This window comes from Panthera onca, chromosome C1 (assembly GCF_046562875.1).
Source record: "Panthera onca isolate mPanOnc1 chromosome C1, mPanOnc1 haplotype 2, whole genome shotgun sequence".
Lineage (NCBI taxonomy): Eukaryota > Metazoa > Chordata > Mammalia > Carnivora > Felidae > Panthera > Panthera onca.
The window spans coordinates 187,706,542-187,993,110 of NC_138346.1; the positions used below are offsets into that span (position 1 = coordinate 187,706,542).

The following is a 286,569-nucleotide window of genomic DNA, read 5'->3' on the forward strand; positions in this document are numbered from 1 at the left end:
GATAGCTCTTGTATACACAGGAGTGAAGGGGTTCAGAACAAGTCTTCCTGCAATATGCCTCCTTGGCATGAAGAATATTTTGAGCTAAAAATATTTAAGACCCAGCAGATTCGGACAGCTCCCTTTCAACTGCCTGAATTTATATTGGAAAGGGTGCCTGTACCAGGAAGAAAGCTGCTAGCAGAGATTCATTTTTTCTTTATTTTTAATGTTTATTTTTGAGAGAGAGAGAGAGAGAGAGAGAGAGAAGGTGAGCAGGGAGAGAGAGAGAGGAGACACAGAATCCGAAGCAGGCCCCAGGCTCCGAGCTGTCAGCACAGGGCCTGACACGGGGCTCGAACTCACAGACCGCGAGATCATGACCTGGGCTGCAGCCAAACGCTTAACCGACTGAGCCACCCAGGCGCCCCGGCAGAGATTCCTTTTTGCCTAAGAAACTTAACTGCGTAACAGGCCACCCTTGTTTTAAAATTTGAGTTATAATTAATGTACAGTGTTATGTTGGTTTCAGATGTACAACAGAATGATTCCACAATTTTATACATTATTCAGTGCTCCTCACGATCTGTGTAGATTGTCACCAGACAACATTATTATAATATTGTTGACTATATTTCCCATGCTGTACTTTTACTCCCTGTGACTTTTTGTTTATAACTGGACGTTTGTACCTCTTAATCCCCTTTGTCTATTTTATCCATCCCCTCTGGCAACAGCTACTTTGTTCTATGCATTTGAGTCTGTTTCTTGTTTGTTTGTTTTGTTTTTTAGACTCCACATATAAGTGAAATCTTATGGTGTTTGTTTTTGTGTGACTTAATTCACTTAGCATAATACCCTCTGGGTCCATTCATGTTGTTGCAAATGGCGAGATCTTTTTTTTTTTTTTTTTTTTAAGTTTATTTATTTTGAGAGAAAAGGAGGGAGAGAGAGATTGGGAGAGAGTGCACGAGGAGGAGGGGGAGAGAGAATCCCAAACAGGCTCCACACTGTCAGCGTAGAGCCTGACATCGGGCTGGATCCCATGAAACATTGATCATGACCTAAAGATCTCATTTTTTTTTTTATGGCTGGGTGACATACCATTGTATAGTTACACCACATCCTCCTTATCCATTCATCTGTTGATGGACACTTAGGTTGCTTCCATATCTTGGCTGTTGTAAACAATGCTGCAGAAAAAAATAGGGGTGTATATATTTTTTCAAATTAGCGTTTTCACTTTTTGGGGGGGTGGGGTAAATACCCAGTAGGACAAATACTGGATCGTATGGTAGTATGGAGGAAGCTCCATGCTATTTTCTACAATGGCCGCACCAATTTACATTCCTACCAACTATGTTCCAAGGGTTCCTTTTTCTCCACATGCTCACCAATGCTCGTTCTTTCTTGTCTTTTTGATTTTAGCCTTTCTGACACAATGATATCTCATTGTGGTTTTGATTTGCATTTCCCTAATGACTTGTGATATTGAACATCTTTTCATATGTCTGTTGGCCATCTGTGTATCTTCTTTGGAAGAATATCTATTCAGGTGTTCTCATTTTTTAAATAAGATTCTTTGTGAGGTGTTTTTGGTGCTGTAGAATTTCTTTTTATATTTTAGGTATCAACCACTTATTGGGTCCATTATTTGCAAATCTCCTCCTATTCAGTAGGTTGCCTTTTCATTTTGTCGATGGTTTCCTTCACTGTGCACATAATGGGGAAATCTTTGTTTTTCATTCATCTCTTCTGCCTTCCTGCAAATGCCCACCTCCTCTTTGTATCTCAACCTTGCCTTAGCTCAGGATGTTATATAAACTTCAGCTACCTGGCTGTTCTTTGGGTCTCATATTTTACAGGGCCCCCATACATATGTAAGTAAATTTGTTTTTCTCCTATTAATCTGGTTTATGTCAATTTAATTATTCGACGAGCTAAAGAACCTAAAAGGGAAAAAAATTTTCCACCTCCGCAGGAGAGACCCAGGAAAAATGAGTAACTCCTAGAAATGGCCAAAGCCAAATACCATCTTCAGGGTCGCCTGGGTGGCTCAGTCGGGTTAAGCGTCCGACTTCGGCTCAGGTCATGATCGCGCGGTCCGTGAGTTCGAGCCCCGCATCAGGCTCTGTGCTGACAGCTCCCCCGCTCATGCTGTGTCTCTCTCTGTCTCTCAAAAATGAATGAACGTTTAGAAAATAAAAACCCTTCAGCTAAAGACAGAAGAGGATGCTGGGGGTGGCAAGTCAGTTATGGGAGACTACGAGAAAAGCACCGTAAACATGGGTAAGGTGGTTGTACAGATGTAAGTTTTTGCCCTCTGTTGATAAGAGATTCTAGAGATTGAGTCATTCCCTTATTCCTGGTACAATAAGAGGGAGACACTCTTATAAGTGGAGATTTTCCTTATCAATGTTAATCTCCTACTAAAAGGAACTTTTACTTAGTTTTTAGAACTTCACCTGTGTCTTCTGTTTCTTAAAAACGACCAGCTTTGGGGTGCCTGGGTGGCTCAGTTGGTTAAGCGTCCGACTTCGACTCAGGTCACAACCTCGCGGTCCGTGAGTTCGAGCCCCACGTCGGGCTCTGGGCTGATGGCTTGGAGCCTGGAGCCTGCTTCCGATTCTGTGTCTCCCTCTCTCTCTGCTCCTCTCCCGTTCATGCTCTGTCTCTCTCTGTCTCAAAAATAAATAAACGTTAAAAAAAAAAAAAACCAAAAAAAAAAAAAAAAAACCGACCAGCTTCAATAATCAATATGCCAACGAGATAGATTTCAGGGTGGTATATTTTGCTTCCCTTCATATAGTTTTCTCATTTTACAGATGGGAAAAGTGAGGCCCGCATGGTTTGAGGGCACTCTGAGGTTGTGGCAAGGCTGGGACTTGAACTTCTGAGAGAGAACTTCAGGACAGACTTTGCTGCTGTAGCATGAAAGGATCAGGGAAGATCCCCCTACCTCATAGGCCTGTAGACCCCGCTTTCCTAGGTGCGAGGCTGGGAAGGAGGAACTTTCTCTGGATGAGTCTCAGGGCGGGAGTGAGGTGGTTGATGCCTCTGACGAGTCTTCAATTCATCTTGGTGCCAAGGTCTTTGAATCTGGCATGAGAAAGTTGCCAGGGAATGCCGGAGGAGCACTTTGGCAGGTTGTAGGCACGGTTCACTTCCGTGGAACATCTCCCTCGGTTCTGGGAAAACCTGGTGGGCCTGATAGCATGTTGCAAATGTGTGGAGAATGTTCTGGCAGCGTCTGTTCTTCTGGAAAGTGACACAGATACTAGCACAAGTGTCTGCTCCGAATGGAGAAGTTTGAGCCTGTGACATGTGTCAAGGCTCCCGGCCCATCTGCCCCCCCCCCCCCCCCACCGTGGGCTTTTCAGCTGGGAAACACACTCAGCAGTAAAGATCTGTAGATTAATGCAGCACAAGTGGTGTGGACTTCATTTACAAAGACTTGTGTTATACAACAATGTCCTGGAAGTGGAAAAGCGTATTTTTACATGTCTTGAAATCACGTTGTGGAGAATTTAGTGCACGTGTTGCCCCAGGGAGCATTGCTGCAAGTAATTTAAACAGCACCGATTTATAGACAGCGGGTCACACATGAAATATCCCTGCACAGACACGTTTTGAGCGCGTTGTTGTACGTGGACCTGCTGTTGCAATAGGCATACTTAAAACCATAATGCAGATCTTCAAGCCTCAGCTGCTGGGAAGTCCTAGACTAGAAACAATGTTAACGCACATATGCAGCTCTACACATTGAAAGGTCGAGCCTTGAACCCAAACAAACTAAACTGATAATGAGAGAGCTAAACTAAAGATAATTTTTTTTTAAAGCACAGGAATAGCAGCATGACCAGCCCCACACAAGGCTGATAATTCACTGTTGACAAAGCTGCCTGCCTTCGAAAGGTGGGGATTCCAGCGTTGGCACGGGGGCACATCCAGGAGTGTTGTCATGTTGCCAGGGGGTTCAGGGCAGCCGGGCTTCCTAGTGGAAAGCTGAAGTGGAGATTTTAGTGCCGTTTACATTGAGACTTTTAAACTCTATGTGCCAATTTTAGTTTCCAGACGCCAAGTGTTGGGGCCCTACAATTGCAGCGTTACTGGTAAGAGACCATAGTTGGGCCAGAAAGGAAAGGGAAATGAAATGAACTATCATTTGCCCCTAACAACTGAAAAATGGACTTGTGTTTTCGGAGCTCTCAAGACCCAGTGGGGCAGCCTCATGATCCACGGTAGGCTGTGGAGCTAAATAGGTCTGCAAGTGGGGCACCTGGGTGGCTCAGTCGGTTGAGCGTCTGGCCTCAGCTCAGGTCATGATCTCGCGGTTCGTGGGTTCAAGCCCCTCATCGGGCTCTGTGCTGACAGCTCAGAGCCTGGAGCCTACTTCGGATTCTGTGTCTCCCTCTCACTCTGTCCCTCTCCCACTTGTGCTCTGTCTTTCTCTGCCTCTCAAAAATAAAGAAATGTGATAAAAAAATTAAAAAAAATAGGTCTGCATGTGCTCAGTAGGGTCAGTTATTTCCAGCGATTGTGAAAATCACTGTGTATTTTTCATAGCGGATCTAGATTTGGGGCTCCCTTGGTCCTTTTCGGCTGCCATAACAAAATACCTCAGATTGGGTGACTTATAAACAACATTTCTTACTGTTTGGGAGCCTAGAAGTTGGAGATCAGGTGCCAGCACTATCAAGGTGAGGGCTGTCTTCCAGGTCACAGTCCCTCACAGGGCAGGAGGGGACAGGGAGGTCTTGCAGAACTTTTTTTTTTTTAACATTTAGAGAGAGAGACAGAGACAGTGTGAGCGGGAGTAGGGGCAGAGAGAGAAGGAGACACAGAATCCGAAGCAGGTTCCAAGCTCTGAGCTGTCAGCACAGAGCCTGATGTGGGGCTCGAACTCACGAACCGAGAGATCATGACCTGAACTGACGGGATGCTTAACCGACTGAGCCGCCCAGGCGTCCCTCCCAGACCTTTTTAATAAAGGTATTAATCCCATTCATGAGGGCTCTGCCACCATGGCCCAATCACCTCCAAAGCCCCACCTCCTAACACCCATTGGGCATGAGGATTTCAACATGAATTTTTTTGGGGGGTGGGGGGAGGGAACGCAAACATTCAGACCATAGACAGCACAGTCCTTCTCCAGGAGCAGGTTAATGAAACCAAGATGGGGACAGGGCAACAGCTTCACAGGAACCCATGCCTGCATCCACTTGCCTTCCAAGCCCCCTCCCGTGTGCCAGACCCTGTGCCACATGCTGAGGAGGCAGCCAACCACAAGGACAAACCTCATGCTTTGAAATGTGTAGCCTCAAAGGCAGCAGAGATCCTTTCATGGCAGAAACCCGAAGACTTGAAGCATCGGGCCGTTTGTCTGAAGAACGGGAACCAACCCACTCTTTGGGGCAAGGCCCATGCTGTACTGGGGTTCCTATTAGAGGCTCAGTGTTTGATTCAGGGACACATGTAGTGATGTCTGATCCATAGTGAGGTTCCTTTGGAATGATGTTTCTTTTGTGGGGAGGCTAGGTGCCAGAGTAACCGCTGCAGAACCGCAGGATCCGATTTGGCCCTGAGAATGCCCACCCCTGATTGTGCTACAGGCGCCAATAATTGCTCAGTCTGAGAAAAACGATAAGAGAAGCTGTCTTTTCCATTTTGACCAGAGGGACATAATTAACCTCCCCCTCCCCCCACCGACCACCTCTCTCCACACACACACACACACACACACACACACACACGATGCCCAGCTACCGCCTGGCTACAGCATGTGTGTACTTCTTCAGTGACAGCTATACTCTTTCATGGCCTCCTGCACCTCTGATACACGAGCTTCAACTTCCTTGTAATAAATAAATGTGTGTTTGTCATGTTGTATTATAACAGGGAAAGGCGTGGGGAGGGGCTGGGTCTTCCTTGGAGGGAATTTCCAGTTTCCATCACCCCACAAAGGGTGGTCCTCTCACAGGAACCCGGCACCAAATCAGCAGCCTGAATCGGAAATGGATTCACCCCTGGTGGAGACCGGGGGACGCACTGAATGGTGTGAATGTTCATGGAGGTTCTCTCTGGGATCCACGTGGGGTTGAGAAAGAAGTGAAACCAGAAGGGAAGAGGTGAATGCCTGGACTCTGAGGTGTTTCTCTCAGAGAAGAATTTGTTCTCCACGAGTGAGTTACAGGAGCAGCAAGAAATACCTGCTTCAAGGTTGAAGATAGGCGAGGTGGAGGAGTAGACTATGCAGCTTTTCAAATCACGGGACCAATGTGTCGTCCTACTGCGCATGCCTGATAGGCAGCCCGCGCTGCTTGCCGTGTGGATTCTTTAACACCCGATGTGGTCTCCCCGTGCCCACAGGTAGAGCGCTCTGATGTCTCGCAGCAACATCAGATTGATAGAGATATTCCCGAATGCTTACTCTTGCTTTCTACCCTTGTCTCTTGTGACACACTAGTCTAGTGGGGGTAACAGACGAAGAGGGTTAGGGGGATAGGTGGCTGGGGTCAGAGCCGAGGTCTGAATTTGTTTTGATTATAGCATTTCTGGGGTATGACAGAGTCTATAGTGTGACTGTGTGAGTGGCAAGGAAGTGAGGGCCACAAGATAGAAGGAAGTCCAACAGGGGTATGGAAGGGTCACCTGTAAAGATATGCTCCTTTTTTTCCCTCACTGTTCGGAACATACTGTATCTTTACATAAAACAGACATATAAAGACTCTGCACTGGGCGTTTCCAACACAGGCCTTCCTGATTTGTGTACCACCTCTGTCTTGACTGTAAGACATCAAGAGTCTTAAACTATTTCAAGATGGAATTCTGTCCTTCCTACACAGCGGTTCAAAGTTCTCTTGGGGTGTGATGGGAAGGACAGACCTCCTCCAAAATGATGGGGGTTGAGTTGGCCATGTTGGTCTCCTTGGCCAAGTATGACCAATGAGCGTCCTACTTGACCCCATGGTGCTCAGAGGACTCCAGACCATGGGAGACCTGCTGTATTTGCTTATTTGGGGCTGGGGACTGCTCTTCTCCAAGTTGGTCCATCTCCCGTCTTCCATTCTCTTCTGTGAATGGAGGTTGGGGAGGCGGGGCAGGGAAGGGGAGGAAGTGGGGAAAAATCGGGAGCAGTAGACCACGTTGGGTAGTGGGCAGGAGGCTGGGTGGGAGCTTAGTCTTAGGGACGAGGGCTGGCTGGCTGGTCAAGGCCCCACTTAGATTGTACTTCAGATGGTGGTGGTCTTGGGGAAAATATCCTTTTCCCTCATCTTAGGTTTAAATCAAGAGACTACCTGACCCTTCACCTTGACCCTGTGAAGAAGTCGGGGATGGGGCTGGTGGCACCTGGCTGGGCTTCCTCAGCCTCAGAACCATGGGAAATGCTGGCACTGCCTACCACCGCGGCCCAAAGGCTCTCATGACTCTTGTTCTCCTGAGCTGGAGGAGGCAGTGCTTTGTTTGTTTGAATAAATTGTACTTCTTAAAACCATGTTCGATTTACAGAAAAATGGAGAGGATAATACAGAGTTCCCATGTATGCCACACTTAGTTTCTCCCCTACCATTAACATCTTACATTAGTATGATATTTTTACCGTAAGTAATGAGCCAATATCAATACATTGTTATTAATTGAAGTCCATAGTTTATTTAGATTTAGTTTAGGCCTTTTTTTCTGTTCCAGCATTCCATCCACGATACCACATTACACTTAGTTACCCTGCCTCCTTAGGCTCTTCTTGGTGTGACTGTTTTTCTGGCTTCCTGTTTTTGATGACCTTGATAATTTTGATCAGTACTGGTCAAGCATTTTGCAGGATGTCCCTCCATGGGAATCTGTCTGATGTTTTTCTCCCAAGTTGGCTGGGGTTACAGATTTATCACTGTTGATATTGACTCCGAGCACCTAGCTGAGGTGCTATTTGTCAGGTGGTCCCATTGAATCGTCACTTCTTTTCCCGCCTTTCTGCACTGTCCTCTCCGAAGTCACTATATACGGCCCACACTTAAGGAGGGGGGACTTCTGCTCCTTCTTCTTGAGACTTTACATAAAGTATTCAGAATTCTTCTGAAAGGGAGATATGTCTCTCTTCCCCTCCACTTCTTTGTCTAGGCAATTATTTATTTATTTATTTATTTATTTAATAGTCTGTCCTTTATTTCCCCCAAGTTGTTCCATGACTCACTGAAAAAGCAACGGACATTCTGCTCAGAATCCTTTCCTGAGCTATCCACCCATTCCTCCCCCCACCAAAAACGCTGTCCTGGCCATCTCTACCACTGTCCCAGTGTGGTCTCAGCCCCTCCACTTGACGGGATCTCCCGCACGCTTCATACGCCATCAGATGGACAATACTCCCTTTCCTGTGACCGGAGTTTCTCTCCATTTGTCTGTTTCTTCTGAATGAAGAAAAGCAATAAAGGTGGTTTGATGTCTGATCTTATTTATTTGTTCCTCTTACAACGATCTCATTTTTGACTGGACTCAGACTTTGAGGTAGAAGCTGTCAGAGAAGTCAGCCTCCGTCTCTTGGCAATCTGTCCCTGGCGCTTTTCTTTGGCCTCCTTCATTCTGGCCCAAAGCTTAGCATCTTCTGAGCCTCTTCCTTGTTTTTCTTCGTGCGCTGCTTCTTCAAAGCAATGCGCCAACAAAGTTTGTGTTGGAGGACATGTGGCGTAACAAGACGCTGAATCTTGGGTGCTTTGGTTCGAGGTTTCTTACCTTCTTTGTTTAGGGGCTTTCTCACAACATACTGGCGGACATCATCTTCCTTCGAGAGATTGAAAAGCTTGCGGATTCTGCTAGCTCTCTTGGGCCCCAGGCGATGAGGCACGGTGGTATCAGTGAGTCCAGGAATATCCTTCTCCCCTTTTTTCACGAAGACCAAGTTGAGAACACTGAGATTGGCATCCACGATGCAACCCCGAGCAGATTTGCGCTTTCTTTCTCCAGTCCTCCGTGGTCGGTAGCAGGAATGCCCCTTACTCAGCAATAGGCGGACACGGCCATGGGTCAAGACACCCTGCTTCATGGGGAAGCCTTGTTTGTCATTGCCACCACTGATTCGGACCACGTAACCCTTCCATTCTTCCCCTACAGCATCAGCAGCAACTTCTATAGCCATTCGTACCACCAAAGTTACGAAGTTTGCGTTCGTGGTCCACTTCAATGAGTTTCTGGCAGCCAGTGGCTGGGAAAGAGATGTTCAGCTTCATTGTGGTCTATGTTTATTTATGTTTGAGAGAGAGCGAGCACAAGCAGGGGAGGGGCAGAGAGAGAGGGAGACAGAAAATCCGAAGCAGTCTCCAGGCTCTGAGCTGTCAGCACAGAGCCCGACGTGGGGCTCGAACTCACAAAACCTGAGATCATGATCTGAGCCCGAGTCAGACGCTTAACCGACTGAGCCACCCGGGTGCCCCTCGTATCAGCCATTTCTGAGGAGCTGTGCTTTCTTTTACTTGAGAATGACTTTAGAAACCAAAAGCTGGGCACCAGGCATGCTCATTGCTCCTGGGATATTGCTGCTAGACCCTCTCAGCCAACAGAGCAAGGAAATCTGTGTGTTTATACCAACTTGTGCATATACACATATCTATAAGTATTTCTATATTTAACGATTTGTATTTATATTAAGCTAAACGTGAGTTCATAGGATGTCTCCAACTCGAATCCATTACTACATGGGTCGGGGCAGTGCTTTTTGTCTCAGAACCACCCTCTCCCCTGCCAAACCCAACATTCATCCCTATTGCTTGATTTGTTAAAAGCATATTTTTCAGAAACGAATCACATCTGATAGTGAGAGATTGTCCATAACGAGAACCAAATGCACTTTATGAGAAAGATAAAAGGTTAACCCATGATTATCGGTGAATTCACCTCAAGTGTCAGATTTGTAAAAAGCTTACTTGAAAGACTTCTCCCGGTAAGAACAGTCAGGAAAACTCTGAAACAGAAGACCAATGAAGGGTGTTCCAGCCCAATCAGAACATGTGGCAGGTTGTATTTTCCCACACTGGCAGCGGTATCTCCTACCCTACGTGTTTTTCTTACAATGTGACCTTGACATTTGCCCTCCTGGGAGGTGGGGTCATGTTTCCTCTTCTTGGCTTTGGAAGGGATGGAGTCATTGGCAGTAAGACAAACGCAGAGGATGGGATGCTGCCTGGGTCAGAAAGACTAGACAGCTTCTAGTTCCTGGGAGCACTTGCGCTGTCACTCTGAGCTGCCATGTAAACCTTCCTGCTTCTCTGAAGCCACCATGCTGTGAGGAAGCCCAAACCAGCTCCTGTAGAGGGTCCGCGTACAGAAACCTTGAAGTCACCTGATGAGAAAGAGATGGCTGGCCAGCCCCTAGCTGCTCCAGCTCCTCTCCTCCAACACTTTCCTACTTGCAGTTACTGTCTGGTAACCTAACTGTCTGATAAACCATCCAGCTGTGACTTTCCTCAATTCCTGACTTACAGAGACTGGGAGATATAATACAACAATTTTATTTGGAATGACCAAGTTTTGGGGTGGTTTACTTCACAGCAATATTTGCCGGGATGGAAAACATATTACATACAAAAGTAAATTAAAATTAGTAATTAAAATAACGTGGAACTGGGACACAAACAGACCAATGGAAGAGAAAATCCAGAAATCGACCCAAATACATACAGGAACTTAGCATAGATTAAAAAGTGGTATTTCAAATCACTGGGAAAAGTTGGCCTTTCTAATAATGGGTGTTGCAACAAATGGTAGCTGTATGTAAAAAAATGAAGTTGGATCTATACATCATATATCAAGACAAACTCCAAATAGTCTAAGATTTAAATGTTAAAAATCAAGCCCACAAAAGAATTAGAAGAAAATGTGGGTGGATTCCCTTCTGACTTTGGATTGGGCAACCTTTCTAACTAAGCCTCAAAATCCACAGACCTTAAAAGAAAAGATTAATCAAATTTACTGTGTATAAGAAAAACCTGAAAGGCAAAATAAAAAAAAAGGGGGATAAATGTCAAAAATATTTGTAATTCACATTGCACATTAGAAATCAAAAACACATAAAATCCAATAGCTAAATGGGCAAGGACTATAAAAAAAGATAATATGTTAACTCACAATTTCATGATTATGAAAAGTTTATAGAAAATTAAATACAAATGGCCCTTTAAAATATAAAAATGTGCTCAGCCTTACTTGTAAAAAGAATAATTCAAAGTAAAACTCTTCTAAGTACCGTTTTCATCCATCAGTTTGGCAAAAACAGTCTTGACAAGGCTGTGGGGAAGTAGGTATGCTCACATACAATACATGTTGGAATAGCTCCCACGGAGGGCAATTTGGAAATATCTGTCAAAATCCCAAACACGTTGACTCTCCGACTCCCATTCTTGGGATCTAATCCTTTACAGCGCTATATGTAATGGCAGAAGATCGGCAAACACCCAAGTGTCAGTCAGCATGGGACTGGGCCGATAGATTTTGAGGAAGCCATATGATGGAATATTCTGTGGCTATAAAAATGGTTGAAGAAACTTTAAGTCTATATGAGGCTCTCCACGACACACTAGTGAAAAAAATAAGACGCTGAACAGTGTGTGCAATATGTTGGCTTTCGCGTACGGGAGGAGAAAATAAGTGTGCATATTCATAGTGCTTGTATTTGCATAAAGAAACTGGAAGGACATCCCAGAAATTCATAAAAGTAAGTACTCGGGGTGAGCAGAATGAGGTAGTTGGGAGCAGGGGGCTGGGAGCAAGCATCATCACCGTCCACCTTTTCCATTTTTCTGATCTCCGACCCACATTGCCTATTTGAGAACAAAGTAAAATTCACGTGACGTAAAGGAATCCAGCTCTTCATATTTATTTCCTCAATTTGAAAAAAAGGCGAAAAGCATTCTACTATACATGAGACAACTCAGGAGCATGAATGTCTGGTTGTGGTATTAAGTACCACATTAGAGGGAGTGCTCAGCTGTAAACCAACCAAAGCATTCTTTTCTTGACTTTTATTTTAGGAAAGTTAAGGGCCCATTTCCTGCAGTCATCCCAAGGAGTTGGGCCCACCATTGTCCAAGTGACCCTCATGTTCAAGAGGGACAGAAAAGCCCAACTCTCCAAGGTCCACCACCTCCCTTAACAGGTCATTCAGACAACACACTGATTTATGCCCCTTCCATGGTCTTCCATGGTGTTCCACGTGGCTTCTTAACCTGCACTAAGGGTTTTAGATTGCATGTGAGTATTCGCAGAAACATCTGACAGGCTCCTTTGAAAACGCCCATGAATTCGACTTCATTTTCTATGTAGACATGTTCCACAGTCTTCTTGCAGAAAAGGTGGTGGGATGGAGACCCATCTGGGTGAGATTGTTATGCAAATTACACACAAAACACTATTCGTGAAATTTAGGGCTGGGTGGGTCGACAGAGGGTAAAGAAGACGAATCCTTCCAAGTTGCCCCTCAAAACTGACATCAAGGCCACTGGAGTAAGTGTCCGATCGGCCTTCTCGTAAGTCACAGAGACTCCTCCCAAGGAAATCTGCCAGACAAGGGTACATCACCTGGTGTCCATGCAATTACTTCTGAAAATACACAGCGTGAGGGTTCCATCTTTGCTTCTTGGATGTAAGTCAGGCTGTTATCTACAAACTGTGTGAAGTCAGTATGTGAAGTTGAATGCCGCTTTGTTTTCTGCACTGATGTTAAAGGAAATGGGTAGTTTCCACCCTGCCCTCCCCTTCGCATTCCTACGTTCTCCTGAAGCATGCCCTTGTGTATTGGCTCCTAGAATATTTTGAAAAGTATTTAAGATATTTCTTTGTTATGTGCTACCCCAAATGCTGCTGTTTTTATATATTCCATAAGTGCTTTATCTCTCTCTCCTCTTTGTCACAATTGCTTTTTGAAGAACCAAGTAAAATGTTGCCTAAGCAACTTACGAAGTTTTCTTTTGGTTGAAAGAAGCAACATGTTCACCCAATTCCTAAGTCCGTCTTTGCCTGAAATCGACTTAACCAATAAATCAGTCTCCATGTTGATAAGCAAAAATAAAAAAAAGTAATTCTTTTCAGATTTTTTTTTTTAGGTCATTCGGTGGAAACAATAGTAAATTCACTTAACTTCAGCAGCAACTGAAGCAGTGTTGTCAATTCAAAAACAGGTTTTGCTGTTCTTCCAGGAAATAACTGTATTTGGGAGGAAGTTTGTCAGCAAATGCTTCTGGAATGTCAGGCTGAGGCTGTGTTCCTGGAGTTAGCGAGTGTGTGTGTGTTTTCACTCTGGGCTGAAAAGATGTGCCAGGTGTTTGTGACAAGCTGTGATGAGGACTGTCCATTGTATTCTTTCTCCTTGTTGGAGAAAGAAAGCTTCTGAGAACAAGCCCTTATTTAAAGGAAGCCCCAGTTAATCCAACAAGGCTTTGAATGAAGTCCCTTTCATGCAAACTGCTTCACGAAGGCCATTGGCCCCCACCCCTACCCCGAGAAACCCTATGAGGCCAGAAGCCGGAATCAACACCCCACAGAGGGTTCAGACAGTTCAAAGCTCAGGACTTACTTAAAATGTAACAGACGTTCACTGACCTTGGTCAGAATGAAAACGGCCCAGTAACACAAGCAGCAGCCTTCTGTGGAACACCGACAGACCTCCATCACCATGACTAACAGTTATTAAACATTTACAGGTGCTGGTGAAGGTGCTGACGCCTTCTCAGGGGCTCTCTGCCTTTGCGGTAGGTTTCCTGATTGTTATCCCCATTTTTCCCGCGAGGAAATGGATGCTCCTTCACATTAGCCAGAGAGCTTAACTCTGTACCAGGCCTGCTGGACTGTCCTACTAGAGAGCAGGCAGGTTGAAGTCCCCAGCAGCATTCGCCGGGGGGCTGCTCCCGAGGGCCCGTGTCGCCCCCAAACTCCTAAAAACTATGTAAGAAAAGCCAACCCTTGTGTACCCTGAAAGGATTCGGGGTTTTACTCTGGAAAAATGAATTCAGGGCTGTGCTGGGTTATGATCAAGAGGGGGCCTCCTCGCCCTGAAACCCTAGCACCAAGAGCACACAACACAAAAGACTGTTGTCCTTCTGCCTCAAACAATAGCACGCCTCCTTAGATTACAAAGCACGTTTTATGAGAGAAAGCTGCCACCAGGGGCCACAGCCACGCATCCCACAGAATCCACAGCCTGGGCGAGTGATGGGGCTGCTTCCCGCTTGTTCGATCTCATTTCGAATATTGTTTGAGGATAAGAGGTAATGACGGCACAAGGCCATTAGCTCGCATGATTCATTGGTGGTGACACAGGGGTGTCAAGGAAACTTCTGAAGGCAGGGCCCCGACTCCCACCCTTTTCTTGACACACTTTCCCCCTGAAGGCCCGTCGGTGCTTTGCCAGCTCCATCCTGAGGAAGGGACGCTGGTACAGCAACATGGGGCAACATGGGGCGACACGCCTCCTTTCAGCCTTAAGTGGCACCTGCCACCAGAGGATTTCCACACGGGACTGCCCCAATACTCCGGGGTGTCTCAGGAGGGCTCCAGCTTTCCTCCCTCCCCCTTTCTTACCAGAGCCCCATGAGAAAGCGGGACTGTGGGAGAGATGATTGCTCCCCCCTACTGCCTGGGGAGGCGGGGCTGGGAGGGGACAGCAAGATGGGGCCACTCTGTACAGCTGGTCTGCCACCTCTCGTCACATGTCATCCCTGGCGGGGGTGTCCCCTGCTGAGTTCTGTCCTCCTGGACCCGGTTATTCCAGGGATAACAGATCACGGGGGGTGGGGGTGGGGGCTGCAGACTGCTACCTCCTTACACTGGGCACGTATGATCTCTAATTATATATCAAATGAGGCAAGATGGGGCTGGCGACTTGGGAAGAAGAAGATGTTGGATTGATGTGGCAACCATCCGAGGTAATTATACTGGAGTTCCAGGGTGGTGTGGTTGGGGCTATAAGAAGCTTGGTAAAGCTCTCCCTCAGGGTTTCGTGGAATACCGTGGCCCTGGACAGGCTTGTCCGCCTTGAGGAAGTGAGGCAACTTTGGAAGGTCCCATCCACCTCCAGTGTTTCCCTGGTCTCAGCTCTGGATCTGGAAAGTTCTGCTGGGATATAGCCTTTGAGCTTACTTGAGTGAAGTGTGACTTCTTGATGATGGCCAGGTCAGAGGATTTGTTCCACCGAGCTTTGCTTTAAGCCCATTCCCCACTTGAGACTTGGGACGACTTCAGGGATGCTCTGAATGCTGGGCCATGTCCAGGAGGTCAGCCTCAGGAAAGGTGGAGGTTGAATGGAGGGTGGCCCTAAGGAGGTGCTGACTCCACCTCCAGGGGCTTGCAAGAAGAAGGGGTCCTCGGCCTATTTAAAGGGGCCATCTGTTCACAATAGAACAGGTTCCTGCATACAGAGGGCGAAGGGTTAACACCAATTCTTAACCTGGAAAGGCCCGGTGAGCCCCCCAGGAATTCCAACTATTCATCCATCTGACAAGTTTTTGTTTTCTTTTCTTTTTTTAAGTCGGCTTCTCAAGGCTGGGCTCAAACCCTGAGATCCAGACGTGAGCTGAGATCAAGAGTCAGACGCTTAGCAGACGGAGCCATCCAGGTGCCCTCTGCCAAGCTTTTATGGAACACCTACTACATGCAGACCTGTAAGCACATTTGTGACTGCGAGCACTTTCCTGCTCTCATCAGCTTCTTGAAGAGGGACCGCAACTACCCCAAGGCGAAGACCCCTGGGTCTGCCCCAGGGAGGGGCTCGGTCAGATGGACAAGGGAGTGGGTTCAGGTGGGGAGCAGGACACCTTATTCTTTGCTTGCTCAGCATCTGTTCCCTGTTCTATCAGCAGCACCCTCAGTTTCCTTTGGGAGAGACAATCACATCTTTGAAATGATGGTTGTCTGTCACTACAAATGACCCCTTGATGGTAAGTTGTACTCACAGGAACAGAGGGATCTAGTTGGGGTATAACTGGAAAGGTGCTGGACTTGGAGCCCGAAGACCTGGGTTCGAATCCTGTCTCTTCCATTTACTAATAGAGCTATTAGCATGTTATTATAGACCTCTGCCTAGCAGGTTTAGTTAACATGCTTCAGGGAACAGTGAAACCACCAGTGGTCTGTGTCCGCCCCCCCCCCCGCCCCCCCCGCCGAGGATCACTCCACGTTTCACGTCCTAGGGTGTATCTGTATTAAGACCGGCATCCGCTGGGCAGCCCTCACTCCATGTGCCACATGCTGGCCGCATCCTATTTTTTCAACCCACTCTCTCTGGCACAGCAGCGATTGCTCCTAAAATCCATCTGTCCTCCCACTTTTCCAGGGCTCCTCACACCTCCCGTGCCTGGTCCTCGCTTCCCTCTTTACCCTGCCCGGAGTGCACGGGCCATCATGGCAACCACTCCCTTGCCTATGGCTCGGCTCCCTTGCCCCTCTCTGACTTTATCAGTTTTGCCAGGCAAATCCCCAATCCTGGCCAGACCAATTCTCTGTCCTGAGCCCCAGGATGACGAAATAACACCTTCTCAAACCCCAGAACCAGCACCGCCACCCGCGCTCTTCACTCTGAGCTGATGACATTGCTTCCTGTTTCTCTGGAAAAACAGAAGCCATCAGAAGGAAACTCCCTAAGGCTCCCATCATTTCACCAGTACACTTCACTTCGTCACAGAGACTCTCCCTGCTCCTGTCCAACCCCAACCCTCCACCTGTACACTTGACCCCACACCCTTTGATGCCTTAAGGACTCTCACTCCCATTGTCCCTTCTCTCTGTGTCATCAATTTCCTCTCTCTCCTGGATTATTCCTATCAGCATACACATATGGTCTAAAAGCCCCTAGCCTTAAAAAAAAAAGTCCTCCCTGGATCCCACACCTTTCTCCAGAATCTGCCCCACTTCTCTGCTCCTTTCATAGCAAGATTCCTTGAAGGAGTTGTCTTGTCTTCGTCTGCTCCCACACTCATGCATCGCTCATACATCACACATCATGCCCAGCTGGGCATTTGTCCCCACCATGCTGTGAAATTGCTCTTGTCAAGGTGGCCAGTGACTGCCACATGACCAATTTCAAAGTCAGTTCTCAATCCATAGATTAACTGGCCTATCATCAGCATCTGCCGTAGCCAACCAAGCTCCTGCCCTTGAAATGCTTTCTTCTCCCGTTTCCCAGGACCCCCCCCCCCAACCCCCCATGTCTGCCTCCTACCATGCTGGCCACTCCTATCCTCCTTCCTTGCTTCTGCTCCCCTCTTTGACCTCTGTTCCCTGCATGCTCCAAGGCTCAGCCCTTGGCCCTCTTCTCTTTCCACACTTCCCTTTGGGGATCTCATCTGGACGACTGACTTTAAAAATCATCCACATTTTGCTGGTTCTGAAATATGTATGTCCAGACCTTACCTTCCTGCTGAGTTCAGGCTAGTTTGTGGTACCACCCACCTAGGACACGACCTGGATGTGTCATGGGCGTCTCACAACAAACACGTCCACCACTGAGGTCCTGACCGCCCTCCCAAACCTGCTCCTTCCAGAGTCTCCTCATTTCAGTCGATGACAACTCCATCCTCCTACTATTTGCTCAGGTCAAAACTTTGGAGTGATTCCTCATTCCTTTTTTTTTCCCCCTCAAACCTCACATCCAGTCAGAAAAATCATGTCAACTTCAGAATATGTCTAGAGTCTGAGCATTTCTCATTTCTCATTTCTTTTATTTAAAAAATTATTTTAATGTTTGTGTGTGCGTGTGTGTGTGTGTGTGTGTGTGTGAGAGAGAGAGAGAGAGAGAGAGAGAGAGAGAGAGAGAGAATGAATGGGGGAGAGGCAGAGAGAGAAGAGGGAGACACAGAACCCAAAGCAGGCTCCAGGCTCTGAGCTGTCAATACAGAGCAGGAGGTGGGGCTCAAACCTATGAACCTTGAGACCATCACCTGAGCTGAAGTCAGATGCTTAACCAACTGAGCCACCCAGGAGACCCTCCCCGTTTCTACCCGACTACTCTGATGCCACATTGCCTCTCTCCTGGATGATAGAAATAACCTCCCAGCTGGTCTCCCTGCTGCTACCCTGCCCTCCTCTAGTCCCTCCTTCACATAGAGTGAAAGAAGTCAGCCCCTCTCACCCAGGGAGGGAAGGATGGGGCCCCACGTGAGCTGGCCCCACACACCCTTCATGCAACTCCTTCTGTCCCTCCCCACTGACTGCACTCCCTCCAGCTGGCCTCTGTTCTGTTGCTTGAATAAGCCAGCCAGGCTCCCACCTCTTGGGCTTTGTTCTGGCTCTTCCCTCTTTCTGGAACGCTCTTCCCCCAGATATTGGCATGATTGCCATCTCACTCTTAGATCTCAGCTCGAACATTCCCTCTTCAGTGAGTCTCCTCTTTTCCTGACTGTCTACTGTGCAGTAGCAGTCACCTCTACAGCTCCCTATCACATGAAGCTATTTGACTTTTTTTGTTTTAATGTTTATTTATTTTTGAGACAGAGAGACAGAGTGCAAGCAGGGGAGGGGCCGAGAGAGAGGGAGACACAGAATCTGAAACAGGCTCCAGGCTCTGAGCTGTCGGCACAGAGCCTGACACCGGGCTTGAACCCACGAACTGTGAGATCGTGACCTGAGCCGAAGTCGGACGCTTAACTGACTGAGCCACTCAGGTGCCCCTAAGCTATTTTACTTTTCATAGCACTCACCACTATCTGAATTAATTTATTTCTTTACGTGGGCATTGTCTGTCTTCCCAACCAGAATGAAAGCTGAATGGTGGTGGGAACTTCGTCCTCTGTGCTAGCACTGAGCCTACCACATGGTTGCCAGGGATGCCATGGAAGGTTGTAAAGGTTGTTCACTGCATCAGAGCTCCTGGCTGGGGAGCGGGTGCTGAGATCTGGCCTGTTCTCTGCTCTCCATGCACTGGGGGCATCCAGCAAGTTGCCTTCTGCTATTTTGCAATGTGTGCTGTATGGGCTGGTTGTGGCTCTGTGATGGGTGTTCAATAAATATTCATTGAATACATGACTGATGGATGTGCAGACGCTGTCTCCTTCTGTAGGGCTTCACGCAAATTACCTTCTCAGAGCCTTGTTTTCATCATCTGTTAAAGGGATAATTAACATCTATCTCATAGTACAGCTATGAGGTTTAAATGAAATAGTTTATTAAAAATCTGGCACAAATGGGATTTGTGGGAATACCCAGAACAGGCAAATCCACAGAGACAGAAAACAGATTAGTGGTTGCTGCAGGCTGGTGGGATGGGAAAATGAGAAGTGACTACTTAATGGGGTGCCGTTCTGGTGTGATGAGAGTGTTTTACAACTAGATAGCTGTGCTTCCGCAACATTCTGAATGTACTAAATGCCACTGAAGTGTGCCCTGAAAATGACTAAAATGGTGAATGCTTTTCGTGGGAATTGGGTTATGTTACACGAATACCTCAATTTAAAAAAGAACCAAGGGCGGGGCGCCTGGGTGGCTCAGTCAGTCGAGTGACCGACTTCGGCTCAGGCCCTGATCTCACAGTTTGTGAGTTTGAGGCCCGAGTTGGGACTCTATGCTGACAGCTCAGAGCCTGGAGCCTGTTTCAGATTCTGTGTCTCCCTCTCTCTCTGCTCCTCCCCTGCTAGTGCTCTGTCGATCTCTCTCTCAAAAATAAACATTAAAAAAATTTTAAATAAATAAATAAATTAAAAAGAACCAGCACTGGGACTGGTCGGTCCCAGGTGGGGACTGGTAGGTGTTCAATTGATTATCTTTTGGATCCTAGGATTTCCTGGATTCAAAATCGAAGCAAGAGCCCAAACCTTCCTTGGCCCCTCACTGCCCCATCCGGGGTAATAATCACTTTCCTCTCATTCATTCATTTGAGAAGCATTTATTACTGCCCTTTTAGACATTGGGGATGTGGAGAGGAACAGGACGGACACAGACTGACCCCTTGTTTACTGGTTCCTAGGGAGGTTGGGGGCACGGTGGGTCCTAGGAATAGAGAACAGTTCGGACTGGAGCTGGGTACGGAACAGACAAGGCGGGAGAGTTTGGAAGGGGCCAAAGGGCAGTAGGACTTCAACTCCGTGCTAAGATATTCAAGGTCCTGCATGAACTGACCTTCACCTTCCAGGCTCCGTTCTACCATGCTGCACTTGCAAACCCCTGACTGTAGCCCTTGCTCTGGCTGTGCCCTGTGGGTCCCTGTGAATTCTTGTGCCTGCATGGTTTAACTCGTCCTCGTAACAGTTTCTCCTTTAAATATTTACTGAGAACTGCCCTGTGCCAGGTGCAGGGAACCCAGAGATGTCAAAACCTGGCTCCACTTTCACTCCACCAAAAGAAGAGGCAGCACAGGGGGTGCTCAGGACAAGAAGGTGGGGCTTGCAGGGGGGAGGCGGTGCTAGTCTGGGAGGACTGGGAGCTCACGGAAGGTGACTCTTGAGCTGGGTTTATTTATTTATTTATTTTTATTTTTAATTTTTATAAGTGTTTATTTTTGAGAGAGAGAGAGACAGAACACGAGCTGGGGAGGGGCAGAGAGAGAAGGAGGCACAGAATCTGAAGCAGGCTCCCAGCTGTCAGCGCAGAGCCCCGGCGTGGGGCGGGGGCGCTCGAACCCACAGAACAATGAGATCATGACCTGAGCTGAAGTCCAACACTTAACCGACTGAGCCACCCAGGCGCCCCATTGAGCTCGGTCTTAAATGACAAGGAGGCACTGGGCCTGGGGAGGAGGAGTAAAAAGGGAGAGGTTCAGAGAGCCTCTCTGAAGAGCCTCTAAAGAGAGGCTCTCTGAACTCCCAGTATCCTCTGATCCAGATGAAGGCTGGACGGCTCCATCCCGGTAAACACTCTCGCACACAATAACTCCCCAAGGGCACAGATACACTCCCCATTTACCTCCACACCCCTCTATCCGCCCCCCTCTCTCCATCCTCCCCTCAACTCCTGCACAGGCTCACACACATTTTTGCAGGCAACTTTGAGCGTCCTTGGTCCTCGCGGCTTTGCCAGGGAAGAATTCCCACCTCCTCCCCTCCACTTCCGGCCCACAGCCTTCCCAGGCCTGCAAATCTTCCTCTTCCAACTCTGGACTTTGTACCCGTCACGGGAAATTCACTAGCTTATCAGGGCCGTCAGCCCGGGCAGTTGCCTGCTGAGGTGTCTGCCCGCCCATTCTAGGACCCGCAGGACCCCTCTCTGGATCCCAGCTGCACCAACACCCCTCCCCTCCCCCCACTTTCTGCACCCGGCGCTGGGGGTGCGGGTGGGGCGTGCGCCAGAAGGTTCACTGCAAAAGCTTGGGGTGAAGTGTAATTAGTCGTCCTGATTGGAGGCGTTGCCTGCAGCCCAGCCCTCCGCCCTCCCTGCGGATTCAGCCCCGCCTGCCGGCTGCGTCCCCAGGTGAGTCAGGTGGTGGTGGCTTTGGCCCACCCACCTGTTCTGGTTCTGCCCGCCCCAGCCGGAAGCTTCATCCAAGGACTGTGCACAGTTCCTACAGGTGGGGAGCAGAAGGGGAAGACCTTGGGGGGCCTGGGAGGGGGATCCCACAGATTCCTGAGGGCTCCTGGGAGCAGAAAAGGAACCACAAAATCAGAGTGGGGTGTGTGTATCTGTGAGATCAGAGGGTGTGTGTTTGTCGGTGGAAGAGACGTGGGGGTAGGGTGACAGCCCGTGTCCTTGGGAAGAATTCACAGGGACAGAGCAGGCAGGAGAAGGATTAGGGTTAAACCTTACAGACCTCGAAGTGAATACAATTCACTTCCAGTTAACAAAATCTTATTTTGGGGGGATCCAGTGCCTAGCGTGGGGCCCAGAGTAGGCATCCAATGAGTGAACGAGTGCTTTAGCTCTCCTTTCTTTACAAAAAAACCCAAAAAGTTTATTTATTTATTTTGAGGGTGGGGGAGGAGGAGAGAGAGGGGGGAGAGAGAGGGAGAAAGAGAATCCCAAGCAGCCTCTGCACTGTCAACGCGGAGCTTGTTGAGAGATTATGACCTGAACTGAAATCAAGAGTTGGATGTTTAGCCGACGGAGTTACCCAGGCGGCCTTAGCTCTCCTAATACCCGCTTCACTCTCCAGCTAGCCCATACTCACCTCTCACCCAGACTGAGCTGCTGAGCACCAAGCTGTCTGCCAGAGCCCGGGCACATTTTAATTGACTCCGTCCTTGCCCCCAGACAGCTGCCCATCCAGTAACCAGCCAATCCTGATGGGTGGTTGACTGGGTAGGCCAGTGAAGGGGTCATCTGAGGGGTCAAGGGACAATCTCATAGGCAGGCATGGTTTGATTTGGCCTTGGGGGATGGGGAACTCAAAATACCGAGAAGGGGTGTCTGGGAAACAAGAGAGTGGGTGAGGTGGGAGGTGTGTGTGGGTGGAGCATGGTGGGGGGGGTGGGGACTGTGAGGAAGACAAGATCGGCTGCAGGGCCGTGTGCTAGATTGTGGAGCCTTGAAGAACATGCCGAAGAATCTGCGTATAGCCCCGAGGGCCTGGGGAGCTCTGGAAGGATTTTTAAGCGGGAGACTGATGGGATCAGATTTGGGCTTTAGGTCCACCACTCTGGGGAGTGGACTAGAGGTGGGGAAAGACAGGATGGGGGGGGGCATTGTAAGAGTGAAGGTACAAGATGAAGGTGGCTTGGACTGGGGCAGTGGCTGGGTGCAGAGGAGGGACAGAGTCATTCCGGAGATACTTAGTTCCAGGAAGAACGGATGGGGCTTGGTGACAGGTTGGAGGTGAGGAGGGAGGGTATCATTAAGATATCAGCATTAAAGAATATATGGCAGGTACTCCCCTAAACCAAATGCTTCTCTCCTAGGTGCTTTCCTAGCCTGGATCCTCCTCCCCAGGTACTCCTCTGATTGAGGTGGTCCACCTGCAATAATCTCCGGTCCTAGCTGTTCCTCTGACAGGTACTTCCCCAAGTACTCCTCAGATTCGGGTGTTGCTCCTCCAGACATTCCTCTGACTCAGCTGCTCCTCCTACAGGTATTCCCATGCCTAGATGGTCTTCTTCCAGATACTCCCTTAATTCAGGTTCTCCTCCCTAGCCCTAGTGGTTCTTACCTAGGTAATTTCCTGATCCAGATGATCTGCATTTGGCTACTCGCTGAAACTGCTTCCCTCTGGGCAGAGGTGGATGGACAAGGGATGTGTCTGAAGAGCTGAGGGTCAAGGTGGGGTGGCAGGGGCTCCTGCCTGAGGAGGAGAGGGGCCCCCTGCCTGGGTAGGGACAGGCACCGTCCTCCACATGTGGTCTCCACTTTTGTTCATTAGTTCTCAGCCGTTGCTGTTGTCTGACCCCTGGGAGCCAGAACTGCCTCTGTCCCATCTTCCCAACCTCAGCCTATCAGGCAGTGTAGCAGATTGGGCTCTGGGCCCCGGTGTCAGAGACCTGTGTTCAAGTCCCGGGACTTTTGTCCGAGTTGGTTCACCCCTCTGGGCCTCCGAGTCCTCATCTACAGAGAGAGGATAATGTTTATACTCACCTTACAGTGTTCTGTGAGGACATCCCGCCCGGTGCCTGAATCATACGTAGTGCTTAGCAAGTTCCAGCATTGATTTATTTGTTTCAGCTGCTTTCTGAGCTGGACCCTACAGTCTTCCCTTACAAATAACCAATTTCCAGGTACTCAGCTTCTCTTTCGTGCACAATCGGTTATGGTTAATGGTCCAGTGCCCAGAGTTGGTGCAGCACCTTAACATGGCTGTGAGTCTGCCCTGGAATGTGTACCTGTGGCCTCCCACGACACCCGCACGTGGTGTATATGTTCTAGGACTCTGTGCTCCAGGGCTGCCTGGCATCTGGGGGGTCTCCTTGGAGCTACGGCTCTTCTGGCAGAAGCTGAGGCTCACCGGTGTCTCCAGGCCCCTTCATGAGTGAGGCAAACCAAAGTGAGTGAATGGGAAGGGGGCTGGGGAGGGGGTTGGGAGAAGGACCCTGTCCCCACACCTTTCGGTCTCCCCAGGGAACCCATCTGGGGCCCCATGCATAATGCTGTCCCTTTCTCTGCAGCCACTGTGGGGCCCTCAGAGCTCTCCACAGCATCAGCCATCTCCCCTGGGCTGGGCACTGGGGTCCGGGCATGGCCTGTGCTGGTGGGCGTCGTGCTGGGGGCTGTGGTCCTCTCTCTCCTCATCGCGCTTGCTGCCAAGTGCCACCTCTGCCGCAAATACCGTGCCAGCTACCAGCACCGCCCGCTGCCCGGGACCAGGAAGGGTGTCTGTCCGGAGGTGGGTGAAGAAGATGACGATGGCTTCATCGAGGACAATTACATTCAGCCTGGGGCCGGCGGGCTGGGGACAGAGGGCAGCAGGGACCACTTTTCCTTCTGAGCCCCCATCTTTGGTCACCCCCCACCCATACCTGACAGCTGAAGGACAGTGGATACCACAAGGGGACCGTGAGCCTCAGGGACGGAGGTGTCTAGGGCGTAAGGGCTCACCAGGGGTAGAGCAGTCCTCCCTTCCCTGACACTGCTGCTGCTCGGGTGACAAACTTTCTCTTGCTCAATCACCCTCGATGACTCCCTGCTGTACTCAGGACAGCTACCAAGGGCCGGGCTAGGGAAATAAGGCCTCTGTCAGCCTCTTGGTTCCCTTTCTTGCCTTTCCCGACACCACTCCCTACTAAACGAATTATTTGTTTTTCCTTCTCTCCTACATGGTGTTTCACCATGCACTTTTTGGTCACACTCTCTCCCCGGCCTATACTGCCCTTCTGTTCTTGCCAATCCTCCATGACTGTGATGAAAGTCCCTGGTCCATCGACTCCCTGTAGCCCGTCTACCTGCTAGCATTTCAAATGAGCCCGATGAGAACATTTTAGCAGGTGCCAAGCAGTGTGCCAACTTTCTTGTTGAAAATTTTCCCTATCAATAAAGTGAGTCATCTAAACGGTTACAGTATATTACACTTTCCACGGGTATTAATAAATCTATTTTCATTTTAAACAAAAGTAAAAAGGAGTCCCTGCTTCTCAGTTTTCCTGAGTTGGAACCTGTGCATAAAAGCATTCCTTCTCATAGCTGGATAGAACTGCTCGGATGTCCCCTCCTCCGGGGGACGCCTTTTGTGAGCCCCTCCGTCTCATAACACCCTGTGAGTTTCTCTACTATTCTCTTGTCATGGTTTATTTTATTTTATTATTTTATTTTATTTTTTTTTATCCTTTTTATTTATTATTCTTTTTGCCACGGTTTATTTTAATCTGTATTGCAATTTGCACCTACCCCTTACCGTGCCTGTCCCCACAAACAGTGAACTCTCTGAAGACACAGGCTGTGCCTCATTCTGTGTTCTCATTCTTGCGCATGGCAAGAATGCTAAGTAAGTTTTGGTCAAGTTTGTTTAATTACTGCAGGCTGAGGAATGAGTAGATGAAAGGTGAGGGAGTGAGGCGACCGTGGAAGACTTTGTCAAGAATTGATGAAGAGGAGGAGGGCCGGGTCATCCTTGCTGTTGGGGAGATTGGGACAAGGGAGGCAGCTTTGTGTTTTTTTGTTTTCTTTGTGTGTGATTCAACAGTTCCATACATTAGTCAGTGCTCACGTACTGATACTTGTATCCTAATCCCCGTCCCCTCTTTCACACACTCCCCACCCACCTCCCCTCTGGCAACCATCTGTTTGTTCTCCGTAGTTAAAAGTCTGTTTCTGGGTTTCCTTTTTTGCCCCTTTGTTCATTTTTCTCTTAAATTCCACATATGAGTGAAAGCACATGCTATCTGTCTTTCTGTGACTGACGTATGTCACTTGGCATTATACTCTCTACCTCCATCCATGTCATTGCAGATGGCAATATTTCATTCTTTTTGACGGCTGAGTAATATTCCCTTGTGTGTATATATACCATCTTCTTATCCATTCATCTATTGATGGACACTTGGGCTGCTTCCATAATTTGGCTACTGTACATAATGCTGCAATAAACATAGCGATGCACACCTTCTTTCAGATTCTTTGGGTAAATAGTCAGGAGTGGAATTACTGGACCATAGGGTAATTCTATTTTTAACTTTTTGAGGAATCTCCATAGTGGCTGCACCATATCACGTTCCTGCCAACAGTGCACAAGGGTTCCTTTTTCTCCATATCCTTGCCAACACTTGCTTCTTGCGTTTTTTATTTTGTTATTTTATTTTATATTTTTTAATGTTTATTCCTTCTTTGAGAGAGAGAGTGAGAGAGAGCACGAGTGGGGGAGAGGCAGAGAGAGAGGGAGACACAGAATCTGAAGCAGGCTCCAGGGTCTGAGCTGTCAGCACAGAGCCCCACACGGGGCTCGAACTCACGGACCACGAGATCACGACCTGAGCCAAAGTCAGACACTTAACTGATTGAGTCACCCAGGGGCCCTGATTTTATTTTTTAATTTTTAAAATTTATTTTGAGAGAGAGAGAGGCAGAGGATCTGAAGCAGGCTCTGCGCTGACAACAGCGAGCCCAATGTGGGGCTCAAACTCACGAACTGTGAGATCATGAGCTGAAGTCGGACACTTAACCAACTGAGCCATCCAGATGTCCCTGTGTTTTTTATTTTAGCCATTCTGACAGGTGTGAGGTGGCATCTCATTGTGGTTTTGATTTGCATTTCCCTGATGATGAGTGGTGTTGAGCATCTTTTCATGTGTCTATTGGCCCTCTGTCGGTCTTCTACGGATGAATGTCTGTTCGTGTCTTGTGCAAAACTAAAAGACACCTGAGTGGGAGGAGAGATTTGCAAATGACATATCTGATACAGGGTTGGCATCCAAAATATATAAAGAACTACAACTCAACACCAAAAAACCAAATAACCCAAGCAAGGGAGGCAGTTTTAAGAAGGGACAAAGTCAAGCTTCTTTCCAGTTGCAAGCAATGGGAGGAGAATTGAAGGGACAGCTGACTCAGGAGGGCAGGAAACAGGTGGCTCTAGCAGCCTGAGGACAGGAATGGTACCTTTTGTGCTCTGTCACTTGTGGGCGTTAATGACGCTCCATGCTTGGGACTCCTGAGTTCTCGATGGCAAGTTTCAAATACTCCGGTGACAGAGTCTCATCGGCCCAGTTTGGGTCAAATATCCACCACTGGTCCAACCCACTGTGACCAGCAGCAGGCTTCTATAGTGCAAATGTGATTTGGGGAGGCTGCCTGTTGGTTTCAGGTCATTCCCAGACAAGGGGAAGTCATCAGGAACCAGGCGGCTACCCCACACATTCTCACTGAATGCAATGTTAGCCTCTGAGGAAAGAGCCAGCAGAGGAGGAGGGTGAGGGCAGGACTGATACAGGGAGGAGCTTGAGAAAAAGGCAGGAGGTCAAGGGGGGCTGCCGTGGAGGGTCAAGGGATGCCCTCGGCAGTGGTGAAGTTGAAGGGTGGACCAGATCAGCTAGGGCCATCATGCCAAGATAGCTTGCACTTCAACATGAGAGCATCTGAGGCTCATCTGTGGATGTTTTTGGCCAGGGAGTGAGGTAATCATGATAGAAAAGTCATTCTGGATGCTGTGCCAATGGGTTGGAGGGGAGACACCCAGAGAGAGGCGATAAGACCTGCCTAAGCTGAGGCAGGGAACAGAGAGATTCCAGAGACACGAGGGAGGCAGGGTTGGTGGGCTTGCTGGCTGCTGGCCATGGGAAGTAGAAAGGAGGTAACGAGGTTGTCCTGGTTTCTGCGTGGGGGGCTGGGCACCCTGAGGAGGGGCAGGCTTTGCGGGAACAAGGATTCAATGCCTGACGTGCAATTTCCAGGGGGAGAGGTCTGGGGACAGCTGGGTGCACCCGGGAGGACTCTGGTCTGCGGTGTGTGTTTGGGACTAGTTGGCAGTGGGGTCACCAAGAGCCGGGAGTGAAGAAGATCAGGAGCCTTGGTGGAGTTGAGGAGGTTCTGAGGACTAAACAGGGAAACACTGACATCTAAGGGCTTGTCAGCAGCGGAGGACGTGGCAGAGCCTAGAGCCCATGTTCCCAACCCCAGCAGTTGTTCCTGAGTCCAGAGACAGTCTGACTCTTGCAGGTCTGGCAAGTTCCTGTGTCTGGGACAGCAGCATAGGCTGCCCCAGCCCAAGACCTTGAGGAGGACGTTGAGGAGCAGAACTAAGGGGTGGAGGGCGTGTGTTGAACAAGGGAGGAGCTGCTGGAAAGTCAGCTGGGCCTGTTCCCTGCCTTTACACTCCCTCAGTGCCGACCTGGGTGGCACTGGGCGGGGTGCAGGGGGACACTGTCCTGCCTGCAGTTCTGGGCCTGGAAGCAGCTCAGCTGTCCCCGTTGTCATGTATTCTTTGGGACCCGAGTCAGAGCCTCTGAGGGATCCAGACAAGGGAAGGGCTTGCTTTCCCTGAGCCCAGCACCCAGCCAGGGTCAGCAGGGAGGGCTTCTTCTAGGAACCCGCTGTGGGCATCATGCCTGGCTGAGCAGGCCCCTGAGCAGGACCCTGGACCCTGTCCTAAGAGGCCTTCCTAGATTCCTCTGAGGAGTGATTTCCACTGCGCTCTGAGTGCTTGAGCCTAAGCACAAAGAGGGAGCATGATTTGGGCCCACAGGGTCAAAGCTGAGGGATCCTAGACTTTGTGGGATACCTGGGACTCAGCCAGACCTCTCTCTGGTCCTCCCTCCTCTGGCTTCAGGCCCTGGCCCCAGCCTGCCTCTGTTCCTAGCCCTGTACCCTGTCCTGCACCCTCAGCAGCTGCCAGCACCTTCTCTGTCCTGAGAGCCTGACCCAGACAGACCTGACTGTGGAGGACAATTCAGCTTCCCAGCTGTCTTGTCCCACTGCCCCCAAAGCAAGGCCACATCCCTCTTCCTTGTATGGAGGCCAACGATGGGTTCACACAAGCCACAGGCATGAAGTTTAAGAAGCTCAGCAGAGCAGCAAAGTGAGCTGAGAGCAGACTACTTCGATTCAAGTCCCAGCTCTCAGTAACTTGCTGTGTGACCTTGGGCAAATTGCTTACTGTCTCAGGGCTCCAATTTCTTCTCAGTAAAATGGGGATGATAATAGGGCTTATATCATATGGTTGCTATAAGGATTAAATGTTAGTATGTAAAGTAGAACACAGCTATAAACCTATGGGTACCCTCAGGGCTAGCTCCCTACAGCAGGGGGCAGTCTTAATCCTGAAGGAGGAGCTTGCCAAGCCTCCTCCCTCCTCATTCACTCTGGGCTGGGATTTGAATGTGTCTGTTTCCCAGGACTCAGGTCAGAAGATCTGGTGGGGGCAGCAAAGGCCTTGAATTAGAATCTTGGCTACTGTAGAATATAGTCACAGCACGAACAAAATCAGCCATAATAGCACCGATGCTCTAGCCCTTCCTTACACGGCTCTGCTGGGCAGGCACCCCCATTTTATAGACAGAGAAGTTGAAGCTCAAACAAGTTAACTGCAACTTGGCTGCTTCACTTCACAACAACGCCGTGATCTCACCCCAAAGTAACGATGAAACAGACCCAGAGAGGGGACCTTTGGTGGTTGGAATTGCTTCCACCCTGCCTGGGCCGACACCCTCTCCCCTGAGTGAATGGGAGCTGAGAATTTTTAGGGCACAAGCTCCCGGTTTGGGAGGGCAGGCCGTGGGGGTGGAAGTGGTATGTTCCATCCTTGGCTGGGCTGTCCTGGTCTCTGGGGCTGACTTCCATGGCCATGTCCAGGGAGCCTCTCAGGTCCCGAGGAACAGTGAAGAAGGCAGCCCCTGTCAGCATGCAGAAAACTGAGTATGAGGGGGCATGTGTTGGTCCCCTGAGGCCCAGAGGAAGCTCCTCCAGAAACCTGAGTGTCCCCAGAAGGCCTGAGGTCTCATGGGAGATGTGACTGGATATGATGTAAAGACCACCCAGATTGGAACAGATCAGAAGTTTCTGGAACATGTTCTCCAATATCCAGGGGTCCAGGTGACACAGCTGAGAATCTGGAATGTGTTGAGCCCAGGAGGAACATGTGGCAAATGCCTCTCTCTACCTCCCCTGCTGCCCAGTGCGGACCTCTGTCTAGGCCCGGATCACTCCACTTCCTCTCTCATTCTCCATAGCAGCTCTTTAAAATGGCCTCTGCATCACAGAGAAAATAGCTGTTGGTCAGGGCCTCCCTCAGCTTCCTGCTACAGACCCCACAAACTTACCTGTGTCCACGTTCTTCCTTCTCTCCTGTCAAAGTGGCACCGTAAGCCCAACGCCACCATCTTGTGCCCTGGAGGCACCCTCCCTGCCTCTCTGTTCAGGGACTTTAAGAACAGCCTCTTCTCTGCCTTGTGTCTTAAACCTGTCTTTCTATCAACATTCTGTCAACCCTTCACACCTCTCCCATCTTAAAAAGCTCCTGAGTCACGAAGACATGTTGGTCCCACCCTCTGAACGTCCATCGAATCTGTTGTGTTTCACTCTGTCCCAACAGCCATCCCTTTGGTCCCCGTCATTGTGCATCTGCCGATGGCATTCGTCAACCAACTGATTCCCCTGCCTCTGTTTTTACCTCTTCCAGTTAATTCTCTGTGCTGCAGGGGGGAATGACTGTCCTAAAACCCAATTTGACCTCTGCTTCAAATCCTTCCCTGGCTTCCTCTTGACCTTAAATGGTGCCACCTGTACAGAGCCTCTGAAAGAGTGGTCCAGGGCTCCTCCCTGGCTGCCCCTCCTGCCTCCTGCCAGTGAATGTTCCAGTTCTAGCCACACAAACCCTTTGTGTTTCCTTGCAGGAGCCAAGTTCTCTCCTCTCTGGACCCTTCTTCTGCTTTTTCTTCTTTCTGGCACTCTTTCTTCTCAACCTCTCTAGCTTGGCCAGCTGCTTCTCATCCCTCAGGAGCCAGCAGCAATGGCACTTCTGGGCCTGATTGGACATTGCTTCTGATTCTTTTTCTCCTAAGGCCCGTTCCTGGCTCTACGCTGCAGCCAGCTGGCCCCAAATCCTGTTCTGGCCAAAGTACTTTCCCTAATTAAAAGCTTTCCATGTTTCTCATTGTCCTGAGGACAAAGTCCAAATTCCTCAGCTGGGCTGACGAGGCCATTCCACAGATAGGAGTGAAGGAGGAGCGATTTGGGGGGAGCAAGGTGAAGGCCTCCCACCACATGACCCTCGTTTTCTCCTGACAGGGGAGGTCACACCATCTGCAGGGGGTGATGCTGAGGTGTGAGGGGCGTGGAGAGAACTTGGGGGGCCCCGCTGTGAAAGCAGGAGCTGACCAGGGAAATGCAGCATAACTGATGAGCAGAATCGCAGACCAGTCGAGATGAGTGATGAGGAATTCGTGGTGACACCAGGCGGCCTGGCCTAATACCTGGTCACTGGGAGGCAGTAGGTGTGGCAAAAGCAGCTGGGTGAACTTCAAAGGAGCGGGGCGCTAAGGGGTTGGGGACTCTGTGAAGGAGTGGGTGAAATGTTGGGCGATGGGATTTTAACCAGAAGGGAGATGAAGACAGGAGGGGACAGCTTTAGAGAGAGAGAGAGAGCAGAGGGGCCAGTAGTTGGCTAGTTGCAATGTAGACCAAGAGAGGATTCAGTGAGATGCTTTGAGCAAACAAGCTTGAGGTTGGCGGTTGTGGGAAGTCTGCTTTAGAGATCCCGGAAGTAGTAGCATTTCTGCCCTGCCTGTGCCTGGACCTCGCTCTCACCCAGACCCATGTTATAGCTGGGTGTGTGGGTGCTGACTTCCACTGCCCTTTGGAACAGCCCTCTGGGGCCACGGGCCATATTCTTCATCTGGCATCTTTCCCAGGAAAGCTCAACAAAGGCCCTGCCTGCAGTAGCTGCTGATCTAGACATTTGTGTGATGTAACCCGTCCCTTCCCCCTTCTCTAGGCGTCTGTGTTTCTGTTTTCCTTTAGGTGTTTTGTTTTTTGTTCTTTAAGGTTTTTTTTAAAGCGCTCTATTTATTTTATTTATTTTATTTTATTTTTATTTTATTTTAATTTTATTTTTTTTAAGTAATCTCTATGCCCAGCATGGGGCTCAAACTCACAACCCCGAGATCAAGAGTTGCATGCTCCACCAACTGAGCCAGCCAGGTGCTCCTTCCTTTAGTTTTCTAAAGCAAATATGTTGAAAGAGTAACCCTGTCTTAGCTGAAAAGAAATCGCATTTCACCCCATATTATAGGATGGAGAGGCAGTGTGGGGTTCTCTGGTGGCCCTGTAGCTGGTGATAAAGATAGATTTCTCTTGAGAATTTGTGGGGAGGCAGAAAGATTCAGGGCCAACAGTGGGGACAGTGGCCTAAGTTTCCTACCCATTCCTATTCTAGGTGGGTCTTTCCCTGATCCTTGCATACACATTGCCTTCCAACCAAGCTGAGTCCTTCATCCATGCAGCAAAGCACTTGCTATGTGTCAGGCGCACCTTGGGAACAAGGGGTGTGCAGATGGGCAAGACCCAAATCCCCCCAGGAGGAGCCAACCACCTGATTAAGGAGACAGGCACACAGAGAAAGAATTGCAGACTGGTGTCTACAATTACAAGGACAGGCACAGAAAACAGACAACTCATCAGTTTAGGAGGAGAGGGTCGGGAAGAGGCCTGGAGAACCGGGTCTTGAAGGGTATGGAGGAAAGGAGAAGAGAGCACACAAAGGCCGGGAGAAGTGAGAATATGCGGAGGTCACAACAGTTCCGTGAGGCTGGCTCATGGGGTGCTTGGAGGTGTGAGGGAGGCCGAATCATGTCGGGGATCCTGCACAGTAGCCTGCGTGTGGTGGGGGCACAGGGAAGGACTTTGTTTTAGGACAGTGCTGGGTTGCAACTTGGAGCTTCCCGGGTGTGACCTGAAGCTGGCCCCGGTGCATGGAGGTCAGGCAGAGGCCGAAGACAGAGACAGGCCACTCCAGAGTGGTGACTGGCAGGTGTAACAGGCAAGGAAACTCCCTTAGAGGCTTGTCTTGAGTGGCCACAAGTCGAGTAGACCGCTGCACCTGCCTCTCATATCTTAAAAGTTTACATAGAGGCCTTAACTGGGTTCCATCTCATGTACAGTCCAGATAGTCTCAATGCTGTATCATTGTCTCAAGGCTCTATCCTTGGGGCAGCTTCTCGGAGCCAGAAAGGCAAGTGGGACAGACATTCCAAGGACAGGGGAAGGGGTAAGGAGCCTCCCATCACCTGGGTCCGGCTCATGGGTGAACAGGTGGTCATGTCCTTCCACCCCACCCCTCTGCCCGCCAATACCTCCCTAACAGTCACTGTGGCTCAGGTGTATGTGTTGGGCTTGGGAGAGAGGTGAACTGAAGAAGAAAAGAGGGGCGCCTGGGTGGCTCAGTCAGTTAAACGTCTGACTTCAGCTCAGGTCATGATCTCATGGTTTGTGAGTTCAAGCCCTGCATCAGGCTCTCTGCTGGCAGCACAGATCTTTGGATCCTCTTGTCTCCCTCTCTCTCTGCTCACACTCTCTCTCAAGAATAAACCAACATTAAAAAAAAAAAAAAAAAAAAGCAAAAGTAGGGACCCCAGGCGGGAGGCTGCACAAATGAGGCAGAGATGGAGAGGGCGCTGGGGGGTGAGTGTGGAGGGTTGAGCACCGCACACACATCTGTGGGGAAGTCCGCAGGTGATGTTCACTGGACACAGGATAAGGAGGGAGGCAGGGTGCCGTCTGGGACCACAACCGAGCTTTCTAACCCAGGTGCTGGGTGAAGGGTGCTCCCCCCCCCGCCCCCTCTGGGTGGGACAAGAGCTGGTTCAGGATGAGGAGGGGGATCCGATGTTGAATACGTGGGGTCTGAGATGCCACGGGTCCTGGGGAGAGGTTCCACTGTCCTCCTGGACGTGCCCTCTTCTTCTCACTCACCTTGCTCCCTCCTTGGCTGGCAACACCCTTCCTTCACCCATCTGCTCCGCGTTTTCTCCAGGAGGCCCCCTAGGTCTTGACTCCTGAAAGCAATTTCCTCCTGTTGGAGAACATGTATCTCCACACTTGGGGCCCCCTGGAGGCCTGTCTGGTTTCCCAGCCCATCTTGGTGCCCTGGCGGGGCTGCATGGCATCTGACCTCGAGAAGCAGGGAGTGATGAAACTAACCGTAGCTCCTGTCCTGGTGGAAGGTGCTGGGTGCCACATAGGCCGTTCTGCACCGTAGATGGGAGATCCTGGGGCTGACCCCAAGCTGGCAGTGACTCTTACCGCCCAGGGGGGGTTTCAAACAACCCTCCCATACCCGGGGTGGGGGCGGGAGGGCCCGGAGGAAGGCCAGCAGGTGCAGCTACTACATAGGCCAGGACGATCCGATTCCAGAGGTGGGGTAGGGAGTGGCAACCTCCAGAGAAACTAGCTGATAAAACCCCGGCACTTAAGACTTCATCTTGAACCAGCACAGGAGCAAATGTGAAGGACTCAGGCCACGCTCCTCCCCACCCCCCTTCCCTCACCCCCTCTCCCCTCCAGCTTCCTCATACCTGTGAGGAGAAATCACAGGCCTGATAGGGGACACGTCAGGGTACCTTTTGTCAGCTTGAGGTAGGCAGTGTGCACCGTAGAAGCGGTGGTTGTCGGGGAGGGGAAAGCCGAGGGGGAGGGGAGGGTTTCTAGGTGAGATGGTGAGGTACCGACAGCGACAGTGACAACGGCCACCAGTTTTATTGCACACCTGCCACGTGCCCAGTCCTTCCTCACAATCGATTACCACGACCACGACCGTGACTCTCTGGAAACTGAGGCTCAGAGAGGTTAAGTCACTTGCCCAAGGCCCCCCAGCAGGTGGGGGATTCCAATCCAGTCCCGTCACATTGTGGAGCCCGCGTTCTTTGCACTTTGTCACCGGGTACTCTCCTCAGTGAAGTCGCCGGTATGGTCTCTGGGGTAGGACAGTCGCTCCCGGAAATCTCCGATAGGTGTTCCAAGGCAGGGTTGGATTTGAGGGGGGCTGGGAACAGGGGCCAAGAATCTTCAGGGGCCCCAGGTCGAGACGGGTAGACTCTGACAGTTCCACGGCCACAAGCCCCCAGTTCCACCTTCCTGTGGCATGGATGTGTGCGTACACGCGTCACGCAATCCCACGGAGGGCCGGACGGTCCTGGGGACACCTACGCACTCACGTGCACATGCAAGCACACACTCACACCCACTCCCACCCTGGCACGGCGCCGTGGACGCTGAGGCAGGTCGCGGGCAGGGGAACTCGGGCTCGGTCAGATGAGGCTGGCGATGCTGGACGTGGTCTCATGACGCCGCCCGGCAGAAAACCGTCCGGAGATGCTGAAGATGCTGCCGTCGCCACCGTGGTGGGCGTGGGTGGAGGGGGCGGCCGCACGGAGAGGCGGACAGTGTCCACTGACGCCCACCTGATAGAGCAGCAAGCCCAGCAGCAAGAGCGCACCCGAGGCGGCCAGGCCGATGCCCACAGATAGCATGGCGGCCAGGGGCCGGGCCGGGGCCGGGGCGGCGGCCAGCCCGGCCAGAGTCAGGCCGGTGACCAGCACCACCAGGCCGCTGAGCAGCACGACCAGGGCGTCCACCCCGCCGCCGCTCCGCAGCAGGGCCACGTGGTGGGGCTGGCGGAGGCAGTTCATGTCCTGCACGGCGGAGCTCATCAGCTGCTTGACCAGGACCAGCAGGGCCAGCAGGCACAGCACGGTGCCCGTCGCCAGCCGCCACTCGCCCGAGCGGCTGCTGGTGGAGGACAGCAGCGCCACGCCACCCGCCCCGCAGCCCGCCACGAGCGCCACGGCCACGGCGAAGCAGAGCGCCGAGCGCCGGGGCTGCTGGGACCACCACAGCTCTACCTGCTCCGCCAGAGCGTCCGGGGGCGGCCCCCCGCCCGGCGGGGCTTGAGCCTCTCCTTCCGGCATAGAGGGGGTGGGGCAGAGGACAGAGGTCAGTATCAGGGGTCAGAGGGTGCGGGTCATGGCCTAGAGCCCCCCCCCACCAGCTCGGCAGCTAGAGGCCCAGAGTCCTGTTCCTCTCCCAGTCCAGGGTATGGCCACCATCACCTGCGGGGGGGGGAGGAGGGGGGGAATCGCACTTGTCACCTCCCCAGCCCGCTCGGCCTTTATGGTCTCTCCTGGGAGCCTTGGGGATGATCCCAGGGAATCCACCCCAGTGTCCCCCGACGGCCTCCCCCCGCCGCCTCCCCTCGCCCCCCCCACTGCCACTTGGGAATGCTTCTCCAATGACCCCGGGTACTTCCCCCACGTAGCACACCTCCCACCCTTCCAGGGAAGCCCCTGGCCCGGCCCCTGACCTCTCCGGGCTCTCTCAGTTGCCTGTCCCATCCCGGCTGGCGAAGGAGCTGGTGCCACAGTGGATGATGGGACCAAGAGCAGAGATAAAGCCTCATTCAGGATCCGACTCACATGGCCTCAGCTGTCACCACTGGCTCCTGGGGGGAGGGCTGTGGGGAGGGAGGGGGCTAATGACTTAACTCTTCTGGAACCAGCAGCCTGACCCTGAATCTTCTCTCTCTCGGGGCTGAGGCTACTTCTCTTGTGGGTCAGGATCTAACCCCTAGATCTCTCCTTCCCCAACATCTCATCTGATTTCCATCCACAGCCGCTGGTGCCCTAATCACTTTCTCCCTCAAACCTGGATCTCCTTCCTGAGCTCCAGACCCCGAAGCCAATTGTCACCTGGATGTTCCACAGTCACCTCTGATGCAACGGGTCGCATCCCAGGCTCTTAGCCCAGACCTCCTCCCCCTCTCATGTTCCTTACTTCCTTGTGGAGTGTAATCCCAGGGAGGCCACCTGCAAACCTCTCTCCATCCAGTCCCTGTTTCCATCACCATGGCTCCTGCCTCATCACCCTCTTCCACACCCGTCTTCCTGCCTCCCACTCTTCTCCGTTCTCCCCATCACCAATCCCCCATGACATCCTCCTCCACGATTTCTCTAAAGTGGCGCAAAGGGAGAAGGAGGGCTCTGTGCTGGAACCCCAGCCGCTGTTCTTACCACCCATGGGACTTGGGCAAGGGACCTGACGGTGGTCACTCTTTTAACATGTCCTCTAGAGACCAGTCAGCATGGGGCGCCTGGGTGGCGCAGTCGGTTAAGCGTCCGACTTCAGCCAGGTCACGATCTCACGGTCCGTGAGTTCGAGCCCCGCGTCAGGCTCTGGGCTGATGGCTCAGAGCCTGGAGCCTGTTTCCGATTCTGTGTCTCCCTCTCTCTCTGTCCCTCCCCCGTTCATGCTCTGTCTCTCTCTGTCCCAAAAATAAATAAACGTTGAGACCAGTCAGCATGACTCAAACTGGGTGAAATAAAGCAGCTGTGGTCTCTGCCCTCAAGGAGGCCGAGTTTACAGCAGGTGTGTGTATGTGATAAATGCTGGATGTGGGTTAGTCAGAAGAGGGGCTCAGGGGAAGGTCAGAGAAGCCCTGGGTGACTTCACCTCTTAGAGCCTCAGTCTCCTTATCTGAGAAGTGAGGACAGTAACATTTTCTTGAAGGATGGGGGCGAGTCAGTTGACACGGCCATTTCAAATCTCCAGTGGGAATTCTTGGGCCCGCACAGATGCCCAAAGCGTGCTTTTTGAATAAGAGAACACAATGTTCTCCTCTTTAATTTAGGAGAGGACTCCTGCTTCATATAGGATGCAGGTCCTGGATCGGTCCCGGAATATGATTAATGTGGCTGTGCATGGGTTACACCTCTGATGAGGTTACTGGTCCTTCGCAGCCCCACTCCAGGGGCTGCCTAGCACTTGAGGTGGGAGGAGCAGGTGCAGATGCCCCCAAGGGAGGTGGGGGAGGGGCCGTGGGAGGGGACCTGGAGTCAGTCCCGGCATTCCTCAGGGCTGTGACTTCACGGGGTCGGAAAGTGCTGGCACAGGTGTGCTGGGACAGTGGGGCCAGGCCGGGGGTGGGGTGGAGGTTGTCAGGAAGCGCCAGTGGGAGAGAGTGGGGGCGGTGGGGGTCAGGGGACCATGGGGCACTCACAAGAAACCTGGAAGTGCTGGATCCGACCAGAGCAGGCTGGGCCAGGCAGGTGGGGCGCTCCAGCTTCGTTTCCGGGGAGGCGCTTCACCTGCCTAACCTGCGTCCAGGTGAGCCTCTCGGGTGTGTGTGTGTGGGGGGAGGGGGATCAACAGGTGTTTCCAAGGCAGGGCTTGAGCCGATTGGCTGACGTGGCAAAGCTCCTTCGGCTGGGCTGAGGCATTCCTGGGAAGGGAGGGGCTTCTGTCAACTGCTGTTAGGGCTCGAACACAATTCCCAGATCTGGGTAGCTGGAGAAATGTTGTCTATCTGCCCCAGAGCCTGGACCCTGACCCATCCCCTGGCTCCAAGCCCAACTTAACTTTCATTCCAGCCTAAACCTAACCCCGACCCCAGCTGCAGTTTCAAACCCTAACTAGAATTCCTAGCTCCGGCTGCAACCCCTACCCCACATCTCAGCCCCAACCCCCAGCCCCATTTCCAAATCCAATTCCCGTCCCAACTCCAGATCCCGACCCCAAATCTGGCTTGAAACCTCGTTCCAGTTCCTCACCCCAACCCCAGCTCCAAATTCTGGAATTAGGTCCTAGACCACAACCTTGACTCTTGTCCCTCAATTCAGCCCCCAAGTCCCAGCCCCTAACTAAAATCCTGCCTCGCCCCCAAATTCCAACACCAGCTGGTCCCCAAACCCAGTCCCAGTACACTCATCCCTGGATTGGAGTCCCTACAAGCCCCTTGCTCAGTCTCCTTAAAGCCCCAAGTGTGTGACTGCAGTAGGCTTGCCTCCTGGATGTGGTTCCTGCTGGAGGAGGTGGGATGGGAGCCCCCCCTGAGGAGGAGGAGGGAGAGGAAGAAGAGGGGAGGAGGAGGAAGAGAAGGAGGAAGGGAGGAGAAGGAGGAGGGGGAGGAGGAGGAGGAGGGGTAAAGGCTTTTCAGGAGTACACCAGAGCTCCCCTGCTTAAAACTCTTGCAGAATCAACACTTCAGGATATATGCCACACTCCTTTGCAGGGCTCACACAGCCCCTGCCATCTACAACCAGACCAGTCATTTGCCACTGGCCCCCTGCCATCCAGCCAGATTGCATGTCACGTCATTCAGTTCTGCATGCTCTGTCCACTGTTTTGCCCTTCTGGTTGGGTTTTGAACTCAGAGTTCCCCTGCATGGGGTACGTCCTGCCACCCAGGCTCCGTGTGGCCAACTCGAATTCTTTAACTGTGATGTCACCTCCTCCAGGAAGCCCTCTCGGACTTTGAGGCCGGTTTAGGTTTCTCTGGTGCACCCATGACCCCTGTGCTTCCCCCACAGCTGCTCTTGGTGCATGTGCTGTAATTGCCCCTATTTACTTACTGGTCACCCCCCCACATCCCCCCACACACGGTGGCCTTAGTGTCCGTTTTGCTAACCATCATGACCTTAGAAGCCAGCATTTTGCCTGGCATGTGGGAGGTAACCAATAAATATTTGCTGGAGAAATGAATGTGTGAGGTGATAGATGCAGGGAGCGTGTAAGACAATGCTGGAAGGGCAAGTTTGGCGGGTTGCACAGGGACGTAGACGCCATGGCAAGGCTCTGGACTCACTTGCGGTGCCCCTGGAGGATTCCGAAATATACCAGAGACGTGGCCAGGGCTCTGCTTCTAATAGGGAATCCAGCACCACCCACCACACATGCTTTGGGTGGGGAAAGGGTGCCTGCTCGGAGGTGGTTGTAGACTGTCCCCTGTCTCCTGGGTGGAGCCCCTTGTAACACCCCTTATTCTCTCTCCTTCTGATATGGATGGAATAGACAAGAAAAACAAAATCAAAGTCTCCTTCCCATTCTTTGCTCGCAAAATAATTCTTAAAAAAATTTTTTTTTAATGTTTACTTGTTTTGAGAGAGAGAGAGAGAGACAGATTGTAAGTAGGGGAGGGACAGAGAGAGAGGGAGACACAGAATCCGAAGCAGGCTCCAGGCTCTGAGCTGTCAGCACCGAGCCTGACGTGGGGCTCAAACTCATGAACTGAGAGATCATAATCTGAGCTGAAGTCGGATGCTTAACCGGCTGAGCCACCCAAGTGCCCCAACAAAATAATTATTCTTGACCCGTCTTAGCTTCGTTCTGTGGAGATGATGGGGGAGCCAGTCACAACCTTAGAGCAGCACTGTCGAATAGAAATAGAACATGAGCTACATGTGTAATTTAAAATCTAGTAGCCACTTTAAAAAGGTAGGGGAAAAAAGGTGAAAATATCTTACAATTTTTGTTCAACCCCCAAATATTTGCATTTTAATATACAAATGATTAAGGAGCTATTTCAGTCCGTTATTTTGTGCATCTCAGTTCAGACTAGCTACGCTGCAAATGTTCAATCACCACATGTGGCTCGCAGCTCCCTTCCTGGACAGTGCAGATCTAGATGGTTCTTCCCCTCAAGGAAAAGTTGGGGCAGGCTGGATCTCAGGGACAACCATGTGACTGTGTCACTCTGTGAAGCATTGTAAAGGTGTCCTTTGCCCTGGGAGGAGCTGGGAAGTGGGGTGGGGGGAGGGGGGCCGGGTAGGGTTCACCTCTGTGTACTCCTCTTGCTCATGTCTAGCAATTATTTATCCTTCTGGTCCCAAGGAGGGGTTAGCCCAGCCAGCCAGCCATGGTCTAGCTGTCCTGGATGGAGCTGGGGCAGGGGAACTCATGAAATTTTCCCTCCCTTTCCCCTGGGAAGTTTGAAAAAAACTTGTTGGGTAGGGGTAACAAAGCCTAAAACTTCCTCAGTTTAAACATGGATTGTGTGTCTTTGTTTTCATTCTGGGTCTTATCAAGTAACTTGGAGTTCAAGCGGACAGGCAGGCTCCTTGCAGGGCTTTTGAACCGTGTCCCCAAAGCAGAGGCTGTGGGGGCAGCTCAGATGGGCAACAGTGAAAGCCAAGAGTAGGAGGTGGCCATGGGCACAGAGTGCAAAATGTGGGTTCTAGCTGGTTCATTAGATGGTGGGAGTTCTGAGAGGCCTGCCTCTCAAAAGAGAGGCCCTGTGGCCCAGTCTCCCTGCCTCTGCCACATTCCTACCGAAGGCTACTGCCAACCTGGTCGCTGGAGTGACCCTCTCCTAAGGCAGAGCAGGTAATGTCATTACTGTGCTTGCACGCCTCCAGTGGTCCTCTTCTGCAGAGAAACAGTCCTCCCCCATCCTAAGGCCCTCTCTGAGTTCCCTCCCTGGCTTGCTCATGCTAAGAGACTTTGCACAGGCTATTCCCTCTGCCTGGAATGCTTTTTCTCCCCAAGACTCCTTCCTGCACCTTCCTTCAGGAATGTGCTCGAACAGCACCTTCTCAGGGAGAAGGTCTTCCTGGCAACTCTGTCTAAAATCACAGCCTTCCCCATACTTCCTATCTCTTTCCCTTATTTTATTTCCTTTGTTCTCTTATGTTTCTCTGTAGCACTTCTCATTGCCCCGTATGCTATATATTTTTCTTACCTGTCTGGAATGTTGGCTCTCTACTCCCCGAAAATGTAAGCTTCATGAGGGAAGGGATTTGAGTCTGACTCATGGTATCTTCCCTGCTCCTAGAATGGGCTTGGCATATAACAGGTGCTCAGGGAATGCATGTTGAATGAATGTTGGAACAGAACATTGGTTTTGGAGCTAGATTGACCTTGAAGTGTCAAGCCCCAGCTCCAGTTCTGTAACCTTAGAAAAATTCATTCTCTTCGGTTGTAAAACGGGGACAATAGTACTTAGTTGTGTGTGTGATTAAATAATATAATCAATTCTTCTTTTTTAATGTTTATTTATTTTTGAGAGAGAGAGTGCTAGCAGGGGAGGGGCAGAGAGAGGGAGACACAGAATCCAAAGCAGGCTCCAGGCTCTGAGCTGTCAGCACAGAGTCCGACGCAGGGCTCAAACCCATGAACTGTTGAGATCATGACCCGAGCCGAAGTCGGATGGTAACCGACTGAGCCACCCAGGCTCTCCCCCTGCTTTTGGCATTTAAAAAAAAATTTTTTTTTAACGTTTATTTATTTTTTTGAGACAGAGAGAGAGCATGAACGGGGGAGGTCAGAGAGTGAGGGATTCACAGAATCCGAAACAGGCTCCAGGCTCTGAGCTGTTGGCACAGAGCCCGATGCGGGGCTCGAACTCACAGACTGTGAGATCATGACCTGAGCTGGAGTCGGAGGTCAACCGACCGAGCCACCCAGGCGCCCCTGCTTTTGGCATTTTAAAATCAGACTAGAGATTCCATTTCAGCTTTGGGGCATGTACTAATGAGATGCTGAAGTACCTAGCCCCAGCTGAACTGGGGATGGAAAGTGGTCTGCAGAGAAGGGGGAAGGACAAGAGAAGGAGGGGTGGTCCAGCCAGGCCCTGGTGCAAGTTTCTTTTGAGGCCTGATTGTATCTCTGTCTTGAGATTCCCTAAGACCGCCCCCCCTTCTCGCCCCCAGCCCAGTGATTTCCCTTGTGGTTTAAACTGGCTGGAGTTGGGTTTTGCTACTTGTAGCTAAAGAAGGGCATCCATAGTTCTTCTGTTCAGAACTGGACTCTCCCAGTCCCACTTTTAATACATTTATTACATCAGTACACACAGTAGGGGCTAGGTTAAGTCCTAGTGGACACCCAGCACCCCTGCCAAATCCCACATGAACAACAGGTACACATTCCTGTATCTGACTGGTCATCGTGGGGGATCGGGAATGTTAGTTCTTCCTGCTGCCTGGCACACAGCAGGGTCACCTCCACATCGGCTCCCATTCCAGTTCAGCTCAGGGGAGTCGGTATCTTAGGTGTGCTCAAAGCATAAGTGGATCTTGAACCTCCAATGGTCTAGAGGAGCTCGCCCCCACACAGCTCCGGGGGAAGGAACCCCACCCCTGGTCCGGACATCCTTCTCTCTGATCTTTCCAAATCCAGAGCAGTGATGGCAAGGGAGTCCTACCTGGACACACACATATGCCCAGGCCCACCGGGGCTCCTCAGGCACCTCCTGGGAGCAGCTGTCGGGTAAGGACTGGTCATGCCTTGTGTAAAAAGCAGTGGGGAAAGGTAGATGCTGATGCTAGGACCTCCTGTGAGGCAGGGTCCTCAGTGCCAGGAGAACAGGATGGTGAGGGGAGGCTTGCTTGGGAGCTCACCCTGTCTGGCCACAGCCGATGCATATGGTCTAGAAGAAGGACAGGGGAGCCAATGGGTGTCTGGGGCTCAGAAAGAGGATAGTCATCCAAAAGCACCAGCTGTCCCACCATAAATGAATGACTCCCTAGGTTAACAATGGACCACAAGCAGAAGAACAAGAGTGGAGTTCGTATGCCGATGCCTAGCCACCTGGGTGACAGTAGAGTCCTGTAGGAGGAGGTGACTGCCAGGCCCACTCTGTCAATGAGGGGGTCAACTGGCTCTAGGGACCCTGTGAAGGGGGAGGTTCACCAGTGGGGTGAGAACCTCCCCTAGAGTCAGGATAGGCAAAGTGAAGGGAGGTCTCAGTGCAGCGGCCACCCCCGTCAGGGCCACCCAACAGCTTGAGGTGGGAACGCACAGGATAGACTATGGGAGGCAAACTGGTGTAGCTAAACCCTGACAGTGACTTTTCTCTTTGTAACAAGAGAGCCTGACTTCTCCTTTGATCTCCGAGGCATCCACTTCACAGAGGACTGTCTCAAAAAAACACATTGGCAGCCACTGAGGTTTCTTTGTCTCTGAGATCTTGGTTGATTTTAATAACTGACCCTTTGAGCCACTTTCCCCGCCCCCCTCCCTACCCTTCAAATTCCCACTCTTATGTTTTAAATAGTGAGCCCACAAAACCCTAGGCCTTACACTTGACCCCAATAAAGCAGAATCCCAGGCCTGTGAGATGGCTTTCTCTCTCTCCCTCCCTCCTCTCTCTCCTTCCCTCCCTCCCCACGACTTTGCTGTGTGGCCCCAGGTGAGATGTATCATTTCCAGGCCCTGTAAGTAATAAAGCTTTATTTTTTTCAAAGTTTCCTGATGGTGGTTGCTGAAGGGTGTCTTGGGATCATAGTAAGAACCACAAGGGTGAGTCTAGCCACAACGTTGGTTATTGATAGGCTGAGACCAGCATAAAACAGCAAGATTGTACCTCTGGCTGCAAATTTGCCAACAAGAGGCCATCTGCCTGCCCCCTGGGCAAGTGAGGAAACACCCTGTTGACCTGCTGGCCCAAGTGCCAGGCTTTGCTGGGATGGGGCTCTCCGTTTCCTTCTGCCTTCACCTCCTTCTTGGCCACTGGACTCAGGGGAGCCTAGTTTGGGAGGCATCAGCTCCCTCTACTTCTGGGTTAGACTTGTGGAGCGTCACACTCCTATGACCTCCACACCTGGTCCAGGTTCTGTCTGGTGCTTCTCCAGAGCAGGCTTAATGTGGTTGGGATGTGGAGGCCATGGACAGCCTGGGCTGCGAGTCCGGCCCTGCTGGGATGACGCTGTACCAACTATTTCACTCTTCCTGGCTTTGATTTCCTCATCTGTAACCTAACACATCTTTTTTTTTTTTTTTAATGTTTATTTATTTTTGAGAGAGACAGAGACAGAGACAGAGAGAGAGCGCGCGCAAGTAGGGGCAGGGCAGAGAGAGAGGGAGACACAGAATCAAAAGTAGGCTCCAGGCTCTGAGCTGTCAGCACAGAGCCTGACACAGGGCTGAAACTCACAAACTGCGAGATCGTGACCTGAGCCAAAGTCGGAGGCTTAACTGACTGAGCCACCCAGGCGCCTCCCCTAAGGCCCATCTTGTAGGTGAAATGTGATGACTTGATTCTAAGGCATTTTTAGGTTGAAAACTCTGTCATTTGAATGTTGCTGCATCCAGCCACAGTGAATTTCCTTCTGGCTGAAGAGCAACCAGTTTTCTCCGCAGGTGCCTTCTTCCTGAGTCTTCCTCCCTCTCCCTGTGCTGGGTGAACTCCCTCAGTCCTGAAGTCAGAAGAATTCATTTCTCAAGGGCACCTGGGTGGCTCAGTCAATCGAGTATCCGAATTTGGTTCAGGTCATGATCTCATGGTTTGTGAGTTCGAGCCCCGCGTCGGGCTCTCTGCTTTCAGCACAGAGCCCTCTTCAGATCCTGTCTCCCTCTCTCTCTGCCGCTCCCTGACTAGCTCTCTCTCTCTCAAAATAAATAAACTTAAAAAAAAAAAAAAAAAGAAAAATTCACATCTCTGCATCTCTGCTGCCACCATCTGGGTCCCAGAAGCTGTCCTCTTACTTGTAGTTAGCCATGGTGTCTTCCCGACAGCCCCCTGCCTCCACTGTCAGGTCCCTTCATCAATACTCCACCCAAACACCCAAGACAGCTTTAAACACAGACACAGCCATGGAACCAAGAGCCTAGGAAGAGAGGCAGCATCACACCATCAAATGGGTATGTTAGAGTGAAGGTTCTGAAGGTAAACAATACGGTGCGTGTAATCTACATGGGGAAGGAGGGATCAGGGACTACCTTTGTGAGCAAGTGACATTTCAGCTACCATCTGAAGGATGAAGTTCACTGAGTGAGGTGTGGGTACAAGAACATTTCAGGCAGAGAAAACAGTATGTGGAATGACCCAGAGGCAAGGAAGAACTTGAACTTTTATAAGAATTGGAAGGAGGCCAGTGTGGCAAGAGCCTGGAAGTGGAGGGCAGTGGCTCTCGGTGGCTTTGTGCTGGCCTCTGGACAGAGTCATATCTGTAATGCACCTTTAAACCCTGCAGCACCTAGCCCCGCTGACCTCCCTGATCTCATTTCAAGTCAGTTTCTTCTGCAAAGGTAAAGCCAATATGCTAGTTCGGAATGAAATCTGTGTCCCAGAGGAGCCCACCTGCCTGGCATGATAATGTAATGGGCTGTCGTCTCTGTGGTTGAATCAATTAGAGGGTGCCTGAATCTTTCCCTACTCTCTGAGCCTGGTCTCCTAGAGCAGAGGACATGCTGGGTACACAGTGGTCTGGAGGGGAGGAGCTGGCCACTGTGACAGGGTGTGGGCTAGGGGTGGCGGTCAGGGAGTTGCTAAGGAGCGAGTCCCACGTCGACTGCTTGGTAGCCTCTGCTGTGAGCCTTCCTTCTGATCTCCCCAGGCTTCAGGAGAGCTTTGCCAGGCGTGACAGCTACGTCTCAGCTCTCGCTGTGAAAACTAACCCAAGAGCAGTGCCCAGAGCTGGGGTAAAGCAGATTGGGGAAGATGGGGAAATGTCTTGGAGATGCCAGGTGTAAGACAGCCAGCAGGGACCAGCAGAGACCAGGGGCTTAAATATTTGCTATTTGGATATTAGAAGGGTGTCTGGCCTCTGAAGGTGGGAGAAGACAAGGACATCTGGGTTATGTTCCTTTGCTCGAGTGCATAAAATGTCACTTTTCCTGGTATGTGTGACTGGGGCACCCAGTATGGTGGCTTAGGGGAAGAGGTACCCTCCCCCCACCTCCATTCAAATGGAGGAGCAGGGCAGGGCCCTGCAGAACAAGAATGACCAGTGTAGAGTGCACAGAGTGCATGGGTGTAAGAGAACCCTCTGTAAATAGAGCTCTGCTTACAGTCCTCACCACAGGGTCAGCAGGGGATGGAAGGCCTGGGGGAACTCTAGTCACTTTGCCATGTTTATTACTTTACTGTCATCTTTGCACAGATGTACAAATCCTCAGAAAATCTCACTATGCTTCATAAAGGAGAAGAAAACGTCGGTGGCTTTGTCTGGTCCTGACTGGGCTGGCAGGGGAGGAAGCCAGCTCAGAAGCGGCAGGCAGTGATACTTAGGGTAGGAGCAGGCAGCCCCATCCCGGGGGCCCAGAGAGGACAGAGGGGCGGCAGGAGGCCGGGCCCAAGTCCAGTGTGATCTCCGCAGTGACAGGCAGCCCTGTGCCTGGACCGGGACAAGCAGCGATGGCTTGGGATAAGTTGAGCCCCCCGCCCCCTCACTTCCTCAGGGTCCTCTCTCTCTCTACTCCTCCTTGGCTCCCTAAGCAGAGAGTTGGACCTGGCTGTGGGCAAACATCTTTATTCTGACCACGTCCCAAGTTCCCCAGGGCAGGAGAAAGAGGCTGGTGTGGTCAGTGCTGCAGGGACTGCAGGGCCAGCCCAGAGCCGGCCGGGGGACAGAGGCACAGGGCTTCCTCTGATGCAACTGCAGATGGCTTACCAGAGGGGGTCACTTGGTCTGCACCTCAAAGTCCACTTCTGACTCAAGGAGGGAAGGAAGCCGGATGACAGAGAGCGGGTGGAAGCCTGGGACCTGCTCTTGCTCTTGGATCTGCTCTCGGAGGCGCTGGATTTCTAGGCGTTGCATTTCGATGATTCTCCCAGTTTCTTGTTGCTCATTCAGTCTCATGGTGGGAGCGATGCTGGGCATGGCCTCGCTGGGCACTGGAAGGGATAGAGCAGGACTAATGTGGGCCTGGGCTGCCACAAAGCTCTTTTGAAACCAGCGTATCCCTCTTTCTTCTCCTGTCTCCTCAAATAGTTATGAGCACTTAAGGGACAGACACTCAGTCCCAGATGCCAGGGGTAGAGATGGGCCATTTCACCGTGTAGCAGACCCGGAGGAGTGAAGAGACACATTTCAGAGTGAGACACAAATGCTGGGCAACACCTCAGCCCAGTCTGGCTCCTGAGCCCCTCCAGTGGCCCCCGCTCATTCCCCTGTTCCCCACTCCCCAAGCAGGGTGGTGCTGTCTTGCTGACCTAGGTTGGCTTCCAAGCCCCCAGCCCTCCTCCTCACATAAAACTCCTGTGCCAGGAGCCAGACTCTTGGCACCTCTTGGGCTGGCCACTCACTCCTGCTCCTTGAGGACTCCCCACCCCCATCCTCCTGTCTCAGGTGCTGCCATCATCTTATGTGATGCTGACGTCCACAAGGGTCCGTGGCTCGTCCCGTTCCCTGGCCCCCACAGGCTGAATCTCAGCATTTGTGTCCTCCGGCCTCCACGCCACGTCAACACCCATTCTGTGCTTCCCCTCCCTCATCACGCCCAGGACCCCGCACTTTGACGTCTCTACTCTAGTAGCCCATCAACGATTACCACCCCTCTGACAGCCTTCTCCTTAAGATACCTGTTCTCTGACTGAATGTAGATGTCTTCTTCCTGGACCGCTCCATTTTTGACCTACCAAATGGGTTCCTTTTAGATCCACTCCCTTTTCTATCCAGTTAGACCCACTGTGAGTTTCTTCTGCCATTTTCTTGACAGCAGCCTCGATATTCGAGATGCCTTGTCCTTCTGCCCCATACGCCCTGCACAGCCCAAACCCAAGATTGCCCAACCATCCGCTGTCTCCATTAACACCTGGCCTGTTGCGTGCTACTGAAAAAAGTAACATATGAGATTCAAATTCTCGGTTTCCAACCCCAGATGAACTTCCTGTCCACAGTCAGCAAACTCTCAGTGACCCCTCCCTCCCACCGCCCCAACCCACCTGCCACCCTGGGCTTTTGAACTTTGGTCTCTAATTCCTTGTCCTCACTCTTTAAAGAAAATTATGGTCAAATGTAACTTAAAATTTATCATCTTACCATTCTAATTAATTAATTAATTAATTAAAATTTTAGTTAACATACAGTGCGATGCTAGTTTCAGGAGAATTCAGTGATTCATCGCTTACATATGACATGCAGTGCTCATCACAAGTGCCCTTTTCAATACCCAACAGCCACCTAGCCCCTCCCCCATCCGCCTCCCTCCATCAACGCTCACTTAGTTCTCTATCGTTAAGAGTACCATCTTACCATTCTCAAGTATAGAGTTTAGCAGTGTTAAGTACAATTTACATTGTTGTGCAATCAATCTGCAGAACTCTTGCAAGAACACTTATGCCAGCATTCTGCTTTCCGTCTCTAAGACTTCGAATGCCCTGGGAACCTCAGATAAGCAGAATCACACGGTATTTGTCTTTTTTGGGTCTGGCTTATTTCACTTAGCACGATGTCCTCCAGGTCCATCTACGTTGCAGCAGGTGTCCGATCCTTCCACTTTAAGGCTGAGTAATATTTGTTTGCATGTATACCTCACATTTTGTTTATCCATTCATCCGGTGATGGGTGTTGGGTTGCTCCCGCCTTTTGGCCACTGTGAATAATGTTGCTATGGACATGGGTGTACAAATATCTCTTTGAGACCCTACCCTCAGTTATTTTGGGTACGTACTCAGAAGTGGAATTTCTGGATCCTATGGTATTCTACTTTCAATTTCTTGAGGAAGTGCCATACAGTGTGGCTGCACCATTTTATGTCCCCACCAACAGTGCACTACGGTTCCAGTTTCTCCAGATGCTTGCCGACACTTTTCTCTTTGTTTTGAGAGCAGTCATCCTAACGTTGTGAGGTGGTATCTCATTGTGGTTTTGATCTCATTTCTCTGACGATGAGCGAGGTTGAGCATCTTTTCATGTGCTTATCGACCGTTTGTGTATCTTCTTTGGAGAAATGTCTATTCAAGTCTTTTGCCCAGTTTTTAATCTGGTTGTTTTAATCTGGTTGTTTTGACTGTTGAGTTGTGGGAAGTTGTTACAAATTCTGGTCATTAACTCCTTATCACATATATGGTTTGCAAATATTTTCTCCCATCCTACAGTTTGATGCATGTGAGTTTTCAATTTTTATGTAGTCTATTTTTGTCTTTTGTTGTCTGTGCATTGGTGTCACATCCCAGAAATTATTGCCAAATCCATCCTCTCCTCCACTTTTTTTTTGAGTTTATTTATTTTGAGAGAGACAGAGCATGAGTGGAGAGGAGGAGGAGGAGGAGGAGGAGGAGGAGAGAGAGAGAGAGAGAGAGAGAGAGAGGAGAATCCCAAGCAGGTTCCGTGTTGTTGGCACAGAGCCTGACGTGTGGTTTGAATTCATGAAACTGTGAGATCGTGACCTGAGCTGAAACTGAGAGTTGGACGCTTAACCAACTGAGCCACCCCGTCCTCTCCACTCTTAACAGATGGCCCCTGTCCTCTCCACTCTTAACAGATGACATTGCCACCGACTTCACTGACGGTCTGTGTCTCCAAGTCCCTGACCGCCATCAAGCTTCTCTCAGCAGAAGAGGGGTCTCTTTCCTATCCACTGCCAACCTCTTCCCTGCACACCAGAAGTTAACACTAGAAAAGGACACCTGTTGGGAGCCAAGGAAGAGGGCATTTCAAGAAGAAAGCTGTCAGCAATGGCCAGTGGCCAGCCTCGCCTTACTTCTATGTGGTCTGATGATGGGGCCGGCATTCAGAGTGCTCCACGCATCCCACTCTTCCTAAGAGAAGTCTAGGCCTTTCTCTTTTTGCCTTTGCTCCTCGACTCTTCTTCTTTTGGCAATTCCCAGGCTCTTGATCTTTTACCATTTCTTCTTTTTCTAGCTCTTGACCTTCATCCTCTTGTTGCTACTGGTTGACCCTGATCACCATCCTGTCAGTCAAGCTGTGGACTAGCCCTGAGAGAGTAGCACCCCTGGGAAGGTATAGCACACCCAGGCCTTCAAGCCCCTCTGTCTGTGTCACTTGCCTCTGCCTAGTTTCTGTTTGCCTCTCCATGTGCTCCCTCTAACCTGGTTACCAGCATAGTCTTTGGACTAAGCTCTATGCCCTTCCCATTGGCCTTTAGACTCAGCTACTTACTCAGTTACCATCTTATTGCCCAGGGAGACCTGTGTTCATGAGGCCACGGTTCTGGAGACACATACCAGACAGAGCCCAGAAACATGCCAGCACTTTGCATTTTCCTTACTCTGCCCTGCCACTCGCCACACCATCCTCTCTTTGCCCCAGTGCTTCTCCAGGTGTTCTAAGGATCTTGATGCAGATGGCAGCTTTGAGGTCCTCTAGGCTGGGCAATCACTGGGTGAGGTCAATGGACCTCAGAGGTTGGACACTGGGATGTACTGCACATGTACAGGACAGCTCGGGGTTGACATAGCTGCTGGCTGGTGGCTGGCTGCCAGATGCAGTTGTCTCCAGAAACATGCCCGATCTGGGTGACACTGTCCCATGAATGTTCCCAGGGGTGCAGCTCTGCCTCTTGAGACCAGTTCACATGGAAAATGGTTCAGTGGGCTCAATGTGGGGCTTTGGCCCTTGTTTCTTCCCCTGTCTCCTTCCTTGGTCTGTGAGCATCTTGAGGGCATGGGCTGGGCTTTTCCTGTCTCTTCTCTTCACTGCCCCAATTCTCTCCCATCCTTTTGATAATGACCTGCCTGCTCATCAGATTTGGTTCAGTCTTACAGGGTCCTCCTTGGATGGTCCTTCCACGTGCTGTGGTGTGTAAACCCTCCTGTCCTCCTCCATGGCTGTGCCTCGTTAGTTCTCTCCTCATGGCCCCCGCCCCCACCTCGCTCCTCATATCCCCCCAAATCCCCTTGGTCTGTGCTCTGCTCTGACCCTGCCATCTACCAGAGCTGGACAGTTTCCTCTCTGCATCCTGCCCACAAGCTTCCTTTGGGAGATCAAGTTCTGATTTTAAATGATGGAAAAATAAGAACGTGATTACTAATACATTTGCATTCATTTGTACTCATTTCTATGCATTTTATGTTTGTGTCACTTTTTCCTTTCCTTTTTTGTCTTTTCAAAATTTAGTTCCACTCCCCCCCCCCCACCCCTTTACTGGTTTGGAAGATATACACACTCTCTCTTTCTTTTTCAATAGTTATCCTAAAAAGTTTAACAAGCACATTCAACTTCAAAGGGTCCAAAGTGACTCAGTATCTTTACCTTCTTGCAAAACGATGCAAGACTCAGAATGCTTTAGCTCCGGGCCCCCTTGTTAAATGCTCAGTATTTTAGTTCTATATTGTATCATTGCTCATATTGTTTTATACAGTTGTTTAGATTGTACATATTTACCTTTTTTCACCCATCGTTTCTTCTTGCATTCAGACTTCCCTCTGGAGTAATTTTTTTCCTGATATACATTCTTTAAAAGTTCCTTTAATGAGGTTTCGTTGGTGACAAATTCTCTCAGTTTTTGTTTGTTGGAAAATTTTTTTTCCTTCTGTTTCACTGGTTATATAACTCTAGGGGGCAGTTATTACCTATTAGCACTTTGAAGACACTATTTCACAACGTCTACACGGTTTACATTGCTGCTGCTGGGAAGTCAGGCATCAGTTGAATTGTTAGTCCTTTATATGCAATCTGTCTGTTCTCTCACTGCTTTTAATATCTCTGTCTTTGGTTTTCTATAGTTCAGATACAGATTTCTTTTTATTTATAGCGCTTCAGCTCCATTGGGCTTCCTGGACCTGATGATTGGCATCTCTCATCAATTCTGAAAAGCCTCCAGCTTTTATCATGTTGTTGCCTTTCCCCATTCTCTCTTTCTCACACTTCAGTTAGACGTTGAGTTGGGTTATCCCATCCCAACTATACCTTTTGTCCCTCTGGGCTGCAATGTGGGTCATTTTTTCATTCCTTTAGTTCACAAAGTCTCCTTTCAGATATATCTAACCTATTGTTCAGTCTGAACACGGACTCTAATTACAACCTGCAGTTTTTATTTCTAGGAGTATTTTTGGTTCTTTTTTCAAATCTACCTAGCCAATTTTGGGAGACTCTTTGTCTTATTTTCAAATTTCTTTTATTTCTTTAAACATGTTAAATATCCTTAAATATCTTTGTTGATTTTATTCTGTTTGATACTTTTTCACTCATGGTGATTTATTTCTTCATGTATTTAGTGATTTTTGATTGTGAGTTCATGTTCCTTAGAATGTTATCTATGGGAATTCTTTGGCAACTAGGTTTAAAATGTATTCTTGCATAGAAAATTTGCATTTGCTTCTGCTTGGGGCCTGGGGACACTACCAGTTAAACTAAACTTTCAGCCAAGGTTGCTTGGAGCAACCTTGTAAATTATGTGTAAATTCTGGACTTAAACCTGCCTGAGTTTGGGCTTTTGTTTAGGAGTTCTCAGGGTGAGATCTTTTCTCTTGTTTTTCCTTTCCTTCATCTAGAGATAAGACTGAGAGATACTAATCTCATATATCTCCCTCTGTGCGGTAGGTTTCCCCCTCTAGTTAGCCTATAGTTTCCCAATTCATTCTATATTGATTTGAATCCATTTCTTCCTTTTTCCCTCCCTCCCTTCCTTCCTTTCCCTCTCAACATCCTCACCAACACTTGCAGTTTTATGCTGTTGTTGTTTGATAGTAAGCATCATAATGGACCTGAAGTAGCATCTCATTGTGGTTTCAATTTGCATATTTCTAATGATTTGTAATGTTGAGCATTGTTTCATATGCTTATTAGACATTTATGTATTTTCTTTGGATAAATATCTATTCAAGTCTTTTGCTCATTAAAAAAAGTTTTTTGTGGTTATTATTCAGTTGTAGGAGTTCTTTATTTATTCTAGGTATCAGTCCTTTATCAGATATATGACTTGCAAGTATTTTTCTCCCATTGTGTGGACTGCTTTTTCACTCTTGCTGATAGTGTTCTTTGATGCATGAAAGTTTTAAATTTTGATGTAGTCCAATGTATTTAGTTTTCCTTTTGTTGCCTGTGCTTCTGATGTCATATTTAAGAAGTCATTGCCAGATCCAATGTCATAAAGATTTTCTCCTACATTTCTTCTATGAATTTTATAGTTTTAGCTCTTACATTTAGGTCTTTGGTCCACTTTGAGTTAATTTTTGTATGTGATATAAAGTAAGGGTCCAACTTCCTTTTTTTTTTTTTTTTTTTTTTTTTTTTTTGCATGTGGGTATCCTGTTTTCCCAGCACCATTTGCTGAAAAAATTGTCCTTTCCCCATTGAGTGGTCTTGGCACGCCTGATGAAAATAATTTGACCATATATGTGAGGGTTTATTTCTGGGCTCTCTACTCTATTCCATTGGTCTGTAAGTCTGTCTTTATGCCAGTACCACACTGTTTTGACTACTATAGTTTGCAGTAAGTTTTGAAATCAGGAGGTGTGAGACCTCCAATTTTGTTCTTCTTTTCCAAAATGGTTTTGGCTGTTTGGGATACCTTGAGATTCTGTATGAATTTTAGAATGGATTTTCTATTTCTGCAAAGAAATATCATTGAGACAGCAATTGTACTATCAGTAGATTGCTTTGGGTAGTATTGACAGCTTAGCAATACTGAATCTTCCAAACAGGAGGTGTTTTTCCATTTACTGGTGACTTAATTTTTTCAGCAATGTTTTGCAGTTTTCAGTGAACAGATCTTTTGCCTGCTTGGTTAAGTTTATTCCTGAGTATTTTATGCTTTTTGATGTTAATATAAATGCAACTGTTTTCTTAATTTCCTTCTTGGATTGCTCATTGTTAGTGTATAAAAACGCAACAGATTTTTGTGTACTGATTTTGTATCCTGCAACTGGCATTTTTTATCCTTTGCACAAAACCTCCCTCTATCCTCTTTAGACGTTTGAAGGATTTTTTCTTCTGTTCTTTGGTCTTTAAGAACTTAATGATGATGGACCTGATCCATTTATTTTTTAGCCATTGTATTGGATACCAGGTAGATCTAACAGCTTCTTAAAGACTCCCTTCTTTTCAGTCATACCTTTACCCCCATTTCCTGAGATATCTGCTTCTGCTAATTCCTGAGCCTTCGTGGGGTTCTGTGATGTACATTACGTTTCTTTTAGGTCCCCATTTCTGGCTTAGGAGTCTATGAAGTCAGTTACCACTCATCTATCTGTTTTCCAGCTTTCAAAATTTTGTATCTCTTTCCTTTTGTGTTTTCTTTGATCTTATGGGTTACTTATGCCATGTTAGTAGGTTTCTAATGAGCCATCTTTATTTAGAAGTTCTAATTATGTGGTTTTAGTAATTGAAAAACATGCAGGTTTGTCTATTAGACCTGCTAGTTCGTTGTTATGTGAATGAAAACTTAATATAAATGCTGCTAAAGCTAAAAAAGTGATTTGGGGATGGCAATGTGTCCTGTTCACATAAAGAGTTCTTAAAAACTAACTGAATTGGTCAGTCTTAAACAACTTGAGCATGCATATCTTGAGCTGACTTGTCTTGGAGGCCCATGTTCAAAACTAGAAGTCAGACAGGTTCTTCATGATCAAAGCAGACAGTTGGTAACACTTGTCTTCAACTGTTACAAATGAAATCTTCCTTGAGTAAAACTGTATCACACAGATGATATGATGTTGGGTTTGTTTCAGAATAATCCAAGGTGATGTGAGAGGAAGTAGCAGTAACTGGGAACTATGGATCCCGATGAAGCCAGAGTGGCAGGAGCTGATACTTGTTGAAGTCAGGGAATGGATTCATGGGAATTCATTAGGCTTGTCTCTCATTTTTTTTGCATATGTCTGAAAATTTCCACAATAGTAATAAGACTTGGCTATATCAGACAGTATCCTGAGGAGGTCCCAGTTGATTGTTTGCTAGGATGCTTGGGCATATTTGAAATATTTTTTAAAGAGAAGCTTCACAGGGGCGCCTGGTGGCTCAGTCAGTTGAGCGTCTGACTTCTGCTCAGGTCATGACCTCACGGTTCACGGGTTCAAGCCCCATGTCGGGCTCTGTGCTGACAGCTCGGAGCCTGGAGCCTGCTTTGCATTCCGTGTCTCCCTCTCTCTCTGCCCCTCCTCTGCTCACGCTCTGTCTCTGTCTCTCTCTCAAAAATAGATGAACATGAAAAAACATTTTTTTAATTAAAAAAAGAGAAGCTTTGCAGTTGTTCACAGGCACATTTATGCTTCACCTTTGACGGAAGATGGTTTCATCTCTAAGAAGTATCTTAGACTTTGTAACACACACTGTGCTGTCATGTCAGTTTTTTAGACCTGATATTGCCACTTCAGGTACTACTCAGAGAGTTTACTCTTGTCTCAACTATCTCCTTGGCTCTAACAAAAAGGGCAGATGAGACAACACAATTATATGTATAATTTTGTGATAGTTTAAGACTGCCAAGAAATTACAAAAATGGTACAGAGGGTTCTTGTGTGTCCTTTAGTCACCTTCTCCCAACGATAACCTCTTAGATGGCCACAGTACACGAGGTGACTGACATTGGAGAGACTCAGTCCACAGCCATGGGAGGTGTCCATCCCCTGAGCTTAGGTTTCTAAGCTCTATTCCTGAGTGTAAGCCACCAGAAAACAATATACTTGAACTGCATTGACTTAATTTTCCATAGAAATGCCTTATACTCTTAGTTTTTATCAACTGTCCAGATAAGAAACGCATACCTGAAGAATGATTTAAAAAAATTTTTTGTTTGTTATTTTTGAGAGAGAGAGAGAGAGAGAGAGAGAGAGAGAGAGACAGAGCATGAGTGGGGGAGGGTCAGAGAGAGAGGGAGACACAGAATCCGAAGCAGGCTCCAGGCTCTGAGCTGTCAGCACAGAATCTGATGCGGGCCTTGAACTCGTGAACTGGGAGATCGTGACCTGAGCTAACATCAGATGTCCCACTGACTGAGCCACCCAGGCGCCCTGTGAAGAATGATTTTTTTATTGTCTGAAGACCTACAGTTAAAGGCTATCCATTGTGTTATTCAACATCCGTTTAATAAGGATCCATGTGATAAGTTTCTTACAAAATGTAAGGTTTGTCTTCCCTAGGAAAAAAGCCAAAAACCTTCTTTTGCCATAAATGAGGACTATGTAAACTCTCATATTTCTTTGTTTCTCTTTTTGCCTCAGCTGTCAGAAATTCAGAGGAACTTTAGGATATGATTGCAGTAATTAACTCATTTAACATTTCTAATGTCATTCTTTCCTCTTTCCATTTAAGTAGTTTCTAATATTTCTTCTTGTCTTTATTTTAACTGTACAGGTCCACAATCCCTTATCTGCAATTCTCAAGTGCCAAAAGCTCTAAAAATGTAGAACATTTTAAAATTTATGAAGTTCAGTGTGAATATTCATGTTTCACTACAGAAATACGAATGTGTTTGATTTCAGGGACCTGCCTCAGACTCCTCTAGGGATGTTATATAATATGCAGTAGATAGTAAGCTCTTTCTAAAATTGGAAAGATTCTGAATTCTAAAACCAGAACTAACCCCAAGGATTTTGGTTGTGCACATGTTTGAATGTGGCAAGGGCCTCAAAGATCTTTTGGACAGCAGGTGTGCGGCATAGAGAGGTTCCCAGTAGGCCATGGGGTAGATGTGACCTGATACAGGAGGACACTGGGGACAGGCAGCTGTGGAAGCCAAACGGAGATCTGCTTGTGGCTGCCATTGGTCCCTTGACCCCCAAGTTCATCTCCCTTGGCCACTGGTGACGTTACCTGTCTCTGGAACATCTTGTGGTCGGATTTTCTTGGTCAGTTTCAGAGCTGCTTCAAGGTCATAGACTTGGGAGCGGGTGAACTTCAGCTCCCTACGGAGCTCATTGATCTCCTTGATCAGGGAGACATTTTCCTGTAGAAAAGAAAGAAGAGAGAGTGAGTATGGATGGATGAGTGATGAATGGGCCCAGGGCCTGCATCTAGACCCTTTCCAGCATCAACTATGTTTTTCTAAGCACTTCATATGAATTTAAATGCATTGAAGTATCATAATAACCCTATGAAGAGATTCTATTATAATCACAATTTTATAGAAGAGGAAACTGAGGCATAGAGAGGTTATGTAATGTGCCCAAATTACATAGAGAGCAGGTGGCAGAGCCAGGATTCTGACTCGGACAGTCTGGCTCCAGAACTCTGAGCTCTTAAAATACTGTGCTATCCTTTATTCATCTTTCCCCACTCATTTGTTGAATCTACGTTTTTTTTTTGTTTTTGTTTTTTTTTTTGTGTTTTTTTTTTTGAGAGAGAGAGACACACACACAGTGTGAGTGAGGGAGGGGCAGAGAGAGGGAGACAGAGAATCCCAACAGGCTCTGCAGTGTCCGTGCGGAGCCTGATGCGGGGCTCGAACCCACGAAACTGTGAGATCATGACCTGAGCCAAAACCAAGAGCCAGCCGCTTAACTGACTGAGCCACCCAGGCACCCCTGTTGAACCTAAATTTATATGGTATTTGCTATGGCCCTGGGATGAACATAGAAATAAGAAATGGTTTTTGCCTTCAGCAGCATACTGTTTACTGAGGAGCACAGAAAAGCAAATGAATAATTAACATTTGCTATATCCATTGATAGTTCACTTCTCTTGTGTTTGACAAATATCCATCCATCCATCCATCCATCCATCGATCCATCCATCCATCCAATATTTACTGAGTACTTACTGTGCTGCACTGTGCTGATCTGAGGTATACAGAAAGTTAAGACCTGGCCTCTGCTCTTGAGGAGCTTAGGGCTTAGCGGGGGATCTAGGCGTAATTGAGCGTGGCAGCCACCTTGATGCAATGGAGGGGTGGGGCACAGAGCTCTGCCCGAATGACCAGGGAAGAGTCCTAGGAATTGACCCCTGGGCTGAGGCTTGAAGGAGCTACCAAGGAGAGGGTAGAGGGGGTCGCACACAACTAGAGCAGCAAGAGAAAGGCACAGAAGTAGGACATGGCTGGTGTGGGGGGACCTGCGGTAGTTCCGTATCCCGGACACAAAGCGAGAGGCAGGTGCAGAGGAGTGAGGATGTGGAACCTGCTGGGGGCCTGGGGTGAGGGCTCTGCACCTGGGACCAAGCAGTCTCTTCTCTCTTCCCTCCTCACACCTCAAATCTGCCTTCCTTTTCACACTCAGCCTGCGGGCATCGAGGGCGGCTCCATGGAGATGTCCTTGTCATCATGGGCCCAGAGAGGGACTGGCTACTTTGCTTTTAGAGTACTCTTTGCTCGGCTTGTCTTCAGCAGTGCCTCTCACGTGACAGTGCAAACGAATCACTTAAGGATCCTGTTAAATGTGGCTTCTGACTCGGTAGGCTTGGGGCTGATCCTGAGATTCTAAGTTTTGAGCCAGCTCCTAAGAGAGGCTGCGGCTGGCCTGAGGGCCAGGCAATCCATGGGTAGCAAGGCCACTGAGGGTTGGAATGCCAAAAAAGGCCAATGCAGGCCACATAAAACGGACCTGTGCCAGGAACAACCACCACTTCGGACACTGTCTCCATAGCGGGAAGCATGGAGTCAGCCCAGAAAACAGGGTGACCCCAAGCACTGTTGTCTGTGAGCCATGACAACCACTTTTCTGTTACGGGGATATGCCTGTGGAGCCCAAGTGGGAGCAGGGCCTGAACTGGGGAGACCCTAACATATTCTTTCCCTCCAGAGCCCCTTTATCTGAGCATGTCAGATATACCTTCAGATTTTCAGTATATCACTTAATTTCAGTATTCCTCATTAAAAAAAAAAATTCTCTCCCTCTTGGATGAGATGCCCAATTATTGCTGATCCCTCGTTTTCAGGCTGGGCTTTGTGCCTTTTTTTCTATAAAGTCAGCAGATTTCTCCATCTGATCTTTTACTATTTTAACCAACCCAGGCTTTAGTGATGAATCTCCCACACTTCCTTTCCAGATGCTCTCCAGCAAAACTCTCTGCCAGTTTCCTCCCCTGAAACCTCTCTGCGCTGACTTTCTGTCATGACGTGATCGATTAAATATGTATGTATTTGGTTCCAAGACCTTGGACCCTACCTTGCATGTAAGAGGCGCTCAATAAATATTTGTGGAACGGATAGCAAATGAATAACTAATGCAGCAATATCAAGCTGAATAAGATGAGATTCTTACTAACAAGGAAATTACAAACCAGGGGGTAAAGGTTGCGTAGGGGAGAAGAGACAGACGGGAGACACAGGAGGGCCCGCGGGGAACTCAGGCAAACTTGCTCTGGCTCGGGGGTCTGTCCACTCCCCTACTTCATGGGCATCACTTAGCTTTCCCTTCTCTTGCCTCATTCGGTAAAGTAACAGTAATCAGATTGAAGATTAGAGACTGAAGGTACCATTTGTCCAGTCCTCTGCGGCCAGGTCTTGAGGTACTTCTGCATCATATTCATCCATTTTATCACTAAGTCCTGTCGATTCTGTGTCTGAACTGGATCTCATGTTCACCTTTCTTGCTGTCCATTTGTAACCCAGCTCTCAGCATCTCTCCCCTCTATTACCATAAACGGCCCCAAGTGGAGACCTTGCCCTAGTGTCTCCCCACCCCTCCATCCTTGACAGTCCTGCTTGGGACTTGGCTCCCAGTACTTTTTGGTGTGAATGCCTGTTTCTAGCCCACTGCCTCCGTGATGCCTGCCACCCTAATGGGCCTTTAGGATAAGACCCAGTTCCCACTAGAGTGTGATCGAGACCCATGAGTTAATGCAGCCCGGTTCCCCATTCTGTTCACTCATTTTTTTCACTCGTTCATTCATTCACTGACTCTGAAAGCCTACTATGCACTGGTCACCGTGCCGGGCAAAGAAGGCCCAGCTTGGATGCAATGCTTAGAGAGGCCATGAGAGTCTGAAGAGGGGCGCACACCCAGTGGGAGAAGGACTTCCTGGGGAGGTGGGGGAGAGAGAGAAGACTGTTTCAGGCCTGGAACCAAGAGGGAGCAAGCAGGATTTGAAGCAGTAAATGCTGGATGCTGCTGCTGCTGCTGGTAACAAGAGTAATCATAACTTCAAGAGGTGACCGGATCCCTGCACCACGGCAAACATTTTGCATGCAATAACTCATCTAATCCCCGGGACAACCTTATGAAGAAGGTGTTATTAGATTCATTTCCCTATGAGGAAACTGAGGCCAAGGCAGTGCTTCAGTGGTAGTAGAAGTGGGATTTGAATCCGGTCATGTCTGCCTCCGAGTGCTTGCTCCTCTACAACTGTTGTCTCCCGGCCTCTCCTTTCCACCTGTGACGGACGTCACCCCATTCCAACACCTCACGTCAGATGACGACCATGGGAGCCCCCGAAAAGTACAAGCTGGGCTCCCTAAAGTGGTTTCTGGGGTGGTCTGTGTTCTGGAGAATCCAGAGGTCACACTGAGGTCCACTGTATATGCCTTGGGTAGCTGTGTGAATTTAAAATGTGGACGCAACAGGTTTGCTGAGTCTTCTGTTCCTGATCCCTCCTTGGTCAGGACCACCTACAAAAGCCCCTCCAACCCTCCAGCCCCCCACCCAGCTCCTCTGCTGCGGGAAAAATGTGACCTGGGGTCCATCACATGCCAGGTCTTGGGGTCTGTAAGAGTGACTGGCTAGGGAATGCTAAGTCCATTTCTATAGACAACCTTCTAAACAAAGGAGCTACACAGAGAGCCCTGGCAGGAACGGACCCTGACGGAGCCTTCGGCCCAGAAAGGAGAAGGAAGGGAATACCAATAGCACCCCCTACTGGCCTTACCTATGTTGGCAGGGCCTGGCTGTGTGGAAGAAGCAGGCAACAGATGTGCTCCGTGGCCTTGGAAGCCCTGCGTCAGTGGTGTCCTTCCGGAACCCACAGTTGGTGGGACGGACATCTGCCTAACCGCCCAGATGAGGCATCTCTCTGCTCCTCTTTCAGTCTTCCTCTCACATCCCACTTCTACTCTGAGTTGTTTTTTGATATCACAACTTACCCCTTCTGAGGTCTTCTCATTTCCGCTGAACGGACAGTCATCTCCAAATGGGGTGCCCTGCCTCCTGCCTTGCGCCAGCAGCCTGTCCACCCTGCCTACCCTGCTACCTGCTTCAACCTTGGGTGGCAACTGCTTCTAAGATAAACTTGCTGCTTCTTGGTGTGGCAAGGAAAGCCCTCTCCGGGGACCCTAAGCTACTCACTCTCCAGTGGGCTTTTTCTTCTTGCCCCGGTGCTCTGCAATAAAGGAGGGTCTGGACGCCCGGGTCCCCAGACACCCCACAGGCCTCACTCTTCCCTGTCTGTTCTCAGGTGTTCTCTCTGCCTGGAAGCCTCTTCCCCCCACTTGCTCCCTGCTGCTTCTACTTCCTGTTCAAGGCACAGCTCAAATGCCTCTTCCCCTAATTGAAGCCTGCCTCTATGAGGGGCACACGGCACTGGATATACCATACTAGCAGTGCTTATCTGTATCTGGTTTCAGTTTCCTACCACGAACTGTTGAGGGCAGGCGTACTACCCCATTCATCTTGGAATCTTCCATGGCTGCCACAGAGTGTGGCACGTAAGAAGCCCTCAATATTGTGTCCTGAATGAATGTGTGTCCTAGTTGTTTGTATTCAAAGCAACTCTTATTTTCTTATCGGCAAGCATGCTGGAGAACGAGTGGAGAGGCCCTGCACTCCTGTATGAACATATAAATGAGACAGTGACCTCATTTTCTGTGTTTTCTAATGAGTATCTGCCTTGGCCTTCCTTGACCTCTTTGGACTGAAGCCCCAGGGCCTTGGTACCTGTGGATACAGGTCCTTACCAACACAGAGCAAGGCATCAGGTCCCCAGGCCACCTGCCTGGTCCAAGCTGTGATGGCCTTCCAGGCTCTCCCACTGATTTCTGCCTTGGTTCTTCAGTAGGTCTTTAGGTTGGAGGACAGGAAGGGAGATAGCATTTTGGAGCACCTATTCCATACCAGGCCAGTGCCTAATGCTTTACATTAGCTTTCTCATTCAATCCTTGCAGTAACTCACTGAGGCTGGCACTTTCTTCCCCAGTTTATAGACAGGAAAGGAGGTTCCTGGAGAAGTTAAGGAATTCCCCCAAAGTCTCCCAGTAAGAGTGGTTGAGGCAGGATGAACCGGGTTTAGACAGTGTCCATTCTTGTTTCTCTTGCCCTGACACCTTGCCTGGTCCTGGCCTGGACCCTCTCCTTCAACTTAAGATCAAAGAAGGAAACAATTTTTGTAAGTAAAAAGAGTAGCTTTGAAAGTCTGTCTCCCTCCCTTTCCTTCCTTCCTTCCTTCCTTCCTTCCTTCCTTCCTTCCTTCTTCTCCTTCTCCCTCTTTTCTCCTCTCCTTTGCTTTCTTTTCTTTCCACCCTCCTTCCCTTCCTTTCTTCCAAACAAACTCTGACCCAGAGCCCACTATGATAAGCAAGGAGTCTCCTTGGTTAAGGGGTGGGGACCCAGAACCCTGCCTGCTGATCCTGTCTTGCTCCATGCAGTTATCCGGGGTATGTTTATGGATCCACAGGGCTCCACAGCACATGAGTTTACAATGCTGCTCCAGAAAACGCTCTTCTGGGGATTCCCCTGGCTGTTGGCTCCCTCCACCAGCCCTCAGGGAGCAGTAGGGCTGGGCAGGGGCCCTGCTGTGTCTCCTTGCCCCTTCTACCATCTCACCCTGCTTCACAGGAGCGGGCACGTGGCCTCTGGGGTACCTGGGAGCCAAAGACCTATGCCTGACCTGAGTGGCCTCGTGCCAGTGCTTGCACCCTCTGCCTGGCTGGCCTGTGGTCTTCACTTTCCTTTTCCTTTTCCAGGGACTGGCATTTGCTTTACCCAAATCCGCTTGGCGTGGAGAGAGGGACCCCACCCCTGGAGAACCCTTCAGGCCTGTGCTCTGCTGGCAGGGCGCAGATGAAGGCACAGCGACGCCACCGGCTGTCACCTGCTCCTGTAGTCGCCCTGGTCCCACTGCCCAGCATGCTGCACTCCGGGGCTCCAGTGGGCTCTCCATGCCTGGGGGGCCTTGACACCACCAGCCAGGGCTCAGTGCATCAGCTGCTGGTGCCAAAAGGGTGCCACCAAATGGATGCGCTCCTCTCTCTGGGCTTCTGACCGCTCTTGCGGCCAGGAGCAGGGCAGTGGTCTGATGGTGTCGGGGGCTGGTTGTGGGATGGACGGCACAGACCCACCACGCCTGGGTCCCACCGGCCTGAATCACAGTGCACCTATGTGGGGACTGGCTGAGCTGGGAACTGGTTTGTTTCAATCTGCGGCCCATCCCCATCCCGGTATTTTAATTATGGCATTAAAGCAATATAAACATAAAAAGGTACGTGCCTTATAAATGTGATTCTGATGTTCTCTTTTGATATTAAATCGCATTAATTGCCTCAGACGATACTGATACTCAAACAGAAATCTGGCAGAAGAATCCTGATCGGCAGTGCTGATCAGTGGAGGCGGCAGTAATGGGGTCAGGCTCTCCGGAGAGCCTGACGAAGGATCCCCGGGGAGGTGGGTGTAGACACAGTGAGGCCAACACGAGGGGTGGGTGTGGTTGGCTTCGGACCCAAGAGATAAGGGAAGGGACCTGAGGCCCAGAAAAGGTAGAAGAGGTGTGGAGATGGGTGTGTCTCGAAATACAAGCAGCAGAATAAAAAGCAACAAAGGAAAATCAGGTGAAATAAGAGTTGGAAACTACAGAAAAGAGGAGAGAGTGACTCTGGAGAGCTGGATGGAGGGCCGGAGCGGGGCAAGGGGGGGGTGCAGGACACAAGAACACTTTGGGTAAAGAGGGGCAGAAAAAAGGAACGGGTGCCTGGTGAAGTGGTCGGGGGGAAGGGTGATAGGAATGAACGGGTATTGGCGGGGCAGGGGTGGGCATGGAAACACCTAGAAAAAACAGGGAGAGGCTCTTGGCCATGGTCACAGCCAGGTCAGGCTCCGGGAGGTCAGAGGAGAGGGCTCAAAGAGAAAGGTGTAGAGAAAGCTACATCTGGGGGATGCGCATGTACCTGCATGATGCGGACATAATCGGTGCGGCGCAGCTCGCTCTCCTTGACCACCTTTTTCCTGAGAGTGGCCAGGTTTCTCTCCAGGTGCTCCCGCTGACGGGCGTACTCCTGCTGCAGGTCCGTGTTCAGCCCTGCGATCTCCACCTGAGGGGCCAGCCGGGCTTCTTAAGGAGGGAGCGGGGACCCGGGAGAGAAGGGGAGTTGGGGAAAGGGAGGCAGAGCTCACCATGTCTGCCCGCTGCACGTACTTCTCAAAGACAGCTCGGACCTTCTCCTTCAGGAGCCGGGGTTCCTGGATGTACGCTACGCAGTTGTGAAGGTCTGTCTTAAACCGTCTGACCAGCGCCTCCAGGTCCCGCTCCTGCAATCAGAAGGACTTAGTCTGGCACCACAGGGGCTCTGCAGGGAGCGGGCAAGGGCGCAGGCAGAGGCACATGGCAGCAGGAAGACAAAGGACACCTCATCTGGGACTCAACAGTTGACCGCCAGGGCCCGCAGTGGACACAGACACCTAGGGGGGTGTGTAGCCGAGAGGCAGACGTACTAAAACTCGGGGGCAGCTGCCTGGACAGCCTCATGTTTAAAAGGCCGCACGGCAACTCCTGGATTGCCTCTGGGTCCCTTTCAGGACCACACCTTAAAAGATGAAAGGCAGCGTGAGTGGTCACCCTATTCCTTCCTGAGCCAAGACGGATCGTATTGCTTCTCTCTAGTGGTCCTTAGGCCAGAGCTCCCATGTCCCCCTTCTTAGCTCACCCAGGGTTTATTCTTCCAGACAGTCAGGAGGGCTGCTGTGAGCGAGTAGTGGAAACATGACCAGATTGGGCAGATCGGTCCAGCTGCAAACTTGGGCCAGAGGCTCGTTCTCCCACCCTCCTCTCGCTGATACCCATCCTCCTCTACCCCTGACCTGGAGGGTCTCTCCTCCCTCTTCGCTCCCACGGCCCTTTGTTCAGCTATCATAACCCTTCATCTTGCATTACAATTAATATGCACACACCGCAGATCCCCTAGCAACCTGTTCGGGTTGTAAAGGGCAGGACCTATGTCACATTGGTTGCTCTGTGGCTTCTACTGTTACCTAGCCCAGAGTCGGTGCTTCATGTGGGGAACGGAGAAAAATCCATCTGATTCCACAAACACGATGGGGTGCCCTGTGCTAGGGAGTGGCGGCGCAGCCACGTCCCAGCCCGGGACCAGAAGACCTAGTTCCTTCCCAGGGCTGACTCTCAGTATACCACTTAGCTATGGGCACCGGGTGACTTTTCTTAACCTCCTCATCTCTCTGGCCTTATCTACCTTATTTATTACCTAAAGAGACTGGACTAGACAATTTCCGACGCCCTCCTTGCCTCAGCGTGTTTTTTGTTTGTTTCTTTCTTTCTTTTGGTAGTCAAAACCTTTTGCCACTGACTACAATGACCTCTCTGAGCATATTCCTTCCCCGGGCCAAACAAGCCAATGCTGCAAGCGTCCTTATGAAACCGGCCCCGCTCCCTTTGAGCACTTCACCCAAAGTCATCTTAGTCTCAGTCATGTAGATTTGCATGGGCCTGAAACCAGGCAGGGCTGTGAGCAAGTGAGGGGAGAGTTAAAATGGGAACGTATCTTAGCAATGGGCTGGCGCCGTCTCTCAGAAGCCAGCTGCCCCTTGCAGACAGGTGCCAGATCCTAAATCCAAGATCCGCCAAACTCTGAAAATCCTCACACCTTCTGTCTCTCTCTGTGCATCTCCTGATCAGTGGCTCTTAGTTTCTGCCACAGTTCCATGATGTTCAGCTCCAGCTGCGTGTTCTGCTTATGGAAACGCTCCAATTCTGCTTCCATCTATGGAGAACAAGGGGATAAAGTCAAGAATAAGAAAGTAAGGGAATACAAACAATATTTGGGAACTGAAGCCTATCGGTGGGAATGTGTCCCCAGCTACCAGGACATTTCTAGCTCCCACCTATGTCGTCTGGAATGAAACCATCTTCCCAACTCCTGGCCACCCCGGTAGGCCCCCATCCCTTGGTGGGTGTATTAACCCAGATCATGTGTTTCTATAGCCAGCCTCAGAACTGCCCCCTCCGAGTTTCCGTTCCTTCGGCCACGCTGATGACCTTCTTTTCTTGACTCTCATGTACTGGGACCTGGAAACTGAGGCAGGGTCCTGCACAAAAGCACCTTCCTTGCCTACTTTATGAAACTGTGTGAGTGAATCTCAACGCTTTGGGGCCGCAAGCCATCAGAGTCGATCCCAAAGCACAACGTTTTAAGGGACCAGCAGGTAGGCGTCCCCAGCCTAAGGAACCTCCGTCTCATCACTCTGTTGAAAAGGTTGTAAAAGTACAGCTGAGGAGACTATCTCATCTTCAAAAGAGAAGGAAGAAGCCACCAATGAGCTTCTGAAAGATTTTTATTCGTTGTTGCATTTGTATTAACCAAAGACGCATGAATGACAACTGGAGCTTCTGATTAGGACGAGAGCAGGTGGAGGTGAATTCTCAGTTGATCCGATTTCTGCCAAAAGCCAAGGGGGTGAGGTTTGCTTGACATACCGTATCTGGTGGACACTAGTATTCCTGTTAATAGAGAGGGGCGCTATTTGGGGGGGATGGGACAGGTCACTGGGTTCTTTAGTGGCTGGATGGAGTAGCTCCTCTAACCTATCCCAGGCCCTTCGGTCAGATTTCAAGGTTCCTGACCATCTTTGGGGGTATCGGAAAGCCCCGATGCACCACATTCACGTTCTGGACACGAAGGCGCAGCTTGCAGGAGAATGTTATCAAACTTATTGGAAGAATCTGGATAGACAGAATAGCCCTTTGGCTCAGCGCCTGGCATGAAGTCAGCACTCAGTATTCATCTGAACGAGTGAATGCGCGGCCAGTGTAGAAAGCGAAGGGGAGCCACGGTGAGGGAGGAGAGGGGTGCTTGAAATAGCCTGCCTTCTGGAAGAGGAATGAAAAGGTAAACGTGCCACGCTGGTGCTACATCAAACCACCTTGTGCAGGACACAGGGAGTGTGGGGACGTGCGTGGCTAAAGAATGAACGTGTCCACTGGAGAGGGCTGGCGGCCACTACTGGCACGGGGATACAGAACTGATGAAGACAGAGCGTCCGTCTGCAAGAAGCCGTGAGGTCTAGAGGAATAAGAGGGAATATCCAGGTAGAAAGTACCCTCTGTGTGCAGAGGACGCGGGGAGGCAGTGCCCGGAAAAGGGATGTTCAGTCAAGTTCCACAAGACAAATCGGTACTAGAGGACAAAGTGGAGAAGGGGAGTTCCAGGCGGAGAGAGCAGGCCACGCACAGAGAGGCCCAGGGCCATGGGCAGCCAGATGCCTCTCTGCCGGCTACAGGTGGTCCAGGGGGCTGCATGTGAGGGAGGGAGAGAGGGGCTGGAGAGGTCGGCTGAGCTGGATCATGCAGGACCCAGGGGCAGAGGCTCACGTGGGGAGAAGTTGTGCCTTCATGCCGCCCAGAAGTTTGGCCATTATTCTGAAATCTCAGAGCCCTGGCAGGTTTTACCCAAGGGGTGGCATGGTTTGCGCCTTAGAAGGCCTGATGCGGAGGTCCTACTGGAGACAGCACGACTGGAGCCGGGCACACCAGTCAGGGGTGAGATGGGGCCCAGACCAAGGGAATGGTGGCAGAAAGAGAGCAAGGCGCTTCTCCGAGGTCATGTCTGAGTGCCTACAGCTGGCTGTGCCTCTTTTTCCATGGTCTCGAAGCCAGCAATGACAGATTAGGTTAGAAAGGAAGTAATACGGGCAAAGCCTCAAAAGCCACTGAGAACAAAAATAACGTATTTCACAGAAAAATTGTGAAATACGCTGAGTTTGAATAGCTGGCGGGGCAGCTAGGAAACTAGCCAGTATGTGGGAACAAGTATCCTTTTCCTGGTGGAAAAGCCCCATCTACTTTTCCATGTGTTCTCCTCACACTCAGTGACTCTCGGTGGGGGTGGGGGCAGGAAACAGGTATTTTACCCCCAGAGGATATTTGGCAACATCTGGAGACATTTCTGGTTGTTACAACTGGGGGGAGGGGAGGGTTGCTACAGGCATCTAGTGGGCAGAGACCAGGGATGTTGCTAAATATCTTCTAGTGCAGGGACTCCCTGTGACAAAGAACTATCCGCCCCAAGATGTTCAAATGAGAAAACCTCGCACTGAATGAAAAAACAAGGGGGTGAAGTAAAACGATAAGGTTCTGAACACTCCCTAGGAAGCAGATAGTCCCATCGTACTGAAGAGAAGCTGGAAAAGTATATGTGCAGGGAGGTACTGAATCAAGGAAGTATTAGATTTTCATCCACGGAGGAGGGTTTACAGCTTCCTTCTTGGAGGAAAAAGAACTTCACACGAGATCCACAGCGGGTGGGCCAAATGGGCCTCTGACCTCCTGAAGGTCCAAGGTCAGAGGCCTCCAGGGGAGGAATCAGGTCCGGACTTCAGCCCTGGTGGTAACTGGCGTGGTGTAGGAGGGGCCCTGTTTGAATCACTCTCAAGGTGCAGGCGTATTCCCTGCTGAGGGTCAATGCCGTGGTCGGCCCAGTTACTGACGGGAAAGTGAATAATCCTTCAGGTGTGTTGGGGTGGATAGTAACTGACCCAACTGTAAATCCACTTGACAAATGAGGAGGGGGCCCATGGGATGGTGATTTCCAGGGGCTGGCAGGACACTGACTTTCCAGGCAAGTGGGGCCTCTGCTCTTTTCTGGGCTGCCATTTTTGGGCCCTGAGGTCACTCAAGAATGGCAGGAGGCCCAGATGAGGCAGCTCTGTGGTTGGCTGGGAACATCCTGCTTTTCTCCAGAGGCCAGGAGAAAGTCACTGGCACAATGACAAACCATCTCTGGACACTCTAGCCCTGGACTGATCCTACCACCTGGCTTCTTTCCTGGGCCTCCTAGAGAAAAGGCTTTGCTTTTCTACACCAGAGCTCCTGGGTATCCAATTCTACTCGGGCCATCGATGCTCTCTGACACACTTTACTTGTATCCTTGCTCAGCACAATGGGCGAACGTGGATGGGGAGTGGGAGGCCATTTTGGATAGGGTAGCCTGGGAAGGCTTCCCTGAAGAGGTGACAAAGGAGCCTCCACATGGAAGATATGGAGAAGCCGCCAGTCATAATCTGAGCACTTCTGGGCAGAGGGAGCAGCACTGTAAAGGTCCAAGATGGGAAAAGCTTGGCGTAGCCTCAGAACTGTCAGAAAGCCTTTGGGCTGGCGCTGGGGGAGGGAGCCTGGAGACAAGATTGGAGAGGGGTAGCGGCTGAATCATGCAGGGCCCTGGTAGGGGGTGTGGATTTTATTCTAGGTGAGATGGGACACCACTAGGGGTTCGCTGTGGCCTCTGTGTGGAGAGATCAGACCGGAGGCTAGACTCAAGTCCAGATGAGGGATGACAGAGGCTTGCACCCAGGTGAGGCAGCAGAGAGGAAAGAGGGCTAGATTTGGGAGGTCTCTGGGAAGACCATCAGGTAGGCACTGGCGATCATTGGATACAGCCATTGTGGGGGGGGGGGCGCGGGAAGAATCAAGAAGACTACACTTGTACCTTAAGCACGTGGGTGGATTGTGGTAACTTACTGGGAAACAGGGAACAGAAGGGAGGGGAAGGCAGGAATTTGGTTTTTAATCAACCATGGACCTCACAGCTGCAATCGGCTTAAGGAGATGCACTGTGAATGGGGTGGAGGGACCAACGGGGGCCACTTGTACCTCGATGGAATCTCAGGAGTCCTTGTCCTGTTGATCTGGCTTTTAATCTCTCCTCTCTACCTTCCTCCTGTCTGCTTCCCAGAACACATACTTAAGGCTGCCACTCTCCTGCTCAAGAGACTTTGCATGACTTCCTATTCCTCCTCAGATGGAGTCCAAACACTGCAGCTTTGCATACGCCCCCACCAACATTTCCAGACTGAGAAAAAAAGGTTCATTTGGAGGAGGGTGCTTTCAGATGCGACGGGCTGGTGGCTGAGTACACACCGCCCCCTGGTGGCTGAAGGCCCAAGAGCCGCGGTTTCCCTCGGAGGGCCCGAGCACAACCTAAGGTCCGGCCGCATGCCAAATCTTAAAGCATTCACTCCTGCACAACTGAGTCCCCGCTGGGCCTCTCCTGTGACATCCTCTACAGAGTGGAGGCCCGCATACCCTGGGACAGGCAGGGATTGGGAGGAGGGGTTTTTCTTATCGCCCCCACCCCACCCCCTTGCTACCCCAGCCAGGAACCGTTGGGGAGGCGACACTAGTCCAGGAGGCCAGAGTGGTTCAGATGGTTCTCACCTCCTGAATCTGTTCCTTCATCACCTTGATCTCATCCTCTCGTGGTTCTATTTGCTTCTTTAGCTCCTTTATTTTGTAGTCGAGTACAAACTTGAATTTCTCCAGTTCTTGGTTTTTCTTTTTCAGATCATAGATGCGCTTCTCCTGTGGGCGAGATGAGAGAGAAGTAAGAGATGGCAGGAGGCTCCGGTATATGGAAACCCTTTAGGGAAAGGACATAAATCCTGTGACCTGACCGAGGAGGCCACAGGCTGCTCTCCCTGCTGGGGGCACAGAGGCTGGCTCCCCCACTAGGGCCGTAGCACTGACTCCTTGGCTTCTGTGCCGGGACTCAGCATTCATTCACTCAAATATAGCTTGTAGGCGACTGCATTTTCTAAAGCTGGCCTCAGCAGCATCTCCCATCCCACAGGCTCTCTGCAACGTGACCATATGCTTCTCCATCAGGAGGGAAGATCTAATTCCTTTCTCTTGCATCTGGCTGGACTTACGGTTTGCTTGTAACCCAAAGAATGCTGCTCAAGTGATGCTGTGTGGCTTCCGGTCTAGCTGAGAAAAGGCTAAGCAGCTTCTACCTGGTTTTCTTAGAACTTGTGCTGTGAGGGAGGCCATCTGCTATGGAGAAAGTTCCCCTACACTGAGAATCCCTGGCTGAGGAGCACAATGGCACTCTGGTTGACAGTACCCGTGGAGCCCAGCCTCCCAGCCACCCTGGGAAGTATGAATGAAGAAGCCATCTTGGATGATGATCTTCTACGCCCAGCTATTTGTGTCATCCCTGACTGAAGCCCAGCAAGGCCCCTGCCATCAGGGACAAAGATAGGCCATCTTGTTGTAGGCTGTCCAAATGCCAGGCCCACAGAACCCGAGAGAATAAAACAGTTGTTACTGTTTTTTTGTTTTTCCTAAGTAGGCTCCACATCCAGCACGGAGCCTGACGTGGGGCTCGAACTCGCAACCCTGAGATCAAGACCTAAGCTGAAATCAAGAGCAGATGCTTAACCGACTGAGCCACCCAGGCACCCCAAAGTTGTTGTTTTGTACCACTAAGTGGCCAGGGTCTTGTCTGTTGGCTTAAAGGGGATTCAGAATGTATCCAGGAGCCTAGAGTTGGCAAGCTATGTATGGCCTTTGGATCAAATTTGACCTGTTTTCATAAACTCATTCATGCATTGTGTATGGCTGATTTTACAACACAGTGGTAGAGCTGAGTAGTGCGACAGAAGCCATGCTGTGTGCAAAGACGAAATATTTACTACCTTTGCCTTTATGGAAAAAACTTTGCTGTCCCTGCCACAGGCAATGGGGAGCTATGGCAGAGTTCTAAGGGGAAGAGTGACACAATTACAGGGTATGGTGGCAGGGAGCGGGGGTAGGAAGTGGGAAGGAAGTCCGTTAGACTGGTTAGGAGACTGTTGCAATTTTAGGTCAGGAGGCCTTAACCTCCTTATCAACACCCCCCTTTGAGAATCTGAAGAGAGCTTTGGACCCTCTCTACACAAACACCCAGGTACATACACAAACACTCAACATGCAGAAATTTCATGCGTTTCCCCTTATCAGATCCCAAGGGGGCCCACGTCACAGGTGAGAAAACAAGGCTTAGAGAAATTGCCCAAGATCCTGTGGCAGATAAATGGCAAAGCCTGTGCTAGAACCCAATTAGCCAGGGCTAAAGCCCACCGTCTCAACCACTGGAGAATTCTGCCTACCTGAGGCAGGAATGGCAAGGAGAGAGGCAGGAGGGCACACATCCTGGATTTGCTTAGCAGGGGGCTACGAAATTTGGGTAAGCCTCACAAAATGTGATGTGTCTGTCTTCTAAGTGTTTTGTGAGAAAGGCATTCTGAAAAGTGATCCCAGCTTTCTGGGGAGCCTGGCAGTTGTAGGTCAACCGCAGGGAGTGTGCAACGTCTGTGGGGATGGTCACCCGAGGACACCTGGTGCCGTGGCGAGCAGGGGCCCTGCAGTCAGCCGACTTAGATTCTTATCCCAAGTCTGTCGCCTATCGACTGGATTACCTTGGGCAAGATACCAAACCACCTGGAGCTCAGTTTCCTGAGCTCTACAGGGGGTCCCTCATGGCCCCTGGGGTGGCCGGGAGAACTGAGTGTGGTGTGTTTACAGCAATCGGCCCAGCACCCAGCACCCAGTAGGCCCTTCACAGACCACTCATCCCCATCAGGTTAAATGAATGTGTTTCAAGCAATCAGGGACCCCCCTCTCTCCGGAGCTTGGTTCTCCTCCCCTGGGTCCATCCATCCGGGTGGTGGTTGAAGGAGGGCAGAGGTGAGCCTTCACCTTATCTTGAATCGTCTCATCTCTTTCCTGGATTTCCCGCTTGAGGCCCAGGATGTCCTTCTCCAGGGACTTAATGACCCCTTGCAGCTTCACCTGCTCCCTCTTCAGGCTCTCAATGTCATTGGTTCGCTCTTCAACCTCCTTCTGCAGGCTGCTGAACTGCAGACACAAATGGCAGCAACAGAGACCACCGAAGTCTTTGTGCTTCCCTCCTTGCCTCCCAAATGCCGGTGAACTTAGAGGTCCCCAACACATCACCGACCTGTGACCTGAAAACATGTCTAGTACCCAACACTTCTGGGATTTTAGGAGTGAAGTTTTGGAGATTTGGGACAGTTTGGGGATTTCCCTGGCAGCACGAGTGATGTAGCATTCTGTCTGATGAGATCCAGTCCCATCCCCTTCCGTGAGGATGGGCTGTCGGGGTTCCTGAGCGGACCCAGAGTTTTCCAGGACCTTGCCAACCTTGAAAGGTTGGGATCCATGCCCCATTAAGGTCACAGATACTGTAACTGATGAGCCACCTTGGCCATGTCTAAGAAGGGAAGAAGACATTGTCCCTGGTTCCCTGGATTAAGTAGGGTGATTTCTAATAGGAAGGAATGTGAGTTTGCTTTGAACTTGGCTTCTCTAAGGCTGAACATTTTGGGGAAACTGTGGCAATTCCACAAGGATCTGTGAATTGAATCCCACTTCACCCCAACCACCAGTGACAATAAACATGTGTCTTGCCTTATAAACCAAGCATCCCACACCCCAGTCCTTCTCCTGCCCACAGCTCCCTGCACTGAGACCCTGATGACACCTCCGGCAGGGACTTGACCTTCATCTCTGTTTCTACCCGAGGTTTAACTCTGAAAACTGACTAAATCCTACTAGCCCATAAATGAAAGTCTGGGGTGTCCATCCAGTGTTGGGGCAAATGTCACTATTCCGGTGAAAAGGACAGAGAAGGGACAGTGCCACGGAGAAATGTTAAGGGTGCATCTGCCTGGCGGTGCAGAGAGATTGGTGATACAGCCCTCGCCTGCGCCCAGGCCTGTCGGGGAACCACATGTGCGATACCTTCTTCCTCATGATGCCGGTTTCTCCTTTGAGTCGCAGGTTTGATTCCTTTTCATCCCGAAGCTTTTTCTCGTACTTGGTTTTGATATCTTGGATTTCTCGGTCTTCATCTTCTTCGATCTGTTTCTTGGTCTCTTCGAACTCCCGCAGCTGCTGCCTGACATCTTCCTGTGCCTAGTTCAGGGAAGGGGGAGAAAAGGCACTTGACCCTTTTGTGCTGAGAGGGAGCGGGGTGAGATGAGCATGTGGGGCCTATCATGGGGAGTGGGAGACAGAGTGCTATAACAGAAATGGGAACCAAGGCCCTGGGTCCCCTGACCTTCCACTCTCCTGTCTGTCCTCTGCCTTCCCTTCTCTTCCTACCAGATGTGGCTGCAGGCTCCCCTTCAGTGACCGCCCTCCCAACACCCCCAGACCTGTTCCATCTCTGGTCTTCTTTACAATGACACCCACGCTTCCTCTATCTTTCCTCCACTGAACCTGTGACAGTTGTAATTTTATATTTCGGAAGTACTTGATTGCTTTTTCCATTAGATGTAAATTCCTCGAGGGGCGCCTGGGTGGCTAGGTCGGTTAAGCATCCGACTTCGGCTCAGGTCATGATCTCACGGTCCGTGAGTTCGAGCCCCACGTCGGGCTCTGTGCTGACCGCTCAGAGCCTGGAGCCTATTTCAGACTCTGTGTCTCCCTCTCTCTCTGCCCCTCCCCTGTTCATGCTCTGTCTCTCTCTGTCTCAAAAATAAATAAACGTTAAAAAAAAATTAAAAAGAAAAAAAAAGACGTAAATTCCTCGAGGAAAGAAACCTGGTCTATCGTGCCCACCACTGAGTTCCCAGAGTACAACCGGCACGGGTACACAGTTGGTACTCAATACCTGAATAAAAGAGTGAAGCCTTAAAAAAATCTTTTTGAGAGAGAAAAAGCACGAGTGGGGGAGGAGGGAAGAGCAAGAGAGAGGGAGAAGGAGAATCTCAAGCAGGCTCCATGCTCAGCACAGAGCCTGACGTGGGGCTCGATCCCATGACCCTGGGATCATGACCTGAGCCAAAATCAAGAGTTGGTCGCTCAACTGACTGAGCCACCCAGGCGCCCCAAAAGAGTGAACCTTTAACTCTGCCCTCCTGCTCCTTAATCCAATCACCTGCACGTCTCCCATCACGTTGTGTTATATTGCAATTGCCTGTTGGACAGGCTCCTGGAAGCTCCTTGATGGCAGGGCCACATCTCTCTGCTCACCACCGGGAACACCCTGCACAGCAGCTGGCATGTCACTGGCGATGAATGAATGCAAGCCTGGAGCCCGGATGCTGGAAGAACCACCTCTGCCTGGTGGAGTCTGAGAAGTGACTCGGGTGTGACTCCTCTTTGCTTACTGCCCCCAAGTGGTGCAAGTTACAGATCCTTTTTCTCTCACACTGACCCTGGCATTCTCCCAAACTGCATGTACCATCCCTGGAGTGAGTGTTTCAGGGGTGAAGAGAGACAAGATGGTTTTCAAACTGGGTCCCCAAGAAAGGCTTCTCTCTTTCCCCACCACATGTCATCAGGCCCTTGCTGGACGGAAGCCTGGCAAGGTGTGCTCTGTGTCCCAGAGTCGCCCGGCAGCCACTGCTCTTGCTCTGGTAGATGTCGCTAAAAAGGAGAGTAGGCCAGCCAGGTTGGCGAGAAGGCATGCCAGGTGGAAGCTCCCTAGGGAAGCTCTGAGTTGAAATCTTTGACTCAGAAGAAGAAATGGTTGTGATCACAGTGTGGGTCCTGGGAGGAAGGCCAGTCTCTCTCCCCTCAGGGCAGATTCATTCCCTCTACCTCGGCCCCCAAGGCCAAGCTCAGATCAGTTTCCTGGAGGTCAACAAACATTTCTGGAGCATCTAGGATGTGCCAGGGGGGCCCTGGTTTGAAAATCAGTGATGGGTGAGCCATAGTCCTTGCCCTTGAGAAGTTCCCCTGGAGAAAGAGATATTAACACAGGACGCTACCATGTAGGCCGTAAGAGAAAGGGGTCTGAGGGCCCTGAGCACACAGAGGAAGGCTTGCTCAGGCCTGTGGGAGGGGACAGGGGTTAGCGAAGAACTCCTCCAGGAGTTGGCTCCTGTCCTGAGTCTCTGTAAGGGTGGGGACGAGCTGCCAGGTGAAGAGACATCCAGAGCAGAGGCTCAGAGGTTGTGTGGGAAACGTGGCCATCCCACGTCGTTGGGTGGGAAGAAGCCGGACGGGGCAGCAGGACACGGGGCTGGGGAGGTGGGCAGGGCCAAGGCGGGGGTGGCTGTGCCAGGAAACATCCCCACTGGCTGTTGGAGCTCAGCCTGCTCTGTCTGAGGCCCGTGCTGTCAGGAGACCTCCGCCCTCCACCTCTCACCTTGCTTATCCCCCACTGCCTGCTCACTTCCCAGCTCACTGTGGACTTCTGGGTGCCACCTCAGTCCTCCTTGCCGTAACTGGGGGTGGTTACAGAGGGTCCTATAATGTCCAGGGTGCTTTGACCTTTACCTCGCCTCTACCTGAGCTACCCACTCTCAGGTCCATCCCCAGAATGGTGCCACCTCGGAAGCCTGAAAATCCAGGCCCTGCTCTCAGCACAGGTGACTTCTCTGTTGGCCCCCCCAGGTATGCAGGCCCAGCTCTCAGGCTCACCACGTCCCCTGGCCCTGTCTTGATTCCTCCACTATCTTCCAGGCTCTCAGTTCTTTACCCCTCTCTGGCCTGGACCGGATGGCTGTTCAGCAGACCACTTGTATTTCTCGGCGGCACAACTCGGTCACACCCCAGCTGTGAATCAGGGCTGCTCTGCGTCCCCCTCGCTCACACACCTGCTTGCCGAGCCCTGCTGGGGAAAAGCGCACGGCCTGGTGGATTAATGCTGCTGGGACTCACGTTTACAACCTCAGCTGGGCTCTCAGCTGCATACCTGCCAGACGTCTTCTCGGTCATTCCCTTCCAAACTCATTCCACACCTTCAGGACTCTCCCGCCCCCTCACCTACAGTATGCCATCTGCTGCAATTTCATGCAGAAAAGGCGGCCATCTGGCTCTTCTCGGTTTTCTCTTCATCTTGGGAAACTAGCTATTTTGGCAACCCAAACTGCTTGAACATTCCATGACTTTGCCTGCCTGCCCTTCCCTCCTGCATTTCCCCATCTCCTGTTAATTCTAACTCTTATTCTTCCTGGGTCTCATTAGCTCCGGCAAGCCTTCTCTGGCCTCTCAGGGAGGTCTGCATCCCCCAGCTATCCTGTGCAGCCCTCTCTTGAGTATCTGTGTGGCCGCCTCTCTCACATGACTGAAAACCAGGCCCCGGTTTTTCTCTTGGTCACCCAGCACTCAAGCTGAGTTCTAAACCAAGAAGAGACCATCTGTGTTTGTCAAATCAGTGAAGGAGGGATTTCATCTTGTAAGGCATAAGAAGTTGCTAAAGGGTTTCAGGCAACCACCTTCCCCATTGTTTAGGGCCCTCGTTCCTCTCCAGGTCCTACAGGCTTCTAAAAAGGTCTCTCTAGGGGCGCCTGGGTGGCACAGGCAGTTGGGCGTCTGACTTCGGCTCAGGTCATGATCTCATGGGTCTGTGAGGTCGAGCCCCGCATCAGGCTCTGTGCTGACAGCTCAGAGCATGGAGCCTGCTTTGGATTCTGTGTCTCCCTCTCTTTCTGCCCGCCCGCCCCCCACCCCCTCATGCTCAGTCTGTCTCTCTCTCCCTCTCAAAGTAAATAAATATTGAAAAATGAAAATAAAAAGGTCTCTCCAGTCCTTAAGGCTTGAAGGTACAGTTAGGCTAGGACAACAGATACGAACTTAGAATTTCAGTCCCTAACACGGAGCACCTCCCAGCTCACTGGGCCCGCTGGTCTAGGGGAAACAAACGGTGAAGGGCCTAACACAAGGCTGGATGCTAAAAGCAGGGAGTGGGAGGGAAAGGAGTTGAAGTGAGCTTTCCTATAGCTCTTTGGGCTGTTCACAGGCCAGGCCTGCAGGATGCACAGCAAAAGGGAGGTACAGCTCAGCTTCCAGTGAGTACCTCTTCCAGAAGGGTAGTTTTTTCCTGAAGTTTGGCCTCATAAAACTCCGTCAGCTCCTCCAGGGCCTGGCTCTTGGTCTCATCATTATCCCGAAGCTGTTTCTCATACTCCTCCTGCATCCTCTGGGATTTGAGCTGCAATTCCTGGTACTTCTCATATTCTAGAAGCAACTTTTGGTTGTTGCAACACTCTGGAGAGAAGCAAGGAAGGTTATTTCACATTGTACAGGAGCACCCACCTCAGGGCCACCCAGGAGCCTTTGGTGCCCTCCCACCCACCTACCAGCACCAGCTGAGCCTCAAATACCTGCCCAGCTCTTTCTCACCTGCCCTCACCCCATTAGCTGGTCAGGCAGCCAAACTCCCTCCCCTTGTTGGCTAGGCAGAAGGTTTCCAGGAAAGGGCTGAGGGGTGTTTTAGGGAACCAGGGCCAAGAAGAATGTCCTGAATATGCAAAACAGTTATCAGCACCTCTTCTTACAGAAGACGAGTGAAAACTGAGGCTAGGTGAGGTTTGGTGACTCCTTAGAATACCCAGAAAGTATGTGGTGAGTCTGGGACTCAAGGCAGTCTATCAGGCTCCAGACCTGCACTTTTCTGTAACTCCTACTGGCATGCAGTAATACATGTGTAATGAACAAGGAAATGCACAGGAGTAAAATCCACACTGAGGTCCAGGGGATAAATGCAGCCTGTTTACAGACAAAGCCAGATTACCTGGGACTTCTGTTCGGTCCCAACGGTGGTGGGGGAGGGGGGACACTCTCAGACTTTTGTCCCCACGCTACCACGTGGCCTCTACCTCAGGACTCACCCAGGTCCTGCAGTTCCTGGCTCTGTTTGTCTAGGAGGTCGTCAATGCGTTCGCGATGGAACACATCCTGCTTTTCTTTTTCTGTTTTTAAAACCTAAAACACAGAGTCAGCTGTTCTCATTTCCACGCATCTGCTGAAATCACCCCAGGGCAACAATACATTTTATAAGTGACATCCTCCTTCACTTACAAACGTTTCTCAAGCCTGTCATTTTGCACCAGGCACTGTTCTGTGAGCCACAAGCAAGCTATCGCTTTTTATTTACATTATATTCTGCTCTGTAAGTTCTAGGCTTTATTTATATCCTTTCTACTAAATGGGTCTTGTCAATGATGAGTTCAGTCTTGGACATGTAGCAGATGGATTTTGAGGTGGAAAAAGTAAGGATTCATTTGAATTCTCTGTTGTCTGAACAGTGCTGTCAACTAAATCCTCGGATGTGTTAATGTGTCAGCTTCTAAGAAGTGTTTTCTTTAATCGAGCAGGAAAGCTCCTTGCAGGCAGAGGGGCGCTCCCAGGAATAACTTCGAGTTGAGCTTGTGGAGGGCACCACCGTCAGTATTTGTTGACAAAGGAATAAAATAATAAAACTAACAGCCAGGGGCTTTTTTTTTCCTTTTAGCTAAACTCTCTGACCCATGGCGATAACATAAAAGAACAAATACCCTCTAAGCCAGGGGTTTTAGATGAAGGGCAAGACAGATTTGTGAACAAAGGGGGTTATTCTGGGAAGTCCTGTAGATCAAATCTGACTACAGGAGGGACCATTTAGACTAATTTTATTTAAACTACTGACAATCCAGAAATCAATATTCTGGTAGCTCTTCTTTTTCTACACTTTGCTTTTCTTGTTACCTTTTTCATTTTGTTTTTAAGTAAGTTTCTCTTGATCACAGAGATAATATATTCTCATTGTAGGTGATTTGCAAAACACAGAAAAGTAGAAAGAACAAAATTTAAATTACCCAGAATCTCAACTTCCTGAAGTAATCACATTGCGGGCTATTTTCTTATGAACTGTTCTATGTGTATTTATTTTACTTAATTAATACCATTCGCTATGGTTTTGTATTCTTCTTTGTTCCACTTCGCACTTTGCTGTAAGCATTTCTGATGTTAGCAACTATGCTTAAAAACCACACGGTATCATATAGTTCATTGTTTGGGCTTGGCTTGGGTAAGGGAGGGCAGTTCCATCTGGAGTAAATTGGCAATGTCTCATTATTTGTGGCTGTTGGCTCAGTCTCTCAGACAGACCTGGTTTTTCGTTTTCAAGGACTCCATTTCCTGCAGGAACTTATCTGTTAGCTCCTTAATCTTCTCAGAATAGTTCATATCCTTCAGTCGCAGCTGATACTCATTCTCCATTTTTAACTCTTCCACACGAGTCTTCAGCTCCAGCATGATCTGAGCCTTTGGGAGAAGGACATCAGAGTCAAGAACATTCATGGTGGGGGTGAAGGGGAATATTTAACCCGGGGCCTTGAGCTCTCTGAGATCTGCGGTTCTGCTCAGCCTCAGACTCATGTGTCTCAACTAGAACCTGTCATCTTTTCCCCACAAGACCCACGGGCTAAAAACGAGGAAACATATAACATATGGGCTTCCTCCTCTGCCCTCACAACATCCATTCAGTGAGCCCTACTGGGTGATAGGCATGCCGCTAATAATTCTCTCATCTTCCAATACGTGTTAATGTCACCTGTTAAATGAGGTCTACTTGGGCCACACTAGTTAATCCTGCGACCCTTCCCTTCCTGTTCCCGGCACTCACGACCCTGCTCACTCTGCTCATTTTTTATTATTTTCTTAGATCTAGGCACTTTCTAATATAATTGACTTATGAATTTATTGTCCTTTGTCTTCTTCCTCATTAGAATTTAAGCTCCAAGGGGCTCCTGGGTGGCTCAGTTGGTTAAGCATCCAACTTCAGCTCAGGTCCTGATCTCACGGTTCGTGGATTCGAGCCCCACGTTGGGCTCTGTGTTGACAGTTCAGAGCCTGGAGCCAGTTCAGATTCTCTGCCTCCCTCTCTCTCTGCCCCTCTCCCCACTCCACTTGCTCTCTCCCCCTCTCCAAAAATAAATAAACATTTAAAAAAAGAATTTAAGCTCCGGGAAGGCTGAAATCTTTGTTGGCTTTGTATACTGATACATGCCTAGTACCCAGAAGAGTGCCTAACACATAGTAGGTACTTGAGAAACAGTGTTAACTGTGATTCCTGCCCCCATCGACTCTATCGTCTACCGAGGAAGCCAAATAAACACATCATTACAAATTGTGATGAGCGCCCAGAGCCAGGCAGCTTCCCAGGACTGTCAATCTGTCCCTCTCAATGTCTGTTATGCCTCTTCTGGCCTCACTAACATTAATTTAGGTCCTAACTCGTCCTGTCTTGCTTGTTCCTACATCTAGTGATTTCTTTCAATCTGTTGCATTCGCTGATGTCAAAGTTTTCTAAAAATACTGTGATGTACACACCCTTCATTTCCTGAAAAAGTTAATGTTAATGACAGAGATGGTGAGCACACAGGTGTTTTCCTCTCACTCATCCATGATCACCCTCCCCCCCCCCCCCCCATGCATCCCTGTCTCATCTTTTCTGGTCTATATCCCCCATAGCCATGGACAATTAGAGAATAATGAATGTGTGATGCTCATTTCTGCATTCCTGCCCAGAGGACAAGTGTGGCCCTGGCACATAGGAAGTACTGAGATGAGGGATGAACACAGGTTGCATGTGCAAAGTCAGGGATAAGAGTGAGGACGCCTGGTCAAAGCGCTGTGTGCGATGCGGTGCAGGTGGGAGGCAGAGGGAGAGGAGGCCGAGATGGGGTCAGACCATCAAGGTCGTTGCCGGCCATGATAAGAAATTAGGATTTTCTCCTAGCGGTCCTCTAAAGGCCCTTGTCCAACCTGATTGAGCTCACTCTGGTCTCAGAAAGACCTCTCTGATGGCAGTGTGTAGCCCAGGCTAGATTCAAGCACTAAGACAGAGGGATTGGTGGGGAGGGGGTACCGCATAGTACAGGCAGGGGATGGGCAGGATGGTGGAATGGAGAGATTCAAGAGACAGATTTGAGGGAACACGGTGCCTGGCGGGGTGTGGGGTGAAGGGGACACGGCCACGGATGAAGATGGTCTCCTTGGTAGGATGCTCCCTACGAGTGGCACTTGGCCTCTCCTGATTCACTGCCTTCTCCTGGGTGCCTAGCACAGGGCCAGCAACATAGCATTGAGTGAATGTTTATCAGATGAGTGGGTCACCCCGGGGTCTGCCTCGGACTATGGAATACATTTAGTGATGGCGACGCTGGTTTCTGACACGTTGTGTCTGGGCCACATGCTCATCATCCTTCCTCAATCCGTGCGCCTGGCCACAGACGAGGCTCTCCTGAGCTTATTCCCTAACTTACATCTATCAGTGGGTCCTTAGGAACAATTTCCAAGGTCTGAAACACTTTGGAAACACTTTGGGTGTAAAAAGACCCTCCAGCTCCGCACACCCTCTCATCTCTGGCCCCACCTAGCATCTTCCCCGGAGCACCTGTCTCATCCTTCTGCACACTCACCCCTTGGTGTGGAAGAACCTTTCCCATCTGTTCAGGAAGGCTCCGTCAAGGCTCACTTACTTCCTCTGGTACCACCTGGCTTGGGTCAGGGTCCCTTCCCCTGTGACCCCAGAGCATCGTTCCTTCATAACACCTGTAACACACTTAGTTTCCCTTTTTAATTTTACCTATACCTCCTTCCAGGCTATGAGCTCAAGGCCCCCACATGTCTTTCATTTCTGTCACCCTAGACCTTAGTATGGTGCCTGGCACATAACAGGGCACCTCTGTAAGTAGTGGTTGAATGAATGAATGAGTAGGTAAATCATGTTGTGAGAGATAGTAACATAGAATATCATAGAGTCTCAAGAAGAAAAAGAGAGCTGGGAATTCTGAGAAATGTGACTTTTAGAGGACAGGTGGAGAGAGAGCAAGGAGGGGGGAGCTGGGAAGGACAGGGAGGTTTACAGGGAGTAGGACTGCGGTCTCTCACATGCAGAGATAGAAGGGGCTCCAGGAGGTGAGCAGAACAAGGCCAAGCTGGGGGCTGGGTCAGGAGTCAGCCCAGACACCTCAGGCCTTTGGCACAGCCTGGTGTCTCCTAGTTGTTCTTTTCCCCTACCCTTGGGGAAGAATGGGGGAGAAAACAGAGAGGAGGAGGAACAGAAGACGTGCTTGCCTTCCTGCAGGAGGTCAGATCCTGACTCTCATAGGCTCTCCCTTATCCTTTCCTCCCACTTTTCCTTTCCTGCAGAAAGTTCCAGGGAGCTCTAGTAGGGATCTCTGGGAATACCTGGGTCTCATCATCCTGCTTTGGGGCCATTTTGCCTTGCTGCTCTGATGGTTTACTCGTCTCTACTTGACTGTGTTTCCTGATCACAGGGCCCATGCCTGTCTTTTTATACATGCATCCGCAGTACCTAGCAAACAGTAGGTAGTCAATAAATGCACTCTAGATCCTGGATGAACAGCAATGAATGCATAGCTCTGCCATTCCCTGTAAGCCTCGTGACTTTCCCATCCCTTTGGCGTCTCCCTTAGGGAGCGTGGCACAGAACTCTCAAAACACGTCTTCCTAGAGTGTTTAATGCATTTACAGCAGGGAGGGCCCTTTGGGGTAGTGATGAAGAGAGTGGGCTCTAGATTAAATCTCGGTCAGAACTCTGGTCCTACTACACTTCACTTCACTCCTCCAGAGTCACTTCTTAAAACATGGGGAGAGTAACAGTATCTTCCTCACAGAGATGATATAAGATTTAAATAAGAAAATACTTATAGAGTAATTAGGGCAGTGCCTGGTTTGTAGAAAACCTAAAAAAAAATATGCTGGTTATTATTACCTTTACTGTTTTATTATGAAGAGAACTGGTTTTCAGGGACGTTTTCTAAATAACTTCTTTTTATATAAAGAAGGCTCTACTAGCAATTATTAAGTTTCCCAGATACAACGGGTATAGTCAGCTTGTCAGTTCAACTCTGTAAATACTGATCGACTGTCTTCACGTGTCTAGCATGGGCTAGAAACTGCTGGTCACCCAAGGGAACTGCATGTCATGGCTCCTGTCCTCATAGAGTAGGAAGATGAAAGGTAGTTTCACAGGCTACAAGTGGAGCAGAGTGTAAGTCAAGATGACCACGTGGCAGGATGATGGGCAGGGTGGGGTGGGAAGAGATGTAGCCGCAGTGAGGAGGGCAGCATGATGGTGGGGGCAGGGAATGTGCAAGAAGCTGGGGGGGTGGGTGGGATCTGTGCTGGGCAGTGGGGGGTAGCCAGGCTACACAGGCCCTCGAATGCCAGTCCCATGAGTTTGGACACAGTCTGGTAAGGAATTTCCACGTCTCTCTTCGTTAGACCCAATTCTTACCTTCTCTTCCATGTCTGTTTTAGTAATGAGCACCTCTTCGGCAAAGCCCACCTCCCTCTCTCGCTTGATTCCTCGACCATCCTTATCAAAGACCTTCCAGGTAAACAGGCAGCCATCTTCAGCAACAGTCAGCAGGAATTGGTCATCAAAGGTGAGCAACATCTGAGGAGAGAAAGAGCATGGAGAGGAAGCTTTCAGAGGTCGTGGGTGACCAGAACTGAGCTGGCTATGTGCAGGGCCTCCATTCAGGCAACCCTGGGCACATCCTCATGGGAAGGAAGACAGGATCCTGGGTAAGAATGAGATACATCTCACAAGCTTCTGTTCATAAATAAAAGAAGACTGGGTCATGTCCTCTGTGGATTTGGAATCTGAAGAGTTAATTATTATCTAGATTATAAAAAGAACTCTCAACCCTCGGCAGTAAAAAACCCAAACCAACTAGAGGGTGGGCAAGAAATATGGAGACGTTTCACCAAAGAGGTATCCAGATGGCAAAGAGGCACACAAGAAGATGTTCACCACTATTAGCCATTAGGGAAATGCATATTAAAACTACGGGGAGATATTACTACACACGTGTTAGAACAGCTAAAATGAGAAATAGTGACAATACCAAATGCTGGCAACGATGTGGAGAAACTGGATCTTGCACGCATTGCTGGTGGGAATGGAAAATAGCTTGGCAGTTTCTTAAAAAAAACTAAACATAAATGTATCACATGATCCAGCAATCATTCCCCCGGGCATTTATCCCAGAGAAAGGAAGGTCCACACAGAAGCCTGTACGTGATTGGTCATAGCAGCTTTATTTGTAATAGCCCCAAACTGGGAAAACAGTAAACTATCTTGCAATAGGCAGATGGCTAAACAGATTATGGTGCATTCCTGCCATGGAAGAAATGAAGTATTGATACATGAGAAAACTTAGATGGAGCTCGAGGGTATGCACTGGGCGAGAAAAGCCACTGTCAAAAGGTCACATACTGTACCATTCTATTTATATAAAATTCTTAGGGCGTGCTGGAAAAATAAATAAAATTCTTTTTTGTTAAAGGTGTATTTATTTATTTTGAGAGAGAGAGTGTGTGTGTGTGTACAAGTGAGGGAGGGGCAGAGAGAGAGAGAGAGAGAGAGAGAGAGAGAGAGAGAATCCCAAGCAGGCTCTGTGCTGTCAGTGCGGAGCCTGATGCAGGGCTCGTGAACCATGAGATCACGACCTGAGCCCAGATCAAGAGTTGGACGCTTAGCTGACTGAGCCATCTAGGTGCCCCTACATAAAATTCTTTTTTTTTTTTTTTTTTTTTTAATTTTTTTTTTTTTCAACGTTTTTTATTTATTTTTGGGACAGAGAGACAGAGCATGAACGGGGGAGGGGCAGAGAGAGAGAGGGAGACACAGAATCGGAAACAGGCTCCAGGCTCCGAGCCATCAGCCCAGAGCCTGACGCGGGGCTCGAACTCACAGACCGCGAGATCGTGACCTGGCTGAGGTCGGACGCTCAACCGACTGCGCCACCCAGGCGCCCCTACATAAAATTCTTAAAATGACAAATTATGGAGGATGCATGGCATGTTCTCTCTCTGAATAAATAAACAAATAAATAAAATGACAAATTATGGAACTGGAGAACCAACAAGTGTTTGCATAGGACTAGGGAGGGAGGCGGGTGAGGGGTGGGTGGGTGTCACTATCAAAGGTAGCCCGAGGGGGCTCTTTGTGGCCAGGAAGCAGTTCTGTGCCCTGATTGCAGTGCTGGTTACAGGAATCTATACACGTGATAGAACGGCAGCGAAACACACACACATATTGTACCAATGTCAATTTTCTGGGGTGATACCATACTATAGTTACAGTAGATACAATTATTGGGGGAAACTGGGAGAAGGGTACACTGGACCTATGCCATCTTTACATTCCTATGAATTTATAATCGTCTCAAAATAAAAAGTGAAAGCAAAAGAATCAACTATGAAGATGCCTTCTCACCATCAGGAATGTGCCTCAAAACCTTACAAATGGGGGCGCCCGGGTGGCTCAGTCGGTTGAGTGTCCGACTTCGGCTTGGGTCATGTTCTCACGGTTTGTGAGTTCGAGCCCCGCATCAGGCTCTGTGCTCTCAGTTCAGAGCCTGGAGCCTGCTTCGGATTCTGTGTCTCCCTCTGTCTCTGCTCCTCTCCCACTCATGCTCTGTCTCTCTCTGCCTCTCAAAAAATGAATAAACGTTAAAAAAATTAAAAAAAAAAAACCTTACAAATGGCAATGTTCTTTCACTTGGGGCTTTTACCCCTGTCTAGCAATTTAGCCTTTAAAATAATCAGAGATGCCCACAGAAATCTGTAGAGCAGAATATTAGAGTTCATAAGGTCATTTAAATGCCCAGTTTTAGGGGCGTTTGGGTGGCTCAGTAGGTTCAACATCCAACTCTTGATTTTGGCTCAGGTCATGATCTCACAGTTGTGGGACTGAGCCCCGTGTCGACCTTATACTGGGCACGGAGCCTGCTTGAAATTCTCTCTCTCTTTCCCTCTGCCCCTCCCCTGCTCATGTTTTTTCTCTCTCTCTCTTTAAAATAAAAAAAATAAAAATAAATGCCGGGGTACCTGAGTGGCTCAGTCAGTTAAGCATCTGACTCTTGATTTCAGGTCAGGTCATGATCTCATGGTTTGTGAGACTGAGCTCTAAGTTGGGCTCTGCAATAACACCACAGAGCCTGCTTAAGATTCTCTCTCTCTGCCCCACTCCTGCTTGCACTCGCACACGTGCACGCTCTCAGAATAAATTTAAAAAACTTAAAAAAAAAAAAACTCTCAGGGCACCTGGGTGGCTCAGTCAATTAAACATCTAACTTTTGATCAGCTCAGGTTGTGATCTCACAGTTGTGGGATCAAGCCCTGCCTTGGGCTCTGTGCTGAGTGTGGAGTCTACTTGGGATTCTCTCTCTCTCTCTCTCTCTCTCTCTCTCTCTCTCTCTTTTTCTCTCTCAAAATAAATAAACAGTAAAAAAGCCTCTCATTAAAAAAATAAAAATAAATGTCTAGTTGTAGGGGAGCCTCGGTGGCTCAGTCGGTTAAGCATCCAACTTCGGCTCAGGTCATGATCTCACGGCGCATGTTTTCAAGCCCCACATCAGTCTCTCTGTTGTCAGCATAGAGCCTGCTTCAGATCCTCTGTCCCCTTCTCTCTCTGCTCCTCCCCAGCTCATTCTCTCTCTTTCAAAATAAATAAATAAACTAAAAAAATAAAAAAATAAAAATAAAAATAAATAAAATAAATAAAATTTAAAAAAAAAGCCTAGTTGTAAGAGAAGAATTAAGTTATGGTCCATCATTTACTGGGATATTTGTGCAGTTACTAAAATCATGTTTTTGAGGAACACCTAATTATATGAAAAAAATGCTTATAATAGCATTAAAAAAAAGGCAGCCTACAAGAGTACATACAGTATAATCTCTATTTATTTAAAATGCACACAAAAGTACACAGAAGAGTATGAGAAAAGGCATCAAAACATTAATGAGGATACTATAGGGATTTTTATTTATAAAGTGAATACGTGTTGCTTTCATTATCGGAAAAATAAATACCTTATCCACAAAACTTCACGGCTATGAAGAGAAGAGGGGGAGTTTTCAGTTTAGAGTGCAAGACCCAGGCTCAATACCGGAATGTTCCAGCTGGTAATGAAAAATCCTTTCTTCATAAGGATACTGTCTGCGGGTAAGGCAGTGTAGAGTTTGGGACATAGTTCAAAGCCTTGGGTGTTGGTGTTGTTGGAGGGACAATTTACAAATGTGCGTTCATGTTTTGTGTCTTCAGGGGGACGGAGGGGTTCATCTCCTGGGCTTTGACTCTTTTTGGTCCAGGGCACTTCTGTGGGGGAGGAGAGCTGGATGCGGCAGCCAGCACTCAGCAGATGGGAGATCTGGGTGGATGGCATACAGCGTCTCTCAAATGGCCCATTATTATGCATGGTATTATGGTGAACAACCTTGTGCATGAATCTTTAGGTGTACCTCTGATGATCTCCCCTAAGATATATTCGTGGGAGTAGTTTAAACAAAGAGTATTAGTAGCCAATAAGGGCTCATTGAATGGGTGGTTGGATGAATAAAGAGGGAGAGAGGAATAAGGGGAGAGGAGACACAGAGAGGGGTTGCAAGGATGAAGCAGGGGTGTGGAGGGCAGGATCAGATGGATCCATGGAGAGCTAGTTCTGGGAATGGGCCCCTAAAGAGAGGGTCCCTTCTCACCTTGGTGATAGGACCCGCATGGGCCTGGTACTCATTGAATTCTTTCTGCAGAGGCAGCGGGTACTTCATCGCACGGATGGTTCCCACCGAGGTGCCCACAAACATCATGCGCCCAGAATGCGAGATGACGATGGCTGTGTAGACAACATCAAAGGCTGATATCTCTCGAAGGATCTGGAACACAGACGGGTGTTCAGGGTGAGGGGCTCAGCTGTGGCCCCATGTCATTCCCTCCTCTCCTGTAACAGCAACACTTGGGCAAGTTCTGTACTAAAAAATGTTTCTCTATTCCTTACAGCACCTGGCATGGTGCCTACGCATAAAAGGCACTGATTTCAGCATATCCTGGCTGCCTGACTGGTGAACAAGTATTCTGGGAGTTAGGATTAACGTCAATAAAAGGAAGCCAAGGGGCGCCTGGGTGGCTCAGTCGGTTAAGCATTCGACTTCGGCTCAAGTCAGGATCTCACGGTTCGTGGGTTCGAGCCCCGTGTCAGGCTCTGTGCTGACAGCTCAGAGCCTGGAGTCTGCTTTGGATTCTGTGTCTCCCTCTCTCTCTGTCTCTCCCCCACTCATGCTCTGTCTCTGTCTCTCTCAAAACTAAATAAACATTAAAAAAATTTTTTTTACAAGGAAGCCAAGCCCCATTTTATGGCTTTTGCATGTTGTAACTCATTTGATCCTCACAAAAACCCTTTGGGAGCAGTTACCGTTACCCCTATTTTAAGATGACAAAACAGAGCCACAGAGACAGCACCCACCTAGGAAGTGGCAGTCAGGCCCGAGTGTCTCTGCTCGTGACTGCTAGGCTACCTCACATCTCACACTCAGAATGTGATACGGATCATACAGTCATTCAGCAAACAGTTATTAATGCCCGTTACACAAACAAAACTATACTATCAGGAAACTCATTTTGTTTTTCGTGAATTCACTCACCGTGCCTTCCCTCCATCCAATCACCCACCCACCCTCCCACCAAACATTTAGGGAATGTTTGCGTGGGTCATGCAGTGTGTGCCAGCTAGTAGGGACAGCAAGAGGCGTGAATTGCGGGCCTGGCCTGAAGGGGCTTGTTCCGGTTCAGCACTGTAAAAGCCACCACAGAATTAGGACTAAGCTACTTGGGGGCACAGTGGAGAGACCCCCTCTTCTCAGCTGGGCTCCAATCATGGCAAAACCCGTCTCGGGTCAGTCTGCTGCCGTGGTGTCTGTGTGCTTTCCGGCTCCAGTGCCAGGAGGGTGACGAGCACCAAAGAAGATCGGCTGTCGCTGGCGCCTGGAGAAGGATCCAGCCACGTTTGTGTGAAGTGTCTTTGCTGAACTCTTCTCTCCTCCCTCAGCTATTTGGAGCCAAATGTGGTAATTCCTAAATTTCAGAGTTTGGAGGTCTCGAACAAATGTGGTGGCCGAGCCGAGGCGACAGCGGTAACTATACTTCCGTCTCTACCCCAGGGTAAGCATGCAGTTTGGAGATGTTGCTGACCTGTGGGCCTGGAGGGTGGAAGAGACCTGTAGCCAGCCAGCAAAACAGAAGGAGAAAGGGGCCCCACGGTTTAACCAGTCAGGTAGGGCACCGGGCAGGAAATCCCAGAAGTATCAATAACGGAATGACCCAGAGGGTCGTCCCATGAAGAAGGGACCCTGTTCTGACGAGCCCTCTTCCCGTCACACTTCCTGCCGCGCCCGTGGAGGCCGTCTTCTGCAGACCAGCGGGCAGCCCGGAGGTGGGGCCGGGGCAGACTCACCGAAGAGTCTGCAATCTCCTTGAGGGTCTGGTCTGATCCAACTGCAAAGATAATTTTGGCATCGGGGGAGACAGTAACACAGTTGTAACTGCAGGACTTGAGAACGCATTCTGTCTCTCTCTTTCCTGAGGACAGATTCCATTCATAGACAGCACCGTCTGTGCCGCAAGAGATCAGTTTGCTGTCATCCGCGTTCCACACAACCGAGCGAACCTACAGGGGATGAAGGCGTACCCAGTTAAAAGCGTGCATATGTCCCTGTGCACACACGTGCACACACACACACGCGCGCACACACACACAGACGCCTCATTAGGGAAAGGAGAATGAACTCCTCACGTGTTCCACTAGACTGAGGCAGAATGTCCTTTCCTGGTGCGTGCCCTTCAGCAAAACCAAAACTGGCTTTATTTGGAACAGAGCATGAACAAGTCTACCCTCTGTGCATTGTCTAAAATGATGGAGATATTGGTGTAGTTCCACAATAGGAGCAAATAGCAGAGCATGAGAATTTTAATAGAACGAGGGAAAGATACGGTCAAGGAGAGACCTGCAATCATAGACAACTCCGGGGGTCGGGAAGGCTGTGCGCATGTGCTAAGCCGCCCCACTCAAGAGCAATCGGAGCAGTATATGGGGAAAATTCGAAAGCGTCTTCTGAGCTGCACAGGGACCCATCAACACAGGGCAGAAACCTCACTAGCACAAGGGGTTTAAACATAACATCTGACCAAACCCTAACTGAATAATAATCTCCTCTGGTCCATGGGCATCTCCCAGGAAGCCAGGCTTAGCAATAAAATCACACTTATCCCTGGCAGCCTGGAAGACTGTGTGCATGGCTAGGGCTGCACTCTCTCAGGTACAGAGAGAGAACCTCCAAACTACTAGAACCTGGCTGAACAAGGAGCAAAAAAACGTGAACTCTGTGAACTGTGACAGCCGTCTCCCAGCCACACAGACCCAATGGTAAAGGGTGAAAGTGTAACTGGCTAAGGGGGCTAAGCCCAATCTGTGACTAATGAGTGGCTCAGGTCAACGCAGGGGCAACCAGAGAAAAGATAAAAAAAAGAACAAAAATTTGAGCAGGGACATCAAGGCTGCACACTGCAGGGGCAAGAAAGACTTGTCAGGATTCGTTCAGCCAGGTCACTAAACAAAGAAACAAACAACAACAACAACTTTCTAGATCTTCCCCTTGTCATATTTATAACTCCCTTCTCCAATAGTGAGAGTCCTGGCTCCCGTTATCTTCAATATATTTGCTTATTTTCTCATAAGGAACCAACCTTCTGACCCACTGGCCACCTCTTTTGCTATTTCCAAGACTGCGACCCTGTGGGGCACGTCCTTAACCACCTCCTCAGCTCCACTTCCACCTCTTAAATTGGATTCTCTGTTTGTTACTATTATGTACAAATACCCTTGAAAAAATATAGTGACGCTATTTCCAACACTATTCCTAGATTCACTAATTTTAATAGTTTCTCTGAAAACCCTTTGAATTTCCTACATACTCAGTCATGTTGTCTGTGAGGATCTATTTATTCCTTTCCAATTCTACGCTTTTTATTTTGCTTTGGTCTGAATGTTTGTGTCTCTTACTCTGCCCTGCAACCCCCAGTTCGTATGTTGAAATCCTTACCCAAGAAGATGATGGTATAGGGAGGTGGGGCCCTTTGACAGGTGATTAGGTCATGAGGGTAGAGCCCTCATGAATGGGATTAGTAAGTGTCCTTATGAAAGACGCCCCAGAGAGCTAGCTCACCCCTTCTACCATGTGAGGATATGAGAAATCTGCAGCCAGGAAGAGGGCCCTCACCTACCCATGCTGGCACCTGAGTCTTGGACTTCTTGCCCTCCAAACTGTGAGGAAACTTTTCTGTTCTTTATGAGCTACCCAGTCTGTGCTGTTTTGTTATGGCAGACTCATGGACTAAGACATATTTCCTTTTCTTGTCTTATTGCACTGGTTAGGATTCAGTACCAGGCTAACAGAAGGCATCGTCTTTTGTTCTCTATCTCAGAAGGAATGCTTTCATAATTTTGGGATCAAGTATGCTGTTTGTTGTAGGTTTTCTTAAATATCTTGCATAAGATTTTTATAATAGAAGTTACATTATTTTTTAGTTTGTTGTTTTTTATTTTTTTATTATTTAAAATTTTAAAAATGTTTATTTACTTTTGAAGGAGAGACAGAGCGTGAGCAGGGTAGGGGCAGAGAGAGAGGGAGACACAGAATCCGAAATGGGCTCCAGGCTCTGAGTTGTCAGCACAGAGCCCGACGTGGGGCTCGAACTCACAAACCACAAGATCATGACCTGAGCTGAAGTTGGATGCCTAACCGACTGAGCCACCCAGGTGCCCCAAATGTTGTTTTTTAAAATCGTGAATGGATATTAAATGCTATCAATTTTATTATATCTGCATTTATGGAGATAAACATATGATTTTTTCATCCTTATTATGCTAATGTGGTGTACCACATTAATTGATTTCAAATTGGAAAACAATCTTGTGTTCCTGGAATAAATCCAACTTGGTCATGTTGTGTTCTCCTTTTTATATATTGATGGATTGGCTTGATAATATTTTATTTCTATGGTCACAAAAAAGACCAGCTTAGCATTTCTTCCTTGTGATGTCTTTGACAGGTTTTGGTATCATGATTACGCTGGCCTCACAGAACAATATTGGGAAGTATTTGCTCTTTTCTCTATACTTTGCAAGAGTTTCTTCAATATTATTAGTGTCATTTTTTTTTTTTTTTCCTTACAAGTTGATATAATTCTCCAGTGATATGCTCTGGGCCTAGAGTTTTCTTTATAGGAAGGTTTTTAAATGATAGACTCAATTTTTCTAGGAATTTGTTTCATCTATATTATTCAAATTTATTTTCATAAAGTTGTTCATAATATCCCCTCATGATCTTTTTTTATTATATAGGATCTGTACTGATATCCCCTTTTCATTCCTCATACTGGTTATTTACCTTTCCTCCTTTTTTTCTCCTTTCGTAATCAGTCATATTAAAGGCTTGTCCATTTTGCATTTTCAAAATGCTAAGTTTTGGGGACACCTGGCTGGCTCAGTTGGTAGAGCATTCAACTCTGGATCTCAAGGTTCTGAGTTTGAGCCCCACATTGGGAGTAGAGATTACTTAAAAAAATCTGGGGTGCCTGGGTGGCTCAATTGGTTAAATGTCCAACTCTTGATTTTGGCTCAGGTCATGATCTCATGGTTCATGAGAGCCTCGTATTGGGTTCTGTGCTGATGGTGCGGAGACTGCTTAGATTATCTCTCTCCCCTCCCCCCGTCTCTCAAAACAAACATACATTAAAAAAAAAAAAAAAACCCAAAACCCAAAAACCATGTTTTGGCTTTGATGATCTTCTATTGTGTTTGTTTTCTATTTCATTAACTTCTGCTCTTATCCTTACTATTTCCTTCCTTTTATCTTCTTTGAATTTAATTTGCTGTTCCTTTTCTAACTTCTTTAGATGCTTATATCACTGATTTTTATCTTTTTATATTCCTAATATATGTATTTAAGGTTATAAGTTTCCACGTGCATGGCTTTATTGTATCCTCCATCTGTATATGTATATTTTTAATACTGCAGATGTAAGTCTAACATACAACCCTGGTTAGAAACCAGTGTTATAAATACTTGCAAAGGGATGCAACAAAGGGCTGCTTTCCTGGACTGGTCAGGGAGGGCCTCCCAAGGAGATGCACATGGTTCTAGAAAGAGCATCAGAATCACCTGGCATGCTTGCATCTGCACCTCCACAGTCACTTGAAGACCAATCGCATTGTTGAAACCGGGAAAGCTCAGTGTTTTCACAGTTCCTGCACTTATGCATCTGTTATTTGCCACACTCAATGGTTAGTTTTTAGTCTTTACAGGACCTCTCTCTGACCTTTACTTATTTTTGGAAATGTTGATTTATTTTTGAGAGACAGAGAGCGACAGAGAGAGAGAGAGCGAGCAGGGGAGGGGCAGAGAGAGAATCCCAGGCAGGCTCCATGCTGTCAGCCCAATGCAGGGCTCCATCCCATATACCATACCATGAGATCATGACCTGAGCTGAAATCAAGATTTGGACATTCAACCAACTGAGCCACCCAGGCGCCCCTCTCTCTGACCTTTAATACCACCAACTACTTTATCTTGGAAGAGTTCCTTCGCTTCTCTGATACAATTCCTTGATCCAAGTTCTCCTGTGCCTTTATTTGCAGTCCTTCTCTTCTTTAACCAGTCCCTGAAATGTTGGTCACCTGTCTCTGCCCAAGATTCTTCTCAAATTCCAGGCCCTTGGTGATGTAATCTATGCCTCTGACTTCCACTACCACCTAATCCCCTGAATCTTCATTTTCAGCCTTGACTTCTTTCCTGACCCTCGTGCCTGAGTACCATAGTTCTTGGACACATGGCACATAACATATACAAAATGGAACTTAATGTCGTGCTTCTCTCTGTTTCTACTACCAAAGCCATGGTTTATTTTCCGACTCATCTTTCACCCTCACTTCTTAGCTGGTCTCCATCCCTCCAAGTTCCCTCTCCTCTAATCCATCCTCAATACTGTTTGGAGAAGTACCTTTCTAACCCCATTACTTCCTTTCCTGAATCCTTTCAATTGCCTCTCATCACCTACAGAGTAAAGTCCAATTCCTTGGCATGGTGCACACACTGGGATGTAGCCAACCTCTCTGGCTCCTTCCACCACTGCTGGAATGTGCCCAACGTTCCAGCCATGTGTACCTCAAACCACCACCCTATTTTACACTCCAGTTCCATCATCTCTAATAGGTCCCCTGCCTAGCATGCCTTTCAAGTGCTTTTTCTGTCCAAATTCTTTCACCGACTTCTTAAGTCTTTCCACCTTTGGCCCCTCCCTTGTCTTCATGCCCCATCTCCACTCTGTCTGAAAACTACTGGTTTTGCTTGCTAAGTATCTTTTGAATCCACCTCCTTCTCCCTACCTGTACCATCTCCTTTATGGTCCAAAATGGTGTAGACATCCACAATAGTCTCCTTACCATTTCCACCCTTTCAATACATTCTTCTTTCTGCGGCCAAAGTAGTCTAAAATGCGAATCTGGTCATATCATTCCCTCCTCTGAAAATCTTCAGTGATTTCAAGGCACAAGGAGGATATCTTTTTTATAGTTTTTTTATACTTAGGAGGCCTGCAAGGTTCCATGCACTTGGGCCTTTGCTAATCTCACCAATCTCAGCTGGGTCCCGTTTTGTCCTGACACCTATGGTTCCAGCCCCACAGACTTTTCAGCTCCTCTGAAGCTCTATCTGGTTAATTCCTTCCTACTCCTTTAGGACCCAGCCTTTATGAACACCCCACTCTAAATTATGCCAACTCTTTCATTATTTACTCTCATAACACCCCATGTTTTTCTTTCATTGCATTTATTGCAATTAGTAATTACCCTGTGCTTTTGTGTCATCGTCTCTTTCCCCAAGTAGACCGTGAACTCCAAGAGGAAACACATTGCTTCTCTTTTGTTCACTCGGCAAGCATAATGCTTGGCTCTGTGCCTCCCGTGTCCTTGGACACTGCTCACTCACTGACCTTCCCGGTGTGTCCTTTCAGGTTCGAGATGTTCTCCAGGCTCGTAGTGGCAAAAATGTGAATCACATTTCCACTGACTGCAGCAAACAGGTGACCTCCATTGCTAAAGGAACACTACAAAGAAACAAAGCAAGAGAGCAAGAATGAGAGAAATGAGCCTTCTGGACGTTACAGTCAAGAGCTCTTTTTCCTAAAGAGTTCAGGCTGAAAGCAGGTGTGGAAGTGGGAATGGGGGGGAAAGGTGCAGAGGGACTGAGGACCAGCCAGCATCTTGGCTATTCCTGTAGCTCATACTGGCCAAGATGCTGCCACTGGTGTGTGCACGGACCATGACGCTGCTTGGATGGTAGAGTGCAGCATTCGTTGTTTGTAGAAGTGTCAGAGTGGGGAAGCAACTCCCGAAATCACTATCTGGTTTCTGCGGTCACCTCAGGGGGAAGTGTGATGGGCGGCCTACTGCCTCTCCCTGGTGACGCTTCTATTCCCAGGCCCCTCCCAATCTCCAACTTCACCTTCCCGACTGGCTGGCGCTCTGATTCTGAGATGACTTCCCTTTTTGACACTTTTTGTTACTCGGCAATCAGAGAGAGAATTAATCACACGTGGGATCTCACAAGGCTTGGGGTTCAGTGAAATATCTTGGTGAGCAAGAGAGAAATGGGATAGAGGCGTACGCTCAAGAAGTTTGGGGAGAGGAGAACCCGATCTCTTGCCTTTTCTTCCTTTAAAGCCACCGATGTTCTCTAAGCAGACTTTGGTCCCACTTTGCCAGAGTGTGTTAGTTCTTGATACTTCAACCCCCGGTTTTCCAAGAAACTGAAACTTTATCTCCAGCATCTTACCTCTCTGCATCCTCTGACAGAATATTCTTTGAAAGAACGTATATCATCAATGAGTAGATTCATAAGGCGTAGTTTGTCAGCAAATCCTACGACAACAAAGTGCCCCGATGGATGAAGGCTGATTGCATAAGCCTCTTCCTGGTATTCCTTAAATAGCTCCAGAGTGCTGTGAAAAAGATTATGGAATTCTAAGAAACTCCCTTGAGCCCTCCATTGTATCTGGCACATATTTCTATCATAGCATAGGAGATACTTTGTCGCTTGAAATTTTGGTTCCTCTTTTCCCCAGGTTTTGGTTATTTGAGGAGAGTGTCCGGCAATGAGTATGGGAAACAGGGGAAGTGATCAACGAGTTCTCTAGCGATGCTGAAGGCACAGCTCCCTTTGGATCCCCCGAGTTGGAAGGACCGCACGGTTTCTTTTCGGCAACCCAGTGGCTATACACGAAGGACAGAGAAATTACAGTGGGGGGCCACTCTAGGCTGGGGATCCTCAGGGAATCCATGTCAGGGAGAAAAAGTCACTAGGGAGTTAAGGATGGTCAGGGGCAGTGATGGGGAGAGATGTAGTGGTCTGGAGAGTCCCATGTGACGAAAAGTACATCTGGAGGGAGAGAGGAAAACTGGAAGAACACAGGAGATTATTTAAGAAGGCGGAGTGTTATCTTTATGTCCCCATTGTCTAGCATGGTGTCTGGCGTGTGGTGAAGCACTTAATAAAACACAAAGCCATGTTCTAGCCCGAGCGCGAGCAAAAAGGGAAGAGAAACAGGTAAGTTGACAGACTTGATTAACAAAACAAAACAAAACACCTTTTCCAACTGAGAGCTTCAAGTAATTACATTTTAAAACTCTCTAATTAAAATAATTTACATGAACAAATGTAACAACTGGGATCCTGCACGCTGCAGTCGCGAAGCCTTTCATCCTTACTTTGATTCATAATTCCAGATGCGAACGGATCGATCCAGAGAGCAGGTGGCAATGAAGGGTTTGCGGATGCACGTGGCTAGCCCGGTGATGGCTGCGGAGTGCAAGGGGTACATCAGATACTCGAAGTGAGCAGGCTCCCCCTGGAGAAATCACACAGAGTGAGATCTGGCAGAGTAAGCAAAGGGCTGGCTGTATACTTCAGCTCCATTACCACCTACGAATGTTAGTTAGCCTGGGTGCACAGATATTGGCCGTGGGAAGACTGCTTTAATATTATGCATATTTTCCAAAGCTGCTATTATTTTAAAAGCAATTTAAAATGACAAAAAATGGCAATTAAAAATTTTTTTTAAGGATTTTTTTTTTTGAGAGAGAGCAAGATGGCACAAGTGAGGGAGGGTGGAGAGAGAGAGGGAGAGAGAGAGAGAGAATCCCATGAGGGATAGAGAGGAGATGGGGGAGAGAGAAGCAGAGTTCACCCGAAGCGGGGCTCGAGCTCACAAACTGTGAGATCATGACCTGAGCCAAAGTCAGATGCTTAAGTGACCGAGGCACCCAGGCGCCTCAGAACTCTGTTCTATAGCTATACCAGAATTTAATGTAGCCATTCCTCTACTATGGGAACATTTCAGTGGATTCCATCATTTGTTATTTAGGAATAATATTAGACTAAACATCCTTAAGTCTTTGTACCTCTCTGATGACTTCCTTAGCTCCTTCAGCGGAAGTATCCAACACTAAGCTTTTGAATGCGGACGCATCCATTTCAAAAGACATCCATCTTAAAGAAACATAGTGCCAGCTGTGTGACACAGTTACCAGGAAAACAACCAGATGAGGAATGAGGCTGCCCCCCCTGCTGCCCATGTTAGTCCCTTTCTCAGAATGCCCTGGATAACTTGGATAACTGGCTGCTTGAGTGATCCCACTTCTTCCTTCCTGTGCTCTTAGGTTTTAAATTAGCCAATAAAGAGCAAACCCACAAAATCCTAGACATCCCACCCCCCACACTCCAGTAAAGGCAAAGCCCATGCCCTTTCTCTCCCCATGACCTTGCTGTGCGGCCCTCATGTGTGCTCCGTACCCTCCAGAGCATGTAACAAACCTGTTCCCCTAAGTTCCCTGGTGTTTTGTGCTGAAGTGCCTCCTGCAATGATCCTAAGAAGGAAAAGGTCTGGTCCAGCCACAACTCTGGCCGTGGTGGGAGAAACGTCTGGGGGTTTGCTATGAGTAACATTGGCCTGGGCAAAGTGCCACGGGCATTCCTAGCCAAGAGCATCACTATCAATAGGCTGGGACAGATGCAACAGGTACGTGTCTACAAGGGGAATATTGGGGGAAATGGCATGAACGATTCTAAAGACCTTCAGAGGCCCTGCCAGACTTCTTTCCAGAGAAATGGCGTCACTCCACCGCCAGCAGCAGTGAGAGGTGGGTGATTTCACAGGGAGATGCTTCCTGTGACACTGGTTGTACAGGCTTCACATTGTTCTATTTTCGGAGGCCTTATACCTGGGACACCTGAATGAGGAGTGATGGCTGGGAAACTCAATTAGGTGCACGTATTTTAGGCCCATTCACAAGCAAACCAAAGGCTGAGATGGGGATTCCCTCAAATTCTGGCCCTTTCTCACTTATAAACTCAGCTGCATCCACTCAACCTTCCCTACTATCTCGGAAGAAAAGGTGCTGTGCTGGGGTGGGGGGAAGGACAGAGTATTCTCCTTCTTCTCCATCCCTTACCCTTTCTTTCTCCAATATCTTCAACCCCCCTGTCTCTACTGGCACATTCCCATCAGCTTTTGAATACACTCACACCTCTTACCTTAAACACAACAGTAATCCTCTTTCGTCCTTTCTCTGCACTTCTGCCTAAGAAGCTGTACGATGATGGAGAATCAGACAAGCAGGCTTACCGATTTCACTTGGAATTCATGACCACAAGCCTCCAACGGACCGAAAACTCCATGTTTTTCAGTAAGTTCACTTTCTGAATCTCTTAGATACCGATTTCATGCCATTTATTCTCTTTCCAGGCCTTCAGACTCTCTTCCTCTTTCTCCCAGCCCCAAAATTTGTCTGATGACCTTGCCTCATATTTCCTTGATTTTGTATCTTTACTTTCTTCATTCTGTAGCTCAGGCGCAGAGTTACAGACTGTCATAATCAATTCACGTACGGCCAATTTTTATTTTATATTTCATTCCCTTCCTCTTTTAATTTTCACTCTTGTTCCTCCCTTATCAAAGGCACCAATTAATGTGTCTCATTTGTGTCCTTGGAAATTTTTCTTTTTTTTTTTTTTTCTTAACGTTTATTTATTTTTGAGAGACGGAGACAGAGCATGAGTGGGGGAAGGGCAGAGAGAAGAGACACAGAATTGGAAGCAGGCTCCAGGCTCTGAGCTGTCAGCACAGAGCCCGATGCGGGACTCAAACCCACAAAACGGGGGAGATCGTGACCTGAGCTGAAGTCGGACGCTCAACTGACTGAGCCACCCAGGCGCCCCCATGTTCTTGGATATTTCTATACATGGCACCATCCTTCAGACTGCATTCTTCAGTTTTACTTTTTTCTCTCAACCATCTATGTTGTCATGTATATGATTATTGCTTCTACCAGAGATTTGGTATTCTGTGATATGCATCCAGCTCTTTCACTTCTTTATCACTCCTGGGGACAGACAGCTGGGTTGTCTTCGACTCTCCATTGCTACGAACACGAAGGCGAACGTCTTTGTATGTGCTCTCTAATGGACCGGAGTGATGTAATTCCTGGTATGCATCCAGGAGCAGACCACTGGGTAACAAGATATATGCATTCTCTATTCGACCAGGAACTATCAGACTGCTCTCTAGAATGTCTATACCAGTTTACACCCCCTCACCATCCCATAAGGATTCCCATTCTCTTTTGCTCTCAGAAATTCCGGGTGATATCTGACTTTCTGATTTTGGCTAATGCAGGAAACAATTATACCACTGCTCAGGCCAGGCTCTCTGGGCTGCTGGCGCCCCCAGCCTTGCCTCTGGTGCACATTAAAGATCCCAAACCACGACTGACTCCACGCGACTTCACAATCAATAAAAAAGGAGCAATCTTTGAATTAGAGGCTGAACTCAACAATGAAAAGAAAGAAAAAGAGGAAGGAGGCTGGGCAGAAAGTGACTGCTGCCACGACCGGAGGCAGGATGTCAGTTCTCTCTTTCCAGATGTAAGAAACTATACGCACACTGACCATCTGAAATTAAAGAAGCTTGCATATCTCTATTTGATGAACCTAACCAAGAGTCAGCCAGACGTGGCCATCATGGCTGTCCATAGCTTTGTGAAGGACAGTGAGGATCCCAATCCTCTAATTCAGGCCTTGGCAGGCAGGGCCAGGGGTGCATCCGGGTGGACAAGATGACAGAATAGCTCTGCAAGTGCTTGAAGGATGAAGATTCCTACGTTAGGAAGACAGCGGCAGTCTGTGTGGCAAAATTCCATGATATTGATGCCCAAATGGTGGAAGATCAGGGATTTCTGGATACTCTGTGGGATCTCATTGCAGATTCACATCCAATGGTGGTGGCTAATGCTGTAGCAGCATTTTCTGAAATCAGCGAATCTCACCTAAATGGCAACTTACTCGATCTGAAGCCACAGAACATTAATAAGTGGCTGATGGCCCCAAATGAGTGCACTGACTGGGCCAGATTTTCATCTTGAACTCCCTAATTACAACCCTAAAGATGGCCGGGAGGCTCAGAACATCTGGGAACGTGTAACTCCCCAGCAATCTCACGCCAACTCAGCGGTGGTGCTTTCAGCGGTAAAAGTCCTAAGGAAGTTTCTAGAGTTGTTACCCAACGACTCTACTACAAGGTAGTAAGTAGTAGAAGGTGGCCCCTCCACCTGTCACTTTGCTGTCTGGGGAGCCAGACGTGCAGTACGTTGCCCTGAGGCCACTTCAGCTGCTACGTCCCACTCAATGGTGCTTTTTGTAGAAGATGGCAAAATGGAGCACCAGGTATTCCTTGCGAAGGAAAGGATGGTCCCAGTGAAAATGAACTTCAGTTTCAGATTAAGGAATGTCACTCAAATGCTGAGACTTTCCAGCAAATTGCAAAACAACAATGTCTGTACTATTGCCAAGAGGAATGTAGAAGGGCAAGACATTCCGTACCAATCCCTGAAACTCACAAATGGCCTCTGGATTTTGGCTGAGCTACGTGTCCAGACAGAAAACCCAAATTACACACAGTTGCTGAAGGGTAGAGCTCCCGAAGTCTCTCAACACATGTAGCAGGCCTATGGCAGCATTTTGAAAAATGAATAGACTGGTCCTGTGCCCTCTGGCCACCCTGTGATTGGTGCAAGCCAAGAACTCTTAACTGGAAGAAACTGGACTGCCGTGTAGAACCTGAACCCAAACACTGAGGCCACCCACCAAGGTAGTGACTAGTCTAACCTGTGTTAACATTAAGACACAACCTGCTGGATAGTTTTAGCTTCCTGTGAACATCTGTAACCACTGCTTCAATCACTTCCCACCTCTTGCCAACTGCCACTACTATCTATCCTTACTTGGGGGCTTCTCCACGGTGTGCCGATGGCTGGCATTTTTAAGGGGTTTGGTATTTTGTAATTGAAAGCTCATTTCAAAAGCAGAAAAAGACAAAAATATTAAAGCAAGGAAAAGTGTCACTGGAAAAAAAAAAAAGAGGCATCTCAGACTTGTTTTAATTTGCATTTTGCTGTGCATAGGCAACAGACATTGCCTGTGAGAGTGGCCAGGTATTGGATTTAATGGATGACAACTTCACAGTGGCTATTACAGATCTGTTCAAAGAACTAAAGAAAACCATGATTAAAGAAGGAAAGAAACTTTTGATAACAATGTCACATCAAATAGAGAACATCACTGTTTAAAAAAAAAGCAAATTCTGTAGGTAAAAAGTACGATAACAGAAATGAAAAATACACTAGAGGCACTCAAAAGCAGATCTGAACTAGCGGAAGAAAGAATCAGTGAAGTTAAAGGCAGATCAAGAAAGATTATGCAATATGGAAAACAGAAAAATGAAGAAAAATGAACAGAACCGCAGGTAAATGTGGGACTCCACTAAACACACCAACACATGTACAGTGGGAGTACCAGGAGGAGAGGAGAGAGACAGAAAGGAGGAGAAAAAAATATTTGAATAAATAATGGACAAAATTCCCCACATTTATTGGAAAGTATTGATGCACACATCCATGAAGCTGAAACACAAAGAGATCCACAGACACATGATAGTAAAAATATTGAAAACTGAAGACAAAGAAAAAACCTTGAAAGCAGCAAGCGTAAGATGATTGATCAGTTACAAGGAAGTCCAACAAGATGACAGCAGATTTCTCAGCAAAAATAATAAAAGCCAAGAGGGAGTGGGATAACATGTTCAAAATACTCAAAGAAAAAACTGTCGATCAAGAATTGTATATCCAGGGGCTCCTGGATGGTTCAGCTGGTTAAGCATCTGACTCTTGGTTTTGGCTCAGGTCATGATCTCACAGTTCGTAAGTTTGAGTCCTGCGTCGGGCTCTGCAATGCAGAGCATGCTTGGGATTCTCTCTCTCTCTCTCTCTCTCTCTCTCTCTCTCCTTCTCTCTCTGTTCCTCCCCCACTCACACTGCTTCTGTCTCTCTCAAAATAAATACACTTTATTTTTTTTGAGAGAGGGCATACGTGAGTGAGCGGCAGAGAGAGAGAGGGAGGGAGAGAGTGAGAGTGAGAGAGAATCCCATGAGGGGGGAGAGAGAGAGAAACAGAGACAGAGAAGCAGCGCTGTGCTCACCCGATGCAGGACTCAAACTCATGAACTGTGAGATTATGACCTGAGCCAAAGTCAGATGCTTAACCAACTGAGCCACCCAATAAATAAACTTAAAAAAAAAATTCTATATCCAGCAAAGCTGTCTCTTAAAAATGAAACATAAAAATATTCCTAACAATGGGGCGCCTGAGTGGCTCAGTCAGTTGAGCATCCAATTTCGGCTCAGGTTGTGATCTCGCTGTCTGTGAGTTCGAGCCCTGCGTCGGGCTCTATGCTGACAGCTCAGAGCCTGGAGCCTGTTTTGGATTCTGTGTCTCCCTCTCCCTGCCCCTCCCCCAATCATGCTCTGTCTCTCTGTCAAAAATAAATATTAAAATAATAATAATAATAAAAAAAAATTCCTAACAAGAATAAAGAGTTTGTTGCTCACAGACCTGCCTGCCATGGAATACTGAAGGAGATTCTTCAGGTTGAAGTAAGTGACCCCAGACAGTAATTTGAATCCACCAAAAAACACAAAGAATACCAGTAAATGTATTATGACATTATAAAAGATAATATAAATACATATCTCATCCCCACTTTTCTTTCACCTTATTGAGAAAGCAACTATATAAAAAATATGCATATTATGCATCGTTGGGCTCATGGAAGTGTATTTGCCAATAAGAGCACAAAGATGGTGGGCGGGAGCAAATCCGTATCCGGCTGAGGAAGTGACTTCAGATGATAATTCAAATCCACAGGGACAAACAAAAAGAACCCGAAGCAATGAAAATGTTCTAAAACTGACTGTGGTAATGGTTGCAACAACTCTGTGAGTACGTTCAAGACCACTGAATTATACACTGTAAATATGTGAATTGCACGGCATGTGAATAAATACCAATCGATACTCAATAAAACTGTTATTTAAAAAAAAACCACCATTACCAAGAAAGATATGTTAAAATCTCCTCCTATGATTATTGATGGTCCATTTTCCTCATTGTTCTGTCAAATTTTGCTTTATATATTTTGAATGCATGCTATCAAGTGCATAAAGTTTAAAACCATAATATCCTCTTGATGAAGTGACCCTTTTAGAAGTACAAAGTGACCCTCTTTATCTTTATGGTGCTTTTTTGTTGCAGTATCTGCAGTGTATTTATGCTAGTTTTGTTACTTAAAAACAAAAAAGAAACAATCAACTTCTTCATACACATGCATGTTTGTGCACATGAGCAGGTAGAGAGGCACGTGCAGCAGTATGAGGAATTCTCTGAAGTATAATGGCAGGGTTAAAGGATACGTACAATTTAGACTTGACAGCCAACTCCAAGGGGTCCTCGAAAGGGGCCGCAGCAGTTGCAACCCCACTGAGAGCAGCCGAGTGCTTCTACGGGGCACCTTAAGATTCGAGGTTCTTCTTTTTCCAAAAAAATTTTTTTTTAATTTTTATTTATTTGAGAGAGAGAGAGAGAGAGAGAGACTGACCCAGAGTGTGAGCAGGGAAGGGGCAGAGAGAGAGGGAGACACAGAATCCGAAGCAGGCTCCAGGCTCTGAGCTGTCAGCACAGAGCCTGATGCGGGGCTCGACCTCACAAATTGCGAGATCACAGCCTGAGCCGAAGTCGGCCGCTCAATCGACTGAGCCACCCAGGTGCCCCAAGATTCGAGTTTCTTCTGCTCTTAGGAAGGGGCTAAATGAGCCCCTGCTCAGAAAGTCTGGATTCAAATCTGCCCACGTGGTAGGCAATCCCTGGGCCGGAAGGAAGCGCTGCTGGGAAAGACTTACCTTGCTAATCTCCGTCAGGGACATGGTGATGCTGTACAGTTGGTTCTTGCTGGTGCTGACGACCAGCGTTTCCTCTGAGGGGCTGAAGCACATGCAGAGGACGTCCTGTTTGTCTGACTGACTCCGCTCATTGCTCTGTGGGTCCGTCGGAATCTGCCCAAGATGCAACACAACCGTCAGTCATGTTCCCACATTGTCCACGTGTCCTTGGGCTTTCGGAGTCCTCGCAGATACTTTCAGCTTACAGATACCCAGACCGGCATGCTGCCAAGGATCCCCCTCAGATGTGGACAAGGGAGGGCTTGAGTCACCACTGTTTCTGTGGGATTTGTATTCACCCTTAAGTGATTAGTGGCTGACTACGAGACAGCAGCAGCCGCAAAAAGGATCACTCTCTACATCGGAATTTGAGATCCCCTCCGAAAACAAGTGTTAGTTTAAATCCCGCTCCCGCCCACCTGTCAGAAGCCCAGTGTGGGTGCCACCTCATCAAGCATGCCAGCGTGCACTTTGGGGCAGTGGAGGGGAAGGGGACAGCCCCTCTTCCACGTGGGGTGGGTGACAGGGCAGAGAAAAGACAAGGGGTCACACGGCAGCCCTGCCAGCAGCCTCTGAGAGGGCCTGGAGTTGCCAAGCAGACCTCACCTTAGGTTTCCTTTCCCCACCACTGCTCTTCACCTGCTAACCATCAAACTTCTCGAAAGGCTGGCCCGCCCATACCACGTCCACTCGGTTCTTCATTCCTTCCACTGTGTCATGTACTGAAATGTCCTCGTCAACCTTAGAAATGCCAGAGGCCCCTGCTCAGTCCTCATCTTCTGGGCTTTCCTAGATCCTGTAGCGGTGATGGCAGCACCTGCCTCTGGGGGGCCCAGGACACGGAGCTCTCATGTTTCCCTCCCGTGGCCTGGAGTTGTGTCTTCCCCCGTATACCCCCGACTCCTTCCCGCCGTCATCTCCCCCTGCTCTGCCAGCACACTGAGGGCTCTGGGAGAGAGGAAAGTCCCGCCCCACCCCGCCCGGGGTTGGGTGAGCCCTAATATCATCTCAGTGTGCTCACTAGGGAGCGTCCGTCTGCCGCCACATTCATCACACTGCGTAAGCGGAATGGGAGCCTACAGACCGAGGGCCTTGCCTGCGTCCCGCTGCTGTGTGCCAGCGCTCGGCAGCGTCTAGTGCACAGCAGAGCTCAGCGAAAGAGTAAGTGTGGCCTCGCTGCTCTCCTCCGGAGGTGGTGGGGTCCTTGGGGGAAGTGGCCGTGGCCGACGCCTCTAGCTCAGGCACCAGGCCTGGAGCCTGGCCCGTGGCAGGTATGAGACAGCCATTTGTTAGACGAGTGAGTGAATGACCACCACTTCTCAGTGTCCTCTGCTGGGCTCTCGTTCTGTCTCAGACTCTAAATTAGGAAATGTAAGGTTTGTCCTCAGTCCTCCTTTTTTTGTTCTGTCAGTGACTTTGTCCAAAATGAGGGTTTCGGTGAAAGCAACAGTAGTGAAAATAGTCACAATGATAAATTCTTTGAAACAGTAAAAATAAAGCACCAACTCTGTGCCAGACACAAGCTAAGCACTGTGTGTGTGTGTGTGTGTGTGTGTGTGTACATTGATCCCACTCCCAAAGTCTAAAACCACATTTCCAATGGATTCGCTTTATTCCAGTGTCTGGTCAAACATCAACTTCCTCAGCGAGGCCTCCCCGAGCCACTCTCTCTAGAACAGAACCCCCTCTCACTCCCTGTCCTTCTCCTGGCTTTATCTTCTTCACAATGTTGAGCCCCATGTGACAATCTGTTCACATCTGTTTGTTCTAAGGACAGGCTCGTAGTGTGTGTGCTTCCCCTCCTGCATCCCCAGCCCCTAGCACAGAGCCTGGCACATAGTAAACCCTCAATACATATTTATTAAATGAATAAACAAATGGAACAAACAATTGTTAAAAATTAAAATTTTTTTAAAAAAATTAAAATTAACAAAACATTTTTTTTTTAATTAAAAGTTCCCCTTGGTTCCCACTCACCTTGCTCTTACCCCCAACTTTCCTACCTGTGGCATCTTTCCCCAGACAGCCAGTCTCAAGGCCAAGGCGGCATCTCTACGAGCTCCTTACCTCTGGTCACCCACATCTACTCAGGGCAAGTTCTATAGGCTTAACCTCCGCAAAGGCTCTCTCCCTTCACATTTTCCCTGCTATTCACTGTGGTGACTACATCTCACCACTTCTTGGCTTCAGTAGCAAAGCCTGATTCTTCATCGTGGAGATAATAACGGCTATCACTTATTGAGCATCAAGCATTTCACACGTGATTTACACAGGTGTTGTGTCATCCTTCTGATAACCAGCAGGGCGAGGGGCTACTTTCTCAGAGAAGAAATAGAGGTTTTGCTGGATTCAGCAACTCATCTCAAGTTACTCAGCCAATAAGGGCAGAGTCAAGCCTGGCTCATTCAGAGTGCGTGTAGCTGCCTCACGTCCAGGGCCTCCGGATCCCCCGCCCCATCCCCACCGCAGGCAGATTGCTTTTCTTAAGTGTCATGCTTCTCCGCTCAGAAACAGGCTGGCTGTGGGATTACACACATGCTCCTCGGGCTGGCATTCGAGATCTTTCAACAGCCTCAGCTCCTGGCTTTCCCTTTCAAGTGATTTCAGCTCGTCTCCACTGGGGAGCAGAGTATCTCCCAGACAAACCACCTGCTCCCCCCTCCGCAGTGCCTTTGTTCCACCTGTTCCTTCCACGTGCAACTCCTAACCTGTTCCCTCCCGTCAACTGTTACCCCTCCTCTAGGACCCCTCCTCAAAGATTGCCGCCACACGCCGCCGAGAGCCTTCCTGGTTCTTCCCCAACCGCAGACGATCTCTCTCCACAGCACTTTGTATCACTTATTCCACAAATATTTACTGAATGCTTTCAAGGTGCCAGACAGTGTGTGCTTGACATTAAATATCAATATATATCCTAACACCATTTTTACAGGAACGCTAAGCTTCAAAGTGCAAATATAACTTGCCAAAGTTCTCTGCCAGAATTCAAATCCAGATCCTCCCAATGTCAACCCCTGTTCTGTCTGCTCCATCCCCAAACTTCCCTCAGGACAAATGGCTCGAGTCCCCATTTCCACTCAGCGCTATAGCCCTCTCCTTCCACCAAACTCCCTGTCAGTGCTCTGCTGCTGGACGACACGTGCCAGGAGGACCCCAGTTCTCCCCTCCTTACCCGGATTTCCCTGCTCTCCCGGTAAATATCCTTCTCTTCCATCTTCTCAAACAGGAGAACTCTCCCCGGCCCAGCGGCACAGGCGAATCCCTTTGAATAGGCTGCAATGGCGAACACCTGGGGCATGGCCAGCTGGCTGTTGTTACTGGCCATCATGACCTGCTCATAGGAAGGGACCGGGGAACTGATTGTCGGAAATTGGATCAGGCTAGAAAAAGAAAACAGCATGTAAAGTTTACAGGCAATCCCAAGGAGAGGAGTTCAGCTAGGGATGAGAATGAAGGGCTGTCGTTGGGTGCGGGAGAAATCGCCCATTGCAATTCTGTTCCCCAGGCCCAAACGCCACCCTTTGGCCTGTTATACAAAGTCCAGAGAAAGACTGGAAGGTTATACATTTATTTGGTAGTCTCACCACCCTGTGTGGTCGCCATTATTGTTGTGGTTGTTGCTAGCATTATTATCCCTCTTTTGTTTAGGAAAAAGTGGCTCAGAGAGTTTTCTAGGATCACACGACTAGTAAGTGGAAGGCCTGAGATTTGAATCTTGCCTCCCTCCCTTCCTCCCTTCCTTTCTTCCCTCCTTTCTTCCACATAACAAATATTTATTGGAATTATACTGTGTCGACAACCCTATGAAACAATGGTAAGTAAGACTGACACAGTTCCTGTCCCTTGAAGCTTAGAGTCTAGGGGCAAGTGCTAAGGCCCATTAGGTGGCAGCTGGGTGGGATGGAAGCAGGACTTTCTGAGGACCGTTAAGGAGAGGTGCACCCATCTGAGATGAGCAGAAGCTGAGAACTCCCTGCTGGTCTGAAGAACAAACAGGAGCATGTGGGTATGTGAGTGTGTCCAGAGGAGTGGGGTAGGTGGACCTACACGTGACCAAACTCAGAAGTAAGAGTGTGCAAGATGTGTGTGGTAGACAGAGGCAGAAGCTGATGCTCCAGATGGAAAGAAGGGTCAGAGCAGCAGGGATGGGTGGGCCAGGTTCAGGAGTCTGGGTTTTATTCTATTTTGTTTCAAGTTTATTTATTTATTTTTGAGAGAGACAGAGACAGAGACAGAGACAGAGCACATGAGCTGAGGACTGGCAGAGAGAGGAGGAGAGAGAGAATCCTAAGCACGAACTCACGAACCATGAGATCATGACCTGAGCCGAAACCAAGAGTTGGACACTTAACCAACTGAGCCACCCAGGTGCCCCTGGGTTTTATTCTTAGAGCACTGGACTCACTGCAGGATTAGGAACATGGCAAACTGGAGGGCAGAGGGACTTACTAGGAAGCTCGTAATAGAATCGTGAGAGAAAAAGGAGGTGTCATGGGTGTGGGGGATGGTGAGAAATGACAGACTGAAAGTTACCGAGGAAGAAGAATCTACAAAATGCCATGTGTTGAGGGCTCAGGCTCCAGAGCCAGGCAGACAGGGCTATGATTTTGGGTGAGTCACTTCACCTATTTGAGCCTCAGTGTCCTGTTCTATAAAATGGGCATGATAATATGTACTATATGGGGTAAGACTCAAGTAAGAATACACATAAAGTGCTTGAAGCAGAGTCTAGTGATACAACGGTATATTTCAATACGTGTGAGAGATGACCATTATTGCCTGAAGTAGAGGTAAAATTGACCTGAGCCCCCACTTTACCTCATATTCTTTTGTCATATTTACACCAATAACACTTCCCTGAGCTTCTTCGTTGGTCTGCTGGCTCCTTCCAAACTGCAAAGTCTTTGAGGACACATGTCCCCAGCATCTAGCAAGGTGCCCTGCACACTGCAAGAGCTCAGTGGCCATTTATGTAATTGAATCAATAAATTAGGCAGCCATTAGAAAATACATTTTAAAAGATCTGGAGTTTTGAAGACTAGTCGTGCTAAAAGGCTTATAAAATGCATGTAAACAAAAGAACTGTATGTAGGCTGTGGTCACAACTGTCCAATTTGTGCTTGAATATAGATGAACATGCGAAAGGCAGAGGGAAAATGAAAAGAGTTGACTTGAAGGTGGAGGGGTTCTGAGTGACTTTTAAAGAATCCCGTTTTTGGCACAACGCTATTGGTATGATGAACATATTTTCACAAGAGCACCAGCCCAGAGGGGCGCCATTACCTCTCCGATTCCCGGATCACCTCCAGGTTCCCGGTCTCGCTGGTGGGCTCCTTGACCATTATACTTGTCTCCCAGCGTTGATCTCCAGATTCAAAGAGGAAGAGCTTGCCCGTATCCGTGCCGACAATGATCTTGTCTTCAGACACCCACGTGTGGGCTAGATAGTTTTGGGGTTCTCCCCTCTGAAAATTGGTTTGCTTCAGGGTGCCCTCGGCAAAGCGGAGAAGCTTAAATATCCCATTGCCAGTGACACAGACCTGAGTGTTATCCTGGGGATTGAAGCTCACCTGCAAAATGTAAAAGGATAAAAGAAAACTACTTATAAAACTAATCTTGGTGGAATTACTTCTCATTTTACTAGTGAATACTTGTTTCAGGTAGCTCAGAGTATCCTTTAAACATCACTAGGGCATGATTAATTTTGATAGCACATTTGATAAGAGCACAGATTCATTGTATTTGTGGGGCCCATGCATCTTAAACCAGGAAACCTACAAAAATCATTTTACAAAGGCCAAAAAGAGGATAAGCGGTTCTTGACAACAGCTAAACTCTGGGCCAAGAAAGTGACATGAAGACTCAGCTGGAAACGCAGAAAAAGGAGGATCTGGTGGGTCCGGGGAAAAGGGAGTCTCCTACCAACTGGGAGGTACAGTAAGGGCAGTCAACTCACACCCCTACTAGATGGTGAGCAACTGACGGGCTGTAACACCTGCATCTCTGTATTCCCGATGCGGGGTTCATAGTGGGCATCCAGCTGAATCTGTTAGGGAGGATGTGTGTACTCTGCTCTGAATAGGGATGCTGGACTCGGCCTCACCAAGGCCGAGACAAAATAATCTTCCGGCTCTCTCTGCCTCTGGTCTGATTCTGCGATCACCAAGCAACCTCTGATTACTAATTTCACCTCCCCACTTCTCTATTACTAGGGAGGAAATATACCAGATAAATAATGTGAGTGTTCTCGTAGTCACATGCTGGGTTATTCACTGGCCTCTGGTGAGAATAAGGGAGTCTGTTCCTGAGACGCTGGCTAGCTAATATCTCTGAACATGAGCAGAGCTGAGTTCCTGAACTTGTAAAGCTGAGTACCAGATCCCAGACTGGGGTGACCACACCAAGGTAAAACCTCCCTGGGACCCACTGCCCGAGCAGTCAACCAGCCTCCTCATGGGTCCTCTTCATTTTGCCCCCAAACAACAATGGAAAATTCTGTTCCCCACGTAACTGCGATTTTGTTGACACATTCCTCAAGATCAACCACTTCATGTTACGTTCCTGAAATCTACCCACTGCCCAGCAATGCTGTTAGGAAGAAGACAGGACCAGCAAGACAAAGTGAGTTATCAATTCATCGCCTGGGCCTGTGAAAGCAGTTCTGGGCCAGGGTAAAGAAGAGGGGTACTGGAGTCTGAGACTCCTGACCCTGCCACTCACTACCTGTGTGATACTTGGGTGGGTGACTCAACCTCTTGGAGCCTCAGTTGTCTCATCTATAAAACAAGGATAATAATTATGCAGACCATATATGGTTGTTGAGAGATTAATTTAAAAATGCATATTAAGAGGGGTGCCTGGGTGGCTCAGTCGGTTAAGCATCCAACTCTTGGTTTGGGCTCATGTCATGATCCCGCAGTTTATGATTTTGAGCCCTGCAACAGGCTCTGCACTATCCGTTTGGAGATTCTCTCTCTCTCTGCCCCTTCCCCACTCATGCTCTCTCTCAAAACAAATAAATAAACTTGAAAAAAAAAAAAAGAACTTTTCAAAAAAAAATGCATGTTAAGAAACTGGCAGTGTTCCTGGCACACAGAAAGCATTCAATAAAAGACAGCTCTTACTAGTTTTATAACTTGCACGATACTTGTTATGTTGGGAGGTACCTGGTAGACAGCATTGTTCTGAGAGTCGGTTCTAATAATAGCCATTACTTTCTGTTTTTCCCACAGCCAATAGACAAGGTTTGACTCTGGAGGTGATGTCTGAGTCAACAGGTATTTGGAGTCTGGAGAAAAAGCCATGCTAATAAATCTCTGAACGGGGAAGTCAAAATTATTAAGGATTTTGCGCTTCCGGCAAGGGATGGATGACAGTTCGTAAATGGTGATGACGGGTTTTTCTTGCACAATCTCGGAGATGGCGAGGTATCGCCGATTGGGACTGATGGATAAGGCCAGCATGCCCTGACTCTTGTCTGAGCCTGCGAACAGAGGTAAAGGGGGATAATGAGAGCAGATCATGCTTTCACCGTGACTCGACATGTACCGGGCGCAGTGGTGGCAAGGTTGACACATGGGAGAAAAGGCACAGAAACAGGTAACTGTCAATCCCTGCAGTCCCTTGGCCCTGCTATGTCTGGGGTATTAGGAAAATGGCTAGGACGGGTACCTCGCAGAGGCTGAGGTAGGAGGAGAAGTCAAGGAACGATGCCAGAGGGAGGACAGGTGGGATAGAGTGCAGGGTGGGGCAGGTGGCAGGAAGAGCAGAGGTGTGCATGTGAAAAAGGGTACAGTGTGGCTGGGGCATCGCACGTGAGCCCAGGGAAACCACAGGTGGGTGTAGACGGGTGGAAGAGGGTGGGCCTCCATGCCCTGAGCAGCCAGCAGGCAGCGCCCCTCTATTTTCGAGGCTGAGACACCAACTGCTGGGGGCCCCAGGCTGTCTCACAGTTAGGTCATCTGTGTGAATCTGGCCAGTCTGCTGGACTGGCTTTACGGTAAAGCTTGTGTTCTCTCGAAAACCAGAGACGGATGCATTCTACCCCGACTTTTCCTGGAATGTGTCAGTGGTACCTGGAGACAGAGCAGTCATCTTGCAACCATGAGGTAACAAGCACGAGAATAAAAGTTGTGGTCTAGAAAGCAAAGGCTGAGGCAAAGATGAAGGGGCAAGAACTTTATTTGGGAGATGAAATCAGGCCCACATTATGATTTTCTTGGGTCCCTTCTTCCATTAACAGTAAAAATTAATAAAGTGGTTTAAAAAATAAGCTGGTAAAAATTGTATCTTACGACTGCGTTAGCATAAAGAATATAATCCAGACTGGACTTAGTATTATTATACTCATTTTCTTGGGTCTCTAACAGTATCATGGGCCCTGGGCTCTGTGCCTACTGTGCCTTGTGCAAAAGTCCGCCCTGATTCAAGCCCAGGGCAGGGATGGTGAGCAAGGCAGCGGAGAAGTGCTAGAAAGTGATGCCCTGGGCCCTGTGCTGTCTTTCCCAGCAAGCTGAAGGGAGTCTGTCCAGCAGCAGGACCTCTGTGGAAGGGCTTCAGGAAGTGACCGTGCCTTGGAAAAGACCCTAGGTTTGGGGTCGCTGGAGACCCTGCATGAGAGTTTGGAGTTTATCACAGAGGCAAATGAAAAGCCACGAGAGTTTGGAGTTTATCACAGAGGCAAATGAAAAGCCACAGAGGAAGTTTTGGAAGGGTCAGACGCATGTTGTAGAAAAATCCCTCTGGCAACTGTGTGGAAGACAGACCTTGAGGGAAGGAAACCAGTGGGCAGATAATTTCAAAAACAGGATGGCAGTGACAGGCGGTATGAAGGCTGGGATGGGGAGATGAAAGAGATGCCAAGTAGGACCCAGTGGCTGCCTGGGTGAGGCAGGGGAAGGAGAGAAACAAGCAATGATTGACGTCTGGTGACTGGGAGTAGGGGTGACAGCTGGGAAGGAACATAGGCCGAGGGAGTTAGGGGTCATGGCGAAGAGTATGTCCATTGTTTTTTATGGAAAACAGCCCATCCAAAGATTTTACTTTTACTCATGTTTATTTGGTTCTAGTTTTTTCTGATTTCATTTTTTTTTTTTTTTACACTGAAGTCTTTACTTCCTCTCGGGGCATGAAGTAAAGACTTAGATTGATTCCTGTTTCCCAAATACCTAACTAGTTGTCCCAGCACAGATTCTTCCTAATGCTACCTTTATGATATATTCAATTCATTTACATATCTACATACATATAACTGGGTTTTGGGGATATTTATACCAGCACTACATTATTTTTGTAATTGTAGCTTTATCATGCATTTGACAATCTGGCGAGGTAGGGTCTTAAGGAAGAGAGGGAAGAAAAGGAAATGACAAATTCAGTTCTGGATATATTGTGTGTGAGGTGCATACTGTGGGACATTTAGGTAGAGAGACTTAGTGGACAACTGGATATGATTCTAAGGCTCGGAGGAGAGGTTGGGACTGATAATGCAGACGTGAGGTAAGAGTCACCGTGGGAAGTTGAAACTGGGGGCATAGATGAGATTGCCTGGGGGAGGCAAAGGAAAACTTCTCCCTCTTTCCTTTTGTGCTTTCGTGCCTGGGCTGTAGCTGGCATAGCATCTATCCTGGTCATTTCCAAGTCCTGCTCCTTTGAAAACACACTTGTCTCCATGGCAATACTGAGAGCTTCTAGAAAGCACAGGCCGTGGTTTTCTTTATCCATTCACTCATGCAATCCACTCATTCAATCACCAGTGACTGGCACCAAATGGGTGCTTAATATATGTTGGCTGATTGCAGAGCTTGTAAAATGCCTTTGCACACCTAGTTGATGACGGCCACCTCCTTGAAACAAGTTCACCTCGTGCATGAGTCTCCTCCTATCTTTTGGTTCTTTTTTTTTTATTATTATTATTATTTTTAATCTTTATTTATTTTTGAAAGAGAGAGACAGAGTGTGAGCAGGGAAGGAGCAGAGAGAGAGAGGGAGACACAGAGTCTGAAGCAGGCTCCAGGCTCTGAGCTGTCAGCACAGAGCCTGACGCGGGACTTGAACTCACGAACCGTGAGATCATGACCTGAGCCGAAGTCGGACAATTAACCAACTGAGCCACCCAGGCACCCCATACTGTAGCAGGATTCTTGCACAGAGAGTCGTGACACCGAGGCTTCTCTTTCCATAAGGAAAAAACAAAAATCTTTCCATAAGGAAAATTACCCGGTAATTTTAGTCCTGGCCATGTGCCCTGGAGAACCCACACAAGTGGATGAGCGTACATACATGCAAGAAACTTTACAGCAGGATGCTTTGTAAAGCAAAAAACTGTTGTTTCCCAAATGTCCATCCACACTAGAATGGATAAATATATTTGGGGCATTCCATTCATATGATGGAACACCATATAGCAATAAAATGACTCAGTTAATATATATATATTAAGATGTATGAGTCTCAAAAGCATGATGTCAAACAAAAGAAGGTCTTGGCATACGTATAACCATGATTAAACTTATAAAACTTGGTAAATAGCAAAAACAAAGATCTATTTTCTATAAGGCCACACATATACATGGTAAAAGTATATAAAGAAATAAGGGAGTAATTACAATATCCAGGATGGGGTGTGAGTATGCGTGGTGAGAACGAAATCAGGGAGAAACACTGGAGCTGGCAATGTTCTATTTCCTACCCTGCGTGGTGCGTTCATGGACCTTCGCTTTATTATAGTTCTTTAGATATTAGATATATGCAGTGAACACTATTTTGTAGGCATGTGTCAAGATCAAACATTTTGAATGCAATAAAGACTGGAAAAAGAGTGACTGAGTTGTGGAAATCAGGTATAACATTAACAGGACCAGTGTGAACAAACACAAATGTAACATTATATATAACGGTTATTTGTGATTTGCGATTAAACCTCCAGGGCCTTCATCATACACGGTTCCAAAACGTGATGTAATGAAGGTACCGAACTCTGGAAAGCTGTGCTAAACAACTCAAAAAGTGGCCCTGAAGATGACGAAGACAATGATATTGCAGAGGCATGAAAAGAGACTCTAAAATAATTTTTTTTTTCCATTAAATCAGTGGGGAAAAAAAGTACTTTTAAATTAACATCATTTTACATGTGATTTTAACGATGTATGTGTGGTTACTCTGTTAATGCACGTGGACGTGTACTCCTTCTACCTTTATAAAACTATACGTATATTTAAGTTGGCCAAAATACTTAACTTTCTATAGTCTTGTCGGGATTATGGGGTTATATTTGGCACGGTCAAACGCATGCGTAGGGATGGAAAGGTTTTTTACCTGGAATGAATTTTTGCCACTTCTGATCCACATTGTACTTCACACAGTGATTTCCTGAAGGAAATATAATGATTTGTTCATCGAAGAAAAAGATATTGTTGGCCACGTGGGATCGAAGACCAAAAACATGCAGCGACTGAGCCACCACTGTCGACATGTTACCCGGCAGAGTTTGCTGAACAAGGAGCGCAGCGGTGAGCGCGGAGGCGCGCGTCGCCCCGCCCTGCCCCGCCCCGCCCCTCCCCGCCCCGAGCACGCCCCTGGCCCCGCCCCCGGAGCCTTCCTCAGTTTCCGCCCCCCTCCCCCCGCCCCCAGCGGCCCCCACACCCCCTTCCACCGCGACAGCTGTTTCTCCCTTTTCCTTCGCTCCCTCGAGGCTTCTTGCTTCTCCAGAGGACCCCCAACTACGCGCTCACACCTTTGGCGTCTTCTCTTTGGGTCACCAGACCACGCGTGTATCCAGGAGTAAAACCCCTATGGGTCCCGAGCAACCCAGCTCTTTCGGACGCCGGAGCGGTTCCTATAGCAACGGCAAAACGGAAGTGTGGGTATACGGCCGGAAGCGGAAGTCCCGGTGGGAAAGTTCTGCCGAGGCACCCGGCAGTAGGCGTTAGTGGGGCTCGGGTACACGTGGGGCCGCGGCGTGCGAGCAGGGGGCGGGGGGCAGGCAGCAGCAGCGAGAGGCGCCCCTTTCCGGCCGCGCGGGCCTCAGGCCACCCGGCTCCCTCGACTAGAGTGGACGTGCACGTTCGCTGCGACATGGACACCCCCCCGCTGTCAGGTTCGGACTCGGATTCTGATGATTCTCTGGTCACCGACAGGGAGGTAGGTGTCGGCCGGGCTCGCGGGGCTGGGAGCGGGAGAGGGTCCTCATTCCCCCGGTGCTGACTGCTGATTGTACCCTGCAGTTGCAGGATGCGTTTTCCAGAGGGCTCCTGAAGCCAGGCCTCAATGTGGTGCTAGAGGGGCCGAAGAAAGCTGTGAACGACGTGGTGAGCTCGGGCGCCTGGTCGGGGGGTCCTAGGACACCGGATGCTCCCAAGGCACAGTTGTGCTTGGCGGACTGAGTTCTTGTCCCAGGGAAGACGCAGCCTGGGCATTGTCAGGAGGTCCGGATGTTGGGGTTTATTTAGTGCTTTGTCCGTTGGCCTGTGTCCTTCATACAGGCTCAGTGTCTGATGAATTTCCTAGAGTGGCCTGAAGCAGTGTTTGGCTGAATTCAAGCGGGATCTGGAATGGGTTGAAAGGCTTGATGTGACCCTGGGTCCCGTGCCGGAAATCAGTGGACCTCAGTCAACCCCTCAGAACAAGGATCAGAAAGCCTTTGATCCGGAAGATGACTTCCAGCGGGAGATGAGTTTGTATGTTTGTTTTCAAGTGTGGGAGAAGGGGGGGGGGGGGGCCCTGTTCGAGAAAGGAAGGTGGGAGAAGCAGTGAACCTGCAGTCCTCAGAAATTGTCATAAGCCTGAGAGTGAGTAGGAAGGCTTCTTTTTTTTACTAAAAAGCTCTAGAAGATTGTTCCTGGTTGAGAAAAGAGCCCTTTGGTCCACCGGTTATAATCCAAAGTCTAATTTATTTTATTTTTAAATTTTATTTTGAGGTATTCAGTTTTAAAGTTTTTTGTGTGTTTTCAGTTAAACAGAAACTTGCCTCAGAAGGTTCTTACATGACCTTTTTTAAGGACTACATAAGAATTCATGATTGGTATTAATTTTCTTTTTTTTTTTAATGTTTTTATTTATTTTTGAGACAGAGAGAGACCGAGCATGAGCAGGGGAGGGGCAGAGAGAGGGGGAGACGCAGAATCCCAAGCGGGCTCCAGGCCCTGAGCACAGAGCCCGACGCAGGGCTCAAACTCACAGAGTATGAGATCATGACCTGAGCTGAAGTCGGACGCTCAACTGACTGAGCCACCCAGGTGCCCCAGTTGGTATTAGTTTTTAAGTTAAGGGGTACTTTTAGTGTGGTCACTGTCTTAAACTAATTTATTTTTAGCAGAACTTCCCTTCCTCTTTAAAGAGTATACAGTTAAATCTCTCCTAGATATCAAGTTAATGAAGCTTTATTACATTTTCATTAGTGTGTGTGTGTGTTCTTGCTGGTGGAGGTCAGATGTTGAGCATTTTTCTGCCCCTGGATAACTCCAAGGTCATCCTCGATGGATAAGGCAAGTGAGAGGGAGTGGAAGGTCTCTCTCCCTTCGCTTATTTCACATTTTGTCCTACATCCTCAGCTACCGGCAAGCCCAGGCCGCTGTGCTTTCCGTATTACCCCGGCTGCATCAGCTCAAAGTCCCTACCAAGAGGCCCACTGACTATTTTGCAGAGATGGCCAAGTCTGATCAGCAGATGCAGAAGGTAAGAAACAAAGGTTTTCTCTGGAAAGCCAAGGCTTTATACTTAAGTGTAGTCAGCTGGCTTATCTCTTGTAATTTAAAAAAGACTAAGCCCACAGTGTTCCTGGGTGGTTCAGTGGGTTAAGTGTCTGACTCTTGATTTCGGCTCAGGTCATGATCTCACAGTTCTGAGTTTAAGCCCTGGGTTGACTGCTTGGGATTCTCTCTCTCCCTCCCTCTCTTGGAGATTCTCTTCCCCTCTCTCTCAAAATAAATAAATGAGCTTTAGAAGAAAATAAAAAGAACTAAGCCCAATAATAGGGAATTGGTTGTCAGAGGACAATTATCATCTTGATTGCCTACTTCAGACTCAGGCCAGTCACCACCAGTTAGATAAATAGAAGGATGATTTTTTCCTAGTTTAAGCATTTAAGGGGAGGAGAAGTACTGTAAGAACTGTGGTCCCGAGATCAAGATGGCCTTTTGCATTTCTTAGCTGGCGTGGTCATGGCATGGCATGTAGAAAAAACACACTTCTTGTCCAGCCGTTGCCAAGGGGCGGTGCTCTAACTTGTAAACAATTATTTTTCTCTGGGCATCAGTTTTCTGTAAGATGAGGGATTAACATATTGCTCAGATGTAGTATAATTTAGGGTTACATAGAACTTGATCCTCATTTAACTCTGGGAGGAAGAGAATTGTCAAAATTTAATCCCAAGATATATTCTGATAGTCCTATTGGGTCTCCAGCTGGATTTTAGGGAGCTCTTGTTTCAGTGGTACTTGGGGAAGCTAATCTAGAGACGAGCTCGGACACCCCTCTGTACACTCACACTGACACGTGCTTACCCCTTGACTGAAATGTGTGTGTCTGATGGAAAAGGCGAGGTACCTGGTACCTGCTTGAGTTTTTAATGTGTATGTGGTGTATCGGAGAAGGGGACTGAGGCTGCATGCTGGTTTGACCTTAGTCTGCAGACAGTTGGGTTGGGGAAAAGTTGGTTTCTCCTGGGAGAATGGCAAGCAGGCAGTTTTGCATAGCAGAACAAACAGCACACTGGGACAGCACACTGGGAGTGGGGAGGTCACTTTCAGGTCCACCATGGATACTTTTGGTATCTTGGACAAAGTGCTCAACCTCTGGGCCTCTTGTCCTCATGTATGAAACAGGACATACAAGATTCCTTTGAGCTCCAGTTTGCAGAACCGGGAAGATGTGCTCCCTGCTCCAGCACACCCTACGTGGTGGTCAGCCCAGATTCACTTAACATGAGCTGACAATATTTTGTGTTTCAGATTCGGCAGAAGCTGCAGGCTAAACAGGCCGCCATGGAAAAGTCTGAAAAGGCTAAGCAACTGCGAGCGCTTAGGAAATACGGGAAGAAGGTAAGAAGATGTGGGCGCACGGGATGAGGCCGAGTGTTTGTCAGGCTGGGGTGACTGGGTCAGGTCTGCTTCCATGCCCTGTGTGTGCTCTGTCTTGTGTTTATTATCTCACCGTGGGGAGTATGTGCTCGTATCCACGAGCACAATCTTCCCTTGACACCAGGGTCTCACCAGGGGTAGCATGGTAACTGTAGGCAATTCATTCATTCCACTGGGCCCCATTTGCTCACCTGTACAGTGAAGAGGGGAGTCCAGATCAGTGGAGTCCCAACCTGACCACAGCAAAATCACCTGGGGAGGTTTTTCAAAACAGATTTCTGGGCTTCAGAATGTCTGGGAATCTGGGTGGTTTTTTTTTTTCCCTTCCCCGTCATGCCCCAGCTTCTCAGATGATTCTGAAATGCATCCTGCTTTGAGAATCACTGGCCTAGATGATGTGAAGTCCTTGAAAGAACCATATTATTGTGATCCAACTGAGAGGGAAAAATGGCACCCATGTGCTTGAACTATGAACGTCTGAGTTCTAACATGAAAAAAACCTCAGGTAAAAAAGGGCAGGCATACCATGAAACTCTTTGGTTTTTCTTTGTTATTTCATGGTTATTTAGGAAACATGATGACAGGAATTGAAGTCAGGGTTGTGGGAAGAAGGGAGTGTGAGGAGGGTCAGCAGAAGTGTTCGGACCTTGTCCGCGTTTTGGACATAGACGCTTGTGATCGGGGTGCCGAGCTGCTGTCCACATTGGGAGTCACTTCACTGCCGGATCCTCAGCAGAGTAAGAGTAGAGGAGTGTCCTGTCCTGTGCGGAAGGGCAGCTGCGTATTTATTGGATTGATCTGGTGGTCGATGGCCGGGGCCAGCTCAAAGACGTGGGCATTTGGTGTAACAGAATCTAATTTGTCAGAGCCAAAGAAAACGTCACTGGGGCCTGTTAGCTCACTGTTGCTAACTTGAAGAAACCTCATAGCAGCGATTCTCAACTGGGGATAATTTTGCTTACCAGGCAACATCTGGAGACATTTTTAGTGTCACATCTCCATGGGGAGTGTGCTACTGGCATCTAGTGGGCGGAGGGCAGGGAGGCTGCTAAAGCTCCCACAGTGCGCTGGGCAGGCTGTCCACCCCCCAACACGGAGTGATTCCTGTTCGAGCTATCAGTAGTATGGAGATTGAGAATCCCTGCCTTTGAGTATTGGCATCTTCTTTTGTCCTTACAGCCTTTTTTCTTTTATGTTTTTTGGGAGATTGTTTCTGTTGGCACTTTCATGCCTCATAATGGAGTGGGTTTGACACTTAATCTGCTCACATATAACGAACGGAGAGAATTGGGTGTAGACCTAGACGTGATTTGCCGTGATTTTGTAGGCAGGATGGTGGAATGGGGTAAGAGTGCAGACTGCCTGGGTGTGAATTCAGCTGCGTACTTTCCCACTGTGTGACTCGGGCAAGCTGCTTAACTTCTCTGTGCTTCAGTTTCAGGGGTGATAGGGATTTCTACTTCACTGGGTGGTTGAGAAGATAAAGTAAGAATATGCTTAGAGCCTTAGCGTAGTTCTGGCACACGTAAATGTGCGGTGGTGGTGTTAGCACATCGTTGTTACCGAAAGCATGTAGGCGCTTACAGCGATGGTCTGGAGTGGGTATGACAGCCCTGTGTTCATGTCCAGGTGCAAACAGAGGTTCTTCAGAAGAGGCAGCGAGAGAAAACACATATGATGAACGCCATTAAGAAATATCAGAAAGGTCAGTATATCTCTGTTCTAAGGATACAGGGAGCAGGGGTAGCTGCTAATTTGAACACATACTGCTCTGGAGCCTTGATTGATTTGCAGCCACGGGGCCTAAGGTTTGGGGACGGTGTGGGGAACAAGATGTATCTCTTAAAGTTAATTTAGCAAGTAACAACCTTCTTTTGAAGCTCAAGCTCTTCTTAAAATGAACGGTCAGTGCTGATCAAAGTACCTCTTCCCTCCCAGGCTTTTCTGATAAACTGGATTTCCTTGAGGGGGATCAGAAAGCTGCTGCACGGAAAACAAAGGAAGGAGCCAAAGGCCAACAGATGAAGAAGGGGTATGAAGGGTTTTTGTTTGGTTTTGTGATGGGTGCTGGGCAAGCGAGTCACGGGCACGGCAGCGAGTTCCACAGGAGTGGCCTCGAGTTGAGAGAGCACAGTGCTGCCTGTGGCCGGGGCTTACCGGCCCATGTGATGGGTCCTTTTAGCCGTATCAGTCTTGGGAGATTAAAGTAGGGTGGTTTAGGGGGCACCTGGCTGGCACAGTCAGTAGAGCATTGGACTCTTGACCTGGGGGTCATGAGTTCAAGCCCCACGTTGGGTGTAGAGCTTGCTTTAAAAAATTAATTAACTAAAAGCCAAAAAAACTAAAGTAGGGTGATATAAGGATTTGGCACGTTTTAAGTGGATGCTCAGTAAAAGTTGCTCATGGCATAGACCGAAGGTTCAGGTCCAGAGCCTGCCACTTTGGGCAGCTTTGAGCAAGTTTTACTTGACCTTTCTGAATATTTGTTTCCTCATCTATGAAAATGAGAAAATTGTATGCACCTCATACCATTTTGCAGATTAAAAGGGTTAATGGCAAAGATTATTATTTTCTTCTTAGTTCACCTTTATGCATCCCTGGACCCCAGGCCTGGGGGAAATGATAATTTCTGTAGAATATATGAATGCTATGATCAAGGCATTTGAGGGAGTAGTGTGGAAGAACATTTTAGAAATAGCTGACCTGGTCTGGTGATGAGGGCGTGAGAATGGCTCCCTGGAGGAGGGTGCCACCTGAGCTTAGTCTGAAGGATGAGTAAGAACCAGGAGAATAGGAGAGACACTGGTTTTGGAAGAAGGAAGAACACGAGAGAGTGAAAGCATAGAGGTGAGAACAGCAGTTTGTGTATGAGGGAAGAGCAAGCATTTGGTGCCACTGGGAGTGCGGTGTGGAGCAAGGAGGAGTGAAATGTAGCTGGAGGGGGCCCTGGGCCAAGTCACAGAGACAGTGTTTGCCTTGTTGAGAAACTTGGGTTTTATCCAGTAGGCACTGGGGAGACATTGAGGGCTTTACTCAAAATTATGAGTAGGTCATATTCATGTTTTTGAAAAATTAAGTGTACCTCGTATAAAGGATGGACTTGAGGGGGCAGGATAATTGATTAGGGGGCTATTACAAAAGTCCAGAGAGCAATGATAATGACCCAAAAGGGGTAACGGGGGCAGAGAAGAGAAAACCGATTGAAGAAATATTCAAGAAGTTAAACTAGCAGCACTCAGTAATTGTGTTGGGTGTAGAGAGTGAAAGAAGGAATAATCAAGGCTGGCTCCCAGGTTTCTAGCCTGGTGGCTGAAAAGATGTAGTTCCACCAGCCTCAAGTCACTGCCTTTTTTTTTTTTTTTTTTTTTAAGTAGGCTCCACACCCAACGTGGGGCTCGAATGAATAACCCAGAGATGAAGGGTCGCATGCTTTACTGACTGAGCCAACCAGGTGCCCCACCAAGTCATTGCCTGTATACAGGAGGTGAAACCAGTCTAGGAAGGGAGATGGCATGTGATTTTGGCTATGTTGAATTTGAGATTTCCTGCAGGAAGACCAGTTTTAAAATTTATGATATTTGAATGTTAATTGCATGTACTATCCTTGAAGGGAATAGAAACAATTGAGGATGATCTAGCAAAAATTAGTTAAAATAGAAAACTCTTCAGAGAGAAGAGGTGAGCCACAAAATGTATGTGAAACCTTTCCTGGTTCTTGCTTTGTTTTCTTGCTCTAGTGGTTAACACCATAAGTAGATGAGCTTGCCTGGGGGATTTTTAGAGTAAGAATGTAGGGCCAATGATAAGATTCTGGGTAACAAAGTATCTAAGAGATTTTGCTTAGACAGGAAACTAGGGGTAGTCGTAGGCCGTAAGACTCATCAGGATTTGCAGTGCTGTGGGTGACCTGTAAGCCGGCATTTTTCCAGGCCCAATGCTAAGCGACGCTATAAAAACCAGAAGTTTGGTTTTGGTGGAAAGAAGAAAGGCTCCAAGTGGAACACTCGTGAGAGCTACGATGATGTATCCAGCTTCCGGGCCAAGACAGCTCATGGCAAGGGCCTGAAGAGGCCTGGAAAGAAAGGATCAAATGTAAGTGAGCCAAGGGGTCACATGAGGGGCTGGATCACCTCCTCTCCCATCCCACACCTACCCGCTCCCTTCCTTTCCCTGGGGCAGAAGATCAAGCTGCTGTGTGACCACATGCGGTATTTTCTTGTTCCATAGAAGAGACCTGGAAAACGAACAAGAGAGAAGATGAAGAGCAGAACACGCTAAGCAGCATCTTTGTATATGAAGAACCAAGAGAAAGGGATGCAGACTTGGGATTTCACAATACAGTTGGATCTTCTTTTGGTTTCTTTTTGTAAAAAATTCTTTCATAAACTAAAAAATTTTCAAAGAAACACATCCTCTTGGTTAAAAACTCAGGACTAAAAGATTGAGAAGTTACTTTTATGTATTAAGATTGCTGTTTATTGATGATAATTTAGACTTTGAGCCCAAATTGCCTTCCTTTTATGATAATTGGAGATTTAATGTATACCTTCCTCATCTTTCCAGGTAATTGTATCATGGTTTTAGATAAATCAAGAATCAGTGTTTATACATTATGATTGTTAAAATACCAATCACTGTCAAACTAGTTGTACTCTGATAAAATTTCCTTTGTGATACAGCTTTTGGGTTTTCCTTGAGTTGATTATCACCCTTATTTTCCTGTGTGCCTAATTTTCCTTGTATATCTTTATTTTTCCTTAGACCTATGTCATTTTAACCAGCTTATACTTCTCTGCTCCAACCTAGATCTGTCATGCAGCTGTCACCTTGTGTCTTCTATACCATCTACATCATCAGCTACATCTTAGCTTATGCCTTCCTTTGGTGTGTACCATCTTCTGGTGTCTTCTAAGGAAGGGGAACTTGAGAACTTCCTACATTTCTGCAGCTGCCTTTAGTTTGGCTGATGGGTATTGTCCCGACAATGTTGTAGGCATTGCTTCTCTGTTTTGCTGCCTCCTCTCCCCACTGAGAAGTCACTGCCCTTCCCTTTCCTTCTTTCTGGAAGCTTTTCTTGACCCAACGATCTGAAATTCCATGATAACATGCCTTGGTGTGGGCTTGTTTTTACTCTAATTAGGGTATTTAGAAGGATACAGGTTCTTCAGTTCTGGCAAATTTTATTTGATAAATTCTCCCTATTTTCTTTGTTCTAATTCTGAAATTTTTGTTAGATTGTGAAACCCTTCCAGTGATCTTCTAAGTTTGTATTTTCGTTCTACTTTAGGGGAAGGATTCTTTTGATTCTTGGCCTAATCATTTATCGAGTATTTATTTTAGCTTTCATTTTCCATTTTATTCTAAGCATTCTTTGTTCTTTTATCTCATAATGTGAATTATAGTTTTGGTTTTTTTAAGGCTTTTCTTCTGTTCCCTTCATTCTGTTTCCTTGGGTTTTCCCCTGCCCCACCTGTGCATTATGATCCCCCTTTTTCATGTTGAGCCGTGTGGGTCAAGAGCACAGACTTGGGCCAGACTGCTGGGTTTGACACCTGTTTCTGCTGCTTACTTGTTGTTTGACCCTGGGCACATTAATTTTTCTGTGCTTTGTCATCTTTTTATATACATGAGAATAATATCTACCCAAATGTCAGCATTAAGTGAGTTAATATATGTAAATGCTTAGACTGTTGCCTGCCATATGATAGGAGTTTATACCTGCTTAGAATTATTTTGCTGGGGGGGAGTTTCTTCACGTCAGCCTTGGTGGTACATACTTAAGAGGTACTCAGATGCTGCCTGGAAGCTACGCATAGGTTGGACGTGGGTGGGCGGGCCACGTTGCATGTTGGGTTTTACTCCGTGTTCATAGGGAAGTTTACCTGTCCTCCATCTCTCCGTTCCAGTTTAGAAACTGTATTTTAAGGAGGCTAGAATATCTGAGAACTGTGTAGTCTTAAGCAGGAAAAAAATTCATTTTTACATTGTTTCCTTGTGGGATCATTGTCCAAAAAAGGACATTTCTGGTTTTATGATACTTTCCAGTACAAAAAGAATGAATTTCGTTTTTGTAAACTCATTTCGATTAACAAAATTCTGAGCAAACAGGTCCCGTTTTTCAGAAGACCAAAATGTTTTACCCTGACCTATTTTTGACAATCTACAATATCAGCGGATGGAGTAATGTATCCATTAAAGACTTTGAATTACGTGTGGAACATAATTGAGAGTTTTAAGAAAGGAGAACACAGGTTAGCAGTAGTTTCCACTGGGAAGGCCAAAAGTAAGTCATTACTGCTAGTACTTGTACAGGATTTGAAACTATGTTGCTACCTACCCCCCCCCCCTTTTTTTTTCTTATATAGCGAATGGAATCAATTTCAGAGGTGGACTTCATAGAAGTCATTTAAGTCATTTCCTCTGCTGTTTCAGCCCTCAAAGGATCACCAGGGTGCAGGCAGTAGCATCCCTCATATTGCATTAAATTGCAGTCCCATGCATGGAGGGATAGGTGGGGCCCTGGCAGTTCTCAGTGCCAAGTGCAGGCTTTTCTTGCCGTGTGTGGATTTCGGTTGTAAGGGCCCTTCTTGCTATGCCTGGATTTCAGTGCTCAAGGTAGCAGTTTCTCAGCAACACTGTCCACATTTCAGTTACTGAAAGTGTTGTTAACTGTGAATAATGGCAGGAAGTAGCAACTTTGCTGCCAGCTCTCCTGTCCACAAATCCCTACTCGATACTTAGTGACCAACTGTCACTGAAAGTCTGGTGGTGGGTCGTGGCACATCTCAGTTCACGCACAGGTGGCCAAGGGTGCACTTGTGTTGCCTCTTAGCCTCCCAGGGATAAACCCACATGACATTTTACAAAAGTAGACAGAGGAGGATCAGGCAACAAAGTGAAAGCGCAACAAGTAAGCGACCGTGATAAGGTTGGAAGTGACGTTTGAATAGGATGCTAGGATGCGAGTGGAGCCGCAGGAGAGACAGGTGACGAGAGAATGGTGACACTTGCTTTCTGGAGACTGGATACGCAGCCAGAGAAGGAGCAAAAGCGAGCCTATAGACACGATGAGGAAAAAGATGGAGATGTCCCAGAGGAGGGGACACTGGTAGCAAACTTCACATTAAAGGGACTCCTGGAGGTATTTTGTAACATTGAAAGACCAAATGATAAAGTGTTGGAGGTGAATCCAAGCTTGGGGAGTCAGACGACTTGCCAAGGTGTAGAAAGGAAGCTTGCTCTGTGTCATAACAAGGAAAAAAGGCAAGCACTGTTTTTTTTCACAAATGAAACACTTGATTCTCAGTGATTTTAATGTTTTAAGTTACAGTCTACCAAATATTAGTTTTACTATTTTTTTTCATTGCATTTAACAATAGAAGTTTTTAATACTTTGACGAACTTTAAAAAATGTATTCATCATCGTGGATGTTGTATTTTGAGAGAAGCATAAAAGATAGACAGTTGATAGGCAGAAATTTGAGTCTAATTTTCTGATCTAGTGTAAATTATAAGATAGATCAGGTCCCTGGTTCTTTCTCGTCACAAAATTGTCAGCTCTGAAAGTGGTCGTTGTGCTCCTACAAGTCTGTTCCTTTAAATACAGCATGTTCAATTCCTTCTCAATGTCACCGAAAACAAAACAAAAAGAAAGCTGTTACTCTGTACCCAGGCAATCCTCACTTTGCACAGCAGTGCAGGACTGTTAAAATGAGCTGCTTGCAGCTATGGGGGTAGGGAGGGTGCTTGGAGCTTTCACCCCCTCTCCGGGCACACCCCCCCCCCCCCCCAGCACCTTGATGTGCTCACCAACTGGAAGCTCTCCCAATCATGCAGTTTGGGTTTGTTTTGTTCTTTTTTTTCTTTTCTTTTTTTTTTTTTTTTTTCTTTAATGGGGTTTTACTGCATAGGCATGATTGATAAAATCACTGACCATTGGTGATGGTTCACCTCTTGTCCCTCTTCCCTCCCCAGAGGTTGGGGGTAGGGCTAAAGTTCCAAGTTTCTAATCAAGGCTTGGTCTTTCTGATAAGCAGCCCCCATTCTGCAGCTATCTAGAAGCTGCCAAGAGTTCCTCATCTGAATAAAATGTGAGGTGCCTGGGTGGCTCAGTTGGTTAAATGTCCAACTTCAGCTCAGGTCATGATCTCAGGGTTTGTGAGTTCAAGCCCCACATCCTGTTCTTCTGTCCTCCTCTCTCTGCCTCTCCTCTGCTCGTGCTCTCTCTCGAAAATAAACATTAAAATTTTTTACAAAGAATAAAAGATGGCCCTATCACCTCTCTCAGGAAATACAAGGGATTTAGGAACTACGTCAGGAACAGGGGACAAAGACATCTATCTTTCTGTGACATCACAGGTCACCTCCTGGTTCCGTTCCAGCAAAACAATTATAATAGTTAAGAGATACTGGCACATTTCTAGATGCCCAAGTAGTCATTACTAATTAGTCATCATTGCATTGTATGAAAATGTCTCCCAGGGGAAGGCCACTTGGATTTGCAGTCTTGATCTGCCGTTTGATCTGTCAGGTTCCAAAAGCAGGAGTGATCTCAGCAATAGATGGCTTTGACTTTCAGGCATAACTCAAGAAGGGCCTAATGGAAGAGATACCTGGAGCAAGGTATCCAAGGGAAGATGTGGGGCTGCCGTGCCCTCTTGGGCACGCCCCCTCCCACACCCTCTGTGTGTTCACCAGCCTGGAGTTCTCTGGCTTTTTTTTTTTTTTTTAAGATTGAGAGAGAGAAAGTGGGTGAGAGCAGGGAAGAGAGAGAGGGAATCCTAAGCAGGCTCCAATACGGGACTCAGTCCCACAACCTTGGGATCATGACCTGAGCCAAAAGACACTCGACTGACTGAGCCACTCAGGCGCCCCTCCCCCACCGGCACTTTTCCGATAGGACTTCCAAGTGGTACTACGTGGGGGTCTTTAGAGCCATTTCATTTTTCCAGAGAGGAACCTTCTAGCTTCAAACCTGGGGTAAAAGCGCAATATATGTGTGGACTAGGGGTTCAATCTTACTGTCACCAATTTTCCTTGGTGGTGTCACACCTCACTCCTACCCTGTGTTTTACTTTGTGTCCCGGATCCTTGGGCTTTTTCCATTTCCCTAGGAGTAGACCTCCACTGTATGAGGTGTTAGGTGTCTGGCTGGTGTGTGTTTTGGGGGGGGGAAGGGTCTCCCTACCAATGTCCATTTTCAGTTCCCCGCCTCACACCCCTGTCTCTCTGAGTCAGAGGTGTCCCAGTCGGCATGTCCCATTTGTGATTTCCTCACCTTCCTCCATCAGCTTCCCATCTTCTAAATACGTCTTCGGTCTTCTTGGTAGCTGATGTTCCTCTCTCATTCTCTCTGTTGTGCATCCATACCTTTTTTGTCCTTTTATTATCCCTTATTGGGATCCGGGGAGGCAGAGGAAATACTGTATGCATCTTAAACTGGAATTCTGCCGCCAGTTTTAAGATTAAGGATATGAACCGGTGGACTTGGGCAGAAAGGAGAAATGTGAGACTCCAAATAGGAAAAGTCGGACTGAGGCTTCAAAATAATCTTTAGTTATCCAGGCAGCACACACATTGGGTATTAAAGACAGAGCTACCGTCACCGCTGGGACACTATTTGTGGCGATCATCCTCTCCCAGGCTCCACATTTTAGCCTTGTACAGAGTGATGTCATTGTAGACCCTGAAGTGGTTCAGCCTGCGGTCACCACGTTCGGGGCTGACCTAAAGAGGAGAACACGGGTGTCAGAAGGAAGCTTCCGGAGAGGGGGGATGACGTGGGTCCCGTAGTTGGATGGACCCGGGCCCCCAAAGCACTGGAGGCTTCTCCTTGCTCAGCCTTGTTTGGGAAAAGGAGATGACAGCAATTGCATCAAAACAGTCGTAGGACTGAATGAGAGTACCTATATGCAACGTGGCTGCTCTTGCCTTTCCCAGGCTTGAGTTGGAGGCCACGCCTGTGGACTGCTGGAATGTATGCTCCACGAGGGCGAGTCCTGTGTCTGTGGCACTCACTGCTTATCCCCAGCACCTAGAACAGTATCCAGCATACACTAGGGATTCAGTACACATCTGTTGAATGAAGGAGTGGATGTTGTTGAAGCAGTCACACAGGGAACTAAGAGCAAGCACTCTGACACATAAATCTTACAGAAGCTAGAAGATTAATTTATGCAATTAACTGAAAGGCTACATTTTCATCAAATGTTACTAGGAGAGCAGAAGCTGAGAGGTATTCGAGTATGGCTTCCCCAGTGTCCTACTATTGGGATTGGGGTTCTCTGCTAGTCTAGGGTCAGGCCCTGCTAGGGGGTAGGGAGCCAGCCCTAAGGTAAGTTAGGCCTGATCAATTCTTCTGCCCCCAAATGTATCACTCTGGAACTCCGGCTTAATTGCCTTTTATGGTTGCAAAACACCTGGATCTAACTTTTTTGGGAGGAATACTTTCTTATGCCAGCAGTGCCATCTAATGGCATTGTAATGATGAACAGGCTTGACCTATTTGCAGACCCTTTGCAACTCCACAGTGATGGCTGATCTGGCATGCACAGTTGGTTATCTGCGAGGCCTAGGAGGGTCCCCCTGGCTGGGACAGCCATACTTGTGCTTCCTGTCATGGCCAGGTGAGCCTGCCATGAGATGTGCTGGTCAAAGATGCATTTCTGGGGGAAGGGCCGAGATGGCAGAGCAATATGGAAGTTTTTTGTGTCTCTTGTCCCTGAAATGCAGCTAGATCAACACCAAACCATCTTGCACACCTAGAAAATTGATCTGAGGATTAACTCAACAATCTGCATAACTTAAGCCACAAACTTGACAGGTATGTGGTGCAGAGAGGTTAACTGGGGGGGAGAGAAGCCTCAGAGGGCAAGGAGCTGTTTTTGCTTGGAGAGAGAGGATGGAGACATGGGGTAGAATAGAGGAAAGGCACTCCTCCTGAAAGCATCTGGAGAGAAAGAGAAAGAGTGGAAACACCCATAAGGTAATTAACAATAAAAGGAGAAAGGAGAGGATTTAAATTTCATTAAGACTCTATAAACAGGGGGAGCACAGAGTCTGAAACTCTGCAGCTCGATACCTGATAGACCTCTGGTGGGAAGGGTGAATCCCCAGGAACAGACAGCGAGATCTGAGGGGTCCTTGGCCCACACGGGGAGAGGCAGTTCCCCAGCTGGGAGGACATTTGGTAGAGGTTGTGCAGCCTCCCCACAGGCAAAGGTCCCAGCAGACCCCAGAGAACAGCCACATTTGCTGGTGCTGGAACAAGGACGTTGAGGTGGTGAAGACTGGTGCCAGGTGTGTGTTGTGATTTTCCATAAACCCTGAAACGCTGTTGCTATGTGATTGCATGAACTTTTCCTGGGGTGGCTGGCACCCAGCCGCCGTCTCTGGGCAAATGCAGCGTCACGGTCATGTGAGCATTCCGAGAGGTGGGCCAGCACTTGGCCACTACTCTGTGAGACCCTCCGCCAGAGGGTCTGAATGGGTCAAAACCACAGGGCCCTCAGAAGTGAGGGGTTTGGAAACACAGCCCCATTGAGATAAAACTCAGGATAGGGGTGCTTGATTGCCAGTAGGCGAGCACAGAGTTCTGATACTAGAGACTGGGTAGCTGGGTGACACAATTTTCACTGCTCCTGCACATGCACATACACACGCACCACAACAATCCACCCCAGTAAGCTAAGCAGCACCATCTAGTGGAGAAATGGAGTTGTTACACCAGCCGCTGGCCAACTGACCAACTGTGCTCTAGAGGAACACAAGTCTCTCCACCTGCTTAGGTACAGACTATAAAGTGCTTCATAGTTTGACTTTAGGGGAAACTGGATGTAATTTCCATCGTATTCCTTTCTGTTTGCCTGTCCATCTATTCCACTTTTTTTCTTTTTCTTTCCTTATTCTTGAATACAGAAAGAGAAAAATTTATTTTTATTTTCTGTTTTTATAAAAAGATTTTTCTTTAAAATTTTCTACTATGTTTACCAGGGTTTTTTTTTTTAATTTTTTATTATATTTTACTTTCATCATTTCACTTTATTCTATTTTATTGTATTCATTTTTTTAAACTTTCAAGTGTTTTCTTTTTTTTTTCTTTTCTTTCCCTTTTTCTTTATTCTATCAAGGTCCTTTCAACAACCAGACCAAAACACACCGAGGATCTAGCATCCTTTATTTGATTTTTTTGTGTTGTTTTCAACTTTTAATTTTTATTTTATTAATTCTTTTTCTTCCTCCAAAATGACAAAACAAAGGAATTCACCCCGGAAGAAAGAACAGGAAGAAATGACAACCAGGGACTTAATCAACAGAGACACAAGCAAGATGTCTGAAACAGAATTTAGAGTCACAATAGTAAGAATAGTAGCGGGGGTTGGAAAAAGCATAGAATCCCTTTCTGCAAAGATAAAAGAAACAAAATCCAGTCAGGATGAAATTAAAAATGCTATAACTGAGATGCAATCTCAAAGGGATGCCACAGCAGCAAGGACAGATGAGGCAGAGGAGCAAATCAGTGATATAGAGAACAAACTTATGGAGAAAAATGAAGTAGGAAAAAAAAGAGGGAAACTGAGGCAAAAGAGCATTAGAGAACTCAAATGAGAATTAGAGAACTCAGTGACTCATTAAAAAGGAATAACATCCAAAAAAAAAAAAAAAAAAAAAAAAAAAAAGGAATAACATCCAAATCATAGGGGTCCCAGAAGATGAAGAGAGAGAAAAAGGGGTAGAAAGTTTATGTGAGCAAATCATACTGGAAAACTTTCCTAACCAGGGGAAAGACATAGACATCAAAATCCAGGAAGCACAGAGAACTCCCACTAAATTCAACAAAAACCGACCATCAACAAGGCATGTCATAGTCAAATTCACAAAACAAAGGAAAGAATTATGAAAGCAGCATGGGAAAAAAAGTCCTTAACCTACAAGGAAAGACAGATCAGGTTCACAGGAGACCTATCCACAGAAACTTGGCAGGCCAGAAAGGAATGGCAGGATATATTCAATGTGCTGAAGTGCATCAAGAATATGCAGCCAAGAATTCTTTATCCAGCAAGGCTGTCATTCAAAATAGAAGGAGAGATATAGTTTCCCAGACAAACAAAAACTAAAGGAGTTCATGACCACTAAACCAGCCCTGCAAGAAATTTTAAGGAGGACCCTCTTAGGGGAGAAAAGATGAAACAAAACAAAAAAGACCAAAAGCAACCAAGACTAGAAAGGACCAGAAAATTCCACCAGACACTACAATTCTACAGGCAACATAATGGCAATAAATTCATATCTTTCAGTGCTCACTCTAAATGTCAATGGACTAAACACTCCAATCAAAAGATATAGGGTAACAGAATGGATAAGAAAACAAGATCCATCTTTATGCTGTTTACAAGAGACCCACTTTAGACCTAAAGACATGTTTAGATTGAAAGTAAGGGAATGGAGAACCATCTATCATGCTAATGATCACCAAAAGAAAGCTGGAGTAGCCATACTTGTATCAGACAACCTAGATTTTAAAATAAAGACTGTAACAAGAGATGAATAAGGGCATTATATCATAATTAAGGGGTCTATCCAACCAAGAAGACCTAACAGTTGTAAACATCCCATCATGGCACACCGAAATATAGAAATCAATTAATCACAAACATACAGAAATTCATTGATAATAATACCATAATAGTAGGGGTCTTCAACACCCCACTCACAGCAATGGACAGATCATCTAATCAAAAAATCAACAAGGAAACAACGGCTTTGAATGACACACTGGACCAGATGGATTTAACAGATATATTCAGAACATTTCATCCTAAAGCAGCAGAATATACATTCTTCTCCAGTGCACATGGAACATTCTCCAGAATAGATCACCTACTGGGACACAAATCAGCCCTCAACAAGTACAAAAAGATGGAAATCATAACGTGCATATTTTCAGACCACAACACTATGAAACTCGAAATCAACCACAAGAAAAGATTTGGAAAGGTAACAAATACTTGGAGACTAAAGAACATCCTACTAAAGGATGAAAAGGCTAACCACATTGTTAAAGAGGAAATACAAAAGTACATGGAAGCCAGTGAAAATGGTAACACCACAGCCCGAAACCTCTGGGACACAGCAAAGGTTGTCATAAGAGGAAAGTATATAGCAACCCAGGCCTTCCTAAAGAAGGAAGAAAGGTCTCAGATACACAACCTAACCTCAAACCTTAAACAGCTGGAAAAACAACAGCAAATAAAACCAGAAACCAGCAGAAGATGGGAAATAATAAAGATTGGAGCAGAAATCAGTGCTATTCAAACAAAACAAAACAAAACAAAACAAAACAAAACAAAACAGTAGAACAGATCAATGAAACCAGAAGCTGGTTCTTTGGAAGAATTAACAAAATTGACAAATCTCTAGCCAGTTTGATCAAAAAGAAAAAGGAAAGGGCCCAAATAAATAATATTAAGAAAGAAAGAGGAGCAATCACAACCAACACTGCAGAAATATAAACAATAATAAGAGAATATCATGAGCAATTATATGCCAGTAAATCTGGAAGAAATGGAAAAATTCCTAGAAACATTTAAACTACCAAAACTGAAACAAGAAGAAATAGAAAATTTGAATAGACCCATACCAATAAAGAAATCGAATTAGTAATCAAAAATCTCCCAAAAAACGAGTCCAGGGCTGGATGGCTTTCCAGAAATATTCGACCAAACATTTAAAGAGTTAACACCTATTCTTTTGAAGCTGTTCCAAAAAAACATAAATGGAAGGAAAACTTCCAAACTCTTTCTATGAAGCCAGCATAACCTTGACTCCAAAACCAGACAAAGACCCCACTAAAAAGGAGAACTACACACCAATTTCCCTGATGAACATGGATGCAAAAATCCTCAACAATATATTAGCCAACCGGATTCAACAATACATTAAAAAAATTATTCACCACGATCAAGTGGGATTTATACCTGGGATGCAGATCTGGTTCAATATCTGCAAAACAAACAATGTGATTCATCACATCAATAAAAGAAAGAACAAGAACCACATGATCCTCTGAATAGATGCAGAGAAAGCATTTGACAAAATACAGCATCGTTTCTTGATAAAAAACCCCAAGAAAGTACGGATAGGAGGATCGTAACTCAAGATCATTAAAGCCATATATGAAAGACCCACCCCATATCATCCTCAATGGGGAAAAACTGAGAGCTTTCCCCCTTAAGGTCAGGAACAAGACAAGGATGTCCACTCTTGCCACTGTTAGTCAACATAGTATTGGAAGTCCTAGCCTTAGTAATCAGACAACATAAAGAAATAAAAGGTATCCAAAATCAGCAAGGAGAAAGTCAAACTTTTACTCTTCACAGATGATGATACTCTATATGGAAAACCCCAAAGATTCCACCAAAACATTGCTAGAACTTATTAATAAATTCAGCAAAGTCACAGGATATAAAAATCAATGCACAGAAGTCAGTTGCATTCCTACACACCAACAATGAAGCAACAGAAAGAGAAATCAAGGAATTGATCCCATTCACAATTGCACCAAAACCCATAAAATACCTAGGAATAAATCTAACCAAAGAGGTGAAAAATCTATACACTGAAAACTATAGAGAGCTTATGAAAGAAATTGAAGGAAACACACAAAAAAGGAAAAATGTTCCATGTTCCTGGCTTGGAAGAACAAATACTGTTAAAATGTCAACTACCCAAAGCAATCTATATATTCAATGCAACACCATCATTCTTCACAGAGCTAGAACAAACAATCCTAAAATTTGTATGGAACCAGAAAAGACCCCAAATAGCCAAAGCAATCTTGAAAAAGAAAACCAAAGCAGGAGGCATCACAATCCCAGACTTCAAGCTATATTACAAAGCTGTAATCATCAAGACAGTATGGTACTGGCACAAAAACAGACACTCAGATCAATGGAACAGAATAGAGAACCCAGAAACGGACTCACAAACGTATGGCCAGCTAATCTTTGACAAAGCAGGAAAGAATATCCAATGGAATAAAGACAGTCTCTTCAGCAAGTGGTGCTGGGAAAACTGGACAGCGGCATGCAGAAAAATGAACTTGGACCACTTTCTTACATCATACACAAAAATACACTCAAAATGGATGAAAGACCTAAATGTAAGATGGGAAGCCATCAAAATCCTCGAGGAGAAAGCAGGCAAAAACCTCTTTGACCCTGGCCACAGAAACTTCTTACTCAACACATCTCCAGAGGCAAGGGAAACAAAAGCAAAAATGAACTATTGGGACCTCACCAAAATAAAAATCTTCTGTGCAGTGAAGGAAACAATCAGCAAAACTAAAAGGCAACCAATGGAATAGGAGAAGATATTTGCAGATGACATATCAGATAAAGGGTTGGTATCCAAAATCTATAAAGAACCTATCAAACTCAACACTCAAAAAACAAATAATCCAGTGAAGAAATGGGCAAAAGACACGAGTAGACACTTCTCCAAAGAAGACATCCAGATGGCTAACAGACACATGAAAAACTGCTCCACATCACTCATCATCAGGGAAATACAAATCAAAACCACAATGAGATACCACCTCACACCTGTCAGAATGGCTAACATTAACGATTCAGGCAACAACAGATGTTGGCGAGGATGCGGAGAAAGAGGATCTCTTTTGCACTGCTGGTGAGAATGCAAACTGGTGCAGCCACTCTGGAAAATGTTATGGAGGTTCCTCAAAAAGTTAAAAATAGAACTACGACCCAGCAATTGCACTACTAGGTATTTATCCAAGGGATACAGGTGTGCTGTTTCGAAGGGGCACATGCACCCCCATGTTTATAGCAGTGCTATTGACAATAGCCAAAGTATGGAAAGAGCCCAAATGTCCATCCACAGATGAATGGTTAAAGATGTGGTATATATGTATATATATGTAATGGAATATTTCTCGGCAATCAAAAAGAATGAAATCTTGCCATTTGCAACAACGTGGATGGAACTAGAGGGTATTATGCTAAGCGAAATAAGTCAGTTAGAGAAAGACAAATATTATATGACTTCATTCATATGTGGATTTAAGATACAAAACAGATGAATATAAGGGAAGGGAAGCAAAAATAACATAAAAACAAGGAAGGGGACAAAACATAAAAGACTCAAATATAGAGAACAAACTGAGGGTTGCCAGAGGGGCTGTGGGAGGGGAATGGGCTAAATGGGTAAGGGGCATTAAGGAATCTACTCCTGAAATCATTATTGCTATATGCTATATATGCTAACTAACTTGGAGGTAAATTAAAAATAGATAAATACATTTTAGAAAAGGAAATAAAAAAAATAGATGCATTTCCACATGCATACTTTGTACCCACGGGAGCCAGGCCTTTTGTCTTTAAGAAAATGAAGACTAACAAGCTAAATTACTTGTGCTTCGTAATATTTTTAAAGTTGCTTAATTATCTATGTTGGATAGTTTACCTTCACAACTCTCTGTCCCTGTCCGTATACACTGTATGTTAGTCCCCCACCCCTCCTCCTCCTCTGTCCCTTTGAGCACTGCTCTCCTGGATTCAGTCCCCTTGTGAAGGTGGGAGGCTCCTGCTGGACCCACTTCTTATCTCCCAGTCTCCTCTCTCTAGGGCAATGCCCCATCTCTGAGGAGGAGCCGTTGCAGCTATTTGCTAAGTCCATTCATTCATTCATTCATTCATTCATTATTACTCAGCTGTTTACTCCAATCTCCCCATTGTAGCGCCTCAGCAGAACCACACGTCCCAGACTAGAGCCATATAAATAGGCGAGAAGACCAGGCCCACGGCAGAAATTCAAGAACTACAGTGTGTAGGCAGTTCTTGGGAAGGTGCACACTAGAAAATTACTCAGTAGCGGAAGACATCTGGGATCAAGCCAAGGGGCCAGGAGAAGCACCCCATCGGTCCTTGGTTGGGCTAAAGCTCTCCTTTCTATTCCTCCTAACCCACATCATAGCAGCCCCCATTTATTGAACACTTACTATGTGCTGGGTACTGCCCTAAGCAGTTTATATACATTGTCTCAGTTAATTCCCACAACAAACCTTCAAGTGTCCATATTACTAACCCCATTTTAAGGTGGGTAAATGGAAGTTGAGAGGTTCAGTTTCCACAGCTAGAAAGTGGTGGAGCTGGGATTTGAACTCCAGCCGCTGGCACCGGAGCCACCATGTTACGTTGATTCACGGAATTGAGCTGAATGGTGCAGGAGCAGGAGACATGTGGTGCTACAGAAACGTACCAGGAAGGTGCCCAACTCTACCTGGGGGGGAGTGGGGGGTGCACATCCCTTAACGAGACTTTATAATGAGGTGCCTCCTGAGTGGTCCTGAAGGCTGAGTAGAACTCCCCAAGGAGTACAGGCTAGGGATCAGGAGGCAGGCTGCAGGAGCAGTAAACTAAGGATACAGGGTGTGCAAGACCTTGGTGCCTTTGAGGCAATGAAGGAAGCTCTGTCAGAGCTGAGGAACAGTGTCTCCAGCTTCACATCAGGCGCGAAATATACAGATGGACTAAGAGCCAAGTGTTAAAAAGACACGACAACTTGGGGGGAAATCTAAAAGGAAAGCTAGTCATTTTGCAACTCTGGATAGTGAAGGTGTTTTCCTAAGCAAGGCACAAACCCCAGAAACTGTGAGGGAAAAGGCTGGCACGTTTGACTACTTAAAAACTAAAACTTCCTAAGTGACAAAAGACACGAGCAAGTTCAAAGACAAACGTGGCAGGAAGTTCTTCAAATTCTCTGTTCGAAACCCTGCTTTTCTTCCTCAGTAACAGAAGCCCCAGCTCATGTTGGGTGACAATGTGCTGATGATTACATTTCCTGGGCTCCTCGCAGCTCCCGGTCCCCTTCCAATCAAATGAGGTGTGTGTTACCAGCATTCCCATTTTACAGATAAGGGAGTGGAACCCTGTGATGTTACGTGCCCAAGATCGCCCTAGTAAAAACTGGTACAGCAAACTCAGGCAGTCACCGGCAACCTTTGGTCAACACTTACACGGCAGTTGCTATGTGTTAGGCACCGTTTAAGGCACCTTACAAATACAACCTCCTCTAATCCTCATAGCAAACGTATGAGGTGATGTCTGTAATATCTCCATTCTAGAGTGAGGGAACAGAGTCAGGAAAGAGTTTAGTCACTTACCCAAGGTCACACAGCTAGGAAGTGGTAGCCAGAGTGGAAACCCAGCCAGTCTGGCTTCATATACTGCTTTTTTAGCCACCACCTCTGTTGCCTTTGGGCTCCCGAAGTAAAGGAGCCACACTTACCAAGGGCTCTGAGTCCCATCCGATTTCTTGGCTTTCAGTCTGTGTCTCTGGGTATTTCTTCCTTGGCCCCAGGGCAGCATGGTGAAGAAGATTTAGAAACCTGGCTGGGAGATGAGGCATGAGTTATGAAGGAGGCAGGCTTTGGGTCCAAGAGCTCCCATGCTCTTTACCCTGGCCACATCCTTCCTTGGAGATACGGCACATGGCCTCAGGGGCCTGCCAAGGCCTTGCAAAACTCATCTTTCAGCAAGTATTTGTTGAGCACAAACTCTGTGCCAGGCACTGTTCTGGACCCCAGAGGTAGAGCAGTGTGACAGTTATGGTTCGCGCTCTCCCGGAGCTTGTGGTCTAGGTGGGGGGGTAGGGGACCCAATACACAAGGGGACAAATAAACCGGATGGTTATAGTGATGCTAGCTGTGTAGAAGGGGGGAGGCGAAGGGGCACGCAGAGGCAAGGGTGGCTACTTTAGACAGGATGGTGAGGGGAGGTCTCTCTAGATGCCAAGCAGGAGCCGGCCCTGAGGGAGAGGCAGAGGAAAACCACACTACAGGCAGCAAGAACAAAGGCACTGGGGCACAAGCAAGCTGGGCCAATGTGGCCGTGGTGGAGAGAGGAGGCGGCTTGTAAGAAGGTCAGATCCTTCGCACGGTGATATATATGGCCACCACCCCCACACGTATTTGTAACTCCACAGCTTGAGCACTTTAAAAGTTTCATTTTTCCATTTCTATCCTACTAAGTCTCAATTTGAGAGAGGCGGTTTGACAGTGGGAAGAACATGGGCTTCGTAGTCAGGCATTCCTGGCCCTTCCACTACGCTCATCTGTAAGATGGAAGGCAAATATCTACCCCAGCAAGATGACTGAGGATGGATGAACGAATGTTAATTAAGGGCTGGCATCGGGCTGAGCTTATCCTTAATATAAGCAGTTAGCAATCAACTGCTGCTTAGCTCTCAGGCCCCTCACCACCTGCTCTTTTCCTTATTGCTGCAAGCCCCCAGCTCCTCTCCTTTCCTCTAGCTGGGCTACAGATAGCACGCTTAATTCCTACAGATAGCTGTAGCTACAGATAGCTACAGATAGCTGCTCTATTAGTCTCTTGTCCGTCTCACTATGATACAAGATCCTCCCTCCTCCTACCCACCCCCACCTTCCTACCCTGACCTCCTACATAAACCTTGCGTCTTTCCTCCATCAAATTCTACTCTAAGAAGGTAGAGGGGAGGAGGAGAGCTTGCCAGGAAGGATTAGACTTTCCATCAAATTCTCTTCCATCCTTCCTGAGTGTGGCCCCGCCCACTTGCATATTGCAGCCATGCCAAACTACCCGCAGGTCTTGGGCCGTCCGTGCTGGTGTCTCTCATTTCTGTGCCTTTCCATATAACTCAGAATGTCCTTTCAGTCTCCTTTACCTGACCTACTCCACCTCACCATGTTACCACCTCCTCCAAGAAGACTTCCTAGAACTCCACTGTTGGACTAGGGCACCTGTTTTCTATGTTGTTGCCATCTCAATTTTACTCTCAATTTCCTCGTCTGTCTCCTTCACTATGGTATGAGGTCTCTACCCCGCAGATACTGTTCTAAGTACTTGCATTACTTTGTTATTCTCACAACAACCCTGAGAGATAGGTTCTGAGAAGTTAACAAATCTGCCCAAAGTCACAGCTAATGAGGGGCAGAATCAGGATTTGAACTCAGTATGACTTCAGAACCTCTGCTTGTAACAGCAAAGATGTTTGGTGAGTGGATGAATGGATACAGTGTCAAAGCCATTAGGAGCATTTTTCTTGGCTTGGCAGTTAATGAACCTGCTGTATGGTTGAGTATGCCAATCTCCAGTGAGCTTCATGAGCGTGAGCCCAATTTTCAGATGATCAAAGTGTTGCCCTAAGGTACCGCTATCCCAAGAGGCCTCCCTAGCCAGCTGCATATCTGTGCTCTATCTCAATGGTGTTCATAAGCCCTGGGACTTACCATCTTCAGGTTCCTCCAGGTTATCATGCCAAGACATGGGCTTTCTGGTGATTGTGTGAACTAGAGAAAAACAGCATCACAAGCTCATGTTAAAACATTCACACCCTGCCGTCTCAACGACCCACCCTAGGCCAGACACCTGCTGAGCATTTTCTGAGTGTTTGCTGCATGTCAGGTATTGTGCTGGGCACCAGGGAATAAGGCCCGCAAGGACCTCACAATCCAGAGAGGCACTGTCCAGTCTAGTGGCCGCCAGTCACATGTAGCTACTTGAATTTGAATATTTGAAATTAAATACCAATTAGAAATCCATTCCATGGGCACACTAGCCACATTTCAAGGGCTCAGTAGCCACAGGGGGCTAATGGCTACCATTTTGGGCAGCATAGGTATAGAACGTTTTCATCATTACAGAAGGTTCTCTCAAACAGCGGTGGTCTACAGGGATGTAGACATACCAGGCAGCCAAACAAGGTTGGACACACACTGATATATCAGAAGACTATGTGAAAACAGAGGTGCAGAATCCACAGACATCCGTTCAACCCATAATTACTGTGCACTGGAGACAGGGCTATAAACAGAGAAAGTTCCTGTGCTGATCTTCTATTTGTGGTGACAGACAGTAAACAAATAAATATTTGGGCCAAAATAAGTGAGATGTAGAACAGTAAAGTATTTTACACGGGTAGAGAGTTGATGGTGGGATGGGGGGTGAGGGTGTCTCATCTCTAAGGAGACATATTAGAGCAAAATTTCAAACAAAGAGAGGGAATGTGCTGTGTGAGGACACGTGGGAAGAATCTGAGAGTGAGCTTGGTGAGTTTGAGAAACATCAAGAAGGCCAGAGTACTGCAGTGCAGTGAGATAGGTGGAGGGCAGTAGGAAATGAGCAGAGGCCAGAAGGAACCAGTAGTCTCCCAAGTGATTTTTTACCTCAGACTCCTACCAGTAAAACCAAGCATGCGCCTAATACATGTATATTTATATAGTCTCTATATACTATGAGCAGTATAATTTTTCTTTATGCCTAAAAATAAACATAAATACAAGTTCTAGCACAAACACAAGTTCTAATATTTCCTGACTTTGTCCCAATGGATCATATGAATCACGTGCCCGAGGGACAAGAGCCAGGAGATCTAGAAAGCCTGAGTGTTGCCTGAAGGGATTATTTAAATTGTGGGAATGGAACAAGTTTAAACAGAATTGGACAGTTAATTTGCATTCCTGAAATTAGTGGTTGGGAGCTCCAGAGGAAAACTAGATTAGTTATGAGCAAAATGAAGACATTACATTTTCTGTACTCTCACCACACACACACACACACACACACACACACACACACACACACACACAGGGTAACTGAGGAGATGGGTATGCAGTTTAGCTTGACTGTTGTAATCATCTCACTCTGTATATGTATATCAAAACATCATGTTGTACATCTTAAATATATGCAATTTTTGTTTAGAAAATCACATTACATTTTCTCTGCAGAGCTGAGCTGCAGTGGACTACTGTTAATTAGGCCCGGAAGTTGGGGGAGAAATTCTGGAAGAAGAAACAATGGTACCGAGGCAGGGGAATGGTGTGATGTATTTAGGAAATCCATTCTATTTAGACACGGTGGGACAGAAGGGAGTGTGTGGCTGGTACAGAGTGGGCACTAAACTATTTATTAAAGGAGTAGTGTGTGGCTGGGGAGGGGAGTCCCACTGGGGCTGGGTGGGCAGCAGAGCCAGAGTCACAGGGGTCTTCTGTACTGACTGGTTTAAACCTCAGTTCAGAAGCTGTGGGGCCACTGAGGATTTTACAGAGGGAATGGTGGGATGGAACTCACTTTTAGCGTAGCTCCAGGAGGATGGAGAGGTGGGGGTGTGGGGTCAGGAGGGCTTGGAGGAAGAGGGTAGTTATCTCTCTCTCTCTCTCTCTCTCTCTCTCTCAGTGCAGACAGAAGTGAGGAGGCTTGGGGGTGGGGGGAAGAGGCTGGAGAGGTGGACTCAGGCCCTAATTAGAGGGTGGAAGGAAGTGAGAAGTAGAGATGCCTCCACAAGCACCACAGTCTTTTGCTGAGGTAAGAACCCGGAAGGGTCAGGTGAGAGAGATGTGACCACTTCCACGTGTTTGGAGTGAGGGAGAGAGAGACTGAGGATGACTTCTAGGCTACTAACGTGGGTTGTGGTAACTTTTGCTCAAAGATATTCTGGAGGAGCAGCAGGGGGGGCGGGAGAGGTGTGGATGCCCCCAGTTTTCCAGCTGGTGAGTCTGAGGTACTCATGGGTTGTCCAGGGGAAGAGAGCTGGGCAGTGGTTGGGTTCATGGGTCTGGGGCTCCTTTTGAGACCCAGAGTCATTCAGGGGCAGCTGATGTTACCGGACCAGATGCAACCACCCAAAGAATGTGCCAAGTGAGAAGAGTAGGTAGGGGCAGGGCTGTTTTATCGGGGGACGCTATGGGCCCTGAGTCCACCATCCCTGAACTTTCTGAAGGGCTAAGACATTACTAGAAGCCTGGAGAAAACAAACAATCAAACAAACAAACAACTAGCTTATTAACAACAAACCAAAACACAAAGCAAGACAAAACATAAAATCCTACAGCCCCTCCAGTAACCCTCTGTTTGTTCTCCATATTTATGAGTCTCATGCTTTGTCTGCCTCCCTGTTTTTATATTATTTTTGTTTCCCTTCCCTTATGTTCAGCTGTTTTGTCTCTTAAAGTCTTCATATGAGTGAAGTCATATGATATTTGTCTTTCTCTGACTGACTAATTTCACTCAGCATAATATCCTCCAGTTCCATCCACGTAGTTGCAAATGGCAAGATTTCATTCTTTTTGATTACCGAGTGATACTCCATTGTGTGTGTGTGTGTATGTATATATATATATATATATATATATATATATATATATATATATATGCCACATCTTCTCTATCCATTCATCTGTGGATGGACATTTGGGCTCTTTCCATACCTTGGCTATTATCAATAGCGCTGCTATAAACATTGGGGTGTATGTGCCCTTTCGAATCAGCACTCATGTATCCTTTGGATAAATACCTAGTAGTGCAATTGCTGGGTGGTAGGGTAGTTCTATTTTTAACCTTTTGAGGAAACTCCACACTGTTTCCCAGAGTGGCTGCACCAGTTTGCAACACAAAAAATACCATTTAATCGCGGTGCGTGTGCATTTTAACATATTAATGTATTTGATGGGATGCGAAGTGAGATAACCTTCACCCCCAACAATCAAGAGTCCTGAAATCTAGGAAGGGGGGCGAGGTCAGAGAAGGCGTCTCCTACTGTGCTGCACCCCGCACTTCTGCCCCGCACCCTCAAGGCCCTCCTTCCTGCCCCGCCCCTGTCCCCTTCCTCTGCCCCAAGCGCCTCTCACCCTTGCGGAGGGGATTCACGTGGTACTCTGTGTAGAGTTTCTGGGTTCTAAGCTCTTTGAGGTACAATTCGCGCAGGATCTGGTTCTGATGGACCTCATCTATGATCACCTCCTTTTGGCGACCGGCCATGACTGTGACGGGGCTCCGCTCAGATCCGTCCAACTACTTCTCACTGCCCTGGATGGCTTGTGGGTGCGGGGAGACTGCCATCTCCTGGCAACGGCGTCCCACGCTGTCTCCAGGCAACGGCGTCGCCTTCCGGCAACGGCGTCGCCTCCCTCTGACCCCCTCCGGTCCGCCCATCCCCCTTCCCCCAACCTTATACTTTGCCCCACTTCCTTCCGAAGAACCACTAAGCTCGACTCACCTTCCCCAGCTTCTCAAGACCCTGGTTACTAGGACCGCCCCTGCATACGGTCAGGAAAGGATGCCGTCCAGCGGCAGACCCCGGAGGTAATGGGCTTGATTGATCCTCACCTTGGACAGTCATTTCCTAAAAAAGATTTTGAGAGGAGTCAGAAACCTCTCTCCTTTTAAAGCAGATGCCTAGACTCACAAAACGGATAAAGGTCTATCTCACAAAACAGAGGAAGTTCAAGTCTGACAAGTTATTCTGGCCCTTATCACCCATGTGATACAGACAAGAATTATTTCCTAATATAAATAATTTGGGGGACTTTATAGTTTATTTCGTTTAAAAATTTAATTGTGATAAAATACACATAACATAAAATTTACCACCAGAAGCATTTTCAAGGATATAGTTTAGTGTTTAGCGGTTCACATTATGTGAAACCAATTTCCAGAATTATTTCACAGCCATTAAACAACTCCCCATGTCCCCCTCCCCCTAGCCTCTGGCAACTACCATTTTACTTTCTTTTTCTATGAATATGACAACTCTAGATACCTCCTATAATACAGTTTGCCAGCCCATGCACTTTTCAGCTAAGTGCTTCATGCATTGATCTATCCATCCATCCATCCATCCATCCATCCATTCATTCAGGACACAGTGTGGTCCAGGATGTGTTTAGGTCTGGGACCCAGTGTTGAACACATCAGTTATATGACACACCTGAAGTTTCCTGAGCCCAGCCAGCTACTTAGTGGCTTCTTGTTTTAGCTCCTGCTGCTCCTTGCCCTTGTCCTGGAAGGTTCTTTCCCCCTTGTCTGTCTGGAGAACACGTGTTTATAATGAGCTCACATGTAATCTTTCAGAAACCTTTCTGGACTCTATAGCCCCTAGTCCAATTTTTTTCTGTGCCATGTTCTACTCCCAATCTGTAGTTCCTGGAATACTTTACTAAGCTTCTTTGTTTATAGGTAAGTTACTCGAGAATAAGAAATATATCAGGGCCATCTCTGCACTGCCAGTACCTGGCATAGTGTGGACAGATATAGGTGTTTGGTAAATGTTTGCTAACTGACTGGATGTCTGATCAGTTAGTACTGTGATCTTCTGCTTGCATCATTACATAAACCCTTACATGATAAAGAAACGCAAACACACTTTATCACACCACGGCTGAGCCAAAGAAGCCTTTGTTACTCATCATTGTGAGCCACACCTGGGTCCCTTTTTCTTTTTCTTTTAATGTTTTACTTATTTTTGAGAGAGAGAGAGGGAACCAGTGGGGGAGGAGCAGAGAGAGAGGAAGACGCAGAATCCGAAGCAGTCTCCGGGGTCTGAGCTGCTAGCACAGAGCCCAATGGGGGGCATGAACCGTGAGATCATGACCTGAGCTGAAGTTGGACACTTAACCAACTGAGCCACCCAGGTGCCCCTGGATCCCTTTTTCTAGCAAAGGCTCAAACAGCCTTCTAAAGATTTCACTACCAGGGTGCCTGGGTGGCTCAGTTGATTAAGCATCTGGCTTTTGGTTTTGGCTCTGGTCGCGATCTCACAATTTCATGGGTTTGAGCCCCACATTGGGCTCTGTGCTACAGCAGGGAGCCTGCTTGGGGGTCTCCGTCTCCCTCTCTCTCTGCCCCTCCTCCACTCACACTATCTCTGTGTCTCTCAAAATAAACAAATAACTTTTAAAAAAAAGTTTTCACTACCTTCCTAAGCCTAAGTAGAGATGAACCATCATTCTAGAAGTATTTGTCCCCTGCTAAACTGACCTTTCTTCAGCTTGGCCCAGTGGTCCAGCATCCGTTCCTCCATACAAGGCTAGGGCTAGGGAGAGGCTCAGAAGGAGGAGAGGTGGGAGTCACTGTAACTTTATCTCCTCTCCACTCCAGTCTCACATTATTATGTTTCCCAGGTGCCCTGATATGGATTCTGAGCACATCACAACCCAGCCCACTACAGGCTAGCCCAGTGACTCTCTGGGGCTATCTTCTGCTTACCTTGGGCCACTCCAAGCCATCAGTGTGTTTCTAAACTCCCCGACTATGTATTGAAAAAGCTGAAGAGGTCTGGCCCTCTAGTTTCTCATCTAGTGTCTGAGGTTGCAGATTTCTCTTGAAATCTCTGTGTTACCATCTCAATTGGAAGCAGATGCAGAGACCTAGGTCATGGAAACCAACTAGAAAAATATAATAGAAAATGCCATTCACATTAGCAACAAACTGAATTATCTAGGAGTTAACCTAACAAAGAATGCATGAAACTTTTATGAAGAAAAAAAAGTAAAAATAGGTATCCCTATCATACAAAATGTCTTAATAAATAAAGAGCTATACGTTGTATGCTGGTGAGCTGCTATGCAGCAGTTAGAACCACAAATTAGATCACTGCAGCAGTAAGGGAAAACCTTAAAACAGGGCTCATTGGAAAAACTATCAAAGGCTAAGGTTTAAGTGTGGAGGTTCCTCAAAAAATTAAAAACAGATCTACCCTATGACCCAGCAATAGCACTGCTAGGAATTTACCCAAGGGATACAAGAGTGCTGATGCATAGGGGCACTTGTACCCCAATGTTTATAGCAGCACTTTCAACAACAGCCAAATTATGGAAAGAGCCTAAATGTCCATCAACTGATGAATGGATAAAGAAATTGTGGTTTATATACACAATGGAATACTATGTGGCAATGAGAAAGAATGAAATATGGCCTTTTGTAGCAACGTGGATGGAACTGGAGAGTGTTATGCTAAGTGAAATAAGTCATACAGAGAAAGACAGATACCGTTATGTTTTCACTCTTATGTGGATCCTGAAAAACTTAACAGAAGACCATGGGGGAGGGGAAGAAACAAAAAAAAGGTTAGAGAGGGAGGGAGCCAAAACATAAGAGACTCTTAAAAACTGAGAACAAACTGAGGGTTGATGGCGGATGGGAGGGAGGGGAGGGCGGGTGATGGGTATTGAAGAGGGTACCTGTTGGAATGAGCACTGGGTGTTGTATGGAAACCAATTTGACAATAAATTTCATATTTAAAAAAAAAGGCTAAGGTTTAAAGTATAATCCTATTACTTAAAACTACAAACAGACCAACTCTATATGGTACAAGATGGAGTCTACATGGTACAGAGTGAATGTAGGAGATTGGAGAGGCAAAACAGAGGGTAAAATAAGAAAACAAGACTTTTCCTTCTGGGCTTTCTCTCCTGCTGCAAACAACTAGGCAAATGCAGACCCTGGGCACCGAGTGGTGCTAGACTGTGATTCCTCGAGAGAAGGGGGACAAGTGAGATGAACCCTACAGTCGCTCCACATTTCTCTCTGGAGACACTTTCTGAAATATGCAGGGAAGGGAATCCCAAGCTGAGCAGGTGATACTGGCTGGTTGGGGAGACACAGACTGAGGTTCAGGAGTGCAAGGCAGCTGACAATTTGTGGAGCAGGAAATTGAAGGGAGGGGTGGGGGAGAGAGGGAAGGAGAGCCAAAGATGTGCATGGAAACCCCTTGAGTCTTGCCTGATACTAAGAAGGGCGAAACTCAGTGAAGTGACTGGGGAGCTGTGAGCCCAACACCACCCAGAGCTCATATGGGATGGAGAGAAGAGTGAGTTCTGGCCACACAGGGTAGAGAGTCCTAGTTGAAGGTGTTGGGTAGAGGCCCCCGGAAGTTTGCATTTTAGTAATAGGACTAAGCTAGCTTTAGAGAAAACGTTGGTCTAGCCTTTCCCCAACAAAGTTCACAAACAAGCTCTGAAAGTATCAAATGGATCCACAAATGGCCAAGTGGCCTGCAAGAAAGATTTCCAATACCTTTTAAAGAAAACAACAGCGGTGTCTGGGTGGCTCAGTCGGTTAAGCATCTGACTCTTGATTTTGGCTCAGGTCATGATCTCAAGGTTCGGGAGTTCAAGCTCCGCGTGGGGCTCCACACTGATAGCATGGAGCCTGCTTGGGATTCTCTCTCTCCCTCTTTCTTACCCTCCCTTGCTCATGCTCTCTCTCTCTCAAAATAAGTAAATAAAACTTAAAAAAAAAAAGACAACAAAATCCAGCACTCAACAATGTATCATTCCCAGGAAGCAGCACCAATAGAAAAGTATTAGAAAAGCAGACAGTTAAGAAGTAGGAAAATGTGACCCAGAGCCAGGAGAAAAAGCAACAAACAGAAATTTGAAAACTTAGATGAAATGGATAACTTCTGTGAAGGCATAGGTTTCTAGAACTGACAAAGATAGAAAAAAAAAAGGAAAAGAGAAGAAATGGAAAATCTGCATTGCTTTATATCTATTTTTAAAAATTCAGTTTGTAATTGAAAAATTCCCCACATGGTCCAGATGGCTTCTCTGGTCAGCCTGTCAAACATATGCAGAAAATACCATTCCCACACAAACTCATTCAGAAAACAGAAGTGGAAGAAGCATTTCCCAACTCATTTTTTTATGTGCTATTTTAATTTTTTTAACTGAAAAATGTTAAATAAGCGCCACCCCGCCCCCCAACGTGGGGCTCGAACTCACGACCCTGTGATCAAGAACTGCATGCCAGCCGGGCGTCCCATTTCCTAACTCATTGTGAGGTCAGCATTACATCAACACTGAAACCAGGCAAATTATTACAAAAAGCAAGACTAAAGGTAAATAACCCTCATGAGCATAGATGTAAAAATCCTTAACTAAGTATTAGAAAATTGTATCCAGCAATATATGAAAAGAATAATATACCATAGCCAAGTGGGGTTTGTCGAAGAGACGTAAGGTTGGTGTAGTATTTGGAAATATCAATTCACCATATTAACAAATAAAAGAGAAAGACCATATGATGCCCTCTCTACATTTGGCAGATGGGGAGGGAAGACAAAAGGAGAGAGCCTCTGGGTCCTTTGTGGAAGCCCCTTGCACCTCCTGCCTGACACCACGACATCAGAACTCAGTTATAAGTTAGGGATTCTCGATAAGCACTCATGTTTCAAAATCAAAACAAAACCTTTTTATGGTGAAACATTGCACGTACACAGCAAAGTGCTTTCCTCCAAAAGGGGCAGCTCGTACTGATTCAGCACAAAGTACATCCGTGTAACCATCTCAGAAGCTGACACTAGAACACTAACACCATCCCAGAGGCCTCTCTCACACCACCACCCACCCCCCTGAACACTGTCTTCCCTGTTCTCCTCAAAGGTAACCACTATCCTGATGTGGAACACCAAAGATTACTTGCCCTGTTTTTCACATTATATAAATGGAATCATATGGTACACATACCTTTGTGTTTGACTTCTTTTGCTCAACATTATGTTTGTGAAATTCATCTATGCTGTTGTGTGTAGCTGTGATTTCATTGCTGTGTACTGTTCGGTTTTGTGACTATACCACAATTTATTTACTCATTCTACTCCTGATGGACATTGGGCTGTTTCAATATGGACTCTTACAAATAATGCTGTGTGCACATTTTTTAATTTATTAAAAAAATTTTTTTAATGTTTATTTATTTTTGAGACAGAGCATGAATGGGGGAGGGTCAGAGAGAGAAGGAGACACAGAATCTGAAGCAGGCTCTAGGCTCTGAGCTGTCAGCACAGAGCCTGACGTGGAGCTCAAACTCACAGACCGCGAGATCATGACCTGAGCCGAAGTCGGAAGCTCAATCAACTGAGCCACCCAGGTGCCCCTTGTGTGCACATTTGTTATAGATGTGTCTTGGTGCACATGTGCCAACATTTTGTTGGCCATATACTTGGGAGTCCATCCCATTATGGTTTTAATTTGCATCTTTCTACTGACTAAGGAGATTGGCCAACTTTTTTGGTATGCTTATTGGTCATTTGGACATCCTCTTTATGAAGTTCCTGTTACAAATCGTATTCTATTTTTCTTTTGGATTGTTTGTCTTCTCTTTATCAGTTTGTTGGAGGTCATCATGTATTAATGATATAAACCTTTTGGGAGTTGTATGTTCTACAAATTCTTTTCCCGCTGTACCGTTTGCCTTTTTAGTCTCTTAATAATGTTGTTTTGATAACTTGAAAGACACTTTGTAGTATCTTCTTAAAATTTAAATATGGTCAAATATATCAGTTTTTCCCTTTATGATTAGTGCTTTCTAAGTGCCATTGGAGACATTTTTTTCTACCTGATGTTGTGAAGATATTTTCTTATATAACCTTCAAATCAGGACTGTCCAATAAAACTCTGAGGCAAGCCACACAAGTAATTTAAAATTTTCTAGTATCTAATTAAAAGAGCAAAAAGAAGGGCACCTGGGTAGCTCAGTGGGTTAAGCGTCCGACTTTGGCTCAGGTCACGATCTCGTGGTTTGTGGGTTTGAGCCCTGCATCAGGCTCTGTGCTGACAGCTTGGAACCTGGAGCCTGGAGCCTGCTTTGGATTCTGTGTCTCCCTCTCTCTCTGTCCCTTCCCTGCTCACACTGTCTCTCAAGAATAAAGAAACATTAAGAAATTTTTTTAAAAATAAAAGATCAAAGGGGTGCCTGGGTGGCTCAGTTGGTTGAGCATCTGACTTCTACTCAGGTCATGATGTCACAGCTCGTGAGTTTGAGCCCTGCGTCAGGCTCTGTGCTGACAGCGCGGAGCCTGGAGCCTGCTTCGGATTCTGTGTCTCCCTTTCTCTCTGCCCCAACCCACTCACATTCTGTCTCTGTCTCTCTCAAAAATAAATAAACATTAAAGAAAAAATTTTTAATAAAAGAGCAAAAAGAATTCAATTAATTTGAAAGATGTTTTATTTAGCCCAGTATATCCAAATTCTCATTTCAACATTTTAATTTAGAAACTATTGAGATATTTTATTGTTCTTTCATACTAAGTGTTTAAAATCCAGTGCACCTTTCATACTCATTAGCACATCTCACATGCTCAACGGCCATGTATGACAGAACAATTCTACATGACTTATTTTTACTCTTTAATATTTAGATGCATCTTTTACCTGAAATTGATTTTTGTCGTAGTATGTGATAGGAATCTAGCTTAGTTTTTTCCGTTTGACTATCCAATAGACCAAGAACCAATTTATTGAAAAGATAGTCCTAGCCCCCTTGTTCTGCTATGATACTTTTATCTTAAGTCAAGTGTCCACATATGTGTAAACCCGTTTCTGGATTCTTTTCTATGCCACTTGTCTATTGGTTTATGCTTGTACTACTGCTATACTATCTTAATTACTCTTTTTGTGATAAGTCCTGATATCTGGTAGGAAAATTGTTCCTACCAGTTCTTAAGAGAGTCTTGGCTATTCTTGGCCCTTTTGCCATCCAAATTATAATCCATCCAAATTATAATCAGCTTGTCAAGTTCCCTAAAAATGTTTGTTAGGATTTTGGTTGTGAATGCACTGAATCTATGATTAGTTTGAGAAGAGCACTTTTAAGAAAATGTATCATCTGTTCATCTGATGCTCTCATCTGGGTAGGATCTGGACGTGTCCTTGCCTTCTAGGCTCTGCTACCTGCCATATTCTGGGGTATAGAGGTTCAGCCTTCAGAGTTTGGATGAGAACACAATGGAGCCCCACCCCCTGACACACCCATCATCTTCTTGCAGGAGGCATTTCTCAAAGGCACAAAGTCCCTGGCAAGTTTCTACAGTCCGAGTATGTGGAGAAATAGAGTCTTGGAGGAACCAGACCAAAAACCTTAATCCCCCATATAACTATAATAGGGGCCTTGTGTTCTGTGTGTGAGTTCTTAGGGGGTCACCCATTCTTGCATTCACTTTAATCTAGGGCAGATCAATAGGATTTACCTCCTAGAGATCAGATTAGATGTTTTCCACTCACTCTTCTCTACTTTCTGTCTCTGGTCTTGCTATTTGCTCTGTGGTCACAGACCAAGTTCTATGGAGAAGCAAGTTACAAATGTAAAAGCTCACTCAGGCTGGCTTATCAGATAAGAGAGGAAAGTAACAGATTCTCTAGAAAAAGGATCCTATTAAACGTGTCTCTGGCATCTGAAAAGGATTGACAAGGATGAAGGCAAAATACAGACAGTAGTAAGATGTTCAGGTTATGGCTGAAAAACACCATCATGGAAAAGGGGTCCTGTAAATAACTGAGCTTACCCTCCAAAATGGATGTTGGCTGGCCATTCTCTCAAATTCCCAATGTTCATCAGGTCAGGCTCCTGGGGATCCACAGTCCTAGCACCTATGGACTGTACCAGAACTGTCCCACTTGCTGGGAAACCATTCCTCCAGGATGAGATTTGTGAATCATGGAGGTCTGGTTGGGGCTGGTTGGAGTGCTGGGGAGAACCCGACTCCAAGGATCTAGAAAGAAGGGCTAGGAGGGGGAGTAGGAGCCAAGACAAAACAGTAACAGGAAAGAGGTGCGAGATGAACAGAGCGGCGAGGGGGTGGTCTGGAAGGAACAGAGGAAGAGCTGGGCAGGGAAACTGGTAAGGTAGGGTAGCAAGAAGGGATGACTCTAGTCAGAGGTGGGAAAGAGGTAGGGCTGTAAACTGAGGGAAGTGGACGGCACTGGGGAACAGTCTGACAGCCAGAAGTTTTCGGAGGCAGGGGAGGAAGATGCGTTGGGAAACGAGAGTATGAGGGGACAGAGCGGGAAGTTGTAGGCTGGGGCTGAGATGAAGAAATCGGGGGCAGCTTTCTTGTCATTTTTCCAAATGGCGTTTCTCTAGCTACTCGTCTTGGCAAAATGAGCAACTGGGCACAAGCTCAGACCTACCCCAGCATTTATCTCACAAACCAGCCATAACATCATCCCATGGCTCAATGCCCATTATGACATGTGCGTCCCCCTCCCTTTGGGTAAGTCAGCATGCTTACCAGCCAGGGAAATGGCCCCAGTTGCTAGGTTGGAGAATTGATCACAGGAAATAGCAGAGAGAAGAAATGGGGCTGTAGTATTAGTCTGTGTTCCTTGGGATAACATGTAGCTTTGTCCCTCACTACGCCAAGATGGATCAAAGGGCTATGACACAGCGAGGGACTGGGGACCAAGAGAACGGATCTGAATCAGAAGTGGGCAAAGTGAGAAGTCACAGTGCCTCCAGCTATTTAACTTACTACATTTTCCAAAGCCCTTTCACATCATTTATATCTCTCCGTGAATAATAGGTGATCAGAGATAGTATGTCCATTTTACCAATAAAGATACTGTAGGCCAGGCAGGGAGCTATATGGACAGGCAGTAGGTGACAAAGCAGGTGTGACTGAAACTTGAACCAAAACTTGAGACATAGGGGGGCATGCAGGCGGGGGCACAAAATAGCACAGAGCACTGTCAGTCAGCATGACCATCTCCCATGTTTCTGGACAGGATCTTGTAGGGTTGTTTCAGAACAGAACTTTACAGCACAGCTTTCCTCTTGGTCCCTGGGGTCCCTTGGTTTGTTGCCTGACCCTTGCCTGGAGCCAGGAACATAGGACTGAAGCCAATAACTCTTGAGTGCCTAATAATTAGATTTGGACTTTCTTGCTTACTACCTGAGACGTCCAGCTGCATGTCAGATGATTTAGGAGGCTACTATACCCTTCCCCTTCTCTTCCTCTTGTCTGATGTAGCAATTCTGTCTGCTTATCATTCTTGGTTTCTTTGATCATCACCCAAATCATAAGCTCCTTTGGTCCTCTATTCTCTTCTGTATTCTTTAAAATTTTTTTTAATGTTTATTTATTTTTGAGAGAGAGAGAGAGAGAGAGAGCTGGGGAGGGGCAGAGAGGGAAACAGAATCCAAAGCAAGCTCCAGGCTCTGAGTTGTCAGCACAGAGCACAATGTGGGGCTCAAACTCACAAACCATGAGATCATGACCTGAGCTAAATTCAGAGACTTAATGGACTGAACTCTCCAGGTGCCCCAATTCTCTTCTGTACTCCTAACACCATAATATGCTCAGTTTTCTCCTTTGGTCTAACATCCATGCTCTTGCATACTTCACAAAACTATCAGCTGTATTCTTCAGAAGTCCAGCAACATGACTGGAAAACCTTCTGTTTCCTCAGACTGTTTCTTTATTTCCTGTCCCTTGAATCCCCTGGCTTTAACTGTAACCTGGATTTTCCTACAGGACACTGCTTCCCTTGCATATGTCTCCTTCTCTCAAACTCTGCAATTCTTCAGGGGGAATGTGGTGTATTTCCTTGTTCCTTCTGTCTCCTTTCAAGCCATTATTCTTCTCTTCCTATTAGAAAAATCACTCGCTCCTTAGAAGTTTTTGCTGCTTACCATTTCCTTGGCATTGTTACCTTCAGACTCGTGGATAATTTTTTTTCTATGAAAATTTTGCACTTGTCTCAAAGTCTTAGTCTTGAGTCCATCATCTTGAGTGACTTCAGTGCCCATATAGATGACCCCATTCAGTGGTCTGACCTCCTTTCTTTCATTCATTTATCAATAAAGGAATTTTATTGATACATTCTACTTTAGCCATAGCCATACCTGGTCTTTTCTATTGCCAAAGAATTATCCCACCTCCATTTTCTTTCTTTTTTTAAAAAAATATTTATTTATTTTGGGGAGTGCATAAGAAGGGGGAGGGCAGAGAGAGGTGGACAGAGGATCTGAAGTGGGCTTTCTGCTGACAGGCTGACAGCAGCATGCCAGATGTGGAGCTCAAACTCATGAACTGAGAGATCATGACCTGAGCCAAAGTCAAAGTTGGACACTCAACCAACTGAGCCACCCAAGAGCCCCAGACATTCCATTTTCTGACCACTACTTCCTCAACTTACAGTGTAATCACTCAATTGCTCCCCTTCACTGGGGCCTACAACCACTGGCTCTTTCTTTTCATTAATTCTGATTCCTATGTTATCTTTATTTTTGTCCTTACCCACTTCAGAATCTATGATTCATAATTTCAATGATTTTCTCTCTTTTTCTTAAAAATTTTTTTAATGTTTATTTATCTATTTATTTATTTTTCATGTTATATTTTATTTTATTTTATTTTTTAAATTTACATCCAAGTTAGTTACCATATAGTGCAACAATGATTTCAGGAGTAGATTCTTTAAGGCTCCTTACCCATTTAGCCCATCCCCCCTCCCACAAACCCTCCAGTAACCCTCTGTTTGTTCTCCATATTTAAGAGTCCCTTAACTTAAGAGACTCTTAAAATAAGTCCGTATTTAAGAGGCTCTTAAAGAGCCCCTCCCTGTTTTTATATTATTTTTGCTTCCCTTCCCTTATGTTTGTCTGTTCTGTGTCTTAAAGTCGTCTATGAGTGAAGTCATATGATTTTTGTCTTTCTCTGACTAATTTTGCTTAGCATAATACTCTCTAGTTCCATCCACGTAGTTGCAAATGACAAAACTTCATTCTTTTTGATTGCCAAGTAATACTCCATTGTATATATGCCACATCTTCTTTATCCATTCATCCACCAATGGACATTTGGGCTCTTCCCATACTTTGGCTATTGTTGGTAGCGCTGCTATAAACATTGGGGCATGTGCCCCTTTGAAACAGCATACCTGTATCCCTTGGATAAATACCAAGTAGTTCAATGCTGGGTCATAGGATAGTTCTATTTTTAGTTTTTTGAGGAACTTCCATACTGTTTTCCAGAGTGGCTGCACCAGTTGCATTCCCACCAGCAGTGCAAAAGAGATCCTCTCTCTCCACATTCTCACCAACATCCGTTGTTGCCTGAGTTGTTAATATTAGCCATTCTGACAGGTGTGAGGTGGTATCTCACTGTGGTTTTGATTTGTATTTCCCTGATGATGAGTGATGTGGAGCAGTTTTTCATGTGTCTGTTAGCCATCTGGATGTCTTCTTTGGAGAAGTGTCTACTCGTGTCTTTTGCCCATTTCTTCACTGGATTATTTGTTTTTTGAGTGTTGAGTTTGATAGGTTCTTTATAGATTTTGGATACTAACCCTTTATCTGATATGTCATCTGCAAATATCTTCTCCCATTCCACTGGTTTCTTTTAATTTTGCCAATTGTTTCCTTCGCTGCACAGATTTTATTTTGATGAGGTCCCAATAGTTCATTTTTGCTTTTGTTTCCCTTGCCTCTGGAGACATGTTGAATAAGAAGTTGCTGCAGTCAAGATCAAAGAGGTTTTTGCCTGCTTTCTCCTCGAGGATTTTGATGTCTTCCTGCCTTACATTTAGGTCTTTTATCCATTTTGAGTGTATTTTTGTGTATGGTGTAAGAAAGTGACCCAGGTTCATTCTTCTGCATGTCGCTGTCCAGTTTTCCCAGCACCACTTGCTGAAGAGACTGTGTTTATTCCATTGGATATTCTTTCCTGCTTTGTCAAAGATTAGTTGGCCATACGTTTGTGAGTCCATTTCTGGGTTCTCTATTCTGTTCCACTGATCTGAGTGTCTGTTCTTGTGCCAGTACCATACTGTCTTGATGATTACAGCTTTGTAATACGGCTTGAAGTCTGGGATTGTGATGCCTCCTGCTTTGGTTTTCTTTTTCAAGATTGCTTTGGCTATTTGGGGTCTTTTTTGGTTCCATACAAATTTTAGGATTGTTCTAGCTCTGTGAAGAATGATGGTGTTGTTTTGATAGGTATTACATTGAATATGTAGATTGCTTTGGGTAGTATCAACATTTTAACAATATTTGTTCTTCCTATCCAAGAGCATGGAATCTTTTTGCATTTTTTTTTGTGTCTTCTTCAATTTCTTTCATAAGCTCTCTATAGTTTTCAGTGTATAGATTTTTCACCTCTTTGGTTAAAATTATTCCAAGGTATTTTATGGTTTTGGTGCAATTGTGAATGGGATTGATTCCTTGATTTCTCTTTCTGTTGCTTCATTGTTGGTGTGTAGGAATGCAACCAATATCTGTGCACTGATTTTATATCCTGCAACTTTGCTGAATTCATGGATCAGTTCTAGCAGTTTTTTTGTGGAATCTTTTGGGTTTTTCATATAGAATATCGTATCACCTGTGAAGAGTGAAAGTTTGACCTCCTCCTGGCTGATTTGGATGCCTTTTATTTCTTTGTGTTGTCTGATTACTGAGGCTAAGACTTCCAATACTATGTTGAATAACAGTGGCGAGAGTGGACATCCTTGTCTTGTTCCTGACCTTAAGGGGGAAAGCTCTCAGTTTTCCCCCATTGAGGATGATATTAGTGTTGGGTCTTTCATATATGGCTTTTATGATCTTGAGTTATGATCCTCCTATCCCTACTTTCTTGGGAGTAGGAATCCAAGAAACGATGCTGTGTTTTGTCAAATGCTTTCTCTGCGTCTATTGAGAGGGTCATGTGGTTGTTGTCCTTTCTTTTATTGAGGTGGTGAATCACATTGTTTTGCAGATATTGAACAAGCCCTGCATCCCAGGTATAAATCCCACTTGGTCGTGGTGAATAACTTTTTAAATGTATTGTTGGATCCAGTTGGCTAATATCTTGTTGAGGATTTTTGCATCCATGTTCATCAGGGAAATTGGTCTATAGTTCTCCTTTTTAGCGGGGTCTTTGGTTTTGAAGTCAAGGTAATGCTGACTTCATAGAAAGAGTTTGGAAGTTTTCCTTCCATTTATGTTTTTTTGGAACAGCTTCAAGAGAATAGGTGTTAACTTTTCCTTAAATGTTTGGTAGAATTCCCCTGGAAAACCATCTGGCCCTAGACGCTTGTTTTTTGGGAGATTTTTGATTACTAATTCAATTTCTTTACTGGGTATGGGTCTGTTAAAATTTTCTATTCCTTTCTGTTTCAGTTTTGGTGGTTTATGTTTCTAGGAATTTGTCCATTTCTTCCAGATTGCCCATTTTATTGGTATATAATTTCTCATAATATTCTCTTATTATTGTTTGTATTTCTGCTGTGTTGGTTGTGATTTCTCCTCTTTCATTCTTGATTTTATTTATTTGGGTCCTTTCCTTTTTTTTTTTTTTTTTTTTTTTTTTTTTTTTTTTTTTGATCACACTGGCCAGTGGTTTATCAATTTTGTTAATTCTTTCAAAGAACCAGCTTCTGGTTTCATTGATCTGTTCTACTGTTTTTTTTTTTTTTTTATTTTGATAGCATTGATTTATGCTCTAATCGTTATTATTTCCTTTCTTCTGCTGGTTTAGGGTTTTATTTACTGTTCTTTTACCAGCTCTTTAAGGTGTAAGGTAGGTGTGTATCTGAGACCTTTCTTCCTTCTTTAGGAAGGCCTAGATTGCTATATTCTTTACTCTTATGACTGCCTTTGCTGTGTCCCAGAGGTCTGGGGTTGTGGTATTATCATTTTCATTGGCTTCCATGTACTTTGTAATTTCCTCTTTAACTTATTTGTTAGCCCATTCATCCTTTAGTAGGATGTTCTTTAGTGTCCAAGTATTTGTTACCCTTCCAAATTTTTTCTTGTGGTTGGTTGATTTCGAGTTTCATAGAGTTGTGGTCTGAAAATATGCACAGTATGATCTCGATCTTTTTTTTAATTAATTAATTATTTTTTTAATGTTTATTTATTTTTGAGAGAGAGTGAGACAGAGTGTGAGCAGGGGAGGGGCAGAGAGAGAGGGAGACACAGAATCAGAAGCAGGCTCCAGGCTCCGAGCCATCAGCACAGAGCCTTATGCGGGGCTGGAACCACAAACCATGAGATCATGACCTGAGCCGAAGTTAGACGTTCAACTGACTGAGCCACCCAGGCACCCCTGATCTCGATCTTTTTGTACTTGTTGAGGGCTAATTTGTGTTCCAGTAAGTGATCTATTCTGGAGGATGTTCCATGTGTACTGGAGAAGAATGTATATTCCACTGCTTTAGGATGAAATGTTCTGAATATATCTGTTAAGTCCATCTGGTCCAGTGTGTCATTCAAAGCCATTGTTTCCTTGTTGATTTTCTGATCAGATGACCTGTCCATTGCTGTAAGTGGGGTGAAAAAATTGAAGTCTCCTAGTATTATGGTATTATTATCAATGAGTTTCTGTATGTTTGTGATTAATTGATTTATATATTTGGGTGCTACCACATTTTCAGCAAAAATGTTTACAGTTGTTAGGTCTTCTTGGTGGATAGACCCCTTAATTATGATATAATGCCCTTATTCATCTCTTATTACAGTCTTTATTTTAAAATCTAGATTGTCTGGTATAAGTATGGCTACTCCAGCTTTCTTTTGTTGACCATTAGCATGATAGATGGTTCTCCATCCCCTTACTTTCAATCTGAAGGTGTCTCTAGGTCCAAAGTGGGTCTCTTGTAAACAGCATAAAAATGGATCTTGTTTTCTTATCCTTTCTGTTACTGTATGTCTTTTGATTGGAGGACTGAGTCCATTGACGTTTAGAGTGAGTCTGAAAGATATGAATTTATTGTCATTATGTTTCTTGTAGAGTTGGAATGTCTAGTGATGTTCTCTGGTCCTTTCTAGTCTCTATTGCTTTTGGTTTTTATTTATTTATTTTTTGTCTTTTCTCTCCTCAGAGAGTCCTCCTTAAAATTCCTTGCAGGGCTGGTTTAGTGGTTATGAACTCCCTTAATTTTTGTTTGTCTGGGAAACTTTTAATCTCTCCTTCAATTTTGAATGACAGACTTGCTGGATAAAGACATCTTGTCTGCATATTGTTCCACTTCAGCACATTGAATATATCCTGCCACTCTTTTCTGGCCTGCCAAGTTTCTGTGGATAGGTCTGCTGCACACCTGATCTCTCTTCCTTGTAGGTTAAGGACTTTTTTTCCCTTGCTGCTTTCATGATTTTTTCCTTGCCTGAGTATGTGGTGAATTTTCTAAGTTGTTGTTACTTTCTAAGTGTCAAAAGAAAACAACTATGAATCTAGAATTTCATACCCAGCCAAATTATCATTCATGACTGACATATAAGACACATAAGACATGTCCATCGTTTAAGACCAAGTGCTGAACAAGGAGAATTTACCACTAATAAGCTCTTATTCAAAGAAAAGCCAAAGGATAAGAAGAAAATTTGATCCCAGGAAGTAGGAAATGCAAGAAGTAACACCAGAGTAGAGGACTATGAGCTAGGATTGGTAAATAGGAAGCCTTTCCACCAGCGACAGCAAAACTTGTTGCAGGCTGAATGCACATTGCTGGCAGTTCCCTTGGCTGTAGAAGTGACAAGAAGTCAAACACACTGGAAACAGAAAGAAAAGCCCCTTCCTCCTGCAGTGAATCTCTGGTGCTCTCTACTGACACAGTTTAACATTACAACGTGTCAGCGGGTAAAGGAAAAAATGTTTCAGGGTCCAGCTCCAGGAGCACAAAATGAGACAATGCACTCGGTGGGTTTGGGGCAACAGGCAATGAATTGGTAACTGGCATGGCAATGAATGAACAAAGAAACTGGTAAACATAGGTAAATCTAAACAAGCACCATGTGACTAAAATAATAATAGAAACTACTAATTTTGGGGCTATAGGGTGAGTCTGGCAGGCTGGTCTACCAGTGCTCCTAACTGTACACACAGAGCACCTGCTGCACTCTGGATCTTCCTCTCCCCTGTTGGTTTTGGGGCAGGGGTAGGTGGGTTGGTGATGAAGTTGCTCTAGGAGGGGCTAGGAAAGCTATCCTGGTAAGAATTCACCATATGTGAAGCAAAAATGTAGAGATCTCCAAGGAGAAATAGACAAATTCACAATTATTTCTGGAAATCTCAAGACCCCTTTCTCAATAATCAATAAGACAAGTACATACAAAATCCACAGAGATATAGCAGACTTCAACAACACTATCAAACAACTTGACCTAATTGGCATTTATAAAACACTCCATCCAATGACAGCAGAATAAACATTTCTTTCAATTACAGGGGTTATTTGATCCATACCATCAATATTCTGGGCTATTAAACAAGTCTCAATAAACTAGAAAGTATTCAAGTCATGGAGAGTGTGTTCTCTGGTCACAGTGAAATTAAATTAGGAGCCTGTAACAAAGATTTCTAAAAAATCTACAAATATCTGGAAACTAAATAGCAGGCTTCTAAGTAACCCATGGACCAAGGAAGAAATGAACAAGGAAAATTAGAAAGTATTTTGAACTGGATGAATATGAAAACACAACATACCCCAATTTTTTCTTTTATGGAGAAAAGCTTCAGGGAACTATCAGTAGAAGCAATGAGAATGGATACTGGCCAGAAAAATCAGGTGACCAACATAGTCTATGACACCGATTTTAGCTATCACTCCTAAGGAATCAGTCCAAGAATGAAGTCTGCATGTGTAAAGATATTCATTTCAGTATTGCTTATAAAAGGATTTGTCAAAATGTGTATGTCATTATGCATTCACTTAAGATGATATGTTGAATATAGCACAACTTGGGATAATGCATATGCTATCACATGAAGTGGATGGGGCGCCTGGGTGGCTCAGTCAGTTAAGCGTCCAACTCTTGGTTTTGGCCCAGGTCACGATCTGAGAATCTTGAGATTCTCTCTCTTCCTCTCTCACTACCCCTCCCCCACTTGCTATCTCTGTCTCTCTCTCAAAGGAAACAAATAAGCTTAAAAAATTTTTTTAAACTTAAAAAATAACGTGAAGTCAATAAAAGCAGTCTACAAAAGGACCAGCATACGATAAATACAAATTTACACAAAAACTTGTAGTTGATAAGATAATGGAGAAAAAACACTAACAAGAAGATGGCTTTGGTTTTAGAGAAGTGGGATTATGGTTGATTCCCTTCTCATATTCTCCCGACTTCTCAGGAATGTAGTCATAACACAATGTTGACTGAGGCTTTTCCTGTTGTATCAAAAGTTTGGCTAAAAGCTCCACTTTCTGCAAGAGCCTCAATGAGTTGCCAGACACAACCCAGTCCTGTGTTCATCACTCCATCACCATGCACTTGTAGACTGTTTGAAAAGAACTGAGACATGGAAAGGACGTTCATTACATTGGAGAGTTCATTGTTTAGTGTAGGCTTCGTGCCAGGAGAGAGTAATGTGCTCTTCGCCTTTCGGTGGGGGAGGGGAATGGGTTCTCCCTGGCCCCTCACCTGTCAAGTGGAAGAAGCTCTAGGAGAACAGTCAGAGAGGCCACACAGAGAGATTTGTGCTGAGCTGCAGCAATTCTAGGCCTCCCTGCCCTGGCCCGAGGATGCAATCAGACAGGCGCTCCAGGATCGACTGGGAGATTGACATGTGTCCCTCAAGTTTGGGATGAGTGAGACTAGTGTCTCCTTCCCACCTGGGGAATACTTAAGGCAAGAGGCTGACCAGAGAGGCCCCTGAAGGCAGGGAGAGCAGACAGGGTAGCGGCGAGGCCTGCATTCCCATTTGGTGTTGCAAAGATGTGTGTGGATGCTGCATGTACATCCTGCTGATTCAGATAATGCAATGAAACTTGACTTTGCTCCTTGGTTGTTGAATGGATCATTCTGGCTGTGGTGTGGAGAGCAAATTGTCAGGTGGATGTGTGCAGGTGTAGAAATCCTTCATGAATTTTCCCTGGAATATAGTGGGGGCACGTTGATCTTCAGGGTGTTTCTTTTTGAGATCCAGAAAGGTTTCTTACATTGTACTTCTGGATATTGCCTCTGTTTTACTGTTTCTTCTGTAGAAACTCTTTAATACCTGCAGACAGATCTTTGTAACTCATCTTTGTTCCGTAATTATCCTAATTTTCTTTCTTCTTCCCTGTGTCCCGCGAATACTTTAATTTTTATGGAAGGCCCATTGTGCCCTTTACTGTCTCCACTTCAGGCTATTTTTGACTACTGTGGTAAATGTACTTTGTTGGCTTAAATGCATTCTTCCCTCAGTCTGTTATCGTCACATGATCTGCTTTGTCCTTTTGTACTTGACTGAAATCACAGAACAGCTATTTAAAAATATTTGCCTTTCCAAATACAGGCTTTTCCTCTGAAGCTCCGGGCCACCGCTCTCTTCTCATGAGCTGCAGATACACGTTGGGGCGCTGGCCCTGGAAGTGCTGGCCTTGATGGACTGACAGAGTGGCAGAGTTAATGAGGGTGTTTGCACCGCAACAGGATGATGATGACCTTGATGTTGGTGGTGGGGAGATGATGAGTTGGGTGATAATGCTGAGGGCAATGATGCACTGGGGAAAGGGTGACATTTTGGGAGGGATGCCAAATGAATGTGGAGGTGAATACTAACAGGGCGATGTGGCTGTGGTAAGGTAACGTCTGATGAAAAAAACAGGTGATGGTGGTGGTGGAGGGGAAGGTGATTTGGGCAGGTGCTTGTTGGCTGGTGTACACGCTCAGGATAAAGTCAGGTTGAAGTTAAAGCAGGTTTCTTCAGATGCCTCTGAGGGACACTGGGTCATCTCTGATCTTGCTGCGTAGCTGCTGTGGCTGGCCCAGATGTCTAATGAGCTGAAGTTCTTAATGGTGTTCCTTCCATGTTCTTAAACACTGAATTTAACAAGCTCCCCCAGGACTTCTCACGTCAGAGCAACTCCGCTGTGGCTTAGGCAGACCACAACCAGGAAGGAGGACTCCTGGGGCAGAGGGACCCAGGGGTGGCTCCCAGGAACTGGGGAGCAAAGTTGGAGACTCACAGCAGGAGGGGGAAAGAGCTTGAAGAGCAATCAAGACATTACTTTTGGCTTAATTGAGATGAGAAAATTTTAACTCTGTATAACCAACAGTTCTTATATCCTCCTGGGAAATGTCAGGCTAATGCAGAGCTGGTGGGGAATTCTCAGTAGCTCAATGTCTGGAGCCTATGATTACGTTTGGGAAGTCACGCACACAGTCCCAAAGCAGGCCCCCAGACTCAGCGGGCATACGCTGCCTAAGAAGTTTTCTCCACCTTGAACTAGCCTTGACATGTAAGTCAGTCACCGAAGATCACTGCTGTTAGCCTTATGGGAGACAGTGATAGCCCAATTACATCAGGAATCTCTCAAGTACTTTTACTGCTACTGTTTGTAATTTCTTTTTACTTTTCTCTAATTATACAAGTGAACATCAATATATTCATTATAAACATTTAAAAATACTGATAAAGAAAAGTTCCCTTTGATTCTCTCTTCAATACTAGTCCCCTTAAATCTGCAAAAATCAAAATACATGGTAAAGATATATTGTTAACAATTTCATCATATGACTTTTGACAATTTGGGGAAATTGGGTAAATGAACTGAAAAATGCCCTAAAGGAAGAAAGAAGAAAAAAATATATGGCCCCTTGAATAGTTGCAGAAAAAACATTTACTAAAAGCTAATACAATATTTTTTTCTCCTGGCTTTTTTATTTAAAATAATTTTTTAAAAATATTTTTAGGGACGCCTGGGTGGCTCAGTCGGTTAAGCATCCGACTTCGGCTCAGGTCATGATCTCATGGTTTGTGAGTTCAAGCCCCACGTCAGGCTCTGTGCTGATGGCTCAGAGCCTGGAGCCTGTTTCAGATTCTGTGTCTCCCTCTCTCTCTGACCCTCCCCCGTTCATGCTCTGTCTCAAAAATAAATAAACGTTAAAAAAAATTAAAGAAAATATTTTTTAAAGTTTTTTGAGAGACAGAGAGACAGAGCATGAGTGGGGAAGGGAGAGAAAGAGAAGGAGACACAGAATCTGAAGCAGGCTCCAGACTCTGAGCTGTTAGCAAAGAGCCCCACACGGGGCTTGAACCCACAAACCGTGAGATTATGATCTGAACCTAAGTCGGACACTTAACTCACTGAGCCACCCAGGCACCCCTTTTCTCCCAGCTTTATTGAAGTATGGTTGACAAATAAACATTGCATATATTTAAGGTCTACAATGTGATGTTCTGATAGTGGTTACTACTGTCAAGCTAGTTCTCTTCTAGTTCAACCAAGGTCTTCTTTTTTCTTTTTAATTTTTATTTTATTTATTCCTTTTAAGCAGGCTCCACACCCAATGTGGGGTTCAAACTCACAACCCTGAGATCAAGAGTTGCATGCTGTACCCACTGGGCTAGGCCAGCCAGATGCCCCCCTCTTCTGTAACTTACGGTGAATGAGGTGATTTGAGATCTTTCTTATTTTTAAATAAACTTTTTTTTTGCATTCTGTGAATTTTGATGTGCTCTGTTTTTTTGTGTTCATTCCTCTCAAGTATCTTCTGTTTTCCCCTGTGATTTCTCCTTTGACCTATTGGTTGCATTAGAGTGTATTATTTAATTTCCACATGTTGAAACTTAATTCCAATAGTAGACAAAACCTTTGCACTTGCTCTGCCTTCCTTCCCTCCTCAGGGCCCTCACAGATCACGCAGGACTCCCAGGAACAATAATGGAGAGTGAGGGTAACAGGAGGTCAGTCATGGCTGCCTTCCTGAGGGGGTGGACCTGAAATTTAGGGCAGACTTAAAGACACAAGGGAAGAGGGTCTTCAGGTGGAGAGCATAGAAGGTGCAAATGAGGGAGAATAATAAATGTACAGGTGACTTACTTCCTATACACTTGGCACAGTCTTAAGAGCTTTCTATTTGTGAACTCCTTTTACCCTCCCTACAACTCTATGGAGCAGGTTCTAGTTTCCTGATAAAAGGCCTGGAGGCCTGGAAAGGTTTCTGAAACTTGCCCAAAGTCACAGCTGGTAACTGTGACACTAGGGATTGAACATATGCAGTCTAGCGCTAACCCAGAGAAAATATGTGGCACAGGAGGGCATGGACCTGTGGGGAGTAGTCGGGGCTCCAGTCAGGGGGTCTTGAGTACTAGGTGATGGGAGTGCAGACTTGATACTCAGTCCCTGGGGGATTTAAGGCACAGAGAGTTCGTTGGAAGTCATTGGATTTGTCCTCCTGGGAACTGGGGCCCCCGTGAGCACAGTTTCAAAGGAGAGCTCCTCAGGCTTCTGGCCCATCCCTCACACAGAGCCTGAGAGCAGGTAAAGAGCAGTGGGAGTGGGGACGGTGGCCCATGGCTTTGGTGTCTGCTCCTCTGAGGCATCCTTTCTCTGCTTGCTCTGGTTCTCTTGACTTTCTACAAATCTGCACATCTGCAGGTCCCTTCATGCCTATGCTCTTTGCTCTGTCCTATCCTTTGTCCACTTCTTCTTCCCCAACTCTGACTTGCTCTCCATCCAACTACCTTTCTTTTCCCTCTGACTGAGTATGCACATCTCCTTTAAGGCATTTGGCCTTCAGTTGCCAATGAAGACAAAGAGAAGGAGGAGGGGCTGTTGCTGGGGAGGCTGAGGCAGCGGGGCTCTCCCATGTGTCTGTCCCAATCAGGGGGACCCTTGGAAGTGGGCAAGTCAAGGGATGCAGGTGAGAGGTGGGGAAGGTTGATAGGACAGCACTAGGATATGGGAGAGGAGGAGGGAGGCTGCAAGGAGATCTCAGGGGAGGCAAGGATTTGGAGGACCACTCTGACATTGGGAATTGCTCTAAGGATCTCTTATTGAGGAGCAGGGAGCAAGGCAGATGCCTCCCGCCAAGATACTTATAGTTCAGTGATGCTCCCTGTCACTGTTGTCCAAAATTGTGGGACTGAGAGTGCTTCTGGAGTTCTGGAGCTATCCCCCATCTCTATTCCCTCTTCTTCTCTTCTACCCACCCAATGCTCCTTCCCCCATACATTCTGCACCAGTAGAATGAGCGGACAAAGGCCACACTGAAAATGCTCTTTTATTTAGATTGCTCCTAGAAAATGCTGTAGGACTGAGTGAGTGGGTGGGACTGGAGGATGAGAGTCACAGTGAGAGGCTGCTACAGTGCTCCAGGTATTAGGCATTGGGAAACAGGTGAAGACAGATAGTAAAGAGGACAGAGAAGATGGGAAAGACCTTAACTCCTCCGGATGGAATGGACCTCAGCAGTCCTTCTGCTCCACCTATAAGTCCAGGTTGATCCCACTGTGTCCCTGACATATGGTCAGCTAGATTCAGCCTGAACCTGTCAACAGAAACAGGGAGCTCATTGCTTCTCAGGACAGTCTTTTCTGTCTATCTCTGAATATCTCTGGATGTTGGAACTTTTCTGTAGTCAATCTGAAGCTTGGTGTCCTAGTAAAATTTATATTAATTCTAAATTTGGGACTATGCAGGGAAATTCTTATTCATCTCCCTTAATGCAGCCCTTTAGATACTTCTGTAGACAGACCTCAGCATCCTCCCTAGCTTAAATTTCCACAGAGAAAAATCACCAGTTGCTTAGATTTGTTTTTGTACCATCATAATATATCTTTCTACAAGCCACAACTTGTCCACGTATCTCCTTAAGACTTGGGTCACAGGTGTAAATTCTACATTCCAAATATGTTTGCCCCACTGGAGAGGGCAGGTATCAATCACCTCTATTTATCCTGCCAATATAGCTTCTAGGATGGAATCTAAGACTGGCATCCTTGCCTTAACAATTTAATAAATATTAATTGAGTGGCTACCATGTGCCCAGCACAATGATTGACACTAGAGATATACTAGTGAACAAAACAAAGTTTCTGCTTTTACAACCTACTTGGGGACAGCAGACAATAATCAGATAAATAGGTAAGTTTTTTAAGAAATGAGAAGTACAATAAAGAAAGTAAAGCTGACTAAGGAGACAGTGAAGGATGGCTGCATTTCAGACAGGATGGTGAAGAAGGAGCTCTCTGATGAGTGACAGTTGGGCAGGGAACTGAAGGAAGTAGGAGAACTCCCCCCTAAAGAGATCTGGTAGAAGGGAGCATAAGTACTGGATGTTGTGGCAAAAGTCTTTAGGTGAAAGTCTAGTTGGCAGTTGTTGGACTCGAAAGGGTAACAGTGATAGTGTGGTTTTTGTGGAATGAGACAAGGGGACAGTAATGGGAGATGAGATCCAAGAGCTAGAGCATGTAGTAAAAAATTAGGAGTTCAGTCTTGGATGTGAGAAGTTTGAGAAGTCAAACAGCAACAGGCAGAGTTCAAGTAGGCAGTTGGACACAAGGAATATAGGGGGACCATCCAGGCAAGAGATATAAATATGGAGATGTATTTAAGGCAGGAGATGGGCTGGCTTCAGACACTTTTGGTTCTCATCTCACTTGGTATCTATCCATATTTGACCACAAAGACCATCCTCTCCTTGTAGACCTTGTCTCTCCTTGGGTTTCTGTGTCACATGTCATCCATCTTTGGCCCCTCAATACCATCTTCTCTGGATTCTCTCCTTGAAGCCAACCCTTAGAATGTGGCTTCTCAGAGTGCTGCTTTCAGCTGTCTTCTCCCTCTACACGCTCTCCCCAGGTGATCTCATCTCTTCCGATGGCTTCAGTTCCTATAGAAGTGCTGAGGACGCTCAGATTCCTGTCTCTAGAGCTTTCTTTTCAGCTCTCAACCATCAGCCAAACAGATACTGGGAGTCCCACAAACTCCCCGACTCCAAAACTAGACTCATCATGTGTCCTTCTTCCCTCCTTCCCAAACTTTCCACTCCCATGTACCCAACCTCAGTGAATGACACCACCATCCCCATCCATTTACTCAAACTTGGAATCCATCCTTGACCCATCTTTCTTTCTCACCACTCCCTAATCACTTACCTACATCCATAGACTCACCTCCTAAAGACTCTTGTTGAATACCTACCTTTCATATCAATATTTGCTCCCACTCGCATCCTTTCCTCCCTGAATTGCTGCAGTCTCCACACTGCAGTCAGTGTGATTGTTGCCAGATATAAGCCTGATGTCATGCCTATTTGGTGGATCCTTATGTTCCTTTCTATAAAATCCACCCTCATTAGACCATTTTGTAGGGCTTTATAGGTCCTCCAAGGTCTGTCCTTGCCTACCTCTTTACCCCATCTCCCATCACTCTCTGGCTAGCTAATGGTTCATGACTTCACACAGATGACTTTCTCTCCCTGGTATATCCTTTCCTGCACTTTCCCTGTAGTTAGCATGTACCCACTCTTCAACGACCAGCTTGACTCTTACCTCCTGCAGGATGTCTTCTATAATTCTTCAGATTGAGTTAGGCTTGCTGTAGCAAGTTGCAAGTAGCAAGAAGGAAGTATGTTATGTTTCTTTACCTTTTAGTTTGTCAATTCCTCATCCCAATTCCCAGTGGCTTTAGCCACTGCCAGGCTTGCAGTAAGAGAGAGATGAGGTGAGGGGCAAGACAGTCCTGAGTTGACTGGTACTATCTTGATAATCTAAAAATTGTATTCTTGTTCTTCTCTGGTTTTTAAAGATTATTCCTTTCTTTATGGAATTCTTTCATTGCCACTAGTTTTTATTTTATTTTATTTAAAAAAATTTTTTTATTTTTAGTTTAGGGAGAGGGAAGACTATTTTTAGTCTAGTAGGGACTAAACTAGACAGAGAGAGAGAGAGGGAGAGAGGATCTTGAGCGGGCTCCACGCTCAGCACAGAGCCCAACATGGGGCTCAATCCCATAACCCTGGGATTATGACCTGAGCCAAAATCAAGAGTTGGACACTCAACCAACTGAGCCACCCAAGTGCCCCAGCATTGCTACCAGTTTTTGAAAATCCAGTCTGATAATCTTTGTCTTTCAGTAGGCTTGCTTACTAATATACATTTAACGTAGTTACTATTGTGATTAGGTTTGAGTCTATCATTTTAATACTTGTTTCCTACTTGTTCCAAGTGTTCTTTTTTCTTTATTCCACTTTTCCTGCCTTCTTTTGAATTAATCAAAAACTTTTAATTATTCCCTTTACATTCTGTACTGTATTTTGAGTTTTGCTATTTTTTAAAATTATTCTTTTGTTATTCTACAACAGGGATTGGTAAACCTTATATTTTTAAAAGGGTTTTTAAAAAACAAATAAAAATATGCTACAGTGACTGTATTTTCTGTGCAAAGCCTAAACTATTTATTGTCTGACTCCTTACGTGAAAAAGTGTCTTGACACATGACCTAGAGACTAAAATATGCATCTTTGGCTTATAGTCTCACTTAAAGTGCCATTTTCCAAACAATGCAAAATTTAACAACAGTTTAAGTCCATTTCCTCCTCCTGCTTGTTAGACCATTTTTGTCACATATTCAACTTCTATGTGTATATTTAAAGCTCCAACAAGGTGTCGCTATTTTTGTTGCTTTAAACAATTAATATTCTATGATATTTACACACACATTTATGATTTCTGGTGTTAATTTTCTCTTTCAATTGCATACTTCCATCAGGGACCATTTGCCTTTAGCCTAAAGAAGCTCTTTAATATTTCTTTTACTGTGAGTCTTTTAGTAATTGATTATCGGGTTTTTGGAGAGCAAACAGCTTTCATTCCGTATGGATATATTTGTTGAGTATAGTATCCTAGCATGGTAGTTTCTTTCCCTCCATCTCTTGTTCCTTCCTTCCTTCCTTCCTTCTCTCTCTCTCTCTCTCTCTCTCTCTCTTTCTCTCTCTCTGTCTCTCTCTCTCTCTCATGTATTACCCACCTCTGGTCCATGGAAACACATGACTTTGACTTGTCATGAAGCTGAATTTATTTCCAAATGATAGTTGTCTTCTGGAGTAAGTCAGATATCCAATAACTATGTCTCTAAAATTCCAGAGTACCTATTAGGCTACTCAAGTAGTCCCACTGAAGTCCATTTTGATAAAAGCTTCCAAGGAGGGGTAGAAATCTTCATGTGGTATGAAACTCACAACAGATGCTGTAATCTCAAATATCGAATTATTTTTTTGACTGCTTTGAAATCTTTTATAAGCTCCATGAACTATGGTGAGTTCAGGAAGTGCAGGACACAGTTTTGGACACTCCTTTTTGCAAGTTCTACATTTTGAAATGTGAAATTTATTATCTGTGGTCTCAGAATAAACTAGGATTAAGTAATACAATATTAACATGCTGTTTCATATAAAATGGAAATTCTTTTTTAAAAAATTTTGTTCCCAGCTTTGTGGGTGTCCTAATGAGAACCTACTTTGATACTTATATTTGGCCCTCCTAATAAAAGAGTAGCATCAGGGTTTGAATCTGAAGACTTTATTTTATGAATGATTATGGCTCTGTTCTTTCTCTATACCAGGAGAAGGATGCAAGACTTACGCTGGGGAAACCATAGCTCTCTTACTGAGTTTATTCTTTTAGGATTCTCTCGTAACACAGAGATAAATGTTATTCTATTCAGTGTCTTCCTCTTCCTCTACCTCATCACTCTTCTGGGCAATGGGCTTATTATCACCTTGATACGCATGGACTCCCGCCTCCACACACCCATGTACTTTTTCATCAGTGTCCTATCCATTATGGATATGGGCTATGTCACCACCACAGTGCCCCAGATGCTGGTACACCTGGTTTGCAAGGAGAAGACCATCTCCTACATTGGATGTGTGGCGCAGATGTACATCTTCCTGATGCTAGGAATCACTGAGTCTTGGCTTTTTGCAATCATGGCTTATGACAGGTATGTGGCCATTTGCCATCCCCTGAGGTATAAAGTCATTATGAGCCCTTTGCTATGTGGGTCAATGGTGGCCTTCTGTGGATTCTGGGGTATCAGCTGTGCCCTGATATACACTGTCTCTACTATGATTCTTCCCTATTGTGGTCCTAATGAGATCAATCACTTCTTCTGTGAAGTACCTGCAGTCTTGAAGTTGGCCTGTGCAGACACATCTCTCAATGATCAGGTGGACTTCATCTTGGGCTTCATTCTTCTGTTGGTCCCACTCTCCCTCATCATCATTGTCTACATCAATATTTTTGCTGCAATCTTGAGAATTCGCTCAGCCCAAGGGCAGCTCAAGGCCTTTTCCACCTGTGCCTCCCACATTACTGTTGTCACTATGTTCTCTATACCATGTATGGTTATGTACATGAGACCTGGTTCTGAATCTTCCCCAGAAGAAGATAAGAAGTTGGCTCTATTCTACAACATCATCTCTGCCTTCCTCAATCCTATCATCTATAGTCTTAGGAACAAAGATGTGAAGAGAGCTTTCCTCAAAGTGACAGGCTGGGGTAAAGCCACAGAATGAAGTCACAGAAGCATGGGCACCAGCAACAAACCCGGGACACAGCCTACATGACTTCTCCATCTAAATTCTTTCCAACATCCAATGGGCACACATGATGTATTAATGGGTTAGTCTCAGTAAGATCATATCTCAGAACACCCGGGAGGTTATGGCAATAGGTGTTCCTCAAGCATAAAGACACCTGACAGGGAACTCCGTGAAGGCACGCCTATATTTGATTTCATTTCTGTACCACCAGTTTACAAGACCTGGCATAGAATTGGCACCAATATTCATGTTTCCTATTACTGAGTGAACATGCACCTGAGTGCTTGATCTCTGGATTCTTGAAATAAGTTCAAATTGATGGGCATAAGACGACTTCTGGTCAGTGACTGACTAATGGTCAGTTACTAGTTACTGACTAATGGTCAGTAACACCATTAAAGCTCAGTCAGGGATTTGACAAGGTCTGAACCACAGAACAAGTTAAGAAAATCTATGGTAATCATATAAAATAGGGTTCAGGAAAGTAATATAGGTCACAGGTCATTTCTCCTTCAATACTATTAGGAGAGTATTCATTTAGGGCACATAAACCCTCATGTATCTAAAGTAAGGAGCTCTGTCTTAGTGAAGTGATATTTTCAGGGGAGAGCAGAATCTCCTAGCAATTGGGAAAATCTCCTCCCACCCAGACACTTTCATAATGCATTTTTAACTGTATTGAAATACATTGACATATGGGGAACTGTAGATATTGAAAGTATACAATTTGATGAGTTTTGAAATGTGTATATATACTTATGAAAACACCACCATAATCAAGATCATTATCATCAACCCCCAAAGTTTCCTTGTGACTCTTTGCAGTTCCTCTGTGTTAGTTATCTATTGGTGTGTGACAAATTACCCTCAAATTTTGTGGTTTAAAACAATAAACATTTGGGGCGCCTGGGTGGCTCAGTCGGTTAAGCGTCCGACTTCAGCTCAGGTCACGATCTCGCGGTCCGTGAGTTCGAGCCCCGCGCCGGGCTCTGGGCTGATGGCTCAGAGCCTGGAGCCTGCTTCCGATTCTGTGTCTCCCTCTTTCTCTGCCCCTCCCCCCTTCATGCTCTGTCTCTCTCTGTCTCAAAAATAAATAAGCGTTAAAAAAAAATAAACATTTATTTTTTTCTGTGGGTTAGGAATCTGAGCAAAGTTTAGCTGGATCCTCAGATTAGGGAGTCTCAGAAGGCTGTAATCAAGGAATCAGCTACAGAAATCCTAGCACTTGACTGGGGAAGGATCTGCTTCCAAGCTCACTTGATTGTCACCAGGGTTCAGTTTCTGGTGGGCTTTTAGACTGAGGGTCTTTCCTGACAGATGCAAAGTCAGATGCTTAACTGACTGAGACACCCAGGTGTCCCCATTCCATGTTATTATCCTTGACCAACACCTCATCTGGATAGGATGCTTCACTTGGGGAGGTGTCTCAAGCCTGCATTCCTGTAGGACCTGACTGCTGGACGCCTTTTTTTAAAGAGAGGTTTTAAAAACTTTATTTTTCTATTGAAATATATTTGTCATATAATACTGTATACATTCAAGATATGCAACTTGTTGATTTGAGATATTTATATATGGTAATATGATTACCATTGTAATGATAGTTTGCACCTTTATCATACCACATAATTATCACTTCTTTTTTGTGATTAGCATAACTAAGATCTAGACTCTTAGTAAGTTTAGTTATTACAATGCAACACTGTTGTCCATATTCACTATACTGTGCATTAGATCTCTATTTACTCATTGCAAGTTTCTTGATTGGGTCACCACACTTGTCAGTGACAATTTCTACTGGTCAAGGGAGTACAAGATATATATTCCCTTGCCCTCCTTGCAAACCAATTTCCCCTGGTAACAGGAACCAGGCAATATAGTGACCCTCTCCTCCATTTCGTTTACAAGAGTGGCCAGCAGGCAATCTCAGCGTCTAATAGAACCATAGATCTCGTCCCTAATGAATGAATTCCTCCTTTGAGCACAAACTCAAAGTTGTAGGGACAGGAAGCAAAACTTCTCTTGAAAGCTGTTTCTGTGTGTGTCTGACTTGATGGTTCAGTGGATATGATAACACAGTTTATGATGGGCTATTTTGTTTGCCTAGTCATGTGGTGGGTGACCCGCAGTAAGATTTTCAGCTTCTACCAGGGCATGAGATCCATGAAAAAAAAACCCCAACATTGTATTTTGAAATAATTTACGATTCACAAGAAGTTGCAAAAATAGTGAATTGAGCTCTTGTGTATCCTTTATCCAGCTTCCCTGCATTATCATATCCAGTAAACTGACATCAGTATACCACTACTAATGAAACTACAGATGTTATTACAATTTCACCATTTATTACATGTACCCATTTGGGGGGATATATGGTTTTAAGAAAAATTTTTATATTCATAGCTTCATGTAACCACAATAAGGATACAACATTGTTCCATTACCACAAAGAGGGCTGGCACTGATTGTCTATCATCTATTTTGTCACTTTAACCGAAAATGTTACACAAACAGGGGTGAGTGGGTAAGTCAGTTGGTTAAACATCCGACTCTTGATTTTAGCTGACTCGGGTCATGATCTCATGGTTGAAGGATCAAGCCCTGCACAGGGCTCTGCGCTGAGCATGGAGCCTACTTAAGGGTCTCTCTCTCTTTCTCTCTCTCTCTCTCTCTCTCTCTCTCTTACCCCCTCTGCCCCTCCTCCCTGACCTGTGCTCTCTCTCTAAAATAAACAAACATTAAAAAAGAAAATGTTACACAAATGGAATCATACAGTATGTAACTTTTTGAGACTAATAAAAAAAAACCCCAAAAAACCCAGCCTGATGTCTTTGAGATCCATCTAGATTGTTGTACATATCAATGGTTTGTTCCTTTGGATTGCTGAATAGTATTCTCTTGTATGAAGGTACCAAAGTTTATCCATTCACCTGTTGAAGTACATTCAGATTGTTTTTAGCTCTTGACTTTTATGAATAAATCTGCTATGAATATTTGTGTAAAGATAAAAAAACAAGTCATTTTTTTTCTAGAACAAATTCTCAGGAATGTGTTTGCTGGGGTTGTATGATATGTGTATGCTTATAGTAATATTCTAACCCAAACCACAATGAGATACCACTTTACCTATTAGGATGGCTATAGCTTAAAATACTACATTAACAAGTATTGGTGAGGATGTGGAGAAACTGGAACTCTTACACATCGGTGGTAAGAACATAAAATGGTACTGCTGCTTTGGGAAATAATAGTTCCTCAAAATGTTAAACATAGAGTTATCATATGAGCCATCAATTTCAGTCCTAGATATATAAGAGAAATGAAGACATATGTTTACACAAAAGCTTGTATATCAATATTCCTAGCATCATTATTCATAATAGCCAAGAAGTGGAATCAGTTCAAATGTCCATCAACTAAATGGATAAAAAATATGGTATATCCATACAATGAAATGCTACTTTGCAATAAAAAGGAATGAAGTAATAATACATGCTAAATGATGACCCTTGAAATCAGTGAAAAAAAGCCAGTCAGAAAAGTCTGCATTTTATAGGGTTTCATTTATAGAAAATGTCTAGAATAGGTAAATCTATAGGCAGAAAGTAAATTAGTAGTAGTTGGGTAGACCTGGGGATAAGAGCGGGGGAGAAGGAGTGATTGCTAATCGGTATGGAATTTCCTTTTGGGGTGATGAAATGTTCCAGAATTAGATTGTGGTGTTAGTTATATGATTCTGTGAATATAATAAAAACCATTGAATTTGCACAGGGCCAGTGGGTGAGTTTTATGGTATATAAGTTATATCTCAATGCAGCTGTTTTACAAAAGCATACACCAAACCGTTCTACAGAGAGGCTATACAATTTTGCATTCCCACTAGCTATGATCCTGTTGCTCTGCATACTTCCTAGCCTTGAGTGTTGTCAGTATTTTTCATGTAAGCCAGTATAACAGGCTAAATAGTGTAAGAGTATAGTGACACCTCCTCATGGCTGTCGTCTGTATTTGACTAACAGTTCATGATATTGAAAATCTTTTCATGTGCTTAATTGCATTTATTTGCCATCTGTACCTCTGTTGAAGTGTTTGTTCAAAATCTTGTTCATTTTCCAACAGGATTCTTTATTTTCTTACAGTCGAGCTTAGAGAGTATTATATATATTCTAGATACAAGTTCTTCGTCAGATATGGGACTTGAGAATATTTTCTCCCAGTATATGGCCTGTCTTTTCATCTTTTAACAGGATCTTTTGCAGAGCAAAAGTTTTCCATTTTGGTGAAGTCCAGTTTATCAGTTTTTGAATTTATGGATTACATTTTGGTATAAACATCTAAGAAATTGTTGCCTAAATCTAGGTCATAAAGATTTTCTCCTATTTTTTAAAATAAGTTTCATAGCTTTACATTTAACATTTAATCAAAACGGTAATGCCTCTGATCCTGCAAAATGACTTTGACCGTTAGATGAAGGAGCTGGTTGGGGCTGGACCCTGCAGGCCACAAAAGACTGGCCATGAAACGCCACTTAGTACTAGTGGCACTTTGGCATGGACACAGCATCCTTTGTGTCTATCAGAAAAAGACCTTTGTGCTTCTCTGGTCACCATCCCATCAGCTGTAGCAGCCAGGAGAGCCAAATGAGCCCCAGTAGAGACACCAAAGAATCTGTCACTGCAACCCAAGGCTGATAGGTACCACTCTGGGAACAGGCTGGGACAGAACATTTCATCAGGACCCCTTGTAAGAGGAAAGTAATGCAGGAAGGAGTAATGTGCCTGGCACCCCTGCTCTGCAAATCTCTAGTACTCACGAATCTCAGAACAGGAAGCGATGTCAGAGGTTACCCGGGTTGGCCTCCTGGGCTCTGCAAGCCTCATCGCTGTGGTCTTTCTGACCAGGCTCAGAGTAAGCGACCACTTCTACTACCGCATTTGGCAGCCTGCTTCTGAGCATGAGTACTTGACTCACGTTCTGTTTGACCACATGTTCACACTGAGCTGTTAAAACATAGAGTATGAACATGGCTGGCTGCATAGAAATAAAGATTTTTTTTTCCTGCAATGCTCTGGCCACAGCATGGACTTTGAGAAAGTTCTGGCTGCCATACAATCAGGATCTGGACTGATCGCTAGTACTTGGTTGTGCAAAATATGAATGTGTTTGGAAAAAAAAAGTGGGTATGAACCAATGGGATTTTTCACTATAATGACATTACTCCCCTATTTGTTGATTGATTTGAGGTATCCCACTCATGATAATGTGCACTGTAGTAGAAAAGATCAAGATTAGGACTGAAAGAACCATCACATACAAAACTTTGTAGGAAGCAGTGAAGGCAGTGTTTAGATGGACATTTATAGCTCTATAGGTATTTATTACAAAACAAGAAAGACTGAAAATACTGAGCTAGTCATTCCCATTCTGTTTACTAGAGTAAATATAAAGAGAGCAGGAGGGAGATAATAAAAACAAAAGCAGAAATCAATTTGTAGAAGGTTAATTAACAAAGCCAAAATCTGTTTCTTTGAAAATACAAAATAGATGCTCCTCTGGCAAGATTGATCAAAGACTAAAGGGATACATATTAAGAATTTGTACATATTAAGATACATATTAAGAATTTAAAAAGGGGGAATACAGAGCTACACATACAACAAACTTAAAAAAAAAGTTTGGTGCCGGTAAACTTGAACACCAAGATAAAATGGACAATTTTCAAGAAAAATTTAAATTGGCAACATTGATTGAAGCAGGAGGAGGAAATGGAAATAGTAAATCACCAGAAGCTCTTTGGAAGAGGGGTTAGTTTACATGCTACAGGGGACAGACATGGTCAGAACTCTGGTTAGAGAAGTTTGAGATTTTCTCAATGGAACTAGCTGGGATGGCTCAGAGGGGAAGCTTGTTCCAGAATTGGAAGAGGTTTGCCCTATTTGGAAAAAAAAATAAAGTGTCTGTAACAATGTCAGAGACTCTATCAAGGCAAACTGTGTGTCTGCGTTCACTGGAATTTCCTGGGAGTCCATGATTTCATCCCTGCTGTGTGAATTTAAGAGAAGAGGCTCATAGAGTGGATTGGGCCATTGAAAGCCTCTACTTGCCAGATGTCTGGACATACTGTGATTGGGGGTGAAATTAAATTGGGGTGAGAGAGGAGCATGAGAACGAATGTGAAAACACAGATAAGGTAAGCTGCCTTAATCAGTTTATTAATTCATTAATTTGAAAAGGTGGGGAGTGTGGCTGTGTGTGTGTGTGTGGGCGTGCACAAGTGTGTACAAAAGTATGACTCAGTGGCACTCTCTCCTATTCTGAGCTTTAATGTCTGACTTCAAGGGTGAAAGGGTATTTACAACTATTAATGGTGTGATCATAACATGCTGTTCACCAGCTGTTTCTTGCTTTTATTCACTTAGCATCTTGTGAGCAGTCATATCATTAAATATTCTTATAAAATACATTTTCAATGACTATGGAGTACACCATTATACCATAATATATTTAAATCACTCTCACGATGACAGATGTTTTCTGTTGGTTCGAATTTTTTCCTATGTAAGTAACACAATGAAAATGGTTATGTTACTTTTCCTGCCCTTTTGATGTCTATTCCTAAAATGTCCTGAAAATAGAAGTATTGGGTAGGAAATTATGGACATATGTAAGGTTCTTGATACATAAAGCCAAATCACCTTGCAAAAAGATGGGTACACTGGCCATGTACGAGAGTCCATGTTTCAATGGAGCCACCTCTGACTCCATTGTTTAAAAACTCTTCGCCATTTCAAAGGTGAAAAAGTGATATCTCATTGATACTTAAATTTGCATTTCTTTGGTGCCTACTGTGATAGGATTTTCCCCACACATCTATTAATGATTTGAATGTCTTTTTTTATGAACTGTTCAGATCTGTTGCCAGTTTCCTGGGGTGTTTGTATTTTTCTTACCAATTTGTAAGAGCTCTTTCTATGTTCATGTCATTATCAACATGTCTGTAAGTATGTTGCAATGATATGTCCTGTTTTGTTATCTGCCTTTTAATTTTGATTCATTATTTATGTGACACTCTGGCTCCTGTGTGGTGGCATAGGGCAATATTTTTGAGGACATAGAGACCTACACCTTTGGCACGGACCCTGGTAACCCATGGAGGACATAGGCATTCATGTTGAATTTTCCGGCCAGTCCAGCTGATTTTTTTTGCAAGGAGTTTCATAGTCAGTGTACATCAGCAAGGGGGTAGGAAAGAACAACCCGAAGGTGTTGCCTGTTAGCCTATGGAACATGTATTGCTTTGTTGGGTGCTGGAGTTCCTGCGGCAGCAAACAGACACAAAACCAGTAAATACAGTGATGCCCAGTAACATGACCCTGCAGATTAATGAAATTTGGGAAAAAACAATTTATGTTTGTAAACATTCTATGAGGCATAGGCAGAGTTTCAGGGAAGGTCTCTCTAAGCAAGAGGGAGCAGAAGAGAAACTCCCCATGGAGATTTTAACCTCTCCTGGACTGCCTAACTTTTGCATCTGGGGGGAACGTTATACCCACTCCCTCCCTAATTTTGCTCATCCTCAAGTGGACAGAGTCTCTCTTCCTTGAGATCACCCAAGACAGGCTGTAGTTTTCCAAAATGGACTTTATTAGAACAAGGGGCAAAGGAAAATCAAGAGGTGTAAAGATACAAAAGCATAAGAACGAATGGCTACAAAACAAAGGTAGAAGATGAGTTCAAGGTGCACAATTTGTGGATGGAAGATAAGGGCTCACTTCCTCATTCTCAAGTCTCTCACCCTAAGATTCTCCACTTCTCAGTTTTTGAGTTTTTAATACTCCCACTCCCTGCCTTTTTCCCTTTACTCTCTAGGGCTCCAGTTACTTCCACAGTTCAGAAGAAGATCATTGGCTAGTTCAAGGTTGACAGTTCATCCCTAAGAAATAAATTTTAAACATTAAAACTAGTATCTGTTGAAAGCTGACTATTGCTAGTCTCGTACTAAATACTTTTCACATAGAATCTCACATCATCATTACAACCTCCCTGTGAGGAAGAGATAGGTATAAACCTTAGAGAAGTTAAATGGCTTGCAAAAATTCATATGTCCTGCTAATGGCTAAAATCAAGTCTGTCATCCTGGCTCTTGACCACTATGCTCTACCTTCACAATCACCTCTGTCCCAAACCAGGTCACCACAGATGCTGTGGTTGTCTGAGTACTCAGTTCCTTCTCCCTAGGCCAGGGTGAAGGGTTAGCTTTATGGAGTACAGCCCTCCCAGGTCTCCTGGAAGAGTCTTTGAGGGGTTGTGGGTGTGAGTCCTGCTTTGTTTGGCTCCCCAGGTCTTCAGCTTTAAGGCCTCACTGTGGGGCCCTGCTCTGTCCCATCAATTTGAGGAAAGCCTTTTTCACGTCCTTGTTCCTCAGACTATAGATGACAGGGTTGAGGAAGGCTGTGGCAATGTTATAAAAAAGGGCCATTTTCTTGCCATTGTTTGACAAGGAGTCAGAGCCAGGGCTCATGTACATAATGATGCATGGAATGGCGAACATGGTGACCACAGTGATGTGGGAGGCACAGGTGGAGAAGGCCTTGACCCGTCCCTGGGCTGAGCGGATCTTCATGATGGTGGCAAAGATGTTGGCATAGACGATGACAACCAGGGACAGTGGGACCACAATGACATTGAAGCCCGTGATGAAGTCCACCAAGTCATTGAGGGATGTGTCTGCACAGGCCAGCTTTAGGACAGCAGGGACCTCACAGAAGTAGTGGTCAATTTCATTAGGGCCACAGTAGGGCAGACTCATAGCAAAGAAGGTATAGCACAGGCCACCCACCACACCATAGGCTGCACAGATGCCCACCATGAGGAGGCACATCCAATGGCTCATGATGATCTTATACCGGAGAGGATGGCAGATGGCCACGTACCTGTCCACAGACATGATAGAGAAAAGCCAGGACTCAGTGACCCCAAAGAGGAGGAAGATGTACATCTGGGCCACACATCTAGCAAAAGAGATGGTCCTCTTCTCACTGAGAATATGCACAAGCATCTGGGGCACGGTAGTGGTTGTGTAGCACACGTCCAGCGTGGAGAGGACACTGATGAAAAAGTACATGGGTATGTGGAGGCGAGAATCCTGGTGAATAAGGGTGATGAGGAGGCTGTTGCTTATGAGGATTAGCAGGTAAAAGGTGAGAAAGAAGGTGAAGAGCAGAGGGTTGGTCCTAGGGTTGGGGGCAAAACCCAATAGAATGAATTCCGTCACGGAGGACTGGTTGAGTTCTTGCATTGTGATCTGCCTGTTTAAAGAGTTTTGAGGATATGTAATTTATTGAGTGTCTATGCCAAGGGTGTGTAAGGAATTTTCACACTCATTGTTTCATTTATGTTTCTTAATGGGCAGTTTGGATTGGCAGATGGAAGCACTGTGAGATATGTCCCCATAGTAGCTTGGGTGGTATTGGGGTTGGGTTCAGGATTTAGTTGAGGAATATGGGGATGAAAATGGTGAACACCAAATCAGGGAAGCGCTATATGCTGTTTCCATTCTGGTCTATAGGTATCTGTTTTTCCTTCTGACACAGCCTTGCTTTTCTTTCTTTCTTTTTTTTTAATGTTTATTTATTTTTGAGAGAGAGAAAGAGAGAGAGAGAGAGAGAGAGAGAGAGAGAGCAAGCAGGGGAGGGAGCAGAGAGAGAGGGAGACACAGAATCTGAAGAAGGCTCCAGGCTCTGAGCTGTCAGCACAGAGCCCAACGTGGGACTTGAGCTCGTGAACTGTGAGATCATGACTTGAGCTGAAGTCAGATGCTTAACCAACTGAACCACGCAGGTGCCCCAGAGCCTTGCTTTTCTATTCACCTTATTTTCTGTTTTCTCTTGGAACTACAGGGGTTGCTAATACTTGGTTTCAGATTAGGATCAAGGTACGACTATTATACTCATTATTTGGGTTAATGTTTATCTTTTTTTAAAATCACTATTAGGATTGGGACTAGGGTTAGAATTGGGGATTAAAACCAATACTATGCACAATAAAAATTAGAGTTAATATTTAAGATTTAGCCTTTTCTGGTGAATAAGACTTCACCAGTGTTCATTAATTATGTCATTCATTCAACAAATTTTTACCAAATGCTTATTGAAACATTGTCTTCCAAAATATAAGGGATATTTTATAGTTAAGGAAAGTCATGAGTAAAGTGAGTATAGTTCCATAAACAATTTTTAGAGTTACTAAAATAAAAAGAATAACACCAACACATCATGCAAAGAGGATATAATCTTAACAATGTGTATATTGTACAATTACTCTTCATTTATCATACCTCCTTAATTGGAAACTCTTCAAAGATGCCTTCCTTCACACTGTCCATATGGTGCCAATAAATTGGTTTTGCTTTGTTGGAGATGGTGAACATACTGAGATTTAAAAACTTTCCCTGTGGCTGGTCCATCTTTCAATATTCATTGTCTGTTTGGTCTTATGATTCAGAAAAACTTTTATTTTATTCTGAATATATTAAAAATTCTAGTGATTATAAGAAAATGTTCAGAAGTAAATCCACAAAACCCAGAGTTTCGTGAAAGAGAAATTTGTTGAGAGTGGTTACAATTTGTTGGGAAGGGTTTATTAAGCACATGCACTCTGCCCACGTGGGTACCCCAGCCCACCTCCTTATCCATTTCTGACTTGTACACCCTTTGTTCCTATGGCTTCGTAGATTGCTCTCAACTTTCTGTTTTGTGAACTCTCACAGAGACATTTAATATGGCATCTCCAAAAACTCCTTTGATATTATAAAGAATATTTGTTACAAAGAGCCAGCATCATGCTTACTGCTAAAACTATAGCATAGAGGTCACTTAATGGTCACCTGAAGGCCAAGTATAACCCACAGATATATTTTGTTTGGCTTGTATAGTTTTTAAAAGTTGAATTAATTGTCAATATTTTTAGAAGTTGAGCTTACACATAAAAAAATAGATTTTTAGCATCACAAGCTAGACTTGGCAATAATGGGCCCATGTTCCTCCAACCAGCAGGAGGTGAGCATGTGGTTTCCCTTTGGATGGAGTGTGAACCCACAAGTTCACCATATTCCTTGTCCTTCCTTATTATTTTTCATAGACTAGTTTTACTCAGTTACACTGCCTGCTTGCCACGCCCCAGCCATGCATTTGAATTTATGATCCTTGTTCTGGTGGTGTGCAAAGTGTTTGCTACTATTACTGCTAGTGTGTAAGATTATTCAGAAAGGTGTAGCCAAAGAAATAGTTTAAGGTGAGGAAATAATATTATAAAGATCAGAAAATTATAATGATTTGGAAATATCATACTTGTCTCTTGTAGAAATCCAAGACAACCAACTGATACAGTTCTAGAGCTAATTAAAGAGTTTGGTTGAGTTGGCTTAATATGAAAAAAGTTGGGGACCCTGGAGCCTGTGCAACACCAGCAGCTGGGCCCTGACACCTCTCCTGCTGGGTCTCCCCAGGTACTGACCCTGCCCAGCAGCCAGCTGCCCAGTGGGTCTCCCCAGGCCCGGTTCCTCCCTGCGTCCTGGCATAGGCCCGGGGAACTGAATTAAATTTTTTTAAAAAGGGAAAAATAGATTTGAAGAACTATATGCATAGTAAGATCTCATGTGTACAGAGATGCGCATGCACACACATTTTTAAAAAATGTATTTTACATCACATATCAGATGCATAGAAAATGACGACGGCTTGTTATACACAGACTTGTCAGATTTTTTTATCATTGAGGACTAAGATTTACCATAGTGGTGAGTGAGCAGCTAGCAATGAATGAAGTTCCTTTTCTTTTTCTTTTTCCATTTCTGTCCTATTTGCTATTTTTCTACAATGAGTATGTGTATTTTTTTAATCATTAAAAAACTAAGAAATACCCCAAAACGTAGAAATGTTTTATACCAGAAAAAAAGTTAGAAACATATTGGAAAAAAAGATCTAAAAAAGCAGCAAATAAACAAAAATATACAAATACCTAAGGATGAGCCTCACAAGAAATGTTCAGGACCTATGAGAGCAATATGAATGATGACAAAACAAACAGAAGATTCCTTAGAACTTTTCTGAAAGACATAAGGGAAGCTTCGATTAAGTTCAGGGATATACCATATTTCTGCACAGAAAAACTAAACTTGGCCAAAAACAAAACAAAACAAAACAAAACAAAACAAACCTCCCCCAAAACCACAAAAACCAAAACCAAACCTTTATCTCCAAATTTATTTATGTTATGCAAATCTAATTAAAACCAATAGAATGATTTTATAAGAACTTGATAATGTGATTCAGAAGCTCATGAAAGAATAAATAGGTGGGTGTCAGAAAGGCTGACATTAACAACTCAGGCAACAACAGGTGTTGGCGAGGATGCAGAGAAAGAAGATCCCTTTTGCATTGCTAGTGGGAACGCAAACTAGTGCAGCCACTCTGAAAAACAGTATGGAGGGTCCTCAAAACACTAAAAATAGAACTACCCTATGACCCAGAAATTGCACTACTAGATACCTATCCAAGGGATACAGGTATGCTGTTTCGAAGGAACACTTGCACCCCAATGTTTCTAGCAGTGCTATCGACAATAGCCAAAGTATGGAAAGAGCCCAAATGTCCATCGATGGATGAATGGATAAAGAAGATGTGGTATATATATACAATGGAGTATTACTCGGCAATCAAAAAGAATGAAATCTTGCCATTTGTAACTACGTGGCTGGCACTAGAGGGTATTAAGCTAAGTGAAATTAGCCAGTCAGAGGAAGACACATACCATATGACTTCACTCATATGAGGAATTTAAGAGACAAAACAGATGAACATAAAGGAAGGGAATAAAAATAATATAAAAACAGGAAGGGGGACAAAACATAAGAGACTCTTAAATATAGAGAACAGAGGGTTACTGGAGGGGTTTTGGGAGGGGGGATGGGCTAAATGGGTAAGGGGCATTAAGGAATCCACTCCTGAAATCATTGTTGCACTATATGCTAACTAACTTGGATGTAAACTAAAAAATTAATTAACTAAAAAATACAAAAAAATAATAAATAGGTGGGAATAGTCAAGGAAATACTGAAGGAAAAAAGGGACAATGAAGAGGGAGTCAAGTTGTCAGATTTAGCAAATAAAAATAAATCTGACATTCAAATTTAACTGGTTATCCTGGATTTTATTTGTGACCCTCTTCCAAAGGAGTAAACAAAATACCATATATTTATGTATGTATGTATATGTGTGTGTGTGTGTGTGTGGTATACATACCACAAAAATGTAGTGTAAGCTCAGAGACAGCTACACAGATGGATGGGACAGAACAGAGAGCCTGGAAATGGACCTCCGCCAGGGATGAAGAGGTGATTATAAATCAGAGGGCAGGAAGTTATTTAACAAATGTTGCTCAACCAGTTGATGATCTGGATAGAGAAAGTTCTTTTATGCCGCCTACCAAGATAAATTCTAACTACATGAAACAGTTAAATGCAAAAAGCAAAAACTATAAAGCATCCTAGGGGAAAATATATGGGTGAATGTTTATTATATGATGAGACAAAGAGAGACCTTTATAGCATAACCTGAATGTTCGGAGTCGTTCAGCCTCGTGGTGATAATTCTTCCTTTTATAAGTACACAAGGCAACAAAGCTCCTCATCCCACCTGCTGTGAGAAGCCAGATTCTTTCCCCTTCTTAGTTTTTTAGTAGTTTTGAAGGTTCCTTGTGTATCCCTGGTTACTTTGTTCTCAAAATTTCTCCTCTCACTGAACCCTTGGCCCCCTGCCTTCCTCGGGTTGGGATGGACCTCTTCCATGGCTCATCCCTATTCTCTTTCACCTTTATGCCCCAAACCTCCCCAACACAAGGTTGTCCTCAGATTTGTTCTGAAGGTGTTGTAAGACAAAGATGTGTTACAAGGAAGCACAATTTAAAATTGAATATTTAATTCCATAAAGTCCTTAGACCCTCCATGCAACAGTTTTTCTTCCTCTAGTCCCGAGACAACCATTATGTCATACGGGGGTCTGGGTTCCTTCCTGGAACCTTGTCTCATCTCCCCTTATCTCCCTTCTAGGACTTCTTGTTCCTGTCACCTGAGCAGCCAGCCATAAACCCCACTTCCCTATCTCCCTGCTTCGTGTATCAGAAGCATCTGGAAGGCTTGTTACACACTGCTGTGCTTCACACCCAGAGTTTCCCCAAAATTCAGTAGGTCTGGAGTGGAGCCCCAAAATTTGCATTTGTAACAAGCTCCCAGGGAATGCTCACACTGCCTGCTGGTGGGGCCACACTTTGAGAACCACTGATCCACTTAACTGTGCAGACAAAGTTGACTCTCTTTCTTTCAATTTCCCTGTGTCCATATTATGCCAATCTACTCACATTCCCCCTGCCTAAATGCCAGTATTTTTTTCCTTTCACATAAACACAAAAACAAAATGGTAAAGGAAAAGACAAATATTTTTGGTGATATAATTTTCTTTAAGTTAAAAACACTAATGATATTTGTGATATATGTGGAAAACAAGTGCCATTAGAATATATCTTCTAAAACATAAAGAAAAACTCTAGCAACTGAGAATGAAATGTGAAAAATTAATTCACAAAAGAAGAGATCAAGTGGCCAATGAACCCACAGAAAAGTTTAACTGTTGTTAATGGTTAAAGATCACACCTTAAGACCTCAATGAAGTACGTTTTCAACCCGTAAAATTGGCAAAAACTACTTTAAAATGATAATGCCTGGCACTGGCCAGTTTACAATAAAACAGGAATCCTCATAATGTATTGTTATGGGAAATAAATTACTATACCTTTCTTTCTGCTGATGTGACAGTATGCAATTTTCTGATACCTTTCTTTCTGATGATGTGACAGTATGCAATTTCACTTTTAAGAATTTCACATAGGGAAAAACATCAGGGATGTGGGGAGAGATTTCATCAAGGGTGTTCACTGCAATATTATTTCTAACAGGGAAAACTGGAAACAACATAAATGTCCTATAATAAGGGACTGGGCTAAATAAATTATGGTATATTGATATGATTGAATACTGTACAGCCTTTAAAATCATATTTTGGAGACTACTCCATGTTGTAGGGAAATGCTCCAATAGATTGTTAAGTTAAGGAAACAGAATGTGAAACTATATGACCCAATCCTAATAGTGTAAAGATTTACAGGCATACACAAAAAATTGGAAAGGAATGTACCAAAATGTTAACTGGTCATTTCTGGTGCTTAGATTTATAGCTGATATTATTTGTTAAAGTTCTTTGAACTTTATAAATTCTTCACAACGAACATGAATTCATTTTATAATAAGGAATAAAGTTTGGGGCACCTGGATGGCTCGGTTGGTTAAGCATCAGACTTTGGCTCAGGTCATGATCTCACAGTTTGTGAGTTTGAGCCCCACATCAAGCTCTCTGCTGTCAGCATGAAGCCTGCTTTGGATCCTCTGTCCCTGTCTCTCTCTGCACCTCCCCTGCTGACGCTGTCCCTCCTTCTCTCTCACAAAATAAATGAACATTAAAAAAATAAGGAATAAAATTCAAGATACTTTGAAGTTAGAATACCTAGGGGTTTGGCTTCTTCTTTCAGTTTAGATCAAAGGGTGGGTACAGAGAGGAAGATGGCAGATGGAGAGAGATGCAGGGACTAGAGAAGGGCCAGACGGAATGGAAGAGAGAGCCCTCCTGCTGTCCTAGCTCATCTCCTCCACTGGGCTGCACCTGGAATTAGCTTATGCAGTTTATTTATTTATTTATTTATTTATTTATTTATAATTTTTTTTAACATTTATTTATTCTATGAGAGACAGAGAGAGACATAGCATGAGCAGGGGAAGAGCAGAGAAAGAAGGAGTCACAGATTCCAAAGCAGGCTCCCAGCTCTGTGCTGACAGCTCAGAGCGGGGCTCCAACTCCCCAACTGCGAGATCATGACCTGAGCCAAAGTCGGCCATTTAACCAACTGAGCCACCCAGGTGCCCCAGTTTATGCAGTTTAATGCACATACACATCTTGGTTAGGGTAAACGTGTTTTGGATAGGAGATGACTTGGGAGGTGAAAACCCAGGTTGACTCCCCATAAGTGGAGAAGTCAGATTGGGAGACAGAATGGTAACCCCATCCCAATGTGGGATGAGACCAGACCAGCTCACAGAAGCGGGAAGTGTGATCACACAGGAAAAAGAAAGATGAGCTGAGATTCCAGATTCCTCAGGGCGCTAGACCTCTGGGACTGCAAAACTAGGAGAAGTGAGGCTAGATCTGAGGCCAAGGCAGAGCCCTGGATTTGGAGTTGGGCACACCTGGGCTCCAGGAGTAGCTTACTGTTCTTGCTGTGTAACCTGTGCAAATTACTTCACCTCTCTGAACCTGAGCAGCGTCGTCTGTACAGTGGGAACTCTGCAAGATGGTTGGAGGTTGGGTGAAGATAGTCCTGGGTTTATGCCAGTGAACAAAAGAGGTGGCAAATGAATGCCAAAAACACCTGAGGGATTGGTGTTGGTGTCTCTGCCTGAGCCAGCATGGGAGGTGGGGACATAAAGCAGACACATCTCTGCTTCCTGAACCACCACGAGAGTCCAGAGAATGCTCCAGCTCATGAGAGGAGGAACCCAACTTGCCCTGGGGCAGGTGCTCTGAGCTCTGGCCACTCCCGATCCCAGCCCAGAGATACATACGGGCTCCCACCTAAGAGGCTCACCTCCAGCTGTAGGTCTTCAGCATGGCAGAAGACCAGAATAAGGCTGCCCAGTACCCCCAGCCTACACCCCACCCTGTTCCCCCGACCCCCCTGTCCACCCTCCAGCTCAGGCAAGAAGGCCATTGCTCATTATTAACCATAAAAGAGACCAGAATTCTTAGCGTGCACACAGGCCTTCACATTTGGGCCCAGCCAACTTCCCCAGTCATTGTCCCTCTGTGTCCTATAAGAGCCGAGCCCTCCTGCTCACTGGAGCACTAGTTGGCTGCATGGCTTTGGGAAGTCGCCCAGCCTCCTGGCTCTCATGATCTCATCTATAAAAGGAGGGTGGTGGATAATCTGTAATGGCTCCTCTAGGACAGACACTCGATGCTTTTCTACTTATGCCTGGATTTGGAGGCGACTGGGGCCAGAGAGTGGGGCTGGAGAGATAGAGCAGGGGGTGCCAGGGCCCCACAATTCCATGCCTCCTCGGTGTCTAGGCTAGACAACACTTAAATGTCCTCCATGGAAGATACTCGAAGCTGAGACAGCAGGGGAGGCATGTGTGACTGAGGGGACACCGTCCTCTAGATGGGCCGTTCCCTGACAACAGAATTGAAAATGGATGTTGGACCACTGAGGTGTTGGGGAGCAGGTCATGGAGTCTTACAGTTCCCGAGCTATGCATTTTCAGGCTTTGTCAAAGACAGACTTCTGCAGGAGCTCAGAACCTACTCCATTCACACCCTCCTTACCCAGACACACGTGACTGCTGGTGGCTCCTCTTACTAGTTGCAGACTTGAAACTCAATTTTATAACCACTAGTACAATCTTCTTGTTTTACCAAAGCCCAGAGAGGGGAAGTGACTGGCCCAGGGTCACACAGCAAGAGTGTCTCAAGTATGAGCACCCACATGGCTTGAGCCCTAGTCCAGGCTCTTGCACTGCCAAGTGTTGCTCTCAGAGATGAGCCATGGGCCAGGAATGGGACTTAGGGACATGGGGAACCTGATGCTGCAAACTACGTTTTCTCTCAGCTCCTGAGATATGGAGGTCCTTAAACAAGGGCCATAGTGATGAGAGGCTGCCCGGGTCTTACCTCCGACTTGTGCCTGCAGACTGAGGACAGAGGAAGCAGAGAAAATGTGGGTGGTGGGCCTCTGCCCCCGGGAATCCTTGGCCTTTGATGAATTTGTCTTTGTCCAGAGTGCAGCCTAGAGACTGATTTCTTCTCTCACTTTCCTTGGCTGGTTTGCTGTGTGTCTCAGGGTCAGTTGTTTGGCCTCTCTGAGCCTCAGGTTCTGACTCTCCCACAGCCAGGTTTGATGATGACCTGTACCAGTGAGAGAACAGGAATGGGTTGTCTGATTGCAAGGTCCTGGTAAGGGGTGAGCCTCTAATCCCCAGGTTGTCTGTGGCTTGGGGCTGGGGGTGCCAGCCTTGGCCCCTTGTTAGGATGTAATAGAAATTAGAGGAAAATTGTTTGCTTCTTCACTCGGACCCTTATATTTATCTCCTCCTCTCATATCTACTCTTCTGCAGCACAGCTAGGAGATGAAAGGCCCAAGAGTTTTAGGTTTTCACTGTTGCTATTTACTGCCATGACTCAGAGCCAGTAATTATTTCTTATCCGTAAAAATGGAGTTTGATTACAGTAATATTTAATTCTGTCAGGTTCTGAAGATATATGGTTTCTCCTCCCTTTTCCTTTCTCCAGCCCTTTCCCCTGTCACACACACGTACACCCTCCCCCAGTGTCAATGCTGACCTGCAGATGCTAAGCGTGACCCGAGAAACAGGAAACTTGACCCAGAAAGCAACAAACGCAGAAAAAATAATGGGAAAAGATAGAGAGGCCCTGGGAGGGAAAAAGAGACTCGCATACAAGTGATAAGGAGGCAGAGAGGCACAGAGAACCAGAATGTGAGGGGCACTGGCAGGAGAGAGAAAAGACCAGCACTGAAGGAGGAAGAAAGTGAAAGAATGGTCATTCTCTTTGTGAAGGAAGAGGAGAAAGGACTGAAGGAAAGAGCCGTGGAGCAGTGGAGACCCATGGGGAGAGGATCAGAGGGATGGAATGAGAAGACACAGAAGGGAAAGAGGTGGGAGCCAAGGAGAGACCGGTGATGGTCTGCAGTGCTGGGAAGGTGGGGTGGGAACTGCAGGAGGGCTGCCCAGGGCCACTGCACCTCAGAGAGCTGGTGGAGACCAAACGGGAGGAGAGGGACAGAGACCGTAGGACAGGGGTGTGGAGAGAGGAGAGATAAGGAGCTGGAGGTGGAGAGCAAGAAGGTGGGCGAGTGCAGACCAGACAGTGACAGAGGAGTGGAGGCTGAGATGGCAGGAAGGTGAAGGAGCGATTGGGCCAAGGGTCAGGTTCAAGGGGAGACCCAGGGAAACCCAGGGGGGAGATCCATGTGAATCACGGAGACAGCAGAGGCAGAGAAGAGGAGGACAAGGGATGGGTAGAGAGAGGCCTTGCCGCAGACTCATGCTGTGGTCCAGGGAGCGATACACAGAGCCAACAGGGCAAGAGGGGCAGAGTGCTGAAGATCAGTCAGCACAGCCGAGCCAGAGCTGCAGGAGGAGGGGCAGAGAGACAGACACTTGGAGGCAGAGAAACAGAGCAGCAAGCAGAAACAGAGGCAGAAAGAGATGGGCAGAAAGGGATGGAAAGCAAGACAGAGAAAGAGAGGCAGAGACAGAAGATCGCAGGCCAGAGAAAGACAGGCAGACAGACAGTCATGCACACACTCACACAGACGTGGGGAAAGAGACAGGCAGCTGGTGAGCAGGACTGCAGATCAGGCTGGGCTCCTACCCGACCTCGCTGCAAGGCTGGGCGAGGCACCAGTAGCCTCGCTTTTCCCCAGGATAGTTGGGGGCATGCTGTCCTAAGCTTATAATCCCGTGGGGAAGGGGGTTGTGGGCAGGACTCCCTCAGACTCAGGGGCCACTCCTGAATGGCATGTGTCCATGGGGCCCTAGTCAGGACAGTCTCTAAGCCTCTAGTCCAGGCTCCCACTAAAGGGTGTCACCCCCCAGGGACCTCAGGCCATGCCTTCTGGAGGCCCAGGTCTGGCTAGAAGAGATGAAGCCCAGCCAGGGGTGGCATTGCAGATGCTGGGGAGGGTGTGTGGAGGGCTCAGACAGTGCCCTGAGGGCAGGTCTTTTCTCAGCTATCCCTCCTTTCCCAGGGGGAAAAAAAAATAAGGCACCCTGGGAGGTCTAAGGTGATGGAGGCCAAGAAATTGTCCTCTCCCCCTGCCAAGTGGCATCCCCAGGGCTGTGTCATCCATTTGGTACTGCAGACAAAGTGTCTAGAGTCTTTGGGCTTTCATAATCTACAGATGTGTCAGAGACCCTAAAGCAAAGAATATTTGCTGAAAAACAGAGATCTCACAAAATAAAAATTAGTAAATATTTAAATGACTTTTAATATAACATTTTGTCAAGTTAGTGTGAACACATTCAACTTTTACATAGTTACATAGTAAGTGATACATTAATAATGTCTTTTAAAAATTTTTTTCTTAATGTTTATTTATTTTTGGGAGAGACAGAGACAGGATGTGAGTGGGTTAGGGGCAGAGAGAGAGGGAGACACAGAATCCGAAGCAGGCTCCAGTCTCCGAGCTGTCAGCACAGAGCTCGACACGGGGCTCAAACCCACGAGCTGTGAGATCATGACCTGAGCCAAAGTCGGACACTCAACTGACTGAGCCACCCAGGCACCCCTACATTAATTATGTTTAATGTGGGACATGGGTACATTTCCTCATGTGTCTTATAAAGGACGGTGCCCATGGAGGTCCTAAACTGCTCAGTGGCTCTCAGACCTCAGCCCTTTGAGAGTATGTTCTGGCATTTCAAATCACTTGTGAGAAGCTTTTTTTCTTCTTGGTGGAGAGAAGAGCAAGAGAGAAGGGGCTAGAACTGTAGCAATAAGTGCTAAAGACGGGTGACAGAAAGAACTTACATCCTGCAATTTTGAGGCAGCAGCAAAGACCTTGGAGCCTCCTCTTTTGATGTCTTTGGCCAAAGGGTGAGGAGGAGATCAGTCCTGCCTGGAGGGCAAAAGAAACTTCAGATTCTATCCTTTCTGGGCATGAGAAGGCCAGTTGCTCACAGATGGCCCAGGGGACTGGCATCGCATTTGGAACTTGGCCCAATATGCCCCCAGGAGCCAGACTGGGGTTTGGCTTCATTACATAGGTATGATTTAGTTGAGATCTCCACGAGGGAGAGGCCACTGAGAGCTGAGCCCAAGAGTCTGGCTTCTGGGACAGGAGGGCTCCTCAGGCTGGGACACTCAGCTCATATTCGGCTGCCTCTTGGGTGCTGTAGGGTGTGGGAAGCCAGGGCTGGGAGCCCTGGAGCCTCACTGTGCCCTGTACTCCCTGGATGAAGTCCCCTCTCTCCTGTAGCCACACCGAGGGCCGGGTGCTTCCTCCTCGGTGACAGGGTCTCTCTCCTATTCCCTGCTCTCCTGAGCCTGACTCCCACAGGGAGTCCACTGCAGCACTGACCAGGCCACAGAGTCCTCTTGCTCTTTTGAGGGAAGCTCAGGATTTGGTGGTGTCCACAACCAGCTAAATCTGACTTCAGCTCCCTTTGAGAGACCCTCAAGGCTGGAGGCCTTTGCCTGCCCCACAGGGAAGCTCCCACCCCAGAGACCTCCTCACACCCCTGGAGGCTGTTTCTTTCCCAGCATTTCCCTGGCCCAGCCTGGAATGCCCTCTTCCTGACTGGCCACCCCAAGCACTCAGAGACTGTAGGTGTGTGACCCACCTCCTTCCTCAACTGGCAGGGTGATAACGCTGATACCAAATTCCAACGTGGGTTTTTCTCCATGTGGCCAAGCAGCTTTCCCATACTACCTGGTGCCTACAAGCCACCTTAATTCTCACACAATCTGCCTGGAGATAGAGTCAGATCCCACAGGTTAAGGGCTCAGTCCTACAAGACTTTTCCCACTCTCTTACTTCAGACACCAATCAGAAGCCCAAGGTGTCACCTGTGCATCTGACCCTTCCTTGGGTTCAATTAATTTGCTAATGGCTTATAGAACTCAGAGGAACATTTACTTACTCTATTGCCAGTTTGTTGTAAAAGGATGTAACTTAGGAGTAGCCAGATGGAAGAGATGCACAGAGCAAGGTATGTGGGAAGGGGCATGGGGCATCTATGCCTTCTCCAGGTGCACTGCCCTCCCAGCACATCCAGGTGTTCACCAACCCAGAAGCTCTCTGAACCCAACCTTTTGGGTTTTTATGGTGGCTTCATTACCTAGTTGTGATTGATTAAATCACTGGCCGTTGGTGCTTGAGCTCCAGCTCCTCTCTTCTCCCAGGAGGTTGAGGATGAGACTGAAAGTTCTCTAATCGCATGGTTGGTTCCACTGGTTGTTCAAAAATCACCTCATTGACACAGCAAAGACACCTTTATGGCTCTCATCACTTAGGAAATTCCAAGGTTCTTAGGAGCTCTGCGGCAGGAACCATAAGACTGTGTATATATTCCTTATTGTAAATCACAATATCACACAGGCTCTGTAGGCAGTAAGTGTTCACATAGCTCCTAAAGTCATCTTCAGCTAACCTTCAGCTCTGACTTGGTTCCTCCCCTGCTCAAGAACCTTCAATGGTTCCAACCTGTGGGAAAAATTATGCAAGATTACCAACTGCCATTTCCTGTCTGATCTTCATTCAGGTACCTCTCAGGTAGGCAGCTTTCTAAGGTAGCCCCTAGTGATGCCTACCTCCTGGTAGTCACACCTTTGTGTAATCCCCACCACTTGAGTGTGCTTGGAACCCAGCTTTTTCCTTTTAATGGAAATAGGGCAAAAGCAATGAGATAATTACTTCTGAGATTTGGTAATAAAAGACTGACTTCCATTTTGCTTGAACTCTCTCTCTCTCTGGCTCTTCTCAGTTTTTGCTCTGATAAAGTAAGTTGGCTTCTTGTGAGCTGCTCTATGGGGAAGTCCATGTGGCAAGGAACAGAGGTGGCTGCTGGCCAACAGACAACACGGAACTGAGACCCTCAGTGCAATAGCCAGTGAGGAGCTGACTCTTGCCAACAACCGCATGACTTTGTGATACTAGCTGCTGGTCCAAGATTCTGCAGAGCAAGAGTTAATCACATGGAGTGGAATTAACCAATGAGATTATTTGTTCAGATCATTATTGCTATTGTTTTTAATGTTCGGGTGTTTTGGATATATGAGAAAACCTTTCCTCTTTCCCCTCAAGCTGTCTCTAATACTTGATTTAGTAGATTCACTTTTTGTGAACTGCAGTGAAACATTTTTAACTGATAACCTGATTTTTATTAACTTACCACAATTCAGACACTTAAATTAGTCTCTTTACTTATTAGCATACATTCAATAATTATGTCTTCTTTTTACCCAGGATATACTTGGTCAAACTGATTGTTTAACAAAGATTATATTTAAGAATTATTACCTCTTAAGCAAGCATGCTGAGCTATTATTAAGTAGCAAGGGTTGAGTTGACTTGTGAATTCAATCTCTATAAAGCTCTCCCAGAAAAACTAACCTGTTATCTGGCTTATAAGATCCCAACCTTATAGATGTTAAGAAATGTCACCCACTGGCCAGCAGGAAACTTAAGCAAATTTCAGAGCCTTCATAAGAAGGAATTCACCCCAAATTTATAGGTACTATGGGAAAATTTGAAGGAGTTAATTTCTTGGGATTGGTTTTCCAGCCTTAGCATAACAGATAATAGAGAATTTTAAAAGTCCAATGTGAGATTTCCATATGAAAACTTACAGGCAGAAATTAATTCTGTGACTTTAGAAGTGGCTCAATACTGCATGTCCCTAGATTTGCAAAGCAAACTACAGATGGTCCATGTGGCTAACATTCTGCGTGTTACACCTATATAAACAACGAGGCCAGACATAATGAGACCGGTATTTTTTTAATCAAGATAATTTTTAAAGATTATTTAATATCACAAGGATGGGTGTTGTAAGAAAAGAAAATCATCTGAGACTTGCAAAAAGGCAAAAGGGATTTCTTGGTGTCCTCTTGGTATAGTGCCAGATGTTGTTTAGTAGACCCTCTGAAGATTATCTGACTTTATAAGGGTGTACTATTTTAATTGATTTTCTATGGCCTTGGATGTTTTATAACTCTACAGATGTAACTGTTAAATTCTAGAAAACTGGTAGAAAGAAAAATGATTTCTGTCTATAATAATCCAAATAATTCCTATTCGTAGAAATGCAAATGAAATTTTTCCAGTAGAGAATATACTTTGGCCCAGTCCTAACATCTTACTACTTCCTTCATGAATTAATGAGCTCAGTGAAATCTTTGATACATGTTCATTTAAGAAAAGCCATAAAGGAAAAGATTCATAAGTTTATTAAAAATTCTATTTATTAAAAGTCATTATTCTATTCATCAAAATAAAAAGAAAAGAATACTCTTTAGCAATGAAAACAAATCAACATGATAAATGTCAAAATCTATTATTGAGTGAATACATCAAGTTACAGGAAAATATATATTGTATAATTCAATTTAAAAAATCACTACACATCCATAAAAAAGGATGAGATCTTGCCATTTGTGACAACATGGATGGACCACTTAGAAGGTATTATGCTAAGTAAAATAAGTCAGGCTGAGAAAGACAAATACCATATGATTTCATTCATACATGGAATCTAAAACACAAAAGAATAAACATATATAAAAAAAAAAGCAGAATCTGACCTATAAATACAGAGAACAAACTGATGGTCGCCAGAGGGTAGGGAGGTGGGGCGGATGGGCAAAATGGATAAAGGGAAGTGGGAGATGCAGGCTTCCAGTTATGGAATGAATAAGTCATGGGAATAAAAGGTATAGCATGAGAAACATAGTCAATGATATTGTAATAGTGTCCTATGGTGACAGAGGTAGCTACACTTGTGGCAAGCACAACATAATGTGTAGAGATGTTGAATCACTATGTTGTACACCTGAAACTATGTCGTGTGTCAACTATTCTAAAAAATAAAATAAAATAAAATGAGAGTATGACCAAAAATAGTGTTAAAACCTTTTAAGAAATCATGAAAACACATAATAGTTTAATAATTGTATCATATTTCTTTAAAAATATTAATAAAAACAATTTAAAATCTTTTAAACCCTAAAATATAGACATTGAGATGTTAACAGTAATTATCTCCAGGTCTAAGGAGATAAGTAGACTTCACACCCAAGGTAGAGCCCAACATGGGGCTTGAACTTACAACCCTGAGATCAAGACCTACACAGAGATCAAGAGTCAGACACCCACCCAGGCACCCCCCTCATTGTCTTCTTTTTGTTTGCATCTGTTTTATAAAAGTTTAAGAATAAATATTATATTACTTTTGCAGTAAAGAAAACAAGCAACAAACTGAGGAAAAGATATCTTCAATGCATGTAACAAACAAAGAAGCAATACCCAAAATATATAATAAACTACAAATCAAGAAAAGGCAAACAATATCTCATATTCACTGAACATTTACAATTTGTTTTTCACTATGACAAGTGCTTGACATGTATTGTCTCATTTAATCCTTCCAACAAACTTCTGACGTCTATACTATTTTCTTCCTATTAACAGATGAGGAAACTGAGATTCAGAGAAGTTAGGTACCTTGCCCATCACCACTGAGTTAGTAAAGGGTAGGGCTGGGATTAGAACACAGTAGTCTGAGTCCAGAACTTACTACCCAGTACTACCAAGAATCTTATGAAAAAATGCTAAATTCATTAGCAATCAGGGAATTACAAATGAAACAAAAAAATGATTTTTACCACTTTCCATCCATGAGATAGGTAGCAAGTTTAGGCTGTTTGAGATAGATAAGTAGTATCAAATGTTGATGAGAACTGGAGGTGTGTATCCATATAATTATTTGGAAGAATAATTTAGGAGTATCTAGTAAACTTGAAACTGCTTTGATCTACGATCTATAATGCCAAGTCCATCACTATATACAAATCCTAGGAAAACAGTACTTACAATGGAGAAATGTTCAAAGAAAAATTGGAAAATAAATCTTCAACAATATAGGATTAGGTAAATGAGAAGTGTTATATTTAAATGCTCACTGCAAAGAATGAATTAGGCTTGTGTATATTGAATGGGTAGATGTCAGAAACAGGATGCTGAATTATAGTGTTTTCAGAATAATATGGATATCATGCTACCATTATAAATTTTCAAATTCATGCAAGAACAATTCTATGTGTTGCTTATGGATGCAATTGTCTGTAAGCAAAAGTTTAAAGTTTAAAACTACATGGAGTAGACCTCAGTTTAATGATAGTGGTTGACTCAGAGGAGCTGGGAATATTCAAAGGGCACTTATTTTTTAGATTTATTTAATTATCGAGAGAGAGAGAGAGAGAGAGAGAGAGAGAGAGAATGAATCCCAAGCGGGCTCCACACTCAGCACTGAACCCAACACGGGGCTTGATGCCACAAACCATGAGATCATGACCTGAGCCAAAATCAAGAGTCAGATGCTTAGCTTACTGAGCCACCCAGGCACCCCAACAAGTGTTTATTTGGGATTTGGAAAAATGGGGCCTTTGTTATTTTATTTCTATTACTTCTCTTTGTGAGTCTCTGCCTCTTTCTCTCCCTTTCTCTCTATATAGAGGTAGAAATATGCATACAGATATATAGAGGTACATATACACATGTTTTTATTTTATGAAATACATATAGTATTTATTTTCTCAAAATAAAAGTGAGATTTAAATAGTAAAATCAGATAAGAGTATCAGAAGCTGAGTCCAGGTCAAATAAATTATTAGCCACATTGTTACACAGATGTGTGTAAAATAGTTCTAGCTTGGAATTTATAGCTCCTAGTGCAAAAAACAATGTTAATTATTACTTGTAAGTGCATGTCAGACAGTAATGCAAGACTGTGCTTCCGTATGATCTGTCTACTCTTTACATGATTTTTATCCCAAATCCTCTACACTGTAGAAAAGCATGTGTGCATGTTAAACATTTGACTGTGATCTGATTGAACTGACAGAAATTTCCAGAGGGTGAAGAGAGAATCCAGGAAAAGCAATAAAGCGATGGCCTTGAACCATGACATAGTCATTGTTGTCCGTGACTCTGGGCAACTCTGAAACATCCTGGGTCACTGAGATGCCCTTCTGTTACCAAATACATTCAGAAAGGCGCCCTTTACATCTTTGTTCCGGAGGCTGTAGATGATGGGGTTGAGGAAGGCAGAGACAACATTGTAGAACAGAGCTAGCTTCTTGTCCCGCTTTGGGTCATACCAGGAGCCAGGCCTCATGTACATTATCATGGCTGGCCCATAGAACATAATGACCACAGTAATGTGGGAGGCACATGTGGAGAAAGACTTGAGCCTCCCATGGGATGAGTGGATTCTTAAGATGGAGGCAAAGATGCAGACATAAGAGACCAGGATGAGGGAGAATGGGACCAAGAGCAGGGTGAAACCCAAGATGAAGTCCAAATGGTCATTGAAGGATGTGTCTGCACAGGCCAACTTTAGGATGGCAGGGACCTCACAGAAGAAGTGGTTTATCTTGTGGGGGCCACAATAAGGCAGACGCATGGTGAAGACAGTGTAGATCAGGGCCCCAGCTATGCTAATGGCCCAACAGCCTGTGACCATCTTGATACAAATGGAGCGGCCCATGAGCAAGGGATAGTGAAGGGGGAAGCAAATGGCCACATACCTGTCATAGGCCATAATGGCATAGAGCACACACTCAGCAATGCCCAGGACCAAGAAGATGAACATTTGGGCTACACAAGCTCCCCAGGAGATGGTTTTCTTTGGACACACCATATTAATCAACATCTGGGGCATGGTGGTAGTGACATAGCTCATGTCCACCAAGGAGAGGATGCTGAGAAAGAAGTACATGGGTGTGTGGAGGTGTGAGTCCATGTAGATCAGGGTGATGATGAGTCCATTGCCCAGAAGAATGATGAGGTAGAGGAGAAGGAAGAAGGAGAACAGGGCTATTCTGACCTGTGACTCACTGGAGAAACCAAGGAGGATGAACTCAGATACAAAGCTGTGGTTCTCCTTGCCGAGGCTCTGCATAGTGATCTGTCTATTAAGGAGACAAGGACTTCCCTGTTCTGTCCTTGGCCTTGGGGGAAGGAGGACACAGTTGACAGAAGCTGAGTCATACACACATAGCACCTTGCACAGTAGCTCTCATGGATTTCATCAAAACTTTGTTGAGTTGGATACAAAGGGAAAGAAAGATGGGCAGCTCTCTCACTGGCAAGTAAGTCAGGAGATCTGGATTCATACCTGTAATATTATATAGGATGCCCGACTGCCCACCGGTCCTTCTCTGGAAACTATCCTCACCCTTAGAAGGCAAGGCATTAGGTAGCCATGTTTGTAGCAGGGGACCTAGCCAACCCCTGGCCACTGCTGAATTCTATCAAGGGTGTACACCTGCCCCAGTCTGGAGGGCAATTCTCTGAGAATTCAAAATGACAACACTAGAAATCTATGTCAGTGAGCTGTGGGTGCCTGAGGTACTAACAACCAGAGTCGGTGTGGTGGTAGCCAAAGTTACAGGGGAGTCAACACTATAGAGAAAAAAAAGTGGACATCTTGCAGAAATGATAAAGAGTGGACATTCTGGGCAGCAGAGAAGAGACCTCACAGAGAAGAGACCCCAGTCACTGAGAGCATGACTCTGGCTCCTGACTTGCTACCTCCAGTTCCCCCTTTGTTTCCTGTGCTTGGATACCTGTGGGATTTTCTGTTGAATCCTTACAAACCCCATGACCACATTTTAAATTCAGCTCTTCTTGAATGTCCCAGGGTTGTCACTTACCCAGCTGTGTGACCTTGGGCAACTACCTTCACTTCCATTGGCCTCAGTCATCCCACCTGTTAGAGATGAAACATCTGTGGTACAGAGTAATGGCAAGGAGCATATAAGATTCTGTATGTCAAGACATTTGGCAAAATATAAAACACTAGACAAGTAAAGGGGTTAGTATAAGTGGAGTGAGTCTGGAAATCAGAAGAACAAAGGGCTGGTCCTAACTCTGTCCTGGATTTGCTATGTTCATAGCCCCATTTATTTTTATTTTTATTTTTATTTAAAGAGAGAGAAACTGGGGAACAGAGAGAGAATGAGAGAGAATCTTAAGCAGGCTCCATACTCTGTGTGGAGCCCGAGGTGAGGCTCAATCCCACAACCCTGAGATTATGACCTGAGCCAAAATCAAGAGTCAGACCTCAACCGACTGAGTAACCCAGGTGCCTCAACAGCCCCCTTTTTAAGTGAGGCTGTTGGACTTGCCCACTCCAAAGGAAACTTCCAGCTCTGCTATTCTTTGATACAGAAATACCAGCCTGGAGCCCTGTGATTGCATCAGTGCCATGAACACCACAGGGAAGGTTGAGCTGGGAAGTCAGCTGAACAGGATTGTGATTGCAAGAGATTCCTTCTGGGAGTTGGAGACATGAGGCCAGAGCAGAGTACACAGAGCATAGATAGACTTCGTGTCCACAAACCTGAGTCTTGTAGCCTCTTTACCTGCTCCTAAGTCACTTAGACTCCAGAGTCCCATATTCTTCATCTGTAATACCTCCTCCATAGTGGAGGTTGTGTGAAATATACCTGGTCTATTGACAGTGCTCCACAAAAGGGAAGGATTTAGATAATGGGCAACTGAGTGGAAGGAGCAGAGAGGAGCTATCCTGGCATTTTCAAGTATCTGAGGCTTCAGAGGACAGGGCTGAAAACACAATTGTGAGGACTGATTGCTACAAGGTGCTGGTGGGAATCTGGAAGGTGGGAATGTTGTTTGAGGCTGTTTGGGCAAAAGAAGATGGTATGATGGTATGTGCAGAGCTTTAGGGAATACCAGGAATTGGATGAAGAAGAAAGAGGGCTCCTATCAGGAGTGGTTGTGAAGGAGAGAGAAGGGAAGCTCAGAGTCTTAGACATTGAGGGGAAACTTCCAAGTCATAAGAACTGGTCAGCAGTGCCAGGCCAACCCCAAAGCCGGATGATGAGGGCTGCAAAGGAGGAGGAGATAACATTCTTCTTTCCATCTGTCCATACCCCAGACTGGGCTTTTTCAGGGGCTGCTTCCTGGTCCCCTTCCTAGTCCACCCACCAGCCACCAGTACTGTTTCATCTGTTATGCCCTTTCTCATGGTTCCTTAGCCTGGCATTTAAGGGCTCTCCCATCTGATTCTAACCAATCTTCAAGTCTGCGATTCACCAATACCTAAATGAGACTTCTGAGCCATGATATTAACAGCATGGTTACCAAAAGGATCATAGTCTGGGCAGCTGGGGGGCCCTCCTATCTGAACTACAGATCTTCCAAGGTACCGGCTTTTTCAGTACCAGCCATACATGCCATGTGGATCTGTATCTTGCTTCCCTCAAGCTGTTTATCTGCTGAGAATGCCTTCTATAACCCTTTTTGCTTCTCCACATCCCCCCTACCTTCACAGCTCAGCCTGGGGTTTCTTCTTACTCAACTATCTAGCCTTGTAGATCTTGCATATTTTGTTCCCAGCCAGGCTGTGGGCAGAGGCTATATCTCTTCAAGATCTCTCCACAGTATCTAGCAGGGACTGCAGACTGCTTTGGGAGCCTGTTCCAGTGCTGGGTCTCTGGCTGCATAGCCTGCCAGGTTCTAACCACTATGCCTACTGCCTCTCTCAAAGGACCCATGAAGAAATTATTACATCAAGCCCTCAGGCTAGGAAAACGCCATATTCATACCCATTCTCCTTTCTCCACCTGCCAACACTTATCTGTCCCTTCCTGGCCTCTGCTCTTTGGGTGCAGAAAAAGGAAGAGAATGCCTTGTCAGGGGCCCCAGCACACATGCTGGGCATGGGGCTGGTATGGTACTCCTGAGAGGGACTTGTGCAAGGCTAGAAAGTGCACTGGAGATCCCACTCCTGTTCAGTGAGGGCAGGCACTCCCTACACTTCTCACCCAGTGAGCTGGACAGAGAAGACTGGGCTCCTTTGTCACTCTTGGGGGTGCCCATGGAAGGAAACCCTCCAACCCTTCCCTTAGTCCCAAGTACAAATGACCAGCACCCTGTTCTTCTGCTTGAGTAGCCTCCTTCACTCCTGTGGCCCCAACAGCCTGCTTTCTCTTGGTCTCATACAGTATAGAAGCAGTTCACTCCTTCACCTTAGCACTGTGGCCCTTCAGGGGACACCTCATCCTCTCTTAAGTGTGCTGAATGCAGAGCAGTCCTGGAGGGAGGTGCTTCCAGCTGGCAGACACAGAGGTCCTCTTTGCATTAGCATGGGTTGGAGAGTGAATTTCTGATCCCTAGTAAGCCCTGAGGATTCTCTGTCCATGCTGATAAATGCAGCACAGAGCCCCTGGGCTGGATAAAAGCCTCAGCCAGGGAGTTTAATGCCACAAGACACTTTGGGCGTGGCCCCTGGAGCTAGTGAGCTGGGCATCCTTCTTAAGTTTCCACTGGGGACTGAAACTTCTCCCAACTGAGACTCAGAGGAGGGAGGAGTCCTATGGCTGAGCTGCCACATCTCTGTATGACACAGTGATAGTACTCATAAGATGTGTTTGTTTCCTTCCAAAGCATGTGTGTGTGTCTTTATGTCCTCAAGCATCTTATCCACGGCCGCATGCCTAAGGCTTGGGTGTGGATAACATAAATGCTGCTAATACCTCCTAGTGTCTTTGTCACTGCCATTTATTGAACTCTACTATAATCCAATGCCACAGATCTCCTTGTTGGGTAAATGCTACCAACCCTATTACTGTAGCAATAATTGCCTACTACTGAACACTCACTTTTATCAGATGGTACACTGGGCACTACACATAATCTAACTAGTCCTCACAACAAGGTCAGTAAGCCATTTGATAGTAGGAGTATAAGAGAATTAAGTGGCTTGCTCATACCTCCTAGTAGATAAATTACATAGTCTGAATTTTAACCTAGATCTGCCAAATTCCAAATCATTCTACTGTAGCATCTCTATGACCAAGGTGAAGTTCTGGTTTACAGGGTGTGTACAGTCAGGCTGTAGAGTGTCTATAAGGCTGGATGTAGGAGCCAGGTGGTCAAAGGCCAGGACAGATGTACAGTCTTTCTCAGATCCACTTGGAAGATACTCTCCAACTAAGTTCTCTCTTGGGTCCATCTAGAATTCCAGGAGAGAAAGGCAGAAGACTGGCTTAGCCTCATTAAGTGGTGCAGGACAAGGCTCACTTGAAAGGAACATGCCTCATGGATGGGAGGCACTGACCAACTATGAGAGATGGTGTAATCCAGCAAGGTATAATTCAAATTCTGAGGGGTGCAGCAATGAAGGTGAAGTTCAGGGCAAAGCCAAATCCAGTTTGGGCACTGGGGGACTTGAGGCCAATGGGGAATACCTTTATCTTGCTAGAAGACAGTGATGAGGAATCCAGGTCAAGTGATACTTAGAGGTCAAGGTTGTTTGTCCACAGGACACTGGATGAGAACTGAGGGGCAGGACTGGATGGGGCCTGGTAACTGGGATGGGTCCCAAAAAGAGCAAGTCCCCCTAAGGGACAGGTTCTCAAGGCCAAGACCAAAGAAGTCTTGTTAATATATTTAGAGCACAAAGTTGGACAAGCCAGCAGCTGAACAAAACTGGATGTTATCTCAGATCTATTGCTTGGGTTCCTAGAGATGCAGCACATTTATCCAAACGGCATGGATTTTTAGGGCCGACAAGTCTCAGTTACAGTGCTTGGCTCCATCGGTGGGGAGATAGGTCAGGCAAAGATGGGATTGGGTAGGGTGATCTCATATACTCGTTTTCACGGAACAGTTCTGGTTTATTCCTGTTGTAGATCAATTAACTCCTTTCATTATTTTAAACACTCCCTTTTACTCTCAAAATGTGTCTGACTTTGGGCTTTATGTGGTCTCCTAGATTAGGGGCCTGACATGGGGCAGCCATACCCAGGGCACAGGAAGCAGATGTTGCACGGTATAGTCATAGATTTTGATGTATTTTCTCTCATGACTATTTATCCCTACATCATTCCCTTCCCCAGGCTTAGGTTCTGAAATCCCAGAAGACACAGAGCCAATGTTTGTTGTGTAACACAGGGGGAAAGAAGGCCAAACAGATTGGTGGTTGAAGGCTGTCTCTACCACTCTCTAGCCACATGGCCTTGGGAAAATCACTTCCTCTATCCGAGCCTCATTTTCATCATATTTGGAACAGAAAGCAATACTCTGAGGGTTAAGGAGGTACATGTAAGTGTGAGCACAGGTTTGGGTACACAGAAGGGGCTCAGTCAGTGGCAGATCCCATCCTGACAGCAATAAGTGAGCAGTATGAAGGGTCAGGTTAGATCTTCCCCAGCTGGGGGCCAGAACACCTGTAGTGGGGGCAGGAGCCCAGATGCCTACAAGCAGAATGGAGGCCCCTGCCCACATCACACTTCTCAAGCAAGAGGGAGGGAAAGGTGCCTGTGTAGTGGTAATTTCCTCCCTCCCTAAAAGAGGATGAACCTTTGGAATCTGGGATTCTTGGGACCTGAAGCTCAACGTTCAAGAGGGGACTGCACATCCATAAATGACTAAGCAGGTAAGGGAGTTTGTCTAATGTGCCAGGCAGTGCTGTGCCAACCACTTAATGGTTGTCTCATTCAATCCTGGTTGTGGTTCAAATCCCAGTCTTCTCTCTACTAGTAACTCAGGCAAGTCATTTAACCTTTTTAAGCTTCAGTTTCTTAAACTGTAAAATTTGGATAATAATATGAACTTCACATGTTTTTTCTGAGGACTAAGTGAGATGAAGTGTTTAAGCACCTGACACCATGAACACAGCATGTGATCGAGGGATGGGAGAAGTCATTGTCATCATGATCATGATCATTACTGTTCCTCTTAAGCCAACAGCTGCAAAGTGGTCCACATGGGGCTGGAGTCCAGACCCATGCCCCTCTGGCACCTGTTCCTTCCAGTACACTTCCTGCCTCTCAACTTAGTCTCTTTTCACCTGACACTTGGCCATGATGTATTGTTGGCTTGCATTTGTTGAAATTTTGTGAAAAAATTTTGCATCTGTGTTCATGAAGGATATGGTTCTATAGTTTTCTTTTCTTGTAATATTTTTGTTTGGCTTTCATGTCAGGATGATGCTGGCTTTACAGTAAGTTGGGCACTATTCCCTTCTCTTCTATTTTCTAGAAAAGTTAGTGCAGACTTGGAATTATTCTTTCCTTAAAGGATTGGTGGAATTCACAAGTGAATCCATCTAGTTCCGGAATTTTCTTTGTGAAAAGGTTTTAACTCCACACTCAGTGTTTAAAATGGACATGTGGTTATCAGCTTACCTACTTCTTTTCCAACGAGGTTTGGTTCGTTAATGTCTTTCAACAAATCTGTCCATTTTATGTAAGTTATTGAATTTATTGGAATAAAGTTGTTCGCAATGTCTACAGAATCTTTTTAATATCAATGGAGTCTGTACTGGTGTTACCTTTCTCATATATGACGTTGGAAATCTGTGTTTTATCTTCTTTTTTCTGATTAGTCTATCAGACCATTACCAATATTATTCATCTTCTCTAAAAACCAACAAACCAGCTTTTGGTTTTATTGATTTTCTTCATTGTTTTCTGTGTTCTGTTTCATGGGTTTCCTGATCTTTATTATTTCCCCTTTTTTGCTTACTTTGAGTTTAATTTGCTCTTCTTTACCTAGACGCTTAAGGTAGAAGTAGAAGTCATTGATATGAGATTTCTTAGTTTTTACGGTCATGTTATCAAGTTTACTAATCTTTGTAATCCCATCCAGTGCTTTTCTCATGTAACATATTATCGTCTTCGTCTGTAGAAGTTAGATTTATATCTTTCTCATTTCTCCTTAATATGCTCAGTCTTTCCTGTAGCTTTATAAACACATGGAATATAGATATAACTTAAAACAATTTTTAATGTGTATTGGATTTTGAGAAAGAGACAGAGTGCAAGTGGGGGAGGGACAGAGAGAGGAGGAGACACAGAATCCAAAGCAGGCTACAGGCTCCAAGCTGTCAGCACAGAACCGGACATCAGGCTTAAACCCATGAACCATGATATCATGACCTGAGCCAAAGTTGAATGCTTAACCCACTGAGCCACCCAGGTGCCCCTAGATATAACTTTTTAATGTCCGTGACTACTTATTCCATCATCGGTGTTACTCCTCAGTCGGTTTTAACTGAGTGATTTTTCTCATGGTGGTTCATATCTTCTCAGTTCAACATTCCTGGTAACTTTTTATTGGATGCCAGACATTTTGAATCTTACCTTACTGAGTGTCAGATATTTTTGAATTCCTGATGAATATTCTCAGGCTGCTTTTCTAGAATGTAGTTACTTGTAGACAGTTTGATTCTCTTGAATTTTGGTTTTAAGTTTTGTTGGGCAAGACCAGAGCAGCACTTAGTCCAGCAAGTGAGAACGGGAAATATCTCTGGCCCTGAGAGAGCTCTGAGAATGGTTCCATCTAGCCTTTCCATTTGTCTTCCCCCTTCCCCATCCTCTGATGCTTTCTTCACACATATACACTAATCAGTGCTCATCTGAGACTTGCACAGGACCCTATGCAGACCTCCAGAGCTCTCTTTTTCCTAGTACTCTGCTCTGTGAACTCTAGCCACCTTGGCCTCCGTCTCACTCGGTTTGGACAGCTATAACTGAGTAGCATAGACTGGGTGGATTAAACAACAAACATTTATTTCTCATAGTTCTGGAGGCTCAAAGTCTGAGATCAGGGTGCTAGCATGGTCGGGTTCTTGGTGAGAGCCCTCTTGCTGGCTTATGAATAAGTCCTTTCTCCTTGTGTCCTGATATGGTGGACACAAACTATCTCCTGTCTCTTTCTCTTTTAATAGGGCATTACTCTCATCATGAGAGCTCCACCTTCATCACCTAATTACTTCCCAAAGATCTCACCTCCAGATACCATCCTATTGGGGGTTAGGATTTCAACATATGAACTTTGAGAGTACCCAAACATTCAGTCTAAAGCAGCCACCCAGACTCTCAACTCTATCTCTTCTGTCCAGGGAAACCATGAGCCTCCTCTATGTCCTCGCTTCCTGTGGCAGCCTGGTAACTTTGTGAGCAGTAAGCTGGGACAACTGCAGGGCTGGACCCATTGCTTTTCCTCTGTCAAAATCACTGTTCTTTGTTGCCTGATGTCCAATGTCTTGGAAAACATTATTTCATGTATTTTGTCTAGGTTTTTAGTTATTACAGGTGGGACAGTAATTCTGGTCTCTGTTACTTCATCTTGATTGGGAATGAAAAGTCTTAAACTGGCGTCTCTTTTTTTAAAATTTTTTAAAAAATGTTTATTTATTTTTGAGAGAGAGAGACAGAGTGTGAGCAAGGGAGGGACAGGGAGAGAGGGAGATACAGAATCCAAAGCAGGCTCCAAGCACCAAGCTGTCAGCCCAGAGCTTGACATGGGATTCAAACTTGCAGACCATTAGATCGTGACCTGAGCCAAAGTCAGACACTTAACCAACTGAGCCACCCAGGTGCCCCTAAACTAGTGTCTTTCTACTTTGTAACTAACTCAACTCAACAAATTTCTTGTGCCAGGAAACCAATATAATATGGTGATATACAGTTTGGTATCATCTATAATAGAAAAAAAATAGGACTAAAACTACATATCCAACAATAGGTGAATAATTCCTTGACAATAATGGTTACAAAGAATATATGGGTAGATGGTAAAAGGGTTAGCAAATAATACTAAGTTTTTTAAAAGATAGATACTTAATCCATTAGGATTTGCATACAAACCCCAGAAACCCCAACTTACAGTGGTTTAGACATATAGGAATTATTTTTCTTCACCGAACAAGAAGTCTTGAGGCAAGACATTACTCATATTAGTTCACAGCTGGATAGTGTTAGTGGGAGAACACATGTGATTCTCTGAGCCTTTTCCTTACAGTCTCAAGATGACTTGCCCAGTTGCAGACATGGCATTTGTATTCATGGCGATAGGAAGGGAGTTTTAGGGGGAGGGGTTGTATCACTGTCATTCTATCCCTTTTGTTAGGAAAAGAAATTTTTTCACAATAACTCCTCAGCTGAGTTTCCCTTGTGTTGCACTGGACAGGACCAAATTATGTGACTGCACCTCACTAAAAGGGATTCTGGGAAAGGAAGAAATAGCACTGTCATTTGGGCTTGGACCATTCATGAGGTATTGACTGCCTCAAACAATCATTGGCAGCAAGAATGTGGTTCTGAGAGCGAAGAAGGGGGAATTGGAGAGTCAACCAAGTAGCATCTGTCACAATAAAATTGTATGTAAAGTGTGATATGAATGAGATAAGAAAAAAGAAGACACTATCATGTACACACAGAATAAATTAGAGAGAAACATCTAGAAGCCATTAGTGACATCGAAGGAACTGAATGGTAATTATTTTCTTCTTTCTACCTTTCTATGTCTATGAAATTTCTCTGATGAACATGGGTTACTTTTGTAATTCAGAAAACAGAGAAGACTCTGTCAGGGATTGTTCCAGATATAAAGGAATCCACAGTAGAATGGCCTCTTGACTGAGAACAGGAATCACTATTTCCCACTCAGCTTCTACCACCTTGTAGCTCAGAATCTGACTGTGGAAGTCTCAGAATCAGGACTCCTGGAAAGCCTGCGGCCCAAACTGGGGGAATCAGAAAAGCTTAGGGCAGACTCTATCCCCAGACGAGAGACTTGGGTGGTCCTGGCTTGTGATCCTCCCCCACCCCCAAGCAGTGTATGGTAGAGGCACTTTACGATATGGCAGACCTACATTGGGATCCCGCTGCCTCCAACTCATCCAATGCCTTGGGTAAGTCATTTCTCTTCTCTGAACCTCAGTGCCCTTGTCGATACAGTGGAAATAACTTGCTTCTTGGAGAATTACATGAAACAATGCCTGTGAAATACTGGGCACACAGGAGGTATTTAATAAATGCTGGCCCCTTTCCCCTTTTCTTTCCCTAGCCCCAGGAGAATGTATGCCTAGCAGAAGCCCCTGAAGAGCCTGCGACCCTCAAAAGTGCTGCTCTGGGGTCTAGCGTTCATTAGCCAACCACCTCCCACTGCACATGAGACTGCCCTTCCCCCCTGAGATGTCTCAGCACTTCCTGCCTCTGGTCTGCCTTGTGCCTGATCACAATACTGGGACCAGCACTGGTTAGGAACACAGCCTGTGTGGTCAGACAAAACTGCGCTCAGTGTCCCAGCTCCACACAGGCTCCTTAATGCTCTGAGTCTCCATTTCTGTATTTGTAAAATGGTGATAATCATGCTGCAAAGGTATCAAATGGCTGGTCCATAATGACTACACAAACCCATACCCAAACAAAACCCAATAGCAGGTATTATTATGATTTAGGGAACACAGCTACATTCTACAGAGAGGAAGCAAGGGCTCTGGAAAGCTAAATGGCTTGTCCAGGTCACAGTGACTAAGTCTGTCTGACTGCAAATCCCTGGGTCTTCTGTGTACCAGTTGCTTCCCCAGAGGTTGCTCATTGGAGCCCTTAGGTGCTGAGCAGAAGGGTGGGGCCTTCCCTGTGCTGTGAGTGTGAAGCATCTGCTGGGGGTGCCTCCCCACATTAGAGATGCTGGGTATGACAGGGTTCCAGCTTGGGGAAAATGGGCTGATCAGAGCATGAGGGCTTATCAAGAGCAAGGAAGGCAATGCAGACAGCCCCACGTACCCTCACAAGGAAAAGTAGGGCAGGTAAGGGCTAGCACATTGTAACACAAACGGGGGATTCTGGAGGAGAGAGGAGGCTGTGGTGAGAGGCAGGAGGGTGGAGGGGCAAAGAGGTATTTAAGAGAACACAACACTGATATCAGAAGTACTTGCTTTTAGTTCAGTACAAGGATTTCCTGAAGGGCAGTCAAGGCTATGTAAGCTTCCTTGAAAGGTAGTGAGCCTCCTGTCCTTGGGAGATTATGAACAGGAGATGGAGCATCCTTTGCCAGGGAGGCTGCAGAGAAAATGTGTGTCCTGGCAGGGATTAAATTCTCCAAGATCGCCTCCAGTCCCAATGTCTGGTGAATGTCTGAAGTTGTCCAGAGCAGATGTGTGGGGTGTTGTTGAGGGCTCAGGGAGGGGAGGGACTGGCAATCCAGAGCATATGATAGCAAGATTCAGAGCCTGCTTGCTCTGGACTCCTGCCCAACCCCACCTTCAGGCACCTGTCGAACTGGGACTGGGATTGTCCTCCCTGGCTGGGAGGGCAAGATCAGGCTTGGGAGTGCCATGGGCTGGGGCAGGGTTTTACTCTGAAGGCGGCATCTGCCAGCAGTGCTTGGGGAGGCTGTATGTTTCTGGCTTCCATGCTCAGTGTGCTCTGGCAAGAGGGGGTGAGTGAAGGTGGAAGCCTCCCAGCACAGCTGCCAGGGACCCCTGAGGGCCAACACCTGCTCCCTGCGGCCAGGCTCCAGGTTCCTCTCTGACCTGAAGATTCTGTCTTCACTTTCCATCCCTTTCCAGTCTAGTGATACTCTTTCCTGCCACTGTGGTCCTCTGTCTCCTTGTCTGTCCATCTGTGTACACTGATTCTTCCTGATTTGCTTCTACGTCTCTGTTATGCCCAGTGTGGGTCTCTGGTCTATGCCCTCATCCATCCTTGCTGCCCTTAGATAAGGAGCTGCCACTTCAGACCCCTACTCACACCTGCTCTGTCTTCAGTCTCTCAGGATTCTCTGGATCCCACCAGACTCCCATGGCTCATCCCACCCATCCCCTGGTACAGCAGACTCCAGGCCCTCAGAGAAGGCCCTGATTACCCTCATGCCCCACAGCAATGCTCTCTCCTCTTTCCATACAGCATGGAGGCTTCTGGAGGCTGATTGATGCAGTAGAAGGAGGACATGTGGGGAAGGGCCAGCTCTGGCATCACCTGCCTGTCTGCTGACCTCTCATCAGGGTGCTCATTCTCCTCCTAAAGCTCGTTGGGAGGACAGAGACCATGGGAAGGAGAGCAGAGGGGATGCATGGGCTCAGGCAGGGTCACTATATGGCTGTGTCACTGTGAGCGGAGCAGGCAGCAACATCCTTAGGAGCATGGCTGGCATTGTTGCCTCCCTGCATCTGTTTGCCCTCAAGGGCTGTCTGCCCCAGCTTCACTCACCCTGCTTTCTGGCCATGGTTTCTGCTCTTCCTGTCCCCTTTCCTTTCAGCTTCCACCATGGAGGAGGCAGGAAATGAGAAAGCAAGTGAGAAAATAATTGGTGAGGAGAAAACAGGAGAATCTGTTTCCAGGTGGGTCAGTCCAACTACATTCTTGCCAGAAATGCTCACAGAGGCAGTTATGAGCCCAAGTTATGAACCCAGGCTCTGGAGTCGGCCGAAGCTGTGACTCTGGGCAAGTTGTTTCTCCACTCTCCTCACCTGTAAAATGGGCACAGCAATAGCACCCACTCGCAGGGTGGCTTTTCCTGTTTCCTACAGCAGGTGTCTGTTCTGATCAGAGGGTGCCAATATTTATTATTAAATCTTTCAGCTATCACCCCAGCTACAATGCATGTAAAACATGTATTACAGCGTGTGGCACACAGTGAGTTGCTCAAACAATAACAACACTAATATTTTATTATATTAAATTATTATTCATTATTACATAGTTTTGTACATGTATACATATATGACATAATATATATTATTAGTTATTACATTAGTTATTAAATTATATTATTTAAAATAATATTATGGTTTTTATTATTTATTAAGAGTTGGAAGAAACAATAGAGGTTCATAACACTTGGTGCAAGCTTTCCCAATCTTTTTCCCTCAACCTACTTGTGCCCTGATTTTTCCCAAGGAGATTCGTGAACTCCAGACACAGGTAATTTTCTTCAGATCTCTGATAAACTGGAAAGAAAAGTGTAGGGAGAGAGGCAATGCCTGTAATCTCTTCTTCTCTTTTTTATTTTTCTGCTTCCCAAGGTCTCTCGGTCTGTAGATCATTCAGCAAGCAATTATTAGGTCTTACTATGCTGGGCTCAATATTAAGTAATGAGATTACAGCGGAAAACCGGAACATTGTGCATTGAGGCTGAGCTGCTCATAGGGCTGTGTCTGACCTGCAGAATTTCCCAGTTTGCTTCGGCTCACGTTGAACTAGCATAGAGTCCAAGGTGACCTGCTGGGTTCCAGGAGTTACTCTGTGACAAGCTCCTACTATGACCTGCGATTTATCTCCTTCCTAGGTCTGTTCTCTGCACATGGCATCTTGGGCCACGGGGATGCTTTCTGTGTCAACCCCTGCAGTGGCCAAAGAGCCCTTCAAAGTGTCAGCCCAGCAACTGCCTTGGAGCCTGGTGATCAAAACAAAGTCTGACTTTGAGGAGTGAAGCCAGGGTATTTGTCTAACTATCTTAGACTTTTCCCAGTAGACAAAGGAGCCACTGAAGGATGGAAGAAGTGGCCGAGTCAGAGTTTTGTTTTAGAAAGAATGCTCTGAGGGCTAGGGTAGGGTATGGGCTGGGCAAGTACCCAGCTGGAGGACAGAGATGAAATTAGGTGAGAGACAGGTGCCAGTGTCTGAACCAGACAGTGGCAATGGGGTAGGAGAGGGTTGGGTAGACGTGAGAGGCATCTTGGAGGTGACAACAATAGAACCTGGAATCAGAAAGGATGTAGGGGGATGGCAAGGGAGCTGAGGAGATTTCCTGAGGTTTCTGACTGGCATGACTTCGTTCACCTTAAAAATGCCATCACTGTGTGTGTGTGTGTGTGTGTGTGTGTGTGTGTACGCACTCATGCATGCACACATCTATACCCATACATCATAACATTAAATTAAGCCCAGCACAAGATTCTCTGCCTTTTGTTTTGCCTTTCCCCCTAAGAATCAAAAACAGAAAACATTTGAGTAAATTGAGGACTCAGATTAGTTTGCTTCTGATTAGCTATGGTTTTGCTACACATAGGAAACCTGATCACTGCTGCAGAATGAGTGATACTCCATTTTCCCCATATATTCCCTCTCTGAGCCTCAGTTTCTCATTTGTGAAGTGGAGATAATGACGTCTATCCTATACATCTCACAGAGTCATCATGAGGCTCAAAGAGGGAGTGAATGTCAAGATATATTGTCAGCTACAGCTCAAAATCCAAATTCTATATTTTTGACCCAAATAGTGGAACAGAGGCCAGGCTCAGGCTCATCACGATAGATAATAATGTCTGCCTTTGTTCTTCCTCACATGGGGCTTCTGGTTATAATCACTGAGAGTCAGGCAATTTTTCTTCCCAGGAAAAAAATGTTTTGCCCTCAAGACAGTCAGGGGAAGAATGATGGGGAACCAGGGGTTCAGGGAGCCTGCATTTCTGACCCAAGATCCTGGTTATGGGACAGTATCCTTGGGCACACTTTGCTGGTTTATAGACAGCTCATTCCAGTTGCCCTCAGCCTCCCTGCATGGATCAACCAGATTAAACACTCTTTAACATAAGACTATTAAAGAGTCAGTCCATTCATCAACTGTGTGCAAAAAATTAGAAGTAGAAATGGCAGCACATTTTCCCACCATTGGTCCCAAGGTAGAATATTCCCATCTTGGGTCCTTAGGAAACTTCCTCTCAGGAAGAATTTGGCTTGCAAGATAGGTATTTTTTTTCCTGTTTTACAGTGAGGAAACTGAGGCTTAGGAAACAAACTAGCAGCCCAATGTCACATAGCAAGTAAAGCCAGAGCTAAGATTCAAGCAGAGCCCACTGTCTCTACCTTATTCCTTTTTTCCCTGGGGAAAGAATGTGACTTACAAAGACTCTTTCATGAAAGGTAGAAATTTAATAAAAATAGGCATTTTCCAGCTATCTGACAGCTATTGAATAATGTCTGTGAAGACTCTGGAAAAGTGCTTAGCATATAGGAGGTCCAAAGTGTGTGCAGTCCTTCGGTCAAAGTCAAGAAACCATCTGATGTATTGAATGTATAGCAGGCTCTTGTACAGACTTATTCATGGTGCTCCAAAGGAGAATAAGAAGATTAGAGAACAAGTAGGGTTGGTTGGATAAATTGGTGCCAGGAAAGGGAAACACTGACACCATGAAGATTACTCCTGTTCCTAAGAACCAATGATACACATGACATCACTTTGGTGAGGCTGTCCTTTCCCTGTTCTCTGTGAAGAAGCTGAGGCTCAGGGAAGTTAAGTTGAGAAAGAGCTGAGAGTGAGTAAGAAGCTAAAAGAAAGAATGGGATACTGGCTGTTGTGGGGAGAAGTGACAGAAGGTGGGCATCTGGGACAGTGAAAATTGACTGTAAGCTTCAATTTTGGTGGGGTACTTCTCAGGAAATTTGCTTGCATAGCTCCAACCTGAATCTCAGTCCTGTGTGTGGAGAACCATCCAGGAATGCAGTTAACATTCACCATGCACCTACCCCATGGTAGGCCTTTCGTGTGGTGCTTTTCATGACAAAATATCACTCCTTGGTATCATATATCATGGATATCATATTCTTGCAGCAAACTTGTAGCAAGGAGACAACTACTCTCTAATTTTGTACTTGAGGAAGTAGTCTCAAGGGGGCAAGGGTGTCGGGTAAAGGACTTGCTCAAGGCCATTCACTCAGTCAACTATAGAGCCAGGACTTAGAACTCAGTGAGCCTTCTAACATACCATGGCCTGGGGAGGGGCCAGTGGGTAGTCAGAGAGATGGCCCAGCTCAGGCCAAACTGAAGGTAAAATTAAAGTGGAAAATAAATTAATGTCTTCAGTAGGACATCTTCTTCTTCATAGGTCTCCTGAGAGTAGTGGCAGTGGCCCAAGAGCAGGTAAAATAGACAGTCATGGTGTCTAATCATAACTGGACACTGACCACTACTACCACAACCCCATCAGTAACTCTCACCTTGGTGCATAGCTTAGCTAGTTCTCTGTCTGAATTGGTTCCTTTCTTTTTCATTTAGAAGTAGAACATGATGCAGGAGACTAACCAGTCCTTTGTGGCTGAATTCATCCTTCTGGGCTTCTCCTTCAACCCCAGCACCACTCCTCTGCTCTTCTCAGCCTTCCTGATGACCTACCTGCTGATTATTCTGGGAAATGGCTTAATCACCATCCTCATCTGCCTGGATTCACACCTCCACACACCCATGTACTTCTTTATTGGCATCCTTTCCATATTAGATGTGGGCTATACCACTACACCTGTGCCTCAGATGTTGGCACATCTAGCCAGCCAGAAGAAGACCATCTCTTTTGCCAGCTGTGTGGCCCAAATGTACATTTTCTTGGTGCTAGGCATCATGGAGTCGTGGCTCTTTGCCATGATGTCTATAGACAGGTACGTGGCCATCTGCCACCCACTCAGGTACAAGGTCATCATGAGCCCATGGTTATGTGGAGTAATGGTCATTTTCTGTGGACTCTGGGGTGTCATTTCTGCTCTTGTCTACACTGTTTTTGCCATGCGTCTGCCATACTGTGGCTCCAACAAGATCAACCACTTCTTCTGTGAAGTTCCTGCAGTCTTAAAGCTGGCTTGCGCAGACACCTCAGTCAATGACTGGGTAGACTTCATTCTTGGCTTTACTGTCATCCTGGTCCCACTCTCCCTCATTCTTGTCATTTATGTCAACATCTTCATTGCCATCTTGAGGATCCGTTCAGCCCAGGGGCGACTGAAGGCCTTCTCCACTTGTGCCTCCCACATCACTGTGGTCACTATGTTCTGTGTGCCAGCCATGGTCACGTACATGAAGCCTGGCTCTGAGGCTTCCCTGGAAGAGGACAAGAAGTTGGCCCTGTTCTACAATGTTATCTCTGCTTTCCTCAACCCCATCATCTACAGCCTCCGAACAAGGACATACAGAGGGCTTTCCTCAAGGTGACAGGCTGGGGCAGGGCCTTCCAGGGAAGGACAGCTGGGGAACAGAGAAGCAAGACTCATGATGCACAGTCAATGCCCTAAACATTCATTTGCATGACCCAGCAACACCAGGACACACACAGCCCTGGCCCCAAATCTCAACTCTCTACAGCTGGTGGCAGACAGCCCATGATTTAACTGACAGACTAGTCACTATGACGTATCTTCCAGATACATCAGTCTTTCAGCTTCCTTTTGTTTTAAAGTCTCAACAGGTAACAAAAGAAGGGGCATCCTAAGCCATTAAGTCTATTATCAAGACAAAAGGAATAAGCTTTGGGGTATGCCCTGTGGCTGAATCTTGAGAAAGTTTCATTACCCTACAGGAACTGCACACAAGGTGTTAGGTTAGCTGGAGGGAAGGGCAAAGGCACTGACATTGGAGGATTCCTGGACCTGGAAGGAAGAATAAAGTAAATGTCATTGCAGTGACTTGGGGGTGTGGTGTACTTGTTTTGGACATGCAGATTGGAAACAAGCTGGGATCCCTGGAGGCTAACTGCATTTGGTCCCAATGACCTCCCCCTGAGACTTATTTCAGGTCTCTCTGTTCCTCCTTCCCTCCTTACAAGTCAACTGGACTTCTGTCTTTGCCATTTCAGGGCTCCACATATGCTCTTTTTTCTCTCCTCACCCTTAACTCCACCCTACCTCCATCCTATCCCGTTATGCTATTATCTCCTGTTCATCCATCAGATCTTGGCTTAAACTGTGGCTCCTCAAAGAAGTCTTTTACTGAGCTCCCAGAGTGAGCATTCCAAAGCACCCAGTACCTCTCTTTCATAACAAAGGCATGCGGTTCAACTTATGAATTCTCTGCCAGATAGCAACTTCCATGAGGCAGGACCATGAGTATTCAGTTGATCCCTAGGATCTAGTCCCATGCTACCCACATACTGGCCTTCAACAGGTATTTTATGAATGAAGGAATAGACACTTCACAGGAAAAGCCAGAGAGGGAAGACAAAACCAGTAAGTGATAGAGTTATTGAATTAGGACTAGCAAAATGTAGGAAATAGTGGCAGGTACAAAAAGGAGAGGATATAAAAAGGAGTAATGTTGTTCAGCTACAATCATATGGAAAAAAGTTTGCTTTCATTATTAATAAACATGGATTGAATAAGTGGGATATCATTTTCCACCTATCAAACTAGCAAAATAAGAAAAATGGTGATACTCAATTCTGGGAAGGACACCCACACTCATTGCTGAAAAGATTATCCTTGGTTCTACCCTTCTAGAGCAGTGCCTTCCACATAGTAGGTACTCAATAAATCTGTTATATGGAGAGTATAATACTAATAATCATGCCTCTATGCATTAAACATTTATGTACCAATACGGTTGTGAAAAATTTATATATAAATTAATTCATTTAATAAAAATATATATCATGAACCTTTACAATATTTATATGCTTGAGTCCAGAAATTTCACTTCTAGGACTTTGTCCTAAGAACAAAATCAGAAATGCAGACCAAGTTGGATCTAAAAATATGTTCATCAGAGAGCTATTGGACACAACCATAAATACAACATATCAACTCGACTACATGCTATTCAATCGATACCATATATCATGTTTTGAAGCAATATTTAGTTACATTGAAAAGTGTGATATAATGTTAGGTAGAAAAAAGTCAAGTTATAAAGTTATGTATATAAGGTTAATCCAACTTTTATAAAATACTCCTACATTTGTTTATAAAACCCTGAATGGATATATGTTAACATGTTAACACAAGATATCCCCAGGGAGTAAGACAGTAAGTGATTTTTATTTTATTTCTTGCTTTCTCTACTTTATAAACTTTCTACAATCAGTATATATTATCTTTATAGGGGAAAGAAATTAAGATGACTTGAGAAATACTTATCCTGTCAGAGAAAAGAAAGTTAGCTATGACACTGGCACCATTCATTCATTCATTCATTCGTCAAGCGTTCATTGATGCTTACTATCTGGCAAGCCCAGTGCTGGGCCCTGTGGGTGCAGACATGATAATCTAAGTCCCAGTCTAGTGGTGAGAGACAAGTATAAGACAAGGATGCCATAAGGTACTAACTGTGATGTTCCAAGCTCTGAGGAAGTGATGAGGCCATATTTTTGCTGGGTGCTAGAAGCATGAGTAGAAGCTTGATAAATGGAGAAGAGAGCAGAGAGCAGGGGCAGGGGATCCCAGACAGAGGACACAAGGTATTGAAAGCCTAGAGACATGGGATTATGAAGAATGGGCAAGATGGCTGGGACCCAGACCCAGGCAGGGGAGAGAAGATATGACAGATAGGGCCTGGCATGCTATGGTAAAGAGCTTCAAGTTTCCCTTCTAGACAAGTATTTACCAAGGACTGTTACCTGGAACTTTGGTCCTGTGAAACATTCTGTGAGGAAAAGATTTCTTGTCCAAATAACCTCAGAGACACTGATCTCCTCTTCATGCTTCTCAGTGCACAATATAGGATGTTAGACTCTGAGAAGACCAATGGATAGATAGACGAACAACTAAAAACAAGGAAAACACCTATGCTAATTCCACTTAACACAATATTTACCAAACTTGTTGGATCACAGAGCTTTTTCCTCTTGGAACATTTATTAGTCAAAGAAACTAGAATTTTCTAAAAGTGTACTTTAAGAAGTGCTATTGGGGGCACCTGGGTGGCTCAGTCGGCTGAGCATCCAACTTTGGTTCAGGTCATGATCTCGCAGTTTGTGGGTTCGAGCCCTGTGTCGCACTCTGTGCTGACAGCTCAGATCCTGAAGCCTGCTTCAGATTCTATCTCCCTCTCTCTCTGCCCATCCCCCACTCACACTGTCTCTATCTCCTTCAAAAATAAATAAACATTAAAGAAAAATTTTAAATAAAAAAAAGAAGTGCTATTGTATGCATGGATGTATTTGAGGGTGGAAATACAGAAAAATATAAAGCCACTAAAGTATACTTCCAATGTCACCCCTCAGACTTAACTTTCTTAATATCTTTGTGTATTGCTTTATGTCTCCATGCACCATTTGTCACAGTTGAGATCACATGTAAATATTATTCTATAGCTTTTCATCATGGCCTATGTGTCTCACACATGTATTTTCCATAATTTTATTTCATCATGCTTCAGTTTCTGTATTTTCTTTTGACTTGCTTTCCAGTTTACTAGTTTTTCTATTCATCTGGGTCTAGTGTGCTGTGCAACCTAGAAATGTATTTTTAATAACAATTACATTTTTAACTCTAAAATCTTAATTTTAGGGGGTGCCTGGGTGTCTCAGTCGGTTAAGTGTCCAACTCTTGATTTCAGAGATCAAGCCCCATGTGGATCCTGCTTAGCATTTTCTGTCTCCTTCTTTCTCTGCCCCTCCTCTGCTCACACTCTCTCCCACTCTCTCTCTCAAAAATAAATAAATAAACATTTAATGGGAATTCAAGCTGGTGCAGCCACTCTGGAAAACAGTATGGAGGTTCCTCAAAAAACTAAAAATAGAACTACCTTACCACCCAGCAATTGCACTACTAGGCATTTATCCAAGGGATACAAGTGTGCTGTTTCGAAGGGACCATGAACCCCCATGTTTATTAGCAGCACTATCAACAATAGCCAGAGTATGGAAAGAGCCCAAATGTCCATCAATGGATGAATGGATAAAGAAGATGTGATACACACACACACACACACACACACACACACACACACACACACACAATGGAGTATTACTCGGCAATCAAAAAGAATGAAATCTTGCCATTTACAACTATGTGGCTGGAACTTGAAGGTATTATGCTAAGTGAAATTAGTCAGAGAAAGACAAAAATCATATGACTTCACTCATATGAGGACTTTAAGAGACAAAACAGACATAAAGTTGGCCAGAACATACCCTTATTATTCTTTTTATATCTGTGAGACCTGTGTGATAGTTCCTCTCTTCTAATAGTGATAATTTGTGTTTAATTTTTTTCTTCCTCAATGACCTAGAGATCTATCAATTTTATTGAACATTTCAAAGAATTACCTTTTGGTTTCATTGATTTTCTTTATAGTTTGTCCATTTCTATCTCACTGATTTTTTTTTCAGTTTATTTAGGTGGAAATTGAGATTTTTTAAAAAGGACCATTCATTTTTTCTAACATAAGGACTTAAAGCTATAGATTTTCTAAGAATTGGTTTAGTTGTAGCCACAGATTTTAATATGTTGGTTTTTTTGTTATCAGTCAGTTCAGAATAGTTTCTTATTTCCCTTGTGATTTCTTCCTTGATACATGAATTATTTAGAAATGTATTGTTTGGAGGCACCTGGGTGGCTCAGTCGCTTGAGCGACCAACTTTGGCTCAGGTCATGATCTCATGGTTTGTGAGTTAGAGCCCCACGTCAGGCTCTGTGCAGACAGCTCAGAGCCTGGAGCCTGCTTCGTATTCTGTGTCTCCCTCTCTCTCTGCCCCTCCCCCACTCATGCTCTGTCTCTCTCTGTCTCAGAAATAAACATTTAAAACAAAAAGAAATGTATTGTTTAACTTCCAATATTTGGGACTTTTCTAGATATCTTCTTTTATTGATTCTTAATTTAATTCTATTGTGTTCAAATAACATACTCTGTAAGATCTCAAAATTTTGAAGTTTTATAGCCCAATATATGGTCTATATTGGGGAACATTCTGTGTGCCCTTTAAACGAATGCTGTTTTGGGCTATAGTGATTAACAAATGTCAATTAGATTAAAAGAGTTGACAGTGTTGTTCAGATCTATGTCCTTGTGATTTTTGGTCAAATTGTTCTGTCAAGTACTATGACATGAGTGTTACAATTGCCACTACAGTTGTGAAATTGCTCCATTTTCACTTTATTCCTGTCAGTTTTTGCTTCATGTATTAGCTAAATGCACATTTACGATTATGCATTTTAAGATGCATGTGTGTTTGGCTGTGTGAAGTTTTATCTCACTAATATGTAAAATAATCTTTTTTTTTAGTATTTGCTTATTTTTGAGAGAGAGACAGAGTGTGAGCAAGGGAGGTACAGAGAGAGAGGGAGACACAGAATCCAAAGCAGGCTCCAGGCTCTGAGCTGTCAGCACAGAGCCTGATGTGGGGCTCGAACTCTCAAACCATGAGATCATGACCTGAGCCGAAGTCAGACATTTAACTGACTGGGCCACCCAGGCACCCTGTAATATGTAAAATAATCTTAATAAGACTCAGGCTCAAAAAAGTAACACATAAAAGACAGCCTATGAAAAAGATGACTTGGAAAAAGACTGAAATAGAAATGAAATTGTCTACAGCTTGCTTCAGTTTGGTTTTTTGAGATTTTCCCTAGCCCATTATGAGAACTAATGTCAAGGTCTAAGAATGATTACATTGATGTGAGTTTGGGTGTAGGCAGAGTTAAAACCTTTAACTGATGTGAAGCATTCTTTTCTCGTATAGTACAGTATGCTTCAGCTTAAAAGACTTGACTCTAGGGGCACCTGGGTAGCTTGGTTGAGCATCCAACTTTGCCTCAGGTCATGATCTCCCAGCTTGTGAGTTCGATCCCCACATTGGGGCTCGCTGCTGTCAGCACAGAGCCTGCTTCGAATCCTCTGTCCTCCTCTCTCTACCCCTCCCCAGCTTGTGCTCTCACCAAAATAAATAAATATTAAAAGAAAAAAAAGGCTTGGCTTTGGATGATCTTCTCTGTAGTATTCAGCTCTATTTGATGCTTCTTGTTTAAGATTTTATCTTCTCCTTTCCTCCTAAGCAAATGTTATGGAACTGAATGAATAGATCCTTATAGGTCAATGTAACCCTGGGCAGGCAAGCTGAGGTCCCCTATGGAGAAGACAGAAGGTATAAATAGCTCTGAAAATGAACTGTCTGGAAGGACAAAACTGCTCACCCTTATGTCTGGGTATAAATAAAAATTGTTCACTACAGAGCAACTGAAGTTCTTGCGGTGAGGGCAGGGGTTTCCAGATTCATGTTCAAAGTCAGAAAAAGAAGGAATATGTGTGCTGGGGAGGATGAGAGGTAAGATGCAGGGAAATTCTAAAATCCTATACCATTAAGTGAAGTTAATTCCATTTGAATATTTGGATTCAGGTTAGTAAATCTTAGCCTTCTATAGTGTTAAAGTTAATGAACATATATCTGTGTCCTTCTGCTTGACTGACATCTTAATTTAGTATCTCAGAGGCAACTCAAATTTAACATGTCCAAAAGGAAACTCATCACTGTTTACTTCAAACCTGTTCCTCTCATGAGTTTTCCATTTGAATAAATGGCATCATCATCCACCCAACAGCCCAAAACAACTGATGTCCCACATCCAATTAGTCTCTACTAAATCCCTTTGATTATCTCCAATTTGTCCCCTTCTTTTCATCCCTTCTATTCCTGGACAGTAAAGCCTAATAATCTCTCAATTGAACTCTTTTAATAGACTCCAATTGGTCTTCCTCCTTCCAGTTTTATTAGCCAAACTGGCTACTAATCTTTCAAAAACTCTAATCTGGCAATCCAATGGTATGCTGGTAAATATTTAACCATCAGCTCTCTGGGGAAAATAAAAAGCTCTGATTTGTTGTGTTTGCCGATTTCTTTGGTGTGAATGCTTCTACCGTGACCAATTTCAAGCTACCAATGTGATATCGCTGAGCACAGGGTTGGGAAGAAGTGAGCACAATTGGCTCTCATGAGCCAAGTCAGCTACAGAATGCCACTAAACCATGTCACTCTCTCTCTCTCTTTTTTTTAATGTTTATTTATTTTTAAGAGAGAGAGTGTGTGGGAGAGGGGAAGAAAGAGGGGGAGACAGAGGATTGGAAGGGCTCTGCACTGACAGCGGAGAGCCTGATGTGGGACTCAAACTCACAAACCATGAGATCATGACCTGAGCTGAAGTCAGACACGGAACCGACTGAGCCACCCAGGCGCCACTCTTTAATAATAAATTTCAATAGATCTTCGATGCCCTCAGGATATACTATAAACTCTTCAGGCTGGTCTACAAGACTCTCCATGATCTGGCCCTGATAATTTCTCCAGACTCATCTCCCCCATCTCCCCATTCCTACCCAACACCCACCTTGCTCAAATCCTCACTTTGTGCTTTAATCAATGGGCACAAAGATGGGAAGAGATTTTTCCAGACTCCAAAAAGGAGAGCTAAAAATGGATGGGACAGGCATAGAAATGGGAAAAGGCCAAAGGCAGGTGTGCAACCAGCTCAGCCTTCAGTGGGACACAACAATCACTGGACAGATGAGACAACATTACCTACTGAGATCAAGATACCTGACTCCGAGACCTAGTTCTGTCTGACTTTCCACAGTTATTTCTATCACTAGGCCTCAGTTTCCCCACATCTAAAATGAGGGTTTGGGGTGGGGGGGAACACCTAAGAGCTTTCTAGTTTAGACATCCTTTTTCTATGGAAGCCTTAAATAAAGTTCAAATAAGACCAGCAGAGCAGCTAGAACTTGGGTCCTGATGTTGGCTTCCTGGCTGCACTCACATACGGGCCCTAATCATGGAGGCCTGAGTTAAAGTACCAATTTCCACACTCCTCTTGTAGTTCTAGTTCCCCCAAATATTTGGTGTCCTTTGGGGCACATATAGCCCTTCTCTGCATCCTGATTGCTCACTCTTTGCTGAACCTTCCTGTGAGTAATGGGATCCCTCAGGATTGAAAGGCTCCTGAGGTGATACTGGCATCTATTTGGCTATACCCTTAAGGACTCCTTGGTCCCTAATACCTGTGGGCCTCATTAAAACACCAACCAGGTATCTCCCAGGTTGCTGCTGAGATGCAAGAGCTTCTGGAAAGTGGCTAACATAAGACCCTCTTATAGACCAGTATATGATGATACTGGAGCTGCCCAAGGCAGTTGTGGGACATGTGTGTGGAGCGGTGAGTACTAAACTTGGGATCAGGGTGGGAGGATAGTCAAAGGGCATGAAGGACAAGCCCAGAAGCCTGAGGAGGCTACTCCCACCAGATCCCTGCCAGCCTTAGCTCTGGCACAGTGTCATCTGTAGGTAGTACAGAAGAAGCAGAGCCCAGTGACACAAGGTCCTTGGCGAAAGACACATCTGGGTTGTGTCCTCTAATACCATGCAACATCAGGAGAGTTACTTTCTCTGAGTCTCAATTTCCTTTTTCCTATGAATTTAGATTTTTTTGAAAAACACTTGTCATGAGAGTGAAATACTATACCAGTAATATCTATGCTTGTTGGAGCACTAACTACTCTGCAAGCACCTCACATGTACTAGTTCACATGTTGAGCAACTTCACATGTACTATTTCAATTAATCATCAGAGCAATCCTTTGAGATGAGTGTATTATGATCACTAGTTTCCAGAAAGGGATGGAGACACATAATGTTTAGATAACTTTCCCAAGGTCATTATGCAAATTAGCAATGGAGTCAGGGCTAGAACCCAGGTCTGATTCTAGTGCCATGCTCTTAACAATTATCCTCTCTTGGATGTAAAGGAACTGGTCTGTGGTAAGTGCTCAGTGAAACTGGGTTCCATCCCTGCCTCATCCCACACTTTAATGCCATTTCAAGTGGCACAGACTAAGACTAGAAAAGACGCATATTTAAGGAAGATAATACCAAGGACTATTCATGCGTTACTGATTTCATTTCTCCTATTTTTTCATTTAACTTTATTTGTTTCAGCTAACAAATTGCCAAGAGGATTTTCGTTGTGCCAGGTTACCAGTGGGTAACCTGGGTAGAAGTCATCAGAGAAGAAGACCTTGACATTGGTTTTGAAAGAGGAAGTGATGGAGAAACCCCTGGAATTCATCCTTGCAACAAAACTCACTCTTAAACCATCAGTATAACTTCACAAAGTCATTAATCCAATGTTTATTAATCGTTACCCATACCCTGTGCTAAGAACTGGAGATAGAAAGGTAAGACATGGCTCTCCAATTAAGGAACTCCACAAACCAGTGTTCATACCAGCCTGTGTATGAGGAATAATAGAAGCACATTAAAGGTGTTATCATAGCCCAGAAGTATGGTAAGAATCACAAGAGAAGTATGGTGGGAATCACAGAACAATTCTGTGATTAGGATTTTACCAAGAGGAGGAAACAGAGAAGGACATTTCAACTGAGGAGTCATTTGATAATAGAAGTAATATGAACAACAGATGTTTACTGCTATATTGTTACATATACCTAAAATAATACTGAATCTTCACAAAAACCTTTAAGGTATATATTATTCTTCCAATTTTGCAAATGATGAAATGAAGGTTTAGTGAAATTAATGACTCTCTCAGTTGTGCTGTTGGTAAGTGGCAGAGTTGGATTCAAACCTAATTTTCTTTGACCCCAGAGCCTCTCCTACCTCCTTGATACACACCACCTCATGGAAAACAGCTTTGTGAAAAGTCCTGGAATATTTGGAGGATGGTGGACAAGTTGGTTTGTCTTCAGCTGGAGCCAGCAAACCTTGCCTATAAAGGGCCAGATAGTAAATACTTTAGGCTTTGCGGGACACATACGGTCTTTATCACAGCTTCTCAACTCTTGTCATAGGCAAAAGCAGCCACAGACATCAATGAATAATTTTTTTCAACCATGTTAAAATGTAAAAACCATTCCTAGCTGGAGAGCCATATAAAAGCATGAGGACTGAGAAGAAGCATAGGAAGTAACGGTAGGATGCCAGGTAGATAGGGATCTGGTTCCAAAGGGCATTGGGCACCCTGCTAAGGACTTTGGGCATTAGTTCATGAAAAACTGGAATCCTTGAAGGACTTTCAAGGAAGGGAATATCATGGCCATCTCTGCCTTTTTGAACAGTCTCTCTGGCAGTGTGTAGGATGGGATGGATGGAAGAAAAACTAGAACAGGAAAGATCAGGAAAGAAGCTCTTGTTCTTCATCAGTGGAAACACTCTTCTGGGATATTTCTTGTCCACACTTTGTCTTGGATCTTGTATAGTCCTCTTGTGATTTAAATACAGCTGCTACTTAACAACTTGTTAAGTAGTCCATATTTCCCTGATTTGATTCTTAGAACATTCTTTCAAAGGAGACAAGGATCTTAAGAAACTTAACAGAAGACCATGGGGGAGGGGAAGGGGAAAAAAAATACAGAGAGGGAGGGAGGCAAACCATAAGAGACTCTTGGATACTGAGAACTGAGGTTTGATGGGGGGTGGGGGAGAGGGGAAAGTGGGTGATGGGCATTGAGGAGGGCACTTGTTGGGAAGAGCACTGGGTGTTGTATGGAAACCAATTTGTTGATAAATTATATTTTAAAAAAAGAATGAACTATTTTAAACAGGAAAACATAAAGATTTAAGCCAGGCTTTATAACAATATTCTCCCTTTAGCTTCTAGCCTGCCCTTTTTCTCAGGGTCCCCCTTCTCCTTCCTGAATAAAGCCAATGTGGGCCCTGCTTAGGAGGTGGGAGAGTAACCCCTCCTGGGTACCAAGGACAACCCCCAAGGGAGGGCCATTTTTGCAAAAAATAAAACAATAAAAACTTCAAATTATCCTTTAAATTTTTACACTACTGTTGACTAATACTGCATTCCCACTTTCTTTCAGGTTTCCTTGGCACTCATCATTACCATATTACTTTGTTTTGATTCCCAATTGTGTTCTGAGGTTGGGTGCATAATGAGAAGTCACCCCCTAAAATCATAGATTCTCTGAATCTTGGTGTCACTGAGCTTTAGAACCTTAGGGTGTCTGTGGTGAAAGGAACTTTTAAAGTTGTACATTCTGACTTCACTTCTAAAGCAGCGATAGTACCCCTGAATGATGTGGGCTTATAATCATGCTTGAACACTTCTGAAAATGGAGCACTTGCCATTTCACCACCATCACCACCACCACCACCACCCACCCACCAGCAGAATATGTCATTACTGGGAAGATCAATCACCAGAAGCTTTGTTTGTTTTTCTAAACTAAGCTTACACTTGTCCCCCTGCAACTTTCACCAATCACTTCTAATTTTTTGATCTTGGGAACACATAACACACATTTCCACCTTTCTCTGTATGACATCTTTGGTGAGGTCTCTACAGTTCCTCATAAGTCTCCAAGCTAAGCTTTCCCAGTATCTTCTACTCTTCCCTAAGTAGCATGTTTTCAGGGGTCCTTTACTAATAAGCTCTTTTCTCTGTATAGACAAGCTAGGTTGCCATTTTTCCCTTCTAAATTGTAGGTCCAAATATTAAAAACTGCTCTGGGCAGCCCTTGGTCTCTATGTAGTTAATAGCAGGTATTGACTTTGTGTCCTTGTAGGGTGACTATAAATGATGTCTGTAAATGGTCTAGGCCAGTTCCTGTTTAGAAATATGTTGAGAGCTATGTATGTCCAAGGGAAAGCCCAAAATGAGCTTGGCACAATGGCTAGCTTTATAGGCAGCAAAGTTCAGCACTAAATATAGTTCCACCATGAGTAGCATCAGTGGCTTGCCCCCTCGAAGGCTCAGCTTGGATTCAGTCCATCCATTTATCCAACATTTATAATGCCTACTCCGTGCCAGGCATGGTTCTAGAATCTGATGGTACACAATAATCAGGAAGATAAAAATTCCTGCATTCTTGTGAGGGAAACTGACAGTTGAAAAAATTGTATCATACATTAGAAGATGCTAAGTACTATGAAGAAAGAAAACAGGAGATGGGTATAGAGAGTGGGGGATATTTCAGTGTTTAGCAAGATGGTCAGAAAAGACTCAAGTTTTTCCTGAAAAGATGGACATTTGAGCAAATACTTGAAGGAGATGATGGAGTAAAGATTTCTGGGGAAAGAGAATTTCTAGCAGTGAGAACAGTATGTGCAAAAGCTCTGAGGTAGGAGCATGCCTTGAATGAGGAACAGCAAAAGGCTGGATGGCTGGACAGACAGAGTGAGAGATGGGAGGTAGGAGATGGAGCCCAGGATGTGATGGGGGGCACTTAGCTCCTCTTCTGGGTGTTACCAGAAGCCACTGGAGGGTTTGAGAAGAGGATTCACATGATGTTTAAATGATCTGAACTATATATTTTTTAATGTTTATTTATTTCTGAGAGAGAGAGAGAGGCAGAGCACAAGCTAGGTGGCAGGGGCAGGGGGCTGTGCAGAGAGAGAGATGGAGACACAGAATCTGAAGCAGGCTCCAGGCTCTGAACTGTCAACACAGAGCCCAACATGGGGCTGGAACCCATGAACTGCAAGATCATGACCTGAGCCGAAGTTGGACACTCAACCAACTGAGCCACCCAGGCACCCCAATCTGACCTACACTTTAATAGGATCACTCTAGTTACTGTGCTAAGAATAGACTGTAGGGGAAGAGAATGGGAATCCTGGAACTGGTTAGGGGATATCACAATATTCCTGGCAAGAGCAAATGATGATCTGGACCAGAGTAGTAATGGTGTAGAGGATGAGAAGTGATCTTTTTTGGGATACATATTTCAAAGAGAATAGCAATACTGCTGATGAGTTACATGGGAGAAAGAGAAAAGTTAGAAAGTCTTTGAGTTGCTTTTTAAAAGCTCTTAGCCACATCAAAGGATGGAATTGCCATTAATTGAGCTGAATGTGAAAGGAGGAGGTTTATAGGGAAGTGGAAGTTTGACTTTAGAAAAATGTTTAACATGCCCCTTATATATCCAAATGAAGATAGGTGGCAAGTAGGCAACTGGACAGACGAATTAAGAGAAGACATCTAGGATGGAGATGTATTTCAGATTTACCAGCATACTCTAGTGTTTAAAGCCTAGGTCATATCTGCAAATCAGAGTGAGGATTTATTATTCAAATCCCACTAGCCACCATTCTATTGCATTGTCTTCCAACATGAGTATCAATATTATTTTTCTCATCCATCTGAGCCTGAGTCCTGCTCATGGCTTTATATGACATTATATTAACCCAAATGGATAGCTCTCTGCCTTTTCACTACCACTACAAAAATGTCTCAGATATTGAAATCTTGATCCAAGGTTTTAGGGTTCTCTATGAAAAAACCTGACCATCTGCAATGCTGTGCGATATGCACTTTCTGCCCCCTACAAGTGTGATTACACAGTTCGGTTTTCGCTCACAATGCCATCTAAAGTGGGCCTATTTTTGTGCTTGGTGACCTGATAAACCCTGCATGAAATCTGATGGTGTGAGAGACACATTTCAGCTTAATGTTGTGGGACTTGGGGTTTGAGTCCTACTCTCTGTCTGACCTTGGATGGCTGATTGTATGAAATGAGAATAGTGATACTGACCTTGGTGGGTTGGGGTGATAATCTAATGAATTACATTTATTAAAATGCTTTTATAGATTGCCATTCTATAAATAACCATTTCCTTCTTTGGGGTCTCGAAAAGGTGTACAGCCAGCTGTCCATAGTCTGTTGCAGTCATATAGGGACTAGCAGAAGGATTAAGAGAAATGGACTGGTCAGTAACATGTTCTGTCATCCAGGCCTGCCCAGGAAGGATCAAGGACTGATTCCAGGTCAAACCGAAGACCAATCCCACCCACCACCCAACTCTCTCCTGGGAGCGACATGGCCTTGGAGGAGTCTTTACTAGTTTTTAAGAAAAGCTTCCAGATGCATAGGCACCTAATTCCCAGGTAAATATGCTTCATTTTCTTGAGAAATGCCAAGAGCATAAAAGTTTTCTCTAGATTTCAGTTCTTGAGTCTCTGGCAATCTTTACTTTTCAATTTTTTCTTTATAATTTTAAACACAATTATAGTGATTAAGTGATTACAGTGATCACACTATAGGAAGGTGGGGATAAAAAAGAGGATATACACTTCCTGGAAGGTGGGGATATAAAAGGGGATAAAAGTTCTTGGGGAAAGATTCCTCTTCCCCAGAAAGTTTATTTGAGAGTCTCTTTTTTTCCTGAAAACTTATGATGTGTGGGTTTTCAAAGTGACAGCAGCAGAGAGGAAGAAAGCTAAGAGAAGAAGCTAGGGCTTTTGTTTGTTTCACATTTACACTGTCCTTTGCAACACCTCTTAGTCTTGATATTTGAAAGAATGACTTAAGAACTATAGAGACCTCTAGAACTTTTTGGTTTACTGTAAAACATTTTTTTTTTATTTTTCTAGCCTCTTTATTTTGGTTTATGGTGTGTGTGTCGGCGGGGGGGGGGGGGGTGTAGGTGCACGTGTGCACACGTCCTTCCAAATAGGACTTCGGCTGGTACAATTCCTTCTATAACACCCATGAAATTTTACCAGGGCTAGTTAGTTAGACAAACCAATTCATATTTATAGAATCTCTACTAAGTACCACACTGGCCCAATTTGAATAGAATGTTCCCTGGTTGTGGAAGTGCATATCTTAGTTTGATTGTTTAGCTCTGAGATGACTTTGGTCCTTGCATCTGTGGCTCTCACGTGGTGTTCTCTCATTGAGACTGCAAAGGATTAAGGAGTATGTTCTCTTCTTTCCTCAGAAGGAAGGCAATACATAGCCAAGGCTGGAGAAATGAAAGCTCTGTAACTGAGTTCATCCTCCTGGGCTTCTCCAGAAATCCCTGGACCAACTGGATCCTTTTCTTCCTCTTCCTCTTTCTTCACTTACTTACAGTCCTGGGCAATGGGCTCATTGTTACCTTGATCAGAGTAGATGCACACCTCTACACCCCCATGTACTTCTTCCTCAGCATCCTGTCTGTACTGGATCTCAGCTATGCCATCACCACTGCGCCCCAGATGTTGATCCATCTAGTAAGCAGAATAAGACCACATCCTATATTGGGTGTGTGGTCCAGATGTATGTTTTCCTGATCTTGGGAATCACTGAGACATGAATTTTTGCAGCCATGGCCTATAACAGATATGTTGCCATATGCTATCCACTCCAAGACTAGCCAAACCCTGTGTATAGTTCTGGTAGTCAGCTCTGCCCTTTGTGGTCTCACCTGTGTCCTCATTTACACAGTCTTTGCAATGAATCTGCCGTACTATGACCCCAATGAGATCAACCACTTCTTTTGTGAAATTCCTGCTGTCTTGAAGTTGGCTTGTGCAGATACATCCCTCAATGACCAAGCGGACTTTATCTTGGGTTTCATCTTGCTCCTGATCCCATTATCCCTCATCCTGGCCTCATATGTTTGCATTTTCATGGCTATTCTAAAGATTCATTCCACTCAGGGATGAACCAAAGCGTTCACCACCTGTGCTTCTCACATCACTGTGGTCATTATGTTCTGTATTCAATGTATGGTCATGTATATAAGGCCTGGTTCTGAAGCCTCCCCAGAGGATGACAAAAGTTGGCCCTGTTCTACAATGTCGTTTCTGCCTTTCTCAACCTCATCATTTACAGCCTCTGGAACAAAGATGTGAAGAGGGCTTTCTTCAAGCTAATTAGAATGAGTAAGGATGCTCAACAGCCATAGACTAGGACAGCCTGCAGTGCCTCTGATCTCTGTCTATCCCATCCATACTTCCACTGAAGTCATTAGACTGGATCAGGAGCCCAGAATGAAGGAAATGTCTAGAAAAAAAAAAAAAACACTTTTGCATTAATTTGGCCACTGGACACATTAGGGAAGGACTCAGAGAGAATTGTGTTCAGGCTTAAATATATCATTGATCTTCTTTGGCTTTGGAAGAATCACCTTAATTCTCTGGGATTTAATTTCCATATCTGTAAGTGACTTTAACGTCACTATGTGTTTTATATGCACTTATTATTTTAATTCTTATAACAACTCCAGAGGTAGGTATTATCATTCTCTTCATACAGATAAAGAAACTGAGGCACAAGAAGATTAAGTAAATTGTCAAGTGCTACCCAGCTAAAAAGTAACACAATTGAGATTTGAACCCAGGGTTCCAGAGCCCAGGCTCTTATATATTATATTATATTATGCTGTTTCTTGAGTTGTTAATAGAGACTTTTAGGATCAGCTGAGATAACAGATGAGACGGTATTGAGGAAAATTTAAAACACTTAGGATTGTTATTCTAAGTCACAACTATAGAGTCAGACCCATGAAGTCTAGAGTTCTATTGGATACTTACGTTTTTCTCACTAGCATTTGGTAGCCTAAGCAAATAGCATTGTGCTATGAACTATTAACTTCTCAATAAAAGTTTGTTGAGTGAGTTTTCCAAGCCCCACCTCTATCCTCAGTCTGCCATCTCCCCAATTTTCCTTTCAGCTCCTCTTTACTTTCATGGGTCTCTCTTTCACTTCATTATACCTACCCCCCAAATGTGGCTTCCAGCAACCTAGAGTTTTATTCACAAGGAGCATGCCTTGATATCCAACTAACTTACCCTTAAATTTCATTTGCCACCAGAGAGATCAAGGGAACAATGGGAAGAACCCTGAGCTTTAGTCCTGCCTTAATTTGTTGAGAACTTGGAAAAAACGCCTAATCTACCTGGAACTCAGTCCCTCCAATCTGTAAAATGGAGATAGTGTCCATATCTGACCCTGGCTATACCATAATATTATTTTTAAGTTCAAATGGGAACAGACCTTAAAACTTAAATAATTATATAAATTATCATTAGAGAGTCATTACCTTTAAAGCTAGATACCTCAGAAAATGTTCATTATTAATGGTAGCTTATATTTCTCAACTATAAATGTTAAGATCAGGCTTATTGTGAGGTCAGGATGTATGGGTTAGATAGTCATGATTGTAATTGACTGCATTACAGAGTCATGCCTTCAACATACACACACACACACACACACCCCGAAGTTAGTGAAACACAATCACAACATCAGCTGCCATATTAACCAGGAACTAAAATATTTCTTTTTTTTTTTAATTTTTTTTAACGTTTATTTATTTTGGAGACAGAGAGAGACAGAGCATGAATGGGGGAGGGGCAGAGAGAGAGGGAGACACAGAATCGGAAGCAGGCTCCAGGCTCTGAGCTGTCAGCACAGAGCCCGACACGAGGCTCAAACTCACAGACTGTGAGATCATGACCTGAGCCGAAGTCGGACGCTCAACCGACTGAGCCACCCAGGCGCCCCAGAAATGGGAGCTTTAAGACTGATGTGGAACTGTGAGGAGGGAAGTGTCTGTAGTTCCAGGGTTTCCCCCATGAAGGCCACAGCCTCTAAGGAGAGAAGCCCTGGGGAGGAAGGAGCCTTGACTGCCTGAAGAAAAAAAATTTTTAACAAGACATGATGATTGTGTTTCTGGGGGCTTGTTATGAAAATTGCTCTGGGGTCATTAAAGGTGGCAAGTAAGGATCATTTGCTGGAGCTAATGGGACTTCCTTCTTCAGGCTCTCAGAACAATAGAAACCCATAGCAGTCCCACATCATCCCCTCATATCCTGCCATGATCCCTCTCCTCCAGCTAGTCCTGACTCCTCAGGTCTTTGCATAGGCTGATCCACCCAGAGAGCTCTCTCCTCCATGTCTCTTCTTCAGGAAGCATCCTAACTACTTTCTGTCTAGATGAAAGCTTTTTCTTTCCCTTTGCCCTACAATAGAACAGTCAGCTGGGAGAGATCTTAAAGGGTCTAACCCTTATGTTGGCCTTGAGTCTCTCTGACATCAAGAACTACTAACATGTCATTCAAATATATTTACATAAGACTCAAGGCATGTGGCTTGGGATGTCCTTTCTCTCATTCATAATTGGGAAAAAAAAAAAGCAAGATGAAATCTCAGCAAATTGGGAGTAAAAAGAAATTTACTCTCTGTGACAAGAAACACTTAACTAAAACCCTGCAGTTAACATCATACATAATGGTGAAAGACTAAGTGCTTTCCCCCCAAAACCAGTACCAAAATAAGGATGCTTGCTTTCATAACTCCTATTCAAAATAGTACTGGAAGTCCTAGCCAGTGCAATAAGGTGAGAAAAGAGAAGATAAGAAAGGAAGAAGTAAAACTGCCTCCATTTACAAATAATATAGTTGCCTATGTAAAAAAAAAAAAAAAAAAAAAAAAAAAAAAAAAAAAAAAGGGCAAAGGGGCACCTGGGTGGCTCAGTCGATTAAGTGTCCCACTCTTGATTTTTGGCTCAGGTTATGATCTCACGGTTTGTGGGATAGAGCCCTGTGTTGAGTTCTGCACTGACAGCAAGGATCCTGCTTGGGATTCTCCCCATCCCTGTTTCTCTGCCCCTCCCCCACTCACACTGTGTGCTCTCTCTCTCTCAAAATAAATAAATAAACATTTTTTAAAAGGTGAGGATTCTACATTAAAACTCTTAGAACTAATTAATGGCGTTTGCAACATTACAGAATGCAAGATTAACACAAAGGAATCAATTATATTTCCATATGATAACAATGAACAATTGGAAACTAAAATTATATAATGTTATTTACAATAGCTTCTTAGAAATTAAATACTTTTAGGGGCGCCTGGGTGGCGCAGTCAGTTAAGCGTCCGACTTCAGCCAGGTCACGATCTCGCGGTCTGTGAGTTCGAGCCCCGCGTCAGGCTCTGGGCTGATGGCTCCGAGCCTGGAGCCTGTTTCTGATTCTGTGTCTCCCTCTCTCTCTGCCCCTCCCCCGTTCATGCTCTGTCTCTCTCTGTCCCAAAAATAAATAAAAAACGTTGAAAAAAAAATTTAAAAAAAAAGAAATTAAATACTTTTAGGTATAAATTAACAAAACATGTACAGTATCTGTGCTGAACTGTAAAACACTGATGAAAAGAATCAAAGACGTAAATAAATGGAGAGACATTTCATGGTCCTGGGTTGAAAAATGATACATAGCAAAGATGCCAATTCTCCCTCAAATTATTCTGCAGTTTAATACAATTCCTATAAAAATTCCAACAGGATCTTTTGTTGATATGAACAAGTAAATCTGAAAATTTATATAAAAAGGCAAAGGAACTAGACTAAAGCAATTTTGGGGAAAAAAGGAATAAAGGTAGAAGAACCTGTATTCAATTCTAAGACCTGTATAGATGTTGTAATCAGCAGTATTGGTATTGGTACAGATAGACACAAATATCAGTGAAATAGATTAGAGAGTTGAGAAAAGGTCACAAAAGTATTTAAAAGTATTTATTCATATTTAATGAAACTGGAAAAAGTAATTGAATAGAGAAAGGATAGGATAGTGGGTTTTTTTAATGTTTATTTATTTAATTTGAGAGCGAGAGAGCAAGAGAGCAGGGGAGGGGCAGAGATAGAGGGAGACAGAGAGAATCCCAAGCAGACTCTGCACGGTCAGCACGGAGCCCAATGTGGGGCTTGAACTTATGAACTGTGAGATCATGACCTAAGCTGAAACCAAGAGTCAAATGCATAACCAACTGAGCCACCCAGGCACCCCTTGGTAGGATAGTGTTTTTAACCCGTGGTGTTGGAACTATTGGAAGTATAGAGAAAAAGATAAATCTCAATTTAAACCTCTTCCTTATTCAAAAATTAACTTAAAATTGATCACAGAGCTAAATGCAAACTGCGAAACCATAAAACTCTCAGAAAAAAATAAGAGAAAATCTTTATGACCTAGTGTTAGGTAAATATTTCTTAGACATTACACTAAAACATGACCCATATAATGGAACTCTGTGCATGACCAAGTTGATGGTTCAGTGGGTATGGTAACACGATTTATTATGGGCTGTTTTGTTTGCCAAGTCACATGGTGACTCATAGCTATTCAGTATCCACCAGGCAGGGCACAGGAGCTATTTTTTAAATAATTTATTTGAAATAATTTAAGATGCACAAAGAGCTGCAAGAATAGTACATAAAATTCTGGTGTGCCCTTTAAAATTCCAGCTTCCCTCAATGATAACATCTTACATAATCATAGTACATTGTCAAAAGTAGGAAACGAACATTGGTTACAATACTAAACTAGAGACATTATTCAGATTCCACAAGTTTTTTATATACCTTCAGTTTTTTGGGTAGTTTTGTTACAAACTGAATTGTGTCTCCCCTTTCTTCCACCAAATTCATATGTTGAAGCCCTAATCTGCAATATAACTACAGTTGGAGATAGAGCCTTTAAAGAGATCATTAAAGGGGCGCCTGGGTGGCTCAGTCGGTTGGGCGTCCGACTTCGGCTCAGGTCACTATCTCGCAGTCTGTGAGTTCGAGCCCCGCGTCGGGCTCTGGGCTGATGGCTCAGAGCCTGGAGCCTGCTTCCGATTCTGTGTCTCCCTCTCTCTCTGCCCCTCCCCCGTTCATGCTCTGTCTCTCTCTGTCTCAAAAATAAATAAAACGTTAAAAAAAAAAAAATTTAAAAAAAAAAAAAAAAAAAGAGATCATTAAAGTTGAATGATGTCATATGGGTGGGTCTTCATCCAATCTGACTGGCACCCTAGTAAAAAGAGGAAATTGAGACACACAAGAGACACCAGGGATGCTCACACAGAGAGAAGACCATGTGGGAACACAGCAAGAAGGCAGTTGTCTACAAGCCAAGGAGAGAGGCCTCAGGAGAGACCAAATAACTTGACCTTGGACTTTCAGCTTCCAAATCCATGAGAAAATAAATGTCCTTTGTTTAACTCTTCCAATCTGGAGAGTGTTGCTATGGCAGCCCTAGCAAATCAGTACGAGTTCTATGATATTTTATCACAGACTATTCCATTTCCACAAAGCCACACATATTACCCCTTTGTAGCCATCCCTCCCCACAATTCTCACCCCATTACCTATCTATTTGTTCTCTATCACTTTAATGCATCATTTCAAGAATTGTACAGAAATGAAATCACACAGTATGTGTATAGATGCCCTCAAGTGTGGCTATACGTTATTTCATGGGCGGTTGCTAATGGGATGGAAGGTTGGCCAGGAAGAAAAAGATTAGAGGATTCATGATGAGGGGTCTAGAAGAGGTTATGTGGATATGCCTCTCACAGACCCAGAATATGAGGATAATCATGTGCTAACACAGTGAGCACCCACTGCGGGGGTGTCTCTCGATAATCAGGTGGACTAGATGATCCACCTGTAGATGAGTCAGCCTCTTTCCCTAACCATACAAGTGCTTGCTCTACAAAGCAGCCACTGTAGCATGATAGAGGATATGTGTGGACTCAGCCACATGAACTCGGCCTCACCAAGGCTGAGTCAGCCATTGCCACTGCTGTGTGCCAGGCCCCAGCAGCAGAGACAGAGGCTGAGCCTCTGATGTGGTACCATTCCCCGGGGTAGCTGCCAGCTACCTGGTGACACATAAATTACATTAGACCCTTTCCATCACAAAAAGGCTACAATATGTCGTCCCAGGGATAGTCTCATATTCAGGTTTCCTGCCAGCAGCAAGTCTGACAACCCACGATCAGTGGTCTTATAGAGTGTCTTATCCATTGCCATAGTATTCCATGCAGTATCATCTCTGACCAGGAAACACACTTTCCCTCAGAGAAAAGTATGACAGGGGCACCTGGGTGGCTCAGTCACTTAAGCGTCCGACTCTTGATTTCAACTCAGGTCATGATCTCGCAGTTTATGGGTTCAAGCCCCGCATCAGGCTCCATGGGGGCTCTGTGCTGACAGCGCGGGATTCTCTCCCTCCTTTTCTCTCAGTCTTCCTGCCCCCCACCCCATCCTCTCCCTCTCTCTCTCTCTCAAAAATAAACATTAAAAAAAAGGTATAACAGTGGCCTTACACTGGCAGAACTCAGTGGCCACCCACTGTGCCCAAACACCCAGAAATATCTGGGCCTAATAGGATGAAGGAATTACCTACTGAAGTCTCAGTTATCTTGCCACATGGGAGAAAACATCCTGTAAGTTTGTAATGCCATCATAAAGAGTGCAGTTTATGACTTAAACCAGCAATCATTATGTGGTATTATCTTCCTCTGAGGGGACACACAGGTCCAGGTGTGATGCGAGTGGTCCCTCTCTCTAATATATGAATTAACACTCCAGAGAAATCTCTGCTTTCTATCTCTGCAACTTTGGGTTTGGTGTGTTTGGAGGTTCTAGTGCTCAAAGGGGAATTCCTTTCACTAGGGAAGAAAATCTTGGTTCTGTTTGATTAGAAGCTGAGATGGCCTCTTGGCTGCTGCTACTAAACCAATAGGCATAGTGACATGATGGCAGTGAAACCTGACTGCGGTGCATTTAGGAGAGAATGTAGGACAGGAAATGCACACCACCCTCCCTTAGGAGACTTCCTCCAGAGGGGAGAAAAGAAATGAATGGGTGGTAACTGTCAGGGAAGTGGGCCACAAGAAGGTGATTTTTCTTTAAGACAATATAAAAAAAAAAAATGAGTGCTTTCTTCCCCTCCCTCTGCTCTGTCTCATATAACACAATGCCTTCTTTTTCTTTCTCTTCAACAAAACTAAAGGGGGAGCTTGCAGATAGAAGGATGAAAGCCAGCAGAGGGTTCCCCTGGATGAACACAGGCAGTGCTAAGTAGGGGACACACTTTGCTGAGTTGCATTGCACATGCTAATAGAAGGGATGATGAAAACTTCAAGGGGACTTTTGAAACACCATATTAACACCTACATGTTCTGCTAACCTCCCTCCAGTGCTCATGGCAGGTGTTACTGAACGATCATGGCAGTCCCTCTCCATGAGCCTGAGGTTACTCAGTTTCTGCCTCGATCCAGTGTTCTAGGCAGTTGCCACCAACCAGAGTTTGAAAATAAGATGACTCCATTACCATCTCTGAGTAGCCCAAGTGTTTGACTCCAGGCGATGGTGATTTCAAATCAAAGAAGGTAAGTTCAGACTTCTCACTTCATGTCATCCAAGGGGCTGTCTCTCCCATCTCTGATGGGGATGGATTCTGACCACAGTTAGGAGGTACCTGCTGTGTGTCCTGTCCCAGGCAAGAAGCAGAGCTGGTGGCTGAGAAGGACACGTTGTGGTCCCTCATCACTCTAAGTCTCATTATGAAAATATACGTTTGTGGGACAAGCAGATCAACCATCTGATATATACTGGGGAGCTATGTCAAGCATAAATGATATGCACATTTTACTACATCTGTTTCATACTCAATCATATTTAATTCCCACAGCTACCCTATACTGTTATTGCCTCATTTTACTGGTAAGGAAACTGAGGTACAGGAAGGCTGCTATCTTGTCTAATACTACACTATTACTAAGTGGAAGAACCAGGATCTGATCTCAGGCCTTCCGACTGTTCAGGGCTTCGCTCCCATGTGGAATATTTATCAGTTGTTTCATCCTGAGCCGGGTTCTGTGAAATATCTCACAATTGTTGGTATATTATCTTCAGTGCAGGGAGCCACAGTCTTTGGGGACCACAGGATGTCAGAACACAAAACAGGCCAGGATCCAGCAGGGCATGATGGAGAGAGTGGATCAGGGTCCTGGGGACTGAGAGCAGAGCAGAGCTCTTCTCTGCCATTCCCCTTTCCCTCAAACACCTGTGGATTCTTTATGGCTCATGGAAGCCTTCCCTGATCTGCATGCTTGGCCTTCACCTCTTGTACTTCTCAATCAATGCACTTACAGTAATTGACACCCACACATCTGTCCCCTTGGACTCTGAGGCAGAGTAAGAAGAAGCCCATGGGGAGCGAGGGGTGCTGAGCTGGGAGGGTCAGGGGACCTGGGCGTGTAGGCTTTGAGTGCCAGTCTGGAGAGGTGAAATGTGGTCAGGGCTTGGGATGGCTGTGACGGGGCCTGGAGAATCCCACGGCACAGAAGCTCATTAAGAAGCTACCTGATTTGTCTTCCCTGAGGATCAGGAGCAGATTATGAAAGAGGGAACCAACAAGCCCCTGGCTCATCCCACACTGAGCCCAGTGACAGGTAAGGAGTCAAAGGGCAGAGGAAGGGGTCTGCTTTTCACTTGTCCCCGCCTGTCTCACTGGATGCCTGCCTGCCTCCTTTCCATCCACATAGGTCCTCCTGGGCATCTGCTCGATTTCCTGACCTCTGTCCTCCTGTGTTCATTGACTTCTCTCTGTACAGTGATCAGTCTCTTTGTCTTTCTCTCTCCCTCTCCCTCTCCCTCCTTATTTGTCTTTTGGGTGTGCTCCTCAGTTGAGGGGGAGAGAGATGGAAGGAAGTGAAGGCTGCTGTTACAGAACTGAAGCAGTTGGCTCTCCATAGAGGATTTAGGATGAGGCCCTGGTAGGAGAGATAAAAGTGGGGGTATGAGTTATAGAAGGTGGGAACTGGAGGGAGATGTTAGAACTGAGAAGATCTGAAATGCTCTTATTTGGGAAGGAGAGGGAGGTGATTGCTTCCAAACAGGATACTGATATCCTGTCATTAAACCTCCTGGGGTGGCTGGAGAGGAGGCTCACAGTGGGCTTGGAGCCCCATTAATCTATTCCTGGCCTTTCTTTCTCTTTCCTTCTATACTCCTCTTTTCTCCAATTCTGTACCATATTCTGGTCACTGAGTATGTAGCAAGGACTGGGGATGGGAGGCCTATTGAGAGCCTACTGCAATAGTCCAGGCATCAGATATCAGGTCCAGGTGGAGCTGCCAGAGGGATGTCAAGGTCTTCAACTCTTCCAAATAGACTAGACCAGAGACACTCCTTCTCTACCAGCAGGTTGGTCACAATGCATTTTGACATTTTGTTTGATCCTCTCACAGGATGAGCAAGTTCACTACCTTCCAGGACAGTTGATTCTATCTGTGGACTGCCCTCTCTAATGTCAGCTGGTTGTATTACATTGGATCTTGTCTCCCTAGTGTAACTCCCAACTATACTTCTTAAGACCACCCTGGACAAGTCTTATCTGTCTTCCACATGAAAACCTTTCAGAGAGTTGGCCCTCAGCTTCCAGAATGCCCTTCACCTTTTATTCCACATGGTAAACATACCCAGTTGCTCCAACACTTCCTCATATGATATGGTTTCCAGACTCTTCTTTATAACCTATTTCAACAGATCCACACTCCCTTTAAAATGTGGACCCACCATTGAAAAAGATGCCCTACATGAAGTCTGGCTACCCCAGACACATTCCATGACACCTTGTGTCATCTGTTAATCCTTTCTCAATGATGTCACCTCAATGATGACTTTTTAGAAAGTTTACTTACACTGATCCACTTTCGGCCCTCAGTTATTGCCCAATGGACTGCTACTCCACCTAAACTGTTGTGGTTGGCTTTTTGAATCCAAGGAAGGGACAGAGGATTTTAGCTCTACGCTATAACATTTCTTTTCTTGACATTAGTTTCTTGTTCTACCATTTGAGACTTGAAATTCTACTTTCAACCACTGGATCAGATTGTCTTCCTCACCATCTACATGAGAGGCTGTGAAGGAAGAACCCATGAGACCGACTGGTCCATGGGAAGGTGATCTTGAAATTTCTGGTGGTCACAAGTAAAAGATCTGTATACAACTCATTCTTACCTCCTTCCCTTCCATTGTACTTTTCCTGAAGCTGCCTATCATGACTTGAGCACTTAGTCCCGTTGCTGTTGCCTCCTCAGAGACCTTGCAATATCACCTCTTTCTCTCTCTCTTTTGGCTTCCCCCCTCCCCCGTGTATATATCTTTAAAAAACAGCAACACAAATAAAACACTCTTTCCACCTTTTGTCCATCCCAATCTTAGATATCTCTTCATTACTCCACTTTACAGACCAGTTCACTCTTCAAAACCCACTGGTGTCTGATTTTTACTTTCATCACTTCACCAAAATTTCCCACTTTCAAGCCAAGAATAATTTCCACATTATTATATTTTTAAAGTTTTATTCCTCCTGCTCTCTCTGTAGTGTCTGGCACCATAGGCCCTTTTGGAGATGTTAGCTTCCTTGGTTGGTGGAACCAAGTTCCCTGCCTCCCTGATGCTCTTGCTCAAGCCCCAGCTCTTCTACTGCTGATCTCTCTTGTGTTCATGCCCCAGGCTGCAGATTTTGATTCTTTGCTCTTTCTCTAGACTATCCTGGTTAGTTCTCATCCATTATGTACCTTGATTACCTCCCCAATTTTTATCTTCCACTTAGATATCCTTCCTGAGTTTGAAGGCTATCTGACCTATTCTTTGATAGTCAGATCCTCAAGGATGCCTCATGTTCCAAGCTCTATGTCTGTAACAGAGTTAATCATTACCTTCCAGTCATTTCCTGCCTCACGCCATCTCTCCCTCCTCCACCTCCACCCAGGTTTTGTCTTGTAATGGTTCCCAAACCTGAAACCTCAAGCTCATCTTTGTCCCCTCCCTCTTTCTCATCTTATGTACCCCTCAGTTACCAAGTTCTGTTGATTCAATTTCCCACACCTCTCTCTAATATCTCTTCTCTTCTTTATTGCCTATAATGCTATACTGCTTCTGCCTTTTTCCCATACCCCTCAAATGGTCTTCCTCCAATGCCTTCTTCTAACTTCCACCCAAGTAGTGACATTTCTAAAACTTAAGCCTCAATGAATTACTTTTCTGCTTAAAACTTATCTCCAAATTGTCATGGCCTAAGTGATCAACTCCATGCTCCTTATTAAAGTACACAATACCCTTTTCTTTTCCCTCTTGCCCTGTGAAGACTATCCTACCCTCAGATTTTATGTCTTGTGCTCCATGGTTGTACAAAACTCTCCCTTAGTTATGGTCCTTTGCACCTGCAACTCCATCTTCTTGCAAAACTCTTCCTTAGGATCTTTGCTTAGCTAATTTTTGCTCAGCTTTTAAGTTTCACATTATGTGTTCTCTTCTTGGAGAAGTCTAGCTCCCAAAGGCTACCTAGGTGCTTCTTTAAGGAAGCACAGCCTATCCAGGCTCCTGTGACACTCTGTACTTACTCCCATCAGCACTTATCATTTGACTGTCATTTATTGTTTACCTGTCTCCTTCCTGTGCATGCATTTTGAGGGCAGAGATTTTTATTACTGTATCCCTGGTGCTTAGCACAGAGCTTTGACTGCTAGCCATATTTCCGTCATAGTGCTAAGCACATTGGGATGTGGTTTGTGCCTCTACTCTTCTATCTCTCTAACCAGACTGTAAGCTCCTTGAGAATTAGGAATATAACTTATTTGTCCTTGTCTCCTCAGCTCTTAGAATAGAGCCTGATAGGTAGTAGGTGCTCAATCAGTGTTTGTTGACCATTTGATGAATGATACCATGAGGAAGGGGATTTGATGGGAACTAACATTACTGAGCTCCTGCTATGTGCTAATCACAGAGCTAAGCACTTCACACCTATTATGTATTACTTCTCATGACATCTCTTCTGGTAAATTTTATGTAGATTTTACAGAAAAGGAAATGGGGCTCAAGGAGATTAAATTACTTGAGCAGAAGCACAGTTGAAGCATCAAGAACTTGAAGTCTAGTCTTCTGATTCCAAATCCCATGCTCCACTAGAACACACCACCTCCTATGGCATCACAAACAAGGAATCAGCCCTAAGTTTTAAGATATAAACTAAATTCATGCAGCCTTTAAATGGGTCTCCCCTCCTGTCATAAATCTCAGCTGCAAAAAGGAAAGGACTCCAAGGGATATATTACCATTGGGAGGGTATTCCTACCAGGTTGGAGGGATTAAGAGATGCCAAAGCTGCCTTTAAGCAAAAAAAGATAGCTATTATTCTACCTCTATTATAGTTTTAGGGTGAAGCAGGAAGACCCTTCCCTTCATTTGTGGGTAAGGCCAGGATGAAGCAGAGTGGTGAAAAATTTGTCTAAAATAAAATTGGATGTGAGGAAGCTTCCAGAGGCCCAAAAGATTCAAGAAACACAGACCTGAATAAGATTTTTCTAAACATTTTAATGTTTCTGGAGTCATATATCTTTCTCACATTTCTGACTCACCTCCTCTATACTGTAACGATCAGAAGGTTAAAGCACCAAAGGAAAGGGTTCTGAGTGTTTGTTTTTCAAGGAGAGGGATGGGAGAGCTTCAGATCATTACCCGACTCTATAGCCAGGACTAGGGGAGAAGAGCCCCCAAGCAATGCATTATGTGATTGTAGGTCCTGAAAGACAAGAAAACAGGTGGCCTTGCTGGGGCTGATAGAATAAAATGAGACCCTGGTGGTCTTGAAAAAAGATTTGGGCCTGAGAAACAGAAAATTCCATGAAGGTTTCCCTCCCCTCCCCAAATTTGGCCTCACTCTGACTAGACCTCAGTCTTTGAACTTCTATTAGTCCCAAATAGTATCCAAATAAACACCAGCTGCCAGCAACTGAATGGTCATTGTACCTGAATGTGCATCCTAAGCTGGGCCACTAGTCAGTTCATTTCTCTTTCTGCAGATGAAGGAGAATGCAGAACTTTCCCTGGGACAACCACAGCTCTGTGTCTGAATTCATCCTTCTGGGCTTCTCCAGGGATTCCCAAATTAATACAATCCTCTTCAACATCTTCCTCTTTCTCTACCTCTCTACACTTGTGGGCAATGGACTCATTGTCACCTTGATTCACTTGGACTCCCGCCTCCACACACCCATGTACTTCTTCCTCAGTGTCCTCTCCATTCTGGACATGAGCTATGTCACCACTACTGTGCCCCAGATGTTGGTGCATCTGATCTGCCAGAAGAAAACTATCTCCTATGTTGGGTGTGTGGCCCAGATGTACATCTTTCTGGTGTTGGGCATCACTGAGGGCTGGCTGTTCTCTGTTATGGCCTATGATAGATATGTGGCCATCTGTTATCCACTCAGATACAAGGTTATCATGACCCCATGGCTGTGTGGGGCAATGGCCATCTTTTGTGGACTGTGGGGTATCAGCTGTTCCTTAGTCTACACTGTCTTCACAATGCGCTTGCCCTACTGTGGCCCCAATGAAATCAATCACTTCTTCTGTGAGGTCCCTGCTGTTCTGAAGCTGGCCTGTGCAGACACATCCCTCAATGACCAAGTAGATTTTATCCTGGGCTTCATCCTTCTCCTGGTACCCCTCTCTTTCATTCTGGCCTCTTATGTCCGCATCTTTGCCACAATCTTGAAGATCCGCTCAGCTCAGGGTCGACTCAAGGCCTTCTCCACCTGTGCCTCCCACATCACTGTGGTCACCATGTTCTGTGGACCTGCCATGTTTATGTACATGAACCCCGGGGCCAATGCCTCCCCAGAGCGGGACAAGAAACTGGCTCTGTTCTACAATATTATCTCTGCCTTTCTCAATCCCATCATCTATAGCCTTAGAAACAAAGATGTGAAGAGGGCTTTCCTCAAGTTAACAGGTTCAAGCAAGGCCTCTGAGTGAGGCCATTGGAGCACAGAAGGCTACAACCAGACCTGAAACCACATGTTCCACCCTATTCCCTCCCATCACCCTATGGATAGGCATGAATCACTGACTGAGAGTTATGGGAGATAATATGTAAGGTTGGTGCCTGGGTGGGAGCTGTTGATGGTTCCAGCAGGTGAGCTATCCTCAAACATCAAGAGACCCAACTGTAGATAGGGTGCCAAGTCAGGACCTATGTCTGATTTATGTGTTTCCCAGGGCTCAGCAAAGGGTCTGGCACAAAGTATCATTAACATTTGATGATTGAATGAATGAGCTCATGAAGATTGCGCCTATTAAATCAACTCAGGATGGCCAGGACACAAAGACTGACAGGACCCATATGAGTGACTTTATTTTATCTCAATCAGGAGTACAAATAGATCTAAAGAAACATAGTCTCAAGAGAAAGGAAAAGTGACCTTAGAAACAGGATTCAGGAATTGGTCATTGTCTATCCAGTACTTTCATGGGAGTGTGGGTCCCAGGGTACAGAGCGAGCCCCTGCTGTGGTGAAGAGATATTTTGAGGGTCTCTTGATGTACAGATGAAACATCACCCAAACCATACCATACTGGGGCAGAGCTCATACTTTGCAGCAAACCATCACCTTGTAGGATTGTTGTGAGAAGTTAATGTAGGTAAAGTTCTCAAAACAGTGCTTGATGCATTGCATGCTTTACATAAACACTGCCATTCTTCTTGTCATGCTCTACTTCTTTTTCCTAATACCACCATTACCAAGCAAACTATTGAGATCATTTCAGCTTCAAAAGAGGGGCCATTCTGCTCTCTGGAAAGGGATAGCTAACATTATAAATGAAGATGTTGGCATTTGTTTATACCTCATTCTAGTGTGGATTTAGTGAATTTGAGTCTGTCACCAAGAAACCTATGAACTCTGAACTGGCAAAACTGTAGAAAAATTATGACACCCTTTCAAGGTACCAAATGAAGAGGCCCTGATTACAAACAGCCAGAACTCCTCAGATACTTTCAGTGATATTCTCACATGATAGAGCTTTTTAAATAAACATTTGTTCAAATCTAAACTGAGTAATAACGTGTTACTAGAGTACTTGATTCAAAAAGATACTGACAGGTATAGCAGGATATAGTGATCAGAGTAGGGCTGACTTCTCTTACCAGTGCCAGACCCCTTCACCCATACCCGTGGCTCCCTAGAGTCCCCAGCACCTTGGAAGAGGCACAGAAAAGTTGCTCCACAGAATCTCAGAAATTGTACTGACCACACAGTGCCTATCATACAAAAAAAAGGCAGACAATACTTCAGTGCCAAGAAACGTAAGCAACACTCCAGTGAAGCTGGAATCAGAGGGGTAAGCTCTCACACAGAGCCCCTCACAACCTTCACAAAATCTCCTCCAAATTTTGCCTTCACTCTTTCTACCACCAGGGAACAAAAGGGGAAAAGAGGCAGGAGTTCCTGGCATTTATTTTATCCTTGTCATGATTCTGAATTCCCACAGTCCATTGAACTATCCCAGCCTTTTCTGTTTCAAATTTGACTTTGAATTTGAAATTCTAAATCGCCTAATGGATACAAGTGATAGGCATTCAATGAGATGATGCCATGGAAAAATATTGTCAGATTCTCACTTTAAACACAAAGGAAATTTAAAACTATTAGGCCTCCTTGTGATTAATATCAGGCCTCTTTAACCTCAGAGTTATTGAACCTTCATTAACTAATAGTCCTCAATAAAACAGTGAAGGCTCCAATGAAAGTGGTACAGATTCAATCCAAACAGATGTCATTGAAGGTGCTTTGAACTCAGCAAAGAAAGTAATAGTAATTGTGGTATTAATGGAAGTTATGGTGATTGTAACTTGAATTTTGAAGGAAAATATTTGGCTTTGCATTTCACAGTCGCTTATAGGACATTTGCTGAACGTGTTTTGGAAAGTAGTAAGGAAGGGGGCTTGAGGAGAGATGCTGGGCATTGGGGGAGAGCAGGCAGATACCACATAGAAGGATTAACAGGACACATCAAGCCCCCAAATCACAGGAGCAAAGGATGAATTGTAGAGATATGAAGGGCATTGGTCAGGCTTTCCGCCTAGATAATAACTGGTACAATGGGAAGAGACGGCTTGACAATGAGGTTCGATTAGGCCAGAGAACAGTGTTGTAGGATTAAGGATTAGAGAGAACTGGGTAGAGTTCCGGAAGAAAGGGGGATACAGGAAATTTAGAGCTCAGGGTGGGAAATATTCCAGGTGATTAGGCAAAAGCCCATCTGAGAGTGTTGCCTCTAGAGAAAATTCTAGGAAACTTAGCAGGAAAGGGAGTAAAAACCACAAAAACCACCCCATTGAGACTCAAATTGACAGAGAAATTATTGAACAACAGTAATTTCTAACCCCACCCCTAAGTACGTATGCCTCCTATGAACTGTGCTGGTTTGTAGACCACAAATTCCAGCAGGACAAGGGCCATGACTTCTTCCTGCAGTGCCACAGATTTGGGAATGACAGTTGGCAATCAGCTGGCTCCCATCAATAAACTGTAGGGAAGCAGAGACAGTGGTAAAGCTGGCTTAAAACCTTGCTAGCTTCCTTGATTTCTCTGTTTTACCAACACACCCAAGCCATTAAGTGTTCTTGCTTCTTTCCTTGTCACATCTTTTGGCATCTCCCCATTCACTACAACCATCCGCTATAATCACCTTCACAAGCCATGCCCAGGTCTCCCTCACTAAGTGCTCTTCAACCCAAACCCTCATTATGTCTCACAAGCCATTCTTCTGAAAATACTGTGTCCCCACCTTTCCTCTACCCCATCCCTCAGCCTTGATGATTAAAAATACAGGTTGTTCACCATTGTTAAGATAAAATCTACTATCACCCTGAATTATGAATGGTAGCAATCTGTCCTAGTAGAGAAACTAATGAAACCTTATCACATTTTAGCCACAAGACTCATCTCTCCATTACCCTGGCCCCTGACTATCTAGTTGTAGAAGAGCCACTAGGTGGACTTCCCACCTTCTAGAAGGAACTCCAACAGCCAGGAAGACTTCTCCCCCATTACTGAGGCAGCCTGCTTCCCCACAAGGCCAGAAGAACCTCTCATCAGTTAGCAAGTCCTCTCCACCAACCACATAGCTCCTTACTCCTTCCCCAGATGGGGGAAGGAATACCTTAATAATCCATGGGACCCTTCACTTTCTACCTGAATCCCTCTGCCTGGAACTTTGTCATACCAGGTACTGGAGCCTATTGGTGTAGCTGTACCCACCCACCCAAATGCCCTGTTTCACCTCTGAGTAAATGCTTTAGGACCACACTAGCACCCAACTCCACACTTAAGTACTAGAAACGAAATCTCCATCACCTCAGAAGCCAAGAACTCTCTAGTCATTTATTATTCCCAGACTCTGTTCATCTCCCCACTTGCCCAAGTCCCTACTTCTCCCTTTCCCCAGTTCTCCCTCTCTTTTTGCCATCTTAGTCCCATATTCAGCAACCACCCCTCCCAGGATCCTCAACCTGGAAGTCTCCCTAGGGATGCCACACCCTCTGTACCTCTCTAAAAGGGAGTTCTTTGTTCTCACTCTTGGCCTGTGAGTTCTCAGACATGCTCATCCTGATGACCTTTTATCCCATCTCCTTTCTGGTCACCTCAAGCCACACTCACACTGGAGCTCATCATCCCTAAACCTGCACTGCTCCCCAGTAAGAATCCAAGCATTCCCACTGCACTGAGCAAAAAAGTAAACACTATCTACAGGGCTCATTAGGACTGTCCTCTGCCTACTTCTCAATGTCATCTCTGCCTCTTCTGCTCACTTTATTGTGATTACATGGGCCTTCTTCCAGCTCTGCAGAAAATACAAAGTCCTTTCCTGACCTGGGACTTTTGTACCTGGCATCCCTTTGCCTGAAATGCCTTTTCTTGGCTCTTTGCACGGGTGACTCTTCTCATCCTCAGGTATCAGCTAAACCTTAATTCCTTCCCAAGTAAGGCCCTGGGAAGCAGGCTTTCCTCCTCCATTTTTCTCTATCACAGAATGCTACTTGTTTCCTGAGATAAATACACCTTCATCTCTCAGTAACTGAGTTTAGTTTCCATTTTGAGCTATCATCCCAGTGGTGGGAGAAATAATACTAATCTTCTTGGGGTTTCCATCCCTCTCTCCCTGACTCCAAGTTCTGGAGAGCTTACAAAGTGGTGAGGTATGCAGTGGTGGATAGGAGTGGGGTGAGGTATAGTCTGGTCCTCTGTGTCTGGCACCCATTGAGAGAACCTCACTCTTGTGAAGTCTTTGGTCCTTCAGAGTTACTGTGGCATCTTCTTGGGTTGTTCCAGAAGCATTGTAATTACATGACTGTAAATCTCTCCATATACCTGTCTTGGTTTCCCCAAGGCCTGACACTGGCTGGACTATAATGGATGCTCACGAAATACTGGAACTGAATCAACTCATCCCTGAGGCCTCTGAGCCACCAATGAAACCTGAAAGGAAGTTGGATGCTCATGCTAACTCTGAGGCCCTTTGCCAGGATTCTTAGCTTCATATGTCATTTAGATTCCTTGAAAGAATGAGAGTCACTGCTATGTATGTATAGTTTACAAATGGCAGCAACTTCTATTCTTCTAAAATTTTAGAGACACAGAGGTCTTAGAAACCATTACATATTGGGGCACCTGGGTGGTTCAGTCAGTTGAGTGTCCGACTTCAGCTCAGGCCATGATCTCGTGGTTCATGGGTTCAAGCCCTGTGTCAGGCTCTGTGCTAACAGCTCAGAGTCTGAAGCCTGCTTGGGATTCTGTGTCTCCCTCTCTCCCTGCCCCTCCCCTGCTTGTGCTCTGTTTTTCTGTCCTTCTAAAAGAAAGAAAGAAGGAAGGAAGGAAGGAAGGAAGGAAGGAAGGAAGGAAGAAAGAAAGAAAGAAAAAACAAGAAAGAAACCATTACATTTAACATGCTTATTTTATAGATGAGTAAGGTAAGATCCAGAGAAAGAAAGTGAATTGCCTAAAGTCATAACACATGTTATAAGATTAGGACTAGAACCCAAGTCACTTAATGTCAGGTACTTTGTCCTTCGACAACACAATGCAGAGTATACCACATCAGACCCATGAACCACATTGATTCCATGCACCAAGTCAAGCCTGTGGGCAGCCTTGGTTCCATATACCATTAGCTTAATTTTCAATGTTGGCTACAGATATTCGTTGGTTACATGTACCACTTTGATTGTCTACATCATCTTGGCCTTCTACCATGTCCATGTACCATGTCACCTACAATTACCATGTTTCATGTTGATTACATGTATTCTATTCATTCCAGTGCCATTGTGTTAGATAATATTATCACCCCCATTATTGCCACTCTCACTATAGAAGAATTATATATCCATACCCATTGCCATATGACATGTTACTTTTCTGTAGGAAGTAGATACTTCCTGTCCTTTTCCTATTGGGCTTGACCATATCATTTGCTTTGGCCAATAGGATATCAGCAAAGAGATCTGTGTCACTTCTGAGCAGAAACTTTAAGAGTTTTTATGTGCCTTTCTCTCTGTCATAAGAATGGGATATTCCAGATAGAGCCTCCTTTTTCAGATTGAATCCAAGAATCCAATGGCAGAAGGCCACAGTCCACATACAACTGACATGGAAGATGAGCAATAAATGAACTTCTGCTGTTGTAAGCCACTAAGATTATGGAGCTGTTTGTCATTGCACCACAATGTAGCAAGTTCATCAAGATTGTCATGTTGGTTTCACGTACCATATTTGTTCCACTGACCAAGTGCTATATTGGTTCCAATGCACAATGTTGTTTGCATACCTTATAAATGTTGTGCCTTTCTTTAGCATTGGACGTTCTACCTCAGGCCTCTCCTGTCTCCCAATTCACCAGGGCACCCTACCCCACCCCATCACTTTGAGAAAAGCCCCCTTGATGTCCTTGTTCCTCAGACTGTAGACCACAGGGTTGAGGAAGGCAGTGAAGACATTATAAAAGAGTGAGATCTGCTTGTCTTGCTCAGGGGAATAGCTGGAGTTGGGCCTCATATAGATGTATGTGGCTGGGGCATAGAAGAGTGTGACCACGGTCACATGGGAAGCACAGGTGGAGAAAGCCTTGCAGCGGCCCTGTGTAGACTTGATCTTGATAATGGTCTGGCCAATACGGATGTAGGAGGCCAGAATGAGGGAGAGTGGGGCAACAACCATGAAGACACTGATGACCAGGTCTACCATCTCAATAAGGTGAGTATCCATGCAAGCCAGGCTTCGTACTGAGGGGCCTTCACAGAAGTAGTGGTTGACCACGTTGGGCCCACAGTATGGCAGCCTCATGGTGAGGAAAGTATGGATCAGAGAGAAGAAGAAACCACAGGCCCAGGTCCCAGCTGCCAGTCGTATGCACAGGCCCCAGCTGAGGACAACAGTATAATGCAGTGGGTGGCAGATGGCCACATATCGGTCATAAGCCATGACTACGAAGAAAATACACTCAGTTAGGCCCAAGGCACCAAACACATACATCTGCAGCCAACAGCTGGCAAAGGAGATGGTCTGAGAGCGAGCGAGGAGATGCACCAACATCTGGGGCATGGTAGTGGTGACACAGCCCATATCTAGCAGGGAGAGGATGCAGAGGAAGAAGTACATGGGTGTGTGAAGCTGTATGTCCAGGCAGATCAGGGCGATGATGAGTCCATTGCCCAGGACTGAGCTCAGGTAAAGGAGAAGGAAGGAAATGAAGAGGATCCTGTTGAACGTGGGATCACCAGAGAAGCCAAGCAGGATAAATTCAGAAACCCAGCTTTGGTTCTGTCCTGGAGGTGTCCACATGGTGGGGCCTATAAGAGAATCCCACTCATTTAAATGTCACCCAAAGTGTGGTAGTCTAGCAAGAATGTCAGCTCTGGAGGCAGGGATTTTAATTCTGGCCCCATTACTCAGCCACTGTCTTGAACAGGTTATTTAACATCTCTGAGCCTCAATCTCCTCAACTGTATAATGTAGCTAATAATACTCAACTCTTGGTTCTTATGAGGAGGCAATATACATGAAGCATCTGACATAACGCCTTAACAAAATAAAAAATGGTAAAGTGCTCGTATGCAATCTCCTCTGTCTTACTCCCGATCCTTCGGCAGACAGACTGGTTATCCATGTCTAGCAGCAATCAATTACGCCATGTCAGCTCCAGCTCCCAAACCTTTAGAGGTGAAGTTCCTTTCCGCCTTAGAGACCATTTGTCTAGAGGAGCTGCTACAAGCCTCTCCTCACTCTGCAAACTTCTTTTGCCAGCTGTCAATGTGAGGCTTTGTCAATAGAGGGCGCTAGAGGGGCACTGTGATGTGCTAACCCTAGGAAAATACTTTGGTTGGGGCTTCAGTCCTTTCTCAGTCACTCAGCTTGAGAGCCAATGGGTTGGTGCCTGGAAGGCCCAGTAGTACGCACTTCAAATGACCCCAACGCACCAGCTACAGTCGTACATTCAGCCCACACTCTTCCCACCCAGTTGTCATTTCTATGCGAACTCTGGCCTCTGCCCACCAGCAGCTGAGTGTATTCCTATGGTAGCCACACTATCTTTGAAAAAGTCTGAATTTAAACTTTCTTTTTTTTTTAATTTTTTTTTTACACTTTGTTTATTTTGAGAGAGAGAGCGAGAGAGCAGAGAAAGGGCAGAGAGAGAGGGAGAGGGAGAATCCCAAGCAGCCTCCATGCTTTGAGTGCATAGCTTGATGCGGGGCTAGCTCCCACTAGCCGTGAGCCGATACCAAGAGCCAGATGCTGGGGCGCCTGGGTGGCTCAGTCAGTTAAGCATCTGACTTCAGCTCAGGTCATGATCTCCAGGTTCAGGTTCGTGGGTTCCAGTCCCACATCAGGCTCTGTGCTGACAGCTTGAAGCCTGGAACCTGCTTTGGATTCTGTGTCTTCCTCTCTCTCTGCCCCCTCCCCCACTCACACTCTGTCTCTGTCTCTCAAAAATAAATAAATACTAAAAAATTAAAAAAAAAAAAAAAAAAGAGATGCTCAACCGACTGAGCCACCCAGGTGCCTTTTTTTTTTTTTTTTTTTTTTTTTTTGACCCGGGTGGGGGTGCCAGGAGAAGGGGGAGGGAGAGAGAGATGTCCTAAATCCTTAGTCCCTTCAATGTTTCAATGTGTACTCTCCTTGAGCCATGAGGTAGTAACTGCTTTTTTTTTTTTTTTCACTTAATACTTCTGGATGTCTTTCATCCTTTTTAGTAGTTACTCACCTTTTACTAGTTAGTAATTCTTTATATTACATTTTCCCTGTTCACATTACTAGTGTGCTGTCTCCTGATGACATCCTGACTGCTATAGATGCTAAATCTATGGCAAGTGAGTCTGATAAGAAATAGAATGTTGCACAGTTAAAGCTATCTATCCATAAAGAATTTATTAACTACAGAAGTAAAAAGTAGTAGCTATCAGTGGAGAAACTGGACAATATCTTAACCGAGTGATTAATTACAATTAACATCACCAATAAGGAACAGGTAGAGAGGCTCCTGGTGGCTCAGTCAGTTAAGTGTCTAACTTCGGCTCAGGTCATGATCTCCAGGTTCATGGGTTCGAGCCCTGTGTCGGGCTCTGGGCTGATAGCTCAGAGCCTGGAGCCTGCTCCAGATTTTGCGTCTCCCTCTGTCTGCCCCTCCCCTGCTTGCACTCTGTCTCTCTCTGTCTCTCAAAACTGAATACACGTTAAAAAAAATTTTTTTTAAAAAGGAACAGGTAGACACAATGTGTCTCCATATTTGAAATCCTAACAATATAGCATCTATATATTATTTCAGCCCAAAATGCAAAACCTGAATCTAATCATAAGGAAACATCCAAGAAACTTAAATTGAGGGATATTATATAAAATAACTAGCTTTTAATCTTCAAAAATATCTACATCATGAAAGACAAAGAAAGGCTGAGAATCTATAATAGAAGGAAGGATCCTGAAAAAAAAAAAAGCATAACAATTAATGCAAGAAGTAATCCTGGAAGGGAGGAATGTCATAAATAACATTATTGTGACAATTGATAAAATTGGATTAGATCAATGCGTCATGTTAAATTCCCTGAATTTGACAGCTACTGTATAAGAGAGTATTCTTTTATTCTCAGGAACTATTCACTGAAGTATTAAGGGCTAAAGGAACATGATATTTGCAAATTATTCTCAAATAGTTCTCGAGATTATAATAACAGCAATATGACAAATTGTTAAAAATTAATAAATCTGGATATGGGCCATACAGGATTTCTTTATAGTATCCTTTCAGTTTTTCTGTAAGTTTAAAGTTAGTTCAAAAAATTTTTTCAAAAATAAAAAATTGGGGGCACCTGGGTAGCTTGGTTGGTTGAGTATCTGACTCTTGATTTCAGCTCAGGTTATGATCCCAGTGTCGTGAGAACAAACCCTGTGTCGTACTCCATGCCAAGTGTGGAGTCTGCTTAAGATTCATTCTCTCTCTCTCTCTCTCTCTCTCTCAGAAATAAATAAATACATAAATACATGAATAAATATTTTTAAAAGAAAAAAGTTAAAAAATTTTAAATGTGAAATAACTTTTTCAGATAAACAAACCATGACTCTTCAGGTAGAAAGACAGTGACAGAAACATGAAGATGCAAAAAAGAATGACAAGTCCTCAAGGAATGGGTAAGTGTAAATTAATAACGAATGTAAAACAATAATGAAGTCTGGTGGAATTTATTTTGTTAATATTTATTTATTTATTTATTTATTTTGAGAGAGAAAGAGAGAGCAAGTACATGTGGGGGAGGGGAGAGAGAGAAGGGGAGAGAGAATCCCAAGCAGGCTCTGAGCTGTCGTCAGCATGGAGCTGGACTCGGGGCCCAATCCCACCACCTGGGCACCCCTGTCACGATCTTTGTCTTTAATTCCTTTTAAATTTCACAATGGGGCGCCCGGGTGGTTTAGCGTGTTGAGCATCCAACTCTTGATTTCTGCTCAGGTCATAATCCCAGGATCGTGGGATTGAACCCCGGCTCCAGCTTTGTGCTGAGTGGAGCTTGCTGAAGATTTGCTCTCTCTCTCTCTCTCTCTGTCTCTCTCTGCCCCGCCCCCACTCACACACACACTCTCTCTCTCAAGTTAATTAATTAATACAATAAAATGATTTTTTTAAAAAAAGATCATGACAACAATAACATAAGAAATGGAGGGGGTAAAGAAAGTCAGAGTTCTAAATATTTAACATAATTGGAAAATTGGTAAAACTAATGATTTGTGTTAGACTTTGATAAGTCAAGATTCATGTTGTGGTATCTATGGAAATCATTAAAAGAATAAATCATGCATTACTAACAACCTAAAGTAGTAGAAAATGGACTAATAAAAATTGTTTACTAATCCAAAATAATGCTTTTTTGAGAGAGGGAAAAATCAAACAGAAAACAGGTGGGCCAAATACAAAGTAAGTGGAGGAGCACCTGGCTGGCTCAGGTGGTGGAGAAAGTCTTGATCTTGGGGCTGTGGGTTCAAGCTCCATATTGGGTGTGAAGATTACTTAAAAATAAAATCTTTTTTTTTTTTTTTAAAGGTAAGAAGTGGAAAGAGGGTAAATATGAACTTAAATATTTCGGTAGTTACGTTAAATGCAACATATTTTAATAAAAGTCATGTTTTCAAACTTGAGTTAAAAAAAAAAACCCTACATCTTGCTTACAAGAAATGCACCTTAATCATTTTACAATATTTCAATGATCAAATCAATGAATTGTACACCTTAAACTTACACGATGTTATGTCAATTATATGTCAATAAGGCTGGGATGGAGGAGAGAAACACATCGTAATATAAGGACACAGATGCACTAGGAAGAAAGAATGAAAAAAAATATATACCATGCAAATACTAACCAAAAGAAACGTGTAGCTTCATGAAACATTTATCAAAATTGATCATATGCTGCACCATAAATGTAAGCTCCAAAAATCCAAAGGATGGAAGTCATTTCAAGTATATTCTCTGATTACCATAAAATTGGCCAGAAATCAATTTCAAAATAAATATAGTAGGAAGCACTGTCTTTCCCCTCCTGAAAATCCTTTAAGGGTTCCCCATGCCCATCACTTTAGACAGATGCACAGTGCCCTTCCTGAACATCTGCCCCCTTGCAGACTTCTTTAGCCTCAGCACCCAACCCTCTCCCCATGCCATCGCCTTCCATACTAGCATAGGCTCCATACAGGTATGCCCAATTTCCTGTATGTGTCTACCTCCGTCACACTTTCATGCCTTCTCCAAGGTCTTCAGCATGGAGGAGCACCCCAGCTGCATCCCTGCTGCCCACACACTCTCTGTAGCATGTCCAACGCCTATTCCTGCATTAGGACTCAGCTCAGATGTCATCCCACCAGGAAGCTTCCCCTGACCCGCACCACCATCTCCCACTCCAAAACCTCGATTAGATGCTGCCTCTATTTCTCCCAGGCCCCTATGCTTACCGAGTTATCATCCTAGCAATTCTAGAGGGTTCTGATACGCAGTTTGAGGAAATCTTTCTCCCTCTCCTGTTAACTTAATTCCCACTAACCGAATTGGAATATCTGTAATAAAGTGTGGATATGTGGGAGAATTTATAAGGTCCCTTTCAATAACAATAATATATAATATTTAATTAATAATTTCTGTGTGCTAGGAATTCTTACACTAACTTGTCCTCACAACAAATCACTGAGGTAAGTACAATGACCTCTATTTTACAGAGGGAAAAATAAAGGCACAGAGAGAGTAAATGATTCAATCCAGATAACTTGGCTTGTGCAGTGGACCTGGGGTTTGAATGGAAGTGATGTGGCTTCAGAGCCAACTCTTAACTTCACCACTTCCAGCAAACAGGCCCTAAGTGGGAAGGGTGAAGAACAAACTTTCCCATCTACACATCGATTTGATCTTGAGGTTTGGCATGAGCTACTATGGAATCGTGGCTGATGAGGTACAGCCAGCCACCATACAGGACCAGATCAAAATCTTCCAAGGGCAAAGGGCTTAAGTTGCAGCCATGAACTCTCTCTCATGATAAAGCTCCCTCCATCTATGCCATCATCTGGGTATGAGGAACCATAGGACTGAGTGGGAAGCAGAGGGAATCAATGGAAGAGGACTTTGGAAAGTATTACCACTCTAGAATTTAGTAAATCTTTGTAGAGAGAAGAAACACTTGGTTTCCATGGGATGGGGACATCATTTAGTTAAAGTCTTCTAAAATTCTGTCAGCCCAGCAGACTCTGTCTTAATAGGCAATACCCAAGCCTGGGGAGAGCATGGGGGTGGGTCCTGGTAATCATGGAAAGCCCTGCCATTCTTGAAGGCTTCTCCCAAGATAACCATCATTGTCCTTTCACAGTTGTGTCTCTCAGCCAGACTTGAAGATCTTTGAGCTCAGGAAATTGTATTCTTCATTGCACTGTTTCTAGCCCCTAGAACATGGCCTGACACAGGAGACCAATGAATAAATATTTATTAAATGAGTAAGTGAAAGAAAGAAGGGGGTGTAGGAAGAAGGAAGAAATGGAGGAGAAATGAGGTATGAAGTGGTGAGGAAAGAACACCAGCAAATGAGGAAATGGTTCTGGGGGTATGTTGGGGGGCAGGTACAGAGAGGACCTGGGGCTAGGTGACCTGGCTACTTCTGACCTCCAGCCCCTACAGATGCCCGCATCCTGCCTACAGCCCCAAGCCCAGCGACCATCTCACCCCTCTGGTATCCCCTGAGACAAGTCACAAAGAGGCTGTCACTTGATCTTGAGGAAAAGAGACTGAACAGGAAGCCCCCTGGGCGGTTGAGTCCAGTGTACCAGGATTCCAGGCAACCCAGTCTCCAGAAAGGCGCTAGGTTTCTGAGAGGCTGGAAGCTGAACCCCCTGCCTTCTCTCCATTGTGCAGCTCACTGCACCCGGCCAGGGCTCAAGGCCTTGCCTGTCTCGTCTTGGAGCACAGACAAAAGGAGTCTTGGCCATCCCAGGCTCCCATCAGTGGACCAAGCTGCTGAAGCTTTATAGGTCTGCCTCCTCACCAGGCTTTCCCTAGGAGAAGCGGAGAAGGACTATCCCTCTGCCTCCTGCCTCCACCCTGTCCCTGGTGAGGATGCCAAGATGGTATTCCCTGAATGGTGTTAACAAGAACCCTACAAGGAAGAGGCCTTTGGGAACAGAGCAGCAGCAAACAACACCCAGGCTGGGGAAAGGTAGTGATCTGCCTATTTCTTTTTCTAGCCTTCTGGAGGATATGAACAGCCCAGGGGAGAAGGGATTGCACCCAGTCACCTTGAAGAAATGCCAAGAACTGAAGGCCTCACTCTGATTCCCCTCTTATTCCCAAACCCCTGTTCCCCCAACTTGTCAATTAGACCATGTTTCAGTCATATCTCTATTGCTTACTGAGCCGCTTTGGGCAAATCACAATCCTCCCCCACCCCCCACCAGTCCAAAGCCTTGGACAAGTTACTCAGCCTCTCTGATGATAATTAAGAGTTGACCATGAAGCCCCTACCCTATATCAGGTCTTGCACAGAAGAAGCACTTAATAAAGGTCAATCCCATCCCTATGTCTACTTCCTAACCTCCCCCTTCCTCTAGTCACACCTGGCAGGGAGGTGACACATTCCCTCCTGCGTGGCATCTCTGGAGCTTGCTCTACTGTATGTCCCTGAACTGAGCCTTCCTGGGGTTAGGAGCAAGTTTTCTTCAAGTTTTCTTGTGAGGGGTGCTTCAAGTTTTCTTGTGAGGGGCAGGGTGGGGGGAGCTATGATCCCAAGTCTCCCCCCAACCATCAGCTCTTCCTCAGACTCAGCTACGCTCTCAGATACTGGCAAACATATCTGGAAAGTAAGTGGGGCAGCTCCGTAATACATATAAGGAAGTTGAAGTCCAGCAGAGTAAGGAAATTGCCCAAAAGCTCACATCCCCTAAGTGCAGAACCAGAACTCACAGCAGGATCTATTAAGTTCTAGTGCTTATCCTCTTAAACTTGCTATTATTCTGCCTCAGCCTTTTCCTCTGTAAAATCATAATAATTTCTTACTATCCCCAACCTTCTGTGATAGCTGGGAGAATTAAATGAGATAATGTGTTGAAAACCCAGGCACAAGTCCTGGCCATGCCTCCATGACTATGAGTTCTCTCACCTGCCTCCTGTCTAGGCCTCCTATTCCCCAGCTATTCAGAATGGGGCAGTTGAGCTTGGAGACCCCCTCCTGTCAGCCCCGGGCTACAGAACCAACTTGAATTTTCAGAAGTGCCATAAGCTGGTTGTTAAACAAGATCATTATTAAAGTCAATCTATGTAAACAACAATTAAGTAAATTACACTAAAACAAAGGGCAACAGACCTTGAGGTTATTATGCTAACTGAAATAAATCAAAGACAAATACTGTATGCTCTTCCTTATTTGTGGAATCTAAAAACACTGAACTCAGGGGCGCCTGGGTGGCTCAGTTGGTTGAGCGTCCAACTTCAGCTCAGGTCATGATCTCATGATTAGTGAGCTCAAGCCCTGCATCAGGCTCTGTGCTAATAGCTCAGAGCCAGGAGCCTGCTTCAGATTCTGTCTCCCTCTCTCTCTGTTCCTCCCCAGCTCGTGCTCTGTCTCTGTCTCTGTCTCTCTCTCTCTCAAAAGTAAATAAACATTAACAAAAAAATTAAAACACTGAGCTCAGAACCAAGAATGGTTGCTAGGGCCTGAGGGTTGGGGGGAATGGAGAAATGCTGATCAAGGGTATAAATTTCCAGTTATAAGATGCGTAAGTTCCAGGGATCTAAAGCATAGCCTGTGACTATAGTTAGCCCTACTGTATCATATGCTTGAAAGCTGCTATGAGGGTAGATCTGTAATGTTCTCACAGCAACAACAAAATGGTAATTAGGCGAGGATGTGTTAACTAACTTAATTGCAATATACATTTTGCAATATATACCTGTATCAAATCATCACATCTATATACCTTAAACTTACATAATGTTATATGTCAATTCTATCTCAATAATTTTGGGGGGGGGGTGTGGATCAACTTACAAAATGAAAAAAAAAGGGATGGGGTGTCTGGGTGGCTCAGTTGATTGAGCATCGGACTTCTGGTTTTGGCTCGGGTCGTGATCTCACAGTTTGTGAGTTTGAGCCCTGTGTCAGGCTCTGTGCTGACAGCATGGAGCCTGCTTGGGATTCTCTGTCTCCTCTTTCTCTCTGCTCCTCCCCCACTTTTGCTCTCTTTCAGTCTCTCTCTCTCTCAAAAATAAATAAACTTTTTTTAAGTAAAAAAAGAAGTCAAAAAATGCTCAAAACTCTTCATATCTTAACTATTCTACATTTTACTGTTCTCCATGTTTGCACGTACTGGATCTGTATAAGGCAAATACTCTCTAATGCAGTAATCCTGTACATCTCTTCACCTCTGGGGGCAGTGACATCATGTTTTTAGCTTGAAATTGGCCATGATGGGTTATTTCCACTGTAGAATTCAGCAAACAATACAAATCAGAACCCCTTCCTCCCTTCCAGGAAGGACTGTTAAACTTTTACCAGCACACCACTGCTTCCAGTCCTGAGTCCTAAGAATCTACACATTTCAGGATAATCTAGTGCTGTAGGCGTCCCACTCTGCTATTGGTAGGAGCTGGTAGAGCCCTCCATGAACAGTCTCATCCAGGAGAGGCACAGCCCAGCAGCTCCAGTCCTTCTCGGCCCAATAGAGGCTCCCAGACAGCCCAGCATAGCACCTGGCCCTTCCTCCCCATTTCTCTGGACCTTTGCCAGTCTCCTCAGAAACTTCAGCATGGCCACCCATGGTTGAGGCCTTCTGATGTAGACAATGTAGCAGACCAGCCCTGTCATTCAGCTGTCAAGGCAACAGAAACACCTCCCAGGCCCCATTGAGAGCAAAGGCCAAGGTCACTCTGAGCCTACTTTGCATGGGCACCGCTTCAGCCTTGGGAGACAGGGATATAACAGATGAGAAAACAGTATCAGAAAAGAGGAAGGAACTTGCCAAAGGTCACATGGCTAAGAAGCAGAGGAGCCCAGATGCTGAGTCCACGGCTGCCTCGCATGGCTGTTTATTCTGAAGCAAGCTCAGTTTCCACTTCTCTAAAATAGGGAAGACTCTCTCGCTCACTGTATTATGATGCAGATCGAGAGATGGCATGCGTGGGCATTGGAGCCCAGGGCTTAGCACAGAAGAAGCACTTAATAAAGGTCAATCCCATCCCTATGTCTACTTCCTGACCTTCCTGACCTGAATGTGTCCCCCTTCCTCAAGCCACACCTGGCAGGGAGGGGACACATTCCCTCCTGCGTGGCATCTCTGGAGCTTGCTCTACTGTATGTCCCTGAACTGAGCCTTCCTGGGGTTAGGAGCACCCTGGGTGCTTCAAGTTTTCTTGGGAGGGGCAGGGTGGGGAGATCTATGATCCCAAACTTCCCTCCAACCATCAGCTCTTCCTCAGACTCAATTACACTCTCAGAGGACTGCCCTGGGAGTCTTCCCCTGTACCCAACCACATCCCCCCACTTCCTCCAGCCCAGCCCGATGGGCTGAAAGATTCAGGGGAATCGAGAGTTTAGGCCCAGAACTCAGGACAATAAAAATGTGCCTCGTCAATTCTTTTCCTCAGAACCATGACACAAAAGGTACGTGCCCCTTGCCCTGAGCCAAGGCCCTGACTCTCCTTGTTCTTGTCATGTACCCTCACTTCAACTGTGAACAGGTATCCATGTGAGGGCCTATCTCCCCATTGGATGGATGGGGAAACTGAGGCCCAGGGAGGTGTAGTAACTTGCCCAAGGTCAGAAGCAATCTAGGATTATAGACAGGATGAAACTCAGGCCACCCTGATATTTCAAATGAAGAATTACTTAAAGACTGCCAAGCATGGTCCTACCCTCCATTTCCCAGAAAATGAAATGTGGCCCAGAAACGCTGAGGGATTTGGCCAAGACCAAGCAGTTAGACAATGGGGCAGCCAGCATGGAAACCCTGCTGCCTGACTCCTGGGCTGGGTCTGTGTCCATAGTATCACATGCTTCAGCACTCCAGTCCAAATTAGGGTCTATACCTGACCTCTAACTGAAATCCTGTCTACTGCCCTGAGAGCTGATTGTGGCCACCAGTGGGGGTGGGACCAACTGGGGGTTGACACGAGAGGGAAGGCTGTACTCTGGATGCTTGATTCTGGACCCAGGGGCCCACAGGCCTCAAGGAGCAGGGGGTGGGCTCTGGAGAAGGGCAAGGCAGGGCATGCAGTGCTAACCCCACGGGCTGTCTAATTGGCCTCAGGTGGAGAAGACCTCTGGGAGGGACCCTGTGGGAATTGGCTCTCATTTGCTAAGACAGGTGCTCCAGAAAGTTTTCTGGGTTTGTGTCTAGGGAAGGAGCTGAAGGGATAGCAGGAGGTGGTGATGATTCTAATGATCAAGATTATCTTAATGGTGCTTTGGGACAGGCTCACAGCACTTTACAGTTTACTGAGCACTTTCACATGTACTTTCTTCACCAGGTCCTCCTACCAATCCTGTGAGGGAGGAGTTATGGTCCCCTTTTTACAGATGATGACAACAATGGTGATAGACACTTGCTGAGCACTTGTCATGGGCCAGGTCCTGAGGGAGTCTTTGATAGTGGTTTTGGTCACTTCACTGCTGAGTCAGATTTGGCCTTCAAGGTCAGCATGTCCAGCTCCCCACTCCTCTTTTACAGCCAGGAAAATTAAGCCCAGAAAAGGAAATTCAGAGGCCTATATGACTAAGCGGAGGAGACTAGAACCCAGACGTCCTGCCTCTTGGCCATGGGCCCATTCCATTGTTCTCTGGGAAGTTGAAGAATGAGCTGTCCATCTGACCAGCAATAATGAGTCACCCACAGGGACCCAACCACGCATCCCTTCAGCATCTTGAATCCTGGGGTGTTTGTATCCCCCAAGGCTATAAATCTTGTGTGAGCCAATGAAAGGATACACAGACACACAGAAAGCAAAAGGGATAGCAATAACAGTAATAACAAACATAATAATAATGATGATGGTAATGATAGTAATAACAGCAAAGCCTTATTAGGTGGTTGTTTCCTGTGTGCCTGGTAAATGCTTTCCTTATAATAACACTCTTAATAGTCAAAACATCCCTGTGAAATAGATAGTGTTATCGTCATGATTTTGCAGATGAGGAAACTGAGTCACAGAGATTTAGTAATATGAGAAATGTCCTACAGCCACGAACTCAAAGTCTAGGTGTTAACAAGTGGTAGGATGTTAATAGTTTAACAACCAACTCTTTAGCGAGAAGGGAGGAAAAAAATACTTCAAGCCTGATTTGCAGCCAGACTGGCCTTGGTGAGTCAAAGTCCAAGTTGCTAAGCCCAGGCATATCCTCCATCCCTGCCACCACGGCCATTTTGTTCATGAGCCCATTGGGCAATGCTAGCGGTGGTTGGGGAAAGAGGCTGACAGGTATCCACATTCCATCCACTGTACTATTGAAATCCACTTCTGCTGAAGGCACCCTTTGGTGAGCATTCACACAGGACACAAATATCATCATATTCTGTGTTACTCGAAAGAGGACTATCTTTGTAACTTCCCCAACTGTCTTCCAAGTCCCTGGCCATCTAGCCAACCCACTGGTTACAGTCCATTAATTAATCTAGATTCTTACCTCTGGCTGTTTTCCCTTCCAGAGGAAATGAACAATGAAGTGCCTTGTTGATGTTCTGCCCCCTAGGAGTATTTCTTTCCACCACAGGCCTTCAGGGATGTCCCAGAAAAGAGCTAGAGTAGTACAGCTGTCCACTTTCAGGTGGTGTCTGTGTATCATGCAGACCCATCTGTAAACTGGGCTTGGCTGTTCTCTTCCTTATCAATTAATCACAGGGAACCTCCGTGAGACCATAGGCATTTGGGCCCCTTCTAGTGCAAACTGCTTGCACCTTCAGGGGCTGCTAGAGTCCAATTGCATACATTTCACTTCTGTTTGATGATGTATTGTTACTGTACATGACAACTTTTAACTTGGTAAGTCAGACAACATCAAGTTTACAATGGGAATTTAGGCCACATGGTGATTTGGTGACTCATGATCAAGTGTTCAGTTTCTACTAGGGCCCAACAGCAAGTCAAAAGCTGCTTCTCAAAAGGAGAGTAGTTATCTTCAGAGGATAGCAAGGCTTTGCTCCAAAATCCTACGGGTCTGTGTTGTGATTCACCTCTCATGGCCTAAGGCTCCAAACAACATCTCTATCTGCTACTGACCCTTCGGGCACCATTAGATCTGCTGAACCATATGGTTCAAACGGCAGAGCAGCTTGCATGGCAGCCTGGACCTGCTGCAGAACCTCATCTTGTCCTGGGCTTCACTCAAAACTATAGGCTTTTTAATCCCCGTCACCTACTTAACCCATTCTCAGATTATCTTCTATGCCCTTACCACTGTTCTCCCAAGACAGTCATCGAGTCAGGCAGTTTAGACAAAACTTCAAGGACAGAATCTCTGTCACTCTGTTTCAAAGAGTGGAGAGAGGGAGACTTACCCAATTCATTTTATGAAGCAAATTTACTCTTGACAGCAAAACTAAATGCCGGCAAAGCAAGAAGAGAAAATCATTGACTAACCCCACAAATGAACATAAGCACAAAAATCATAAATATAGAAGTCTGAAGTCCCTCTTCCTTCATTCTAAAAACAACAAAACTGTGAAAATGAATTCCTTTCATGACTTATTTAGAGGCAAAACCTGGGAAGAGACTGATCTGACCTAGCCTGGGTGATCATAGGGTGATTATAGGGTGCTGCCCCCCACCCACCTGTGTTCTGTAAGTTATGATTTAGAGGAGCCCGAGAGACACGACAACTCAAAGTGTGTGATATCCTGAATGATCTTGGGAAAGAAAAGGGGCATTTGGAGGGGGAAAGAACCCTAAGGAAATCTAAATAAAGTATGGACTTCAGTTAATAGTAATGTATTGGTGGCTGGTTCGTAATTGCAACAAACGTACCATACTACTGAAAGATGCTGGCGACAGGGGAAACAGGGTGTGGGGTATGTGAGAACTCTTTATACTATCTTTGCGAATCAGATTTGTTCAAAACAAAACAAAAACATAAACAAACCAAAAAACCTCTTCTGACTCTTTATCCTGTCATCCTGCACGTACCTACTTATTTTTCTGCTATCCTTTACTCTCCTGTCCAAATTTCCTCCAAAAAAAAAAAAAAAGCTGATATACTCACTGTCCCAAATTCCTCCTCTCCTTCTCTTTTGAATCCACTGTAATCAGGCTCCTGTTGTTAAACCAACGATCAGTTCTCAATCATCACTCTACTGGAAAGCATTTATACAACCGATCACTCCTTCCTTGAACACGTTCTTCACATGGATTCCAGTACACCTCACTTCCTGTGTTTTCCTCCTACCTCTATGGTTCCCCTGCTCAATCTCCTTTATAGTTCCCCTCATATCTCTACGTCTTAAAGGTGGTGTGCACCTAGGCTCAGTCACAGAACCTGTTCTCTCTCTCCCTGCTGAACGCCTTTTGTGTCTTCAAACATGTGCTACCCTTCAGGAAAGAATGACTCCAAGGGCAGAGGCTGAGGCTGTAGCAGAAGCAGAGGGCAGAGCTGCAGGCCCAAAGCATGGAGTGGTGAGGTAGCAGGGCAGAGCATCCAGCCACAGAAGGGTGTTCTCCAGCCTTGAAACCTAATGGAATTTGCCCTGCTGGATTTCAAACTTGCTTGGCTCCTGTGACATCTCTATTTCTTCCGCATTCCCCTTTTTTCAATGGCATGTTTACTCTATGCCTGTTCACCTTTGCATTTTGAAAGCATATGACTTGTCACGTTCTGATGACCACAGATGGAAAGGCATTTTGTCCTAGGATGAATCATACCCAGAGTCTTCCCCGTACCTGATTTAGATGATTTAGATCATCAGGTTTGGGACTTTGAGCTGACAATATTTAGATGAGATCTTGGAGTAAGATGATACTGTAATGGATTGAGGCTGAGGGATTTGGGGCTAAATATGTTTGGCACGTGAGACAGACATGAATTTAGAGGGGCCAAAAGGTGAACTGCAATGAGCTGAATAGTGGTCCCAAAAAAGATATGTTCAAGCTTTAACCTCTGGAACATGTGAATGTGACCTTATTTGGGAAAATGGTCTATTCAGACACAATTAAATGAAAGATCTTGAGACAAGATCATCCTGGTTTAAGGTGGGACCTAAATCCAATGATGTCCTTATAAGAGAAGGCAGAAAGAGATTTGAGACACTCAGACACAAAAGAGGAAGACCACGTGAAGGCAGAGATTAGAGTTAGGCAGCCCCAAACATAAAAACACCTGGGGTCACCAAAAGCTGGGAGAGGCAAGAAAGGATCCATCCCTGGAACCTTTGCAAGGAGCATGGCCCACACAACAATGTGACTGAGGACTTGTAGTCTCTACAACTGTGAGAGAGTAAGTTTCTCTTGTGCTAATCTGTGATGGCAGCCCCAGGAAACGAACAGAATAACAGAAATGATTGAAAACAAATGCTCAAATACTCGTAAACAAATGTTCATAGCAGCACTGTTCACAATAGCCAAATGGTGGAAACAACCTAAATGTACAACAATGAGTGGATCAATAAAATATGGCTTATACGTACAATATTGTTCAGCTATAAAAAGTAATGAAGTACTAATACGTTCTACATGTGGGTGAACTTCCAAAACATTATGTTAAGTGAAAGAAGACAAATACAAGAAGTTACATACAGTATTATTCCATTTATATGAAATATCCAGAATAGATAAAAGCTTACACAAAGAAAGAAAATTGCTGGTGGTCAGAAAATGCAGGGAGGGAGGAATGGGGAGTGGCTACTTAATGGGTACAAGGTTTTCCTTTGGGGTGATGAAAATGTTTGGAACTTGATAAATGTGGCAGTTACACAATACTGTGAATGTGCTATGAATACATAGCAAATGTGCCACTGAATTGTACACTTTAAAATAGTTAATTTTATGTTATATGAACTTCATCTCAGTAAGAAAAAAGTTCTTTAAAAAGTACAAAAATCAGGGGCACCTGGGTGGCTCAGTCAGTTGAGCATCTGACTTCAGCTCAGGTCATGATCTCACTGATCTCACAGCTCGTGAGTTTGAGCCCCACATCGGGCTCTGTGCTGACAGCTCAGAGCCTGGAGCCTGCTTCAGATTCTGTGTCTCCCTCTCTCTCTCCCTCTAACCTACTTGCATTCTGTCTCTGTCTCTCTCAAAAATAAATAAACATTAAAAAAAATTTTTTTTAAGTACAAAAATCATACTCCAAGAACTTCAAAACATTGTTGAAATAATTAAAGACTATGTAAATAAGTGGGAAAACACCCTACATTTATGGACCAGAAGATAATATTGTTAAAATGGTAACACTTCTTGAAGTGATCTACGGATTCAACGCAATCCCTACCAGAATCCCAGCTGACTTCTTTGTAGAAATTGACAAGCTGATTCTAAAATTTATATGGAAATTCAAGGGACTTGGAAAAGCAAAAACATTTTTAAAAAGAAAAACAAGGTAGGGGGCACCAGCATGGCTCAGTTGGTTAAGTGTCCGACTCTTTGATTTCAGCTCTGGTCATTATCTCATGGTTCGTGGGTTTGAGCACCACATCGGGCTCTGTGCTGGCAGCGTGGAGCCTGCTTGGGATTCTCTCTCTTTCTCCCTACCTCTCCCTCTCTCTGCCCCTTCCCTGCCCGCATGTGCATGCTCTCTCTCTCTCTCAAAATAATAAATGAACTTAAAAAAAAAAAAAGGAAAACAAGGTAGGAAGACACACTTCCCAATTTCAAAACTTACTACAAAATGGTCATCAAGACAGTATGGCAGTACAGAAATAAAACCACATGTACATGGTCAACTGATTTTTCACAAGAGTGCCAAAATCATTCAATGGGGAGAAGAATAGTCTTCCAACAAATAGTGCTGGGATAACTGGATAGTCTCATGCAAAAGAATAAAGTTGGAACCCTACCTCATACCATATATAAAAATTATCTCAAAATGGACCAATGATCAAAATAGAACAGTTTAAAATATAAAACCACTGCGGGGGGCGCCTGGGTGGCTCAGTCGGTTAAGCAGCCGACTTCGGCTCAGGTCATGATCTCACGGTCCGTGAGTTCGAGCCCCGCATCAAGCTCTGTGCTGACAGCTCGGAGCCTGGAGCCTGTTTCAGATTCTGTGTCTCCCTCTCTCTCTGACCCTCCCCTGTTCATGCTCTGTCTCTCTGTCTCAAAAATAAACATTTAAAAAAAATTAAAATAAAATAAAATAAAATAAAATATAAAAACACTGGGAAAAAAAACATAGGGGTAAATCTTCATAATCTTGGATTTGGCAATAGGATTTTAGATATGATACTCAAAGCACAGCAATTAAAGGAAAAAATAAATGATGTGAACCTCATCAAAAATTTAAAATTCCATGCTCAAAAAAACATCATCAGGAAAGTGAAAATCTCCAGGATGGGAGAAAATATTTACAAACATATGTGTATATATATGTGGTAAGAGACTTGTATCTACAAGATATAAAAAACTCTTACAACTCAATAATAAAGTGACAAATAACCAAATGTAAAAATAGGCAAACGATCTGAATGCACATTTCTCCAAAGAATATCTACAAATGTTCATTAAGCTCATGAAAAGATGTTTAACATCACTAGTCAACGGGGAAATACAAACCAAAAGCACAATGAGATACCACTTCGCACCCACTAGGACAGCTGCAATCAAAAACAGATAGTGACAAGTGTTGTTGAAGATGGGGTGAAATTGGGGATCTCATTTGTTGCTAGTGGGAAAGTAGAATGGTGCAGGCTTTGTAAACCAGTCTGGCAATTCCTCAAAAGGTTAAACATAGAGTTAACATATAACCCAGCAATTCCTTTCCAAAATATATACTTAAGAGAAATGAAAATCTATGTCCACATAAAATCTTATAAAAGAATGTTTAGAGTAGCCCCAAAGTGGGAAAAACCCAAATGGCCATCAGCTGATACATGGATAAATGAATATGATATAAATAAAATAGTCAGTCCTAAATGGAAAATTGTTCAGCCATAAAAAGGATGGAGTACGGATACATGTGACAACATGGGTGAATCTTGAGTACATTATGCAAGCAAAAGGAGCCAGTCACAAAAGACTACATATCGTATGATACCTGTTCTGGATATATGTAATGTCTAGGGTGCCTAGGGCTGGGACAATGAGAAGAATGGGGAGGGATGGTTCATGGGTACTGTATTTCATTCTGGAATGATGAAAATGTTTTAAAATTGATTATGGTGATAGTAGACAACTCTGAAAAGACACTAAAAACCATTGAATTTCTCTTTTTAAATGGAAGAGTTGTATGGTATGTGAATCATATCTCAACAAAGCTATTTCAAAAAATAAGAGGCAGGAGAGAGAGAGAGAGAGAGAGAGAGAGAGAGAGAGAGCGAGCCCTTGATCTATGCTTAAAGCCTAGCCATTCACACTGTAACCCCCATGTGTTATTTTATTTGGTTCATCCAGCAACCCTGTAGTGGAGGAATTACTTCCATTTTAAAGATACTATGATTGTGTGTGATCTGGTGTCAAATCAAACCCTATCTCCAAAAGGAAAAAAGGAAGCCAGTTTAGAGACCTAGAGAGTGCAAGGTACTATGCCAGGCTCTTCACACACATCATCTCATTTAATCCTGAAGCACCCTATGAAGAAGGTATTATTGGCCCATTTTACAGGTAAAGAAATCCAGGTTCAGAGAAGTATCATAAGCCTTATGTCCTAAGCCACACAGCAATGATGTAATAAAGCAAGATTTGCACCCAGTTCTGTTGGATTCCATTGCTGGTGCCCTTTCCCTTATGCCACCCTGGTTCCCAGAATCTGAGGCCTGTGCCCCTGACACTGACTCCCTCTCTCCCTAGCCCCATGTTGCTTCCCCCGTTCCCAGGCCCATGTTGCTTCCTGTCCACTTGTCTCGCCAGCCAGCCTATCTCCACCTGCACTGTACACAGAGAACAAAGAACTAGTCTTGGTACCACAGCCAGCTGGCCTGATTCCCCAGGAGAAGGAATTCCAGTGCCAGAGAAGTGAGTGTCCAAAGAAGCCCCCAGAGGACTCAGAGGAAGAGGGGGAAAACCCCTCCCCACTGCAAATGGGCCAGCCCAAAGACATCTGCCCAGCCTGCCAGGGGAGCCCCTGAGAGGGGCAGGAAGGGCACAGTCTTCCATGGGAGCTCCTGGCCAGAATCCCCACCTTGGACAAACTCACAGTGGAGCAGAAAGCTCATGGTGGGACAACAGTGGAACTAAACATTCTCTAGTGGAGGCAGTTGGGAGCTTTGACTAGGCTGGGAGCCCAGACACTGGCCTTCCAAACCAGCCCAGACACTTAGCCCCAGTCCTCACCCATTCCTGGGAGGTTGGGGATGGCTCACCTGGCTCCCACAGCCCCTTCTCCCAACTAGTACCCAGGTGCTGGGGTCTGAGCTGGGAGAAGGGGATTTCCCTAGGAGGAGAGCTGGGCCAGGAGGAAGGAAGGGCCAGGAGGCAGAAGATGAGGCCGGGGATGGGGCCGAGTCACCATGGTCTTTTCACCATGAGGGCCGGGCTTCTCTGCTTGGCTCAGCCCTAGGGGCAGGCCGCTGGGACAAGGCCAGCAACTGCTGGGGTGGAGCTGGCTCCTCATAAAGAGAGAGAGAGAGCTGCCCCGGGCTCAGCATGAGCTGTAAGGCCAAAGCCAAGGCCAAGATGAGGGGTAAGTGGGGCCCCTCCTCTGAGACAGAGGCACCTGAGGGAGAAAGTATTGGACTTTGAAACAGGGAAAGGAGATGGAGGGATGGGGTTGAGATGGGTCAGAGAGGGAGTCTGAGCATGGGGCCATGCAATAGGAAAAGACATGGGAACTGAGATGGGTCAAGGCTACGTGGGGGGCTATGCATAGGTCCAGGTGTTGAAAGTGAGTCAAGAGAATGGGTCCAGGTCCAGGTAATGAGTTTAGGGGATGGGTCCATTCAGAGGTAAGGACATGGGGACTGAGTCAGGAATGCCGGTAGCTCAGAGCGATGGGAGAGTTTGTCAGGGGTGAGAATGGATTCGGGGGTTGAGGTAGGCTTGGAGGGTGGGGAGAGGGGGTGAGGCTTGGGGTTCTCTGCCATGGTGGCTGGTTACTCCCTCTTCTTTTCGGAGAAGTCACCCCTGCAGAAGTCACCCCTGCGTGTAGTCTCTACAGGGGTTGGCACCTGAAGATCCCTTGCCTTCTATGCATCTCAGGTATCCACATGTACAAAGACTGGACTAAGGGCATTCTCACCCACCCAAAAATCCTAGGGCTAGTGCAGGGGGGCACATTGCATCACCACTCCTGGACGGTCCCCTTCAGAGCAGGTAACACCAAGGAAACCACACAGTCTCTCATTGGAGACTCCCTCCTGGGTGAATTTCTCTGTGCATCAGAGCAGTCAATTTGGGGGATGAAAACCACCACGTCACTCTGGACTTATTGTGTGTTACATATTAACTATAGTTTCCAATCTTGGCTGCACATTAGAAAACCTGGAGGGATTTGAAAAACTGTCAGGCTGGAGAGGAACAGTAGGACTGCCAAGGTCCACGGGGCACTGGTAATATCGCTGAGAAACTGGTCACAGTTCCACCCGAAGAGAACCATGCCTCACACACTCCCACTTTCACACATACCCATCCTCTCACAAAAGCACACATTCCCAAAGAACACAGACACCCTCCGGCTCTGCCACCCAGCCTCACGCTCAGATGCACTCACAGCATCACACACAAGAATGCCGGCACCCATTTCCCTCACAAACTCAAGCACGTGCATGTATGCCTTCCTCACTCTTCAGACCCAGGCCACACCCACCCACTTCGCTCTCCCATACAGATTCATCCACACATTTGCTCAGGTGCCCACACTGTCCCACAGACACACCCCCTCCCATGAAATCACAGACAACGCACAGTCATACAGGGCAATGATCACAAACTTACAATCACTGCAACTTCCATCACAGACAAGCTCACACATGCACCCACCATCAGAAGCAGGCATATTCACATCCATAGATGGCTCTGCACACACTCATGGGTTTCCAATCATATGCATACACGTGAACACATGCATTTGTATTTACAACCACACAGCTGACACCAGCACGGTTCGCACATACGTCCACACCCCACACAACACAATCGCCCCACACAGACACAATCACAAATATGCATGTTTACAACCACACATCTGACAGGTGCTGCCTGACCTCACCACCTGCACGCGTTCACACAGCCAAGCTCATCCTGGGTAGGGCAGGGTGCAGAGCCCGGGCCCCAGACAGGCAGTCCCCAATTCCCCTCTCTACCACAGGAATCCTAATCCTGGGGCTGCTGTTGGCTACTCCCAGCTGCCTTGGCTACTTTGAGGACCTGGTCAAGTGCTTCCAGGACCCCGAGTACGAGTCCATCCTTGTCACAGCGCAGAAGGGGCTCCACGCCTCCCCGCTGCCCAAGCGTGTGGTAGTAGTGGGAGCTGGCATGTCAGGCCTGGCAGCTGCCAAGGCCCTACAAGATGCTGGCCACCAGGTGAGCAGGTCTTGAAGGGGCTTCAATCCTTTGCCTGGGGTCTGAGGAGGGGAATCAGTTTGCTTCCTTGGGTGGAAAAGGAAAAAGGGAGAAGCTACAGTCAGCTCTTAGATGGCTGCTTATAATGCACTGATCTCTTAGCCCTTAGTTATGGTTCCTCAAAACCCCAGGCTCCCTTGAGACTTGACCCTAGTTACACCTGCATTCTCACAGAAGCAAAAGCGGAGAAGGGTTATGCTAACAAGAACAGGCCAAGAGGCACTTGGTCCCCCGCCACCACGGAGCACTTCTGCCCCACTTACATTACTCAGGACCCTCCCGGAAGAACTTCCTCCACCACCACCCCCAACCCACCGTGTGGTTATCCTGCACATGCAGGGACCTACTGCTAGGAATTCCAGACTAGAGCCTGTGGCAGGATGGGGATGGGTGTACAGGGTGGGAGAAGGGAAAGCATGACTCCGGCAACAACTTCTCTGGACTCCAGGTAACCATCCTGGAAGCCAGCCACCACATCGGGGGTCGAGTTGTCACATACAGGAATGAGGAGGAGGGCTGGTACTATGAATTGGGGCCCATGAGAATCCCAAAGTCCCACAGGTAAGTGCCAAGGAAGGGATGGGTGAAGGGCAAGCAAGAGGAATTAGGTAGGGGTTGGGTAGGGGGGCTGCTGCCATAGGGTCAGAGCCTCTCACATCAACTGTCTCATGTGGAGTCAAGACTAACATTGGTCTCCCACTTGACATGGAAGGCCGAGGCCCAGAGACCAGGGTCACACAGAAAATGGTAGGTCCCAAACTAATAATAATAGTTAGCATTAATTCATCAAATTGTGTACTTTGAATATGGGTAGCTTCGTATGTGTCAATTATACCCCATTAAGCTACAAACTAATAATATTTAATAATCATATTAGCTGCCATTTCTTGAGCACCTCTATGTACCAGGCACCACGCTGGTTACAAATCAAGAAACGGGGCTCAGAGGTATTAAGTGACACACCCAAGATTCTCCTAGGAGAAAGTAACAGAGCTCCTCCTCAAAATCAAGGAGGCAACAGGCCCAAAAACATATGCTCGACCCCTAAACTGTAACTGGCTCCTGGGGCAGAACCCAGCCCCTGGTTCTGTGGCTTCTAAAGACAAAAGAGATCCCTCACCTGGTGTCGACATACCTCCAAAAATATGACTTCTTTTTTGCCTTATGTGTAAACTGAACCCAAGACTTCCCTCCAAACACCACCAAAACAAAAACAAAATGAACCAGCCTAAACTAGGAGTCTTTAGATTTGGCCTCAACTTACTTAGAAATGGAAGGTGAGATTTCAAATACTGTCTGAAACAAGAGGCCTTTGCCTCTCCTTAAGTCTTGTACTCTGGGATTTCTTAAAGAGCCTTTATTGGGTGATGGGTGAACTCCCTCCTCATGATCTTCCTTGTGGGGGAAGAAAAAACAGAAGAAAAAGAGTTAATACCACAGCAAGAGGAAGCAGGGTTAGAGTTGAAGAAACAGTCAGACCTCTCTGGGCACATGAAGAAACTGGTTTTCCTGGAAATGGCTTCTATAGTGAGGCCAGCAGGAAGGAGGTCCTGGGATGGGTGCCATGTTATACCTGTATCTGCTCCAGGCTAGTTCATACCTACATCAAGAAGCTTGGCCTGAAGACGAACAAGTTCATAGAATATGATGGTAACACCTGGTACCTCATCAACGGACAACGTTATCGCACCAGGGAGGTCAAGGACAACCCAGAGCTCCTAGGCTACTCCACGAAACCAATGGAGAAGGGCAAGGGTGCTACTAATCTCTTCAACCAGTCCATCACCAAGGTGCCTCCTGCCTCACCCCTCCCAGGGTTGGGAAAAAAACAAGTTCTGGCCCAAGATCACCTGGAAAGTTGTGGATGGACCCAGCTAGCCTGGTTCCTATATGGCACTCTTGTGATTGGTCCCTCCTCTAATATCCCCTAAGAATGCTGCCACCCCAACCCTAATGCCCAGACCCATCTACTCTCCTGTACTTGGTGATCCAACGGCCCACTGCTTGATGATGACAGTGGAAGGAAAGGGAATCACCAGATAATCCAATACTCAGTAATGAATCAATTCTCTTGGATTGCAGTGAATGTCTTCCCCTTAAATATTAGTCTCCAAAGGTCTTTAAATGAAGGGGAGATTTGGGAGGAAAGAGGAGCATTTAGGAGCTCTTGGAAACACACTTCCCCTGGTCTTTCTATCCCCCACCTCCTTGTCCCCACCCTCTTCAAAGGGACACCCATAGAACCCAGGGGTCCTGCCACTGCTCTATGACTTACATCTAAACTTCTTCCCCTCCCTCCCCTTCTGCAGCTCAAACAAAATCTGAAAAATTTCAACTGCAGCCACCTGGTGTCCTTTTATGATTCCTACTCCACCAAGGTATGTGAGTCAAAGGATAGGGGTAGAGGAGGTCTGTGCTCAGCCTAGCCCACCAGGGTTGTTGTTCTCTGCTGACCAGGACTCTCTCTTCCCACTGCCAAAGACATCACCTCCCTGGAGTCCAGTCCCACCCCCTGCCTGCCCTAGGCCCCTGCTGAAGCCCGTTCCTACATGCTGGGCCCTCCATCTGGCACTCCTACCTCCCACAGGCTTACTTGCTGAAAGAAGGGGCACTGAGCCAAGGAGCGGTAAAGATGATCGGGACTGTGATGAATGAGGATTCTGGATACTACAAATCCCTCCTAGAGTCCCTGCGGACAGACTTCATCTTTTCCAAAAAGGACGAGTAAGGCCAATTGGGACTAGGGCTGGAATCTGCCCCTCCTCCAACCCCCAGAGCAGAGAAACAGAACTATGATTATTGAGTAGGTCACTATGTGCCAGACACAATTATCAGCGCTTTCCAAAAATTGTCACTTTTCATCACCTAGAAAGTCGATACTATTATTCAGAGCCATTTTACTGGAGAAGATGCTTAGGCTCAGAGGGGGTCGATGACTCATCCAAATTCACTTAAGTGGGGTGAGGGCTGGAGCCAGAATCCAAAACCATGTTTCTGGGACTCCTTCTGGGACACAGGACTGCATGGTAACTGAATCCACAGGCTATGGGTCTAGACGGGGTATGTCATCCTGGGACAGTCCCTCTTCAACAGGATTCGGTTTTCCAAAGTATAATTAAACAATCATCCCTCCCTCACAGAGACTAGTTAAGGACATGGAAGGAAGCATCCAGCACAGGCTGCAGGAAGCCAGTTTCCTTGCTTTTCAGACCAGGAGAGCTGCCGGAAACCCAGCAAGGGGGCCTGGTGCCCACACACTGACCCCTGCCCTCCGCTCACCCCTGCAGCTTTTCTGAGATCACCGGTGGCTTCGACCAGCTCCCCAGGGCCCTCAGCACCAGCCTGAAGCCTGGCACGATCCACTTGGGCTCCAAGGTGGAGGCAGTGGTGAGGGACGGGCCTGAGGTCCAGGTTTCCTACTGGGCAGGTGAGCCCAGCTCCGCGAAGCACAACCTCACTGCGGACTTCGTCATTATCTCGGCCTCAGCCAAGGCCACGCGCCTCATCACCTTTAAGCCACCGCTCTCTCCAGACAAGGTGGAAGCGCTCCGCGTGGTGCATTACACCAGCGCCACCAAGGTGGTTCTGGCCTGTAAGGAGCCCTTCTGGGAGTGGGAGGGCATCCGGGGTGGGGTGTCTGTCACCGACCGGCCCTCGCGCTTCATCTACTACCCCAGCCACAGCCTCCCCAGCGGCAAGGGCGTCCTGCTGGCCTCCTACACTGTGGACGATGACTCCCTCTTCTTCATATCCATGACGCACGAGCAGGTGGAGGATGTGGTCCTGGAGGACCTGGCGGCCGTGCACCAGATACCCAAGGATGAATTGCGGCGCATGTGCCCCTCCTCTGTGCTCAAGCGCTGGTCTCTGGACCCCCTCACCATGGGCGCCTTCGCTGAGTTCACACCCTACCAGTTTACGGACTATTCACTGCAGCTCTTCCAGCCTGAGGGCCGCATCCACTTTGCAGGCGAGCATACCTCCATGCCCCATGCCTGGATAGACACTGCTATCAAGTCCGGCCTGCGGGCAGCCAGGAATATCCAGGCTGCCGTGGACGAGGAGGCCACCGCGAGGCAGAAGACCTTCACTCATACCCAGAATCATTTCTCACCCTGAAAGAAATCCCTGAGGAAATCCGGCAGAAAAGGGGCTGGGAGGTGGGAGTTGGAGGCAGAGACCCAAGAGAGAGGTCACCATTAGTCCCCCCGCCCACAAGCAAGAATCCAAAAGTGCCAAAGAATCCAGTTGGCCAGTCCACAAAGAATCACCCCCTTCTCTCCCCTGCCAGGCCTTGAGGAGGGAAGCAACAGAATCAGAGTAGATGGAGGGTAAGGAGTAAATCAAGGATGGTGAGTGCTAGAATCTGCCCTTAGCTGTGAGGAAACTGTCTCCTGCTGCATAATAATAAAAAGCGAAAGAGAAAGGTTCCAACAATGCCTTAATTTCTGTCATATACAACTAGAAGCTTCTAAAGGAACAGACAAACCCTGAACCACAGCAATATTAAACCACAGATTAGTCACACACACTTCACAATGCACACAAACCCCATCATTGTGTGCCTCCGCAGGGCGAGGAGGGAGCTTACATCCTGGCCCAACATGGAGTCTACATGGATGGAAGAGATAAGGGCTCTTCTCAGTTCTTTCTGAGCCTGTAAGAGCAGGATCTTGGCTTCCTAGAGACACCTCCTGGCCCACAGACTTTTTCACTCCACCCTTACCTCCCCATCACCAACCAGACCCTCTCCCCACCTCTGCCTGTCAGCCTATACACCCCTCTGGGAGGACACCAAGCTTGTTCTCCATACTCACTCTGCTCTTCTCTAACACCTGCCCTGTCCTTCCAGACCCAAATAACTTATTCCCTCTCCCTGAATCCTCCCTTAACTGCCGTATGCAAAGCCTAGGGATCTTTCTCTCTCTTTTCAACCCCCACCCTTCCTCCCTAGAGTCCCAAATATTTGGACAATGGATCTTCTTATGCTATGATGTAATGACTTTGTGAGGGCATATTATCTGTCCAACTACACTGAGAGCCCCCAACAGCTGGGATTATATTGTGTATGCCTCAGTGGATTTCCCATAGACACTTAAATATATGTTATTTCCCTCACTCTCTGATAAAATATTTATTTCTCATCTACCATGTGCCAGGCACTATGCTGAGTGCCAGATACAAAGAATGAACAGCAGGGGTGCCTGGGTGTCTCAGTCGGTTAAGTGTCCAATATTAGCTCAGATCATGATCTCATGGTTCATGAGTTTGAGCCCGAAATCAGGCTCTGTGCTGACAGTGCAGAGCTTGCTTGGGATTCTCTCTTTCTCTCTCTCTCTCTGTCTCTGTCTCTCTGACCCTTCCCCATGCATACTCACTCTCTCTCTCTCTCTCTCAAAATAAATAAATAAACTTAAAAAAAAAAAAAACAAAGAATGAGCAGCATTATTCAATTGAATCAAAACCCCTACCTGCGTTCCCATACCTCCAATGATTAGGTCATTTTTTATCCCAAATTCTTGGTTATTTGGGCCCGATCAGTCCAAGGGAAGAAGTAAATAACGTGGTAGCTCTTTCCCTGGAGAACATTCCTACCAGGGTGACCTTGGAGGACTCTGAAGACCATTGTGATGAAGTACTATAGGGAGTGTTGTGTCTAGAGATGGCATATTGCTTGGAAGGAAGGGAATAGAGAGAGGAAACACGTTTTCTTACTGCATTCTAGTCTATTGTTAAAATCCCAGCTTGCTTTATTCTGGTTTTTCATTCACCCCTATATTAGTCAGGACTTTTTCAGTTCCAAGTGCTAGAAACCAAACACTAACTAGTTTAAGGGAAAGGAAATGTTTTAGCTTACATATCTTTAAAGTCTCAGGTGAAGTACAGTTCATCCAGATCAGTTGGGCTTAGGAATTGATCATTTTTCATTAAGGTTCTCTCTCTTTCTACCTCTTGACCCTGTTTTCCTAACTTAGCTTCTGTATTGAGTTAAATAATGCCCCCCAAAATTCACATCCACCCCCCAACCTGTGAATGTGACCTTATTTGGAAATAGGGTCTTAGCAGATGTAATCAAGTCAAGATGAGGCCATACGTGGGGTGCCTGGGTGGCTCAGTGGGTTAAGCATCTGACTCTGGGTTAGGTCATGACTTCATGGTTTGTGAGTTCAAGCCCCAGGTCAGGCTCTGTGCTGACAGCTCAGAGCCTGGAGCCTGCTTCAGATTCTGTCTCCCTCTCTGCCCCTCCCCTGCTTGCACTATATCTCTCTCTGTCTCTCAAAAATAAATAAACATTAAAAAAAAAGATGAGGTCATACTGAATAAGGGTATACTCTAATCCAATAACTGGTGTACTCATAAGAAGAGGGAAATGTGAACAGAGACCACCACAGAAGGAAGACAGCCACGTGAGGATGGAGGCAGGTTGGAGTAATGCATCTAGAAGCAAGGATTCCTAAAGATCGCCAGACACTCCTAAAAGCCAGGAGACAAGCATAGACTCTTCCTCAGAAGCCTCAGAAGGAACCAGCCCTGCTGTCACTTCTGTGAGTACTGTGAGAAAATACATTTATGCTGTTTTAAGCCATCTAACTGTGTACTAATTTGTTATGGCAGCCCAAAGAATCTAATACAGCTTCCTTCTTTCTTCTTCTTTTTTTTTTTAAAGCTTATTTACTTATTTTGAGAGAGACATAGACAGTGTGAGCAGAGGAGGGGCAGAGAGAAGGGGAGAGAGAGAATTCCAAGCAGGGTCCGTGCTGCCAGGGCAGAGCCCGATGCTGGGCTCAAACTCACGAAACTTCGAGATCAGACCTGAGCCGAATCCAAGAGTCAGATGCTTAAACCAACTGAGCCACCTAGGTGCCCCTAATTCCTTCTTTCTTCTGGCAAGCAATGCAATCAGAGGCAACTCCAAGGTTATATCTTTATACGTTGCCATCCAAGGGAAAAGAAAGGGCTGTTCTCTCCCAGTGCATTTTTTAAAGTATAATTTATGGTCAAGTTAGCTAACATACAGTATAGACAGTGTGCTCTTGACTTCGGGAGCAGATTCCCATGATTCATCACTTACACAGAAATATATTCACACTACCCATCCACCTGCTGGATGAGGGGCCCACTCCTCAGCATAGGAAGTAGGTCTTGTGACCAGCAGCCCCAGCCACCAGAGAAGGGGACAAGGGGCTATCTCTTTTTTTTTTTAAGAAAGTGTTTTTTTTTCTCAAATGTTTATTTATTTTGAGAGAGAATTCAAGCAGGGGAGGAGCAGAGAGAGAGAGACAGAGACAGCGGATCTGAAGTGGGCTCTGCGTTGAGAGCAAGGAGCCAGATGCAGGGCTTGAAACCATGAACCGTGAGGCCATGACCTGAGCTGAAGTCTGTCACTTAACCCATTGAGCTACCCAGGCACCCCAAAAGGACCATCTCTTAAGAAGAGTATTTGGAGCAGATAAAAATGACAGATGTACACTACGAACAGCAACTCCTCCAGACCCCAGGGTTGGTCTAAGGGTACTGCTGAGCCACGTCAGAGCTGGCTTCAATCAGCTACCTTAGGGCTTCCCAGGGTGAGATGGTTCACCAGAAACAGCCACAAAACACGTGAGGAGCCAGAAGCAGAGTAAACTAGTTAGTCCCTAGCACTTGGCTCTGTCAAAGGAGAAGTCACTTTCCAAACCCTCTGGGGACCGTTTGTATTTGTTAACTCCCTTAATCTCTTGACAAAGGTCATGCCTTCCTTGAGACTCTCAGAGGAGGGGAGGAATCCGGACCCAATGAAGTGTAGACAGAAAAGAGCAGAAGGCAGGACCTAGGGATAGCAAGGGCCCTGGGGAAGAGCTCGTCATGAATCCCCTTGGTGGAAGACCAGGATCCTGAAGATAGTCAAGAAGGAGCACAGGCAAAAGTGGGGCAGCAGATACCAGAAATAACAGCCTCTGCCCATGAGATATAAAAATTGCCTGGAGTCTATGATATAAGCCCTGACAGTTTTATTTTTCTTTTTTGTAACGCAAGTGCCTAATGCTTTGATTACTGAGACATCCACTTCAGAGAGGACTATCTCAAACAAACACATTGCCAACCACACTAGATAAAGAGCCAGACTACCTCCTTTTTTTTTAGAGATCTTGGCTGAGCTTGATAACTAACCATTGTAGCCACTTGTCTGTTATCTCCCTGAGCTTTAAAATTCCTGCTCTTGTGTTTTAAATTCACCATGGGGCACCGGGGTGACTCAGTCGGTTGAGCGTCCAACTTCAGCTCAGGTCATGATCTCAAGGTTCATGGGTTCAAGCCCCTTATGGGGCTCTGTGCTGATGGCTTGGAGCCTGGAGCCTGCTTTGGATTCTGTGTCTCCCTCTCTCTCTCTCTCTACCCCTTCACCGCTTGTGTTCTCTCTCTCTCTCTCCAAAATAAATAAATAAACATTAAAAAAATAAATTCACCAACAAAGAGTGTGCCTATGAAACCTTTGGTCCCCACCCTCGACCCCAATAAAAGCAGAACCCCAGGCGCATGTGTGTTGTGTTATTTCCAGGTCTTGTAAGTAATAAATGTATATTTTGTCAAAGTTTCCTGATGGTGGTTGCTGAAATGTGTCTTATAATCATAAGAACCACAAGGGTTGGTCCAGTCACAGCACTGGTTTGCAAAGAGGAGATATCTGTGGGAAGCTCACGGGTGCCAGGTAAGTGCCCCTTAGCATCTCTAGTCAATATTGATAGGTTGAGACTGGCACAGAGCAGAGGTGAATGACTCCCAGCATTTGGATGGAAGTATAAGGCAGAAAATGAAAAGGTTCAGAGATACCAGAGGACTGTCATTGGGGACACACAGCTTCTACATGGAGTTCTTGATTACAAACAACAGAAATCAAGTCTGAGTGACTTAAGTTGGAGAGGAACTCGAAGAGAAGTATCAAGAAGCTCACAAAATTGATAAGAAGGCTAGGGCACCTGGGTGGCTCAGTGGGTCAAGTGTCCAACTCTTGACTTCGGCTCAGGTCATGATCTCATGGTTCACGGGTTTAAGCCCCTAGTCAGGCTCTGTGCTGACAGAGCGGAGTCTGCTTGGGATTCTCTGTCTCTGTCTCTGTCTCTCTCTCTCTCTCTCTCTCTCTCTCTCTGCTCCTCCCCTGCTCACATGCACATGCATGCTCTCTTTCTCTCTCAAAATAAATAAATAAATAAACATTTTTAAAAATTGACAGGAAGGGAAGTGGGCAGATGCCAAAGGAGACTGGGTGGCCTGAGCCACAGCCAAGCTCCTGCCATGGGAGCAGTCTGATAGCTAGCTCTGTGGCCACTGAACACTGGGTGTGGCTGCTGGGACTGTCGTGACCAGCCACAGGATGGTGGCTGCCAAAACTCAACTGCCCCCTGCTTCTTTGTGTCGTTTCCCCCGGATTCAAATTTCCAGAAGGAAGCATCCAATTGGGTAAGGAAGCATCCAATTGGGTGAGGAAGCATCCAATTGGGTGAGTGCCCACTCCCTGGCTGGGTGTCAGGGAAAGCAAATAACCAATAACATTCTGGCTTCTGAGGTGGGAGTTGAGGCACTGCCTTCCAACAAACTTCATTATGCTGGGTTCCCCAAGCATAGGAAGCAGGTGTTGATGCTGGCAGCCATAAGGCTGAAGTCAAGATGAGGTTCAAAGGGATGATGGAGCACAGACCACTTCTATCTACTACATTAGCCATTGAACCCTCTAAGCCTTGGCTGGACACTACATCATGGGTGAAGGAATTAGAGATTATGCATAACAGGCACCTAGAGATTTTATGTACAGAATGCATGCAGTAGGTCCTTGCATCCTAATGCTCTGAGAGAGAAGTTATTGCCAGTTTAAAGATGAGGACACCAAGGTTCAGCAGGGCTGAGGGATTTGCTGAAAGTTTGACAGTGGCTGGTGTGGGGATCATTTGCAGCCAGGGCTGCCTGACTCTGAAGTCTAGCTCCTTCCACAGCACAATGCCGCTGGTCTAACTGGAGAGAGGAATGACTAGCTGAAGGAGATGGAGCAAAATCCACACCAACAGATGCCGAGGCAGGCAAAGGAGCAGGAGCTCCACAAAGGCCTAGATGAGCGTGGGAAGAACGGACCCCCTCTCTGAGTGACATGTTGTCCCTAGAATGTTACACTCCCTTATCTTCTTTCCTACATGCTTTCTTGAAAAGGGAAAAAAGAGTGATGCTACAGCTCATAAAACCAACAGCCTCTCTACAGGTCTCTGCTACAAATTCCGGTAAAGAGTCTTTTTCATCTTATTTATCAAAATCTGAGAACACTCACAGAAGTGGGAGCACATGTAACAGTATGTGTAACAAGCCTTAACAGAAAGAGCAGTTGAGAACGACTCCAATAACTATTAAGAGGTAAAAGCATGCCCCCCGCCTTCCCAAAAGACACCACCCTTTGGAGGATTAACTTTGGATACTTTCAGGCTGAAGCTCACTTGGGAGCATGGGGCATCTTGAACAAACCTTCCTCACTTGGAGTCCCCGGGCACAACATCTTCTCTTCCTGCCCCCAGGCATCTTCTTAGAATCTGGTGAGGACATCAAGGGTCAGATGCCAGAGCTCCAGATGAAGAAGAAGGGCTGGAACTTGGAGCTGGGCCCTTGTGTGCCAAGAACCCACTAATTGGCCCCAAGAAAAAAGGGTGAAGCAGAAGGGGTGGAGGAATAAGAGAAAGTGGACCCTGCCAGGAGCTACAGCTCAGCCCCTCTACATCCTCCTTTTCCAAGCCATTCTGTATTCATCACTGTTAGTCTTCCTGCTTGACAGACAAGGAATTTAGGCCCCAAGAGTGAGACTGACCCAGCACACAGGCGGAAGAGCTCAGGCTAGCTGATAATAAGAAGAGCTTCCATTACTCAGTCTCCCTTTGCAGGTGTAGAGCTAGAACCATACGTTCATTTTTTAACCAAATCCCCACACACAAAAAACTCTATGAAGTAGACGCTACCATCATCTCCATTTACAAATGAAGGAATTAAGAACTAGAAAAGTTGTCTTGTTCTAAATTTCATAGACAGACGTGTCTGCTTGGTGCCCTGCATGTCTACACAAATTTAACTTTTTAGTGTAACATGTAAATTAAATGGCCAGTACAAGCCAGAGTCAGACCTAGTGTTGTCTTTAAAACCACTTAACTCAAAAGAACCAGAATTCTGCTTCTTCTTCTTTTGAGCCTCTGGCTGTCTGAAGGGTTTCTATTCAACACAAGGGGTATGGCCCCTGCCCATCTCTCCAAGGCTAGAGAAGAAGGAATCAAGCTCTCTGGTGATACTGCAAGGAGGTGCAAATTGACTTCAGGAAGCACTCTCAGCTGTGTAACTAGGAAGGTTGGGAAATTGCTTTCATTGGAAATGGTCCCATGTTGGCACCCTGTGGGCACGGAAGTGGAGAAGTGAGAGTGAGCCACTGCCCCCAAGGCTGTTCTGCACCCAGCAAGCAGCTGGGACTGAAGCTTTTCAGGCTCAACCAGTGCAATGGAAATGCTGGCTCCCCAATGGGTGGTGGCACCAGACTAGGACTTCTAGACCAAACCTGGCTTCCTGAGATACCCAGTAGAGGAGGACAATTCAACAGGAGAGCTCTGACCTAATAGCCCACCAACACCAGCATGCCATACTCCACCCCAAGAGGAAGGCAGGGAGTGTTTATGGATTGCAAGTGTCCTTAAAAAACATGGAGCCCAGACCCCATTTTAAAAATAAGGAAACTGATGGGGTGCCTGGGTGGTTCAGTCAATTAAGCATCTGACTCTTGGTTTCAGCTCAGGTCATGATCTCACAGGTCATGAGTTCAAGCCCCACTATTAGTGCAGAGCCTGCTTGGGATTCTCTGTCTCCCTTTCTCTGCCCCTCTCCCACTTGCTCTCTAACTCTCTCTATAAATAAATAAATAAATAAACAAACAATAAATAAATAATAAATAAATAAATAAATAAATAAATAAATAAATAAATAAATGGAAACTGAAAAGCCCAGAGGAATTGAAACCGTGACCAAAGAAAAGAGAATATAAAAAATTTGCTGGTCTGATTTTTTTTAATGTGTATTTATTTTTGAGAAAGAGAGAGCACATGCAATCGGGGAGGAGCAGAGAGAGGGAGACAGAGGATCCAAAGCAGGCTCTATACTGACAGTAGAGAAC

General features: G+C 45.7%; 12 protein-coding genes, 1 long non-coding RNA gene and 2 pseudogenes across 17 annotated transcripts; 7 read left to right on the forward strand and 8 right to left on the reverse strand.

The window, feature by feature from the left end:
• Positions 1–8,438: 8,438 nt before the first annotated feature.
• Positions 8,439–9,200, reverse strand: LOC132672083 (small ribosomal subunit protein eS6 pseudogene; annotated as a pseudogene).
• Positions 9,201–21,064: 11,864 nt separating this feature from the next.
• On the forward strand, positions 21,065–24,902 carry CC1H1orf210 (chromosome C1 C1orf210 homolog). Of its 4 annotated transcripts, none has more exons than XM_060624102.3 (4): positions 21,065–21,354; positions 22,776–22,945; positions 23,734–23,851; positions 23,973–24,902. In XM_060624102.3, the coding sequence occupies exons 3-4, from the start codon at positions 23,833–23,835 to the stop codon at positions 24,290–24,292; spliced, it is 339 nt and encodes a 112-aa protein (XP_060480085.1). In that variant the 5' UTR covers positions 21,065–21,354; positions 22,776–22,945; positions 23,734–23,832; the 3' UTR covers positions 24,293–24,902. The 4 variants fall into 4 exon arrangements, with proteins under 4 accessions (XP_060480085.1, XP_060480084.1, XP_060480083.1 ...); XM_060624101.3 differs by having other exon boundaries at positions 22,776–22,869; XM_060624100.2 differs by having other exon boundaries at positions 21,337–21,451.
• A 9,551-nt stretch (positions 24,903–34,453) lies between these two features.
• TMEM125 (transmembrane protein 125) lies at positions 34,454–35,693 on the reverse strand. The gene has a single exon (XM_060624096.3). It carries the CDS (start codon positions 35,691–35,693, stop codon positions 35,034–35,036), a length of 660 nt encoding a protein of 219 aa, XP_060480079.2. The 3' UTR covers positions 34,454–35,033.
• On the reverse strand, positions 35,684–116,817 carry CFAP57 (cilia and flagella associated protein 57). 2 transcript variants are annotated; one of them, XM_078451998.2, is made up of 26 exons: positions 116,746–116,817; positions 116,330–116,504; positions 112,180–112,496; positions 110,297–110,583; positions 108,186–108,393; positions 104,975–105,127; positions 97,397–97,536; positions 96,465–96,630; positions 95,623–95,736; positions 90,029–90,241; positions 88,281–88,454; positions 84,028–84,189; positions 79,869–80,024; positions 78,611–78,704; positions 77,797–77,987; positions 73,788–73,961; positions 72,723–72,881; positions 70,422–70,565; positions 65,857–65,973; positions 64,373–64,507; positions 64,147–64,290; positions 56,931–57,063; positions 46,884–47,107; positions 37,778–37,999; positions 36,086–36,235; positions 35,684–35,834 (listed from the first exon to the last, which is right to left on the reverse strand). In XM_078451998.2, exons 2-23 carry the CDS (start codon positions 116,484–116,486, stop codon positions 46,893–46,895), a joined length of 3,753 nt encoding a protein of 1,250 aa, XP_078308124.2. In that variant the 5' UTR covers positions 116,487–116,504; positions 116,746–116,817; the 3' UTR covers positions 35,684–35,834; positions 36,086–36,235; positions 37,778–37,999; positions 46,884–46,892. The 2 variants fall into 2 exon arrangements, with proteins under 2 accessions (XP_078308124.2, XP_060480071.2); XM_060624088.3 differs by lacking the exons at positions 35,684–35,834; positions 36,086–36,235; positions 37,778–37,999; ... (3 more) ...; positions 64,373–64,507; positions 65,857–65,973 and adding an exon at positions 69,863–70,056.
• Positions 116,791–124,768, forward strand: EBNA1BP2 (EBNA1 binding protein 2). The gene is given in 10 exon segments (XM_078452000.2): positions 116,791–116,877; positions 116,879–117,154; positions 117,238–117,321; positions 117,521–117,690; positions 118,564–118,687; positions 119,962–120,051; positions 121,720–121,795; positions 122,029–122,122; positions 124,020–124,182; positions 124,318–124,768. Coding segments are annotated over 10 exon segments (1,200 nt in total). The 5' UTR covers positions 116,791–116,805; the 3' UTR covers positions 124,369–124,768.
• Positions 124,769–129,623: 4,855 nt separating this feature from the next.
• CFAP144 (cilia and flagella associated protein 144) lies at positions 129,624–145,048 on the reverse strand. Its single transcript, XM_060624097.2, has 4 exons — positions 144,776–145,048; positions 141,377–141,436; positions 139,396–139,499; positions 129,624–129,816 (listed from the first exon to the last, which is right to left on the reverse strand). The coding sequence occupies exons 1-4, from the start codon at positions 144,903–144,905 to the stop codon at positions 129,706–129,708; spliced, it is 405 nt and encodes a 134-aa protein (XP_060480080.1). The 5' UTR covers positions 144,906–145,048; the 3' UTR covers positions 129,624–129,705.
• A 95-nt stretch (positions 145,049–145,143) lies between these two features.
• LOC144617258 (uncharacterized) lies at positions 145,144–195,320 on the reverse strand. Its single transcript, XR_014138110.1, has 6 exons — positions 194,959–195,320; positions 193,649–193,736; positions 190,769–191,002; positions 147,132–147,310; positions 145,855–145,953; positions 145,144–145,269 (listed from the first exon to the last, which is right to left on the reverse strand). It is a non-coding gene; the product is annotated as an uncharacterized LOC144617258 (long non-coding RNA).
• LOC132672259 (olfactory receptor 2A12-like) lies at positions 171,924–172,910 on the forward strand. Its single transcript, XM_060624089.1, has one exon. It carries the CDS (start codon positions 171,924–171,926, stop codon positions 172,908–172,910), a length of 987 nt encoding a protein of 328 aa, XP_060480072.1.
• Positions 180,365–182,235, reverse strand: LOC132672263 (olfactory receptor 2G3-like). The gene has a single exon (XM_060624095.1). The coding sequence runs from the start codon at positions 182,233–182,235 to the stop codon at positions 181,297–181,299; it is 939 nt and encodes a 312-aa protein (XP_060480078.1). The 3' UTR covers positions 180,365–181,296.
• Positions 195,321–199,851: 4,531 nt separating the features above from the next.
• LOC132672262 (olfactory receptor 2A12-like) lies at positions 199,852–200,976 on the reverse strand. The gene has a single exon (XM_060624094.3). The coding sequence runs from the start codon at positions 200,797–200,799 to the stop codon at positions 199,852–199,854; it is 948 nt and encodes a 315-aa protein (XP_060480077.3). The 5' UTR covers positions 200,800–200,976.
• Positions 200,977–216,177: 15,201 nt separating this feature from the next.
• On the forward strand, positions 216,178–218,620 carry LOC132672260 (olfactory receptor 2A12-like). The gene is given in 2 exon segments (XM_060624090.3): positions 216,178–217,542; positions 217,545–218,620. Coding segments are annotated over 2 exon segments (993 nt in total). The 5' UTR covers positions 216,178–216,665; the 3' UTR covers positions 217,661–218,620.
• Positions 218,621–231,823: 13,203 nt separating this feature from the next.
• On the forward strand, positions 231,824–232,989 carry LOC132670834 (olfactory receptor 2B6-like; annotated as a pseudogene).
• Positions 232,990–245,700: 12,711 nt separating this feature from the next.
• Positions 245,701–246,675, forward strand: LOC132672266 (putative olfactory receptor 2B3). Its single transcript, XM_060624098.3, has one exon. It carries the CDS (start codon positions 245,728–245,730, stop codon positions 246,673–246,675), a length of 948 nt encoding a protein of 315 aa, XP_060480081.1. The 5' UTR covers positions 245,701–245,727.
• Positions 246,676–252,592: 5,917 nt separating this feature from the next.
• On the reverse strand, positions 252,593–253,540 carry LOC132672261 (olfactory receptor 2A12-like). Its single transcript, XM_060624093.3, has one exon. The coding sequence runs from the start codon at positions 253,538–253,540 to the stop codon at positions 252,593–252,595; it is 948 nt and encodes a 315-aa protein (XP_060480076.1).
• A 20,056-nt stretch (positions 253,541–273,596) lies between these two features.
• On the forward strand, positions 273,597–278,719 carry LOC145715649 (L-amino-acid oxidase-like). Its single transcript, XM_081796316.1, has 6 exons — positions 273,597–274,367; positions 274,855–274,967; positions 275,995–276,196; positions 276,716–276,784; positions 276,994–277,130; positions 277,694–278,719. The coding sequence occupies exons 1-6, from the start codon at positions 274,008–274,010 to the stop codon at positions 278,523–278,525; spliced, it is 1,713 nt and encodes a 570-aa protein (XP_081652442.1). The 5' UTR covers positions 273,597–274,007; the 3' UTR covers positions 278,526–278,719.
• Positions 278,720–286,569: the final 7,850 nt, after the last annotated feature.

Bases quoted from the DNA above. Each gene is read 5' to 3' on its own strand.
- TMEM125 (XM_060624096.3), bottom strand. From the start codon at position 35,693: ATGCCGGAAGGAGAGGCTCAAGCCCCGCCGGGCGGGGGGCCGCCCCCG.
- CFAP57 (XM_078451998.2), bottom strand. From the start codon at position 116,486: ATGTCGACAGTGGTGGCTCAGTCGCTGCATGTTTTTGGTCTTCGATCC. The intron at 72,882-73,787 runs GTATCGCACATG...TTGTGTCTGCAG, and splicing joins CCGGCATCATGAGGAAGAAG to TTCAGCAGCCTGCAGAAGGA. The intron at 64,291-64,372 runs GTGAGCTCTGCC...CTGGCCCCTCAG, and splicing joins ACGTGCAGCGGGCAGACATG to GTGGAGATCGCAGGGCTGAA.
- CFAP144 (XM_060624097.2), bottom strand. From the start codon at position 144,905: ATGGCCGGTCGCCAAAAGGAGGTGATCATAGATGAGGTCCATCAGAAC. The intron at 141,437-144,775 runs GTGAGAGGCGCT...GTTTTTCTCTAG, and splicing joins CGTGAATCCCCTCCGCAAGG to TTCACACAATCACCAGAAAG. The intron at 139,500-141,376 runs GTAAGTCCCAGG...CTCATCTCCCAG, and splicing joins CCTGGAGGAACCTGAAGATG to CCAGGTTTCTAAATCTTCTT.
- LOC132672259 (XM_060624089.1), top strand. From the start codon at position 171,924: ATGATTATGGCTCTGTTCTTTCTCTATACCAGGAGAAGGATGCAAGAC.
- LOC132672263 (XM_060624095.1), bottom strand. From the start codon at position 182,235: ATGCAAGAACTCAACCAGTCCTCCGTGACGGAATTCATTCTATTGGGT.
- LOC132672262 (XM_060624094.3), bottom strand. From the start codon at position 200,799: ATGCAGAGCCTCGGCAAGGAGAACCACAGCTTTGTATCTGAGTTCATC.
- LOC132672266 (XM_060624098.3), top strand. From the start codon at position 245,728: ATGCAGAACTTTCCCTGGGACAACCACAGCTCTGTGTCTGAATTCATC.
- LOC132672261 (XM_060624093.3), bottom strand. From the start codon at position 253,540: ATGTGGACACCTCCAGGACAGAACCAAAGCTGGGTTTCTGAATTTATC.
- LOC145715649 (XM_081796316.1), top strand. From the start codon at position 274,008: ATGCATGTTTACAACCACACATCTGACAGGTGCTGCCTGACCTCACCA. The intron at 274,368-274,854 runs GTGAGCAGGTCT...TCTGGACTCCAG, and splicing joins TACAAGATGCTGGCCACCAG to GTAACCATCCTGGAAGCCAG. The intron at 276,785-276,993 runs GTATGTGAGTCA...TACCTCCCACAG, and splicing joins ATGATTCCTACTCCACCAAG to GCTTACTTGCTGAAAGAAGG.